The sequence below is a fragment of the Jaculus jaculus genome, chromosome 20 (genome assembly GCF_020740685.1).
Source record: "Jaculus jaculus isolate mJacJac1 chromosome 20, mJacJac1.mat.Y.cur, whole genome shotgun sequence".
NCBI classification, from domain to species: domain Eukaryota; kingdom Metazoa; phylum Chordata; class Mammalia; order Rodentia; family Dipodidae; genus Jaculus; species Jaculus jaculus.
This window is the reverse complement of record NC_059121.1, coordinates 11,722,640-11,966,432: the sequence shown is the minus strand read 5'-3', so window position 1 is coordinate 11,966,432 and position 243,793 is coordinate 11,722,640. Positions and strand designations below refer to the sequence as shown.

At 40.8% G+C, this 243,793-nt stretch overlaps 2 protein-coding genes and 1 pseudogene across 11 annotated transcripts; all 3 read left to right on the top strand.

The window, feature by feature from the left end:
- Window positions 1-2,259: 2,259 nt before the first annotated feature.
- Window positions 2,260-122,574, top strand: Erbin (erbb2 interacting protein). 9 transcript variants are annotated; one of them, XM_045138892.1, is made up of 27 exons: window positions 2,260-2,510; window positions 50,328-50,375; window positions 53,383-53,580; window positions 56,450-56,567; window positions 71,363-71,441; window positions 73,690-73,779; window positions 74,848-74,904; window positions 78,810-78,873; window positions 81,920-81,994; window positions 83,041-83,185; window positions 84,184-84,256; window positions 84,886-85,015; window positions 85,491-85,606; window positions 88,171-88,240; window positions 88,630-88,729; window positions 91,283-91,404; window positions 93,518-93,691; window positions 94,666-94,848; window positions 97,154-97,310; window positions 99,386-99,569; window positions 101,295-102,837; window positions 109,656-109,829; window positions 112,240-112,359; window positions 115,476-115,682; window positions 117,101-117,193; window positions 118,028-118,102; window positions 120,532-122,574. In XM_045138892.1, exons 3-27 carry the CDS (start codon window positions 53,392-53,394, stop codon window positions 120,637-120,639), a joined length of 4,446 nt encoding a protein of 1,481 aa, XP_044994827.1. In that variant the 5' UTR covers window positions 2,260-2,510; window positions 50,328-50,375; window positions 53,383-53,391; the 3' UTR covers window positions 120,640-122,574. The 9 variants fall into 9 exon arrangements, with proteins under 9 accessions (XP_044994827.1, XP_044994826.1, XP_044994831.1 ...); XM_045138891.1 differs by lacking the exon at window positions 2,260-2,510 and adding an exon at window positions 42,014-42,201; XM_045138893.1 differs by lacking the exon at window positions 2,260-2,510 and adding an exon at window positions 42,015-42,201 and having other exon boundaries at window positions 97,154-97,268.
- Window positions 122,575-146,549: 23,975 nt separating this feature from the next.
- Window positions 146,550-148,989, top strand: LOC101608479 (annotated as a pseudogene).
- A 29,171-nt stretch (window positions 148,990-178,160) lies between these two features.
- Window positions 178,161-219,543, top strand: Srek1 (splicing regulatory glutamic acid and lysine rich protein 1). 2 transcript variants are annotated; one of them, XM_045138928.1, is made up of 12 exons: window positions 178,161-178,419; window positions 191,953-192,086; window positions 197,668-197,783; window positions 199,885-200,049; window positions 200,180-200,358; window positions 201,569-201,699; window positions 202,484-202,598; window positions 207,328-207,447; window positions 207,794-208,126; window positions 214,499-214,594; window positions 216,146-216,290; window positions 217,223-219,543. In XM_045138928.1, exons 1-12 carry the CDS (start codon window positions 178,253-178,255, stop codon window positions 217,370-217,372), a joined length of 1,851 nt encoding a protein of 616 aa, XP_044994863.1. In that variant the 5' UTR covers window positions 178,161-178,252; the 3' UTR covers window positions 217,373-219,543. The 2 variants fall into 2 exon arrangements, with proteins under 2 accessions (XP_044994863.1, XP_004671244.1); XM_004671187.2 differs by lacking the exons at window positions 178,161-178,419; window positions 191,953-192,086 and adding an exon at window positions 197,259-197,382.
- The last annotated feature ends 24,250 nt before the right edge of the window (window positions 219,544-243,793 follow it).

The window sequence follows — 243,793 nt, the reverse complement described above, 5'->3', positions numbered from 1 at the left end:
TGGGGGTCTTAAGTCAACCTTAACACCATGCAACACCAGTATCTCAGGATCCAGCTGATTTCCCACTGGTATGGGAGCTACATGATCAGATATTTCAGGAGAGTGGACGCTTTGAGTTCAGCCATGCCACTCAGCTCTGATCAGCCTCCAACCAGTTTTCCCACTCAAGTAAAAAGTCTTTCTCATGATCATGAAAATAGCTTATACAACACATTAGCTTTCTGTGCGGTGCTTAAGAGTTGTACTGACATAAACTAGACGCTCAATTTGGTATGACCGGTATGCCTACACCAGCCAGCCATTTCCAAACTCCCAGCTAACATGCTTACTCCAAGAAAACACTGAACTGTTGTAAGCCAACTCTGCTCTGTGTTTAGGAATTAATAATGCCTGGGCTAACTCGGGCAGTTCTGAATGTAGTTAAAAGCTCCCACTTCTATTCAAAATGGCTTGGATATCTTTGGAATTATTGCAGCTTTGGTCAGTTGCATGGAACTCACTTCGGTGAAGAATTTCTTGGTGGACTTCAGGAACTCTTTCCCTTGCATGCAAGCCCAAAGTCATCTGTCAGACATAGCCGTATTCAAATTTAGCAATTATTTATCTCTGACCGACAGACGGAAGAATTGAACCAGTGGCTTCAGTGGGTCCCATCACCACTGTAAGTACTAAATAGATTAGCTTGCTCGGTGTGTCTTCCATTCTTTCTCTGGTAAAGCAAGGACGCCTTGCCTGTGAACATACTGAGGAGCTGTAAAAAGTGTGCAATTTTATGGGTGAGACTTTGCAGGCCATATGTGTTGACAGAATGCTGCTGTCTCTCGCTCTGCAATAAATGCAAAGCGTTGCCAGGCTGAAGCACCCATCCGGCCGGGGTGGTAAGCCTACAGTGGCATTCGCAGTGACTCCCAAGGTTGCCTCTTAACAAAGGCACTATGGTCTAGGCAATTTCGCGGGCCATTTTTTCCCCCCTCCCCCCTTTTCGCTAACGCCAAGCTTTTGTCTTTCCCCACCCAGGACAAGTCTCTCTTCCTGCAACCTGAGCATGTCCATCACGCGAGGAAGCTTGAGTGAGTGCGGCGGGCTGAAAAGGGATCCGTGAATCGGGGCTGCAGTCCAACAACCTCTTTGCACCGATTACAGTCGTACAAAGAAGCTCGATCGGCCGGGGGCGGCGGCGGCCTCGCGGGTTCTTTCGTGGGCTCCGTACGCGTTCCCTACTGCGTCCCCGCAGCTCCGCCCGGGCTCGGGGAGTGCGCGGTGGGGGGGGGGGTAGCTCTGCAGAGGGTGTGTTCGGGGGGCCCGCAGCCCCCGGCCTCCCCGCAGCGACTCGCCCCGCCCCGCCGCGCGGCCCCTAGACGTCGGCCCGCGTCGTTCCCCCCCTCCGCCGCCCCCTCAACCCCGCGAGCGCCGACTGGCTCGCGCCGCCCGCTGCTGGCGGTAGTGGTGCTGGTGGGGTGGGGGGCCGCCGACGGGAGGTTTCCGCGCCCCGCCCCCCCCACCGCCGATCCGCCGCCGCCGCCGCCGCCGCGCGGTCTCATTCCTCCCGGCTGCCGGGGCGGTGGCGATTGCCGCCGCGGCCTGTGAGGAGGGGCGGAGGGAGTCGCCTCCAGCCCGGGCTTCCTCCGCCTTTTCTCAGCTCTCCCTCCTCCCTTCCTCGCTCGCTCGAGTGAAGGTGGCGCGGCGGCAGCAGCGGCAGCGGCGGCGGGACGTACCCTCGGGGCCCCCCTGCCGCGGCCCCGCGAGCTCCCGGAGGAGGATTCGCGCCGCTGCTCCTCCGAGTGCCCGGAGCCGAGCTCGGCCCCGCCGTGCAGAAGGGAAGAAAAGAAGACCGAGAGAGCGGGCGGGCGCGCGCGGCAGGGCCGACGGCGGCGGGAAACCGCGAGTGGACACGGGCGGGCCGACTTCGAGCGTAGCTACCCTTCAGCTCCGGCTCGGGGCCAGAGCGGCGACGACGACGCGGGGCGAAGAGAACCAGCCGTCCGCGCTCTCGAGACAATACCCGGCTGTGGCGGCGGCGGCCTAAGCGCGCGGGTCGCGGCTCCCCCCCTCGAGGCGCCCCCCGCGGGCGGGCCGCGTCCTCACGAGCCCCCCAGGCCTCGGCCCCCCCCCCCGCGCAGCCCCCTCCCCCCGTCGCCCTCCCCCGCTGCGCGCGCACCCACGCCCGCCCTCCCGCCGGCTTTTCCGGGTTTCTCCCCCGCCCGCCGCCCGCCGCCCGCCGCTCGCCGCCCGGTCCTGCTCCTCCGCCGAGGCAGGAAGTGACTTTCGCACGGCAATTGCGGGCGGGCCGGTGTGTCACGAGTGAAAAGTTTCGTGGGTTTTTTTTTGTTGTTGTTCTTTTTCTCCTCGACACCGGGAAGTCGGCCCACCCGCGGTCGCGGGATACCCCGCGCCCGGTCCTTCCACCCACCCCGCCGCACAGTGACTGACCACGGAAGGAAATCATGTCAAGTCGAGCCGGGCGGAGGAAGCGGCCCTGACCCCCTCCGTCTCCCCGGGCCCACCGAAAGGTAAGTTGACTTTAGAAAAGCGGGGTGTCCCGTACCCCCCAAAAGTTCGTGGGCCGCAAAACACGGCGCCTGAGTGGGGTTTATTATTTGTATTTTCATTAATTCCCCCCCACACACACATTGCCCTCAATTCTCATCCCAGAATGGTCCCTGGACCGGGAGCTCGAAGGAGTAGAACCGACTTTTAAAATTTTCTTACTTAGTTTTCCTTCCCCCTCTCCACCTCCCACCATCTGGACTGTTTTAAAAGACCGAGATCGGAGGAATGCACTGGGACGAAGTTTTTCGTTTTTTTTTTCTTTTCGGGAGGGGAGCGGGGAGGTGGGGATCCAAAGACAAGAGTAGCCTTTGTTGAGATTTGGGGGTCCAGGAGTTGTCGTCTTCCGGAACCTGTGCGATGTACATGAAGTTGCTGAGTCTGGCAACTTCTTGATTTTTTTTTTTTTTTTTGGAGAGGGGGTGGTGGAGAAAAGTCGGTTTTTTAGGTCGCTGCCCCTCGGGGTGGAGGGGGTGTTGGAGAAGACGGCCGCGGTGCTTTCTGAGCGAGCCGGGTGGGTGGGTGCGTGCCGCCCATCCGCCTCGACCCTAGGTGGAGACGTTTTTGTTGAGACACCGCTGAACGTATTTCTCGGTTGCTCTTCAGGCGGGTACTGGACCCAGTTGTAGCGAAATGTGCTCTTTCTGGGGGTTCCTTGGTTGGAAGAGGTCTGCTAGACTCTTTGAACCTGGGAAGCAAAAGAAAAAAAAAAATTGGAAAAGAAAAGAATAGAGAGGTTGAGAAGATTGGAAAGAGAGAGACAGGGAGGGAGAGGTATGGCTGCGAAGAAGAAAAAAGAAAAATCAAGCACCCGCGAAGTTGTTGATTCGTTAGGAATTCTATGCAGCTGAGCACAGGTTCCATGGGAAGCGATGTGAAATGCCCAGGACGCCTCCTTTTCATGGGAATCGCCCTGTGATCCAAAGCTGTGCTTTTTAAAACTCGGGCTTCGCTGTTTTGGCTGTTTCTGTGTGGTTCTGCCCCATATTGAGAGGGTCGGGCTGTGCTGTGTGTGTGTGTGTGTGTGTGTGTGGAATGGGAAGCATGGCAAACATTCCAGCAGTCAGAGTTCGTCCACGGGGAGGAATAGTTTTGGTTGCAGCGAACCCAAATAGTCCGCTCCCCCTCCCACGCCGTGTTTTAGTATGTATCTTCGTAAATCTAGTGTTCGTTTTCCTCCCAGTGCTTCTACAGTAAAGGGAGGTGAAAGAATGCTGTTCTTTTGAGTGCATATTAAAATAAATATGGTATCAGATTGCCTAGGTATGCCTTAAGTTTAAACTGATGTTTAATCAAACGCTACCAAAGTAATTATTTAGAGAAAAGGTAGGTTTTAGCAACCAGGACCAAATTACTTCACAGCCTGTTTGATGCAACTTCATTTTTATTAAGTACATTTTAAAAAGAGTATGTTTAACGATTATGCATATTGTTTTATTTGAGCATAGTCTTCTGGAGTTTTTGTTTCATTTTAATTTACTTTTTTTATTAGTCACATTTGTGAATCCTCAAGTAATTCCTGTTAAGTGAAACTAGCTTTATCAGGGAGTTTAAAGTGATATGATTTTGGAACATACCATTAGGCAGCAGAAGAGGCTATTCTTGGGCATCTGAAAGAGGGGAACAAAATAAATGACGTTGAACTTCAGTTTCCTTTTATGGCTTATACTTGGCCTCAGAGCAACAAAGACTTAATACAGTAAATCTTTTAAAGAGAATTAATGCTCTGCATTAGCAAATTTTGTATAAGGTATCACAGCACTTGAAAACGACTGTGTAAACTCCCCATTTTAAGAAGTAGTTCTTGATTTTTTTTTTCTTCTTGAGGACAGAGCAGTAGTAATATGTTTCGACATCAACAGTTTGAAAGGAGTTTCGTTCATCTTTGAGTCCCTTCCCCTCTGCTGCAGGCATTATTTACTTTGTAGTTTACTAAAAGTCTTTTTTAAAGTATGACAAAGTTTCAAAAGAGGTTAAAAAGAGCAATCAGTTAAAATATATTCTCATTGTGTCATTTTTTTAAATATTTAATTGGCAGAGTACTTACAAAGAGTTGTATGTTGCTTGTTGTAAAAGTAAGCTTGAGTTTTCAGAACTTCACCTAAGTTGTATATTGAGAAGTCTCCTGGCCATTTAAGACCAAGCTGTTGTGATTTTCACGTATAAAAATTTAACAAGGTTAGTAGCCGGGCGTGGTGGTGCATGCCTTTAATCCCAGCACGCAGGAGTCAGAGGTAGGAGGATTGCCATGAGTTTGAGGCCACCCCGAGACTCCACAGTGAATTCCAGGTCAGCCTTGGCTAGAGTGAGACCCTACCTTGAAAAACCAAAAAAAAAATTTTTTTTTGTTTAACAAGGTTCAAATATGAAAATGGCATTGTGCCCTGTTTCTTAACTAAGTGGTACCAATAGAGACATTTCACATATATCATTGGTAAATCTGTGAAATTTGCCTCTTTAGACATCATTGATACTGAGCTATTGATAGTAAAAACAGTATCTGGTAGGAAACACTAAAATTTCAGAAAATTAGGTACTTATTTAGGTATTTGTTTGAAATAATGGCTTATAGGTAATATGACTTAAAATTTAAGCTGCTTTTGCTGCCAAAATATATTATGGCAGTACTTAAAAATATTTGGAATTATACAGAATCATAGTGATGTTGGATAACAGACTAATTTTGTTCTTTATAATTGTTACCCAGATGCTCTTTCTGTCCCTTTATTTTGTTGCTTGCATTTTCATTGCCTTGCTTGTTCATCTACCTCTCTGTTACATGCTTATTTGTTCATTCTTGGAATGTCTTGTTAAAATCCTTTAAGAACTTTCTTTTTATTTTCCTTTCCTGACAACCTGTATTAATTGTACTTAACTGTTCATAATAGATGATTCAGTTTGCCATCAAAAATGTATATATGAATTATGCCCTATAATGCTTGCTTTTGATTTAACCAAGAAACTTAGTTCATAATTTCTGCCTTCTGTTTTCTCTCACATTATTATTTTCTCTTTCTGAGTACTTACCATCACTAGCTCTTTAAAGTATTCCCATTTTTCGTAGCTATATTTTATCTTTATCCTTGGGATCCTAATTTAAAAAAAAATCGAGCTTTAGTTTCCAATTTTTTAGTTAGTTTTGTTTTAATTATTTTTCCATGTTAACCAATAATTTAACTATATTTTACCTTTCCTTTCTTTTCTAGGCTTCATTAGTCCATGCTTATCACCCCCAAAATTCCTCTAAACATTCTGTAGAAAAATTTATCTGATTAACCTCATTAATTCTGAATGTTTTGCATTCCAATTGAGTGTACATACCAGTATTTTATTTTAATATTCAGTAGTGTACTGTTCTGTTTTTATACCTTGTTTCCTCATTTTCTTTCTTCTCCTTATACCCCTGGAATCAGTGTTCAGGTTGCTGCACACGCTCCTGTTTTGGTCTGTAACTACACACACACTTTAACCTATCACACATTTGATTCTTTTCTTTTTAATTAATTAATTTTTTATTAACAACTTCCATGATTGTAAACAATATCCCATGGTAATGACGCCCCTTTCCCCTTTGAAACTCCATTCTCCATCATATCCCCTCCCCCTCTCAATCAGTCTCTTTTTTGATGCCATCATCTTTTCCTTCTATTATGGTGTCTTGTGTAGGTAGTGTCAGACACTGTGAGGTCATGGATATCCAGGCCATTTTGTGTCTGTAGGAGCACATTTTAAGGAGTTCTACCCTACCTTTGGCTCTTACATTCTTTCCACCACCTCTTCTGCAAAAGATCCTGAGCCTTGGAAGGTGTGATAGAGATATTGCAGTGCTGAGCACTCCTCTGTCACTTCTTCCCAGCATCATGATGTCTTCTGAGTCATCCCAAGGTTACTGCCATCTGAGAAGAGAAGGTTCTCTACTAATAATATATGGGTATGAATATTAAGAGAGGTGCTTACTGGGCAGTTTGATGAGTATAGTATATACATTCAGCCAGACATCAGCAGACGTTACACCCCAAGGGCTCATAACTACCTCTGTTGTAGGTTTTCAGTATCAGGGATGTATTCTCTCTCATGGAGTGGGCCTCCAGTCCAATTAGAGGGCAGTTGGTTTCCACCATGACAGATGTGCCACTATTGCACCCATTGGCTCATTTGGCCTGGCTGGCCAAATATAAGGCTTGCAGTGTCCACTGTTGAGTATCTTCACTGGTGGTATCTCTTTCTCCCATTGAACTGCATGCAGAATGGCTTCTTCCAGCTTTCTGTCAGCTGGTCTACATGGAGAAGGTTATCAGGTCAGTTCCAGCAGGATTCTTCAGTGACCTTGCAGCCCAAGTATGTGGAGTCTTCAGTGATAGGGTCTTACCATCTATTCCTGGTAGGAAACCAAGGGCCTCAGAGATGGCCTGTAAACACATTTGATTCTTGCTACTCCACATTGTTTTCCAGGTGCCACTGAATGAAGGCCCTGGCATGTGAAACTAACGTAAAAATATATAAAAATTAGCTTGATAAGATAAGGCTCTACTTATTTGGAGGTCGTTTATCCATCTATGAATTTAGGTACATTATGTAGTGAAAAGGAACTAGAAAATGTTTGGTGTAGTAAACCCTGTGGACTTCATTCATAGGGGCATCCTTACGTAGAGCCCATTGATTTTTGCACATCATGAGCTATATCTTGGCCTTTTGGTATGCTGGAGGGAGTGGTCAACACTTGGAAGTGTAGATTCTATTGAGTGTACATCCTTTCTCACCATTGTGTGTGCAACAGTCATATGTTGAACCCTTGTCAATTCAGATACCATTTGTGGTCGGGATGATTTCCTTTGGGACACGTTTTACTTGCCTGTTGGAGGAGTTACTTTGTTATAATATGGGAAAATCGAGAGAAATAATAGTAACCATAAATACATTTGACTTTTTTGGTTTTAGACTCCCTTAATACTTAAAAATTATTGGGAACCTCTGAGAGTTTGGGTTTATGTGAGTTATATATTCCTATTTTTCTAGAAGAAATTAAAACAAATTAAAAACCTAACAGTAACACTAAACATTGCATGTTAATATGGCTTTAGTAAAAACACGCGTCTGGAGTTTGTTTGCAGAGGCTGGAAGCCCTGGCGCGCCCATTCTCTGTCTCTCCCTCTATCTGTCTTTCTCTCTGTGTCTGTCGCTCTCAAATAAATTAAAAAAAAAATTTAAAAAAAAAAAAAGCAATCTCAAGCCGGGTGTGGTGGCACACACTTTTAATCCCAGTACTCGGGAAGCAGAGGTAGGAGGATTGCTGAGAGTTCGAGGCACCCTGAGACTCCATAGTGAATTCCAGGTCAGCCTGGACCAGAGAGAGACCCTACCTCTAAAACAAAACAAACAAACAAAAAAAAGCAATCTCAGTTGTACATGCTGGTACACATCTGTAATCCCAGCACATAGGAAGCTGAGGCAAGAGGATCTTGAACTAGAGGCCAGTCTTGGATACAGAATGAAACCCTGTCTCAAGCCAAATCAGAACGAATCTGGAGTATATAACAACAAATACAGTAACAGTGTCATAATGCTGTAGGTGGTATGATAGCCCTAGCTTTAAATGTAAAAGGCGAATGGAAAAGTGACTTGTTGGTGTTACACTTGAAGACTTCAGGTCCAGAGGCCTATGGACTTTGAGAGCCTGTGCACTTCGGGGATTTAGGTCCAGTTGAGACTTTTGAAACTTTCATTACTTCCTTTAATTTAAAAAAGACAAAAGTTGGCATTGCATTGTGGGAGAATCTTGAGGCTTAATCTTTGAGCTCACTTTCTTGGTTTTCAGTTCTTTTGTTACTTGTTTTTGGAATGAATTTTCTGAGTCCTCTTTTCCATCATTTGTTTTTTTAGCAGTATTTTGGTCTATATGTGACCTAGAGCGTCTGAGATATTGGTTATTATTTTAATACTGTCTTTTGTTTCTACTTGAAATTTGATTTTATTGTGCTTGGTATATCTATGCTTTTTGCTTCTCTTCAGGTATTAGATTTTTTTTTTTTTTTAGTGGAGAGTGTTTTATGCTTACACCTTATTGGGCATTTAAGCCTGTCTTCCCAGGCCAAGTGAACACTGCTTCTTGCTTTGGTAATTGCTTAGAAGAAGAAAGGGAGGAAGAGCTAACCATTGGGCTTCTCCGTGAGGCTATGTGGCAGCCTGACTTTCTGCCACAGGTGTTTCCTGTACTTCGGGAGACACCCTCCTATTTTCAGTCATGCTGTGAGCTCTCCCACAGTACAGAGAGCTAGCTGTGGTATTAACTAGATGACTGCTCAGAACACAGTTCTTTTAATCGTTCTTGCTAACAAAACTCACCTTTCCCCACCTCCCCCCAAGGTAGGTTCTCACTGTAGTCCAGGCTGACTTGGAACTCACTCTGCAGTTCCAGGCTGGTCTCAAACTCAGGGCTAAGCTCCTGCCCCTGTCTCCTGAGGACTGGGATCAAAGGCCTGCGCCACCACGCCTCGCTTCACAACTCAGTGTTTTTGGAGATCACATTTTGTTAGTTTTTGGTGTATGATCCCCAAAATGTATGGTAATGGTGATACTTCTTATGAATATAAAGGTTCTAAGACTCCTAGTGGATGCTGAGACCACAGGTATTCACACCTTATGTGGTTGTAACATTTTTTTAAGTGAAATGGATGACAATCAAGTGATCTATCACTGAGCTGCACTCCCAACTCCCAGTGCCTATAACTTTTGTAGTTTGAAGTAGGAGCATGAATTTTTCCCTTTACAATTTCACAGATATAAGGTAGATTCCTTTTTTTTAAAATATAATTTTCTCTCAGAGAAGTCAGTGTCTCCAGGTAGTATAGATTGGCCTCAAACTTACCATATAGCTGAGGCCGTCCTTGAACGCATTAATTTTCTTGCCTCCATCTCCAGGTGCATTGCAATCATGTGCCACCAGACCTGGTAGAAGGTAAATACCTTTTTTTTTTTTTTTTGATTGGTAATATTTCATTGTGTGGACATAACACACTTCGTCCATCACCTGATGATGTGACTTTAAAAAATATTTTATTTTAATTATTTATAAGCAGAGGGAGAGAGAGAGAGAATGAACGGGTGCTCCAGGGCCTCCAGCTGCTGCAATCAAACTCCAGATGCTTGTGCCACTTTGTGCATCTGGCTTTACGTGGGCCCTGGGGAATTGAATTTAGGTCATTAGGTTTTCTAGGCAAGTGTCTTAACAATGGAACCATCTCTCCAGCCCCAGGTTTTATGATGATTAGAATCTGCTGCCCTGGCCGGGTGTGGTAGCGCATGCCTTTAATCCCAGCACTCCGGAGGCAGAGATACGAGGATTGCCATGAGTTCAAGGCCACTCTGGGACTACCAAGTGAATTCCATTCCAGGTCAGCCTGGACTAGAGCGAGACCCTACCTTGAAAAACCAAAAAAAGAAAAAAGAAAAAAGAAAAAAGAATTTGCTGCTCTGAATATCTGTGCATTTGTTTTTGTTTTAGTATTTCTTGTGGGGCAGCACTGCTCAGTCACACAATAACTCCATGCTCAGCTTTTATTTGAGAAACTGCTGAAGTGCTGTCCATGGCAACGACACGATTCTACACGTTGCACACCTAAGTACACAGGTTCTGATTTCTCTGCCTCCTTGCGTTATTCTCTATGGTCTTGATTCTCTATGGTCTCTATGGTCTTGATTATGGCTACCCTAGTGGGTGAAGCTATTTCTCATAGAGGTATTTTATTATATTATTATTATATTATATTATATTATATTATTATTTTTCTTGTTGACTATCTTTTCAAGTGTGCTTTTGGGCCACATATGTATCTTGGAGACATGTTTACTTAAATCCATGTTCATTTTCAAATTGGATTAAACATCCTTTTATTGTTGTTTAGAAGAATATTCAATAATCTGAGTACCTCTTTCTCTCCCCCTCCCTCTCTCTCTCAAATAAATAAGTAAACAAAAATATTTTTAAAAGTAGGGGCCGGAGAGATGGCTTACTGGTTAAAGCAGTTGCATAAGGTGGCACATGCATCTGGAGTTCATTTGTAGTGGCTAGAGGACCTGGTGCACCCATTCTCTATTTGCCTCTTTCTCTCCCTCCCTCTCTCTCTCTCTCTCTCTCTTTTTTTAATTTTTATTAACATTTTCCATGATTATAAAATATATCCCATGGTAATTCCCTCCCTCCCCACCCGCACACTTTCCCATTTGAAATTCCGTTCTCCATCATATTACCTCCCCATTACAATCATTGTAATTACATATATACAATATCAACCTATTAAGTATCCTCCTCCCTTCCTTTCTCTACCCTTTATGTCTCCTTTTTAACTTACTGGCCTCTGCTACTAAGTATTTTCATTCTCACACAGAAGCCCAGTCATCTGTAGCTAGGATCCACATATGAGAGAGAACATGTGGCGCTTGGCTTTCTGGGTCTGGGTTACCTCACTTAGTATAATACTTTCCAGGTCCATCCATTTTTCTGCAAATTTCATAACTTCATTTTTCTTTACCGCTGAGTAAAACTCCATTGTATAAATGTGCCACATCTTCATTATCCACTCATCTGTTCAGGGACATCTAGGCTGGTTCCATTTCCCAGCTATTATAAATTGAGCAGCAATAAACATGGTTGAGCACGTACTTCTAAGGAAATGAGATGAGTCCTTTGGATATATGCCTAGGAGTGCTATAGCTGGGTCATATGGTAGATCAATCTCTAGCTGTTTTAGGAACCTCCACACTGATTTCCACAATGGCTGGACCAGATTGCATTCCCACCAGCAGTGCAGAAGGGTTCCTTTTTTTTCACATCCCCGCCAACATTTATGATCGTTTGTTTTCATGATGGTGGCCTAAATACCTTTTCTTTAAGATGTTTTATTGAGAATTTTAATACATGAACGTACTATACTTTGATTGGGTTTCCTTCTTTTGACTTTCTTTTCTTATCTTTCCCCTGTCCCTGTTCCTTCTTCTGTTTTAGTCTTACTCTTTCTGTCCTACTCCATCCTCCGTGTCAAAATGTTGATGGACTCCACATTGGGTAGGTCTTGTGGGGGTCATGATAGCCCCTGTGAGCTCCAAGGACAGTGACCCAGTACTCCTTCCCACCCTGGGGCTCTTCAGTTCTCCCCACCCTCTCTGCTGCAGTGCTCCCTAAGCCTTGAAGGGCGTGACTGAGCTGCCTCCTTTAGTGCCGGGCTCTCAGTAACCACTTACTTTCGTAAGAGCGGAGCTCACACTCCTCTCTGGTCGGCAGTGAGTGTGGCACTACGAAGTGCTCTTCGTGCCTCTCTGAAACCCGTCCTGAGCCCTGGCTGCTGTGCTGAGGATCTGTCTGTTTCTAAGCAGCAGGCTTTCTCTTCTTTTTTATCTCGATGTGCCACTTTGTGCATCTGGCTTACATGGGTACTGGGGAATTGAACTCCGGGCCATCAAGCTTTGCAAGCAAGCACCTTTAACCACTAAGCCATCTCTCTCCAGTGCCTGTTTCTGGAATTTTCTTCTTTGGTTTTTTTTTTTAAACATTTGTATTTATTTGGGAGACAGAGTGTGTGAATGGGTATACCAGGGCATCTAGCCACTGTAAGCCAACTCCAAATATATGTGCCACCTTGTGCATCTGGCTTACATGGGTACTGGGGAATTGAACCTGAATCCTTAGGCTTTGCAGGCAACTGCCTTAACCACTAAGCCATCTCTCCAACCCCTGTTTCTGGAATTTTCTGTCAAATGTTTTTGGGAGCATTCATCACTGGATGCTTCTTGGTTGTGGAAGTGAAGTGACCAGCTGCATCCGGCATGCCTTTGCAGGCATGATGGACCTGCAAGTGAATGTGAAGCACCCAGGATGGAAGAGCTCTGGCTTGTCTGTGCTTGAGGTTTTGTGGGATTGCAGCTCAAAGCTCCATCTCCAAAGGCTAGGCATTGAGGAAAATTCTTTAGAAACACCTGGTATAGGGACACACTTTTAGGATACTGCAAAGTTGTATACTAGAGAATGGAGATTTAGTCAAGCTTATTATTTGGCTATACCCATCAGATGTCCTTAGTGAGGCTAGCTGACCTTTCTTTTTTAAATATTTTATTTTAATTACTTATTTGAGAGAGAGAGAAAGAAGGGGGGGGGGAGAGAGAGAGAGAGAGAGAGAGAGAGAGAGAGAGAGAGAGAGAGAGAGAGAGAATGGGCACACCAGGGCCTCCAGCCGCTGCAAATGAACTCCAGATGCGTACTGCATCTTGTACATCTAGTTTATGTGGGTACTGGGGATTTGAACCAAGGTCCTTTGGCTTTGCAGGCAAGTGCCTTAACTGCTAAGCCATCTCTTCGCCCTAGCTGACCTACAGTGTATGGCACAGAGGCACAGCATGGCCACTGACTGCCTGTGTCTTGCTTCATACCAAACCACCAGCTCTTGGGGCGGAGGAGGAGTGCAACAAGCACGTAGTGCACAGTCACCACTGGGTGCCTGAGAACCTCCCACCCATCACCCATGGCACAGGTGAGGGCCTAAGGCAACCCAGAGGCCCTCACTACAACTCCACCTCCCTCTGAAAAGTGGCTCTAGGAACACAGCAGGGAAACAGTGGCATTCCTCCCCCCCTTTTTTTGTTTCTGAGGTAGGGTCTCACTCTAGCTCAGACTGACCTGGAATTCACTATGTAGTCTCAGGGTGGCCGCAAACTCACGGCCATCCTCCTACCTCTGCCTCCCAAGTGCTGAGTGCTGAGATTAAAGGCGTGCGCCACCATACTGGACGGCATTCCCTATTTAAAAAAAATTTTTTTTTTTTATTTATGAGAAAGAGAGAATTGGGTTTGCCAGAGCCTCTAGCCACTGTGAACAAACTGCAGACGCACATGCCACCTTGTGCATTCTGGCTTTATGTGGACACTGAGGAATAGAACCTGTGTCCTTAGGATTTGCAGGCAAACACCTCAATCATTAAGTCATCTTTCCAGCCCACATTCCCTAGTCTATAAAATTAATTTTTAAAAATATTTTTATTTACTTAAAAGAGACAGAAAGAGATAATCAGAGAGAGAGAGAGAAGGAATTTGGGCCTCCCAGGGCCTCCTGCCATTGCAAACAAACTCTAGAAGCTGCACCACTCTGTGCTTCTGGATTTTTATGGGGTGGGTATTGGGGAATCAAACGCCAGGCTGTCAGGCTTTGCCAGCAAGCACCTTGACCCACTGATCCATCTTTCCAGCACCTGGCACTCCCTATTTCTAGGTGACCTTTCCAGTTCCATTTAGGAGAATTATGAACTCCTCAGGTGCCCTTTGTGAGAAACAGCAGGTGTCTCCAGGGAAAGAGTCCCTGGAGTGGTAGGGACAGAGCCCAGGTTAGTTCCAGGACTCCAGAGCTGCCAGACCTGGTGACAGATGGTCACTGTCCCTGCAGTCATTTCACCGCTCCCTCCTTCCCTCCATGACCCTCCAGGGACACTGGGTCCTGTGCCCTGTTTGATGTCAGGTAACTGAAACTGAATAAAGGAAATGCTGTATTGTATTTTATTGTCTTCCCCTCCCCTCATATCTACTTGGTATTCTTAGTGTACTTGCTGTTTGTAGATAAATCCTTCCTGGGTTTTGAGACAGGGTCTCATATAGTCCAGGCTACTGTTGATCCTGCTTCCACTGCCTAAATGCTGGGATTTCAGTCATACAATGCTCCTAGGGTAGGTGGTATTGAGGATTGAACCCAAGGTATTGTGTATGCCAGGCAAACAATTTTACCCAACTAAGCTATATTCTTATCCATAGTTTTAGTTCTTGAGACAATGACAGATACACATAAAAGTTTGAAATTGGGCTGGAGAGATTGCTTAGCAATTAAGGCACTTTCCTGAAAAGCCTAAGGACCAAGGTTCAGCTCCCCAGAACCCAGGTAAGCCAGATGTATGTGGTGGCATATGCGACTGGAGTTTGCAGTGGCTAGAGGCTCAGGAATACCCATTCTCTTCTCCTCTCTCTCTCTCTCTCTCATAAATAAATATATTAAAAAAATTTTTTTTAAAGCCTGAAGCGAGGGCTGGAGAGATGGCTTAAGAGTTAAGGTATTTGCCTGCAAAACCAAAGGACCCAGGTTCAGTTCTCCAGGACCTATGTAAGCCAGAGACACAAGGTGGCACATGCATCTGGAGTTCATTTATGGCAGCTGAAGGTCTTGGCATCCCCACTATTTGCCTGCCCCCGAAATAAATAAAAATATATTTAAAATATTTTAGGGCTGGAAAAATGGTTTAGTAGTTTGAGGTACTTGCCTGTAAAGGCAAAGGACCCAGGTTCGATTCCCAGGACCCACGTAAGCCAGAAGCACAAGGGGGCACACGCATCTGGAGTTCGTTTTCAGTGGCTGGAGGCCCTGGAGTTCCTATTCATTCTCATTCTCTCTCTCTCTCTCTCTCTCTCTCTCTCTCTCTGCCTCTTTCTCACTCTCAAATGAATAAATAAAAATAAAACATTAAAAAATATTTTTAGATTTTGTTTATTTTCATTTATTTCAGAGCAACATACAGAGGGAGAAAGAGGTAGAGAGAGAAAGGGAGGGAGAGAATGGATGTGCCAGGGCCTCCAGCCACTGCAAATGAACTCCAGATGCGTGTGCCCCCTTGTACATCTGGCTAACGTGGGTCCTGGGGAATGGAGCCTTGAAATGGGGTCCTTAGGCTTCACAGGCAAGCACTGAACTGCTAAGCCATCTCTCCAGCCCTAAAAATATTTTTGTAAAAAGTTTGAATGATTTGTTCCCTGAACTATTTGACAATCCATTGCCCATCCGAGGCTCTGTCATCCTAAAGTGCTTATGTGTTTATTTCTTATGAATAAGGACATTCTCCTCTCCTACATAATGACATCATAACTATCAAAATTAGTTAACGTGAATACTCACTGTTTTGTTTTTGTTTTTTTTTTTTTCCAAATTAGGGTCTTGCTCTAGTCCAATCTGACCTGGTAGTCATTCTGCAGTCCCAGGCTGGCCTTGAACTTGTGGTGATCCTCCTACCTCTGCTGGATTAATAAAGTACTGGATGAATAAAGGTGTGTGCCACCACACCCAGTAAATACTTCTGAACCTTACCAGTTGTCCTTAAATATTATATTTCCTTGTCTCTCTGCCCTTTTGATCTGGAACAATTTCTGCCTTGCCTGTACTTAAAAAACATACATGTTTCTGACAATTGGAAGCCTTGTTATTTTATAGAATACTTATTGAGATTTCATAATTGAGAGTGTTATAATCAGATATTTGGCAAGGTTTTCAGAGATTCATGTGACGATGCTTTCTTCTCATTGTATCTACGAGGTGGTCAGTGTCTCCTGCTCCTGAGGCTCACCTAAGCTGATAGCATTGTCTTTCAGCCTCATCCTTTTTTTTTCCTCTTTTTTGAGTGGGGGGAGTGGGTGTGTCAGGGCTACAGCCAGTGCAGACAAGCTCCAGATGTGTGCTCCCCTTGTGTGCATGTGCACACAGTGAGCACTTGAGTCACTGTGCATCTGGCTCACGTGGAACCTGGAGATTCAAACATGCATTCTTAGTCTTTGCAGGCAAGTGCCTTAACTGCTAAGCCATCTCGCTAGCCTTTTTAAAAATTTTTTTGTTTATTTTATTTATTTATTTGAGAGTGACAGAGAGAGAAAGAGGCAGAGAGAATGGGCACACCAGGGCCTCCAGCCACTGCAAACAAACTCGAGATGTGTGCACACCCTTGTGCATCTGGCTAACGTGGGTCCTGGGGAATCGAGCCTTGAACCGGGGTCCTTAGGCTGCATAGGCAAGCACTTAACCACTAAGCCATCTCTCCAGCCCACTCCCCTTATTTTAAGTACTCTTTTCCATTGTGTAGTTAGTGAACATTTTGGAGGTATTGTGAAACATACAAATATTATTTCCTCTTCAGATTCTTAACTTATTTACATGTATATAGACTCATGTTTCCTGTTACATTCACAGGCTACGGTGGTTTGATTCAGTTGTCCCCCATAAACTTAGTTGTTCTGAATTCTGGGTTCCCAGCTGATGGAGATTTGGGAATTAACACCTGCTAGAGGCTGTGTACTGCTGGGGGCGGGCTTATAGTTGTTATAGCCAGTTTCCCCATGCCAGTGTTTGGCACACACTGCTCTTTCTGTTGTCCACCTTATGTTGGCCAGGGGGTGATGTCCACCCTCTGCTCATGCCACCGTTTTCCCATGCCATTGTGGAGCTTCCTCTGAAGTCTGTAAGCCGAAATCTCTTTTTCTAACAAGCAGCTCGTGGTTGAGTGATTTCTCCCAGCAGTGAGAACCTGACTGCAACACAGGCACAATTCATTTTCATTTATTTTGATGATGATGATGATGTTTTTAATATTTGAGAGACCAACACACACACACACACGGCACACCCAGGCCTCCAGCCTGCGTACTGCAAATGAACTCTAGACACATGTACCACCTGGTGCATCTGGCTTTACATGGGTCCTGGAGAATCAAACTTGGATCCTTGGGTTTTTCAGACAAGCACCTTAACTGCTGAGCCACCTCTCCAGCCCTGGTGTTCAATTTTTAAACTACTAATTAATTCATTTTTTATTTGTGTGTGTGCGCACACATACTGTTGCATGAGGACTTCTGTCAGTCCTCGCCCTCCACCCCGTTTGAGGTCGGAGCTCTCATTCTTGCTTTTCTTGCTGGTCTTTCCCAAGCTTCCAAACTTTCCAGGATCGTCTCCTGTCTCTATCTTGCATCTCATTGTCAGCCTGTGGGCATTTCAGAAGCCTGGACAGCTTCTAGCTTTTTACATGGAGTCTGGGTACTCTGACTTGCGCAACAAGTTTTGTCCACTGAGCCATCTCTGCAACACCCCTCCTTTTTGAAAAATGTAATTGAACCCAGGGTTAGACAGGTTCTCTCCCATGGAGCTGTATTTCCAGCCGTCAACCTACTTTTGATTTGGTCAGTGAGAAAGAACCCCTTCCGGCTGGGTTATTGTTCTTTGGTTTTGAGTGAGCCCATGCTTTTAAGATGTTCTAAATTTACCTGCTGCTTTCTTTGGTTCTATTTTTAAGTGAAAATAGTCCTTAGGAACCGCTGTCTGGGGACTTGTATTCATTGCTCTTCGAATGTCGCTGCCCCACTGTGTAGAGCAAGGGAGTACATTTATGAACATACACATCTGTCTGAGAAAACTATGGGTTTACAGTGCACCAGAGGGCTCATTTTAGGTTTTTGTTATTATATTTATTTTTATTTATATATTTTTATTTTTTGTTTTGTTTTTGGCTTTTTAAAATTTTATTGACAATTTCCATAATCATAGACAATAACCCATGGTAATTCCTTCCCTCCCCCCCACTTTGCCCTTTGAAACTCCACTCTCCATCATATCCCTTCTCCCTCTCAACCGGTCTCTTTTATTTTGAGGTCATCATCATTTCCTCCTATTATGATGGTCTTGTGTAGGTAGTGTCAGGCACTGTGAGGTCATGGATATCCACGCCATTTTGTGTCTGGAGAAGCACATTGTAAGGAGGGATTAATAATACCAAGCCCTGTTCCTTTTAGATTTTGTGGGTTGCTTTTTACTTCCCCCTAATATTTGTAATTCATGTCTGACAGTGAAAGCTTGTCTTCTTCCTTTACTTTTTTTCATTTTGGAGTATTTGAGGGTAATAAGGCACACTTTTAGACGTTTTGAACTAGAAGTGTGTATAGTATAAATTTCTGAAGTATTTCTAAAGTATTTTTTTAATGGTCTAATTTTATAATATAGTAGATGAAGTATTTCTCAGGTTTCTCTGTAAAAGGTGCTTTTCTGTGTTGAAAGAAGTCACTGCAGCTTTTGGCTGAGATCAGGTGGAGAACAGACCCCAGGGCCTTGCACATGTTAGGAAGGTGCTCTTAGCACTAGTCCCAGCGTGAGCGCAGCAGTTTTGTTGTTGACCTTGGACAAGATTCTTGTGGAGATAATGGCTTTATTTCACTGTAAGTATAGTGATTATGATGCAGCTGTGTTTTCAGTATTGAAATTCTATTACTTATATCACTCCGAAGTTTGGAGCATGTGTTTATCTTGAAACTGGTATTCTTGGAATTTCACACGATCCATCAGTTCTGCTCTGGAATGGAGGTAGAGAGTGACCAAGCATATTTGAATTGGGACCTGTGCATAAAACCCTGTAAATCCAAAAGTGAATCTCACCTTTGATAAGACTGTCCTAGAATGAACAGGTTTGATTGAGGAAGTGCCATAAGCTTTCTGTGACTACCTAGACCTTCTCCTGGGTGTGTAGGAAAGATAGCCTGGCAGCGTCACTTGGGTCCTTTGGGTGCTCTGCTAGTCTCTTATGGCTTCATAGAGTGTAATTCTGTGTTTTGGTATTAACTGAAAGTTAGGAGGGCTATGCATAGAAGATGCTGTTGGATGTATCATGGACACTTGATACCACATATTGAAAGCCATTTCCTATGTTGTCTTCCCTCTTCTGCTGTCCTGTCTTCCTTGCTCTCCTCCATCATCCATGATGACATGCTAATGGGACCAATTTTGTGCAGGTCTGGTGTAGGTAGCAACAGCCTTTGTGAGGTCATGAGTATAACAGACACTTTGTTCATAGCTCATCTTTTTAACGACAAATCGTGCCTTAATTTCTTCTTGCTCGATATAATCCCTTGCAATAGGCTAACAGTCAGATTGGAATAATCTCCAGCAGGAAAGGGACTTGGTGTCATTGGGCCTATGCTTTCTTGCTTTGTCCAGATGTTCCACTGAGAAAGGGAAGAGGAACATTACTGAACCCTAATTTTTATTTATTTATTTATTTATTTGAGAGAGAGAAGCAGATAGAGAGAGTGGGCACACCAGGGCCTACAGCCCTGTAGGTGAACTCCAGACACATGCACCACCTTGTGCATATGGCTTATATGGGTCCTGGGGGATGAAATCTGGGTCCTTTGGCTTTGCAGGCAAGCGCCTTAACCACTAAGCCATCCCTCCAGCCCCCTAATATTCTTTATTTGAGAAGCAAAGACCCCTGGTTGGTTCTTCCAGGAAAAGCTGGTCCCTTCTACTCTTCTGCCCCTTATCTATCTCTTGAAGTTAACTTTTGTCAGCACCTCTTGAACCTTGTTTCTTCACTGATTCTCTTTAATTTTATTATATTTATTTAAGAGAAAGAGAAAAAGGCAGAGAGAGAGAGAGAGAGAGAGAGAGAGAGAGAGAGAGAGAGAGAATGGGCATGCCAGGGCTTTCAGCCACTGCAAACAAACTCCAGACACATGTGCCACCTTGTACATCTGGCTTACGTGGGTCCTGGGGAACCAAACCTGGGTTCTTTGGCTTTGCAGGCAAGTGCCTTAACCACCAAGCCATACCTCCAGCCCTCCTTTTATTTATATTTAAAAAATACTAATTTTAGCACACCTGTAATCCCAGCATTTGGGAGGCTATCCTCACCTACATGGCAAATTTGAGGTTAGCCTGGGCTAGCATGAGACCCTGCCCCCACAAAACCTTGGAATACTAATTATAAACATTTTCTTTGAACTTGAATAATTGAACATGATGCACAGCAATGATTTTATGTATATGTATATATACACGCACATATATATATATATCTCATTAAATGACAGTAATTTTGGTCTCACTTGAGTTTAGTAGTAAACACTCAGTGTGACTTATTTACAAAGTACTGTTTTCACAATAGGCCTTTTTACTATTACCCCTTAGTGTTAATTTGGTATTTACATATTTTATTGATCATGATCTTAACCTTTTCCTGATGAATTTCATAGGATAGTTTGGTGTAGTTGAAATTCATGTTCCAGTTAGAGAGATAGCTCAGTGGGTAAAGTCATCCTGCACAGGCATGATGACTTGGGTTCAAATCTCCGGAACCCTCATAAAAACAGGACCAAGTGTGCCAAGCATCTAACCCCAGCCCTTCTCTGGTGAGATGGGAGAGGAGACAAGAGCATGTCCTCCTCCTGGGCTGTGTGGCATGCTCAAGGTGAGCAGGAACACTTACGCCAAAGTGAGGTGGACGCTTGTCCCCCCCCCCCCCCCCCCCCCGTGCCCTGTGTCTGCACTCTCATGTACATACCCCCGCCCCAAGACAGCTAAAGGGACATTGTTCTTAGGATGTTATTTTCCACATGTTCCCTGTGTCTTTGTAACTGACTTAGAAAAAAATAGTTGTTTGGATAAGCCTTCTTTTTGTTTTGTCCAATTTCATTTATTAGAGAGAGAAAGAGGCAGATAGAGAATGGGTGCTCCAGGGCCTCTAGCCACTGTGAATGACCTCCAACACATGTGCCCCTTTGTACAACTGGCTTTATGTAGGTATTGGGAAACTGGACCTGGGTCCTTAGGTTTTGAAGACAGGCTCCTTAACTGCTAAGTCATTTCTTCAGCCCCTCTTTTCCTTTTTTTTAAAATTTTTATTTTTTTTAAATTAGTTTTGTATTCAGCAAATACAGGCAGTTTGGTACCATTAATAGGCTCATCCGTGACCTACCCCCTCCCCATTGGCCCCTCCTTGTTGAGGTATATGGGTCGTGCATTGTGGAGTTAGCCCACAGTTATTGGTACGATAAATGTCTCTGCATATCATGACCCAACATGTGGCTCTGACATTCTTTCCGCCCCCTCTCCCGCAAAATTTCCCTGAGCCGTGTTGGTTTCATTTTTGGTCTGCTTCAGTGATGAGGTGTTGGGGGCCTCTGAGGCTCTGGCTCTCTGATTTGGTAGGAGTTGATTTTTCTGTGTTGGTCTCCTTCACCCTTGTGCTGGTATCTGGTTCATCAGGAAAACAGCACACTTGCTTGTTTTGCCAATTTTCCTTAGTTTCAGGTGGAGCCCTTTTGAGGTATGCTGGGGTGGCTCTCTCCTTAGGATCTGCGTCTATCTTTCTTTCCCCGGGATTTGCAGCACAACTAGGCGGTCCCCATCTTGGCCGGAAGTCCCCTCTTTTCCTTTTTAATTAGCAGAAAAGGAAACTGTTGGCACAGTGGGGGGAGTAAAATCCTGGGGGCAGTGACATTAACTGAGATTAGAAAAATACATCCAGCTTCTCCTATTCTGTTGGTTTCCCCTGATAATAGTGTTTCCCTAGGCATGCTTTTAAGAATATGATTTTTGGGCTGGAGAGATGGCTCAGTGGATAAGTCACTTGCCTGTAAAGCCAAAGGACCTAGGTTTGATTCCCCAGGACCCACATAAGCCAGATGCTCAGGGTGGCACATACATCTCAAGTTCGTTTGCAGTGACTGGAGGCCTTGGCCTGTCCGTTCTCTCTTTCACTATCTGCCTCTCTCTCTCATAAATTAATAAATAAAATTAATTATTTTTAAACATTAAAAAATGGATATGACTTTTCTTTTAAAAGAGTGCTATCTCACAAAGATTTTAAATAAGTGTTAGAAAAAAGTGAGAAACTTCTAACTTTATTTTTCCCTTTTTGGCAGATACCAGTTTATCATACATGATTTTTTTTAATTTTAGAAATAACTAGAATACAGTTCAATATATAAGAAATGTTGTTGTTAATATTTGAGACAAGAAGTTCCACAGAAAAGTTAATACTGAGGATGAGGAGATGGTCAGTGATTAAAGGCGCTTGCTTGCAAAACTTGTTGGCCTAGCTTTGATTTTCCAGATGTTCAAAGTGGCACATATGTCTGGAATTTGTTTGCAGTGGCAGGAGGCCCTGTTGCACCCATTCTTTCCCTCCCTCTCTTTATCCCTCCATCCTTCTTTCTCTCTGAAATAAATAAACATTTAAAAAAAATTTTTGTTTATTTTTACTTATTTTTTGTTTATTTTTATTTATTTATTTGAAAGCAACGGACAGAGAGAGAGAGAGAATGAATGGGCGTGCCAGGGCCTCCAGCCACTGCAAACAAACTCCAGACGCATGCGCCCCCTTGTGCATCTGGCTAACGTGGGTCCTGGGGAATTGAGCCTCGAACCGGGGTCCTTAGGCTTCACAGGCAAGCGCTTAACTGCTAAGCCATCTCTCCAGCCCAATTTTTTTTATTTTTTAAAACATATTTTGTTTATTTATTTATTTGAGACAGAGAAAGGCAGAGAGGGAGAGAGAATGGACACACCAGGGCCTCCAGCCACTGCAAATGAACACCAGATGCCTGTGCCTACACCTTGTGCATCTGGCTTAAGTAGGTCCTGGAGAATCAAACTGGGATCCTTTGGCTTTGCCAGCCCAAAATGTTTATTTTCTTGTTTTTTAACATTATTTTATTCAGAATTTTATTTTAAAGTTTATCCTGAAACAGTGCATTCTGCAATACAATGTCAGATTTTTTGGGAGGAGGCCAATAAACTTGTTTTTTGTGTAGTTCCCGGTCTACAAAAAAAAACAACAAAAAACCAAACAACTGAGCAGAAATTATAAAGTTGGCATGCCACCTTCCTGTTTTCTGTTATTAATATCTTGCATTCCTCTAACATATTTGTTGCAGTCGATGATCTAATACTGATAATAATTGCTAACTAAACTATGGTTTATATTAAAAATTGCTGTTTGTTGTACTATGAGGTTTTAGTTTTTTGTTTTGTTTTTCAAGGTAGGGTCTCACTGTAGCCCAGGCTGACCTGGAATTCACTATGTAGTCTTGGGATGGCCTCGGAACTCTCAGCGATCCTCCTACCTCTGCCCCCACCAAGTGCTGGGGTTAAAGATGTGCACCACCATGCCCGGCTTTTGATTTTTTTTTTTTTTTTTTTTTTGGAGACAGATTCTTGAACTTGGCTTATGTTGTTGAGTATGACTTTGAATTCCTGAGCGTCTTGCCTTCACCTCTCAGGTGTTTAGGATTACAAGCATGTACCATTATGTTTGGTGTGATTAGTTTTAAGTGTTCAGTTTCAGTAACCCGAAGAACATATTATTGTACAACCATCTTCCATTGTTCTTCTTCAGAGCTCTTTTTATTTTGTAAAACTGAAACTTCTTACTAAACAATAACTTCCCATTCCCCAGTCCCTGCCAAGCACTATTTGCCTTTCTGTCTGACAAGTGACTCAGCATACTGTCCTCAAGGCTCACCCATAGTGTAGCTTCTACTGGTCTTTCCTCTTGAAGACTTGATTTCAGATGGACACAGGTTAGTCTCACATTTTATCCATTATGAATCATGTTGCTATTCATGGGTACACAGATGTCTCTTTGAAACACTGCTTTCTTATGGTCATGTACCCAGAAGTAGATTTCAGGATCAAATGGTAATTCTGTGTTTAATTTTTGAGGAATGCTATGTATTTTGTACAGTAGGTACACTATTTAACATTCCCTTTCAACAAAGCAAAGAATTCAGTTTTCTCCCCAGGCTCACCGAGTTCTGTTTCTTTGATGGTCCATTCTAATGAGCCTGAGATGCTATTTCATCTTAGTTTTGATTTCCATTGCCCTAATGACTAGTGATGTTGAGCATCTTTTTTTTTTCCTACTGTATGTTTGTAGGCCTATGTGTATGCATGTTCTCGTGTGTGGGCACACTAGAGAGCAGAGGTTGATGTCACATGTCTTCCTTGATTTTTCTTTACCTTGTTTACTGAGCTAAGGTTTCTTAATTGAACCCAGAACTTGTTGATTTGGCCAGTCTAGCTAGCCAGCTTGCTCTGGGGAATCTTCTGTTCCAGTCATCCTGTCTCTACCTCTTGAGCACTGGGATTACAGAGGAAGTGCCATGCCCATGCTGCATTCATGTGGTTGCTGGCCATCAGACTCAAGTCCTTATGCTGGAGAGCAAGCGCTTTAACCTGAGCTATCTCCTCAAGCCCCAGTATTTTCTGTATTATCTGCCAGGTATAGTGGTGCATGCCTTTAATCCCAGCACTCAGGACACTGAGGTAGGAGGATTGCTGAGTTTGTGGCCAGCCTAAGACTACATAGTGAATTTCAGGTCAGCCTGGGCTAGAGCAAGACCCTACCTTAAAACACCCCTTCCCCCAAAATTAATCATTTTCAAGTGCACACCCCCCCTCCACACAGACACAGAATGGGCACACCAGGGTCTCTAGGTGCTGCAAACAAACTTCCATGTGTCACTCTGTGCATTTGGCTTTTTGTGGTCCTTGGGGAATCGAACCTGGGTCATCAGGCTTTGCAAGCAAGCATCTTAACTACTGAGCCATCTCTCCAGCCCCAACAGTAAACACTTCAAATCTCTCCTCTCCCAATTTATGTTTCATTTCTGACTTCTCTTTGGAAGTAAGCTTTTTGTTTTGATGTTATACATGTAGTTTAAAGAGATTCTACTTGGCTACCTTTTAACCATTTCCCTCAGTGGTAATATATTGCAGAATTACAGCACCATATTTATGTTGATAGTAAAGATACAGAATAGTTCTGTCACCATAAGGGTTACTGTTGTTCTTTATTACTTACTGCCAGACCCTCTTCCTTCCATCGTCCTCCCTTCATTCTGTCTTTTCACAAGTGTTATATAAACGGAACCATGTAGTAATCTGTGTAATTTTAGAATTTGCTTTTGTGCTCTGGAGAGTAATCAATTTTTGTCTTATGTTTTTATTTCAGAGTAGTGTTCTATGGTGTGACTATGCCATCCATTTGTTTACCCGTTAACACGGAGGGCAGTGGAATTGTCTGGTGAATGAAGAAACTGAAGGCGTAGGCTTGGCTTAACAGGGAGTGCATGGTCAGGACATACTGTTTCTTCTGCTTCCTTGTGGAGTTAGCTGTGCTACCTCTTTATTTTGTCTTTGGGAAGCTTGAAGGGGCAGTTTCTTGAAAAAATTTGAAAAAGTTCTTTATACATCAATTATTTAAAATACGATTCCCAGAGCTGGGTATGGTGGCACATGCCTTTAATCCCAGCACTCGGGAGGCAGAGGTAGGAGGATTGCCATGAGTTCAAGGCCACCCTGAGAATACATAGTGAATTCCAGGTCAGCCTGAGCTAGAGTGAGACCCTTCGTTGAAAAACAAACAAACAAGCAATAATAATAATAAAATAAGTAAAATTAAAAATTAAAATAAAATATGATTCCCATATGTTTAACTTAATTATTTTTAGCAAGGGTTGATTATTTTTTCTATCTTTCCTTAATGAGATTTCAGCTGCTCTCCCCCTTTTTTTGAGGTAGTCTTGCTCTAGCCCAGACTGACCTAGAATTACTATGTAGTCTCAGGGTAGCTTTGAACTAACTGAGATCCTTCTACCTCTGCCTCCAGTGTGCTGGGACTAAAAGCATGTGCCGCCACACCTGGCTTGAAGTGTCTTTAAAATATATATATAGCTGTGCATGGTGGCACATGCCTTTAATCCCAGCACTAGGGAGGCAGAGGTAGGCAGATCACCTTAAGTTCAATGCCAGCCTGAGATTACATAGTGAATTTCAGGTCAGCCTGGGTTAGAGTGAGACCCTACCTCGAAAAACAAACAAAAATGTATGTGTGTGTGTGTGTGTGTGTGTGTGTGTGTGTGTGTGTATGTAGTTTTTTTGGGACACATCTCAGTATGTAGTTCAGGTGGTGGTTAAACTGGCACTGGAAGACCGTCCCCCAGAGTGGGCAGCTCTTCAGCCCTTCTGGCACAAACTAGGTATAAAGAAGTCAAAGCTCGCTTGCTCTCTCTCTCTCTCTGCCTCCTTCTCTGTCGCTCTCAAATAAGTAAATAAAAATAAAAAAAAATTGGGGGGCTGGCGATGTAGCTTAGCAGTTAAGCACTTGCCTGTGAAGCCTGAGGACCCCGTTTCAAGGCTGGATTCCCCAGGACCCACGTTAGCCGGATGCACAAGGCGTTGCATGCATCCGGAGTTCATTTGCAGTGGCTGGAGGCCCTGGCGCACCCATTCTCTCTCTGCCTCCTTTCCCTTCTCTGTCGCTTTCAAATAAGTAAATAAAAATAAACAAAAGAAGTCAGAGGGAAAAAAACAGTGCTTTTATCTGCCCACCTCTGCTCCTTGCTGGAAAGTGCGTCTCACCATCCTTCAGTGCCATCTTTCATTGCCATTGGAACCCAACTTCTTCAGCCCTTCAGTGCTAGATTGGATCCACTGAGGCAGCCAGTCTCCTTAACTAACTAGTTACTGGTTATTGCCTTTATAATGCATATTCATTCTATCCTCTAGAGAGCCCTAGCTAGTTCAGGCTGACCTGAAACTTCCTATGTAAACTAAGTTGGCCTCAAATTCATGACAGTCCTCCTGCTTTAGCTTCTGTGTGCTAAGATTGCAGGCATGAGCAGCCACACCTGGCTGGGAACGTACCTTCTCCCGCCTTCCTGAGTTGAGGCGGTGGCAGGACCAGGGCCCTTGCTCCAGTACTGCTTGTTACATGTCTGCAGAAGCTGGAACCCCAGGTCCTGTGTGAGGGCAGGCTGCGTGTCCCACAGGGTCTCTGGAGACTGTGCGGAGGTAGTATCTGAAAGAGGGCATCAGAAAAGACACGGTTTGGGCTGGAGAGATGGCTCAGCAGTTAAAGGCGCTTGCCTTTAAGGCCTGGTGGCCCAGATTTGATTCCCAGCACCTGTGTAAAGCCAGATGCACAAAGTGGTGCATGTGTCTGGCATTTGTTTGCAGTGGCAGAAGGCCTTGATGCATCTATCCATTCTCTTCCTCTCTTCTTGCAAATAAATAAATAAAAATTTAAAATATTACAAGTGTATTAAAAAATTAAAAGCCTGGTGTGGTGGCGCACGCCTTCAATCCCAGCACTTGGGAGGCAGGGGTAGGAGGATCATTGTGAGGTTGAGGCCACCCTGAGACTACATAGTGAATTCCAGGTCAGCCTGGCCAAAATATTTTTAATTATTTCTTTGCAAGTACAGAGAGAGAGAGAGAGAGAGAGGATGGATGTGCCATGGTCTCCAGCCACTGCAAATGGACTCCAGATGCATGTACCTCTTCGTGCATCTGGCTTTATGTGGGCACTAGGGAATCAAACTTGGGTCATTAGGTTTTGCAGGCAAGCACCTTAACTGCTGAGCCATTTCTTCAGCACCTTGAGGTACCTTTTAAAAGGATGTGGATACATGACTAGTAAACAGAAAATAAGGGCTAGGGAGATGGCTTAGCGGTTAAGGTGCTTGCCTGCAAAGCCAAAGGACCTAGGTTCAATTCCCCAGGACCCAAGTACACCAGATGTACAAGGTGGCACATGTGTCTGGAGTTCATTTGCAATGGCTAAAAGCCCTAGTACACCCATTCCCTCTCCCCTCTCCTCTCCCTCTCAAATAAATAAATAAATAAAAATCTTAAAAATTATAAAAAAGAAACAGAAAAGGAGTCAAGAAACAAATGAAGAAATAGATAATTTTAAAGTAATTTAACATAGTTGCTGTGGTAGACTATCAGACACTGCTAAGCTTCCTGGAGACAAAGTTTTTGTTTTGTTTTTACCGTAAATGATGAAATATAGTAAAATTCTCCAGAGGAGAAAAAGATTTTCTTTGGATTGAATTCTAAAATGTGAGTTTTCTTAGATAAACCTATTAAGTAATGAATGGCTAGTGTTACCAACAGTCACTTTTGCTATGAGATACACATTCTGTATCTCATAGACCCGTTTTATGGTATCTTTTTTGCTTAAATAAACTAGGATAAAATGTACAACAATTCAGAAAAGATGATTATATATGTTAACATGCTGTGCAGATTTTTAAAAAATATATTTATTTATTAGAATGACAGGGAGTATTAGAAGCACCGGGGTCTCTTGCCACTGCAAGTGAACTCCAGACACTTGTGCCAGCCATGTAGAGGATCTGGCTTCACATGGACACTGGAGAATGAGACCCAGGCCGTTGGGGTTTGCAAGCAAACACCTTTAACTACCTAAACCTCTCCCCAGGTTTTGATTGTTGTTTGCTGTACTCTATTTGATCCAAGGATCAAAAGACATGGGTGGGTGTGATTTTTTTTTTTTTTTTTGAGACAGGTTCTTTTGTAGCCCAGGATAGTCTCAAACTCACTATGTAGCTGAGGATGACTAAACTTTTTTTATCCTTCTGCTCTTACCTCCTGGGTGTTGATATTACAGCTGTGGACCATTAGGCCCCAAGCCTGGTTTTATGAGGTACTGAGATTGAACTGAGGGCTTTGTGCATGCTAAGCAATCTACCAGTGAAGTAAGCTATATTCCCAGCCCCGGATCCAATATTTTTTACATTTCTCCAAACCAGTCAGACTTGTACTTTTACTAGCAGAGTAGCTGAGAGTGTCAGGATTTTCTTTGTCACAGCAGAATTTTATTTTGTGTATTGATGCTCTTGAAATCAGTTGAGGAAACTGTTTAGTATATTAAGAAAATTGACAAGTAGGCTGGAGAGATGGCTTAGCGGTTAAGTACTTGCCTGTGAAGACTTGACCCTGGTTCGAGGCTCCATTCCCCAGTACCCACATAAGCCAAATGTACAAGGTGGTGTATGTATCTGGAGTTCATTTGCAGTGGCTGAAGGCCCTCATACACCCATTTTCTCTGTCTCTCTCTCTGCCTCTTTCTCTGTTGCTCTCAAATAAATAAAAATAAACAAGCAAAGGAAAATTGACAAGTGTTTATAGCTAAATAAAAGGCTTTACTTGAATTTAGCCATGTTTTTCAACTAATGTCTCTGTTTAGGTTCCTGTCCAAAATACAATGAAGCATTTAGTTTTATTAATGTTTTTATTTATTTGGGGACAGAGAGAGAGATGGAAAGAAAGGGGGGGTGTAGGGTGGAAGAAAGGACCCATTAGGGCATAGTGCTGCTGCAAGCAAACTGCAGACACTTGCACCTCTCTACATCTGGCTTTACGTGGGTACTGGGAAATCAAACCCAGTCGAGCAGGCTTTGTAGGCAAGCACCTTTAATGGCTGAGCCATTTCCCCAACCCTGAGTCTTTACTTTTTAAAGATAGTCTCCTATATGCCAGTCTGACCTGCAACTCTCTGTAGCCAAGGATAATCTTGAATTCCTGATCCTCCTGCCTCGGAGACCTGGAATGGCCAGCTCTGAGTCTGGACTTTTGCTGACCTATTATGTTAAAATATGGATTCTGTGAAGTTACTAATCACAAATCAAGTGGTGGTGTGCTACAGTTGGTTTTTTTTTTTTTGGAGGTACAGTCTCACTTTAGCCCAGGCTGACCTGGAATTCACTCTGTAGTCTCAGGGTGGCCTCAGGCTCACGGCAATCCTCCTACCTCTGCCGCCCAAGAGCTGGGATTAAAGGCATGTGCTACCATGCCTGTCTTACACTGGGATTTTTCAGTAGAGACCGAATGCCAGTAACAGGCCAGTGGAAACTTTCTGTGTAACTTTCTTCACAGACATCCTTGCCCAGTGCAAGTAAAATTGGGGCTATGAAGAGAATGATAGTTCTGAAAGCTGCTCACCTTTTCCCTTCCATGACAACTTAACCTTACTTAATATTTTATTTATTAATCTTGTCTGTTGTGTTTCTGTCTTGCATTAGAATATAAGCATTGCAGGGCAAAAAATTTCACTGTTCTCTGCAACATAGTAAATGCCTAATGACTATTTAAATGAATAAAATAATATGCTAAGAAAAAGAATTTCATTGTTGATGTTAATTAGTTGAATAAGTTGTGTAATTTTTGAAAGATAAGAGTAGAACTAGAAAAGGTGTGTGATTTGAGGTCCTCTGGATAGACACCGTGAGTTATTTAGCAGATTTAGAGTCACTATAACTATTTACATGAATATTTTCTTGGGCTGAGGGCTTGAGATTGCCTGGCATTCATGAAGCCCTGGGTTTAATATCCAGAACCCAAAAAGTAATGTTTCGTAAGCTTTTGTAATTTATGTAGACCTTTCATCCTATTTAAGTGAAAAACAAAAAATTATGAAATATCAACTCAATATTGAAAAAATAATAGTACTTAAAGATTTAGTACCTTATGATAATTTTGCCACATTACACATTTTGGATAAAATGTCCCCATAGAACCCCAATTGCTCAGGCAATAAAACCACAGATTAACCACTGGGACCTAATGAAATTACAAAGATTTTGCACCGCAAAGGACACAGTGAAAAAAGCAAAGAGGCAACCCACAGAATGGGAAAAAATCTTCGCCAGCTATATATCTGATAGAGGATTAATATCTAGGATATACAAAGAACTCAAAAAGTTAAATAATAAGGAATCAAACAAGCCAATCAAAAAATGGGCTATGGAGCTAAATAAAGAGTTCTCAAAGGAAGAAATACGAATGGCATATAAGCATCTAAAAAAATGTTCTACGTCACTAGTCATCAGGGAAATGCAGATTAAAACTACATTGAGATTCCATCTCACTCCTGTCAGATTGGCCACCATCATGAAAACAAATGATCATAAATGTTGGCGGGGATGTGGAAAAAAAGGAACCCTTCTGCACTGCTGGTGGGAATGCAATCTGGTCCAGCCATTGTGGAAAACAGTGTGGAGGTTCCTAAAGCAGCTAGAGATTGATCTACCATATGACCCAGCTATAACGCTCCTAGGCATATATCCAAAGGACTCTTCTCATTTCCTTAGAAGTACATGCTCAACCATGTTTACTGCTGCTCAATTTATAATAGCTGGGAAATGGAACCAGCCTAGATGTCCCTCAACAGATGAGTGGATAATGAAGATGTGGCACATTTATACAATGGAGTTCTACTCAGCGGTCAAGAAAAATGAAGTTATGAAATTTGCAGAAAAATGGATGGACCTGGAAAGTATTATACTAAGTGAGGTAACCCAGACCCAGAAAGCCAAGCGCCACATGTTCTCTCTCATATGTGGATCCTAGCTACAGATGACTGGGCTTCTGCGTGAGAATGAAAATACTTAGTAGCAGAGGCCAGTAAGTTAAAAAGGAGACATAAAGGGTAGAGAAAGGAAGGGAGGAGGATACTTAATAGGTTGATATTGTATATATGTAATTACAATGATTGTAATGGGGAGGTAATATGATGGAGAATGGAATTTCAAATGGGAAAGTGTGGGGGTGGGGAGGGAGGGAATTACCATGGGATATATTTTATAATCATGGAAAATGTTAATAAAAATTTAAAAAAAATCAAAAAAAATGTCCCCATAGATTTACTTTGCAGTTGTGTGTCTACGTGTACTTACAACCTTTTTACTTTGTACTTATGTATATCCTACTTACTGCTTGAACTTTCAGTCTTCAAAAGTGACCTGAGTTATGTATAGCAGTTCATGCCTAACCCAACACGCAAATGGCAGATACAGGGAGATTGTAAATTGGCACCTTCTGCCTATATAGTGAGATCCTGTCTCAAACAAATTAGAAAACACACAGACACACACATACCCTTGTGAGCTCAGTAAATCTCTTTATAAAGTACCAATCTCAGGCGCTTTGTTACAGCAATACAAAATCAACTAAAAAAAAGTATTCTAGGGCTGGAGAGATGTCTTAGTGGTTAATAAGATGCATGCCTGCGAAGCCTAAGGACCTAGGTTATATTCTCCATGTCCCATGTAAGCTACATGCACATGGTGGCACATGCATCTGGAATCTGTTTGCAGTGGCTAGAGGCCCTGGCTCTCTCGTGCTTGCTCTCTCTCTCCCCCTTCTATCTCTAATAAATAAATAAAAATAAAATTTTTAAAAAGTTTAAAAAATGCATTCTTTTTTTCAATAATGTTCATTTTTATTTATGTAGTGGAGAATGACAAAGAGAATGAGGCAGAGAGAGAAAGAGAGAAAATGGGCGTGCCAAGGCCTCCAGCTACTGCAAATGAACTCGGAAATGCGTGAGCCCCTTGTGCATCTGGCTAATGTGGGTTCTAGGGAAATGAACCTTGAGTTGGGGTCCTTAGGCTTCACAGGCAAGCGCTTAGCCACTAACCCATCTCTCCAGCCCTATTCTTTATTATTTGAAATGAAATTCATAGGCATTTTAATCTTCAGAACCACATAATGGAGCTGAAAAGGGGAAAAAAGCAACCTATTTTCCTACTGACTAGCGCAAAGAATATATTATTATAGCATTTTGTTGTCAACGGAGTATCTTGCCATGACCTCATTAGAAAATGTCACTAAGTAGTTTAGGTTGCATGTTGGCCTTACTTGGATAACTTGAAAAATATTGACACCTAGTCCTTCTAAAATTAAATATTCTACTTATATCAATTCTATCCCTAAGTATCTACCTCAGAAAAATGAAAACATGTCTGCAAAATATGTTGAAAGCAGCTTTTATTGTCCCCAAATAACAGCAGCTCAACTGTTCATTAACAAAAAAAGAACAAAAAAACAAACAAAAAAACACAAAGATGACCAAAATACAGACAAGTGTAGTAACTGGAAGATAAGCAGACTGCAGGAGATTCCACGTGGTAGCCATGTACAGCATGGATGAACCTCAAACCATTGTGTGTAGTGAAAGAAGGCAAGCACCAGAGAACACATGCTGTGAAGTTCTGTTTTTAAGAAGTTGAAAGCCAAGTTGTATCTGTAGATGTGAAAAGTCAGTGCCTAGACTAAATGGAGGTCATGAAGGGACTTTCTGGTAATGGAAATGGCCTCTCCTGATTAGGGCATTTGTCACTTCACCATTGCATGCTCTAAGACCCATTTATCTCACTGTACATAAACTGCCTCAGAAACAATGAAACAGCTAGCATGCGGAAGCCTTCGTGCCACCGGAGATTCTGATATTCCTCGTTCAGGTGATGGTGTGGCCATGGCTATGGCTTCTGATGTCAGTCAGTTCTAAATCATTGGGATAGATGCTTACCCTCGGACACACCCATCATGAAGGCAGTTGCTACACATGCAGATTTGATGCAGGTGTGTTATGTTGCCAACTAAATTACAGCTCAGAGAGGCATATCTATCTGTAGCAATAGTTAATGACAATGCTAGGTAAGATTTCAAACAAAATAAAACTTAAGGCTTCTTAATTTACTGGATAGTTACAATTTAAAATATTATGCAAAAAAGCAAAACAAAACAAATATCCCACACACACTGATTTTTCTTGCCCAGTGGCTAAATGATGTTTGATAATTGTGTGGGATTGATTCCTCCAGTACAGGACATCAACCATCCCTGGTTTCTGACAATACATTCATTCACTGTGATAATTGTGAGAACCACTGTCAGACTGAATTCCCTACTTTACTATTTATATGTGTTCAATTTATACTTAAAGGGGAAATTTAAATATTTTCATAAAAATCTACTTAAAACATCTCAGTTCCTTCGGAGAAATTCTGGAATTCAGAAAGTTGTGAAAATTGTACTTTTTTCTCCTAACTCATTTGGGACCTACTCCGAACTATGGTGCAAGCCTGATTTTGTTGTTTATTTATATCATTTTCCTATCAAAGTTAACATTTGTTCATTATACTTCCCTGCAGAGATATCCTACTAAATGAAAAATTATTTTTGTTGTTGGTATTTTGTGTTGTTTTATTGAGGCAGCAGGTTATAAGCTAGCCCAGTCTAGCTTATAACTTGCTGTGTAGTCCAGGATGACCTTGAACTCTGGAGCCTCGTGCCTCTGTTTCCCAGGTGCTGTGATTACAGGCATATGCCAAGTCTAGCCTGGCAGGTTTTCTTTTTGTTTTATTTTTAATGTAGGCTCAGGAATCAGAGCATCTTTTATATTTATATATATATAACTTATTTGAGAGAGAAAAGAGGCAGAGAGAGATAGAGAATGGGCACGCTGGGGCCTCCAGCCACTGCAAACTCTAGATGCATGCACCACCTTGTGCATTGGCTTATGTGAGTCCTGGAGATTCGAAGTGGGATCCTTTGGCTTTGCAGGCAAATGCCTTAACTGCTAAGCCATTTCCTTTTCTTTTCTTTTCTTTTCTTTTCTTTTCTTTTCTTTTCTTTTCTTTTCTTTTCTTTTCTTTTCTTTTCTTTTCTTTTCTTTCCTTTCCTTTCCTTTCCTTTCCTTTCCTTTCCTTTCCTTTCCTTTCCTTTCCTTTCCTTTCCTTTCCTTTTATCTATCTATCTATCTATCTATCTATCTATCTATCTATCTATCTATCTATCTTCTTTTTTTCCGAGGTAGGGTTTCACTCTAGCCCAGAGTCTCATGGTGGCCTCGAACTCACAGTGATCCTCCTACCTCTGCCTCCCAAGTGCTAGGATTAAAGGTGTGCGCCATCATGCCCGGCTGCTGAGCCATCTCTCTAGCCCTTTCCCCCCCTTTTTGTTAAGCATTTTGTTAAGTTTTGAAAGGTATACTTTTGCAACACCCTAAGACATAGGTGGGCTGCTTCTCCGAGAACCCTTGAGTGCTGACGACGAGTGCGAAGCTGTGAAGCCCTGCTCCTCCGTCAAGTGCTGAGTGCGTTCATATTCATGCCCCTGGGCTGGGAAGACTGTGACCGGCTTCCTCACCCAGCTATCTCCCCGTGTTCAGACATGGGCTTTCCTTCTCACACAGTTTATCTGCCTCCTGGAGGCACCCGAGATGATGTCAAAGGTGGTAACTTAAGTCCTCAGGTCTGGGACAGTGGGCAGGTTCATCAATGGCTCCAGCCCTCTAGAATGAACAAGCTATGGCAAGTAGGTTATAGAGCCCGTTTCAAAATAGCCACTGCCCGTGCAGCCTCGTTCGGAAATTTGAATTCTGATTTTTTTTTTTTTTAGCACAGCCACCAAAGGAGGCAGCACCTCACACATGATCAGCTGATGGATGTGGTGGCAGGGCCCAAGAGCCATGTTGGTCAGGGTCCAGGTGGCCTCCTTCTGGTTGGAGGACTTTGAGTGCTTCAGGAGCTGGGACAACACCTGAAGCATGCCTGTGCCGGTGGCCATCTAGGTCTGGTGATGCATTCCCTGCAGTGTTGGTCACAGAATAGAGAAGGTGTCAAGACACTGAGCTCTGTGCTGCTCATGAGCTTCGCCAGCTTGCGCTGGACCCGTGTCAACCACTTGGTGCTCATTGCAGCCTTCAGTGGGATAGGACAGCCTTTCAGCTGTTGGAGAGGATCTCATGATGATACAGACGAAGCAGATAGTTTACCAGACACGGTCCACCTGTGATTAGTATGATGGGTGACACAAGAGCCAACAGGCTAGGATGGCATTGCTCGAGACCTGACGTCTCGGAATTCTGGGCCGTCATCGGCTATATTACCAAGGGCCCAGCCTCTGAATTCACACACTGTCTCATGAGGGGAAGAAAGCCAGTCAGAGGCTGGTTGGCACTCCGTTTGATGACAGCCCAGGTCTGATCTGAAGTCCTTGACGCAATAATAGTCAGGCCCCAAGCTGTCTTAATTTGCAAGTGGGGGTGAAGCAATGACTTCCAGAACTCCACCAGTCTGGGAATGGGCCCTGCTTCGATAATCAGTTTTAGAAGATGGCAGTCTAGGTGACCACAAAACACAGGATTGGATCTGAGCTGTGACATCTTTGTTTTATCCAGAGTGAGGCTGAGCCCCATGCAGGAATCTCAGAAGCTAGGTCATCAGATGGCTCAGTGAGTCTCTCTTTAAGCCTGCTCGTCTTCATGGCCTCTGGAGCTCTGTGCTGGCTGCTGTCCTCTATGCCACCCTACACACAGAGCCTTGCCTCTCCTCACCGTCATCGTAAGTGGGCTGACTGAAGGAAGGACTCGCCTGGGTTCAGACCCTCAGAACCCACAGAAGAGCTGGGCGTTGGAGTGGGCTTCTGTAACCCCAGTGTGCCTCGCAGGAAGCCCCTAGTTCTTAAATCAACCCCGAGTACATTTTAAAATATCTTTTTTTTATTTATTTGAGAGAGAGAGAAATACACAGAGGATGGCACACCAGGTCCTCTTGCCACTACAAACAAACTGCAGATGCACCACATCGTGTGTGGATGCTGGGTAATCAAACCTGGGCTGGCAGGCTTTGCAAGTAAGCGCCTTCAGTCACTGAACCAAATCCCAAGCACCCCCATTACATTTTTGTCCTATCATTTCAGTGAAAACTATCACTATGCCACTTATAAATGGAAAAAAATTTAAATTGTGAAATACTTCCGTTGGCTTGAAGGTTTTAAGTAGGAGATTGTAGGTATAACCAGTAGGTGATAAGCAGTTAGTGAATTTTGGAATGGTCAAATCAAGCATATCTGGAATTATTTTCACTAGGAAATGCCAGTGTTAGCTTATAAAATAAGGATGGGTTTTTATAGCATTTTTTTTTGTCAATTCTTTATTCTGTGGCAGGCTGTTTTTGGTTTTTTTTGAGGTAGGGTCTCACTCTAATTTAGGCTGACCTGGAATGCACTATGTAGTCTCAGCATGGCCTCAAATTTATGGTGATCCTTTTACCTCTGCCTCCTGAGTCCTGGGATTAAAGGTGTGCACCACCATGCCCAGCCTGTTTTTTTGCTTTTTGTTTTTTCCTGGTAGGTTTTGACACTAGCCCAGACCAACCTGAAACTCACAGCCATCCTCCTACTTCTGTCTCCTGAGTACTGAGATTAAAGACCCGCACCACCGCACCCAGCTTGCTTTCTCATTTGAGTTAGAGAATATGCTGATGAATTTTAGGAGCTTTGCTGGAGAGTGTAATTTCTGGTATTGAGAGCTGCCAGCCAGTTTGAATGACATTCTCCCTTTTCTGGTATTAAGATAATGCAGCTCAAAGGTTTCTTAGAGTACCGTATCTTTACTATGCCATAGAAAACTATCTATTTGGCATTTGACCAGAGGGGAGTTATAAAACTGAATAAGACAGAAACGCCACTCGAAAGGCAGAGATAGGAGGATCGCCATGAGTTCAAGGCCACCGTGAGACTACAGAGTGCATTCCAGGTCAGCCTGGACTAGTGTGAGACCCTACCTTGAAAAACCAAACAAACAAACAAACAAACAAACAAAAAACCTGAGTATGACAGCTTATATGTATTTAAATTAATACCTGAAGGAAATGCTAGAATAATTACTGAAGTTCTAGAATATGTCATGTTTACTTTTAAAGCCAAATGGGTAAAAGAACAGTTATTTTATCAATTATAATGTATATCAAATTGATTGTGAAGAAACTCAGTAATGATTTTATGTTTGAGTGTAATATCCATTATTTGCTCATTTGTTTCGTAAGAGCATTTCTTATTTTCTGAAATTAATTACTACTTAGAAATTTTACAGGAGACTGAAGAAATTAAGCTCCTAGAAAAAAAGTCAACTCCATCTATAAACCTTCAGAGTTTAAAACACATTTTATAGATATATTTGTGTATATAATTTGTGTTTGAATGAATGAAAGCAAATATTAATACTTAACTAATATGAGAGAAAATAAATTTTTGTGCAGTGATTCTCTTTAACCTTCCCTAACTTTAATTATATAAGAGTATATTTAATGAAGTTATATTTAGGCATTTTATAAATGAAGATGCTTGATATTCATGGTTTTAGATTAAAGATTTTATTTATTTGCAAGCAGAGAGAAAGAGAGAGGGAGGAAGGGAATGGGTGTGCTGGCGCCTCCTGCTATTGCAGACAAACTCCAGATGCATATGCCACTTTGTGCATGTGGTTTACATGGGTTCTAGGGATTTGAACCTGGGCCACCGGGCTTGGAAGCAAGCTCTACTAACCATTGAGTCCAGCCCCATAGTTTTAGATTTTAATACTTTTGACTTTGGTACTTCAAATTACTTTCCCCCTTTTTATTTTTATTTTTTAGCAAAACTGAACTAAGGTTTTTGTGCATGGTAGACAAACACTCACTGTACCTTTGAGCTACTTCCTAATCCCTATTTTAATAATTCTCAGCAAGGGACACAATTCTGTTCAAGGTAAATAATTAGTACTGAACTGGCAAAATTTTTACTCCTTGACTGTTTTGATCACAAGAGGCTTCTCTGTCTCTCTCAAGTACATAAATAAATTTTTTTTAAAAATTAAGTACATAGGTACACCGACAATAATAGTCCAGGTACAAGAAACAAGGTCCTTGTTCAGGATCACTGAATGAACTAACAGAATCTAGATTCAAATGTGAAACAGTGTTTTTCCAGAGTCACATTTGTGTGTGTGTGTGTGTGTGTGTGTGTGTGTGTGTGAGAGAGAGAGAGAGAGAGAGAGAGAGAGAGAGAGAGAGAAAGAGGTATATATGTGTGTTGCATACATGTTGAGTGATTGATAATTCCCATTGTGCTTCTCTGCTATTGTATTTTAAATAGTATTAAAAACTTTTTGAGAAAGGGTATATCATCTTTTTTTCTGAAATAGGGTCTTGCTACTTTCCTAAAAGGCCTTAGGCTCCATCATCCATCCCGTATTCAGTACTTCGAGTAGATGGAATTAAAGGCACATGTCATCATGTCTGTCAGGGACTGTTACATGTTACCTGTATGTCTCTAGTCCTTATACATAGAGCTCAGCACCTAATAATAGTTCAGCAAGTAGTCATTTTCTTTATTGTCATTTTTGCTATATTTATACTATTGAACACCAAAAAGCCAGTTGTAATCATTCAGCATTATTTAGCCCATTCCATTTGTGATTTCAATCTAGAATTGTTCTCTAAATGTTTAAGTATGATATTCTTGTGTTCATGCAGTCAGCAGCTTTGATGCTAGCTTTTGTGGAAAAAAGCAGAGCCCGATGTCTAGTAGTGGCTATTGGCAATTTCAGCTGTCATCTTGTTTGTGTGTGCCGAGAATCTTCAATGTGTAATCTGTGTTGTGTCATTCTTAGGTCTACAGGTTCAGCTCTGGAACACAAAATTCCCTTTTTAGAATACTAAAATGAGGAAAGGAGACAGTGATTTTCAGTGACTGATGATTATATTTGTATTAGATCTTTCACATATTTGGACTATGTCCCCCAAATTTTAAGTTTTCTGAAGCTAATTTACAGAAACCAGGAAAGACAGGATAATATGAAGGGTATAGTAATGCCCTGAGAGCACTCAGGGCTAGAATGAGATTGGTTTCAGAAAGAAACTAGAACAAATAAAGAGAAAGTCATCAGGAACCCAGAGCTAGCATTACTTTTTAAAATTTACTTAGTGTTTTTTTTTTTTTTTTAGGTAGAGTTTCACTCAAGTCCAGGGTAGCCTTGAACTCATAGCGGTTCTCCTATCTGCCTCTGGGATTAAAGGTGTATACCACCACACTCAGCCTTCATCACTCTTTTTTATGCTTTTCTGTCTTCAAGGTTGGCATTCTGACTCCATGTCTCTATGGTAGGATGCAGCTATCTTTGCAGGTTCTGGCTTTAGATGTTACAGTTTTGCTAGCTGTAGGAGACAGATTGTTTGTTTGTTTGAGGTAGGGTCTTACCATAGCCCAGGGTGACCTGGAATTTACACTGTAGTTCCAGGCTGGCCGTGAACTCACAGCAGTCCTCCTACCTCTGCCTCCTGAGTGCCAGGATTAAAGGTGTGCGCCACCACGCCTGGCCATAGGAGACAGGTTTGCTGTCTTTTAGTTTCACACATCTGGGGAGAGAAAAAAAGGATTGACTAGCCTGAGTCTTGATACCCTTCCCTTTTGGTTTGATGCAGTGATAATATTGCCTGATACTATTATAGATGTTAGGGTGCCCTTTCCAAGTGAGAGCACCCTCCCCTGCCCGAGAGCAGTACTGCTGTATTGACAGTTTGCATATTGCATATATATGTCTTGTTGCCAAACCAATACCCTTAGGACTGTAATTTTTTCCCTCCCTCCCTCCCTCCCTCCCTCCCTCCCTCCCTCCCTCTCTGCCTTCCTCTCTCTCTCTCTCTCTCTCTTTAGGCACGATCTCACTCTAGCCCAGGTTGATCTGGAACTCACTCTGTAGCCCAAGCCAACTTCAAACTCAAAATGATCCTTCCTCAGCCTCAGCCTCTGGAGGGCTGGAATAGGCATGAGCCACTGCACCAGAAACATTTGTACAGAGGTATATTATGAGTGTGAGGTGAACTTCTGTTCATTTTTTAAGAGAAAGAAGTCATTGTGAATTAAGAGACAATGCTGAAGGAGCCCAACATGTCTTCTGTCTGTGGCTATGGTACGTAGCACTGAAATTTAGAAAGGTTCCTACAAATCATGGACCCTGAAATTTTATTGCAAAAAACCCATAAAATACATATGCTTGCATATCATTGTTTTCTTATCAGTACCAACAGTAGAAGTACTATGTGAGGTTTTGACAGTTTTTGATTTAGAATAAAAAATTTTGAGAGAGCGAGAAGGTCTTGTGTAGCCCATGTTAGCCTCAAACTCTTGATCCTGCTTTGACCTCCCAAGTGCCATTCATGTTACATTACATGTTACCATGCCTCACATCTCAAGATGACATCTAAATCTTTTGTTTATTCTGTGACCTTGGTATGCATATATATATATTTATTTATTTATTTTTGGAGGTAGGGTCTCACTGTAGCCCAGGCTGATCTGAAATTCACTATGTAGTCTCAGGGTGTTCTTGAACTCACAATGATCCTGTCCCCGCCTCCCCAGTGCTGGGATTAATGGCGTGCCCTGCCTGGCTGCGACTGCTGCTTTTCTAATTCGGGAGCAGGAAAGGAGAAAGAGCATGGGCTTGCCAGGGCCTCTGGCCCCACTGTACAGGAAGTCCAGATGCCTGCACAGTGCTGTGCCTTTGACCTTATGTGGGCACTGGGGAATGGGACTCAGGGCAGCAGGCATTGGAAGCTGGTGCCTTTGACTGCTGAGCCATCTCCTATGCCCTTTGGCATATATTTCAGTGTACATGAAATTAGAGTGATGTCAAAGGCTCCGGCATACAAATGGACTTGCCACTGACCACTCTATAGTTTCTATAGGTACATTTAAGGAATTTTCAGTATTTAAAAGTTCTTCCAAAATAATGTTTTTGCTTAGTTTTGATTATGACTTTGCTGCTGAGGCTGTCCTTGCTCTCCAGACCTCCAGCAATTCTCCCTGGTAGCTGGGACACAGGTGTATGCCACCACACCTGGCTCAGAAAGAACATTTGATTAGTAAAAGAAGCTTAGATTTTTTTTCTTTCTACACCTGCAATATTTTACCTACAAAATAAGTAAGTTGTCAGCTCCAAGGGATATTGTGGATGGCTTAGTAGTATTATGGAGGGCAGGAGAGATGGCTTAGTGGTTAAGGCACATGCCTGCAAAGCCAAAGGACCCCGGTTCGATTCTCCAGGTCCCACATTAGCCAGATACACAAGGGGGCGCATGTGTCGGGAGTTCATTGGCAATGGCTAGAGGCCCTGGCGTGCACATTCTCTCTCTCTCTGTCTCAAATGAATAAATAAAAAAATAGTATTATGGATATATAAGCCTAATATAAAACTTAATACAAGTTTATCAACAAGTGATAGTATTTAAAACTTTCTTATAAATGTTAATTAACCTTTTAAAATCATTTAGTAGCATGGTGTTGAGAGTGACCTTGCATTCTTTGCAGGGTTTGTGATTGTTTCGGTCAGGGTTCTAGAGTAACAGCACTGATGAAATGTATGTATGTTACAAAGGGGATTTATTTGATTGACTTACCCTGCAGGCTGGAGAGGCTGAAAAGCCAGCAGCTGCTCAGTCCACGAGACTAGATGCCTCAGCAGTCCCAATCTGGTACTAAATGCCTGGAGGATTCCTGAATAGCTGATGGTCTTCAGTCCACATTGGAAGGCTGAAGAAACTGGGTTCTGACATCCATGAAGGATGACAGACAGCAGCAGGATAGATGCACTCACCGCCAAGTAGCGAAGGGCAGCCAGGAAAAAGGTACTTCTTTTTTCTGGAACCTCTTTATATATAGGCTGCTGCTGGAAGGGTTGCCCACTTTGGGGAAAGGTCTCCCCTACTCCAGTAATCCTTCCTGGAAATGCCCTCACAGACCTGTCCAAGAGGCATGACCTTTGATTCCTGGTTGAGTCAAGCTCACAGTAGAGAATAACCATCACACGTTTAATCCTTGTCAATTTGATGCCCACCTACATATCCTTACATCACACTTAATTTCCAAATAAGGACAATAATAAGGTCATAATTCTGCCTAACAAAATATTACTGTCCCATGGACAACCAAAAATGCACTGTTCTTTTCCTCCAAACTGATGAGAAAATCTGTGAGAATGCTTAGTCTTTAATATCTCATAACTTATATATGATAATGTAGATTAAAGAAATATTTAACTACTTATATTACCTCAGTTGATGTTATATTACATGGAAGAAATAGAGGAAAGAAAACAAAAGTACCTGCTTAATATATGTGTATATATGCACAAATGTTCTTAACAAAATGGAACAGAAATATTTGTGGCAATTACAATTCTTATTTCTGTAACTGGTTACATGGCTTCAGCTGGTATTTATAACCTTCTACTACTAATTCTATATTTCCTCTATCCTCACTAAAGCACTTTGGAAACTCTTGTTCTTTAACTGGATGGGTGATCTGAAGGGTCTGGACTATTTATTACTGTGCCTTGATTGGGTTGTTGCATTTTCCCATTAACCACAGGACACTGTAAGACCAAGAGGCTCCCTAAAGGATCCTCTTTACCTTCACTGTAGTGCAGCAGTCTAATCTCACCCTGGTAGTCTGGATTAATTACTGCTGCTAGCACTGTAAACTTTCCTTGGACTGTTGATGCAAGGGCGTCAGGCACCCAAAGTGTGGCCAGCGAGAAGTTTGTTTTTAGTTCAGTGGAATGTTTGTTATCATATTTTTGGGAAAACCCAAACTAAGGTAGCATTCACATATGGTACTTTATAATTTATTTTATTTTGAAATACTTAAATTTATTTTAACTGGTACCTAAAGCCATAAATATTGCACATGTTAATAGGATAACAGGATTTTCCATACATGGATATACTGCATAATCTTTTAAGTCAGGTTAGACATACATCTGTCTCCTCAGAGATTTCATGTTTCATTACAGTAATATCTTTCTAAATTCTTTCTTGTAGCTATGTGAACACTTAATATTTGAAAAGTAGAAACAATTTAAGAATTGAAGTTGGATAGGAGCAGTGGTTGTCAAGAAGAGGAATGAGATCTGCCTTGCATGTCATAATCCTGTGGCAAGAGGTTGCTAAAAAGAGGATTAACAAGCAAAGGAGACACGTGTGACCAGTAGTGTAGTGACAAAACTAGGATATGTATTTTTGGAAGCTAGTGCAAAAACTGTGTGAATAAGGTGAAGCTTGCTGTAAGTGAGATGTGAACTTAGAGTATAGTTGGGTTCAGTAATGTGCAATCTGGTCACTGGTAACCTGTGAAGGACAGTTGTCATTGAAGAGATAGAATTGGGGTGAGAAGAGTTAGCATCAGAATCAAAGACAGCAAACTTGAACAGCTTTCTTGAGGAATCTGGTTGTAAAGGGGATCTAGGATTAAAGGCCGGAATTTAGACAGGGTGTTTTCAGCGAGGTTCTCTTTAAGAGCAAAGGGAAGAACACTTCTTGATGTGACCTGTGGCTAAACCAGTTCCTCACAAAATTATTACTTGTTTGCTTATTTACTTATTTTTGCAGACACTAAGCAGAGGCTCCATCATGAGCTAGTTCCCAGCTCCTCTTAGAGTATTTTAGGCTCACTCATGCACTCGTATGCACTGTGTGTGTGTGTGTGTGTGTGTGTGTTATCAGTGTTATCAAACCATATTATTAGACTTGAAGGTGGGGAGGGGCTGGAGAGATCAACAGAGGTTTATGTCCTTAGCAGGGCAGATCTCCATGTTCCCCTTGTCGATGAAATAGGCTACCTTTTTAAGAATGGACTTAGAATAGCTTTAAAAAATGTTAATTTGTCATCCTGTTTAGTTCTCAGTAAGATTTCTAAGACGTAAAAAAAGTTCTTAAAAATTACTAATAGAAGAAATAAAGGAGGTTAGGAATAATTTTGGCACAGGTATAAACACCTGAAAATAAAAAGAAGTGAAGGAGTTTATGTGAGGAACTTAATCCTGCCACAGGATGGTGTGTTATAGAGAAGAGTTTAAAATCCAGTCAAGGGCTGGAGAGATGGCTTAGTGGTTAAAGGTGCTTGTTTACAAAACCTGATGGTCTGAGTTCGATCCCCAGTATCCCCATAAAAGGTGCAGAAATTGGTGAGTGTGTCTGGGATTCATTGTCAGTGACAAGAGGCCCTGGCACATTCTCCGTTTATCTCATAAGTAAATATTTTTTATTTTATTTCTTTTAAAATATTTTATTTATTCATTTATTTAAAAGAGAGATGGGAGGCAGAGAGAAAGAGAATAGGTACACCAGGGCTTCTAGCCACTGCAAACAAACTCCAGATGCAGGCACCACCTTGTGTATCTGGCTTATGTGGGTGCTGGGGAATTGAACCCTGGGTCCTTAGGCTTCACAGGCAAGTGCTCTAACCACTAAGCCATCTCTCCAGCCCATAAACAAATATTTTTTTAAAAATCTAATCATGAGTGAAAAACCTGTAGTTTTGAAATAGTACCATGATTAAACATCCTTCCTATGTTAAAACAACATTGTGAATATGCATGTTTGTGATAGTATATTGCCTAGAAAGTCTTTATGGCCAGTTTGTATCAACCTGTTTTTGCAAACCCAGCCAACTCTGATAAGAGCAAATAAAATTTATCTACAGCCTAATTTATTATATATTTATTTATCTGAGCCAAGTTTTCACTGTAACTTAGGTTGACCTGGAACTCACTCCGCAGCCCTAAACTGGCCTCCAACTCAACTATAATTCTCTTAGAGGTCTGGGGTTACAGGCCTGAGCCAGCTTTTCCCATGGATGCTTATTTCTGCACCATTAAACCCTTCCCAAGTTGGATTGTTAGCTATCATTGAGCTGTTTCTTTTTCTTTTTTTCTTGTCCTGTCCCACCTCTTCCTTTAGATGATAGAATGATTTAATATAATTCTTTAAGCATTGACTATATTTGGAATGTTCACATTTGTAATCCTTCCTAATTGTGGAATGACAGACGGTCCTGTGAAAATAATTTCAAGCTCTCTGTTCTTAAAGTATGTCAGCACTCTTAAACTGAGGTGCATGATTCTTCTGCCTTGACCAAGTTTCCTCCACAAAGGGGGAGTGAGCCAGACTTTCTAATTTTTTTATTTTATTGATTTATCTGAGAGAGCTGAGTCAGGCAGAGGGAGAGAAAAGGAGAGAGAGGGAGAGAATGGGTACACCATGGCATCCAGCCATTGCAGAAGAACTCGGGTTGCATGTGCCATCTTGTGCATCTGGCTTATGTGGGTCCTGGGGAATCGAGCCTGGGTCCTTTGGCTTTGCAGGCAAATGTCTTAACTGCTAAACCATCTTGCCAGTCCCCAGACTTTCTTTCATGAGAATTTTTTCTATAAATTGAACCACTTCATCTACACTGAAAATCTTGAGATTTTTACTTTTAATTAGGATATAGGAAGGCACAAAAGACCTTTGGTTCCTGGTAACAAGAAAAACCTGCCAAGAACAAAAATTACAGTTACAAAAAATTGACCTAGCAAAAATCAGTGGGCTCATGAAAACTTCAGTGGTTGAATTCCAGTATAGCAGTTTTCCTGCCTATGAGGGTATACCTGGTTTGAGTATAGGTATGTGGAAAAGCAGGAATGCCATGGAGGGAATATGGTGTATGAGGTGAAATTTTTCCATCCTTGAGGGGACTATATGAACTTAGGGAAGAGGTGGGAAATCTGACAGAGTCCTAAGGGAAAAAGGCAAATAATTAAGCCTAATCATCACCTTCCTTCCTTGCATTTTGTCAAGAAGTACTTGAGGCAGGGGTTGAAAAGCATAGAGAAATGGCTCATGTATGTATTCGTGATGGGTTAATGTCTAGGACTAGGTACAGAAAAACCATACAGGCTAACAAGCATTGTGATGACCATGACTCAGCTAGATAGTCTTACACAGCCACTAACGGGAGCCATGGCTTAGCATTTTTACTTAGGACCTCATTTATCCATACCTCCTATATGTATGTAAGGTTTCTCTTAGATCTAATCATTGTCGTTTAATAAATAGAATAGAATAGAATGTATCATATTTTCTAAATGTGTATGGTGATTTTTTTTTATTCTTACAGTAATTTTCAAACTGACACTTTGGTCAAAATCATTTCTAATAGAGAATAGAAAGGGCTAAAGGATGATCTTATACCCTGATCTATAGATCAAGTAAAAATGACTATGTTGTATGTTAGTTATTTTTAAAACTATATTGGAAAAAACATCACCTGGGCGGGGGACTGGAGAGATGCCTTAGTGGTTAAGGTGCTTGCCTGCAAAGCCTAAGGACCCACGTTCGACTCTCTAGATCCCAGGTAAGCCAGGTGTACCAGGTGATGCAAGCATACAAAGTCATACATGCACACAAGTTGGCACACACATCTGGAGTTTGAATGCAGTGGCCGGAAGCCCTGGGGTGCTAATTCTCTCTCGTGCACGTGCTCTGTTGCTTCTCGCTTACATTAAAAAAATAAAAATCACATGGGTATTTGTTTAATATTTAAAAAAAAACGTGAAGCCAGGGAAATTGGGGAGGTGGCTTCATGGGTAAGAGTGCTTGCCATTTAAGCATGAGGGCCTGAGATGCATTTGAGTCTCCAGCACTGAGGAAAAAAGCTGGGCTTAGCCACACACATCTTTAACCCCAGTCTGTAGGACAGAGACCAGAGAATTGCTTGGGCTCACTGAGTGGAGGGGACACATTAGTGAAGCATTAGCTCAGAAAGTAATATACAAATGCATGCATATAACAATGTCGGGTTATATGTTGATTTCCTACAATAGTAGGAGTATGTAAATTTGAAAAATACTGGAGTGATTTTGTTGTTGCTGTGCTGGGGATTGAACCCCAAGCCTCAGGTGTACTAGGCAAGCTGTGTCACTGAGCTCCCCAGGGTGAATTTTGTTTGGCTACTTATACAGTTCTATCTAAGGATTGTTTTGTTCTGTTCTCTTCTCTTTATTTCCTCATTAGTAGCTATTTTAATGGCAAGAGATTTTGCTAGGGCAGTCTATGAATGGTTTCACAAAACCTTTCTTACGAAAGTTTATAAGTGCCCTGTTTTCTTTCTAGATTGTTTACATGTTTGCAAGGCATAAACTCATTGTTGTACAACTAATATATGCTAATTTTATTAGATTGTTCTCCCTGCCTACAAGTCTACTTTTTTGTTTCTTTATTCATATTTTGTTTTGACAACTGGTCAATTTTTCTAAAATCTTACGCAGCAAAACTACCTGAGTTAGATGTGTTTTCTATGTCCAGCTTGCTTGCTCTCTCTTTCCCAAACTCTGTCACTCTCTCTCTCTAATCCTTACTTCTTCAGTACTGATCATTGAGCACCTCACCCTCTGTCTTTTGAGGCAAGGTCTTGCTGGGTAGCAATAGCTGTCCTGGAACTTACTATGTAGACCAGAATGGCCACAAACTTGGCACTGTTCTCCTGCCTCTGTTTCTCAAGAGTTGGAATTACAGCTTATCCTTCTACTTTCAGAGGGGTGTGTGTGTGTGTGTGTGTGTGTGTGTGTGTCTGTGTCTGTGTCTGTGTTTCCTTTAATCTAGACTGGGACTGGGGCTATAGCTCAGTAGAGTGCTTGCCTAGCTTTCCTGGGTTCACTCCCCACCACAGCATAAACTGGTAGTACACACCTATAATTCCAGATCTTCAATCCCTGTACTCAGGAGGGAGGAGACTCAGAAATTCAGGGTCATCATTGGCTACATAACAAGTTCAAGTCCAACATGGTACATATGAGCCCCTAACTCAAAAAATTTAAATAATGTGCATTCTGCTTATGAAAGAAAACATGCATGGTCTGGAAACATGGCTTGCTGGTTAAGGTATTTGCTTGCAAAGCCTGATGGCTCAGGTTCAATTCCCTAGTACTAAAGTAAGCCAGATGCACAAAGTGGCACATGTGTCTATAGATCATTTGCAGTGGTAAGAGGCCCTGGTCCACCCATTCATTTTCATTCACTCTCGTTCTCTTTCTCTCTTTGCTTGCAAATAAATAAACAGACTGGCTTTTTTTTTTAAGACAGTAAGAGGGAGAAAGAAAGAAAACGAGAGAGTAAAAGAGAGAATTTGTGCCCCAGGGCCTCCCTGCAGTTGAACTCCAGACACATGTGCCACCTGGTACACATGTGCAAGCTTGCCCACTTGCATCACCTTGTGTGTCTGGCTTACATGGGACCTGGAGAGTCAAACATGGGTTCTTGGGCTTCACAGGCAAGTTCCTTAACCACTAAGCCATCTCTCTAGCCCTACAGTTTGAATTTTTAAGAAAAAATGTCTATGTTATTTATAATGAATATACTTTCTTAAATTTTATTATTTGAGAGAGAGAAAAATGGGTATAAAGAAAGAGAGAGAGAGAGAGAATGGGTGCATGACAGGTCCTCCAGCCACTGCAAGCTGCAGATGAACTCCAGATGCATGTTCCACATTGTGCTGCTGGCTTAGGTGGGTCCTGGGGAGTTGAACCTGGGTCCTTTGGCTTTGCAAGCAAGTGCCTTAACCACTTAACCATCCCTCCAGCCCTAATGTTTGTACTTTTATATTAAGATCCTTATTTTATTAGGTTGTCTTACCTAGTGTGCTAGCTGTAAATAGAGTCTGGCAGTGGTTTATAAAATACAGTATTTAGTTTACTGACAAACAGAAATGCAGGTGGAGGCAGCGGTTATCACGTTTGTCTTTTGGCTCTGTCACCAGTATTTATTGATAGACTGAATCTAACTCTTGTTGTTAGGATGGTTTCTTTAGTTCATCATGTGCAGATTCAAGGATAGAAAAATGAATGACTAGTAGTTTCAGACACATTTGTTCTCATTTATGAGAACAGCACTGCCATTCTATCCTCAAGTATACTTCTGAATACCATTTTAAGATTTTTTTTTTTTTAAATCTCAACCATGTTAACTCTCCATGCCCCACCTCTTGACATGGAAAGTTGAGCCCATTAATACCCCAAATAGTCAGGATCCTTAAAAGGAAGAATAAATCTGGTAAGCAGTTAACCATACCTGTCACACAGAGCCATCAGAGACTACTAAATTTAAATATAATTGATAATATGAGTTTGATTGCATGGAGATAATCTGTTTTCTTTCTTTCTTTGTGAGGTAGGGTCTCACTCTAGCATCTGTTATTTTTTTTTTCTTTTTTTTTAATTTTATTTATTTATTTATTTGAGAGTGACAGACACAGAGAGAAAGACAGATAGAGGGAGAGAGAGAGAATGGGCGCGCCAGGGCTTCCAGCCTCTGCAAACGAACTCCAGACGCATGCGCCCCCTTGTGCATCTGGCTAACGTGGGACCTGGGGAACCAAGCCTCGAACCGGGGTCCTTAGGCTTCATAGGCCAGCGCTTAACCGCTAAGCCATCTCTCCAGCCCGCATCTGTTATTTTTCATTAAGCTCAAGTAAATGGTATTTTAGTGATGGGTAAAAGGGTGCTTTGTTTTGGTAGATGGTAGACTCCCAGTAGTCACTTATTCATTAAAATTCATTTAAAGAGCTAAGCCATTTTATCTAGAAGTTAGCAAATTTGTGCAAGCATATGGCCATGTATTTTAAGAAGCTAGCATTTTGGTTTGGTTATTTGATTGTATTTTTTATGTCAGTGAATGAGAGAGAAGATGGATAGACACACCATGGCCTCTTTCCACTACAAAGTCCAGACATATGCATCACTTTGTGCATCTGTTTTTATGTGGGTGCTGTGAAATTGAATCTGGGTCAACAGGCTTTGCAAGCATTTTTAACCCATTTTATCAGCCCTACTGGAGAATTTCAACTCAGCTTTTGATGTAAATTAGGAATTAGAAAAGATTTTCCTTAATTGTTAAGAATGAATTTTTTATTAATTTCAATTCTCTCTTGTTTTCCATAGAATGTTGACTCAATTCAGAATCATCAGGGAGATAAATTCAGCCCAGTGGTGAGTAGCCCTAATTTTCTTTGTTAGAAAATTTTCTGCTTATTCTTCTATCTTCCTGGGTTGGCCGCTTTTCTTCCATTGTAATTCGAAGATTCCTACCACCAGTGTTAGCCCTGATTTTTAAAGTAGTTCCTCCTAAAATTCTAATTAGCAGTCCCCAAGTAGGCAGTTTCCATTGAGACCAGGCTAGGCTTTCTTACTCCTTGTAGGTTACTTTCTTGTATTATTGCTAAGAGTGGATCTCTTTAGGTATTTTCCTCATTTACTTTTCCTTTAGATGGTACTTTCCCCACTCTCTTCAAGGAATATGAACTCTTAACCTTTTTTCTTTTCTCCTTTTAAGTCAGTCACTGATTTTTATTTTGCACTATCTCATCTTCAGACCTACATAGTATTGGCTTTCTACACACACAGTTTAATCTAAGGTCCAAGAATCTGGCATGGTGGCACATGTTTTAGTCTCTGCTAGTGAGGAAGGAGTTTAAGGCAGGAGAAAAATAACCCCAGGAGTTAAAGACCACATGAGCACCATGAGACCCTATCTCACAACGACATCAAAAACCTGGATTTAATCTGGTTTAAACTGCTTTCTTCATAGCTTTTACCTTTTGAGTTGTGTACTCTGTGTGGCTTCCTAGAGCCACACACTCATTTAATCTTTTCTGAACTCATTGTCCAGTAGTGCTGTAATCTGCATTCACCTGTTTGCAGCCAGGTTAGCTTTGTAGACTAGTCTTAGTCTGTAAATACATGGTATACCTCAGGCACTCCACAGCACGTCTATAACTATGCTCTTTTCAAATCACATATATTTGGTAACAATACTTCATGTCCTGTATTCTTAGGTAGTATATTCCCAGATGCAAAATAGCTTTCTAGGAAATGAATTTTTTAAGGTATAGCTTCCAAGGCCTTGGTTATTGGAGGATTATATGAAACACATAGAGTTGTTATAATATTATATAAAAGAATTACAGTTGAGTCACTGAACTATACTATGTAACTGAAATTCCTGAAGTTGTGGAAATGTTCTGTCTGTTTGGTCTACTGTGGTAGTACCTAGCAGAATGTGGCTATTGAACTTTGGAAACAAAATGTAACTGAGAAATTACATTTTAATTTTTTTATATAATTCTGTTTAACACATATGGGTAGCTCAGGAAATGACTCTGAGGGTAAAAGCACTTGCCTAAAGCTGGCAGTGGTAGTGCATGCGTGTAATCACAGTGCGCCTATAGCAAGATGAGAGGCAGAGACAGGAGAATCTCTGGAAGCTTTCAGGACAGGTGGCCTGACATATGCAGCATCAAACAAGGTGGAAGGTGAGGAGTGATACCAGTGGTTATGCTCTGTCTCCATGTGCAGCCTTCATGCGTATGTACACATGCACATACCCTAAAAAACTGCACATGTGTCTAGTGATTACCATACTGGTCAGAGCAGATAGTTGTACTCCTAGCTGAGGGTCAGTTCTTAAAATGTCTAGAGTGAAAGGCTGGGGAGATATCTCAGGGTAAAGTGCTTGCCATGTGATGTGAGGACCTGTGTTTGGATCCTCAGCTCCCGCATAAAGCTGGACACACTGGGGAAAGGGGGAAGGGTGGATCCCAGGGCTTGCCAGAGCTGGTGAGCTCCAAGTTCAGAGAGACCTGTCTCAAGATATAAGTTGGAGAGTAATTGAGGAAGATACCCAACGTCAACCTCTGTCTACCCCCTGTGTACCTATATACATATATACATACATGCACAGAACATACACCATACTCACACAGATGTCTAGAATGGGAAATTTTACATCCATTTTTAGAATTTAAAAAATCTCATAAGCATAAATATCCTTTAGCAATTAAATTCATTATTCTTATTAGATGAAGTGCTTTTTCCTATTTATAGATTATACCTTTTGTAAACATAGATTGTTAGTAAGAATCTAGGAAGTTCTTTCTGGAAATTTACTTATTAACAAGGATTTTAGGAGGAAATGTATGTATGGGGGGAGGGGTTGCTTAGGCACTCAGGGTATGGTGTTGTGATATGTATGTATTCTAACACTGGACGACACCCTAACCTGAGATAGATACATTAGATGTTTTATATCTTTGGGTTTTTTTTCCTTTTTTGATTTTTTGAGGTAGGGTCTCACTCTAGCCCAGGCTGACCTGGAATTCACTCTGTAGTCTCAGGGTGGTGTACAACTCACAGTGATCCATGTATCCTTGCCTCCCAAGTGCTGTGGTTAAAGGTGTGTACCACCACACCCAGCTTCTTAGTTTCCTTTTGAAATCCAAAAGTAATGTATAATACATAGTGTGTGTGTGTGTGTGTGTGCATAAAATGTATAATAATGTATAAAGACCTATTGAAGCTCAAATAGTTTGAAGGATCCAGTTCATGTATATACTGCGTGCTTCTATAAAATCCACATCTTAAGAATATGCTTCTCAAAAAAAAAACTAATACAACAAAGATTTTTCTTTAGTTTCTGCCTCTTAAGAGCTCCATGTTCTTAAATTTATTTATGGAAAATGGAAATAATGGACACACACTTATGCATATTTGAAGTAGATGGTAATTCTCGTGTGGAAGAATCATAGGAAAACTAAATGGTGACTGATCCCTGGTAGCCGGTTAGGAAGACCTAAAAATACCTTCAGTCTCAATTCCTACTCAGCAGTGTGTACAATCAGGTTCTTTTTGTTTGTTTCTTTTTTTTTTTTTCCCCCCGAGGTAGGGTTTTGCTCTAGCCCAGGCTGACCTGGAATTCACTATGTAGTCTCAGGGTGGCCTTGAACTTACAGTGACCCTCACACTTCTGACTCTTGAGTGCTGAAATAAAGGAGTGTGCCACCACACCTGGCTAAACCAATCTTAAATGGACTTCATTGACTGTGTAGTAGGAGGAAGGTTATCATTTATCAATGGCATGTTACTCTTTGTAAATGAATTGGAATGACATATTCTAAATGGTTATAACATATATTTTAATTTTTTTATCCACATGCTATAGTGTCTAAAAATGACTACAAAGCGAAGTTTGTTTGTGCGGTTGGTACCATGTCGCTGTCTACGAGGGGAAGAGGAGACTGTCACTACTTTAGATTATTCTCACTGCAGTTTGGAACAGGTTCCCAAAGAGATATTTACTTTTGAGAAAACTCTGGAGGAGCTCTATTTAGATGCTAATCAGATTGAAGAGCTTCCAAAGGTATGTTAGTACTATCAAGAATTACTGCATTTGATGTTGCCTGTGCCTAGAACTTTCACATTCTAATGTTGTCATAATGCTGTACATGTGTGTGTGTGTGGGGGGGTGCATTGCTTCCATTTATTGGTTCAGTTTTATCTTAAATCTCATTCAAAAATTACCCCCCCAAATCTTTAAATTTTTTTCAAGTTGTATAATTGTATAAAATTAAACATTTGTATTTATTTCTAATATAGCTCTTGAGAGATGGACAGACTGACTGATTGACAATATGTTTCTGGAGCCAGTACGTTTAACATGACAATGAACCTAAATTACTGTATTTTTGTAGTTTTCATAAGACATTAATGTACAATGTTATAATTGGGGGATAACTGTCATTTCAGTGGCTACATCATGCCCTTGCTGCTGAAGTTTTTACACACAGTATTCTGGGGGCTTTTTTGGAATTATTTTAAAGATCTTGTATATCTGATGCCTAACAACAGCTGGCAGCAGAACATTTAGTGCCCTGACATTCTTTCTCAAATTATCACTGTTTCCTACTAATTCTTTTCAGTGTTTTATTATTTTCCTTTCATTACCTCTATTCATTTTCCTGTGTTTTTTGAAAAAGCCTTAGTACTTTTAAATTAATAGTTAGGATCTGAGCAGCTGCGTTTTGAAGCTATGCTCAGAGACTTCAGTTGATGGCTGGACATGGTGATGACCAAGACTGAAGAATGTCTGGTTTAAGGCCACCCTGGCCTGCACCGTGCAGCGCCACAGCCTGGCTGTCTGAGGGACGGACAAACCACCACCACCACTAGCGAACAACTTAGTGTGTGTTGTCAACATTTTGAAAAGCTTAACTATAATTTGGACTATGAGAATTAGAAAATAAAAATATGGGACATTTTATTAAGTAAGTGTTTTTAGATGAAGAAAAAATAGTATAAGTATACAGTACATAGGATATACTGTACTAAAGGATATGCTTGTACTAAAAATCATTGTTTATCTGAAGTTCAAATTTATTTTTGAAAAATATTTATGTATTGTCAAGGAGAGAAGGAGAATATGAATGGGTGTCCCAGGGCCTCTTGCCACTGTAGATGTAGTCCAGGTGCATTTGCCACTTTGTGCATCTGGCTTTATGTGGGTACTGGAGAATAAAATTTGGGCAGTCAGGCTTTCCAAGCAGGTGCCTTTAATCTCTGAGCCACTTCTCCAGTCCTGAAGTTCAAGTTTAATTGACCACCTATATGTAATGTGGCAACCCTAGCCATAATATAATAGAAAATAGAGGATGTTGCATATAGCCCTTGTTTCATGTAGTATTTGTATTGGCTACTTGAATATGTCTGAACACATTGGATAACAGAGTACAAAAGACTCCACCCCCACCCTTTGACTAATCCTGAAAGCATTTTGGAAGCCACTGCTATCCTGTATCTTTTTGCACTCTTATGATTGACTGCCAACTTGCAGCAGTCCCATACCGCAACCTCACAAACCCTGAAATTGCAGACATAAGTCATCATGCTCAATTAACCCTAGGTGTTTGTGGAGAAATCTATGAAGACTATGGAAAAGTTAGCAAAGGTTACCAGTTCCATGGTTATGAATTACTCACCTATGGCTGTGTCTGTGGGGACTTATAACCTAGTGTTTTCCATTATATATCCTATGCTGTGACTGTGGGGAACTATATAACTTAATGTTCTCTATCACATGTCCTATGTTGTGACTGTGGGGACTGTATAATTCAATGTTCTTCACTCTGTGCTCTCTAGCAAGTCCTTTTATTTCCAGTGGCCAGTTCTCTAGGAACATATGGAAGACCAAGTAGGGTCTCAGTTTGGAGAGAGGCTCGGCTAACAGTGCAGGTAGCTGAATTATTTGTGTGTCTGATGACTAACAATTTTACAGTTTTGGAAGAATGCCTATTTATTTATTTATTTGACAGAGAGAGGAAAGACAGAATGGGTGCGCCAGGGCCTCCAGCCACTGCAGACGAACTCCAGATGTGTGCACCCTTTGTGCATCTGGCTAACATTGGTCCTGGGGAATCAAACCTGGATCCTTTGGCTTTGCAGGCAAACACCTGAACCATTAAGCCATCCTTCCATCCCAAGAATGCTTTCATTTTGGAATAAAGTTGCTTAAAAGACGGGTTTCATAGTTTATCATATAGAGCAGCCACTTTTTTTTTTTTTTTGGCTACTTCAAGAGAGAATATAGGCATATATACTTCATATACTTAGTCTCACTCAGTGCAGTTTACATGGAATAGAAGTGTGAAAATGTAAATCATTCTAGATGGTTCGCCATTATTTAGATTGATAATAGCATAAGCAGAGCAATGAGGTCTTTCCTGGTATAGGTGCAGGTATGACTCATTGAGCTTTAATATGACTAATAGTATTTAGTTATTCATTTATTTATTTTCAGGTTTTTGTTTTGTTTTTTGGGGTAGAGTCTCACTCTAGCTCAGGCTGACCTAGAATTCACTGTAGGCCCAGGGTGGCTTCCAACTAGGGAGTCCTCCTATATCTGCCTCCTGAGTGCTGAGATTAAAGGGGTGCGCCACCGCACCCGGCTTCAGGTGGGGTTTTTGTTTGTTTGTTTTGTTTTGTTGAGGTAGGATCTTCCTCTAGTCCAGGTTGACCTAGAACTTACTCTGTAGACCCAGGCTGGCCTCAAACTTGTAGAGATCCTCCTACCTCTGTCCTCCCATCCTCACCCTCTGAGTGCTGGGATTAAAGACATGTGACAAGCTAATAGTATTTATTTGTATAAAAATTACAAATTTGCATAAAAATTATTTGTATTGATAGCACTTGAAATTAAAAAATAATCCAAATTCTCTTGTCTCCTTTTTCATTAGCAACTTTTTAACTGTCAATGTCTACACAAACTGAGTTTGCCAGACAATGATTTAACAACATTGCCAGCATCCATTGCAAATCTTATTAATCTCAGGGAACTGGATGTCAGCAAAAATGGTAAGGTATTTTTTTCCACTCTCAGTTTTTGTACTTGGAAACATATATTATTAATATTTATATTTTCACAAAGAAAGATGCAAAATTAGATATTTAGGTTATAAAATAGTATATTAGCTTTATCTAGGGATAAATCTGTTTTATGTAAATACTAAATATTTTTCCTAGTTGAAAGTTTTATAACCTGTTTCAGATATAGTAAAATTTAGTGTTCTACCCTTGGCTTGGAATTTATTTATGAATATAAAATATATGATAGCTCAAAGTAGCTTGAAAGTAAGGTTTTGTAAATATCTTTTTACAGTCTGTATTATACAATGCATCTGTTGGATTTGTTTTTCCTAAGTGAAAGTTTGCACTGTTTAATAAAGATCTTCCATTCGCCTCACCCTGCTCAGCCTGAAGGCATGATATCAAATGTGATATCCTAAAAGAGCAAACTCATGGAAACAGGAAGCAAAATGGTAGTTACCAGGGACTGGAGAGGTGGCTCTCTAGAGAGGAGGCACTTGCCTGCAATGCCTAGTGGCTCAGATTTGATTCCCTTAGTACCATATAAAATCAGATGCACAAAATGGCACATGGGCCTAGAGTTCATTTGCAGTGGCAAGAAACCCTGATGCTCCTGTACTCCCTCACTCACTCGGTCTCTCTCTCTCTGTTTCTCCTCCCTCCCATCCCCCTCCCTTTCTGCCTATCAATATCTAAAAATATTTTTAAATTAAATATACTGATTAAAAATCCAGCAATCCAGGTATATTCCTGTAAAATGAGACTAGTATTGCTTCTTGGCCTTTTGTCTAAGATCAAGCGTGTAAAATGAGACAGACTTTATAGCTGTGTTCTAGCCCAGAAGCATCATTAAATAAATCTTCTAGACTTTCATATGTCTTTGGATTATACAATTTTGACAACCTATTAGGCCATATAGTATCTAGCTATAGCAGTTCCTTTACGATAAACCTGGAAACTTGGTTTATATGATTCTTTCCACTCATGAATGTTTTTGAGAAGTTGTACAAACATTTTTTTTAATTTTTGGTTTTATGAGGTAGGGTCTCACTCTAGCCAAGGCTGACCTGGAATTCACTATGTAATCTCGGGGTGGCCTCGAACTCATGGTGATCATCCTACCTCTGCTTCCCAAGTGCTGGGATTAAAGGCGTGCACCACCACATCCGGTTTGGACAAACTTTTTTTAATTTTATATATATTTATATATTTTTTATTGACAACTTCTATACTTACAACAAACCATGGTATTTCCCTCCCCTCCCCCTCCTCCACTTTCTCCTTCATAGCTCTACTCTCTGTCATATCCCCTCCCTCAGTCCATTAGTCTCTCTTTTAACTTGATGTCATCATCTTTTTCTCCTATTATGAGGGTCTTGTGTGGGTATTTCTAGGCACTGCGAGGACTTGGATATCAAGGCCAAATTCTGTCTGGACAGCTGTATGTAGGGAGTGGTGCCCTTCCTTTGGCACTTACATTCTTTCCATCACCTCTTCCGCAATGGACCCTGAGCCTTGGACGGTGTGAGATGTTTCAGTGCTGGACACTCCTCTTTGGACAGACTTTTTATGTGATCAAAAGATTGAGGATGCCAGGTGTAGTGCCCATGCCTTTAGTATCAGCATTTGGGAGGCTGGCGTAGGAGGATTGCTATGAGTTCGAGGCCAACCTGGGCTAGACTGAGACCCTACTTCTGGTAAAGACCAGTGTTCTCTGTTTTAACATGTTACTCATATTAAATCTTGAATAAGATGCTATAAAATTATATCCTTTTTTATTGCCTTAGCTTAATATGTGGTACAATTTGGGGATTTGTTAGTTCTTGCACGTTGTTTAAGAGAAGACAGAAAACATTGTGTCATCTTTTATTATTAGCTCCAGCTAGCTGTATTTGTTTAAAAAGCACTTGATTCTGGGCTGGAGAGATGGCTTAGTGATTAAGGCACTTGCCTGCAAATCCAGGTTCAATTCCCCAGTACCCACATAAGCCAGATGCACAGGGGTGCATGCATCTGGAGTTCGTTTGCAGTGGCTAGAGGCCCTGATGTGCCCATTCTGTCTCTTTCTTTCTCTCCTGGCAAATAAGTAAGATAAAATAAAATATAATAATAAAATTTTTAAATGCTTGCTTTAAGATTTTGACACATTCAGAGTGTCATGATTTCTGATCTTTCATGTAGATCTTCCTGTGTTTATTCATTTTGCCAGTTAGTATGGCTTAGTGCTTACTGTTTTATTGCTTCTCTGTTAGTCCTGTTAGGGAATTAGTTTACCTCCATTAGAATACCTGTCATATTGTCAAAATTGCCATTCCATGGTCTATGTCTTCCTTGAGAGAGTACTAAACACATGAAAAAGACAAGTCATTAGATAAATTTAAGGTATATTATTAATAGTGTTTGTATTTATTAAGAAACTTGGGACTTGAGAGATGGCTTCAGGGTTAAGGTGCTTGCCTGTGAAGCCTAAGAACTCATGTTCAGAACTTCAGGACTCACTTAGCCAGATGCAGTGATGTCAGCACAGAATGTCGCACAAGCGCACAAGGGGGCACACGCAGCAGGAGTTTGTTCGCCGCAGGCCGAAAGTCCTAGCATGCCCATTCTTTCTCTCTCAAAATAAAAATAATTAAAAAATTAATTCACTCTTAATTTCCATTCTGTGCTAATGGTTTATTAATTTCTGTGTGTCTTGATTTGCAAGTTCTGGTTTGCCGTCGGCTCCCCACTGCTTGCTGGGGAGGGAGCCGAGGGGCCTTGTTGCATGCTAAGCGCTCTCTGCATCTCTGCATTTCTGAAGCTTTTTTAAGTTACAGAAAATGGAAAACTCCAAGCTGCTATTCCCAAACCATTACAAATAGCAATCTGTTTTAGAAATTATCCTTTGTTGTGTTTTGTTGATCATTCTAGAGAAGTGAATAATCAGGATGATGATTAAAACTTTTTGTCAAAGTGTTTGATAAAATTGATGAAGAGGGTGAATAAGAAATAAAGACCGGTGGTTTATTGTCTTGCGAACATGTGGAATAAGATGATAGGGATTATAAGGTAGAGAAACCAGAAATAGCTTGTATATGTCTTGTCTGATATAGGACTATAGGAATGCTAGATAGGTTAACCAAGGCCTTTTTAAAAATAGTTTAGAAGTTCGGGGAAATTGAAAATTGTGTCTTAGGTGGAAGAACCTAAGAATATCTGCTGACTAGAGACAAGGCAGTGGGAGTCCTTCTCATTAATCAAAAGAAGTTAAATTAGAGAAAATTATAGGTTGGTAGGGAAGTCACTAGTTGTTTATTGTTTGAGCTTTTTTGCTTTTGTGTTTTAAATTTCTAAAAGTACTCTTTTGCTTAATAGTGAATGTTGTTTCAGCTCAGGTGTTGTTTTGGGGACTTGGAAGAGAGAGGGAGAGAGGGAACCAGAGAGAGAGAGAGTGTGTGTGTGTGTGGTCAGAGTTTCACTATGTAGCCCAGGCTATGTGGTCTTGAATTCTCCATTCTCTTGTTTTAGCTTCCCTAATGCTGGGGTTATAGGTATGGACCTCCATGTCAGTGTGCTGTGCTTAATAAAAGTCAATGTAAATAATGAAAGGAAGAAACGCAGGTTTTAAACCTACGTGGAACTTAAAAATTAATGTTTAGTACATTGGTCACTACTGTGTGTGTGAGAGAGAGAGACAAAAAGAAATTTTCGTGTAGTCTAGCTCACCGTATAGTCAGGCTGGCCATGAAATTTTGAGCTGACTGCCTCCATAAGCAAGTATTGTGATTGCAGGTGTGTTTAATGAAGAAAGACTATTCCTCTGCACCACTGAACCATGGGCCTTACCACTCCTTGTGCTATGCCTCATCCAAGCCCTACCATCGTCTGGAAACTGTGGCTGCTTACATTTACAATTACTGGTTCACGCGACTTTGAGACTCAGTGTTTCATTCTGTAGTGCTTGTTATAGCCTTTGAATTGTAAAACAAGGGGTTGTTATTAATTTCAGTTTATCAGTTAGGATGCATATGTTGATGGCCTAAAGAAAAAGACAAGGAACTCACTTGCACTTGAACAATTTGGGCTTATTAACCTTGACAGTATGTTAAGAAAAAGACCTAAGGGGGCTGAAGGGATGGCTCAGCAGTTAAGGCGTTCACCTGCAAAGCCAAAGGACCCAAGGTTGTTTCCCCAGGAAACATGTTAGCCAGATGCACAAGGGGGGGCACATGCATCTGGAGTTCATTTGCAGTGGCTGGAGGCCCTGGTGTGCCCATCTTCTCTCTCTCTCTCCCTCTCTCTCTCCCTCCCTCCCCCCTCTTTCTCTGTCAAATAAATAAATAAAAATAAAAATACCTAAGGAATTGGGGTTTGGATTTGGACTTAATTGCATAGAAATTTTTAGAAAAGTTTTAAGAAAATTCGAGTTTGCTTTCAATGGATGCTAGGTGGAGAAGGGATAATTCTTTGATTAAGTATCATAAATTTTGTTTGTAGGAAGCCCAGACTATAGCAAAACTAAAGTTCACACTGGCTAAGATATAGTAGCCATTCATTAAATGGGAGGAAAATATTTTTGGCCTTTTTTGGCTTAACCAGTGGTTGTGTTTTGTCTTTGGTTAGAAATGATTACACGTTTGTTTCTGTCTTGACATCTCATGATTATGGAGTGATAATGTTTTGTGAAATAGTTGATTAAACCCTAATTCCTCCCTCTCAACCAGGCTGGTCTGTAGTAAGATCAAGGGCTAGCTGATAGTACACAGGCCATCTGTTTGTTGGTGGTTGAAACTGTTTAAGAATCGAAAAGTTGTGGGATTCATGAGCCCCCAACCCCTCTCTAAAGGGCTTTTTAGCAGTTAATGACTGCTGGAGGTGAAGGAGTTACTGTTTTTCAGTGGTGAAGCCACCAGTAAATTGCTCATGCTTCAGGAATTAACCCCTCCCCATGCTCATGCAAACAACCCTGGTAAAACTCAGGGGGAACGAACATGAACACACACACACACACACACACACACACACACACACACACGAAAGTAGAAGGGATTCAACAGGAGTGGGAGGGGAATAAGAGAAGGTGATGGAGTAAATATGGTTAAAGTACATTATATACATATATGAACTGTCAATGAATAAATGAAAAGTATTAAAGGTGTGATAAAAGTCAAGTACTAGGGCTGGAGAGATTACTTAGTGGTTAAGCGCTTCCCTGTGAAGCCTAAGGACCCCGGTTCGAGGCTCGATTCCCCAGGACCCACGTTAACGAGATGCATAAGGGGGCGCATGCGTCTGGAGTTCGTTTGCAGTGGCTGGAGGCCCTGGCATTGTCATTCTCTCTCTCGCTCTGCCTCTTCCTCTCTCTGTCTGTTGCTCTCAAATAAATAAATAAATAAATAAACAAAAAAAGCCAAGTACTATGTATTTATAAGGACAGAATGGTTGTGTATATCAGTGACAGAGGGGTGTGGGGTAGAGAAACAGCTCCATGCTAACTCCTGGAACAGCCTGGTGAGTTATTTTCAGTGATTTCTACTCATGAGAAGCACAGATTCTTGACTGAACCACAAAAAAGAATAAGCCAATATGAAGCAGAGTTGAAGTTTAGAAAAAGAATTGCTCAGGAACAGGATAGAGTACACCCAGTAGGAGGTTCTCAAAACAGTCACGCCGGTGACTTAGAAGTAGCCATATATATGCTTTTGGTGGCTTCTGAAGTTACATCTTTAAAGGTTGTTAAGGACCTTTTGTTCCCCTCCTTTTGAATAAATGAGAACAGAGGCCAATTCCTTGGGTGGCTTGGATAGGATGATAATCTGATAAATTTAAAAAACACATGGGAGCCAGAGAGATGGCTTGGCAGTTAAGGCACTTATGCCTGGGAAGCCTAAGAACTCAAATTCAAATCTCCAGGTCCCACAACGCACAGTAACACAGCACACAATGTTGCACATATATACAAGGGGGTGCATGTGTCTGGAGTTTGTTTACAGCAGCCTAAGGCCCTGGCATGCCCATTCTCTCTCTCTCTCTCTGCCTCTTTCTTTCTCTCTCAGAATAAAAATAAAATAAAAAACATGTGGATCAGAAGGTATAGTACTCACTGTTCTCTAGAGGAACAGAACAGATAGAATGAAGTGTATTAAAAGGGAATTTATTGGATTAGCTTACAGCAGTCTACCAGTAGCACTTCACACACCCAAGAGTCAAGAAGCCCTGTAGGTGCTCAGTGCATGAGGCTGGATGCCTCAGAAGTCCCAGTCTGGCACTGAAGGCCAGCCGGCTTCTTGGAGTCCACACAGGAAGGCAGCAAGCAGTACTGCAGTCAGGTGAGAGGAAGGGATTCTTTTTGCCCAGAACTCCCTTGGTAAAGCGCCCCTTCCAGAGGGGCCACCCACCCTGGGGAAAGAACTTCCTCCTTCAGCTAATCCTTCTTGGAAGCAACCTTAGAGGCCCAACCAAGAGGAATGTCTGGATTCCTAATCTGATCAAGTTGACACAACACTTAACTATCACAAGTCCACTCCTTGTCCACTTGACACCCAACCATATCTTCTTACAACATACTTAATTCCCAAATGAAGACAGTAACAAGGTTATAATTCCGCCTAATAGATATAACTATCCCACATACAATGGGGAATGCACTAACTTACCCCCAACACAAAGCAAGGTTCCTTGAGGAATGCTTAGTTTCTAATATAATAGGTCAAATATAAATTTGACAAGTTCACTCTCAATATCATCTTAATCAGTATGAGTTACCTAATAGAGAAATAGAGGCAGAACAGAAGCATCTTAATATTGGTGTATATATGTACAAATGACAGAAACACTCATGGCATTTACAGACTTCGTTTTTGTAACTGGTCATGTAGCCTTAGCTGGAATTTGTAACTACCTTCTTCTGCTACTCATTCTGTGTTTCCTCCACCTTCAGCAAGCACCTCAGCAGTCTTGGTTCTTTACTTGGAGGGATGACCCACACCTTCCTTCCTGGACTTAGTAGTAAAACTAGGCTAAGTAATATGAGAGACTGATAGGAATGAAGGGCAGTGGTAAGGACTGTAGAGGAGGAGATTGTATAGGGCTTTGTGGGTATTTATATACACTGTGATATTTAGGGTTAGTCTATCTAGCTTGCCCATAGAAAGTCTGTGAGGAAAAAACAACCAAGTGTTATTTCAGCTATTTGAGATAATGTGGAGATTATGTGTATAGAATATGGATATACTTGAAGGTTAAATCAGTTTTGTGACGGATTGGATGCTGGTGTTTGAGAAGATACAGGTAACAGTGTTGATTTTTATCATGCAGTTGGAAGGACAGGATTGCCATAAGCTGTGGAAGGAATCTGTAAGAGTTAGAATTTTTAAGTAAACAAACCAGGAATTTGTTTTCTGGTTTTGTTATTTTGAGATATAGATATTTCATTCAGTTGCTCATAGAGTATGGACAATGCTGCATGTACCTATTTGGGAGTAGTCCCCATGTAGAAGATATGTAAAGACTAATATTAGATGACTTTACCAAAGACACAAATGTAGGGGAAAGCCTTGGCTTTTCCTTACCACATGAAGCACTCTCCAAGAGTAGAAGGGTCCAGAAGATACTGAGAAAGAACACAGCTGGGATAGGGAGAAACCTCTCTGAGACAAGTATTTATTTTCCTAATTACATTGTAACTATTCTTTTTTAAAAAAATTTCCATCTTTGTTTATTTATTTTTTCTCAATTTTTATTAACATCTTCCATGATACATTCTAACTATTCTTGAAGATCATTGGCAAGTATACTTAGCATAATGTTAGGTACTTTGTGAATATTTGATAGATATGAGCTAAATAATATTGAATAGAACTATACTGAATTTGAGTACCTGAACAAAACCTAATGATATTTGAAAATTATTATGTGGAGTTAAAAAAAGTATGAATTAGAGATACACATTAGAAAACTATATTATAAAATGGTAGGGATATATGGCAAAGCAAATACATTTTTAACAAAAATCGGAGTGATTTTTCATGTTGAAAAATTATTTGCTTAGGGCCAAACTATAAGCTACATATTATGGAATAAAGTAAATATGAAAAATATAGAGTGACAGGTGTGGTGGCACATGCCTGTAAGCACTCCGAAGGCCAAGGTAAGAGGATCCCTGTGAGTTCAAGGCCAGCCTGAGACTACATAGATAGAAGATAGACAGACAGACAGACAGATGATAGACTTGTAGATGGATGGATGATAGACGTCTAGGATAATGTACTTGTAGGTGATGATATTGATTTTCTCCATTAATACTAAACATATCTATTTTTAGCAAATAAATGTTTGTAATATAAATTGAACCCTAGTCTGAATTCTGAAAAGCTCCATATTTGTCACTTTTTGAGATCTTACTGCCACAAGTTGGGCTGACTGTAGTAAAGCATACAAAACAATCTAAAATATTATATGTAATTACATTCAGGTTATTTGTGTAAGATGTAGATAAAACATAAGTAAAATTAGTAGTCAGGCTTAACACCCCTGAAATGTCCCACTACATATATGTAATCACTCTAAAATTTGAAAAAACAAAATCTGAAATCCAAAGCACTTTTAGCCCAAACACTTCATATTGAGACAATCAACCTACACTTCCCCTGGGTTAGTATTCTCCTGTGGGCTGGGGAGGTGACTCAGCAGATAGGAGCGCTTGCTGTACACACTTGAGCACTTAAGGTTGCTCCTCAGCACCTAGGTAAGGAGCTGGCCATGGTCAGGCTTGGCTGTAACCCCAGTCCAGAGGAAAGAAGAAACAGGAAGATTTCTGGGGTTCCCACGTCAGCCATTCTGACTTTGTAAAACTGGGGAGCTCCAGTTTATAGGAAAGACTCTGTCTCAGGGAAATCAGGTGGAAGAATGGTAGAGAAGGACACCTGACATTCTCCTCTGGCCTGTGCACGGACATGTGTGTATACCATGCACAGACACCAAACAACATCCTTCTCTGGCCTGGGCATGCTTGTGCATGGACATGTGTGTATACCATGGATATACACCAAACAACACCCTTCTCTGGCCTGGGCACGCTTGTGCACGGACATGTGTGTATACCATGCACATGCACCAAACAATATCCTTCTCTGGCCTGGGCATGCTTGTGCACGGACATGTGTGTATACCATGCATATACACCAAACAACATCCTTCTCTGGCCTGGGCACGCTTGTGCACGGACATGTGTGTATACCATGCACATGCACCAAACAATATCCTTCTCTGGCCTGGGCATGCTTGTGCACGGACATGTGTGTATACCATGCACAGACACCAAACAACATCCTCCTCTGGCCTGGGCACGCTTGTGCACGGACACTTGTGTATACCATGCACAGACACCAAACAACATCCTTCTCTGGCCTGGGCACTCTTGTGCACGGACATGTGTGTATACATGCACAGACACCAAACAACATCCTCTGGCCTGTGCACGCTTGTGCACGGACATGTGTGTATACCATGCACAGACACCAAACAACATCCTCCTCTGGCCTGGGCACGCTTGTGCACGGACATGTGTGTATACCATGCACATGCACCAAACAACATCCTTCTCTGGCCTGTGCACGCTTGTGCATGGACATGTGTGTATACCATGCACAGACACCAAACAACATCCTCCTCTGGCCTGGGCACGCTTGTGCATGGACACGTGTGTATACCATGCACAGACACCAAACAACATCCTCCTCTGGCCTGTGCACGCTTGTGATAGGACATGTGTATACCATGCATATACACCAAACAACATCCTCTGGCCTGTGCACACTTGTGCACGGACATGTGTGTATACATGCACAGACACCAAACAACATCCTCCTCTGGCCTGGGCACGCTTGTGCACGGACATGTGTGTATACCATGCACAGACACCAAACAACATCCTCCTCTGGCCTGGGCACGCTTGTGCACGGACATGTGTGTATACCATGCACAGACACCAAACAACATCCTCCTCTGGCCTGGGCACGCTTGTGCATGGACACGTGTGTATACCATGCACAGACACCAAACAACATCCTCCTCTGGCCTGTGCACGCTTGTGATAGGACATGTGTATACCATGCATATACACCAAACAACATCCTCTGGCCTGTGCACACTTGTGCACGGACATGTGTGTATACCATGCACAGACACCAAACAACATCCTCTGGCCTGTGCACGCTTGTGCACGGACATGTGTGTATACCATGCACAGACACCAAACAGCATCCTCCTCTGGCCTGTGCACGCTTGTGCATGGACATGTGTGTATACCATGCACATACACCAAAAAAGAGAAAGTAAGTTTCTCCCTAAGATGATGTAAATTGAGAGAGCACTATAAAATGACCAATATATCATTTGCTGTTTTCTGGAAGTTTGAAATATTTATACTTTCAAATCATATATGTTTTGGGGTGGAGAGATGGTTGATCAGTTAAGGTGCTTGCCTACAAAGCTAAAGGACCCAGGATTGATTTCTCAGGACCCACATAAGCAAGATACACAAAGTGGAGCATGTGTCTGCAGTTCATTTGCAGTGGCTGGAGGCCCTTGTGTGCTCATGCTTTCTCTCTCTCTCTCTCAAATAAATAAAAATAAAATATTTTTTAAATTCTGTACATTTTGTTTGTCTAGATGTAAGGAAGACCACTAGCATAATTATTATTCTTTTTAGATTGTTATATAAAGTTACAATTACATATTGAACTCAGAAATAATATGTTAATACATGAATCTAACCTAATTAATTAAAAGTTTTTATTATCTGGATATTTTCATAACATAAAATTTACTATTTTAACATCTTTTAAATTGCATTTTGTAGCATTTCGTTTGAAGTTTAGTTTGACTATTAGCACCACTAACAGAATTTTATCACCCATGATAAGAATTCCTGCACCTATTAAGAGTCCCTCCCCATTCCAGTCTCTTCTAGCCCCTGGTGTTGGGGTGATTTTCTTGGATGACCTGAACAAACCTCTGTTCATTCCACATAGGGCACCAAGGACAGACCGAAGTAATGACTGCAGCCCAGTCTGACCGGTGGAGCACTGAGTTGGTGGGCCGCATGGTGTGAGAGGTTACTTTCACAAGCAGGGTGACTGGTGGGCAGCTGCTTCCTGAAGCTCCCTCACAACTTTGTGGCAGCTCCACTGGAATCTCCCCTTTCTTTCAGCTGTTTTTTGCTTGCGTAACCCTGGGGAGAGGCCTTGTGAGTCTTGCGAGTGGGGTAACCCTCGGGAGTCTAGGAGCACCCCTCCTGTGCCTAGGAAGGAGATATCCTGGTAGCTGTTTACCTGCTTTGCATCTGCAAGGGTGTGTTTATTTTGGCTATTTCATATAAGTGGAGTCATACTGGATGTGGTCTTTTATCTTAGTCTTCTTTCCCCTAGCATAGTAGTTTCAAAATTCATCCATGTTGTACCATATACTGATATTTAGTAGGGTAGATTTTGTTCATTGTTTATCCATTCATTTGTTGATGATGGACATTTGGGCTAATCTGAGCATTGCATTTATGTACAACTTTTATTCTGTCTGTAACACTTTGTAACTCCACAGTGGCTAAACCACACTCCTGCTGGCAATTCTCGCTTTCCTTTACTTTACGTTCTGCATTTAGTTGTCAGCTCTCTCAAGTTCCTCTGTCGTTTTTTCTTTCTTGATAGTTTTGATGATTACTGGTAATTTCCTTAACAGAGGTTCTCCTTTTAAAAATTATTTTTATTATTATGATCTTTACAGTACTAACATATTACATATGGGTTATATTTCCATCGGTTTATACTCATATCCCTTGTTTTCTGCCTCCATTCCACTGCGGGCCCTCCTCAGAGGGTTGCTGGTATTTACTATAGTCTCATGAATGCAGGAGTCAGTCTCCATGGGGAAGGGACAGGGAACAGACATTCTGCTAGTGTGGGTTTGGACTCTTGCTTATGATTTAAATGTAGGTTGTATGGTTTTGGCACTGTAACAGAAGTTGCACTGCATTTTTCTCAGGTGTACACCACATGATTAGGTTAACTGGTAAATTACTAACTCAAAGCATTTTGTTAAGGTGATGCTTATCCAATCCCCTCTTTCCTCCTTTAATTGAAGTATACCTTATGGGAAGAGTCTTTGATACAACATCATGTTTATTTATTATACTTTTGTGGAGGGAGGTGGCGCTTACACTACTACATTTAGCTTTACGTGGATTCTGAGGGTCCATACTCATGTACTAACTCTTGGGTGGCAAGTGCTTTATGGTTGAGCCACCTCCCTCCCCAGCCCCAGTGTGTGTGTGCGTGTGTGTGCGCGAGTGAGTGTGAGCATGGACATACACATGCTGTGTTGTATGTGTGGAGGTCAGAGGACAGCTTTCAGGTGTTGTCCTCACCTTCCATCTCTCTGGTTCTTTCTATTCACTACTGAGTTCTCAGACTGGCTGGTCCTTGAGCTTGCAGGACACTTCCCATTTCCTGTCTGAGCGCTGGCGTGCTGGATTTGAAAAGCCTTCTGTAGCTTTTGGCTTCCACCTTCTGTGTAGGGATCAAAACTGATTTGTCATACTTGTGTGGCAAACACTTTATTCACTGAGCCATACCCCCAGCCCCTATTTTGGCATCCATTGGTGAGGTTCTGATGTTTTGTTTTTTTTCCTCTTGTGGTACTGGAGATTAAACCACAGGCCTTTCATATATTAAACATACATTCTGTGAGTTTTGATCCAGGGCATTGGTGACTTTTGGCCCAAGAAGTTATTTACTGTGGTATTTACTAGTTTATATCATTCATTTTCTTCTTTGAAACTTTTCACTTAACATTTTATTAAGATTTCTTAGAATCACCTATTAATGAAATTGAACAGATCTTAAATAACCCTACAGTGAAAACCTTCTTGAATAGTCAAATAGTAAATGGATGGGCCTTTTATTTTATTTTATTGTGTGCACACATATGCCATGGTATAAGAATGGCCATCAGGAAACAACTTGTAGGAGTCAGTCGTTGCTATCCATATCTTTTGAGGCAAGGTTTCTGTCTGGATTTTGCTGTTCTTTGTTGCCACAAGTTCCAGAAAATTCTACTGTCTCTACCTCACTTCACTATCAACATGTTGGGATTACAGAAGTCCACATAGCTTCTGACTTTTTTATATGGGGTCTGGTAATTTAACCCAGGTACTCAGGCTTGAATTACCTGCATTTTATCCTTTGAGCCATCTCCCCAGCTTCCAGACAAGTCCTTTAAATAAGCATACTATGTTAAACTTCATTTTTAAAATATTTTTGAAACTTGCTAATTATCTTTCTTTTGAGTTACTGATGCTACTTAAAATTGATCTGTGACTTGTGCTAGTTCACAAGTTATTTCTTACTGTAATTTTAGTATGATAAATTGAATAAATGAGTATGCACTTAGAATCTTTTACCAAAAATTGATATTTACACAAAATTTGTGGTATTTTATAAACATATTGATCTATAATCACTTGAGACTAAAAAAGAATCCCTTGCCTCAGGTGGTTTGAAGGGCACTCAGAAGCTGAAATGTTTAGGTCTTGAACACACTCACAATACTGTACCAAAGTCATTGCTGTCCTTGAGTTGGGTGCCTCTGGGCTGTATGAAGGAAAAAGCTTAAGGCGAGAACAACAGAGATTAATATGCTTCCTCGTCTGGTGTGCGGACAGCACTGCCTCCAAGCACAGTTTAGAGTGTATCACATACATACTTTTCACCTCTTCTGTCTGCATGTTTGTTTTTGGCCTTTTTAATTTATTTGTATTAGAGACTAGCTCAATCTGGAGCCCAGCATTGAAAAAGCAATATTCTTTTTATATGAGAGAAACAAAAAGAATGTTAAATGTTCTGCATCCTGTGTCCTTAACAGCTTACAAGTGCAAATGAAGGGAAGGAAAAGCGATTGAAATGCTTAGAGTAGGTATAAGGAGGCTTGCTTGCACATCTTCATTGCTAAGCCAAGCTTACATTTCTGAATTCTAATTCAAAAATTATAACTTTCCCTCTATCTTTGAATCAAAGCCTAAAAACTTGTCTTGACAGTGATACTCGGTGTTTGTTTTCTTTGACTCCCTTTCCCTCCATATGCATCTGAGTAAAGACCTCCATCCTTGAGCTCCCAAGCCTACCTGCTTTCTTGGATTCTAACACAAAAGGCATGATTTCTCTTTCTTCATTATCCATCTCCATTCTCGAAGCACTTGCTCAAGACTTCACAGCAGGGCTGGAGAGATGGTTTAGCGGTTAAGCGCTTGCCTGTGAAGCCTAAGGACCCCGGTTCGAGGCTCGGTTCCCCAGGTCCCACGTTAGCCAGATGCACAAGGGGGTGCACGTGTCTGGAGTTTGTTTGCAGAGGCTGGAAGCCCTGGCGCGCCCATTCTCTCTCTCTCCCTCTATCTGTCTTTCTCTCTGTGTCTGACGCTCTCAAATAAATAAATAAATAAAAATTAAAAAAAAAAAAAGACTTCACAGCATGCTTGCCCTGTAATTTTTTTTCGGAAATGCTAATGAAATGGTCCCCAAGTTTAGAACAAACAAACAAACAAACAAACACAAAAAGGCTATTGGAAGAAAGAAGGAATAGAGCAGAAACACGTTGCTGGGGAAGTGGTCTGCTTGGTTTGCACTGGAGTCTGTTCAGTTTCTGAACTTAGCAATGTACTTTGTTCATTGGGCCTTTGTAATACATTCCCTCCCACCACCCCCCCTTTAAAGGTTAAAGTGTCTGTAATACATTCTAATTTGATTGTTTTCTAGGAATACAAGAGTTTCCAGAAAATATAAAAAATTGTAAAGTTTTGACAGTCGTGGAAGCCAGTGTGAACCCTATCTCTAAGTAAGTCTTCTCAGTTGAATTAGAAATTACTTTTTATCTAAAACAGTTATGAACAAATAGAAGAATATTTCTTTATGTATTTTAGTGGAAAAGATTTGTAACATTCTTAAAGCAATACAAAGATTCAGTTTTCAAGGTTAAAAGAGCACCTTTTTACCTTTCTAGCCCAAATACTCAAATGTAAAATTGAAATCTGAAAGAGACAATGCAAGTGTTTTTGCTTCAGATCTCAGATAGAAGGAGAGACTAGGTTCTGCTGAGTTTCCTCCCCCAACCTGCCAGTTTATCACATTGTGATGTCTTACATTGATGTGGGGCATTTTCCAAAGAAACTGAAAAGTCAAGAAGAGCAGCAAAAGAAAAAGGAAGATGATTGGTTACAGTGTCCACCAGAAACTGTGAGTGCCCTTTTATGACATGATGGCTGTCAGCAAAGGCCTCCTGCCATCAAAGTTGGTAAAACTGGCCCATGGTGCTAAAGATGAGTAGAATGAAGCACAGCTTAGAGTGAGTGAGTTGAAAGTAGCTTTCATACCCTGTGCTGCTACATTTCCTGATAAAGTGTGTCGAGTGGCTTCATGTGGCACGGAAGATGGTGGAATGTTGTGAGGTAAAAGAAAAATCAGATGAGAAAAGTCTCATATGTCTCACTTAAAATCCAGAACAAATACATAAGATGTGATATAGTCTCCTCGTTCAAATTCTACATCTGTCCCTTGTTTTAGCAGCAAAAATAAATATAAGTAAAGCTAGTACACAAAATTTTTAAAAAATATTATACTTTTTATTTATTTATTTTTATTTATTTATTTATTTATTTTTGAAAGAGAGAGAATGGGCATGCCAGGGCCTCCAGCCGCTCCAAATGAACTCAAGATGCATGTACCACCTTGTGCATCTGTCTAGTTTACGTGGGTCCTGGAGAATCAAACCTGGGTCCTTTGACTTTACAGGCAAGCACTGTTACCACTAAGCTATATCTCCAGCCCTTTACACACAAATTTTACATGAACTTAATCTCTCATTCTACTGTTTATATTCTGATTTGTGTATTATAAAACCTGACAACTGCAATCATCTAGAGACCAAAAGTTGAAAATGAAAAGAACCTAAATAAACCGGTGGTTTTCGCTTGGGGGCTATTTTACGCTCAGGAGACATTAAGCATCTTAGAGATTGGTTTCCACAGTGGAATTATGTGCTTGTGTATGCACTCACCCTACCAGCATCTAAGTTGGTAGAGGCCAGGTTTGTGGCTAAGCATCCTACCGTGCACAAGATAGATTCCTTACAACGGATTATTCAGCTTATCACATTACTCTGCTAGTTGTTAGAAATTCCTTATGTAGTCCTTTGAATTGGTGTTAAATAAGTTGGTTTTGAAAGATGCTTGTTAATTTCAAAGTTGTGTCTCTATGTTGTGGCTCATTCTTTTTTCAAATTAAAAAAAAAATTATTTCTTTATTTGAGAAAGGAAGAGAGAGAGAAAGGGCACACCATAGTCTCCAGCCATTGCAAGCGAACTCCAGATGCATGTGCCCCCTTGTGCATCTGCCTTACCATGGGTCCTTTCTTTGGCTTTGCAGGCAAATACCTTAACTGCTAAGCCATCTCTCCAGCCCTCTTTTGGTTTTTCAAGGTAGGGTCTCACTGTAGCTCAGGCTGACCTTGAATTCACTATGTAGTCTCAGGCTGACCTCAAACTAATGGCGATCCTCCTACCTCTGCCTCCTGAGTGCTGGGATTAAAGGCGTGCACCACCACGCCCATCTGTGGTTCAGTCTTAATGTACTATTTTGTGCAGATTTTATGTTATTAAGTCAAGTAGTGTCTCATTTCCTTTTATTAAGACATAAAGTTACTAGCATTAAGGCAGATAAGCTGTTACAAAAAGACAATTCTTTTTTAAAAATACTTTATTTATTTGATGGGGGAGGATGAAAATGGGCAAGCCAGGGCCTTTAGCCACTGCAAATGAACACCAAATGCTTGTGCCCCCTTGTGCATCTGGCTAACGTGGGTCCTGGGGAATCCAACCAGGTCCTTTGGGCTTTGCAGCAAATGCCTTAACCGCTAAGCCATCCCCCCAGCCTGGCCATTCTTAATTTAAAGTTCACTAATAAAAGTAAAGAAGTGACTATCATTTGTTGAGAAAATATCTTTATTACACAGGTTCTTAGAGAAATTTTAACAAGTGAATAGATTTTTAAATATGAACATAATTTAAATTCTAATATATTTTATATAGGCTCCCTGATGGATTTTCTCAGCTGTTAAACCTAACCCAGTTATATCTAAATGATGCTTTCCTTGAATTCTTACCAGCTAATTTTGGCAGGTAAGTATAATTTCTTCTAAAGATATTCATTGTTACCTTTTTTAAGTTTACAGAGCTTCATACCACTTCAGTACATTTTCATAGGCTTTTTTGCAATTTTTTCTAAGCATCATGGTTTATGTAGTTTCTGTAGATCTTGTTATTTTTTTTTTTTACTTTGGATTTATTTTGCCAAGTAAAAAATAGTAAGAGCTTAAAAGAAATGAATAAATTTTGCTTTTAAGGTAGCAAAACTCGGTTTTGACGAAGGTGATACATGTGTGCTTGAGATACTTAATGCTATATTAACAGTTATTAAATTCTAAAATGATTTAATAATTGACTTATCTGTCTTTCCCATTGTAATCAAAGCTTTGAGAAAGCAGGGTATGTTTCTGGGGTCCCCTCATCTTGACCTACTCTCAGGTCCGGAGTAATTGTAGGTGTCAAGTTGCTTACATTAACTACTAGAGAAAATACTGTCCAACTGTTAATTTTAATAGCCACCTCTTTTCCAAAATAGCTTACTTATTAGATTAAATAGTCTACTTATTAGATACCACCTGTTTCTGAAATGTACTTCACAAACACTCGGGGATTTCTCCTCCATGTACTTACATTGCCGTACTGGTTCTTCTCAGTTCTGTACTCTAGATTTGCAATCTTATTCTGAAATCATATAGCAGTAAACAGTTTGTGGGATTTTTCTTTTCTTTTTTTTTTTTTTTTCCTTTTAGTAAAAGGCATAAGATAGTCTCTTAGGATTGATGCTTAAAAACAGTTGCTTTGTTCCTTTGAAAACAGAGAGATGCTTACCTGTTTTTTCTCTCCCTATAAGTTTGAGGATCAGAAAGCATATCTATTCTGGGTTGGGTTTTTTTTTGGGGGGTGGTTTTTCAAAGAAGGTCTCAATGTAGCCCAAACTAGCATCTATTCTTTTTATTTGTTTTTATTCCTTTTTACTCTTTAATATTTAACATTACTCTGCACACAGTAATTATGCAATTAATACTAGTTGTTTTAAGACTTTAGAATGTTTTATAATTAAATTCCTTGTCATAAAGACTTGATTTATTCTTTGTTTTACAGATTAACTAAACTCCAGATACTAGAGCTCAGAGAAAACCAGCTGAAAATGTTGCCCAAGTAAGTCAAAGTGCTACCTTTTTAAAATCCAATCTAGATTCTTTAATATTTAAGCCCTAAAAGACTAAGAACTATATTACCTAAAATATGGTCTCAAATTATTTGAAAGACATATTTGTGGTGTAGTTCTTGGTGTTAAATATAAAATGTTGTTGGTGTTCACTATGGAAGTATACTAGTACTTCACTCTTTGAATTACAATCTTATATGTAACACAGAAGTAAAAAATTTATGTAAAGACATCTCCTCTTCAAATAGAAATTCCATGCTAGAGCTCCAGTATATCACTCGGTAGAGAAACTTCTATGGTAACTACAAGACTTCATTGTCTGGCTTTCTGAAGTCTATTGTAATATTAGAAATGGAGTAATTGAACTTGTAATGGTAAGCTAAAAGTCAAGAAGAAATGTTAGCCTATGGCAGTTACATTCTTGTTGCTGGAGCAAAACGCCAGATCAGAAGCAGTTTATGGAAGGCAAGGGTTTATTTCTGGCTTATAGTCTTGAAGGGAAGTTTTATCAGAGTGGAGAAGTCATAGCAAGAGTAGGAAGTGGGGGCTGGAGAGATGGCTTAGCAGTTAAGGCATTTGCCTACAAAGTCAAAGGATCCAGTTTCAATTTCCCCAGGACCCACATAAGCCAGAGGCACAAGGTGGCACATGCACCTGGAGTTCGCATGCAGTGCCTGGAAGCCCTGGTTTGCCCATATTCATCCTCCCTCCCTCCCTCCCTCCCTCCCTTCCTTCCTTCCTTCTTCCCTCCCTTCCTCCCTCCCTCTCTCTCTCTCTCTATGTGTGTGTGTGTATGTGTGTGTGTGTGTGTGTGTATCCCTTCCTCACCCTCTCTTTCTCTCAAATAAATAAATAAAAATATTTTACAAAAAGAGTAGGAAGTTTGCCCATATTGTCACATATCTTCAGGGAGATGGTACAGAGAATGAGCTTTCTCACATAGACAAGGAGGGCTGATCTATGACATCTCAAGATAGTAGAGAGAGTGAGCTAATTCACACAGCAAAGGGGGCTGTCCTATAACATCCCAAGGCCCATCCCTATTTTTACATCTCTAGCAAGGCTCCACCTAACAAAGGCTCCACCAGTATAAGGTTTAATCACACATGAAACTTTGAGGGACATTTTGCATTCAAATTGACACATAGCCCAAGAGCACATAGTTAGATAAAACTGCTTTACAAACAGGATTCCAACTCAAATACACTGTAGTCTTTGGTCCTTAGTTGGATGATCTCTTTTTTAAAAGTACATATTTTTAAATTTATTTGCAAGCAGGTAAAGAGACTTGAGAGAATGAATATGTGTGTGTATAAGAGTTGAGAGTGGATATGGATATGCCAGACACATGCACCACTGTGCATCTGACCTTAGGTGGATACTGGTGAATTGAACCCAAGCCTATAGGCTTTACAAGCAAGTGCTGTAAAGTGCTTTGTCTGCTGATCCATCTCTCCAGCCCTTTTGACCAAATCTCTTTAAGCACCTTCAGTGCTTGTTATGTATGTTGTTGGTCTGTTTTTAAATATGGCACTGTCCATATTTGTCAATAACTTTTCAGTTTAGCACAGCCACATCCGTAGTGCATATTGCCTATGGCTGCTTTTCCATGACAGTGGTAGAGTTGAATAGTTGTGTCAGCAATTGAATGATCCACAGAGCCTAGAATATTTACTACCCCGTTCTTTAGGGAAAAAAAAAAAAAAAAAAAAAGCAACCTTCAACTTCTAAAATTAAACCATTAAGACAATGTCGCAGAGTGAGGAGATGGCCCAGGGACCAAGCACTAGCCGTCCAGGCTGCAGTACTCAAGCTTGATTCCTAGACTCTATGCACAAACTGGAAGCATCACACTGGTGCTGATAGAAGCTCTTAGAAGCTCGTGGAGAGCTCAACAAAGAGCAAGAATGCAGAGGGAGAAGAGAAACCCTGCCTCACATACGGTGGACATACTAGAACCAACCTAGAAACGATCCTCTGACTCCATGCTCGCACACAAAACACACACAAACTATGCATGAATGTACACATACAAATCATAAAATGTATTAAAAAATAAAAGACTAATGTTACTTCTTGAGGAGCAAAACCTCTCTAGTTACCCACACATTTGGTGTTCTGTGTACTCGGCTTGCGTGGCATTGTCTTTGCATCTGTTGGGCTACTTGCCACATGGTGTTAATACATTGTTTTACAACTATCTTCTTCTGACCAACAGGGACACATATGCATGTACCTGTCTGTGTACTCCCCACATGATTATGTCTTTGAAGGCAGAGGCCATATTTGGTTTTCATTCCAGGTGGCTATGTTTTACCTGAGAAATAACTATTTATTATGCGAATGAAGTTTATAGTTGTGCAGTGGGTGTAAATTAAAGTGAGAATTATTCATATTAAGAATGAAAAAGGTGGGCTGGAGAGATGGCTTAGCGGTTAAGCGCTTGCCTGTGAAGCCTAAGGACCCCGGTTCGAGGCTCAATTCCCCAGGTCCCACGTTAGCCAGATGCACAAGGGGGTGCACGCGTCTCGAGTTCGTTTGCAGTGGCTGGAAGCCTTGGTGCGCCCATTCTCTCTCTCTTCCTCTATCTGTCTTTCTCTCTGTGTCTGTCGCTCTCAAATAAATAAATAATAATAATAAAATTAAAGTATCATTAAAAAAAAAAGAATGAAAAAGGTCTGTGCATTTTACTAATTTGGTACTAGCTTATGTTCAAAACCTGACTGGTTTCTAAGCAATTTAGATAGCAGTACATAAGTTGTTTGCTATAATAGCTAAGTCTACAGTCAGTGTGATGAGTTAGCCAACTTTATGTTACTATGACAAAATACCTGATAGAAACTTTTCACAAAAGGCTTTACTATGGCTCATTATGTTAGAGATTTCACTCCATGGTTGGTTGGCCCCATGGCTTATTAGCCTGGGCAGCCAGAGTATCATAGTGGGGACCAAGTGGCTCTGTACCTTTTGACCTGTTGAAGAGACAGTGTGTCACAGTGGGAGCACATGGCCCCCTGGCTCTTTGGTGTGTGAGGAGGCAGTGTGTCACAGTGGGAGGCACAAGGTGGAACAAAAGTGAAGCAAGGGAATCAAGGAGAATTTAAATAGCAGTGGCAATTTTCCAATGTTGCTTTTGTGGATACCTCTCCCTCCCCCCACCATGACATAACTTCCTTCTGCTAGACCCCTTCTAAAGATTCTACCACTTCCCAAATGTGCACCAGGCTTCAGTAAATGGGCCTTTGGGCGACATTCAAAATCTAAACTACAGCATATGGATCATCTGATTCTATAGACAACTCTCTGTTCAGATTAGGTTGTGTAAATTAATTTGCAACTCTAATTAATTGTTCTTTTCTTTTTTATTTTTTAGAGAGAAACAAAGGGAGAGAGAGAGAATTGGTATGCCAGGGCCTCAGCCACTGAAATTGAACTCCAGACACTTGTGCCACCTGGAGAGTAGAACATGGGTCTTTAGGCTTTGCAAGCAAGCACCTTAACCACTAAGCAATCTCTCCAGCCATGTTCTTTTCTAAAACTTTTGAGGACTCAAACTATAAATATAGAGTCTATATTTTTTAATATTTTATTTTTATTTATTTATGAGAGAGATAGAGAGATTGGGCATGCCAGGGTTCTAGCTCCTGCAAACGAACTCCAGACTCATGTGCCACCTTGTGCATCTGGCTTATATAGGTACTGGGGAATTGAACCTAGGTCCTTAGGCTTTGTAGGCAAATGCCTTAATTACTAAGCCATCTCTCCAGACTGAAAATTAACATTTTTGTTTGTTACCATGTGAAATCCTGCACATCGCATAAGTATGCTTTAAACTATGAGATTTGAAAGTGTGATTTTCTTAATTGTTAATTATTTTTTGCTCCTGTGTGAATAGAACCATGAATAGGCTGACCCAGCTGGAAAGACTGGATTTGGGAAGTAATGAATTCACAGAAGTGGTAAGTTCTCGCAAATCTCACTATCCTTAAGTCTTATGTTTGTTCAAGGGAAAAAAATGTGAAAATAATAAGTCTTTTTTTTAATTAAATCAAAATAGACATGTTTTTCAGACATAAGTTAGGAAAGTTCTTAACCTGACCTTTCCAGTTGGATAGAAAAATTAGTCAAAGGAAAATCTGACAAAAGTGAAAACAAAATATGAAATTAATGAGAAGTCCACAGAAGAGATAGTTAGTGTAGGCAGCAGAAAATTTGAGAGATTATAAGTGAAAAAATAATGTGAATGCAGCTGAGTACATTCATGTCAACATAATTTCCTGGAGTATTGCTTACAAATTTATTCAGTGATAACTTCTCTGGTTTTACTTAATAGTTAAGGAAGAATCATTAAGTGGAACGCTACTTTTTTAAATTTATTTTTTATTGGCAACTTCCATAATTGTAAACAGTACCCCATAGTAATTCCCTCCCTCCCCCACTTTCCCCTTTGCAACTCCACTCTCCGTTACATACTTTTGAGTTTAATTACGATCTCTTAGTGTGTGCTTCCTGTGCGAAGTGTGCAGTATTGCTGTGTCTAAAAAGAATGGAACATGTATGCAGCTTTTGTCTTTTAAGTCAGTTTTTTTAAATTTTTAAATTTTTATTTATTTATTTGAAAGCGACAGATAGAGAGAGAATGGGTGCACCAGGGCCTCCAGCCACTGCAAACAAACTCCAGATGCATGCACCCCCTTGTGCATCTGGCTAACATGGGTCCTGGGGAATCGAGCCTCGATCCAGGGTCCTTAGGCTTTTCAGGCAAGCGCTTAACCACTAAGCCATCTCTCCAGCTCTTAAGTCAGTTTTCAAAAATAGAAAATAAGATATTTTTTGAAGAGGAATTCATCAAGCCTTGATATGATTTAAAATTCATGTTTGTAGCTGGGCGTGGTGGTGCCTGCCTTTAATCCCAGCACTCGGGAGGCAGAGGTAACAGGATTGCCGTGAGTTCGAGGCCACCCTGAGACTACAGAGTGAATTCCAGGTCAGCCTGGGCTAGGGTGAGACCCTACCTCGAAAAAAAAAAAATTATGTTTGCAAGTTTGCTCTTCAAAATTGTGATAGTGTTCAAATGATATTATGAGCAACAATTTCTATCATGGGTAACATAATTCCAGCTATAGTTGGAATACTATAGTACTTTGGGATATCTTACATTTTCTCTCAAGGGTTTCTTCATATTATTTGTTACATTCTAACTGAAGGTAATTCCTCATGGATTTCCCTATATGACTTACTGTAAAAAAAAATGCATTCTGTGTGCTTCCTAAATTATCTATTATGACCTTATCTATTGTTTTATATATGCCTTAACTGTTATTTGTTAACAAGGTAAAAGTTCCGCTATTATTATTACTATGTTATTGATATTTTAGTATTATTCTTTTTTTGTTGTTTTTAACAAATGGAAAACCAAGCATGGTAGTGCACAATGGTAATCCTAGCAGTTGGAAGGTAGATATAGGTGTTTCTGGATTTTAATGTTATCCTCTGATGCATAGTGTTTTCAGGGCCGTTCTTGGCTATATGAGACCCTGCCTCAAGAAAAACAAACCAAAAGCAAAAAAAAACCCTCACAAAACCTAATTATGGAATTACAATAGTAGAACACTGCAACACTGAAATTTCATTTCATTTGAGTTATATTGAATTTTTGCCTATATTTGTTAACAGTAAATCTGAATTACACAGATTTTTTTATATGAGTCATGATATGGCAGGGGTTCGACATGGAAACTCTGCCCATTGCATGGTCATTGATTGCATACGGTTTTGTGAGATGACATGACAGAAATAATTTCCAGAGGGCATATCAAAATCTTTTTAGTCTCAGTGCTCAAAGAGCACATTTTTTCTTGACTACCAACAACACATGAGGTAAGTTTAGGGCTTCACCACTGTGTTAAAACTGCTCTTCTACTAGAAGCTTAAAGAGCAGGGCTTTCTTTTCATGCACTTGCACCATGCTTGCTTCCCTTCTCCTCCTCAGGCATTTCAAGTACACATAACTTCATATTACTATCACCAGAGAGCATCTTTGGGATTCTCCCAAGATTTACTGTTTCTAAAAGGCTGTATTCTTGTATTGATAGTGAATGAGAGTACCTGCATTTCATTGGTGTGTATGTGTGCACACACACATGTACAGATAAGAGGACAAGGTCCTCACCTTGTTGGTTGAGACAGACTCTTTCTTTATTTGCACTAGGAAGTCCAGAGCAGCTGGCTTGAGAGCTTTGGCATTCTCCTGGCTGCACCTCCCGTTGTTGTTGGCTTGCTAGGATTGCAAATGCATACACCACGTTGCCTCCTGCTCTTCACGTGGGTGCTGGGTTCCGAACTCTGGTGTGCAAGTTTAGGGAACATGCACTTTATCCACTGAGCCATTTCTCCAGCCCTGAGTATCTTTATATACTTCCAAGCATGGATCCTGGTTTTATTTCCTGTGGAAGCCAAGGCTGAAATGTGTTTTATGTAGTCTCCTTTTTCTTAGTTGTCATTGCTGTGACAAAACACCCAACCAAAAGCAGCATATGGGAAGAAATGGTTTGTTTCAACTTAAAGTTTTGAGGGAAGCTTAATCTCAGGGGAAGCATAGTACGAGCAAGACAGCAGAGCAAGAAAGTAGTTCCGTGAGCTAGCTAGTCCACGCTCATAGGGCTGGACTAATAAGCCTCAAGGTTTGTCCCCCAGTGACACATCTCCCACAGCACACTACCTCCCAAAGGCTCTGCCAGCTGGGGACAAAGCATGAGGCCCAAGCACAAACCCGCAAGGGTATGGGAGCATTTCACATTCACAGTGCCACAGACACTTCTCTGACTAATGTTAACCACACAAGCTATAATGCAGTGCCAAGCACCTTGGCCATACTTGCTGCCTACCTTTTCTCCTTTAATGTTTTGAAACTTAAAGACTATGTTAGAAAGTCTGGGGGCCTCTTTTGCCAGATAATGATGATAGTGTAAATTAATTAACTTTTTCCCTCTTTTATCCAAACAGCCTGAAGTACTTGAGCAATTAAGTGGATTGAAAGAGTTTTGGATGGATGGTAATAGACTAACTTTTATTCCAGGGGTATGTATGTGAAATTTTAACTGACTTCATTTCTTGCTGGCTGCCCTTTGCAATATTTAAAGCATACATTTTTTATTTTATTTTATTTTATTTTTGGTTTTTTGAGGTAGGGTCTCATTCTAACCCAGGCTGACCTGGAATTCACTCTGTATTCTTCAGGTGACCTCATTGAACTCATGGCGATTGTGCCTCCCGAGTGCTGGGATTAAAGGCATGAGCCACCACACCTGACTTGAATTGTACATTTTTAAATTCCTTTTTAAAAATATTTTTATTTATTTGACAGAGAAAGAGCAGGAGAGAGAATGGGTATATCAAGGCCTCCAGCCATTGGTAAACTCCAGACCCATGCCCCCCTTGTGCATCTGGCTAACATGGGTCCTGGGGAATCGAACCTGGGTCATTTGGCTTTGGAGGCAAACACCTTAACTAATAAGCCATCCCTCTAGCCCTAAATTCCTTTTTTTCTAATTTAAGAGAGAGAATGGGTGTGCCAGGGCCTTCAACTGCTGCAAACGAACTCTAGGCACAGGCACCCCTATGTGTGCACGTGCAGCATTGCATGCTTGTGTCAGTGTGTCTGGCTTACATGGGATCTGGAGATTTGAACATGAGTTCCTAGCCTTCACAGGCAAGCGCTTTAACTGCTAAGCCATCTCTCCAGCCCAAACTATAAACATATTCTTGATTAAAATCTGAAAATTCTGTAATTTTTATAAAAGAGTCTATTGTCAATGCTGTGGAATTTATCTGTTCTGTTGGTATTAATGAATTTATGTTGTAATTCTGTTTGCTCAGAGAATCCTTTAAATGCTGTCCTGTCACCCCAGGAGATAATGAATAGCTAAGTTTCCAAAGAAAAACACATGTCTTTTGTCACTCTCCTTCACCAAATTTAATAGGAATTTTTGGATATATTACTAAATATACTTCAGGTGGAATTTAGAAAACATTCATATTCAATTATTAATGAAAACTTGGTATTATGTTTATTACCTAAACTTTTTATAAATTTTTGATAACCATTTTCTGGTTTTTGCTTACAGTTTATTGGTAGTTTGAAACAGCTCACATATTTGGATGTTTCTAAAAATAATATTGAAATGGTTGAAGAAGGAATTTCAGCATGTGAAAACCTCCAAGATTTCCTGTTATCAAGTAATTCACTTCAACAACTGCCTGAGACTATTGGTTTGTATTGCTTTCAAATTTATTTATTTTTAATTCAAACAAATTTAAGGCCTCCATAGGAACTCACATTTTGTTACTAGTTTTAAGATTCTACCACAGTGCAACTGTCATTAGAAGTTCCTCTGAGGTAATCAGAGTAAGTACAACTTACTCCTTTAGTGATGCTACTATGTTTTTAATTCTAAAGAAATCTCATTTTGAGAGTAAAGTTGTAAAGGAAGTTTATTTATCCTTTTTTATCTCTTAATTCTTCCTATCCCTTATTTGTTAACATTTTTCAGTTACAAAATTATGAACTGATAGATAAGAAAGTGATTGGTTGAAAAAGATTTTATGAGGAATCTACAGTTTTTACTGAAACTATTTCTGAAGTTGCTTGTGTGATGAATATCAAACAAGTGGATTAGTTTGATGAAAAGTCTAGAAACTTAAATTTCTTTTAGAAACTTAAATCTTGATGTTATCCTTAAAAACCTATTTTATATATTTCTACATTGAATCATACAGTTGTCTTAGAGCTGACGTACATTTTGCAAATTTATTTAGGCTTTTATTCTAATTTAATCAGCACTTCTAGTATTTGTATTAAAATATGTTTTAGTGTTTCTATACAAAGGTTAGCTTGTTATAAACTCATAAATAGCCTTGACATTTCTTTAATATGTTAATTGAGCAAGTTTATATTGCGTTTCTTCTCCAGCATGGCATTGTTTCCAGGAGCCAGACTGCAGTGCAGACAACAAGGCCCTTCTCTTACGTAGCTTATGTTTCAGTGTGTGAGCGGGGGCGGGGGCGGGGGAGAAGGGGGTAATAACAAATATATACCATGTTAAATGGTGAGGTGGGTGGAAATTGAAAATGTAGTACAAAGGAATGGTATCTTTTAAATATGTTAGTTAGTAAAGTTCTTTATATTTCTTGTCAAATCTGATGTGTCACCTTGACTGTGGACTTGTTTTCAGGTTGAGATGAAAAATTATATTGTTTCTTCACAACAGGTTCATTAAAGAATGTCACAACTCTAAAAATAGATGAAAACCAATTAATGTATCTACCAGACTCTATAGGAGGGTAAGTATTTTTGTGATTATAGAGACCCCTTACAAATTTTACTTTTAGTTCAATCTGCCATATATATATATATATATTCAAATATTTACATAACATCTAAAGGAGATTCCATAAACAAGTAAGTAACCAAAGTTTAGGTATTTTTATAAGAAAGACAAACCTATTTCGAGCCGGGCCTGGTGGCTCATGCCTTTAATCCCAGCACTTGGGAGGCAAAGGTAGGAGGATCACCATTAGTTCAAGGCCACCCTGAGACTATGTAGTGAATTCCAGGTCAGTCTAGACTAGAGCCAGACCTTACCTCAAAAAAAAAAAACAAAACACATATATATACACACACACACACATACACACACACACACACACACACACACACACGCACACACATATATACATATACATACACACACATACATACACACACACATATACATATATATGTCATGTGCCGGGCATGGTGGCGCACACCTGTGATCCCAGCACTCGGGAGGCAGAGGTAGGAGGATCACCATGAGTTCGAGGCCACCCTGAGACTATATAGTAAATTCTAGGTCAGCCTGGGCTAGAGCAAGACTTTACCTCAGGAAAAAAATAATAATAATAATGTGTGTTTCCATTTATAATTAAAGGTTAATATCAGTAGAAGAACTGGATTGTAGTTTCAATGAAATAGAAGCTTTGCCTTCATCTATTGGTCAGCTTGCTAATGTAAGAACCTTTGCTGCAGATCATAATTACTTACAACAGCTACCCCCAGAGGTACAGTGTTCTACATTTATTTACATTTTTATATTCATCTTCTTAAAATTAGCTATCTAGTGTTGTCTCATTTATTCTCTTTATAATCTGTTAGTTATATAAGTTACTTAGTATCTGAGTAGTAGCTATGTTAACTTATAAGATGTACATAAATACTTTCTATTTCAAAGTTAATAATTGGCCAGTGTGGTGGTTCATGTCTTTAATCCCTGCACTTGGTAGGCAGAGGTAGGAGAATCACCATGAGTTCAAGGCCACCCTGAGAGTACATACTGAATTCTAGGACAGCCTGGGCTAGAGAAAGACTCAACCTCAAAAAAAAAAAAGTTAATAATTTTAAAAGGAATAATTAAGGTAATTCCTTTAATAATTAATGGCAAAGAACAGTTTTTATAACTTTCAAGAATGATATTTTTCTCAGATTCATTAGCCTGTGCTCCAAACTTGTGATCATCAATTTAAGTTTCTTTTTCAGATTGGAAACTGGAAAAATATAACTGTGCTGTTTCTCCATTCAAATAAACTGGAGACACTTCCAGAAGAAATGGGTGATATGCAAAAGTTGAAAGTAATTAACTTAAGTGACAACAGGTTTGTAATATATTTATCAATTAGTTTATAGAACATATTGACAGTGAAATTAAAGTTGCATATGAAATGTGCTGATGCTTTTTCCTCTTATATATAATATATTTAAGTTAATTGAAAGAATGATGTAATTTTTTTTTTAGAATGATGTAATTTTATCTGATATTATTTATCCTGCTGTGATTGTCACTGTTTATTTTGAGTCAACATAGCTGTATAATCCAACCTTTATTCTCTCTTCATTTTAACCTTTGTATTCCTAAAGTTAGATCTTCAACGTAAAACTTTTGTTAAGCGTAGCAGCTTTTTTTTTAAAAAAAATTTTGTTTATTTTAATTTATTTGAGAGTAACAGAGACTAAAAGAAGCAGACAGATAGAGAGAGAGAGGGAGAATGGGCATGCCAGGGCCTCCAGCCACTGAAAACGAACTCCAGATGTGTGCGCCCACTTGTACATCTGGCTAACGTGGGTCCTAGGGAATCGAGTCTCGAACCGGGGTCCTTAGGCTTCATAGGCAAGCACTTAACCGCTAAGCCATCTCTCCAGGCCAACCATAGCAGCTTTTGAACCTGAGGTGTTACTTAAGTGCTCTGGGCAGAGAGACACACAGCCTGGACCACAAAGCCAAGACACAGAGCAAATTGATCACTAGGATTGTTCAGTTGGAAATCGCGACTAAGTTCAGAACAGAGTCTTTATACCTTGTCCTGCGGTGAAGATACTGGGATAATAGAATAACATTTGTAACAGTGTTTTGTATCTTATTTTCATAATACATTATGAAATTGTCAAAACAATACTATGAAATAGCACAACTGGTATTTCCTGTTTATATAGAAGTTTAAGAGTCAAATTGAAGGTGACTCACATGGTTTGTAAGCTAAAGCTTTAATATAAATCCAATATTCTGACTTGTTAATATTATTCTGACTGTTGGATCATTTTAAAGAACTGTATGTCTTTATTAAAGCCTGTTTCATCTATACTTCCTCTTCCAAAATTAGAACACTAGGTACCGATGTGCCGCCTTAAAAGGCAGCTCAGACAGCCACGACTCAGACAAGGCTGAAATAAGTACTTTATTTTAAATAGGGTACAACTTTATTTTACTGTTCTAGCAAACATAATACGTTTTACTACTTTAAAACACCATTACGTGTGTACTGGCTTACAAAAAAATATAGAGGGCAGTGCTATTTTTATAAGAAACTCTAAAAATTGTCTCTAAATACAAAACAAAAAAGAAAAACAACTGTTTTCGTTTGTTTTTTCGAGGTAGGGTGTCGCTCTGGCCCAGGCTGGCCTGGCACTCCCTCTGCAGTCCCAGGCTGCCCTCAAACTCACAGCATCCTGCCTCTGCCTCCCGAGTTCTGGAGTTAGACGCGTGCCACCATGCCCAGCAAACACACACACACACACACACACACACACACACACACACACACACACACACAAAATTTATGTGTTAATATTTATCATGTTCTTGTCTTTATCTAAGGCAGTGGCAGCTGGTGGTTATTTAGTTTGTTCAGTTGTTGTTTTCTTTGAAGACACTCTCACTGTGTACCTCAGCGTCAGCTCTTGAGTGCTAGGATCACAGAGGTACGCCACTGCCACCATGTCTAGCTGGACTTCATTGTTCTGTTTTATGTTTTGAAGCAAGGTTTCACTCACGGACTTGGAATTTACTGTTGTAGTCCAGGCTGGCCTTGAACTCACAGCAGCCCTCCTGAATGCTGGGATTAAAGGTGTGACCCTACCACACCTTGCTGGATTATTGTTATTTAAGATATAATTTGGGGGTACTGGAGAGATAGCTTTGTGGTTAAGGCCTTTACTTGAAAAGCCAAAGGACTGAGGTTCAGTCCCCCAGGACCCACGTAAGCCACATGCACAAGGTGGCACATTTGTCTAGAGTTCATTTGCAGTGAGTGGCTGGAAGCCCTGGAGCACTCATTTTCTCACCCCCGTCTCCTTCCCTCCTTTGCTCCCTTTGCTTCTTTCTCTCAAATTAATAAAAATATTTCTTAAAAAGAGATAATTTGGCCAGACGTCATGGAGCATGCTTTTAATCTCAGCACTCAAGAGGCAGAAATAGAAGGATTGCTGTGAGTTCGAGGCCACTTTGAGACTACATAGTGAATTCCAGGTCAGCCTGAGCCAGAGTGAGACCCTACCTCAAAAGAGAGAGAGAGAGAGAGATTGAGAGAGAGAGAGAGAGGTAATTTTTGGAAGTTCCTAGATTATTCATTTGCTTCCCTGTTGAATGGATTCAACTGGAGAACTATGTTTTCTAAAACTAGATAATGCTTTATCCTTTATCCTATATGAAGGTCTATGTTGTTGGAACTTTCCATTTTACCCTATTTGCATGCACCATTATTGCAGCATTGTTCAGAAGCCATCAGATGGGGCTTTCATTCATGTTCGTTCATTTTAGTGCTACTAGAGAGCGAAGCCATGGCGTATACGAGGCTCTACCTCTGCTTCTAGTGCCCACTTATAATTGTCCTAAGTATTCTCTGCTTTTAAGTTGTAAATTTTGTTTGTATTTTTTTCCATATAGGTTAAAGAATTTGCCCTTTAGCTTTACAAAGCTCCAGCAGTTGACAGCTATGTGGCTCTCAGATAATCAGGTGAGCATTCTCATCTTGTAAGTCACTACAGTTCCATTTGTGTTGTATGGCTGCACACCCTGACTCATGTAAGGTTATTCAAGAGCAGTTCTTGTGTTGTATGGCTACACAAAATGTATTTTCTCTATATATAAAGAAATATCTTTTTAAAAATTAAACATGTAGGGGGTTAGAGAGATGGCTTAGTGGTTAAGGCGCTTGCTTACAAATCCAGAAGACCCAAGTTCGATTCCCCAGTACCAACATAAAATCAGTTACACAAAGTGACATGTCTAGAGTTGTTTGCAGTGGCTAGAAGCCCTCACATGCCTATTCTCTATCTGTTTCTCAAATAAATTAATTTAATTTAAGACAAAAAGAAAACTTAACCATGTATTTTCTTTCCCTAGTCCAAACCCTTGATACCTCTTCAAAAAGAAACTGATGCAGAGACTCAGAAAGTGGTGCTTACTAACTACATGTTCCCTCAGCAACCAAGGACTGAAGATGGTAGGATTTAAGGGCTTTTTTTTTTTCTTCTCATACTCTGACAATCACAGCAGAGGTACTAAGTGCATTCTTATGTCTAAGATGTTTTTATTAGTTCAATGGGACAGTAAAGATTTTATCAAAAAAGGTTTGTCAGAATATTGGGACAATAAGTATCATAGGAATACGGCTATCATTTTACTAGTAGTGACACCAAGGTTACATCTCATGGCATCTAGGAAACAGAGCAGGGAAGAAACGGGACCAGGTGTAACTACACCTCAAAGGCATGTTCCTAGCGGCCTCCTGCCTCCAGCTAGGCGCCTCCTCCCAGCGCTTTCACAGACTCTCAGTGTAACACCATCTCGGACCAAATGGTCAGAACATGAGAGTGCGGAAGACACTTCCTGTTAAAACCAGAACCCTGATATTTCCTGTTATGTAGAAATTAACTTTAGAAATAAATAAAAATGAAAAATGGAGATTTGAGCTCCAGTGAATACATAACTTTTCATTGATTTATCCAGCCATTCGCTGGGGCACTTGTAGTGCTGCAGTAGAATTTGCACATATTTTACTTTTCTGTGGCGCCAAGGATTAAACCCAGGGCTTTCCATGCTAGGTATATATTCCAATACTGACTTATATCTCCAGCCCTGCAATCCATTTTTAACTTATCTTCTAATATGTAAAATTATCATTTACATGTAGTGATATATCAATACTGGCAGTTTAAAACTAATTATAATATTTTATTGTGAAAATATTTCTACATTTTATAATGTTGCTCAATATGGTTAGATTTGGATTTATTTGAGAGAGAAAGAAGCATACAGAGAGAGGGAGAGAATGGGTGCCAGGGCCTCCACCCATGGCAAAAGAACTCCAGACACATGTGCCACATGTGCATCTGGCTTTACGTGGGTACTGGGGAATCAAACTCAGGTCCTTAGGCTTTGCAGTCAAGAACTTTAACTGTTGAGCTATTTCTCCAGCTAAATTTGGATTTAACGACATAGGACAGAGATCTATCTTTCAAATCTTTTTTTTTTTTTTTTTGAAGCGGGGTCTCACTGTAGCCCAGGCTGATCTATAACTTACTCTGTAGTCTCAGACTGGCCTCATACTCACGGCAGTCCTCCAGTCAAGTGCTAGGATTAAAGGTGTGTTACCATGCCCAGCTAAACCTGTTCTTAAAGCTGTCATTATATACCCTTCTAGCATCTCACAAACCTTAACTTTGAATTCTGTGCAAAAGCTAACTAGTTTATGCTGCATCTAAATAAATGTTATCAAAAATACTTGAATTGGGCTGGAGAGATGGCTTAGCGGTTAAGTGCTTGCCTGTGAAGCCTGAGGACCCCGGTTCGAGGCTTGATTCTCCAGGACCCACGTTAGCCAGATGCACAAGGGGGCGCACGCATCTGGAGTTCGTTTGCAGTGGCTGGAGGCCCTGGCATGCCCATTCTCTCTCTCTCTCTCTCTCTCTCTCTCTCTCTCTCTCTGTCACTCTCAAATAAAATAAATAAAAAAAATATACTTGAATTATGTCACTGTGTGAAAATGCCACCCAACACTATGTCTTCAATTCTGATATTCATCTGCAAATCAACTAAGTGATTCACAACCATAATCATGTCAAGGGTAAATAAAACTTTTTCATCTCTTTACCCTCATATCTGTACTTCTAAGTCATATTCATTTATTCTTGCTGATAAACTCTAAGTTTCTTAGCAATGTTTCTTTGTAATACCTGTAAATTACTATAGGTCTTACTTCCTTCTCTAATAAAGTGGAGGTTTCATAATATACTAGTCATTGCCACTTTCAGGTGCTGGGACTAAAGCTGTGCACCATCAGGCCTGTAGCCAAGTACTAGAGTCTTCAATGAATATGTATGAGTAGTCAGATCATTTAGCTTCTAGGATGGGTGGAAAATACTCTCACCTGGTATCCTGAATCTTCAGAGTTGTGATTTCAGATAGAAGAGCAAAAAGTACAGTTGAACATAAATTATAAAGAGGCATGGTCAAAGTTATGAACTTTTTAAGGATCTGAATAAATTTTGGTATAAGCCAGGTGTGGTGGCACACACCTTTCATCCTAGCACTCAGGAGGCAGAGGTAGGAGGTAGGTAGGAGGTAGGAGTTCAAGGCCACCCTGAGAGTACAGATAAATTCCAGGTCAGCCTGGGCTACAGTGAGACCCTACCTCAAATAACAAAATAAATAAATAAATAAATTTGGTATAACTTGCTTTCATATAATCTAACACTTTTAAGTATTTTGGAGCTGGACCCAAAACAGACAATTGGAAGGAAGCTGCCCAGTTATGCTTGCCAGTATTTTAATCAGTAACTTCATCAAGCCTTTGATAAGAAGGAAAAGGTCATTGACATTGTAAAGAAATCTTAACTTCAAAGTCTGGTATTTATTTATGCTGCTAACACTGGCTAGTCTTGACTGTCTTGGACTTGTTAATGAATAGGATTCTTAATGAAGATTGTTAGCAGCTGATAGTTTCCTGGACTTACAGAGAAAATACAGTCTTTTTTTTTTTTTAACTTTTCTCCAGTTATGTTCATATCAGATAATGAAAGTTTTAATCCTTCATTATGGGAAGAACAGAGGAAACAACGGGCCCAAGTGGCATTTGAATGTGATGAAGACAAAGATGAAAGAGAGGCGCCCCCCAGGGTGAGTCTTTTGTGTTCTTTTTTTTTGCAACAGGTCTTCTGATATTCAGGTACTGTACACTTACGCTGTGCTGTTTTGTGGACATAAGAGTTCATGAATTCATCTTTGTCCTCAAGGCACTTAACTGATCTAGAATAATTCACATACAGAAAAATTTGAGACCAACATAAAACTATGTCCTTAAAAGCTGAGTTTTAGCCTGGTGTGGTAGTACATGCCTTTAATCCCAGCACTTGGGAGGCAAAGGTAGGATTGCTGTGAGTTAGAAGTCAGCTTGCGAAGTCAGCTTGCTACTACAGAGTGAGTTCCAGGTCAGCCTGGGCTAGAGTGAGACCCTACCTCAAATAAATAAATAAATAAAGATTAAAAAGCTAAGTTTCAGCTAGGGATACAGCTGAAAAGGGAGAGACAGAGGGAAAAAAGTAAATTGCAAATATATATAAATATAAGTGAGAAATTGTTTGTAAACTAGAAATATTAACCACACTTTCAGTTGGTGCTTGTTTTAAAAAAGTATCTTATTTTTTTAAATTATTTTTATTTATTTCTTAGAGACAGAGAGGAGAGAGAGAGAATAGGTGTGCCAGGGCCTCTAGCTACTGCAAACAAACTCCAGATGCATGCACCATCTTGTGCATATGGCTTACATGGGACCTGGAGAATCAAACCTGGGTCCTTAGGCTTCACAGTCGAGTGCCTTAACCACTAAGCCATTTCTCCAGCCCAAATTTACTTATTTTTACTTGAGAGAGAGAGAGAGAGAGGGCGAGAATGGGCACTTCAGGGCCCCTAGCCACTGCAAACGAACTCCAGATGCATGGGACCTGGAGAATCAAACCTGGGTCCTTAGGTTTCACAGGCAAGTGCCGTAACCACTAAGCCATCTCTCCAGCCCTCAGTTGGTGCTTTTTATTTATTTGTTTGTTTTTTAATTTGAGAAAGAGAAGGAAAAAAAAATGGACATGCCAGGGCCTCTAACCACTGCAAACAAACTCCAGACACATGCGATACCTTGTGCATCTGGCTTATGTGGATCCTGAAGAATTGAACCTGGCTTTGCAGGCAAGCGCCTTAACCACAAAGCCATCTCTCCAGCCCAGTTGGTGCTTTTTAAATTTAAGTTTTAAACTCCCCTTTCCCTTTCTTTAATGATTTATATCAATCCTAGAGCTAGAGATTTCATTACAAATTTTAGTTTTTTAGGGTTTTCAGAAAATATGTTATACTTGTATGGGAAGTAAACATAGAGCTAAGTATTTACCCCTTACATAAAAATAGTTGAATCTTAGAAATGACACCTAAGTTGACCCTGTAAGAGTTCGGTTTCTGACACACAAGAAATAAGTATATGCATATCTGGATTTCGTGTGTTGTAGCACACGTATTGTTTCTAAACAGAAAAGATACCTGTTTTAAAGCCTAGTGACAAGAGTTTGGGGCAGTGTCTTTTCATATATCTCCAAATGGAAAATATTTTTGTCTGCTAAAAAGCATTAAAATGCTGAAATTTACAGTGAAGTCTTTGTTTTGTTATAAAACTATATCTTTAAATTTTTTATATTTATTTGTTATTTTGAGTTTTTGAGGTAGGGTCTCACTCTACCTCAGGCTGACCTGGAATTCACTATGTAGTCTCATGGTGGCCTCGAACTCATGGTGATCCTCCTACGTCTGCCTCCTAAGTGCTGGGATTTAAGCATGTGCCACCACGCCCAGCATAAAACCATATTTTTATTGAGCTTATAGTGCTTTCAAAACCTAGCATCTGGGGCTAGGGAGATTGCTTAATAGTTAAAGGTGCTTACATGCAAAGCCTGACAACCCAGATTCAATTCCCACATAAAACCACATGCACAAAGTGGCACATGAATTTGGAGTTTATAGTGGCAAGAGACCCTGTTGTGCCCATATTTACTGTCTCTTTCTGTCCGCCTCTTCCTCTCTCTCCCCCCTTTCCCTATCTTTTTAAATAAATTTTAAAAAATAATAAAATACAATCTGTCTTCACAATTACTCATGTGAGCTAGATATCCAGTGAGTTCCAGTGGATTGTACATTAAATTCCGTGAAGTTGATATTAGAAATATTTATATTATCCTTTATATTTCTCTAGGAAGGAAATTTGAAGAGATATCCAACACCATACCCAGATGAGCTTAAGAATATGGTGAAAACTGTTCAAAGTATTGTACATAGATTAAAAGATGAAGAGGCCAGTGAAGACTCTGGAGGAGATCTGAAACCACATGAGGATCAGCAAGTTGTAAATAAAGATGCGGGTGGGAAGGTTAGGAAACTCCATTTAAAATAGTGAACTAAAGCCTTTTTAAGTTTTTTGTTTTTTAATTTTGGCAATTCAGGTGAGCATGGTGGCACAGCCTTTAACCCCAGCACTCAGGAGGCAGAGGTAGGAGGATCACTGTGAGTTTGAGGCCACCCTGAGACTACATAGTGAATTCCAGGTCAGCCCGGGTTATAGTGAGACCCTACCTCGGGGGAAGAAAACTATTCTGGCAATTAATATGATGATTCCTGCCTTTTTATGCACTAAATGTTCTTCTGTTCTCACTTGCCATGAATGGTTTTGAGCTCAGTGAACTCCTTAATTTTTCTAATTACTACTGTTAGACTATAGGATGTCCAGTTTAGCAGGATAATATCAAAACCATTTTAAAATCATTGTCTGAACAATAAAGTAATGATTGTCAGAAAAAATACCATGGAAATATTCTTTCTCCCTACTTTGGTGATACTGATTTTGGTGATTCAATTTTACTTAATTCTGATTTTAAGTTAATTGTTATAATAGACATTTGACATTTTCTTGGCATGTTTAGAGGTCATGACTTCTCTAAGTAACCCTTCCTGTACATATTCTGTCACAGAAACAATAATGTTGTCAGGTGTTAACTGCGTGCTACAGTAAGCACAGCCCAGTTGTAACTTTCATTTGTGTAGTGAGCCACTTAGATCACTTGTTCCCAGTAAGCCTGCAGCCTCCCTGAGGAAAAGTAGCTTTGGCTAAGTTGTACACTGTAATGGAGCCACGGGTCCTTGCAGCCTCCCTGAGGAAAAGTAGCTTTGGCTAAGTTGTACACTGTAATGGAGCCACGGGTCCTTGCAGGCCACTTGTCCCTATGTGGCATTTTCTGAGGGCTGTGCTCCCATGCTTACAGTTCATGAGTTATCTAGAATTGGAACTGGATGTATTCCTTGTAAATTTGCCTGAACTTTAATGTGAAGTCTTTGTCTTTCACTTAGACTTCAGAAAGTACTACAGTCAAAAGCAAAGCTGATGAACGAGAAAAGTACATGATAGGGAACTCTGTACAGAAGATCAACGAACCTGAAGCTGAGACCAATCCTGGGAAAGTACCAGTGACTGCAAATGTGAAAGCCTCTGAGAACCTGAAGCTTATTGCTAACCATGATGATGTTTTTGAGGTATGCCTTTATTCTGGAGTTACCATGAGAATTTTCAATTTCATATCTCATTGCTATTGGTTGTTTTGTAAAAAATGGGTTGAGGATACCTGTCTCAGAAAGTTTATATTTGGCGATCACTCATTTATCACTTTAAAGTTAAAATTTTTACCCTGTGAACAAATGTTGTAATTACTGGATCTATTCTGTTATAACAAACATAATTATAATTGCTTTTATTTATTGTTTTTTGCAATACTGGGGATTGCACTAAGGACTTTGCATATGCTAAGCAAGCCTATATCCCCAACCCTTGCTTTTATTTCTGTAACTTCAAGATGAAAAGAGCTGAGAATGTAGCTCAGTAGTAGAGCATACATCTGGCCCTGGGTTCCATCCCCAGTGCCATGCATAATCACAAAATAACCACCACAAAAGAACCTGTTATACGAATGCTCAGTTATTTGGCTTATTTAAGCATTTATGTTTGAATATGAATTTTTTTGTTGTTGCTCTTGTTCAGTGTCTGAGAATTTAAATATTTTTTTTGTTCATTTTTTATTTATTTATTTGAGAGCGACAGACACAGAGAAAAAGACAGATAGAGGGAGAGAGATAGAATGGGCGTGCCAGGGCTTCCAGCCTCTGCAAACGAACTCCAGACGCGTGTGCCCCCTTGTGCATCTGGCTAACGTGGGACCTGGGGAACCGAGCCTTGAACCGGGGTCCTTAGGCTTCACAGGCAAGCGCTTAACCGCTACGCCATCTCTCCAGCCCAATGTCTGAGAATTTAGATGCAGTGTTTCTTCTAGGAGATTAATGAATCTTTAACTTAAAATAAGAAAGCTTTTTGGAAGTACAACTCACACCCTATACAGTTTACTGATTCAAAGTGTAGTTGAGGGCTGGAGAGATGGCAAAGCGTGACGGCCCAGGTTCAGTTCTGTAGTCCCCATGCAAAGTCAGATGCAAAGTGGATCTCTGTGGTTTGTGTGACTTGCAGAATTGTGAAGCCATCACCACAGTCATCTCAGGAAGAATCTAGGGCTGGAGAGATGATTTAGTGGTTAAGGCACTTGCCTGTAAGGCCAAAGGACCCCCACTCAGTTCCCCAGGACCCACATAATCCAGATGCTCAAGGTGGTGCATGTGTCTCGCGTTCATTCGCAGCAGCTAAAAACCCGAAGCCCTTAAAAAGAGGGTGGGGGGATCTAGTACTCCTTAAGAGTCACTCCTCTGCTTTGCCATCCTCTCAGCCAAAATTCACATTAGGTGCCTCATAGATTTGCCTGACCTTGATGCTGTGTAAGAGTAGAAGCATTCAACATATGGCCTTTGGCAGTTTCTTCATATTGTCTTCAAGTTGACACTGTAACATCTTTCAATACTACATCTATTTTTAAGGCTGAATACTATTCCACTGTATGTACTTATCACATGTTCTTCATTCTTCAGCTAGTGGAAATTTGGGCTATTTCTACCTTTTGGCTATACTGAATAAGCTTGTGAATGTATAAAGGCTTTTACATGCATGTATACATTTTATTTTATCTTGGGCATAAGTGGGATTGCTAGAACATATATGGAAATTCCTTAGGTTTTTTGGTACAGGGTCCTACTCTGTAGCCCCATCTGGACTGGAACTCAATGGCAGTCCTCCTGCCTCAGCCTTTGGAATTGCAGGCGTGAGCCGCCACACACATTTAAAACTCTTGATTTAACTTGAGGAACAGCCAGATACTTGCATCATTTTCTATTGTACTCACATTGCTAGCAGTAATGGAGAAAAGGCCTTTTAAACATGTTTAGTCAGTATTGTTTGTAACTTAATGATTGCTCTGAACACACAGTATTTTTTAATATACCTGTATAAGGCCTGGCATCAAAAATTACCCCATACATACTTCACATTGTTAACAAGTACTATACTTTTTTCAAAAACTTTTTATTTATTTATTTGAGAGTGACAGACAGAGAGAAAGAATGGGCACACCAGGGCCTCCAGCCACTGCAAATGAACTCCAGATGCATGCGCCCCTTTGTGCATCTGGCTAACATGGGTCCTTGGAGAATCGAGTCTCGAATTGGGGTCCTTAGGCTTCACAGGCAAGCGCTTAACAGCTAAGCCATCTCTCCAGCCCAACAAGTACTATACTTTATTGCCATATTTTCCTAGTAGTTTTAGTCAACTATTATCATTATATGGTGGCTTCATACATGATCTTAATGACCTTTATTTTTCCTGTAATATTCTTAATGATATAACATTTATTCATTTAGAGTCCAAGATTTAATGTTTATATTTCTTCCTTTTTTCTTTAAACAGGAATCTGAAGAACTTTCTTCTGATGAAGAGATGAAAATGGCAGAGATGCGACCTCCATTAATTGAAACCTCTATCAATCAGCCAAAAGTTGTAGCACTTAGTAATAACAAAAAAGGTCAGATGTTGAAGGAAACCATTGAGACCAAAGATGACCTAAGTAAAATTTATAAACTTTGGAATAAATGTTATTGAATGTCTTGTTATCTAAAACAGTTTAAAACATGCTTTTCTAAAAAATATTTTCTTACTACATTTTTAAAGAAAAGTTATAGTAGATTTTTTCTCTCTCTCATGCAGATTTACTTGTAAGGGTGTTGCAGTCAGGTTCACATTGCTGCTAGAAATCACCTGACCAAGAGCAGCTTGTGGGAGAAGGAGGTATATTTTGGCTTACAGGCCCAAGGGGGAAGCTCCATGATGGCAGGAAAAACGACATGGGCAGAGGGTGGACATCTCCCCTGGCCAACATAAGGTGGACGATAGCAATAGGAGAATGTGCCAAACACTGGCATGGGAAAACTGGCTATAACACCATCCCCAACAATGCACTCCCTCCCAAATCTCCATCAGCTGGGAACTTAGCATTCAGAACACCTAAGTTTATGGGGGATAACTGAATCAAACTACCACATTCTACCCCTGATCCCCATAAACTGATATCCATACATGATGTAAAATACAATGCATTCAGTCCAACTTTAAAAGTTCCCATAGTTTTTATCAATCCCAATGATGTTCATATATCCCCATAGACCAAGATCTTTTAACTGAGCCATGATACCAAAATAAGGGACACAAACCTTGAGGCACATATTCTAGATAATTCCATTTCTGCTACCTCTCTCTTGTGTGATCTATGTGTTGCTTAGTTTCACCTATATATACATACCTAACTTGACTGCAGTGAGTCTAATGAAGGATTTTTGTTCATCTGGCTTAAGTGGGTCCAGGGGAATCGAAACGGTCCTTTGGCTCTGCAGGCCAGCAGGTGGCCTAACCACGAAGCCATCTCTCCAGTCCTAATGAAGGATTTTTGTATCAGATGTACTGGATTATTTAAAATATTCAGGTCTAGCACAGTTTGTGATACATAGTGGATCTAATTATCATTTTACTGTTACCTAACTAGAAGGGCTGCCAGCTAATTTTTCATGCAACAGAATCTTGGACTCTTAGCAGTGAAATGATACAAAGAGTGCTCATCTCTTCAGTCACCTCAGGCCACCAGTGCTAGCTTATCTTTATAGCCTTACCTCTAGCAAAGGCTTATCCAGCTTTTTACCTTTATGACACTATTGATACTATCAAAGTGGCCTTCGGGTAGTTCATAATGATAAGGTCGTGGATATGCTTAGTTTTTGTTAAGCACTTTATTTTCTAGTTGCTTAGATACTATACTGTATTTCATATGTTATACAATTGTCAAAATAGCTCCCATAAGGAGAAAGAAAATTTATCTAGCAAAGAACTCAAAGTCATCTAATTTAATAGTATTATAAAAATTATGAACCTGAGGCTCCAATACATTCATTATCATACTACTTGAACTGTGCTTTTAAGAACAAAAGTATCCTTAATTCATTTGTGTAGACATACTATTTCTTTGACTTGGCTAAAATTAAGATAAAAAGAGACCTTTGTATGACTGCTTTAGAAAAATATGCACTTAATGCATACAGTATAATATGAATTGTTTCTTTTTAATTGTTGAGTATACAACCATCTCATGTCTTTAGAGATTACCACTCAGAAATACTGTGAAATGCTTTAAAAACACAAAGAAATGAGGGATCTGGCCTTTGAAAAATGGATTGTGTAATGATTGCATTCTTGGTTTTTTAGAATAGACTGAAAAATCCACATGTATGAAATAATTTCTTCCTCAGATATATTTTGAAAGATTGTGAACTATAATTTTATGAGTTTTTAAATTTATAAATGAGAAAGTATGTTCACTAAAATGGATTGATGTCCTTTAAAAACAATGCATATCATCTTGGTAGTGAGCTTAATCAAATACTGAGTAGTCCCAACTTAGATTATATTAAAAGAAAGTATCACAGTTTTGAATTTCATTAATCTTTGTGTATGTTTAGTACTGAACTTTCAGAGACGCCTCAGATTATCTTATTCATTTAGTTTACTACCTGATGTACAAAACCAGGACAAAAGAGTTTTCATCAATTCTTGGTAAATTTATCTTTGGTCTTAAATATCTCATTGTTGTTTCAGATGATACAAAGGATGTGGATTCTTTATCAGATGAAGTTACACACAACAGCAATCAAAATAACAGCAATTGTTCTTCTCCATCTCGAATGTCTGATTCAGTTTCTCTTAATACTGATAGTAGTCAAGACACCTCACTCTGCTCTCCAGTGAAACAAACTCATATTGAGACTAATTCCAAAATCAGGTTTGTGAACATCTTAACAACACATTTACTTACACTATAAATAGAAATAATAATGCCAGTAATAAATACAAGACTAAAACATAAAGGATTCTACAAAGGAATCTTAAACAAGTAGTTCAGCAGTATACGTTTTATTCCTCCATTTTTTACCTAATAATATTTATATTTTATACATTCCCACTTTAAAATAGTTTTTAAGTAGGGAAGAAAAAACTTACATTCTCAATGTTTTTATGAAATGATCAAGCATTTGTACACTATTTCTAACTTACAACATAAATAGCCAATCTAGATAATTCAGATTGAAAGAGTTAACTTTATAGCTGAAATTCCAGGATCATCAGTAAGTTTAGAGCTAATTTTATTATTGTCTAAGCTCTCGAGAAACTTGGTTACCAAAGTAAACGCAAGTAAGACTGTGCCATTCAACATGGTGCACTATTGGCTGGAGTCTGCTTGAGAAACATATCGAGCTGCTATTCAACATCCCTTGAGCTAAAGATGAAATTTATTACTTGTACCATTGTAAAGGAAGACTTAAGTTTCTGCCTGAAAATGAATTTAGGTAACATATAATTATGATGAATGCTTGTATTTATATTTAAATATATATCAATAAGTTTAAATATATCTATATTTAAATTTTCTTTGAATTGTATGCTATGACCTAGTGGTTTAAAATACTAATTTTATAATCTCTTACATGGTAACATAATGCTGCATTTGTTAAGTTATAAAATTGTACTGGTTTTTAAGTCAGGTTTTTATGCAATGAAGTATTAAGGAATAAAAGAATATCTTTTGTGTGCTGTGGTTCTAATAATGTTTTCTTTTGTCTGTTATTAAGGACAGAAATAAGAAAATATTTTCTATACTTTGAAATGGCACATTTATAAAATATTTGCAAAATGCAATGAAGCTACTGAGAATTTAATAATCAAATTCAGTTTCTCTTTCGATCCATCTTACTTACTGCAGAACTATGGGTGATTTTATAGTTCTTTGTTTTATTTTATTGTCTGTATATCTGCATTTTATAGTTACTTATTAATAATGTTAGCTGTGGCTAATATGGTTAAAAATGTAATACTTCAGAAATACTTTTAAAATTGCCCTGTGCTCTTTCTGTCTCAGTATATCTTGCCCATCTTCACACATTTCAATTTCAATGCAAGAGCAGAAGCGGTTACATAGTTTTGCTTTTGTTCATAGTTTAGCCCTTTAAAGCTATTGTGTTACAAGCTAAATTGAGCATATTGATAAAAATTAATCTTAAGCCAGGCATGGTGGCACATGCCTTTAATCTCAGCACTTAAAAGACAGAGGTAGGAGGATCACCATGAGTTTGAGGCCACCCTGAGACTACATAGTGAATTCCAGGTCAGCCTGAGCTAGAGGGAGATCCTACCTCAAAAGCAAAAAAAAATTTTTATATATCAATGAATTTTAGTTGTTTTACTTGTCTTGAACTTAATATAAGCATATTACTTATTTAAGTAAATTTTCATTTAATTTTAACTGATATGTAAAGACAAAAGTTGTGTTAGTGTGTTGTGGTACGGGCATACATTGTGTAATGAAGGTCATGCTTTGTACTACGTGGTTCATAATAACCGAGTCTTTATCCATTCCTTTAGCTTGTGCTCCCTGCACAGTAAGTAGTTACTGATGATCCTCTATTAACAAGAAAATGTTATTTTTTTCATAAAATTATCCTTATTTTAGGCAAGAAGATGAAAATTTTAATAGCCTTTTACAAAATGGAGATATTCTGAACAATTTACCAGAGGAAAAATTCAAAGTTCCTGACAGAAAGGATTTTAACTCACCTGGGTATGATGTAAACATTGAAGAGCGACTAGCTCTGCTTGATGCCGGAGCTGACTCAAAAGCAACATCTGATGGATCTCACAGATTAGCCCATATCAATATGAATCTTAATAAGCTTGTGACTAATAATACCTTTCAACCAGAGATAATGGAAAGATCAAAGACACAAGATGTGATGCTTGGAACGGGTTTATTAGGCATTCATTCTAAAAGGGAAGCTGAGCACTTGGAAAATGGAAATAAATATTCTAATTCAGAATCTATCAATAAAGTAAATGGCCATTCTGAGGAAGCTCCACAGTCTTCTAGTGGGATGAAAACACAGGACACCAGTTCTTCTGTTGACGTGGGGATTTCTAAGAGCACTGAAGATCTCTCCCCTCAGAGAAGTGGTCCAGTTGGATCTGTTGTGAAATCTCATAGTATAACTAACATGGAGACTGGGGGCTTAAAAATTTATGACATTCTTAGTGATGATGGTCCTCAGCAGCAAAGTGCAGCAGTTAAAATCTCCTCTGCTATTGATGGGAAGAATATAGTCAGGAGCAAGTCTGCCACCCTGTTGTGTGATCAACCATTGCAAGTATTTACCGGTTCTTCCTCATCTTCTGACTTAATAGCAACTACAAAGACAATTTTCAAATTTGATTCAAATCATAATCCTGAAGAGCCAGATATCAGAGTCCCTACAATGAGTGGCTCACAGCACCCCTCTCAGATATATAGTCCCCCACAATACAATGTCCAGTACAGTAGCAGTGCTGCAGTCAAAGACACCTTGTGGCACTCCAAACAGAGTCCACAGATAGACCCTGTGAGTTTTCCTCCTCAGCGCCTTCCTAGATCAGACAGCACAGAAAATCACAGTTACACCAAGCATGCTGCCAATATGAATTTCTCTAACCATAACAATGTTAGAGCTAATACTGCATACCATTTACATCAGAGACTTGGCCAAGCAAGACATGGAGAAATGTGGGCTGCACCAAATGACAGACTAGTTCCTGCAGCATCTCGATCTACAATTCAGAGACAAAGCAGTGTGTCCTCCACAGCCTCTGTAAACCTCGGTGATCCAGGTCCCCCGAGGCGAGCTCAAGTTCCTGAAGGGGATTATTTGTCATACAGAGAGTTACATTCGGTGGGAAGAACTCCTCCAATGATGTCAGGATCACAGAGACCTCTTTCTGCACGAACATACAGCATTGACGGGCCAAATGCATCCAGGCCTCAGAGTGCTCGACCCTCCATTAATGAAATACCAGAAAGAACTATGTCAGTTAGCGATTTCAGTTACTCGCGGACTAGTCCTTCAAAAAGACCAAATGCAAGGGTTGGCTCGGAGCACTCTCTATTAGACCCTGCAGGTAAAAGTAAAGTTCCTCATGATTGGCGAGAACAAGTACTTCGACACATTGAGGCCAAAAAGTTAGAAAAGGTAATTAAACATAAGTTTTTTATTCCTCTTTATGAATTTACTTATTTTCCTCAGAAATATTTGTCATCCTCTCTTTTTTAATCAAATTAAAACAAGATACCCTGAATTATATTCTTACATTATATTCTAGGAAGGTTTTTCTCTTCTCTTGCTCCTCTGTGTTACAGTCATAAACATTTTATGTTGACGTATGTGTTTGGGATTGCACACACATGTTTAGCATTCTTCTGCTCATTACCAATTAACTACTGTTCATGTAAATATTGTAAGAAAATAGCTATTTACTGTATAATTAATAAAATAGCAGAAATCTGTTTGCACATGTCACTATTTTATGAAAAAATCCCAGTCCACATTAAAGAACTCACATTGTCCCTGGCACGGATGGCTCTGGCATGGCGTTCACTCTTGACTACTCAGCTGCGTTCCTGCTGTAATTGAATTTCGTTAAGCGCAGCTTTGCATTGGTTGAAAAAAAAAAGGAAAAAAAAACTAATGCTCATTTAGCCTGTAACCTTATGTCTTGATCTTTGTCTTTTGAAAGGAGTTAATTGTTTTGTTTTTCTGTAAGTAGGGTCTTACTCTAACCCAGGCTGATCTGGAATTCACTGTTTAGTCCCAGAATCATCAGACTCACAGTGACCCTCCTCCTACCTCCAAAGTGCCAGGATTAAAAGGCATGTACCACCACACACAGCTCTAATATGGGTTTTTTTGTTTTGTTTTGTTTTGTTTTTTGAGAATGACAGAGAGAGAAAGAATGGGTACACCAGGGCCTTCAGCCAATGCAAACAAACTCCAGATGCATGTACCATCTTGTGCATCTGGCTTATATGGATCCTGGGGAATTGAGCCACGAACCTGGGTCCTTAGGCTTCACAGGCAAGTATGTAACCACTAAGCCAGTCCTCCAGCCCTCTAATATGTTTTAATCCTATAAAATTAGTATTAGGGCTGGAGGGATGGCTTAGCGGTTAAGGTGTTTGCCTGCAAAGCCAAAGGACCCAGGTTCAATTCCCCAGGACCACTTTAGCCTGATGCACCAGGGGGCGCACTCATCTGGAGTTCGTTCACAGTGGCTGAAGGCCCTGACGTGCCCATTCATATTCTCTCTCTCTCTCTCTTTCTGTCAAATAAAATAAATATTTAAAATTGGTATTAGTGCATAGCCATGTTGGCCAAATATAGACAAATGTTCTTTATTCCAGGTGTGGTGATATATATCTGTATCATGAGCACTGGGGAAGATGGGGCAGGTGGAGGTCAAAGCTAGCTTGGGCTATACATAAGTGAGACCTTACCTAAGCAAAAAAGAAAAGGTTCTTTAAGACTTGGTTTTATGTGTTTCCCTGGATTCTATCCAATTATCTTCTCTAGTAAATTTAAAATATAGCTGGACATAAACTCAGACATTATATCTTAATTCCTTAAGTTTCTGTGTCATAAATGCCTAAAATATGGTTACCATTTTGTATCTATTTGCATAAATCTCTGCCTAATGTTCTTTTCAGAGAGGCTTTCAGCTTTCAGTCACTGAACAAGCTGCAGCTGCTTTGCCCTCATCCTTTCTGTTTTGTTTGTTGTAGCTCTTTAAACCTTGGTAAGACTATTTAACTTTGTGTACTTTTTCTCAGGAATTTGAGAATGCCTTAAGTTAAAGAGAAGAACTTCTAGAGGCAGTGTGGAAATGGATCTTAGGAGAAAAGACTGGTCAAAGAGATTGAATTCTAAAGTTGTCTTAGTGATACAGATAAATGAAATGTGTGGGCTAGAGAGATGGCTTAGCAGTTAAGGCGCTTGCCTGCAAAGCCAAAGGACCCAGGTCCAACTCTCCAGGACCCACATAAGCCAGATGCACAAGGTGGTGCATGTGTCTGGAGTTCTTTTGCAGTGGCTGGAGGCCCTGACATAACCATTCTCTATCTGTTTGCCTCTTTGTCTCTCTAAAGTAAAATAAATAATAAAATATTCTTTTAAAAAACAAATGAGGGCAGGAGAGATGGCTTAGCGATTAAGCACTTGCTTGTGAAGCCTAAGGACCCCGGCTTAAGGCTCGATTCCCCAGGACCCACGTTAGCCAGATGCACAAGGGGACGCACACGTCTGGAGTTCGTTTGCAGTGGCTGGAGGCCCTGGCACACCCATTCTCTCTCTCGCTTCTTTCTCTCTCTCACTCTGTTGCTTTCAAATAAATTAATTAATTAATTAAACAAACAGCAAAGATTTTATTAAAAAAAATAAAAAAGAAATGAAACGTGAACTATTATCAATAGGGTTGAGATACAGGAGTGAATTCACAAGCATTTCTGAAATAGACATCATGAAAATTTACTTAAAATTTTAATATTCATGTAATTGCTCATTGCAAAAAAGGGAGGGTTTAAAGCTTGAGGTTTGTGCTTGAATAACTGATAGTTGCGAATGCCATGATTGCTAGACATAGAGGCGGGCTTGCAGATATGGAGCAAACTCATTGTGTGTAGAATACACACTTTGTTACTGTTTGGCAGGGATGTACCTGACTTGAGTTAGTAAGAGGAAGCAGGTAGCTTATTGTTCAATGTGCCTTTTAGCTTTCTTTCTATATATATTGCATGAAATATATAATTAGAAATTTGCTATACAAATTTTAAAAATATATTTTATTTATTTATGTATTTGAGAGAAAGTGACAGAGAGGAAGAGAATGGGCGCACCAGGGCCTCCAGTCTCTGCAAATGAACTCCAGACGCATGCACCCCCTTGTGCTGCTGGCTTATGTGGGTCCTGGAGAATCAAACTTGGATCCTTTGACTTTGCAAGCAAATGCCTTAACTGCTAAGCCATCCCTCCCACCCCCTCCCCCTTTTTTAATAGAAGGAAAGGTTTAATTATTTCAGTCATGCAGATTCCAGGGGAAGTTCCATCATGGTGGAAGAAGCCGTCTCAATCCATCACACACCCACAGCAGGGACAGCAGTCAGCACCAGCAAGCCGGAGCTGACTGTGTGCACACACCTCAGCAGTCATTGCTATGCAGGTTTCTGAGCACAGTAGCTTTCTAGTTGTGTACTGAAAGGCAAGAGTTAATTCAGGGAAACTGAGAGAAGCCTTGTGAGAACAGAAATATAAAGATGCCAACATACCCACCTCCTAGATTACTAATTTAAAGGTCCAGGAAAGTTTTAACTTGACATAACAAGATGTTTTATGCTCTGAGCTGAAGAGTATTATAATAAGAGGGGTATTTTAGAATAATCTCAGGCAAACATGTTTGGGATGAATTGCTAAGAATTAAGTTAGCAAATAACTTTGCTAACAAAAGTGCCAAATGATAGATCCTGGGCTAGGACTGTTGGCTATACTAGGCTGAATATGAAAGGCACCTTGATGAAAAAAAAGTAATTTTTTTCTAGGTTGGATAAAAGATCTCAAGAAACCTTATTTGGCCAGGTGTGGTGGTACATGCCTTTAATCCCAGCACTTGGGAGGCAGAGGTAGGAGGATTGCCATGAGTTCAAGGCCACTCTGAGATTCCATAGGGAATTTCAGGTCAGCCCAGGCTAGAGTGAGACCTTACCTCAAAAAAAAAAAAAAAAAAAAGAGAAACCTTATTTGGTCACCAACTTTAAAAAAAAAAAATCCTAGTATTTAGGAGAATGAAATCTTAAAGCTATGTGGCAAAATGTAATATTAGATTGCTTTGAGTGTTTGAATTTGATATGATGATAAGCTATCCAAGCAAGCCCCCAGTATAAAGAGATACCATGTGTTTAGGTATTCAAAAATGTTCTAAAAGCATTACATGTGATTCTGAAAATTGCTCCTTTTTATTTATAGTAACCTTCTTTGTGCTGTAGTCTGGCAAATTTTCATTAGCTATGGTAACTGGAATATACATAAACAAGCTAAGTGCTTCATAAAGATGTTTCTAATTAGCCACTTTAATAGAGCATGATTTTAGACTGTAAACTTCAAAGCATTGGTTCCGAGTGGTAGAGGGTAACAGAGGACCTCTCTTCACACGCACGCATGCAGAGAGAGACAGACAGACAGACAGATGGAGGGGAGTGCAGAATTCCAGTGGCAGAAGGGGCATTTAAATTTTTCCCCAAGGGCATTTTACAATGCACACTATGCTTTTCAGGGTAACGCCCCCAATTAGATTTGTTGCTTTACACAGCTGAGAATTTAGTAATACTAGATCATGTGTGGAAGCTTACATGGGTTATAGTATTTTGGTTATATAACTGTCCTTCCTCAACCCATTAAGAATTATGCAAGGAATCCATACATAAAATAGATTTTAACTTGAAAATTCTGTGACTGACAGAAGTGGCTTTTAAGGAAGGATGGGTTTGGCTTTCGGACCCGAGGGTGCAGTCCATCGCAGTGAGGCCGTCATGACAACACGTGTAGAAAGAAAGCCAGCCATTCACAGTGCATCCGACAGAGCACAGACAGGGAATGGGGCCAAATGGAACCCAAATCCCCACCCAGCGACCTACTTCCTCCAGCAAGACTTCACCACCCAGAAGTTCCACAACCTGCCCAAACAGTGCTGCTGGCTGAAAACTAAGTGTTCAAAACAATGAGCCAATCGTGAGAGTTACAATTAACACAACATGATCAAGTGCCACTGGTTTTTGACCCTATGATCCAACCCTTGCAAATATTAAACTATGCCCTCAGCCCTGTTCACTTGTTATTGTACAACCATTAACAGTATTGAACAGTACTGCCCGGCATATTATGTCTGGAACTTTACTGAACTCTTCAAGTATGTTGTGACAGGGTGCAGTTCTGTGTGGATGTCCACACAAGCCTGAATCCAAAAGCCAGGCCTATGTCGAACTTTAGCCTTAGTGAAATACTTAGAATCAACTCATATGTGTTCAGAAGTGACAGAAAGGGGGCTGAGGAGATGGCTCCAGTGTTAAGGTGCTTATCTGCAGAGCCTAGCTACCAGAGTTCAGTTCCCCAATGCCCACGTGGAGTCAGATGCACAAAGTGCCACATGCATCTGGAGTCCGTTTGCAATGTTTGGAGGCCATCCATTCTCTCTGTCTCTTCTTTCTCTGCTTGCAAATAAATAAATATTTTAAAAAAGAAGAAATGGAAGAAAAGGCTTTGTTCCCAAGATCTGTGTACCATTGAAAGGGTCAGTCAGGCCACCCAAATTAACCTGTTAAATCTCTAGATAACCAGCGAGTGTATTTGTATATGTTCTCACACACACACACATACATATATGTAGGTATGTAAGTATGTATATATGTATATGTGTGTTTACATCCTAGTTAAATGTTCATGAAACCTAGATTACCTTTATTAAACCCTATTCTTGGTGAAATAGTTTGGAAAGACTGCAAATCTGGTTTCATAATAGCTTAGCTTTTTCTGGAGTCCTTACATTAATATCCACTATGTATTTCCTAAGAGTAAAGTAAATGTTACTGCATTGTTCCTGTGTCCTTAATAACAAGCCATGCCAAAATATGGTTTTGCTCATTTTATCTCAAACCCTCAATATTGAGTGGTATGACTAAAAGCTTCCATATGAAACAGTTAAGGCAGGAATAAGAAAATAGGAGTAATGAGCATAAGAAGTGCATTTACTGAGGTTCTTCCTTAATTCTTGGATTATATTTGGTTACTCATGTAAACCCAGTCTATAAATGAATTCCATCAGTAGGCCACCACTCCTAAAATATAATATCTATCTACTTAAATAGGAAAAAATTATTACAAATATATTTTCGATTATTTTTCTTTTTGATAATTGTAGACTGGTGGAAAGTTTTTTTTTTAATTTTTATTTATTCATTTATTTATTTGAGAGTGACAGAGAGAAAGAGAAAATGGGCACGCCAGGGCTTCCAGCCACTGCAAACAAACTCCAGACACATGGCCCCCTTGTGCATCTGGCTTACATGGGTCCTGGGGAATCGAGCCTTGAACCAGGATCCTTAGGCTTCACAAGCAAGCGCTTAACCACTAAGCCATCTCTCCAGCCCTGGTGGAAAGTTTTGTTATATCCAAAAATACTGCACTTAAATTGAACTTCAATAATTGTAGAAAATAATATTAAATGGAAATGGCCATCAGCCAGGTGTTTTTCCACACATGTATTTTGTTATACTATGTTTGTTAAATGTTCACACTACTTAAGGTAAAATTAATCTATAGAATAAAATAGAATCCATACATTTGACTTAGAATTACTGATTGTTGGTAAATTCATCAGTTTTTAGAGAAGTAAGTTCACATTTAATATTATGTAGATGCACATGCACCTGGGTATGTCATCAGTTTGTATTTCTGACATATATCAGTGTATTAGGAATAAAGAAAGTAATAACATTTAATAAATATAAAGTAGATATATTGTTTGTATTTTCTTTTATGTGTACTTTTTTTTTTTTAGGCAAGCCCAACAGTTTCCTTTTTGTATGCAAGAGGGGAGGGAGGGAGGGAGAATTGGTGCACCAGGGCCCCCAGCCACTGCGTTCAAACGCCAGGTGTTTGTGTCCCCTTGTGCTCATACTCAGTATTGCATGTCCAGCTTACATGGGACCTAGAGAGTCAAACATGAGTCCTTAGGCCTCATAGGCAAGCACCTTAACTGCTAAGCCATCTCTCCAGCCCTTGTATGCGTACTTTATGTGTGTGTTTTTTATGTAAATGTGGATAAGTAGTGCCACTTTTCTTTGAGTGGCTCTGAAAATTGCATGATTTGTACGTGGTATAGGTTGGTTACTTATATGTACGTAACATGTCTTCTGGATTTTGCATGCTACACTAATCTCTGTTAAATCTATCTATCCTTCTTTATTCAGAGCATGCTGTCAAGGTCTTTTAATTGCAATTTCACTGCTGCAAGCAGCTCTCACTGTGGCAGCTCTAGGGACCTGCATGGCAGCCAGGGCAGTCTTGCCCTCAGTGTTGCAGATGGAAGAGGTGCTGGTGGGCAGAGCTCTCGAGTGGGCACCTACAGGAGACCGGTGTGCTTGGTGCGTTGACGAGAAAGTGCAAAGGTTTTAAGTGTCTTAACACATACATCTTTCTTTTCTCTGAGTTTCTTCTGTGTTTTAATTCTATAACTAATTGTTTAAAACTGAGTCTTTTCAGTGTAATTTATTTATTCAGATGGGGAAACATTAAACCAGGTTTTAAAAACTACTATTTGTAGTGTTTTTCTCTTAACATTGAAATTGTTTTGTGCTTCTAAAGTATAAGCTATGCCATATGTAATCCACAGAATTTTTATAGGGCAGAATAATGGTGAATCTAGTAATTAAAAATTGGCACTACATGTATCTAAATTTAATATTTCACCAACTATGATTAAATACGAGACAGTAGGAATTGTGAGAAACAGCAATGAAAGGGCCAAACACAAACGTTTGATTATCCATACTTCTCCATAGCCCCTAGTAGTCAAAGATTCCATTCTAATTCTAATGAAAGTTGAAAAGTTAAGTCATAAGAATGGCCAAGAAAGAGCCAAGCCACTCTGCCATGGTTCAAAATTCAGAATTTTTTCTTCCTAAGGACTTAAGATGGTAACATGTTCACTAAATGAATTTTTCATTCTGTACTGAAAAGACCCTTCTCCTTATCGTGTTAACCCTCCCCATAGTTTGTTTCCAGGTTTGTTGTTTTGTTTTGTCTTTGCTTATCCTGGGCTCTTGGTTGTTTTCCTGAGCACCGCTCCTCCTCCTCAGCTCCATCCCTGACCTTACTCTGCTGTGTTCTAGAGTAGGAGCAGTCTCCTTGAGTGCAGTTTGCTCTGGCTTCTCCCTGACCTGTCCTGCTCTGTCTTCTGTCAGTCACCTGCCATCACTTGGTTTCTGTGCTATCATAGTGACAGCAATCATTTTGAAAGTTCCTAATTTGAAAAAGAGAGAGAATGCTGTTGACCAATGAGCCCTCATTTCTACAGACCATTGGAAGGAAAGACACCCATGGCATGTATTAACTCGGAAGGAATCTTTGCCTTTTATAGTAACATTTTGTTGAGCTAAGTTAATTAGTATGTATCCTAAAAACACAAGAAAGAAGAAAGATGAAGTACATACTATAAATACACAAAATTAGAGCAAACCACATCCAAAAATGCTGAGTTATGGTTTGGACTAGCAAATAACTGCACATGATAGATCTGATGGAAATTAAATTTTACAGATTAGTTTATAAATCCTTAAAGTCTAGGTTTTCTATAATATATTATATAATGACATAGATTGCAGGTTATTTTTCAACATGGTGTAATTTGCATTTCTTTGCTACAAGGCAGACATAATACTGTTGTAAAAGTAACAGTAATGCACCTTCTGTTTTGCTTTCTAAATACCAAAGGTGTTTACTACCAACTTACAAAGAAAAATACAGATATCCTGTGTCCCAGAATATTAATAATAATAAATACTTAGAGTTGATGACATTAAATTTGCATTAAGTTAAACTGTAAGAATAAATTTGGCATATAAAGATACAACATCTGATTTTTAAAGCATTTTTCTAAAATATTTTTTAAATACTGAACCAGCTGGGCGTCTGGAGCATGCTTTTTATTTATTTGAGACAGAGAGGGAGAGAGAGAGACAGCAAGTGAGGATGGGCATGCCAGGGCCTCTAGCCACTGCACACGAACTCCAGACGCGCACACCCCCTTGTGCATCTGGCTAACGTGGGACCTGGATAATCAAACTTTAGCACTTTGGCTGTACAGGCATGCACCTTAACCACTAAGCCATCTCTCTAGCCCATGACATGAGTTTTATAAGACTGTTTATTGGTATTGCTCATCATGATAATCTAGGAAGGAAATCCTGTGTGATATTTTGCTATTAATACAATAGCAATCCATTTTTTTAACCAGAAAAAAACTTGTTTTGAGTGCTCATTGGCAATATTTTAATTGCTAGTAATACTAGTGGGTATTAGCTGAGTGTAGTGGCTCACATCTATAGTCTCAGCACTTGAGAGGCTGAGGCAGGAGGATTGCTGTGAGTTTGAGGCTGTCTCAGAACAATCTTTCTGTAAATCAAGGATATTAGCTTTAATCAGCGGTGTTGCTTAAAAGATACTAAAGATAGGTATTACTGTAAGTAAAACTTCAAAGGAAAAGATTAAAGAATGTCTTTTACATGTATATATTGTAAAGAAAATTTATCACTATATATCTTTATAAATTTTTTTACACCATTGCAGGATCAAGCATGTTTACGTGTGCCTGTGAGTGAGAGAAAGTTGCTAATTGGTGGCAGCAATGATTGTAATATCTAAGTTGGGTCTTCCCCTTTCTGCTATAGAGCTGTCTTTCTTTCCTAGTCTTTCAGGCATCATCATCATCCTCATTTTAATCTTACATCATAAAGAGTATTATTTATTGACTTTTTGTTTCCCCTCATTTTGAAGCATCCCCAGACACCCAGTCCAGGAGAGTCTTGCCAAGATGATAGATTGATTTCGGGAGAGCAGAGCTACTCATCAGCTGCGCTTAGTCACAGAGATGCTCTTCCAGACAGCTTGATGAAAGTAGGTGCTACCAAGCCCCTTTGGAGCTAGAAATCTCACGTGCGCTTTTACTGAAAATACTATTGTAAGGGTTTACTCACGTAGATTGGTAAGGATTATTTTTAAGTAATTTGTAACTACAAAAAAGAAATTGATTCTGTTGTTTCTCAGTTTATTCCGTGATTTTTCACACTGTGAAATAATTTCATTGGTATATGTGGATTTCCGTAGCACCACCTTCCTATTTTACCATTTGAATAAAGGATTTTTTGGCATTTCTAATACTAAACCTTGGAGAATTAAAAATGCCCTTAGCTTAAATTTTTCATTCTAGAATCTTTTACTATTACTATAAAATATTTGAAAATTCTTAAAGTATAACTGAGAAATCACCTTGAAAAACTTTTGTATGTAGTAGGATAGACAGTAGTTGTATTGTTAATACTGTGGACCAAAAAAGAGATTGATACAGCACTAATTCATTCATGACCAGTGCCAAATAGGTTACTCCTTATTGCCTTCATCCAGCTAGTTTCATGTCTCCAGTTTGGCCACATGGAGATAGGAGGCATATTTATTATTGATGTTCTGGAGGGTAGCTACCCAGCCATCGAATACATGTTCATACATACCTGTTCATTTTTTTAAATTTTTATTTTTATTTATTTATTTGAGAGCAACAGAGAGAGAAAGAGGAAGAGATAGAGTGAGAGAATGGGCTCACCAGGGCCTCCGGCCACTGCAAACGGACTCCAGATGTGTGTGCCCCCTTGTGCATCTGGCTAACGTGGGTCCTGGGGAATCAAGCCTCGAACCGGGGTCCTTAGGCTTCACAGGCAAGCACTTAACCGCTAAACCATCTCTCCAGTCCATACCTGTTCATTTTATCCTTGTTTTTTTAATTAAGATCTATCATCAGTTCTATTTTCTTTTAAACGTACATTTTATGGTTTAGGTTAATCTCCTGAGGCATTTACTAAACATCACATATATTCTTTTAATTTTTTTGAGGCAAGGTCTCACTGTAGCCCAGGCTGTCCTAGGACTCTGTAGCCCAGGCTAGCTTCAGACTCAGGGCAGTCCTCGTCCTCGTACTTCAACCTCTTGAGAGCTGGGATTGAAGACTTGAGCCACCGTACTCAACTTGCTTCATGTATTTTTTGTTTAATACCAGCTTATGTAAAAGTGTGGGGGTGAGGAGGTGGGTGTTAGGGGGTCTTAAAAATAGGTTAGGCTGGGTGTGTCAACACTTGCCTGTATCCCATCATTTGAAAAACCAAGACAGGAAGATCGAGAGAGTTCAAGGCCAGCCAAGGCTACATAGTGATACCTAGTTAAATACATACACAGAATAGATCAGCGGACCCTAGATGGGAATGTCACTCTGGCAGAGTTGGCCCTGGGTTAGATCCCCTTGTATGACTTTTTGTCAGCAGAAGATAATGAGTGTGTGCATGTGAATAAACGATACAAGCAGAAAAGCAAAGGCAATTTCTAGAAGTGTGTGTTCATGATAAAGCAGTAACACAACAGGGAAATAATCCTGGGTGGATTAGGAGCTTTCTGTCTGCTGTTATCAGTTCACAAATAACTAGTGTTTTCAGAAATGTGGGCATAACATAGAACCTTATTTTTCTTTTCCCTCACTAATACAAGGTTTATCAGGTTTATCCTTGTACCCTGTTATATAACATCTATGTATCTTCCCAAGCTTCCAAATTAAGTAAGTTTTTAAGCTTAACAGTGAAAAGGACTACCTTTTTTCAGATTACAATTTTTTTTTTTTTTAATTAAAGCCAAACTTCTGCCAGGCATGGTGTCATACACCTTTAATCCCAGCACTCTGGAGGCAAAGGTAGGAGGATTGCTATGAGTTCAAGGCCACCCTGAGACTACATGGTGAATTCCAGGTCAGCCTGGGGCTAGAACAAGACCCTACCTTGAAAAGAAAAAGAAAAAGCCAAACTTCTGTCTTTAGTAAGATAGAAGTTCACAATTGGAATAGCATGCATGTCTCAAACTTCTATACTTTTGGGTAATTTTAAGGAAATAGATGTAGGTATTTCTGCATAGTTTTCTGCAAATTTCCTTGTGGACAGAGTTACCTTTCTACTAACAACCAACAAGGAAATTTTAATGTAACATAGGCATGTTTCCTCTTCTGCACAAGTCTTTTTATAAATGACTATAATATGAATGTAGGCTCTATTTCCAGCTAGATTCCTCATAGAATAAATTAGCTACAAAGGTAATTTTAAGTCTAAAATGAAGGTTCAAATTCTAAAACCTAAAAGATACTAAAGATTTGTTAACAAAATAATCTCATGATTTTTATTTAGCTTGTGGAAAATAAAACAGAAAATCAGTGTTTAAATTTTGTGTTTACTGTTTAGAATTAATATTTAGAGAGTTTTTAAATTGCTAGCTGACACATTCACACACATATAAAGAATAAATCAGTTTTTATAGCTAGGCATGGTGGCACACACCTTTAATCCCAGCACTTGGGAGGATCTCTGTGAGTTCAAGGCCACCCTGAGACTACATAGTGAATTCCAGATCAGCCTGAGCTTGAGCAAGCGAGACCCTACCTCAACCCCCACCCAAAAATAAATAAATCAGTTTTCTACATAGATAGCTGAATTAACTTGTTAGGTCAGGAAAGGAAGAAAGGTAAAAATATATTTCGATTAGAAAGAAGCTGCACTAACAAATTAAATTTTGCCTAAAAAAATATCATTATATGTACCATTTATGTATAGGTGTTCTCATTTATTAGAAGTAGGTACCCTTCTGATGGGCTCTCTTAAGGTTTTCAGTGTACTGTTCCCACTTTAACATTTGGTGATTGTAATAGCAGATTTGTATCTAACAGAAAAGCAAATAAGTTAAAATGTGAGGTATTAATTTGAATGGTGAAAGAGTATCAGCAAGCATTCAGGCAAGTTTAGAATTAAGACACTAATAGCTTTTTTCTGTTAAATTTCAAAATTAAAGGAAAATAATAAGTGGCATGGTATTGTTTGATTTGCAATGTTAACACTTTAGTACTTCTGCAATACTCCAAGAAGCTTATCCAAGTATTTGTAATAAAACATTATTATTGGTCATTTTAAGATACTTCATGTTTTTCTTAGATGCCTTTGAGTAATGGACAGATGAGCCAGCCTCTCAGGCCTCAGGCAAATCATAGTCAAGTACATCATCCCCCTCAGGCATCTGTGGCAAGGCATCCCTCTAGAGAGCAACTAATTGATTATTTGATGCTGAAAGTGGCCCACCCGCCGCCATATGCGCAGCCCCATTGTTCTCCTAGACGAGGTCAGGAGCTGGCCAGGCAAGAGGTAAGACTACTCAGACTGTTTGGAATACGAGACTGAGCTTTCCATCTATTCTGACAGATTTGCTTAATGGTTAGCAGTAAATTCATATAGAATTTTAACATAGTTTTTACTACTTTAAATTTTAGTTTACTGTTAAGTTCATAAAGTGTTTTACTTTGAGATTTTTCTCTTCTTTTTTTTTGTGGTAGGTTCTCACTTTAGCCCAGGCAGACCTGGAATTCACTTGGTAGTCTCAGGGTGGCCTTGAACTCATGGCAGACCTCCTACCTCTGCCTTCCAAGTGCTGGGATTCAAGGCATGTACCACCACACACCAGACATTTTTAACGTATATTATGATCAATATGACACAGGATTTGTACTTGGAGGCATTTTTAAAATTTTAAGTAAAATGTTTGTCTAAACTGATTGGTGATACTCTGGTAGTTAGATTTTTTTTTCCTTCAGAAATGTAGATAGTTAAATCCATTAAACTGAAATGACACATTGTTCTATATTAAAGTCTCATTTCTCTTTTACTTTGTGAGCAAAGAGACTATGAGCACACCAGGGCTTTTGCTGTTGCAAACAAACTCAAAATTCATGCTGTACTTTGCACTTCTGGATTTATGTAGGTACTTGGGAATTGAGCCCAGGCTGGCAGGCTTTGCAAGCAAGCAACTTTAACCACTGAGCCATCTCCCCAGCCCCAAAGTTTTGTTTCTTAGATTTTGAAGTTTAACTGTGCTCTACAAACTACTTTAACTGTTTCATCTTGAAAATTTATGAGCCTCTCATTTGTACACCTTGACTTTATTTATAAAATAATCAAGAACACTAGAAGAAGCCCTAATAGGGGTCACTGTTCTTTTTGGTTGCCTCTATGGTGAAAAGGGAATATTATATAACAGAAGTTTAGTTTTTACAGTCAAGCATGGTGGTACATACCTATAATCTCAGTCTTGGAAGGCTGAGGCAGGATAATGGGTTCGAGGCCAGCTGGGATTACATAGGACGTTCCAGGCCAGCCTGGGTGGTATATGGAGACCCTATCTCAAAACAAAAAAGGAAGCTTTACATCTCTTTTTACAGCTAGTTTATAAGAAAAATACTATTAACTGATGAGATTTTTAAGAACACAACACCTTATATGTACTGTGTCATTTAAATTTATGATGTCTAAAAAGTAAACTAGGATCAACAGTGATTGATTTGCTGTCCTCATGAAATGGGTAGTAAAGTTGGGAGCTGTGCTTTATAATCCCACTGTGCCTCTAACTGACTAACTCATTAACAGAACGTTCTATGTTATAACTACCCTTCGCCTGCCCAAATGTTGTCTTCTGCTTGAACTTAATTCACCAATATAGAAATGTGATGTTGTCATGTTACATATTTTTTCCAAATACTAATGTTTCTTTTTTCTTCATATTAAATCAGATTCGAGTGAGGGTAGAAAAGGATCCAGAACTTGGATTTAGCATATCTGGAGGTGTCCGGGGTAGAGGAAACCCATTCAGACCTGATGATGATGTAAGCTTTGTGTATATGTCCTTGATCACACATAAGGTTTTCCTTTATTGACTCAGTATTCATATGTAAGTGAAAATCTAATAGATATTTGTGTAAATCTAGGTAGATAGCATTATTTTTATTTCCTTCACAATAACTGTTTTGTTTTGAAACTTACAAGTTCTGGTTGTTTGAGGGAAAAAATTGACCAAAAAAGTGAGTGTTCATGGTATTATCAAGTTATTTTTAATTTTCTTGTTAATTTTTTTACAAATCCACAGAAGTAATTTATCACTTTACTAAATTCAGAATTACTAGAGGCAGAAATTACTTTCATTTTTCATAGTATTACTCAGAGAAATTAGGGAGGCCACTATTACAGTGATTCAGTGTTTGTATAGTGTAGTAGACAGCCTCCTATTGCTGGGATGAACTTCCAGACCAGAGACAGTTATGGAGAAAGGGATTTATTAAAATTTACAGATCTAGGGGAAGTTCCAGGGCACAGGAAGTTGGCCCTTTCCCATATCCAAGCAGAAAAGCCACCAGGAACACCATAAGCAGTCATACTCTAGAAGTGCAGACAAATCCCCAGCACTTTGCATGTCTTTTAGACTAGTGTTCTTAATCAACCCTCTCACTTCAGGGTGAGCTGGATGGACCCTTCGATCAGCCCACAGTCATACCTCCTCCAGTCAAGGTGCTGGAGATCCAAATTACAAGCTTTAAAAAACTTAATTGGAAACATCCATTAGAACCACCACACATGCTATAGAGGAAAGATTGCTCCTTGTTTATTTTGTGGTTTATACATATGATATTGGATTTAATAATTGTTGTTTGTTGATATTAAAGGGTATATTTGTAACAAGGGTACAGCCTGAAGGACCAGCATCAAAATTACTGCAACCAGGTGATAAAATTATTCAGGTAACTTTTAAAAAATTGTTTTCTTTCATTTACAATGCTTTCTAATGTTTTTGTAGTTCAAAACATTTCTGCTTTGTACCTTAAAAATTATGCTGACTGAGCCAGGTATAGTGGCGCATGCCTTTAATCTTAGCACTTGAGAGGCAGAGGTAGGAGGATTGCCATGAGTTCAAGGCCACCCTGAGACTGCCAAGTGAATTCCAGGTCAGCCTGGACTAGAGGGAGACTCTTCCTTGAATAAACAAACAAACAAACAAAAACCTTATATATTTGGTGTATTATGTACATCTTAAGTACAGAAATGTTAACTTTTACTCATTTAGGGGATCAGAATACCACTGCCTGAGGTGAGTTTTCTGTCAAAATAGGAAGTTTTGAAAACCTGAGAAACCCTTTTTTACTTTCCCATAACCCCTATTTTCTGTTACTCCAGCAACTCATTCTAGCTAAATGCATGCATTATAGCATTCTCTTAGGAGGAAGATAAGCCTTAGACACAAGTATGTCTCTCCTCTTTTCCTGCCTTGACTGTTACTTTAGATAACACTGAGAGATAGCTATCTTACCAAGTGATAGACATTAAAGTTTAGTAACTAAAAGATCCCTGTGTTTGAGTCCTTGTTCCAACCCTTTAAAAAATGTTAATTAGGGCTGGAGAGATGGCTTAATAGTTAAGGTCCTTGCCTGCAAAACCAAAGGAACTCTATTTGATTCCCAGGACTCATATAAGCCAGTTGCACAAGGCAGTGCATGCGTCTGGAATTGTTTACAGTGGCTGGAGGCCCTGATGTGCCCATTCTCCTTCCCTCCCTCCCTTTCTCTCTCTCTCCATTTTTCACCCTCTTAATAAAAATAAGGGGGCTGGAGAGATGGCTTAGTGGTTAAGCGCTTGCCTGTGAAGCCTAAGGACCCTGGTTCAAGGCTCGGTTCCCCAGGTCCCACATTAGCCAGATGCACAAGGGGGTGCACGCGTCTGGAGTTCGTTTGCAGAGGCTTGAAGCCCTGGCACGCCCATTCTCTCTCTCTCCCTCTATCTGTCTTTCTCTCTGTGTCTGTCACTCTCAAATAAATAAATAAATAAAATTAAAAAAAAAAAATAAGGGCTGGAGAGATGGCTTAGCGGTTAAGCGCTTGCCTGTGAAGCCTAAGGACCCCGGTTCGAGGCTCAATTCCCCAGGTCCCACATTAGCCAGATGCACAAGGGGGCGCACGCATCTAGAGTTCGTTTGCAGAGGCTTGAAGCCCTGGCGCGCCCATTCTCTCTCTCTCCCTCTATCTGTCTTTCTCTCTGTGTCTGTCGCTCTCAAATAAATAAATTGAAAAAAAAATTTAAAAAAATAATAAAAATAAAAATAAAATATTTTTTAGTGTTAATTAACTTAGTTCTTGCTTCACTCAGCTACACATATGCCGTGACAATAGAATGATAAAGAACTTAGCATGGCCCCAGGAGCGTACATATAGATTCGTGAAGTGGAACACACACACGTAATTTTTTGAAAATGATTTGAAGATCAGAAAATCTGCAAAAAAATATAACAAAGGCCTATATTTACTTCATTTGGCCACCAGTTATTAGTACTTTGTCACATTATCTTTAGCATTCATCCATTTACCTCTGTCTCCTCTGCATACACATACATATTCTCTCTCTCTTTCTTGCTCACTGGTACATACATGTGTACACACACACACACACACTCATAGGACATACATTTCTCTGAACCATACAGGAATCTGTAGTTTCGGGGTGGGGTGTTTGTTAATTGGTTTTTTTTGGTGTTTTTTTTTTTTTTTTTTTTTTTTTTTTTTTTTGTGCCTCACTCTGGCCCAGGCTGACCTGGAATTCACTATGTAGTCTCAGGGCACCCTCAAACTCACAGCAATTCTTCTACCTCTGCCTCCCAAGTTCTGGGATTAGAGACGTGTGCCACCATGCCTGGCTTTGTAGTTTCAGTTTTATGACAGAGGATATTAATGTACCGTATGGACAGTGCCTGAATTTTCTTTCCTGCACTCTACAGTAGAAGGAAAGAACCTACGGTATTAGGATCAGGGTTGGATTTGTGTGAAGCACTTCAGCTTGTGTGTCTGATGCAGAGTAAGATCTCGGTAAAATTCTGGCTTTTGTGTGGTGAAATGGTGGTGGTCTTGATCTGCTGGTGCGAATGAATACGAAGACTAGACCTTGCCCTCAGTGACCCTTGCAGTTTGGCCAGCTTGAATGCCCCTCAGCACATACGTGCAACATCCTGTCATAGATAAGTGTTCCCAGCATTGGACTGCTGCATCTAAATTGTCTGGAAACTCAGATACAGTACAAGTTCCTGGGGTCCCTCTGTGTGTTGTTTCAAGTTGTCAACGTGGAAATGCAAACAAGAAAATGTTCTCAGTTTTTTTCTAAAAGCATCTTTTTCTCTTTCTTCTAGGCTAATGGCTTCAGTTTTATCAATATTGAACATGGACAAGCAGTGTCCTTACTAAAAACTTTCCAGAACACAGTAGAACTCATCATTGTACGGGAAGTTTCCTCATAAGCACCTATGGACAAAAATGAGGGAAAAGCAGCAAGATTTATTGGAAATTAATATTTTGACTATTTTTATATATAAGAAGAACTCAAAACAGTTATGTTCAAACTTGTACATTAATGAAATAATGGATCTTGTGGTTAGAGGGAAAGAACCACTGTACAGAATGTAAAGGAGACTGTTGAATTCATACCATATGGACTTTGTTGTTAGGTTTTTAAACATAGCAATCAAGGCTACAAAAACAAGCTTCTGTTGTTTTTGTATAGATTGTAGGTTTATTTTTGGATTTCATACACATGACTGACTGTATACAAGGCAATAGTTAGCCTTGATTGTAGCCCAGAGACAGATGGCAGAGCTATCTGTCTCGTAGCTTTTGTGCCCTTATTTTTATCCAACTGGTATTAATGTTTTTCTGCTGAAACTACTTTTGTTTTGATGTGGACAAGAAATTTGAAGTGTTGGCTTTTGCTATGTGCATATTAAAATGAAGAGTGGGTAGATGAAGTTGGTACTGGCGGGTTCACTTTCCAAGGTCAGGTTAAAATAGTTACTTCCTATAAAAATCGGGAAGCAAAGAATGAAAACAAAAGTTACTGTTAATGTGTTTTTATTAATAGAATAATTCAATAAAATATGTAATGTCTTTCTAAAGAATAAAAAGACAGTAATTGCATTTTTCAGCTCTACAAGATCTGTTCTTGTTACAGCCATTGACTGTATATTTACTACTGGTCATTCAATTTTTAATTTTTTAGTTACCAAAGTTTTTAACTCTATGTAGATGCATGTCCATGCATTTCTCATATTATGGATATCCCCTGATGTTTTTGCAAATGATGGTACTTGGCAATCTGTTTTTATAATTAGTACTCCATTTTAATCTAATTTATAACTTGTTTTAAAGAGTAAATGAAACCAAAATTGCCAGTTTTAAGATTGTTTGGCCTGTAACATAAAATGTAACACAGTTTAGGAAAGCCTGATTTTTGTTTGGCCTTGCACTGCCTTGGTAAGGTAAAGGGAAACATGGAGTGTGCATGGAGCTAGAAAACCAAAGCAAGTCTATGAAACTGGCACAGTGATCGAGAATTGCTGTGGAGAGTGGAGAGCAAAGGAGTGGGTCCACGAGGCCTGCTGATGGGTGAAAGTGTTCAATAAAGGGCTGTTCCTACAGGTAACGGTAAATGTGACCTCCACACCACAGAGTCTTTAAAGGGTTTCTAAGTGGATCAGTATAATAGTGTTTTACCACCAACTGCCTTTGTTCCTAGTTACTGTAACAAGTATTTGATGATATAGGTTTATTAATTTTGTTTATTGAAACCATTAATTTTATTTGTTTTTGTTCTATGTAATCAAATAAAATTTGAGTAACATGCAATGGTAAGAATTAATGCATGGTTATTTGGACCAGAACAAAAGTGCCATAGGAGACCAATAACTGTTTTTAGTTGAGGCTAATCTGAAAACTGTTGTTAAAGCAATATGCAGTTCTTGAAATAATTTCTAATTTTTAAGAAACATAATTTGGGAAAGTTAATGTATTACATTTTTTTTTGTTGTCAACTTTGAATTTAATTACAATTCTTACAGGACTAGCTAAAGCATCACCTACATTGTTTTTACAAAAGTGAGTTGGGCTCACTCTCCATTCTTTCTAGTCAGATTAAATAGCACTTTTAAAAGTATGTGAACTCATGATTGCACTTCTTTCGAGATGGTATCAATTGGTTATTGTACTGTATAGTTTTAATAATTTTGATTGAAACCCTTTAACAACTCTTTGTAAATTTTAACTCATTTTAGTTGATTTTCAGTACTATTTACATAGGACTTGATTTTTATGGATAAAGTAGAAGAAATGTGCTGTATTTTGATAAAATTCACTTGTACGTGTTGTAATCTCTAAAACAAAGAATGACAAACCTTCTTTAAGACAAGTCTGTGCTCCCTTTATTCTTAGTTTACTTTAAAATATTTTAGCATCATAAAATAGTCACAGTTCTTTTATTGATTGACATTTTCAAAATAACATTTCACTTTTAATTAAGAACACTTAAAATAGGCCTGGAGAGATGGATTAGACGTTAAGTTGCTTGTCTGCAAAGCCAAAGGATCCAGGTTCAATTACCCAGAACCCATGTAAGCCGAGTTTGTTTAGAGTGGCTGGAGGCCTTCACACACCCAATTCTCTATCTCTCTCCCCCTGCCTGTTTCTCTCAAATAAATAAATAAAAATAAGATATTTTTTTTTTTAAAAAAAAAAAGAATACTTAAAACAGGAGGCTGGAGCCAGGCATGGTGATGCACGACTTTAATCCCAGCACTCAGGAGGCAGAGGTAGGAGGATCACCATGAGTTCAAGGCAACCCTGAGACTACATAGTGAATTCCAGGTCAGCCTGGGTTAGAGTAAGACCCTACCTCAAAAAAAAAAAAAAAAAAAATGCACTGGAGAGATGGCTCAATGGTTAAAGGCACTTTCTTGCAAAGCCTGATGGTCCGGGTTCACTTCCCCAGCATCCATGCAAAGCCAGATGCACAAAGGAGCACAAATGTCTGGAGTTTTATTTGCATTGGAAAGAGGCCCTGGCCTTCCCATTCATTAATTCATTCATTCATTCATATTTTCTCTCTCAAATATTTTTTAAAAGAATATTTAAAATAGGTACCTAAGCTGCAAAGTTCTCAACTGTCTTATCTTGAGCCAGAATTAATAGAGTGCAGTTTTTCAAGGGGAATTAAGCTTCACAGAACTGGGGCTTTCCATGAGCTAGTTTTCATTCCTTGTCTACATACTATATTGAAACATTACAAAAACAACAGATGTCCTATGCATCAGCATTTTATTCCACTGTAATTTTAAACTCTACACTGTTCTTGAAACAAAGTTGAGTAAGAAAGTTTATTACTAAAAAAAACAGTACAGAATATAGCAACAAAAAAAGGGGGTGGGGGTGGGGAAGAGGGAATATTTGCACTTAATAACAAAAATTTTCTTTCAGAATATTGGAAAGTTAAAAGATAAGGGCTCTTTATGAGAATTTTAATTATGGTGGTAATAAAATTTCAGAATTTGAATAAAGAATAATTTATATCTGAGGGAATAGACAAGATATTTTTAGTTTGTATTACACCTTCTAAGGTGTAGCTAATGCCTGTGCTAATAACGGACTTTTAGCAAATACTATATACCAAATTTTCTAGAACTGCCTTATTTCTGGTAATAGCATTTAAAAATTTTTCCCCAGGGCTGGAGAGATGGCTTAGCGGTTAAGCGCTTGCCTGTGAAGCCTAAGGACCCCGGTTCAAGGCTCGGTTCCCCAGGTCCCACGTTAGCCAGATGCACAAGGGGGCGCACGCGTCTGGAGTTCGTTTGCAGAGGCTGGAAGCCCTGGCGCGCCCATTCTCTCTCTCTCCCTCTATCTGTCTTTCTCTCTGTGTCTGTCACTCTCAAATAAGTAAATAAAAAATATATATATTAAAAAAATAATAAAAAAAAAATTTTCCCCAACTAGTAAAGAATTGTGCCAATAAAAATGACAGTTGAGGTCTGAAGAAATGGCTTAACAGTTAGGCTCTTGCCTGTAAAGTCTAACAACCTAGGTTCATTCAATTTCCCAATACCCACATAAGCCATATACACAAGGTGACATGTTTGTTGCAATTGCTAGAGGCCCTGGCTTGCCCATTGTGTCTTCCTGACTGACTGTCTAACTATCATCTATCTGCCTCTCTCTCTCTCTCTTTCTCTCTGTCTCTCAAATGAATAAATAAAATATTTTAAAATGACAATAGAAAGGCTGGGAATGGTAACACATACCTTTAATCCCAGCACTTCTGAGGCAGAGGTAGGAGGAGTGCTGTGAGTTCCAGGCAAACCAGGTCAGCCTAAACTAGAGCAAGACCCAACCTCAAAAAAAAAAAAAAAAAAAAAAAAACACATTTGAAGCCAGGCGTGGTGGCTCATACAAATAAAAATTGAAGGGAAAAAATGATGCATTCTGAAGGATAAGTGATACTGAATTTATAAAACAAATTAGGAAAGGACTTAAATATCTGTGTATGTGGTGCTGAGATTATATATATATATATATATATATATATATATATATATATATATGATATATATCTTGGGGCTGGAGAGATGGCTTAGCGGTTAAGGCATTTGCCTGCAAAGCCAAAGGATCCCAGAGGATGATGATGATGATGATGATGATGTGTGTGTGTGTGTGTGTGTGTGCGTGTGTGTAATTTAGATTGTCTTTATTCATTTGAGAGAGAATGGGCACACCAAGACCTCCAGCGGCTGCAAATGAACTCCAGTCATGTACCACCTTGTGCATCTGGCTTACATGAGTCCTGGGGAATCAAACCTGGGTCCTTTGATTTTTGCAGGCAAGCGCCTTAACCACTAAGCCATCTTTCCAGCACAAGAGTTGAACTCTGGGCCTTTAGTTATATCACTGAGTCACTTCAGCAACCTCTAAGTTTTTTTGTAATGTAAAATAGAATTATTCACAGCTAGGCTGACAAAAAAGACATGGGTATTGGTATTTTATTTTATGTATTCAGGAAAGAACAAACTATTGAATATAGTTAATGGGGTGGTTGAGCAAGGGTCTCATGCTAGCTCAGGTTGCTTTGGAACTCACTGTGTAGTCCAGGTGGCCATGAACTCATGGCAATATTCCCTCAGCCTCCTAGGGTTACAGGCATGAGCCACCATCAAATATTGGTAATTACACCACTGTCCCATTAGGAAAGTCAAAAGCAGGCCTCGCCGCCGTAACAGCATCTAAGAAGTTTGTTTAGTTGAATAAAGTGCTTCAATATTATCGACTGTATTTTTCTACATTCTTAGGTTATTTCAGTGAACCTTTGTTAATTTTTAAATACAAATAAAAATTTTATTTTTATTAGATCATTCACCCCGACCAAGTAGGCTTTATCCCAAAGATGCAGGGATGGTCCAATATACGCAAATTGATAATACATTATATAAGTGGACTGAAGGACAAAAATCATATGATCATTTCATTAAATACAGAAAAATTATTTGGCAAATTCCAACATCACTTCATGATAAAAGTCCTATAGAGACTGGGAATAGAAGGAACATATCTCAACATAACAAAGGCTATTTATGACAAACCTACAGCCAACATAATAACTAAGTGGAGAAAAACTTGAAGCTTTTCCACTAAAATCAGGAACAAGACAAGGGTGTCCACTGTCCCCACTTTTATTTAGTATAGTACTGGAAATCTTAGCCATAGCAACAAGGCAAGAGACACACATAAAAGGGAAAGGAAGCGATCAAGTTATCATTATATGCAGATGACATGATTCTATACATAAAGGATCCTAAAGACTCCACCAGCAAACTGTTAGAGCTGATACACACGTATAGCCATGTAGCAGGATACAAAACAAACAGAAACCAGTAGCCTTCCTATATGCTAACAGCACAGACACGTAGAGAATCACTCCCACTCACAATTGCATCAATAAATAAAGTACCTTGGTCTAAACCTAACCAAGGAAATGAAGGATCTCTACAATGAAAACTTTAAAACGCTCAAGTGAGAAGTCGCAAAAGACACTGGGAAAAATTCTCACGGTTTTTTTTATCAGTTCCAATGATGTCCATACATTACCATAATCCAAGGTCTTTTAACTGAGCCATAATACCAAAAAATAACCTCAAAAATCCCATTATAAGCATTTACACTGCAAAATATGGCATTGGGCATAGGAAAGAAATATTCAACCAATACAAAAGTTGAACAACCAGGGCAAACATCAAACTGTAGCTTCAAATCCAACAAGTCTATCCAATAACAAGTCGCCAAGTCCAATAACTAACCAGCAACAAGTCTCTGGCATTCAAATTCCGCCCCTCCAGCTAAGCTACTCACAGACCTGGAAAACTTCATCCTAGTCCAGCAGCTTTCCTTAGAGGCCATCTCATAGTCCCGGCATCGCCACCGGGTCTCCACTGCAACCCACAGTTCATCCTCACGGCCCCATGGGGTTTCCCTGCAGGCAACCAGCAAAGCTGCTTCACATTCCCTATGGCCATTTCCAAAGCACAAGACCGCATTACAAACCCAATGACCCTTTTTCATGCATTTCTTATACTCCACAATACCAGATAGAGTGCCAGTATGTTAATACAGGGGGGAATAAAACAGACTGAAGAACAGGACACTTCTTGAGCACTCAGACCCCTTCAAAAGAGTCAACATTCTTTCTGTTGCCCCAGTGCAGGTCAGCTGGCCCAATCTCAAAGGTTGTAATCTCTCAATTGCATCTGAACAGGCAGCAGTTAACGCAAAGATTTTTTTTTCCCCTGTGTCATATCGCTCTGCTCATACCAGTTCATTTCTACACAAAGCAACCCTTCTCAGGACAAAGCCATTAACAGCAAGCTTCTCACACAAGCTGCTAGCCCTGTCCAAGCAAAATTCTTTTTCACCCTCAGGCCAAACATCACAGTCCGTAGTTCTTACTGCATTCAGGTCTTTCAACTCTGACCAGAATAGTCCATCAAGCTGTATTTACAGCACTGCAAGGCATCTCTTAGGCCAAGGATTCAAATCTTTCCACATTCCTCTTAAAAATCAGCTCCAAAAGGCCAAAGCCACACAGTCCATAATCCCATTCCTGGGTACCAGTTTGATGTTGCAGTCAGGTTCCCATTGCTGGTAGAAATCACCCAACCAAAAGCAGTTTGTGGGAAAAAGGTTTATTTTGGTTTACAGGCTCAAGGGGAAGCTCCATGAAGGCAGGAGAAAACCATGGCATGAGCAGAGGGTGGACATCACCCCCTGGCCAACATAAGGTGGACAGCAGGAACAGGAGGAGTGTGCCAAACACTGGCAAGGGGAAACTGGCTATAACACCCATAAGCCCACCCCCAACAATACACTCTCTCCAAGAGACATTGATTTCCAAATCTCCAACAGCTGTGAACCTAGCATTCAGAGCACCTAAGTTTGTGGGGAACAACTTAATCAAACCACCACATCCAAGTAGCTATAGCCATCTGATACTTGACAAAAATGCTAAAAAGTACTTATTGGAGAAAAGACAGCCTCTTCAACAAGTGGTGCTGGGAAAACTGGATGTGTATCTGTAGACAGATGAAAATAGATCTTATCTCTCTCCATGCAGAAGAACTAAGTCCAAATTGATCCAGACCTTAATATCATGGGCTGGAGAGATAGCTTAGCACTTAAGGTATATGCCTGTAAAGCCTAAGGACCTAGGTTCAATTCTTGAAGTCCCATGTAAGCCAGGTGCACATGGTGGTGCATGCTAGAGGCCCTGGCATGCCCATTCTCTCCCTTCTTTCTCTCTCTCTCAAATAAATAAATAAAATAGATAATTTTTTTTAAATACCTTAATATCAGACCTGAAACTCTGAAACTGCTGGAGGAAACCTTTCAACATATTGGTATTGGCAAAGACTTCCTGAATATAACCTCAATTGTTCAGGCAATAAAACCACTAATAACCACTGGGACCTCATGGAATTATAAAGCTTTTGTATGGCAAAGGACACTGAGTATAGCAAAGTGGCAACCTACAGAATGGGAGAAAATCTCTGCCAACTATACATCTTAGGATTAATATCTAGGATATTCAAAGAACTCAAAAAATTGATAAGAAATCAAACAATCCAATTAAAAAATGGGCTATGGAACTTACTAGAGAGTTCTCACCAGAAGAAATACAGATGGCACCTAAACATCTAAAAAAATGTTCTACATCCCTAGTCATCAGGGAAATGCAGATTAAAACTATGTTGAGATCCCATCTCACTCCTGGCAGATTGGCTACCATCATGAAAACAATTGACCATAAATTCTGGTGAGGATGTGGAAGAAAAGGAACCCTTATACACTGTTGGTGGGAATTCAATCTAGTTCAGCCATTGTGGAAATCAGTGTGGAGGTTTCTAAGACAGGTAAAAATAGATCTAGCATATGACCCAGCTATAGCACTCCTAGGCATATATCCTAAGGACTCATCTCATTACCTTAGAGACACTTGCTCAACCATGTTTATTGCCACTCAATTCACAATAGCTGGGAAATGGATCCAGCCTAGATGTCCCTCAATTAATGAGTGGATAATGAAGATATGGCACATTTACACAATAGAGTTCTACTCAGTGGTAAAGAAAAATGAAATTATGAAATCTACAGAAAAATGGATGGATGTGGAAAGGATTATACTTAGTGAGGTAACCCAGGCCCAGAAAGCCAAATGTCACATGTTCTCTCTCATGTGGATCCTAGCTACAAATGATTGGATTTTTATGTGAGTAGGAAGAAAACTCGGTGGCAGAGGCTAATAAGCTAAAAAGCAGAAATAAAGGGAATAGAAAGGGAGGGAGGGAGGGAGGACTTAATAGGATGGTATTGTATATATGTAAGTAGAAAAACAGATTAATGGGAGTGAAAAGGCCTAAGTGAGGTCAAGGTAAGAGATTGAGTAAAGGAAAGGTGGAGGGAGGGCTAATCAAAATCTAAGTGGATATAAATAAGTTATATGGAAACCTAGTTTTTTGGACAATGGAAAACTCAGGAGCCATAGATTGTTACTAGAATATTTTCAGTGCCAGGGATGGGATACCTTCCAGTGAGCTGTTGGCCAGGGAGGTCCTCAAAACATTACAGGCCATTGCTGAGGCCCTTGGTTTCCCACCAGGAAAAGATGGTAAGACCCTATTGCTGAAGACTCCACATACTTGGGCTGCAAGGTCACTGAGAAATCTTGCGGGAGCTGAGCTGAAAACCTCATCCATGTAGACCAGCTGACAAAGCTGGAAAAAGCTATGCTGCATTCAATTCAATGGGAGAGAGAGAAATCACCAGTGAAGATATTCAATAGTGGACACTGCAAGCCTTTTATTTGGCCAGCCAGGCCAAATAAGCCAACAGGTCCAATAGCGGCATGTCTGTTATAGGGGAAACCAACCACCCTGTAATTTGCCTGGAGGCCTGCTCCATGGGAGGGAATATATCCCTGATAGTGAAAACCTACAACAGGGGTAGTCATGAGCCCTAGGGATGTAATGTCTGCTTTTGTCTTGCTAAATGTATATACTATGCTCACCAAACTGCCCAATAAGCACTTCTCTTAATGTTTATACCCATATATTAATGCTAGTTTCACTTTTGGTTACAGAAACTTCTCTTTTCAGATGGCAGTGATCTTGGAATGACTCAGAAGGCACCATGGTGCTGAGAAGAAGTGACAGAGGAGTGCTCAGATCTCTATCACACCTTCCAAGGCTCAGGCTCCATTGTGGAAGAGGTGGCGGAAAAAATGTAAGAGCCAAAGGAAGGATAGGACTCCTTATAACATGCTCCTCCAGACACGAAATGGCCTGGATATCCATGATTTCACAGTGCCTGACACTACCTACAAAAGAACATCATAATAGGAGGAAAGATAATGACATCGAAATAAAAGAGTGACTAATTAGGAGAGGGAGGCAATATGATGGGGAGTGGAGTTTCAAAGGGAAAAGTGTTGGGGGAGGGAGGGAATTTCCATGGGATATTGTTTACAATTATGTAAGTTGTCAATAAAAAAATCAAATAAGAATGAAAAAGCTGTTTTTATATTTGTTTTTGGTTTTTGGAGGTGGGATCTCACTCTAGTTCAGGCTGACCTGGAATTCACTATGTAGTCTCAGGGTGGCCTTGAACTCACAGTGATCCTTCTACCTCTGCCTCCTGAGTGCTGGGGTTAAAGGCGTGCGCCACCACGCCCGGCTTATTTTTTTTTTTTAACAAGGGAACATTAATGAGTAAAGTATAATAGTAGACTCTTGGAACTCACTTCTAGAAGAACAAAAGAAGAGAGTAGAGAATGTATTTGAAGGGATAAAGGACCAAAGTTTCCCAAATGTTACAAAAAGGACCCGTATGCAAATTCAGGAAGCTTAAATAACTCCAACTATCAATCTAAAGAGATCTATGCTAAAAACACATCACCAATAAAAAAAAAAACATAAAAATTTCAAAAGCATCAAATGAGTCATGTACAGGAGACTATCAGCAGATTTCTTGTTAGGAACCTTATGGGCAAGAAGAGAATAAAATGAGATGTCCAAAGCCATGAAAGGAAAAACTATCAATGAAGAATACAGTACTTGGAAAGGCTAATCTTCAAAGCAAAAAGAAATAAAAATGTCTTCAAATAAACAAAAGCTAAAGTTTAGCTCTGCCAAACATTCTCCAAGGAATGCTGAAGAGAGTTCTTTAGTTGAAGCAAAAAGATGATTAAATGGGCTGGAGAGATGGTTTAGTGGTTAAGGTGCTTGCCTATGAAGCCTAGGGACCAAGGTTCAGTTCCCCAGTGCCCACATAAGCCAGATGCACAAGATGGTGCATGTGCCTGGAGTTCATTTGCAGTGGCTAGAGACCCTGACACACCCATTATCTGCCTCTTTCTCTCAAATAAAATTATACATGTACATACATATATATATATATATAAAATAAACAGCAACACAAAACAATGCAAAATCATTGAACTCCATAAATAAAAATATTAAATCCTATAGTATAGGCATATAAGTCATTTTTAATTGGGCAAAGAATTAAAAACAAGCATTAAAAAGTATAGAGCTGTGGGGCTGGAAAAATGGCTTAGCAGTGAAGCACTTGCCTGTGAAGCCTAAGGACCCCGGTTTGAGGCTCAATTCCCCCAAGACCCACATAAGCCAGATGCACAAGGTGGCACACTTGTTTGGAGTTCGTTTGCAGTGGCTGGAGGCCCTGATGTGCCCATTCTCCCGCTCGCTCTCTCTCTCTCTCTCTCCCTTTTTCTCCCTCTGTCTGTTGCTCTTGCATAAAAATAAACAAAAAGATGAGCCAGGCTTGGTGGTGCATGCCTTTAATCCCAGCACTCAGGAGGCAGAGGTAGGAGGATTGCTGTGACTTCGAGGCTACCCTGAGACTACATAGTTAATTCCAGATCAGCCTAGGCCAGAGTAAGACCCCACCTTGAAAACCAAAAATAAATAAATAAATAAATAAATAAAAATTAAGAAGTCCTTTAAAAAATTGCATAGAGGGCTGGAGAGATGGCTTAGCGGTTAAGGCACTTGCCTTTGAAGCCTAAGGACCCTGGTACGAGGCTCGATTCCCCAGGACCCACGTTAGCCAGATGCATATGGGGCGCACGCATCTGGAGTTCGTTTGCAGTGGCTGGAGGCCCTGGTGTGCCCATTCTCTCTCTCTCTCTTTCTCTGCCTCTTTCTTTCTCTGTTGCTCTCAAATAAATAAATAAAAATGAAAAAAAAATTTTAAGCATAGAGCTGTATGCATGGATATGTAAAAACAGAATTTGTGTCATTAAATGGTAGAGTTGTGAAGGAGTATTTTTATATGTGAAGTTATTTAACAATTATAACAAGATCTTTTGTAATTACAATAGTAACGATAAGGAAGAGACTATATACACTGGAAATGTAAGGGAAGCAAAATATCTCAAAAGAAAGCACAGAAAACAACAGTAGGGGAAAGAAAGGAAAAGAAAAGCTTCATCTTAAAATGAACAAGTTGACAAGCCCTCTACAAGTAATTCCTGTAAATGAAAATGGATTAAATACACCAATAAAATGGACAGACTGGCTGGATATTTTAAAAATATAAGACACAAGTAAATGCTATCTCATTTTTCAGACCTAAGGGTATACCTGGGCTAAAAGTGAAAGTTCAGGACATAACATCCCATGTAAGCTGGGACCTACATGCAAAATTAAGCCAAATAAAATAAATGCTGATGGTGTTGGATTCTCAGGAGGCTGGGTCAGGAGAGTCAGTGCCGCACAGCAAGGGGGTGGGACAAAAGGAATGGGAAATTTAAGACAAAACTGTCACAAGAGATAATATATGTCATGCCAATTCATTAGATTTGTCAATTATAAACATTCATATATATGTACATCTATTATAGCTTCCAAGTATATGAAGCAAGCCTTATCAGAAGTGAAAGAGCAACACAATAATTGCACTTTATTTTCAGTTATGTATAGATTGAGAAAAACAATTAATGAAAAACAAGAGGAACTGACCAACGCATTCAGTTGAACTTAACATACACAGAACACAGCAACAGTAAAGTACATTTTTTCTCTAGAGAGACTGTGGAACCTAATGCAAGACAGACCACATGCCAGGCCCTCCATCCATGTCTTAACTAATTTAAGAAGACTGAAACCCGACAAGGTGTCTGACCAGTGGAGTGAAAGGAAAAGTAACCGCAGTAAAACAGGAAAATCCACAGATAAGTGGAAATTAACCTCCTTGTGAACCAGTATGTTAAATTTAAAGAACAAAACAAAAGTATAATTCAGAGAAATAAGCACTAAAATTTATATTCAAGAAGAAATAGTGGGCTACAGAGACCGCTCAGCAGTTAGCAGCACTTGCTTGCAATGCCTAATGGCCTGGGTTTGATTCCCCTCTTCCCGTGTAATGCCATGCGCACAAAGTAGCGAGTTTGTTTGCAGTGGCAGGAGGTCCTGATGTTTCCGTTCATTCTCCCTTTCTCCTTCCCCCATCCTTTCCTTCTCCCTCTCCCCCATCCTTTCTATCTCTCTATTTTTCTCTCTCTCCCCTCCCTTGCAAATACCTATTTTATTTTTAAATAGAAAAAGTATAGGGTCTGGGGATAATTGATCTCCACTAGGGCAAACATACCCCAAATATCATTATATAAGTTTGAAATGGAGGTCATTATCACAACAATAAAATTCAGAAAAATCATAAGGGTATATCTTTTTTTTTTATTCGAGGTAGGGTCTTACTCTGGCCCAGGCTGACCCAGAACTCACTATGTAGTCTCAGGATGGCCTCAAACTCATGGTGATCTTACTACCTCCACCTCCCAAGTGCTGGGATTAAAGGTGTGTGCCACCACTTCTGGCCTATTTTTTTAATGTGTTATATGTATTTTTATTGACAACTTCTATACTTACAGATAACAAACCATAGTGTTTCCCCACCCGACTTTCCCCTTCACAACTCTGCTCTCCATCATATCCCCTCCCTCTCTCCATTAGTCTCTCTTTTAATTTGATATCATCATCGTTTTCTCCTATTATGAGAGTCTTGTGTAGATATTGCTAGGCACTGCGATGTCATAGATATCAATGTCAATTTCTGTCCAAACAGTTGTATGTAAGGAGTAGTACTCTTTCTTTCCACCACCTCTTCCCCAATGGACCCTGAGCCTTGGAGGGTGTAAGATGTTTCAGTGCTGGACACTCCTCCATCTCTTCTTAGCACTGTGTTGCCTTTTGAGTCATCCCAGTGGTCATTGCCATCTGAAAAGAGAAGCTTCTCTAACCAGAAGTGAAAGTAGCATTAATGTGTGAGTATGACCCTTAAGTGTAGTGTTTTCAGGGCAATTTGGTGAGAATAATATATGCATTTATCTACACAACAGCAGGCTTTATACCCCTAAAGCTCATGACCTCCCCTGCCATAGGCTTTTGATTAGGTTTTCAGTACCAGGCATGTATTCCCTCCCATAGAGTGGGCCTTCAGTCCAATTAGAGAGCACTTGCTCTTCCAGAGCAGACACGCCACTATTGCACTCACTCAGTCATTTGGCCTGTCTGGCCAAACTTGAGGCTTTCCACTGTTTTCACTGCTGATGACTTCTGTCTCCCATAAGGCTGCATACAGTGCAGCATTTTTTTTTTTTTTCGACGTAGGGTCTTCTTCTAGCTCAGGCTGACCTGGATTTCACTATAATGTCTCAGGATAGCCTTAAACTCACGGTGATCCTCATACCTCTGCCTCCCGAGTGCTGGGATTAAAAGCGTGTGCCGCCACGCCTGGCCAATGCAGCTTTTTCCAACTTTCACTTGGCTGGGCTACATGGAGAAGGTTTTCTGCTGAGCATCAACTTGATTTCTCAGTGACTTTGCATCTCAGGCATGTGAAGTCTTCAGCAATAGGGTCCTACTATATCTTTCTCATGGGAAACCAAGGCCTTGACAATAGCCTGTAACGTTTTGGAGGCAATAGGGACCTCCCTGGATAACAATTCAGTGGAAGGTATCCAATACCTGGAACTGAAAATTTTCTAGTAACAATCTATGGCTTCTAGTGTCATTATTCAAGAAAGTAGATTTTCATATGTCTTATTCAGAATATCTTGAATTGAATTGAATTGAATTGACCCACCACCACCACCCTTCTTTTATACAAAGTCTTCCCCTGACCTCACTTAGGCCTTTCCTCATCCTGTAATCTGTTCTTCTACTTACATATATACAATTCCATCCCCCTCTCTTCCCTCCCTTATAGCCTTTTTCTAGCCTATGGGCCTCTGCTACTGATTTTTGGTTCCAGCCTACACACAAGTCTATATGTGTGAAGCTAGGATCCACATAGAAGAGAGAACATGCAATGTTTGGCTTTCTGGGCCTGGATTACCTCGCATAGTATAATCCTTTCCAGATCCATCCATTTCCCTGCAAATTTCACAATTTTATTTTTCTTTACCACTGAATAGAACACCATTGTGTAGGTCTTTATTATCCATTCATCTGTGGATGGACACCTAGGCTGGTTCCATTTCCTAGCTATTGTGAATAGAGCAGCCATAAACATGGTTGTGCAAGTATCTCTACGGTAGTGAGAACAGTCATTAGGATATATGCCTAGGAGTGCTATAGCTAGATCACATGGTAAATCTATTTTTGCTGTCTCAAGAACCTCTACACTTATATCCACAATGGTTTTACCAAATTACATTCCCACCAACAGTGCAGAAGGGTTCCCCTTTTACTGCATCCTAGCCAACATTCATTGTCATTTGTTTTCTTGATGGTAGCCATTCTGACAGGATAGAGATGAAATCACAAAGTAGTTTTAATTTGTATTTCCCTGATGGCTAAGGTTGTAGAACATTTTTTAGATGTTTATATGCCATCTGTATTTCTCCTGGTAAGAACTCTGTATTTAGTTTTATAGCCCATTTTTTTAATTAGGTTGTTTGGTTTTTTTATTGTTCTGTTTTTTGAGTTCTTTGTATATTCTGGATATTACTCCTCTGTCAGATATGTAGCTGGCAAAGATTTTCTTCCATTCTGTAGGTTGTCTCTTTGCTCTGTTCACAGTGTCTTTTCCTGTACAAAAGCTTTGTAATTTCATGAGATCCCGGTGGTTGACTAATGGTTTTGTTTTCTGAGCAATTGGGGTTATATTCAGAAAGTCATTACCTTTGCCAATATGTTGAAGGGTTTCCCCTACCTTTTCCTCTAGCAATTTCAGAGTTTGAGGTCTGATATTAAGGTTCCTGATCCACCTGGATTTAATTCTTGTGCATGGAGAAAGACAAGGATCTATTTTTATCTTTATACCCATAGATATCCAGTTTTCCCAGCACCACTTGTTGGAGAAGCATTTTTGTCAAAAATCAGATGGCTGTAGCTGCCTGGATTAACATCTGGGTCCTCTATTCTGTTCCATTGATCTATGTGTCTGTCTTTGTGCCAATACCATGCTGTTTTTGTTACTATAGCTTTGTAATATAGCATAAAATTGGGTATGGTGATACCACCAGCCTTATCATTTTGGCTAGTTGAGGTTTTTCTGCTTCCAAATGAAATTTAGGATTTTGTTTTCTATGCCTGTGAACAACGCCATTGGAATTTTTATTTATTTATTTATTTATTTATTTATTTGAGAGCGTCACACAGAGAGAAAGACAGATAGAGGGAGAGAGAGAGAATGCGCGCCCCAGGGCTTCCAGCCTCTGCAAACGAACTCCAGACACGTGCGCCCCGTGTGCATCTGGCTAACGTGGGACCTGGGGAACCGAGCCTCGAACCGGGGTTCTTAGGCTTCACAGGCAAGCGCTTAACCGCTAAGCCATCTCTCCAGCCCAACGCCATTGGAATTTTAATGAAGATTGCATCAAATGTGTAGATTGCTTTTGGTAAGATTGACGTTTTTACAATATTGATTCTTCCAATCCAAGAACATGGAATGTCTTTCCATTTCTTTTTGTCTTCTGCAATTACACACTTGAGTGTTTTAAAGTTCTCATTGTAGAGCTCCTCCACTTTTTTGGTTAAGTTTATTCAAAGATTTTTTTTTTCTTTTTTGAGGCAATTGGGAATGGGAGAGATTGCCTGATTTCACCCTTTATGTGTTTGTTGTTAGAATATAGGAAGGCTACTGATGTCTGTGTGTTTACTTTTGTATCCTGCTTTGTTGCTAAAAGTGTTTGTCAGCTCTAACAGTTTGCTGGTAGTCTTTTATGTATAGAATCATATCATATGCAAATAATGATAGTTTGATATCTTCCTTTCCAATTTGTACCCCTTTTATCAGTATCTCTTGCCCAACTGCTATAGCTAAGATTTCCAGTACTATATTAAATAAAAGTGAGGACAGTGGACACTCTTGTTTTGTTCCTGAATTTAGTGGAAAAGCTTCAAGTTTTTCTCCATTTAGTATTATGTTGGCTGTGGGTTTGTCATAGTTTTTATTATGTTGAGATATGTTTCTTCTATTCCTAGTTTCTGTAATACTTTTACCATGAAAGGATATTGGATTTTGTCAAATGCCTTTTCTGAATCTATTAAGATGATCATGTGATTTTTGTCCTTCAGATCATTTATATGGTATATTACACTTATCAGTTTGCATATTTTGAACCATTCCTGCATCCCTTGGTTGGGGTGAATAATCCTTCTGATATATTCTTGTATTATGTTTCCCAATATCTGTTTTGTTCAGAATTTTTGCATCTATGTTCATGAGGGAGATTGGTCTATAATTTTCTTTTTTTTTGTTCTGTCTTTGTCTGGTTTTGGTATGAGGTTTGGTATGAGGGTAATACTGGCTTCATAGAAGGGGTTTGGGAGAATTCCTTCCTTTTAGATTTTATGGAAAATTTGAGAAGCATTGGTGTTGGTCTTCCATGAAGGTCTGGTAAAATTCACCAGTGAATCCATCTGACCTTTTTCCCTTGTGAGACTCTTTATAATTGCTTGGATCTTCATACTTGTTATAGGTCTATTTAAATGATTTATCTCATCTTGATTTAATTTTGGTAGGTCATACTAACCAAGGAAATCATCCATTGCTTTCAGATTTTCAAACTTAGGGTCATATATATTCTTAAAGTATGACCTTATAATTTTCTGAATTTCTTTAGTATCTATTGTAATGATGCCTTTTTATCACTTATTTTATTAATTTTTATCTCTTCTCTCTTTCTTCTGGTCAGATTTGCCAAGGGTTTGTCAATCTTGTTTATCCTTTCAAAGAACCAACTCTTTGTTTCATTGATTCTTTGGATTTTTTTTTAAATTTTTTTTGTTGTTGTTGTTCATTTTCATTTATTTATTTGAGAGTGACAGACATAGAGAGAAAGACAGATGGAGGGAGAGAGAGAGAATGGGCGCACCAGGGCTTCCAGCCACTGCAAACGAACTCCAGACGCGTGCGCCCCCTTGTGCATCTGGCTAACGTGGGACCTGGGGAACCCAGCCTTGAACCAGGGTCCTTAGGCTTCACAGGCAAGCGCTTAACCACTAAGCCATCTCTCCAGCCCGATTCTTTGGATTTTTATATTTTGGTTTCTATTTAATTCCTGCCCTGATGTTTATTATTTCTTCCTATCTACTACTGATTTTTGCTCTGCCTTGTCCCAGCTCCATGGCTAGAACTATGCTGCTTGCAGCCCTTCTCTTGGGCAGGATCTTGTCCAGGCTGCAGCTTTTCCCAGCAGACATCCCATGATCCTGGCTTCTCCAGCATTCTGGAGTCTCTACTGCAACCTATGATGCATCTTCATAGCATCATACAGTGGCCTTCCAGGGACCCCAAGTCTGCCCCCCATTGTTCAGACTCAGATATTCTCTGCATCTGTGGTACAATCCATGACCATTGACTTCTTTTTTTTTTAATTTTATATATATATATATATATATATATATATATATATACACACACACACACACATATATATATATATATATATATATATATATATATATATATATATATATATAAATTGACAACTTCTATACATACAGAAAACAAACCATAATATTTCCCTCCCCTCCCCCACTTTCTCCTTCATAGCTCTGCTCTCCGTCATATCCCCTCCCTCTGTCCATTAGTGTCTCTTTTAATTTGATGTCATCATCTTTTTCTCCTATTATGAGGGTCTTGTGTGGGTATTGCTAGGCACTGCGAGGTCTTGAATATCAAGGCCAAATTCTGTCTGGACAGTTGTATGTAGGGAGTGGTGCCCTTCCTTTGGCTTTTACATTCTTTCCATCACCTCTTCCACAATGGACCCTGAACCTTGGTGGGTATGAGACGTTTCAGTGCTGGACTCACCTCTGTCCCTTCTTCTCAGCACTATGTTGCCTTGTGGATCATCCCAGTGGTCATCGCCATCTGAAAAGAGAAGCTTCTCTAACCAGAAGTAAGAGCAGCATTAACATATAAACATGAACATTAAATGTAGTGATTTCAGGGCAATTTGGTGAGAGTAATATATGCATTTATCCAGACAAGAGCAGGTTTTCTACCCCTAAGGCTCATGACCTCTCCTGCCATTGACTTTTGATTAAGTTTTCAGTACAAGGCATGTATTCCCTCCCATAGAGTGGGCCTTCAGTCCAATTAGAGAGCAGCTGGTTTTCCCCAGAGCAGACATGCCACTATTGCACTCGTTCAGTCATTTGGCCTGTCTGGCCAAACTTGAGGTTTCCAGTGTCCACTGTTTTTACTGCTGATGATTTCTGTCTCCCATAAAGCTGCATAAAGCACAGCTTTTTCCAGCTTTCATTTGGCTGGGCTACAGGGAAAAGGTTTTCTGCTCAGCATCACCTTGATTTCTCAGTGACTTTGCCACTCAGGCATGTGATGTCTTCAATAATAGGGTCTTACCATCTCTTTCGCACAGGGAATCAAGGGCCTTGGCAATAGCCTGTAATGTTTTGGAGGCAACATAGATCTCCATGGCCAATGATTCACTGAAAGGTATCCCATCCCAGGCATTGAAATTTTTCTAGTAACAATATATGGCTTCTGGATGTGCCATTATTTTAAAAAGTAGATTTTCATATGTATTATTAAGAATATCCTGAATTTTGGGTGACCTTCCCCTTATCTTTCTTTTATACATTCTCTTCCCCTGACCTCACTGAGGCCTTTCCCCTCCCTGTAATCCGTTCTTCTACTTACATATATACAATACCATCCTCTTAAGCCTAACCTCTCCTCCCTCACTTATAGCCTTTTTCTAGCTTATGAGCCTCTGCTACTGATTTTTGGTTCCAGATCACACACAAGTCTATACATTTGTAGCTAGGATCCACATATAAGACAGATCATGTAACTTTTGGCTTTCTGCATGACTGTTTCTTCTTCTTGCATGTTTCATACTTTCAAAAGCAATGCCATGGGCTGGAGAGATAACAGTTAAGGTGCTTTTCTGCAAAACCTGAGGATTCAGGTTCAATTCTCCAGGTCCCACATAACCCAGATACCCAATGTGGCACATGCATCTGAGTTCATTCACACTGGCAAGAGTCCCTGGTGAACCCATTCTCTCTCTCTCTCTCTCTAATAAATAAAATAAAAATAAATCTTGTTTAAAAAGAAATACCATGTGGGCTATAATACCAACTCTTTTTTCTTGCAAGGTGGGGATGAAGTCTGACCTTGAGGGGCAGGAAACTTCTTCAACATTCTTTCTTCAGGACCCCTCCTTTTAGAAGAATTAGCATTCTCATTAGCTTCAGCCTTCAATGGGTTGGGTCCCAATCAAAGCAGCTAACACAATCCTCAATGGTGTTCACCTCTTTAACAACTGCAGCTGAAGTGATGCAGTCTCTTGAACTGAGGACCTAAAACTTGTTCACATTTATTCCTGTGCCAAACATTGTTTTTAACATCTTTCTGCTTTGTATTTTATCCACCAGACACATCAGTCCATTACTATGAAATTCAACTTTACTCAAGTTCTCAGGACACAGGCACAATGCAGCCAGCCTCTTTGCTAGAATATCACATGAGCTGCCTCTAGCACAGTTCCCATAAAGTTCTTTTTTCTCTCCTCTGAAACTTCATAAGCTGACCCTCCAGTCTCCACGTTTCTCCCTGGACTTTGGTCATTTATGCTCTTACCAAAACGGCCTGTGAAGTTCTGCTTTATATCATTGTACAGTTTCTGTAGTCCAAAGTTGCAAATCATTCCCTATTCCTCCTGAAAACCAGTTCCAAAACCTAAAAACTACATAGTCCAGCTCATTGCAGCACTTCTAGGTATGAATTTTCAGTAACATTTTCTCATTGGGACAAAATACCCACCGGAAGCAGCTTATGGGGAAAAAAGGGTTAATTTCAGCTCACAGTTTTGAAAAGAAATTTCTGTCATGAAAGCAAAAGCATGGCAGGAGCATATAGCCAGTGTCACATCTTCACATCAGAAGAAATAGAAAGCCCAGAAGCACCAAGCAGGCCTGGACATCCCAAGTCCTGCCCCTAGTGGCACACCTGCTCCAGCAAGTCTCCACCTCCTAAAGGCTCTATCAATTTCCCAAACAGTGTCACTGACTAAGATTAAGTATCAAACACATGAGCCTATGGGGAACATTTTACATTACCACAGGAGTAACCAACTGCCTTCTAATTAGACTTGAGGCCTGCTCCATAAGACCAAATTCATGCCTGATGCTGAAAACCTAATCAAAAGAATCATAGGCCCTAAGGAGGGGAGCTACTACTGTTGTTTGGCTAAATGAATATATTGTGCTCATGAAATTGCCTTCTAAATGTTTATATTGATGCCTATATATTAACATTGCTCTCAACTTTGGTCAAAGAAGTTTCTATTTAAAGAAGATGGCATTGACCACTGGCAGTACTCAAAACTCTTCAAATCAAATGAGTACTGGTGAATTGTTCAATGCTAAATGAGACATTCTATGTCACCCTAGAAGTCTCAGGGAATATTGTGGAAAAGGGAGCTGAAAGAATGGGAGAATCAGAGGATGGGGAGCAGTTGTTTGAAATGCTGTCTTGTAGACCTAAAGGGGCTATTGCACTTATGACCTCACAGCAACTGTCATTACCTGCATAAGACCTGCTTAACATTGGACTCATCAAATGTTAAAAATGATCATCAAAGCCAGGTGTGGTGGTACATGCCTTTGATCCCAGCACTTGGGAGGCAGAGGTAGGAGGATCACTGTGAGTTTGAGGCCACCCTGAAACTACATAGTGAATTCCAGGTCAGCCTGGGCTAGAATGAGACTCTACCTCAAACAAACAAACAAACAAAAATCATCAAAATCCAAAGGCTCTCTCTCTCTCTTTCTCTGCCTCTCTCCCTCTCTTAAATACATACATACATACATACATAAATTTTTTAAACAAGGCTGGAGAGATTGCTTAGTGGTTAATACACTTGTCTTGCAAAGCCTAAGAACCTAGATTTGATTTCCCAGTACACAAGTAAGCCAGATGCACAAGATGGCACATGCATCTGGAGTTCTTTTGCAGTGGCTAGGAGCTGTGGCATGCCCATTGTCTCTCTCACTCTCTCAAATATATAAATAAAAATAAATAAATAAAAAATATATTTTTGGTTCCAAAAGCAAAACTTTATAGCTACTAAATTTCACTAGGTAAGCTGTGGTTTAACATTCCTGCCTGCTGAGATCTTCCTATATCTTACTCTGGAAGCTGGTGAAATTGATATTCTTTCTGACTCCCTTGCAACCCACAAATATGATCTGTGTGCCTTGTTTTCTTCATTTGGGAAAAATGCATTGACTCAAACTATCCCTCTTTCATTCCAAGAAATAATCCTCATAGACTTTTCATATAAACAAGAATCCCATGGCAGGTTGATCTCATTATCATGTAGATCCTATTTAGATGGCTGGCTCAGGAGAGATTTTTCACTCTACAGATTAAACCCCAGATTGACAGCATCATGTTCAGTGCAGTCTCTCCTGACTCCCTCTATGTGAAATCTACAGGGGAAGTCTGTTTCTGTCTCCAGCTATTCCTTGGCTACATTCATGTTCATTTTGGGCCACTGTGGGTAGAGTGCAGGGCTACCTAGTTATAATAATTATTACCCAGCTATTCTGAACTCCAGATCTATCGCTTGGCTAATACTTAGGTAAGTTCTTGGTCACATCTGTGCCTCATTTACCCACCTGTGGAATAGGAATAGCAATAGTAGCTAGTTAGGTATGTGGATGATCGTGATCAATAAGTTAAAAAGAAAGAAAACAGCCAGGTGTAGCAGCCTTAGCTGCTGCTGCTGAGGCAAGAACTCATCTCAGGTATACTGTTTTACAGCAAAAACAGAAACTTACGGGCTGGAGAGATGGCTTAGCAGTTAAGGCACTTGCCGGGGAAAACTAAGGTCCCAGGTTCAATTCCCCAGTCAGTATCCATGTAAGCCAGATGCACAAGATGGCACAAGCATCTAGAGTGTGTTTACAGAGGCTGGAAGCCCTTGTGCTCCCATTCTCTCTCTCTCCCTCTCCCTCCCTCTCTCTCTCTCTCTCTCTCTCTCTCTCTCTCCCCCCCTAATAAATAAATTAAAAAATACAAAACAGCAATACATGAGCAAAAAAACAATCTACAATAAATGACCAAAGGACTGTCAAGTGTTTGGGGGGAGGTACAAGAAGGAGAACTAGAGGCCAGAAATGTGAATGTTATGAATCAAAATGCTTTATCAATATGCCCCAAATTTGGGGCAGTGCTATAGTTTTAAGAGAGAAAGGAGGGCTAGAGAGATGCCTTAGTGGTTAAGGCACTTTACTTTAAAGCCTAAGGACCCAAGTTTAATTCTTCATTACCCACATAAGCCAGATGCACAAGGCGACTCATACATATGGAGTTAGTTTGCAATGGTTAGTTTGCAGTGGCTGGAGGCCCTGGTGTACCCATTCTCTCATATTCTCTCTCTCTCTCTGTCTCTCTCTCATAAAAATTTTTAAAGAAAGAGAAAGGAAAGGAGGGGGAGGGGAAGCCAGCACACTGGTGTGCAATGATCCTCTGTGAATGCCAGGATGTTGCAGACCACCTGACTCTGGTGGAAGTTGGAAACCTTCATGTAAGTGACTGGTACACCTAGATGGTGGTGGTGAAATTCCTGCCAGGAAATCTTCCCAGGGAGCCAAGACAAGAGAGAGAACTTGCCCAGCAGGAGGACCCACGGCAATGGGTACACATGCTACAGGGTGAGGGAGAAGTGGACAAGAGAGAGAGGAATCTCTCTCTCTCTCTCTCTCTCTCTATATATATATATATATATATATGTGTGTATGTATATATATATATATATAAATACATAAATAAATTTTTTAAACAAGGCTGGAGAGATTGCTTAGTGGTTAATACACTTGTCTTGCAAAGCCTAAGAACCTAGATTTGATTTCCCAGTACACAAGTAAGCCAGATGCACAAGATGGCAAATGTGTCTGGAGTTCATTTGCAGTGGCTAGGAGCTATAAGCCATATATATATATATATGGAGAGAGAGAGAGAGAGAGAGAATGTGACTAGAAAAAGGGAGAAATGAGAAAAAGCACCCACATGAGTGGGGAAAGTAGGAGTAGAGAGACAATTGCAAGCTGAATGGAGGGAAAATTTGCACGTGGTAAAGTCAGCATGAGAAGCTGGTGGCAGAAAGGCTTTTATATCCCTTGTGGCATGGGGGGGCTGGTCAGTGGGAAGCCAGTGGGGGTGCAGGTCATGGACCCAGTTGTCTGAGTTCTGGTGGGGCTTTTGGTGATACCTTTGAGGAAATATCAGTTAGGAAGGGGGAGGGAGCTCTGAGACAGACAAAGACAAGGAACTTCATCTCCAAAAATTCCTTAAACATTTGCCCAAAGCACTTAGTGGAGGACCGAAGAACTCTGTTGACATACAACACACACACACACACACACACACACACACACACACATTTCACCATTCATAGGTGTTGTTACTATACGCCCTCTTGTTGCTTTCAACATTCTTGTGGGAAATTCATTGCTTTCAGTGTCCACTGCTTTCAACAGTGTTCCACATCACACACACACACACACACACACACACACACACACACACACACAGTATTCTGGGGCCAGGAGCATGACCTGGTTAATGGGGAGGTAAAACAAGGAGCCTGGCTTAAGTTTACATCAGCATGTCCAACATTCCTTGTCAACACTGATCATCGAAGCACTTCAAGGACCTAGGCAATCTGAGGCATAGCAAATCCAATAATATTGTTTGAAGCATGCGGATTACTTGGCTATAAATAATTTTGAATTAGTGTCAGGATCAATACAAGAGCTTAATAGAAAGGGCACTATGGTAGTTTGATTCAGGTGTCCCCCATAAACTTAGGTGTTCTGGATGCTAGGTTCCCCAGCTAAATGTAAATTGGAAATTAAAGCCTCCTGGAGGTGGTGTATTGTTGGGGGAGGATGTATGGGTGTTATAGCCAGTTTCCCTATGCCAGGGTTTGGCACACTTTCCAGTTGCTATTATCCACCTTGTGTTGGCCAGGGGGTGATATCCACTCTCTGCTCATGCCATCCTTTTCCCTGCCATCATGGAGCTTCCCCCTCAAGCCTGTAAACCAAAAAACCCTCTTTTTTCCCACAAGTTGCTCTTGGTTGGGTGATTTCTACCAGCAATGCAAACCTGACTGCAACAGTAAAGTGGTACCGGGAGTGGGATTTTTGCACACCTGACTATGTGGCTTTGGCCTTTTGGAGCTGATTTTCAAGAGGAATGTGGAAGGATTTGAATCCTTGGCCTAAGAGCCACCTTGCAGTGCTTTAAGTACAGATTGATGGACTATTTTGTTCACAGATGAAAGACCTGAATGCAGTAAGAACTATGGACTGTGAGGTTTGGCTTGTGAGGGTGAGAAAGAGCTTTGCTTGGACTGGACCAGCAGTTTGTGTGAGATGCTTGCTGTTATGGCCATGTCCTGAGAAGTTGTACATGGTTGCTTTGTGTAGAAATAAGCTGGTGTGAGTAGACGATATGGCACAGAAAGAAAACTCTTTGGGTGAACTGTTGCCCATTCAGGTGCAACTGAGAGATTATAACCTTTGAGATTGGATCAGCTGACCTGCACTGGGGCAACAGGAAGAATGTAGACTCTTTTGGAGGGATCTGAGTGCTCAAGAAGTGTCCTGTTCTTTGCTCTCTGAGCACTTGGGAACTTCCAGCTGTGGGTTTATTTAACATGGCCTGTGCCAAATTGTGCTGAGGGCTGCCCAGGCTCCTAGATTAAAGATGGCTATTGTGACAAGGCCTGTAATAATTCAGCCTGTGATTGGGATGGTGGTGATTGCTCAGGGGACACCAGCATCTACTTCCCACATTCCCAATTTTCACAAACTGGACAAGAATCATGCTTCTAGTTTTGGCTTCTGTGCTACAAGATTTTAGATACTGAATTATACAATGATGAACTGGATGAGACACTCCCCCACTCCCAGCTTTAAAGAGCTTACCATCTTAATGAGGGCAACTTCTAGAGCAGCAGCAGGAAATGCAAAGGAAAGGTACCCTGCTAACAGAGGGCTCAAAGGTGCTTACAGTCTTCAGGGAGGTTTTGACCCACCCAGGACAAACCGTGAGGAAGCAATTGCAGGAGTGCCGGACGCGGCCACATAAGATGTTCACAGTCCTTCAAAGACCCATCAGCCTGGCTTGCCCACTGCTCACCCAGTCACCTGGGGGTCTCCAGGCCTGCCACCTGCTTGGCCTCTCAGAAGGATGACTGAGTGTTCTAGTCACCGCTTGGAATGTTCTCCTCCCCTTGCCCAAAGCCACTGGCCTTCTCCAGCCAGCTCTACACGGCATGGTTGCGCTGCCACGCTCCCTGGCCCGTAGCTCCAGCGGGCGGACGTCTGGGCCGCCCGTGGCCCATCCCAGACCCGCTCACTCCCTAAGAGACCCCCACGCCGCGGCTAAAGAGCCGGCACCCAGGGCCACGGCTTCGCGTACACGTGGGCGCAGCTTGGAAGCCTCGGGGACCCGAAGCCGTGGGGACTGCAGGGGACGCTCTGTCGGAAGACCTCAACCAAGAGGTCGCGATCTGGGCTCGCACGGCTCCCAGAGCCCCAAAGCGGACAGGCGAGGACGCACGCGCCAGCGCCTCCGAGGCCCCTGCAGCGGCGATCGTCGATGTCATTGTTGGGAAAGACTAAAAAGGCAGAAAGATCCCAGAATATCTGATCTATTTTAATGGTTGGAACAGAGGCTGGGGTAGGTGGGCAGCTGAAGATCACGTGTTTTGTGATACAGATGAAAATCGCAGATTACAGCAGAAATTGGCAAGAAAGCAGTAGCTCTCCTGAGAAACACGGGGAAAAAAGAAAAAACCGTTGCAGGTTACCTGGTGTTGACTCTGTCTTAAAAAGCCTTCCTGTTGGGCTGGAGAGATGGCTTAGCGGTTAAGCGCTTGCCTGTGAAGCCTAAGGACCCCGGTTCGAGGCTCGGTTCCCCAGGTCCCAGGTTAGCCAGATGCACAAGGGGGCGCACCCGTCTGGAGTTCGTTTGCAGAGGCTGGAAGCCCTGGCGTGCCCATTCTCTCTCTCTCTCCCTCTCTCTGTCCTTCTCTCTGTGTCTGTCGCTCTCAAATAAATAAATAAAAATTTTTTTAAAAAAGCCTTCCTGTTGAAGACAAAAATGAAAAGGGTAAAAACTCTATAAGCAGTTCTTCTAATGACGGTGGTGAAGAAAAGTCTGAAGAAATAAGTGGTGAAGAAAGTGATATTGAAGAAAAGACTGAAGTGAAAGCTGAGCTGAAGCAGCCGACGAGAAGGGAAATGGAAGAAAGATCAATCACTACAGACATCCCTGACGTTCTCAAAAAGCAGCTTGAGGATGATTGCTACTATGTTAACAGGCAGAAACGGTCAGTGAAACTTCCATGCCAGACCAACATCATCACTATCTTAGAAGCCTATGTGAAGCATTTTGCTATCAATGCAGCCTTTTCAGCCAATGAGAGGCCTCGTCACCATCACGCTATGATGCATGCCCACATGAATGTGCATTATATCCCAGCAGAAAAGAACGCTGACCTCTGTAAAGAGATGGTTGATGGGTTAAGAATAACCTTTGATTATACTCTCCCATTGGTTTTGCTCTACCCGTATGAACAAGCTCAGTATAAAAAGGTGACACCAGGGCTGGAGAGATGGCTTAGCGGTTAAGCGCTTGCCTGTGAAGCCTAAGGACCCCGGTTCGAGGCTCGGTTCCCCAGGTCCCAAGTTAGCCAGATGCACAAGGGGGCGCACGCGTCTGGAGTTCATTTGCAGAGGCTGGAAGCCCTGGCGTGCCCATTCTCTCTCTCTCCCCCTATCTGTCTTTCTCTCTGTGTCTGTTGCTCTCAAATAAATAAATAAATAAAAATTTTTTTTAAAAAAAGGTGACATCATCTAAATTTTTCCTTCCGATTAGGGAGAGTGCCACCAACACGAACAGGAGCCAGGAGGAGCTTTCTCCTAGCCCACCTTTGCTGAATCCATCCACACCACAATCCACAGAGAGCCAGCCTACCTCTGGTGAACCAGCCGCTCCTGAGAGAGGCAAAGCTGAGCCCAAAGCATTGCAGTCTCTGCGCGTTCTACACGCCACAGCACCAACTGTGACAGGCTGTCTGAGAGCAGCCCGTCACCCCAGCCCAAGCTCTGGCAACGGGACACATCTTCCAGCATGCCCAAGCTGTTCCTGCACTTGGAAAAGAAGACACCTGTGCATAGTGGGTCATCTTCCCCGATTCCTCTGACTCCAAGTAAGGAAGGGAGTGCTGTGTTTGCTGGCTTTGAAGGACGAAGAACTAATGAAATAAATGAGGTCCTCTCCTGGAAGCTTGTGCCAGATAATTACCCCCTTGGAGATCAGCCACCTCCCCCCTCTCATATTTATGGGGCACAACATCTGCTGAGATTGTGAAACTTCCAGGAATCCTTGGAAAGATGTCCTTCTCTGAGAAGAATTTGAAGGCTTTACTGAAGCACTTTGATCTCTTTCTGAGGTTTTTAGCAGAATTCCACGATGACTTCTTTCCAATCAGCTTATGTTGCTGCCTGTGAGGCACACGACAGCACCAAGAACCCCAGGGCAATTCATTAAAGTTTTGATGGTTCTGTAAGAACAGCTGTTCTGTCTGGCTTTGTGCTTGGGTTCCATCCAGGTGAAGAACCAATGAAATGGTTGGCCCTCTTTCCAGATAGTGCAAACAGGCCCACTCAGGGTACTGTGAAAGGAACAAGCTTGGTTATTTGAGTTACTCACATATAGTAGTTATTTGTGTTATTAATTACTTTCCGAACTGGATGTAGTGGATCTTGTTTGTCATCTCAACCTTGGGGAAGCAGAGGTAGGAGGATCATAAGTTCTAGATCAGCCCATAGTAATACTCTGTCCCCAAGACGAGTGAAAGAATTACTAAGTATCAATTACAGTGATCATAATTACTTCTGGGTGCCTGAACATATTTCTATATAAAACGTGCTGCTACAGAGTCTTTCTGTGATACCAGGATATAAACAACTGTAGCTGTGTCCATAGAGAAACACTCATGAAAATAGGCTTAGGACAGGCTATTTTGGTAGATATTTAAGTTGATTTTCAGCAAGAACCACATTGTTTAGTTATTTGTTAGCATTAAACAAAATGTTTTTGAAACCTTTCCATTCATGTGGCGAGACTTAAGAACTTTGTTCAATAATGTTTAGTTTCTACTTGGAGACCATAAAGTAATCTCAAAGTATTTTAGAGAAAATTGCTACTGATGACAAAAGATGATGTACAGGTATACATTGCTTATAATATCCATGAAATATATTTTTTTGGTCATCTAAATAAAGCATGGTCTGTTTTGTTTAAGATTTTACAGCTCACCGGGTGTGGTGGCTCACGCCTTTAATCCCAGCACTTGGGAGGCAGAGGTGGGAGGATTGCCATGAGTTCGAGGCCACCCTGAGACTCCATAGTGAATTCCAGGTCAGCTACAGTGAGACCCTACCTTGAAAAGCCAAAAAAAAAAAAAAAAAAAAGATTTTACAGCTATACTTGGCCTTTTAACATTACAGTTCCTTTTCTATAAAATATTATTTTGGTGATTTAAATAAAGCATTGCTTGTTTGAAAGAATCAAGAAAAAAAACAGAAGTAATCTGTTCTTCAAAGTCTGCTTTATTCCCTCCTGTATTAACAAATTGGCACCCTGTCTGGTACTGTGGAGTATAAGAAATGCAGGATAGGGACTGACATTAAGTTGCAACACAGTCTTGTGTTTTGGAAATGGCCATGGGCAGTGTGAAGCAGGTTTGCTGGTTGCCTGCATGGAGACCCCGTGGGGCCATGAGGATAAACTGTGATTGCAGTGGAGACCCTGTGGAGATGCCAGGACCACGAGATGACTGCTATAGATGAAGTTTTCCAGGACTGTGAGTAGCCTAGCTGGAGGGGCAGATTTGGAATGCCAGAGACTTGTTGCTGGTTAGAATTATCGGACTTGGAGATTTATCACTGACTAGAGTTGTTGAACTTGAAGTTGTAGAGCTAGATGTTTGCCCTGGTTGTTTTAAATCTTGTATTGGCTGAATATTTATTTGCTATGGCCAATGTCATCTTTTGTAGTGTGAATGTTTATTCTGTACCATTATGGGGTTTGGTTTTTTTTTTTTTTTTGGTATTATGGCTCAGTTAAAAGATCTCAGACTATGGGGATGTATGAACATCATTGGAATTGATAAAAACTATGGGGACTTTGAAAGTTGGACTAAATGCATTGAATTTTATGTCATGGAAGATTAATAGTTTATGGGAGCCAGGGTAGTTTGATTCAGGTGTCACCCATAAACTTAGGTATTCTGGATGCTAGGTTCACCAGCTGATGGCAATTGAAAATTAAAACCTCCTGGAGGTGGTGCATTGTTGGGGGCAGGCTTATGGGTGTTATAGCCAGTTTCCCCATGCCAGTGTTTGGCACACTCTCCTGTTGCTATGGCCCACCTTATGTTGGCCAGGGGGTGATGTCCACCCTCTGCTCATGCCATCATTTTTCCTGCCATCATGGAGCTTTCCTCTTGAGCCTATAAGCCAAAATAAACTTCTTTTTCCCACAAGCTGCTTTTGGTTGGGTGATTTCTACCGCTAATGTGAACCTGACTGCAACAGACACCCCACAGCAATATTCCCAGAAAAAGATCTTCATAAGGTCCATAGGAACTATTCTGACAGGCCTTCAGTGGGACTTGTTGGATTCCGTCATTGAGAGGCCATCATTCCCACTCCCAGCATCCCAGAATAACCTCTAGGAAGAGTAGGTAACAAGAACAATTGATCTCATACAATGAGCTTATTTATTTCCTGAACAAATTGGTGAGTGACTTGAACTTCAGAAAGGTCACTGGACTGTGTGTGAAATAGATGGAAGCACAGTGGCTAAAATACAAAGGCTAGCCAAGGGGACACAGTTAAGAAGGCTGATGCAGCAACCCAGTGTAAGAATAATACTGGCACAAGCCTAAGGTACTGGAGATGGAGTTTAGAGAAGGGGACCCACACCTAAGTCAAATCAGATGCAGACAGTATTAAGGAATCTCTTGGGGTGACTTATGTAATTCTGTACTAGGCTTGCTTAGATTGGAGCATTTAGACATGTCCACCAGGTCCTCAGGAGAAAAGAGTGGGGCAAAGATAAAAATTTAGAGGTGTTGAGTTTATTACTATTATCATGATGAGACCTGGATATAAGGAGATAGTCCCTGTCATTTTCTGAACTCTGAACTTTCCCATTATTTCATTTTTAAAATTTATACCTACCAAGTTTGTAATGTGTGCCTAAAATCTTAAGTTAGCACTTGGGAAGCTGAGACAAGAGGATTGCAAGCTTGCATACTACATAGACTCTGTCTCAAAAAGAAAAAAAAAAAAGAAAGAAAGAAAAAGAAAACTAGATAAATAAATACGAATAAAAAATTGTCAGATGTGGTGGCACACGCCTTTAATCTCAGCACTCAGGAGGCAGAGATAGGAGAATTGCTGTGAGTTTGAGGTCACCCTGAGAATACATAATGAATTTCAGGTCAACCTGGGCTAGAGTGAGACCCTACCTCAAAAAACTCAACAAAAAAAGAAATAAAAATTATACCACATACTTTAGTCTGTACTTATTTTTTTCTTTAAACTATTATTTATTTACAAACAGTGACAGACACAGAAAGAAAGACAGACAGAGAGAATGGGTGCACCCGGGCCTCCAGCCACTACAAATGAACTCCAGATACATGTGCCACTTTGTGCATCTGGCTTTATGTGAGTATAGGGTCATTGGGCTTTGCAGACAAGTGCCTCAACTACTGAGCTGTCTCTCCATCCCCTACGTATTTATTCTCATATTGTCATGTGTGTTATTTAGTCTTGTTTCCAAAGCTATTAGAAACTCTTTTTGGAAGAATCTTTTATGTTTATAGTGATGTGCTGAATGAGCTGTAGGTTCTCACTATGGTGAAAAGACCCTTTGTTCCTCTCTGGTGGAATTCTACACTTGATCTCTGAAGGGAGTGATGAGGCCAAGAGTTTGCTATGGTATTCACAGGAAACACGAAGCTAACTTGCAGCATCATCAGCTTTGAAAATAAGAGATTTGTTATATACATGGTAAAGCATTCAGCATTTGAGTTCAATAAATATTTGTGGATAAGGAAATCATGTATTCATTCCAATGGTGGCATGCTAGTACACAAAACAGTGGCATTTCACATTGGCTACATTTCTAGGGCTAAACTTGTGCATCCATTGGAAAGCAACATCAGGAAGCCCCAAAGTAAATCCACCAATAGCTGTGTGGCCCCATTAAAGATTTTAGAGAAACTGCTCTTGGCTTCAGAAAGAGTAGTTAAGATATCTTCTGACTGGCAAACCCTGGGAGGTCCTTCTTTAATTGACTGAGGTATTACCAGCCATATGATAGGACACTAGTTAGCTCCTGCTACCAAGTCAGGCTTGCCTGATGGCTACCAAAAATCCCACCTGCTCCCCATCCTGGAGTCTTTACAATGCTATGGCACGTTCTTATGATCAAAGGCAAAAAGATCCCAACTTGGGCTGGAGAGATGGCTTAGCGGTTAAGCGCTTGCCTGTGAAGCCTAAGGACCCCGGTTCGAGGCTCGGTTCTCCAGGTCCCACGTTAGCCAGATGCACAAGGGGGCGCACGCGTCTGGAGTTCGTTTGCAGAGGCTGGAAGCCCTGGCGCGCCCCTTCTCTCTCTCTCCCTCTATCTGTCTTTCTCTCTGTGTCTGTTGCTCTCAAATAAATAAAAATAAATAAAAATTAAAAAAAAAATATTTAAAAAAAAAAAAAAGATCCCAACTTAAAAGTGTGTGCTACCATGCACAGCTAATCCCAGCACTTGGGAGGCAGAGGCAGGAGGGTCACTATGAGTTCGAGGCCACCCTGAGACTACATAGTGAATGCCAGGTCAGCATGAGCTAGAGTGAGACTCTACCTCAAAAAAAAAAAAAAAAAAGAAAAGAAAAGAAAAGAAAAGAAAAAGAAAAACAAGTGCTGGGATTTAAAGTATGTGCCACCACACCTGGCTGAAAATATTTTTTTAGAATTTATGTAGTGGGGAAATCAAGGTCTTTTTCTACTACAAACAAGAACCATACATGTGCTTCACTTCTGTGCCTGGCTGTGTGTGGATTTGGGGAGTCAAACGTGGGCCAGTAGGGTTGGTAAGTGAACATCTTTAACCACTGAGCCATTTTCCCAGTCCTGAACATCACCTTTTTAACCTAAATATTGTTGAAAACCTTCTTGGTAGTATGTTGAGAAAGTAGTATGCTTCTGTTAATTGTTATTGTTTGTGCTATGCATTGGAGCCATTGCTAGGAAGCTAAGAATTTCATTTATCAAGTATGTATTGCATTATAAACAATATTGGCAAAACTCAATTTATGTTGGAAATTTTAAAAGAAGGAATGATTCTACTGGAGTACTATGTCAAGAAAAATTAAATACTGGGCTGGAGAGATGGGTTAGTGGTTAAGGCACTTGCTTGCAAAGCCTAAGGACCCAGGTTTGATTCCCCAGGACCTACGTAAGCCAGATGCAAAAGTGACGCATATGTCTGGAGTCCATTTGCTGTAGCTAGAGGCCTTGGCATGCCCATGTCTGTTCTCTCTCTCTCTCATTCTCCCTGTCACTTTCTCTGTCTCTTTCATAAATAAACAAATAAAAGTTTTATAAAAGAAAAATAAAATACTTATTATTATTTGTCCTTAATATTCACTGGCATGTCTTATTTTGCTCAATAACAAAAAATCAAAAAACTTTTCCATTATTCTGAAAAAATATTAAAGAAGAAGCCTTCTGTAATAATAATAACCCAGATATTTAATTCTAAAGTATTTTCTTTCTTTCTTTTCTTTTCTTTTCCTTTTTTTCTTTTTTTTGTTTTTTTGAGGAAACTCTAGCTTAGACTGACCTGGAATTCACTATGTAGTCTCAGGGTGGCCTTGAACTCATGGTGATCCTCCTACCTCTGCCTCCCAAGTGCTGGGATTAAAAGCGTGTACTAACCCAGCTGTAATACTCCTAGGACGCCTAAGGACTCATCTCACTACCTTAGAGATACCTGCTCAACCACGTTTATTGCCACTCTATTCACAATAGCTAGGAAATGGAACCAGCCTAGATGTCCCTCAACTGATGAGAGTATAATGAAGATGTGGCACATTTATACAATGGAGTTCTACTCAGCAGTAAAGAGAAGTGAAATTTGCAGGAAAATGGATGTATCTGGAAAGCATTATACTTAGTGAGGTAATCCAGACCCAGAAAACCAAATGTCACATGTTCTCTCTCATATGTGGATCCTAGCTACCAATGATTGGACTTCTATGTGAGTAGGAATAAAACTTAGTAACAGAAGTAAGTAAGGGTAAGGTGGCAGCTTAGGAGCCATGCCAAACCAGCCTAGGGAGGGATTTAAGCAAAACCCCAGCAAAATACACTCTTCTTCTGAAGGAGTATAGGTTATTCTTAGACACAGCAGAGAAGCCGGAGAGACCAAGACCCACCAGAAAGGAGGAACATGGCCAGAGTCCCACGCAGGTGACCGTGGCCCATGACCCGCATGTGCCGCTGGGTCAGGCCTGCCAGGCTCTCCAAGCAGCAGCAGCAGCAGCAGAGAGCAAGCAACAGATGTTTCAACTCCATCAGCCTTCTTGCAAAGTTAAGAAATCTGAAGGAAAGACAGCTGAGATCAACTAAAGAGCTACTGAAAGTGTGAGCAACTCCAGAAGTCTGAACTCTCCCATCCCCCGCCATCAGCCCCCAGTGGCAGCGCAGCCAGCAGAGCGGATCCGAGGTGCAGCTGCACAGCACAACACGGGGGGGGGGGGATCGAGGCGGGCACTCAGCATTGGTGAGATTGGAAGACACCCCAAAAGGTAATGAGGCTAACTGACAAAAAATTATTAATTAATAATAAATAAATGGGTACACAGTCCTGCAAGTGCTAATCTCCTTTCCTTGTCAGGGCAAGTTATGGGGTGTATATTCTTGGTTGGCTTTACCATTTTCAGATAACCTGTATTTGGGGGTTGAATTTTATTGCCTTTGGTACTTTCATATGTATAGGGCCTTTGTGTTTTGCTTCTGTCATTATTGGGGGCAGGGTCTGATCCAGATCCAGGTTGACCTGGAACCCAATTCAGAACAGAAATCTCTACCTCCCAAGTGACAAGATTAAGGGTGTAGAACAACACACACCCTTAGGGATTTTGGCTTTATATGACTATCTGTTTAAATCCCCACAATTGCATTCTTTGCACTGGTTTTTATTGATTGTGTATGTTACTCCATTGGAGTTTAGAATTTGCCAGATTCTTCCACCCAGTTCACTAGAATACATGCTTAGCAAGCAAACTCAACACCTAGGATTACTTCTGTGGCTTGATTGGGGTACAAGAGCGACCCCTGGCACCTTGAACTCATATCCTGAGGGTATGTAGAGGTGGCTTGCCACATCTGAAAACACTGCAGATAAGTAGAAAACCCAAGCAACAAATCAATTCAGGATGCAAAAGTCGCTACAAATATAATACAAGAAATTCAAAGAATCAAGCAATACAGTCCCACCAAAAACTATAAATCCATCAGAAATGAGCACCAATGAGACTGTTTTAGATGAAATGCCTGACAAAGCTTTCAAGAAAATGGTGGTATCTATCCTCAAAGAAATCCGAGAAGAAATGAAGCGAATCCAAGGAGAAAACAAAGGAATTAAAGAAGAAAAAAAAAAAAAAAAACTTCTGAAAGAAAACACAAGAAACCAGCTTAATGAAATAAGGAAGTCCTTATAAGACATGAGTAAGGAAATAGAAATACTGAAGAAAAACCAGGCTAGAATCCTGGCTCTGAAGAATACAGTCAATGAAGTAAAAAACCCTGTGGAAAGTCTCACCAGTAGAATGGATTAAGGAGAGAACAGAATATCTAAACTAGAAGACCAAATACAGTCCAACAAAGAAGAAGACAAGCTAATAGCCAGGTATGAATGTGAATTGCAAGATATCCAGGACAGTGTGAAAAGATCAAACAGAAGAATTCAGGGTATAACAGAAGAAGAATTTCAATCCAGATGCTTAGTAGGTTTTTTTCAAGAAAATCATAGAAGAAAATTTTACTCAAATTGGGAAAGAAATGCTAATACAGACACAAGAAGCTTTTAGAACACCAAACTGACAAAATCTGGAAAAAACCCCTCCTCACTATGTTATAATTAAACTACTAAACACACAAACCAAAGAAAATATATTGAAAGCAGTTAGAGAGATGAAGTAGGTCACCTACAAAGGCAAGCCCATCAGAATAACTTCAGATTACTCAACACAAACTTTAAAAGCAAGAAAGGGGTTGGGGAAATGGCTTAGCAGTTAAGGCGCTTGCCTGCGGAAGCCTAGAGACCCCAGGACCCACATAAGCCAGATGCACAAGGGGGCACATGCATCTGGTATTCATTTGCAGTGGCTAGAGACCCTGGCATGCCCATTCTCTTTCTTTCTATCTGCCTCTTCCTCTCTCTCCCTCAAATAAATAAATAAAATAATTTTTAAAATACCAGAAAGGCTTGGAATGATGTATTCCAAGTTCTGAAAGATAACACCTGTCAACCAAGATTACTTTATCCTGCAAAGCTATCTACCCAAATTGATGGAGAAATAAGGACATTCCACAACAAAAACAGGCTAAAGGAATTTAGGACAAGTAAAACAGCTCTATAGAAAATACTTGAAGGAATTCCTAATGCCAAAGAGAAAGCAAAACACACACAGGAGGAAATAGAAAAAAAAAAAAAAAAACCATACTCAAATAACAGTTAAAACAAACGAGTAAAGGGAAAATAGGAAACACCACAAAATGAGAAGAATGGTGAGAATAAATGCATACCTTTCAATAATAACTCTTAATATCAGTGGCCTCAATGCACCATCCAAAAGAAACAGGCTTGCAGACTGGATTAAAATCAGGATCCTGACATTCATTGCCCCCAGGAAATTCATCTCTCAATAAAAGATAGACACCACCTTAGGGTGGAAGGATGGAAAATGGTATTTTAATTTTTTTTTTATTTGAGAGCGACAGACACAGAGAGAAAGACAGATAGAGGAAGAGAGAGAGAATAGGCGCGCCAGGGCTTCCAGCCTCTGCAAATGAACTCCAGATGCGTGCGCCCCCTTGTGCATCTGGCTAACATGGGACCTGGGGAACCGAGCCTCGAACCGGGGTCCTTAGGCTTCACAGGCAAGCGCTTAACCGCTAAGCCATCTCTCCAGCCTGGAAAATGGTATTTTAAGCAAATGGGCCTAATAGCAGGGGTTGCTATCCTAGAATCTGACAGGATAGATTTCAAACCAACATTAGTGAGGAAAGATAAAGAAGGTATTTTATACTGATTAAAGGAACTTTCCAGCAGGAGGACATTACAATCTTACACATATATTCACCTAACATGGGGGCTCCCAGTTTCATCAAACAAATACTATTAGACTTAAGGTCACAGATAACATCAAACCAAATTGTAGTGGGAGACTTGAATACCCCACCCTCATCAATTGACAAGTCATCCTGGCAAAAAATAAAGAGAGACATCTGAATTAAATGATGTCATGGGACAAATGGACCTAACAGATATCTACAGAACATTCCATCCAAATGCTGCAGAATATACACTTTTCTCAGCAGCACATGAAACATTCTCTAAAATAGAGTATGTATGAGGACACAAAACAAACCTCCACAATTATAGGAAAATTGAAATAATCCCTTGTACTCTATCTGACCACAATGGGATTAAACTGCAAATCAGCAACAAGAAAAACTACAGAGCATACAGAAATTCATGGAGGCTAAACAGTACACTATGGAATGATCAGTGGGTCATTGAAGAAATCAAAAAGGAAATCAATAAATTCATAGAATCAAATGATGATGATAATACAACATACCAAAGCCTCTGGGACACAATGAAGGCAGTCCTAAGAGGGAAATTTATAGCTTCAAGTGCCTATATTAAGAAATTGGAGAGTTCACAAGTAAAATGCTCCACCTTAAGGACTTGGAAAAAGAAGAACAAGGCAATCCAAAAAACAGAGGATGAGAAGAAATCATAAAGAAGGGCATAAAGGGCAGAAATTAATGAAATAGAAACAAAAACACAATCCAAAGAATCAGCAAAACAAAGAGTTGGTTCTTTGAAAGCATAAACAAGATTGATAAACACTTAGCAAATTTGACCAGAAGAAAGAGAGAAGAGACAAAAATTAGTAAAATTAGAGATGAAAAAAGCACCATTACAACAGATACCAAAGAAATTCAGACAATTATAAGGACACACTTTAAGAATATGCATCTAAGTTTGAAAACCTGAAAGAAATGTATGATTTCCTTGATTCTTATGACCTACCAAAATTAAATCAAGATGAGATAAACCATTTAAATAGGCCTATAAAAAGTATGAAGATCTAAGGAGTTACAAAAAGTCTCACAATTAAAAAAAAAAAAAAAAAGTCCAGGCCCAGATTGATTCACTGGCGAATTTTACCAGACCTTCATGGAAGAACTAACATCAATGCTTCTCAAACTTTTCCATAAAATAGAAAAGGAATGAATTCTACCTAACTCCTTCTATGAAGCCAGCATTACCCTCATACCAAAACCAGGCAAAGATAGAACAAAAAAAGAAAATTACAGACCAATCTCCCTCATGAACATAGATGCAAAAATTCTCAACAAAATATTGGCAAACAGAATACAAGAATATATCAAAAAGATTATTCACCCCGACCAAGTTGACTTTATCCCAGGGATGCAGGGATGGTTCACCATATGCAAATCAATAAATGTAATACATCATATAAATGGTCTGAAGGACAAAAATCATATGATCATCTCAATAGATGCAGAAAAGGCATTTGACAAAATCCAGCATCCTTTCATGGTAAAAGTATTACAGAAACTGGGACTAGAGGAACATATCTCAACATAATAAAAGCTATTTATGATAAACCTACAGCCAACATAATGCTAAATGGTAAAAAACTCAAAGCTTTCCCACTAAATTCTGTGTCCACTGTCCCCACTTTTATTTAATATAGTACTGGATGCCTTAGCTATAACAATAAGGCAAGAGACACTCATAAAAGGGATACAAAATGGAAAACGAAGAGATAAAATTATCACTATTTACAGATGATATGATTCTATACATAAAAGACCCTAAAAACACTACCAGCAAACTGTTAGAGCTGAAAAACACTTTTAGCAACATAGCAGGATACAAAATAAATACACAGAAATCAGTATCTTTCCTATATGCTAAGAACAAATGTGTGGAGAATGAACCCAGGGAATCTCTCCCATTCACAATTGCCTCAAAAAAGAAAAAATAAAGTACCTTGGAATAAACTTAACTAAGGAAGTGAAGGAGTTCTACAATGAGAACTTTAAAACACTCAAATGAGAAATTGCAGAAGACACAAGGAAATGAAAAGATATCCCATGTTCTTGGAGTGTAAGAATCAATATTGTGAAAATGTCAATCTTACCAAAAGCAATCTACATGTTTAATGCAATCCCCATTAAAATTCCAATGGCATTATTCAAAGGCATAGAAAACAAAATCCTAAATTTCATTTGGAAGCAGAAAAAACCTCAAACAGCCAAAATGATTTTGAGCAACAAAAATAAGGCTGGTGGTATCACCATACCTGATTTTATGCTATATTACAAAGCCATAGTAACAAAAACAGCATGGTATTGGCACAAAGACAGACATGTAGATCAATGGAACAGAATAGAGGACCCAGATGTTAATCCAGGCAGATACAGTCATCTGATTTTTGACAAAAATGCCCAAAATATTCATTGGAGAAAAGACAGCCTCTTCAACAAGTGGTGCTAGGAAAACTGGATATCTATATATAGAAAGATAAAAATAGATCCTTGACTTTCTCCATGCACAAGAATCAAATCCAAATGGATCAGGGAACTAAATATCAGACCTGAAACTCTGAAATTGCTAGAGGAAAAGGTAGGGGAAACCCTTCAACATATTGGCATAACTAATGACTTTCTGAATATAACCCCAATTGCTCAGCATATAAGACCAGTAATCAACCACTGGGATCTCATGATATTACAAAGATTTGGAGACTTCCAGTTAAGATGGTGGCATAGGAACCATGCCAAAGCAGCCTAGGGGAGAAAAAGCCAATTAAAAAAAAGCCAGCACTTCCGGTTAAGATGGCGGCGTAGGTACCACGTCAAAGCAGCCTAGGGGGGAAAAAAGACCAAAAAATCTCAGCAAAATATACACTTTTACTAAAAAGTGAGGTGTATAGGAAATTGAAGTGGCAGCGGAGAAGTAGAAGAGATCCAGTGCATCCAGAGCCCGCACAGGCCGGCAAAAGTGGCTCTGTCAGTTTGGCCAACCACCGCGGCAGCAGCGCAACAGAAAGCCACCAGGCTCGGCTTCAGCCGCAGGAAAAGCCAGGTGCGGGATTTTCCCCTCACACCACGCTCTCCGCAACTCGGGAAACATGAGGGGAGAGCGGCAGCGAGCAACAGAGGAGCAGACCACGAGGTAGAAGAACGCTTGGAGCAGCGAGAGAACCAGAGCAGCTGCGGCTCCCTCCCCTCCCCCACTGCCTGAGCCCAGCTCCGGTGAACAGAGCAGTGGTCCCGGGATCCTGCCATGCCAACTTGAGCCGACAGCGGGACCCAAGCAGGAGCAGAGTTCGGCAGCAACATCAGTGATTCCGGCACCGGTAACAGCAGCCCCAGCAGTAGCAGCTCCAGTCGTGGCAGCAGCGGCAGACCCAGCAGCAGCAGACCCAGGAGCGGCAGCAGTGGCAGATCTTGCAGCAGCAGCTTCTGTGGGAGCAGCGACAGTGGACACAGCAGCAGCAGCTTCAGCAGCAGTGGTGGCTCCAGCAGTGGCAGCTACAGCAGCAGCAGAGGCAGCAGCAGCGGCTATAGACCCAGCAGCAGCAGCTTGAGCAGCAGTTCCAGCAGCAGGGGTGCTGATCTGCAGGGCCACACTTGCCAGGCTCAGTTTGCCCGCAGGAAAAGCAAGTGCCCAGCTCCAGAAATCAGAACAGCAGCCCGACGACCCAGGCAGCAACTTGACTGAGACCAAAATCATCCAAGGTAACTGGGATTGCACCAGGGAAGGGTCTCACTTGGTCGCAAGCTGACTTGGATCCCTCAACAGACCAGAAATCTTAACCTCTTTGTTGATAGAGGATCTGGTCGTTATAATAACTACTCTTGCATACATACTCGGGGCTGTTTTTGATTGAATGTGTACAGTGTTTAGTTAAATTTTAGAATCTACCTGTATTTTATTCCACTCAGCCTGCTTGAATACTCCTATAGCAGGGAAACTCAACCCCTATGAACATCTTTGTAGATACTCTGAGAGTCTTAAGAGCCACACCTAACACCTTAAGCTCCTACCCTGAAAAAAAAAGCCAGCAAAATATACTCTTCTACTAAAAAGTGAGGTGTATAAGAAATCACCAATGGCAGCAGAGATCCAGAGCCCACATAGGCAGGCAGAAGCAGCTCCAGCAGAGGCGGCACCAGGCCCACTGCTTCAAGGCTTGAGCTGCAGGAAATGCCAGGTGAGGGGATTTTACACTCACACCAAAGCTTTGCACAAACTCAAGAAATGTGAAGGGAGAATGGCAGTGAACAACAGAGGAGCAGATCACAAGGTAGAGTATCACGTGGACCAGCAGGAGAACTAGAACCACCATCCACAGCCTCCCCTCTCCCACTGCAGCGCCAGCGCCAGCGCCAACAAGCTCCAGAGACCAGGGGAAGAGAGAGCACAGCACCCAGCACCAGTGACTAGAGCAGTGATCCAATGACCCAGCCCATCTCTTGAACCTACAGTGCACCAAAGAGGGACCCAAGCAGGAGCACAGCATAACTGAAACCAAAATCATCCCAAAAGGTAACTGGGATCACACCCACCAAATAAGCCTGGTATAAAGGCCTGAACCAGAAGGGCTAATTGCACCTTCTGTATCAGGATAAATTATATGTTAAACCTGATGGATGGTCGGATTTGCCATTCTTAAATAAGCTATATTTTGGGCTTGTTATTTGTTGCTTCTTGATTTATAGTGGCTTTATTTCCTCTTCTGTTGTACATTAGGGAAGGGTCTCACTTGGTCACAAGCTGACTTGGATCCTTCAATAGGCCAGAAATCTTAACCTCCTTGTTGACAGGATTAGGGATGTGGGGCACCACACAGTCTAAGGGACAGTGATATTTTTAGAGGATCTGGTTGTCATAATATCTACTCTTGCATAAATACTTTGTGCTGTTTTTCACTGAAAGTGTATATTGTTTAGTTAAATTTTAGAATCTGCATGTATTTTGTTCCAATCAGCCTACTTGAATACTCTCATAGCAGGCAAACACAACACCTAGGGTCACTTTTGTAGATACTCTCAGAGTCTTGAGAGCCACACCTAGCACCTTGAGCTCCTACCCTGAAAATATATAACATCAGATTGATTGATACATTTAATAATACTGCAGCTAACTAGAATATCCAAGCATTAAATTAATCAAGATGAAAAAAATATACATTTTAACACAAGAAACACCAAGAATCAAGACAATATAAATCCACCAAAAAGTATTAATGCGTCAGAAATGACCTCCAGTGAGAATGAGTTACTGGAAATGCCTGAGAAAGATTTCAAAAGAGTGATTATTAATATGCTCAAAGAAGTCAAAGAGGAAATAAAGGAATGAAAGAGGAAACTAAAGGAATCAAAGAAGACACAGGACATTAATTTAACTAAATAAAGAGGTCAATACTAGACATAAATAATGAAATAGAAATAATAAGGAAAAACCAGTCAGAATTACTAGCAATGAAGAACACAGTTAATGAAATAAAAATCTGTAGAAAATCTCACCAGTAGAATGGATGAAGGAGAGAGCAGAATCTCTAAACTAGAAGAACTGGTGGCAGATCTAATCCACATTTATACAATGGAGTTCTACTCAGCAGTAAAGAAAAATGAAGTTATGAAATTCATAGGAAAATGGATAGATCTAGAAAGGATTATACTCAGTGAGGTAACCCAGGCCCAGAAAGCCAAGTGTTGCATGTTCTTTCTCATATGTGGATCCTAGCTAGAGATGATTGGATTTCTGTGTGAGTAGGAAGAAAACTTAGTAGCAAAGGCCAGCAAGCTAGAAAAGAGATATAAAGGGAAGAGAAAGGAAGGGAGTGGGGTCCTTAATAGGACGGTATTGTATATATGTAAGTAGAAGAATAGATTAATGGGGGTGAAAAGGCTCAAGTGAGGTCAAGGAAAGAGATTGAGTAAAGGAAAGGTGGAGGGAGGGCTAATCAAAATCTAAGAGGAAACAAATAAATCATATGGAAACCTACTTTTTGGGACAATGGAACACTCAGGAGCCATAGATTGTTGCTAGAAAGTTTTCAGTGCCAGGGATGGGATAGCTTCCAGTGAGTTGTTGGCCAGGGAGGTCCCTGAGGCCCCCAAAACATTATAGACCATTGGCGAGGCCCTTGGTTTCCCACCAGGAATAGATGGTAAGACACTATTGCTGAAGACTCCACATACTTGGGCTGCAAGGCCACTGAGAAATCCTGCTGGAATTGAGTTGATAAACTCCTCCATGTAGACCAGCTGACAGAAAGCTGGAAGAAGCCATTCTGCATGCAGCTCAATGGGAGAAAGAGAAAACAGCAGTGAAGATATTCAACAGTGGGGCTGGAGAAATGACTTAGTGGTTAAGCACTTGCCTGTGAAGCCTAAGGACCCTGGTTCAAGACTCGGTTCTCCAGGACCCATGTTAGCCAGATGCACAAGGGGGCACACACATCTGGAGTTCATTTGCAGTGGCTGGAGGCCCTGGCGTGCCCATTCTCTCTCTCTCTCTCTCTCTCTTTCTCTCTCTGTCTGTTGCTCTCAAATAAATAAATAAATAAAAACAAAAAATTTTTAAAAAAGATATTCAACAGTGGACACTGCATGCCTTATATTTGGTCAGCCAGGCCAAATGAGCCAACATGTGCAATAGTGACATGTCTGTCATGGTGGAAACCAACTGCCCTCCAATTGGACTCCATGCGAGGGAATAAATATATCCCTGATACTGAAAAATTAAAACAGGGGTAGTCATGAGCCCTAGGGGTGTAACATATACTGCTGTCTGGCTAAATGTATATACTATGCTTGTCAAATTTCCCAGTAAGCACTTCTCTTAATGTTCATACCCTTATATTAATGCTACTCTCACTTTTGGTACAGAATCTTCTCTTTTCAGATGGAAGTGACCTTGGGATGACTCAGAAGGCATAATGGTGCTGGAAAGAAGTGACCGGAGTGCTTAGTACTTGGATATCTCTATCACAACTTCCAAAGCTCAGGGTCTATTGCAGAAGAAGTGGCAGAAAGAATGTAAGAGCCAAAGGAAGGGTAGAACTCCTTACAATGTGCTCCCCCCAGACACAAAATGGCCTGGATATCCATGACCTCACAGTGCCTGACACTACCTACAAGACCATCATAATAAGAGGAAAAGATCATGACATCAAAATAAGAGAGACTGATTGAGAGGGGGAGGAGATATGATGGAGAATGGAGTTTCAAAGAAGAAAGTCGGAGAAGGGAGGGTATTACTATGGGCTAGTTTTTATAATCATGGAAGTTGTTAATTTAAAAATTGAAGAAAAAAAGAAAAGAAATTACAAAGCTTTTGTACAGCAAAGGACACTGAATAGAGCAAAGAGACAACCTACAGAATGGGAGAAAAATCTTTGCCAGCTACACATCTGACAAAAGATTAATATCTACAATATACAAAGAACTCAAAAAAAAAAAAAACAACAACAGAATATGAAATCAAACAGGGCTGGAGAGATGGCTTAGCGATTAAGCACTTGCCTGTGAAGCCTAAGGACCCTGGTTCGAGGCTTGATTCCCCAGGACCCACGTTAGCCAGATGCACAAGGGGGTGCATGCCTCTGGAGTTCATTTGCAGTGGCTGGAAGCCCTGGCGCACCCATTCTCCCTCCCTCCCTCTCCCCCTCTCTCTCTCAACCTCTCTTTCTCAACCTCTCTCTCTGCCTCCTTCTCTCTGTCTGTCACTCTCAAATAAATAAATGAAAATAAACAAAAAATTTTTTTAAAAAAAGAAATCAAACAACCCAGTCAAAAAATGGGCTATGGTGGGCAACAGAAGTCATCAGCAGTGAAAATAGTGGATACTGGAAACCTCAAGTTGGACCACACAGCTCAAATGGCATGTCTGCTCTGGGGAAAACCAACTGTTCTCTAATTGGACTGAAGGCTCACTCTATGGGAGGGAATACATGCCTTGTACTGAAAACCTAATCAAAAGCTTATGGCAGGGGAGGTCATGAGCCTTAGGGGTATAAAGCCTGCTCTTGTCTGGATAAATGCATATATTACTCTCACCAAATTGCCCTGAAAGCACTACACTTAATGTTCATACTCATGTATTAATGCTACTCTCACTTCTGGTTAGATAAGCTTCTTTTTTCAGATGGCAATGATCACTGGGATGACCCAAAAGGCAACATAGTGCTGAGAAGAAGGGACAGAGGTGAGTCCAGCACTGAAACATCTCATACCCGCCAAGGTTCAGGGTCCATTGTGGAAGAGGTGACGAAAAGAATGTGAGAGCCAAAGGAAGGGTACCATTCCTTACATACAACTGTCTGGACAGAATTTGACCTTGATATCCAAGACCTCACAATGCCTAGCAATACCCACACAAGACTCTCATAATAGGAGAAAAAGATGATGATATTAAATTAAAAGAGAGACTAATGGAGAGAGGGAGGGATATGACAGAGAGCAGAGTTATGAAGGAGAAAGTGGGAGAGGGGAGGGAAATACCATGGCTTGTTGTCTGTAAGTATAGAAGTTGTCAATTATAAATATATATATATATATACACATATACATACATACATATATTAAAAAAAGAGAAAAAAGAACTCAGTAGCAGAGGCAAGTAAGCTATAGAGTATATATAAAGAAAATAGAAAGGAAACGAGGAATGAGAGACTTAATAGGATGGTATTTGTATATATGTTAAATAGAAGAACAGATTAATGGGAGTGAAAAGGCCTAAGTGAGATCAGGAGAAGAGATTGAGTAAAGTGGAGGGATGGCTAATTAAAATCTAAAAGGATATAACTAAGTCATATGGAAACCTAGTTTTTTGAACAATGGAACACCCAGAAGCCATAGATTGTTAGTAGAAAATTTTCAATTCCAGGGATGGGATATCTTCCAGTGAGTTCTTGGTTAGGGAGGTCAGTGATACACCCAAAACATTACACGCCATTGCCAAGGCTGTTGGTTTCCCACCAGGAATAGATGGTAACACCCTCTTGCTGAAGACTTCACACACTTGGGCTGCAAGGTCACTGAGAAATCTTGCGGGAGCTGAGCTGAAAACCTCATCCATGTAGACAGACTGACAGAAAGCTGGAAAAAGCTATGCTGCATGCAATTCAATGGGAGAGAGAAAAATCACCAGCGAAGATACTCAACAGTGGACACTGCAAGCCTTATATTTGGCCAGCCAGTCCAAATGAGTCAACAGGTGCGATTGTGGCATGTCTGCTATAGGGGAAACCAAATGCCCTCTAATTTGACTGGAGGCCTGCTTCATGGGAGGGAAAACATCCCTGATAGTGAAAACCTGCAACAGGGGTAGTCATGAGCCCTAGGAGTGTAAAGTCTGTTGGTTTCTGGCTAAATGTATATACTATTCTCACCAAACTGCCCGGTTAGCACTTCTCTTAATGTTCATACCCATATATTAAAGCCACCCTCACTTTTGGTACAGAACCTTCTCTTTTCAGATGGCAGCGACCTTGCAATGATTCAGAAGACACCATGGAGCTGAGAAGAAGTGACAGAGGAGTGCTCAGCACTGAAACATCTCTATCACATCTTCCAAAGCTCAGAGTCCATTACAGAAGAGGTGATGGAAAGAATGTAAAAGCCGACTTCTGGTTAAGATGGCGGTGTAGGTACCACGCCAAAGCAGCCTAGGGGGGAAAAGACCAAAAAATCTTAGCAAAATACACACTTTTACTAAAAAGTGAGAAACACTAAAAAGCAAGACGATATAAATCCACCTAAAAGTATTAATGCATCAGAAATGTCCTCCAGTGAGAAAGAGTTAGAGGAAATGCCTGAGAAAGAGTTCAAAAGAATGATTATAAATATGTTCAAAGAGGTCAAAGAACACATCAAAACAACCAAAGAAGAAATCAAAGAGGAAATCAAAGGAATCAAAGAAGATGCAGGACACCAATTTCATGAAATAAAGAAGGCAATACAAGACATAAATAAGGAAATAGAAATAATAAAGAAAAACCAGTCAGAATTACTAGCAATGAAGAACACAGTTAATCAAATAAAAAAACTCTGTAGAAAATCTCACCAGTAGGATGGATGAGGGAGAGGACAGAATATCTAAGCTAGAAGACCAGGTGGCAGACCTAATGCAGTCCAACAAAGAGAAAGACAAACTTATAGAAAAGTATGAGGGGGAATTACAAGATATTCGGGACACTATGAAAAGATCCAATATAAGAATTCAGGGCATAGTAGAAGGAGAAGAACTCCACTCCAGAGGCATAGTAGGCGTCTTCAACAAAATCATAGAAGAAAATTTCCCCCAAATTGGGAAAGAGGTGCCAATGCAGATACAGGAAGCCTTTAGAACCCCAGCCAGACAAAACCTGGAAAGAACCTCTCCTCGCCATATTATAATCAAACTTCCAAACACACACACCAAAGAAAAAATATTGAAAGCAATTAGAGAGAAAAATCAAGTTATCTACAAAAGCAAGCCCATCAGGATTACAGCAGATTATTCAACACAAACTTTTAAAGCCAGAAGAGCTTGGAGTGATATATTCAAAGTTCTGAAAGATAACAACTGTCAACCAAGGTTACTTTATCCTGCAAAGTTATCCATTCAAATAGATGGAGAAATAAAGACATTCCATGACAAAAGCAGGTTAAAGGAGTATTTGAAGACAAAACCAGCTCTACAGAAAATACTTGAAAGAATCCTCCATGCTGAAGAAAAGGAAAAGCACACATATAAGGAACCTAGAAAAAACAAGCAATACTCAAATACTAGTTAACAGAAGAGAGCGCACGTAGAACCAGAAACACACACACACACACAAAAATGGCAAACATAAATACACACCTTTCAATAATATCTCTTAATATCAATGGCCTCAATGCCCCAATGAAAAGACATAGATTTGCAGACAGGGTTAAAAAGCAGGATCCTACAATTTGTTGTCTCCAAGAAACTCACCTTTCTACAAAGGATAGACATTATCTTAGGGTGAAAGGTTGGAAGACGGTGTTTCAAGCAAATGGGCCTAGAAAACAAGCAGGGGTTGCTATCCTAATATCAGACAGGGTAGACTTTAGTTTGACGTTAGTCAAGAAAGATAAGGAAGGTCACTTTATATTGATTAAGAGCACACTCCAACAGGAGGACATTACAATCCTAAACATATATGCACCTAACATGGGGGCTCCCAAATTCGTCAAACAAACACTATTAGAACTAAGGTCACAGATAACACCAAACACAGTGGTGGTGGGTGACTTTAACACCCCACTCTCATCAATTGACAGGTCATCCCGGGAAAGAATAAACAGAGAGGTATCTGGACTAAATGAGGTCATAGGAGGAATGGACTTAACAGGTAAATACAGGACATTTCATCCAAAGGCTTCAGAATATACATTCTTTTCAGCAGCACATGGAACATTCTCTAAAATAGACCATATATTAGGACACAAAGCAAATCTTAACAAATTCAGGAAATTGAAATAATTCCTTGCATTCTATCTGACCACAATGGAATTAAACTACAAATCAGTAGCAAGAAAGGCTATAGAGCATACACAAAATCATGGAAAGTAAACAATACACGACTAAATGATGAATGGGTCAATGAAGAAATCAAAAAGGAAATCAAAAAATTTATAGAGTCAAATGATAATGAGAACACAACATACCAAAATCTCTGGGACACAATGAAGGCAGTTCTAAGAGGTAAATTTATAGCCTTGAGTGCCTATATTAAGAAATTAGAAAGGTCGAAAGTAAACGACCTAATTTGCCTGAAAGCCTTGGAAAAAGAAGAACAAGGCAAACCAAAAATCAGTAGACGGGAAGAAATAATAAAGATTAGGGCAGAAATTAATGAAATAGAAACAAAAAGAACAATCCAAAGAATTAATGAAACAAAGAGTTGGTTCTTTGAAAGGATAAACAAGATTGATAAACCCTTAGCAAAACTGACCAAAAGAAAGAGAGAAGAGACACAAATTAATAAAATCAGAGATGAACAAGGTAACATCACAACAGATTTCAGAGAAATTCAAAAAATCATAGGGACATACTATAAAAGCATATACTCCACAAAGTATGAAAATCTGAAAGAAATCGATGATTTCCTTGATCTATATGACCTACCTAAATTAAATCAAAATGAGATTAATCACTTAAATAGACCTATAACAAACATGGAGATCCGAACAGTTATCAATAATCTCCCAACTAAAAAAAGCCCAGGCCCGGACGGATTCACTGCTGAATTTTACCAGACTTTTAAGGAAGAGCTAACACCATTGCTTCTTAAGCTTTTCCAGGAAATAGATAAAGAAGGAATTCTACCAAAGTCCTTCTATGAGGCCAGCATCACCCTGATACCAAAACCAGGCAAAGATAGAACAAAAAAAGAAAATTACACACCAATCTCCCTCATGAACATAGATGCAAAAATTCTCAACAAAATATTGGCAACCAGAATACAAGAGTATATCAAAAAGATCATTCACCCTGACCAAGTAGGCTTTATCCCAGAGATGCAGGGATGGTTCAACATATGCAAATCTATAAATGTAATACATTACATAAACGGGTTGAAGGACAAAAATCACATGATCATCTCATTAGATGCAGAGAAAGCATTTGACAAAATCCAACATCCCTTCATGATAAAAGTCCTACAGAGACTGGGAATAGAAGGAACATATCTCAATATAATAAAGGCTATTTATGACAAGCCTACAGCCAATATATTACTAAATGGGGAAAAACTGGAAGCTTTTCCACTAAAATCAGCAACAAGACAAGGGTGTCCACTGTCCCCACTTTTATTTAATATAGTTTTGGAAGTCTTAGCCATAGCAATAAGGCAAGAGACACACAAAAAAGGGATACAAATTGGAAAGGAAGAAATCAAGCTATCATTATTTGCAGATGACATGATTCTATACATAAAGGACCCTAAAGACTCTACTAGCAAGCTGTTAGAGCTGCTCAAAACCTACAGCAATGTAGCAGGATACAAAATAAATACACAGAAATCAGTAGCCTTCATATATGCTAACAACAAACACACAGAGGATGAAATCAGAGAATCACTCCCATTCACAATTGCATCAAAAAAAAATAAAGTACCTTGGAATAAACCTAACCAAGGAAGTAAAGAATCTCTACAATGAGAACTTTAAAACACTCAAGTGAGAAATTGCAGAAGACACTAGAAAGTGGAGAAACATCCCTTGTTCCTGGATTGGAAGAATCAATATTGTGAAAATGGCAATCTTACCTAAAGCAATCTACACATTTAATGCACTCCCTATCAAAATTCCAAAGGCTTTCTTCATGGAAATAGAAAAAACAATCCAAAAATTCATTTGGAATCACAAAAAACCTCGAATATCTAAAATAATACTGAGCAACAAAAAAGAGGCTGGTGGTATCACCATACCTGATTTTAACCTATACTACAGAGCCATAGTAACAAAAACAGCATGGTACTGGCACAAAAACAGACATGTTGATCAGTGGAACAGAATAGAGGACCCAGATGTAAGCCCAAGTAGCTATAGCCACCTGATATTTGATAAAAATGCCAAAAATACTCATTGGAGAAGAGACAGCCTCTTCAGCAAATGGTGTTTTGAAAACTGGATATATATCTGCAGAAGGATGAAAATAGATTCTTCTCTCTCGCCATGCACAAGAATTAAGTCCAAATGGATTAAAGACCTTAACATCAGACCGGAAATTCTGAAACTGCTAGAGGAAAAAGTAGGGGAAACCCTTCAACATATTGGTCTTGGCAAAGACTTTCTGAATACAACCCCAATTGCTCAGGCAATAAAACCACAGATTAACCACTGGGATCTAATGAAATTACAAAGATTTTGCACCACCAAGGACACTGTGAAAAAAGCAAAGAGGCAACCCACAGAATAGGAAAAAATCTTCACCAGCTATATATCTGATAAAGGATTAATATCTAGGATATACAAAGAACTCAAAAAGTTAAATAATAAGGAATCAAACAAGCCAATCAAAAAATGGGCTATGGAGCTAAATAGAGAGTTCTCAAAGGAAGAAATACGAATGGCATATAAGCATCTAAAAAAATGTTCTACGTCACTAGTCATCAGGGAAATGCAGATTAAAACTACATTGAGATTCCATCTCACTCCTGTCAGATTGGCCACCATCATGAAAACAAATGATCATAAATGTTGGTGGGGATGTGGAAAAAAAGGAACCCTTCTGCACTGCTGGTGGGAATGCAATCTGGTCCAGCCATTGTGGAAAACAGTGTGGAGGTTCTTAAAACAGCTAGAGATTGATCTACCATATGACCCAGCTATAGCACTACTAGGCATATACCCAAAGGACTCATCTCATTTCCTTAGAAGTACGTGCTCATCCATGTTTATTGCTGCTCAATTTATAATAGCTGGGAAATGGAACCAGCCTAGATGTCCCTCAACAGATGAGTGGATAATGAAGATGTGGCACATTTATACAATGGAGTTCTACTCAGCGGTAAAGAAAAATGAAGTTATGAAATTTGCAGAAAAATGGATGGACCTGGAAAGTATTATACTAAGTGAGGTAACCCAGAACCAGAAAGCCAAGTGCCTCATGTTCTCTCTCATATGTGGATCCTAGCTACAGATGACTGGGCTTCTGTGTGAGAATGAAAATACTTAGTAGCAGAGGCCAGTAAGTTAAAAAGGAGACATAAAGGGTAGAGAAAGGAAAGGAGGAGGATACTTAATAGGTTGATATTGTATATATGTAATTACAATGATTGTAATGGGGAGGTAATATGATGGAGAATGGAATTTCAAATGGGAAAGTGTGGGGGTGGGGAGGGAGGGAATTACCATGGGATATATTTTATAATCATGGAAAATGTTAATAAAAATTTTTTAAAAAAGAATGTAAAAGCCAAAGGAAGGGTAGGACTCCTTACAACATGCTCCTCCAAACATAAAATGGGCTGGATATCCATGACCTCACAGTGCCTGACACTACCTACACAAGACCATTATAATAGGAGGAAAAGATGAACAGATTAATGGGAGTGAAAAGGCCTAAGTCATCAAAATAAAAGAGAGACTGATTGAGAGGGGGAAGTGATATGATGGAGAGTGGAGTTTCAAAGGGGAAAGTGGAGGGAGGGGAAGAATTACCATAGATAATTTTCAACAATTATGGAACTTGTCAATTAAAAAAAATTTAAGCATGTGTTACCATACCCAGCTAATTTTAAACTCTTTGTTTTTGTTTTTGTTTTTCTGAGGTGGTGGTTTGATTCAGGTGTCCCCATAAACTTGGGTGTTCTGAATGCTAGGTTCCTAGCTGGTGGAGATTTGAGAATTAATTCCTTCTGTAGGCAGTGTATTGTTGGGGGCAGGCCTATGGGTGATATAGCCAGTTTCCCCTTGCCAGAATTTGGCACACTCTCTTTTGCTATGGTCCACCTTATGTGGCCCAGGGTGTGATGTCCACCCTCTGCTCATGCCACCATTTTCCCTGACATTGTGGAGCTTCCCCTTGAGCCTGTAAGCCAAAATATATCCTTTTTTTTTTTTTTTTCCCAAAAGTTGCTCTTGGTAAGGTGGTTTCTACCAGCAATGCAAATCTGACTGCAACAGTTAAGTGGTACCGAGGAATGGGATTGCTGCTAGACAACTGACTGTGTGGCTTTGGCCTTTTGGAGCTGATTTTCAAGAAGAATGTGGAAGGATTTGACACCTTGGCCTAAAAGATCCCTTGCAGTGCTGTAAGTACAACTTGATGGATTATTCTGGTCAGAGTTGAAAGACCTGAATGCAGTGAGAAATATGGACTGTGAGTTTTGGCTTATGAGGCTGAGAAAGAACTTTGCTTACACTGGGCTAGCAGTTTGTGTGAGAAGCTTGCTATTATGCCTGTGTCCTGAGAACTTGTGCAGGGTGTCGGGAGCCATTTTGGCTGGACTTGTATCCATAGCCCTGGGCTTCTGGCAACAAGACCTTAGCAAAACTATAGCAGCCTACCTGTAAGCAAGATTATGTATATTCAGTGTGGGGAAGCCCTTTGGCAGCAAGACCTCAGCACCTATTTGTAAGCAACATTAGGTATATTTAGCCATTTGGCTGGTCTTTTGTACTGAGAAGTGATTAAAGTGCAAAAACTCTGTAACAAGAAGGGTTTTTTGATAGAAACTTGTGAAGCTCATAAAATCTTTGTCCATGGAAAAACTGTTTGTAAAAAGATATAAAAAGGAATGCTATGAAATAAACCGAGTCTTCAGTCCTGGCTTGAGGCCTTGCTTCAGCCCTGGACTGGAGTCCATGCTTTCACTCTTTCTTCTGTCTTTCCTTAATCCTCACTCCCCATCAGGCTTGAACCCTTTCAGCCGGCAGTCTCCGGCAAATGGCGCCCAATGTGGGGCCTGAAGATGGGGATACAATGAAGGACACCGCTGGATTGAAAAGGAGTGCTCAGAAAAAGAAAAAAGGGAGCAATGAGTAATATTAGTAAAAATGGGACAAGGTAGTAGTCATATGCTTTTTGTTCATATGCTTAAAAATATGTTGCGTACTCAGGGAACCAAAGTTAGTCTACAACAACTTAGTAACTTTTTGGAATTTATAGAAAAAGTCTGTCCTTGGTTCCCAGAAGGAGGAACTATTGATTTAAAAATCTGGCAAAGTAGAGACTGAGCTTCAAGATTATTATAATATCCACGGGCCAAGTAAAGTACCAGTGGAAACTTTTAGCTTGTGGGCTTTAGTTAGAGATAGTTTAGATCCTAAACATGAAAGAGATAAAGTTAAATCAGGTACAATTAAAGACAAAGGACTGCTTCCCAGCGTGGACTTAGAAAATGAAATTAAGCCTTCCATTTCACCTGAGGAACCAGAGTCTGGATCTAAACTATTATTTAGAAAAGAAGAATGTTGCCTTGATCATTCAGAGTCAGATAAGGAAGCAAAAGTAGAGGAGGAGGTGACAGAAGGCCACCAAGAGGAAGGCTTTCCACCTTTTATAACTTTTACTAGATCTGAGGATGAACAGAAAGAAAAATATTTAGAGGAGATGCAATGTTTGCAAAGTATGGTTAAATCACTGTCTTTACAAGTACAGCAATGTCAGGGAAAGCGTATTCCAGGAAATACAGTCACTCCCAATCCTTCTGCTGTAACAACACCTCCTGCTATTGCGGAAGTGTCAAAACCTGAGGGTGAATTTCATCCTGTATCTTTGATTTGGCTTTCTGTCTCACCCCTGCAAGCCAAAAAAAAAAAAAAAAGCAATGCAAAGAGAAGATATATAGGGATTTGATGTATATCCTATTTTTGAACAAAAAGATACTCAAGGGAATAAAGTAAGATCTCATAACCCTATCCCTTTTGAGCGGTTGAAGGAATTAAAAGCAGCTTGTGTGCAATATGGCCCTACAGCTCCTTTCACGCTTGCTATCATAGACTCTGTGACATTTGAGGCGCTCCCTCCAGGGGACTGGAAACAAGTAGCAAAGGCATGTTTGTCAGGGGGAGACTATTTATTGTGGAAAACAGAATATACGGAGAACTGTCAGACTATTGCTGAGGTGAATAAGGCCCAGGGGGTACCTATTACTTTTGATATGCTGGCAGGAGAGGGACCATATCGGGAACTTGAGAATCAATTGAAGTTTGATGTAGGCGTTTATGCTCAGGTTAATGCACAAGCTAAAAAGGCTTGGCGTAAACTTCCATCTATTGGGAGGGGAACTGAAGATTTATCAAAAATTAGGCAAGGACCTGGTGAATTATATCAAAACTTTGTGGATAGATTATTACAGGCTGCTAACAGATTGGTTGGAGATTCTAAAGCAGGACTTGCACTTGTAAAATTATTAGCCTATGAGAATGCTAACTCTTCTTGTCAAGCTTCCTTGAGGCCATTTAGGAGAAAGAGGAATATAACTGATTATATTAGTCTATGTTCTGCTATAGGACCATCCTATACACAAGGGCTAGCCTTGGTTGCTGCCCTTCAAGGGAAGTCAATCAAGGAGGTTCTTCTTCAAATCACCTTGGAACTCTCCAATTTTTGTTATAAAAAAGAAGTCTGAAAATGGAGGTTATTACAGGATCTTAGAAAGGTAAATGAAATAATGGAATTGATGGGAACTTTACAACAGGGATTGCCTATGCCTTCTGCTATTCTTAAAGATACTTATAAAATTATATTGGATTTAAAAGATTGTTTTTATACTATTCCTCTTGCTCCTCAAGATTGTAAAAGATTTGCCTTTAGTGTGCCATCTATCACTTGCCCTGTCGAACAGCTTCTGATGTGCCACAAGTGTAATTATAAGTTACAAACAATGATAGCAGGACCTTTATTGTCTAGGGTTTTTTTTTTTTTTTTTCTAGGTAGGGTCTCCCTCTAGCCAGGTTGGCCTAGAACTCACTCTGTAGTCGAAGGCTGGCCTAAAACTCACAGTGATCCCCCAACTTGTCTCCCAAGTGCTGGGATTACAGGCATGAGCTTCTGGCTCTTGTCTTTTTTTTTTTTTTTTTTTGAGATAGTGTTTCACTCTAGTCCAGGATGGCCTGGAATTCACTATGTAGTCTCTGGGTGGCTTCGAAGTCATGGTGATCCTCCTACCTTTGTCTCCTGAGTGCTGGGATCAAAGGCATGTGCCACCATGCCCTGCTTAAATATTTATTTATTTGAGAGAGAAAGAGACAGATGAGGGAGATTCAGGACGCCAGAGCCTCCAACCACTGCAAATGAACTCCAGACACACGTGCCACCTTGTGCATCTGGCTTAAGTGGGTACTCGGTGTTAGGCGAGCCCCTGCTCAGAACAAAGGACCTAACATGAAGGCCGTGCCCTCCAGTAACCCCACCACCCACATTCCTGGACATGATGGGGACCAGCAATTTCAAGACTACTCTGCCCGCCAACGGCTGGGCCCCCTCCCTAGTTGGGACCTTATAAGGAGACCTGTGCTCCCTTCCATTCTTGAAATAGTTACTTTCCTCAGCCACCCTTGGTTCCTAGCTAGCATGTCATCTTTCCCCGCCCTCCCCTTTAAAAGATCTCCATTTTAGGTCCCAGATGCTACTTCTCTGGCCTCACATCTTGGGACCAGTGGACCTCCCCTAAGAGCTGTGCCAATAAACCTGAGGTAGCTTTACTCATCTGGTTCCTTGCTTCCGTCAAGCCTTTCACTTGGAAATCCAACCTGGGTCTTTAGGCTTCACAGGCAAACGCCTTCACTGCTAAGCCATCTCTTCAGCCCTATTATCTTAATTGAATCTGAACCTCCAGTTTTGCCAATTTCTCCAATTTGTAACACTAGGTGAGGTGGGGCAGCCCTCCAGGATGTAGTTTGGTCAAGTTAAGACGCCTGTGATGCCTCCAATGTCATTCCTCTTCCATCCTTGCAGTTGCCTAGTCCCAGTCAAGACTGGAAAGAGCTGGTTTCTTATTTTGTCAAGAACAGGAGAACTGGGCTGGAGAGTTGGCTTAGGTTAAGGCGCTTGCCTATGAAGCCTAAGGACCCAGGTTTGATTCCCCAGGACTCACGTAAGCCAGATGCACAAGGTGGCGCGTGCATCCAGAGCTTGTTTGCAGCTGCTGGAGGGCCTGGCACACCCATTCTCTCAAACAAATAAAAAAAAATGTATATTTAAAAAAAAAGAACACTATGCACTGGGGAAATGGCTTAGTGGTTAAGGTGCTTGTGTAGCCTAAGGACCACAGTTCAATTCCCCAGGATCCATGTAAGCCAGATGCATAAGGGAGCACTTGCGTCTGGAGTTCGTTTGCAGTAGCTGGAGGCCCTGACGCGCCCATTCTGTCTTTCCATCTGCCTTTCTCTCTCTCAAATAAATAATACTTCTTTTTTTAAAGGAGCCGGGCGTGATGGCACACGCCCTTAATCCCAGACCTTGCGAGGCAGAGGTAGGAGGATCGCTGTGAATTCTAGGCCACCCTGAGACTCCGCAGTGAATTCCAGGTCTAAGGGGCTCGCCTGCAAAGCCAAATGATTCTGGTTCGATTCCCCAGTACCCAGGTAAGCCAGACGCACAAAGAGGTGCATGCGTCTGGGGCGCATTGCAGTGACTGGAGGCCCTGAAGCACCCATTCTCTTCCTCTCTCAAATAAATAAATAAATAAAATATATTTTAAAAATGACACTAGAACTCGGTAAGCATTTTCCAAGACGCACACACATCCACCTCCAGTAAAAGAAGCGATCGCCACGGCCCCAAAGGAGGCCTCGCGCAGAGCAGGCCTCAGCCAGGGCCCCGGGTCGGCCGCGTTGCCAGGGCGACACTTCCGGAGAGCCCGGCGCCTGCGCAGTCGGCTCCCCAGGCCCCAGCCGCCCCGAGAGCATGCGAGTTGCGCGGAAGGAGGCTAGACCTGCCCGGCGCAGTGCATTGGCTCGTGGGAGCGCGCTCCTCTCGCGCCGCCGCGCGTGCCCGCCGCTCTTCCCCGGCTCGTTCGCTGACGCGTCGTCGTCGTCTTCGTCGTAGACGTTGGTTGGGGAGGGGGGCGGGAGGCGGGAAGGCAGCGGAATCGGGATGAACAGCGGCGGCGGCGGCGGCTTCGGCTTGGGTTTAGGCTTCGGCCTTATCCCTACGGCGGTGATTCAGGTGACGAACCTGTCGTCGGCGGTGACCAGCGAACAGATGAGGACGCTTTTTTCCTTCTTAGGAGAAATCGAGGAGCTGAGGCTGTACCCGCCGGAGTAAGTGCTGCAGCTCGGCTGGGGAGGGGGAGGGGCGCGGGCGCCTTGGGGGCCTCCGCTACTCCGAGGAGCGCGCGTGCGCGGCGCCGTCGCCGCCATGTTTGATGAGGGCACCTGGCGAGGCCCGCTGGGCCCAAGCTCTCCACCTCGTCGAGCTTTCGGAGGTTTAGTCTCTGCACCGAAAGCCTTACAAAGAAATCACTAGCTTCTTTTTCCTCGTGCCTTCTGTACTCGTGGCCGGTTCCCGGCCTTCGAATTCAGTGTTTTCCCATTCCGCATCCCTTGTTTTCCTTCCCGAACTTAAGATGGCCACGGAATGGTAAATGCCTGGTTTGTGCTCTGAACATCGTGCAGAATGCAAGAAGAAGCATACTCACTCAAGTCTTGGTGTCGTGCAGTTAGTTCCGGCGAGGGATTGCCTGCAGCTCGCGACTAGATGGAAATAGGGCTGTTTTTGTGCTCCAAGGTGACTTCAGACTGTTAGCATCCCTTTAAAAAAAAACAAAACCGAGCCCAATCACATTCTTAAAATTGAAGATGTCGTCCATTCGCCTCTCTGGCAACAGCTTAAAAAAACGTTCCTCCTAAAAAGATCGTCCAGACCCAGAGCGTTCAAAAAGTATGAATGAGGCCTGGCGTGTTGGTGCACGCCTTTAACCTCAGCACTCTGGAGGCAGAGAGGTCGGAGAATCGCTTTGAGTTCGAGGCCACCGTGAGACTACATAGTGAATTCTGGTCAGCCTAGCCTAGACCTAGAGTGAGACCCTACCTTGGAAAACAAACAAAAAGTACGAATTAGTGCGTTGCTGTCTCTGAAGTCCAGATTTTTCGTTTTTTGTTGTTTTTTCGAGGTAGGGTCTCACTTTGGCTCAGGCTGACCTGGGATTCACTATGTAGTCTCAGGGTACTTTGAATTTATGGTGATCCTCCTGCCTCCCGAGTGCTGGGATTAAAGGCGTGCGACACCATGCCTGGCTGGTTATTTATTTATTTATTTATTTATTTTGAGGTAGGGTCTTGCTCTAGGTCAGGCTGACCTGGAATTCACTATGTAGACTTAGGGTGGCCTCGAACTCACGGCAGTCTTCCTACCTCTGCCACCTGAGTGGCTGGATTAAAGGCGTGCGCCACCATGCCCGGCCCTAAGTCCAGATCTTAACTGGCATCTGCATGTCGCGATCACTTCCCAAGTAGTGTATTTTAAAATAGTAAATTCCCATATGCAATATTATCTAATCATGGTTTCATGTTCTTAGCATTCTTGCCCTCATAAGTTTTTTTATTTACAGTATTTTGGTCATTAACGTCAAAGACTTTTGGAAAAAAGGGAATGTAGTTGACCAGGATTAGATGGAGAGAAGAGACGGATTCAGTGGAGGAGGTGTTGGGAGAGAGGGAAAAGCAAGGTGGTGGGAGGGATTATGATCAGGATACATTGTGTATATGTATAAAGGTTGTCCATTAAAAAAAGTTGAGCCTAGTGGAGTGGCGCATGTCTTTGATCTCAGGCAGAGGTGGGAAGATCACTGAGTTCCAAGTCAGCCTGGGCTAGAGTGAGACCCTACCTTGAAATCCCTCCCCCAACCCCCCTCAAAAAATTTAAGATTTTGCATTTAATTGACTTATTTCATAGTGATGAATATAGAACTATTTAATTTCTGTAAGTAGATACAATGCCATTGCATGTTAATACAAGTTTTATGTGTTTGGATATTTAAATGTTACTTACCTCTTTTTACTTTTTTTAATGCATACAGAAAAATTGAGATAATACATTGAATGCTTATCTCAACAGTGTTTCCCTTCATATGTTGTTAGTTGATTTTTGGGATTTCTTCACTTGTCTAAGAATGCCTTTTTGTATCTGCTGTGTCTTCAGAGACCATGTATTACCTTTAGTGATCTAGAACAGACCTCTCCTTTACCTTTAAAAATGCTTAAATGAGGGCTGGAGAGATGGCTTAGCAGTTAAGCGCTTGCCTGTGAAGCCTAAGGACCCCCCAGTTCAAGGCTCGATTCCCCAGGACCCATGTTAGCCAGATGCCCAAGGGGGCACACACGTCTGGAGTTCGTTTGCAGCGGCTGGAGGCCCTGGTGCGCCCATTATGCTCTTTCTCTGTCTGTCGCTCTCAAATAAATCAATAAATAAATTGCTTAGAGGACATTGACATTTTGTCTTGTGGAATTGCCTATAATCTCAGTTTCTAGAGATTGTTTTGTCTTGATGAGATTCAAGCAAATTACTTTCTTTTTTTGATTTGTGCAGATAGGGTCTAACTCCACCTCAGGCTGACCTGGAATTATGTAGTCTCAGAGTAGCCTTGAACTCATGGCTATCCTCCTACCTCTGCCTCCCGAATGCTCAGATTAAAGGCATGCGCCACCACACCCAGCTCAAAATACATTTTTTTACAAGAATATTGTCTTAAGTGCATGCATATACAATTTGACTGATTAATCCTGGCAATGTCATTTTGAATATCTTATTTAATTTTGTTGTTTTTTGGAGGTAGGGCCTCACTGTAGCCCGGGCTGACCTGGAATTCACTATGTAGCCTTTAAATATCTTATTTAAGTTTTGAATATGTTTTTAGCCATCTTCTAATTACTCAACCATCCTTTTTCTTTCTTTCTTTTTTTTTTTTTTTCTTTCGAGGTAGGGTTTTGCTGTAGCCCAGGCTGGCCTGGAATGTACTATGTAGCCTCAGGGTGGCCTTGAACTCATGGCGATCCTCCCTACCTCTGCCTCCCTAGTGCTGGGATTAAAGGTGTGTGCCAACATATCCAGCTTTGTTTGTTTTTTTAAAAAATATTTATTTACTGAGAGAGAGAGAGAGAGAGAGAATATGAATGAATATGAGTGTACCAGGGCCTCTAGCCAATGCAAATAAGCTCCAGATGCATGCGACACCTTGTGCATCTGGCTTATGTGGGTGCCTTAGGCTTCACAGGCAAGCACCTTAACTGCTAAGCCATTTCTCTAGCCCTTGTTTGTTGTTATATTTTATTTGTTTGAGAGAAAGAAAGAGGGGGAGGGAATGGGCACTCCAGGACCTCCAGTCACTGCAGATGAACTCCAGGGTCTCACTCTAGCCCAGGCTGACCTGGAATTCACTGTGGAGTCTCAGGGTGGCCTCAAACTCATGGCGATCCTCCTACCTCTGCCCCCTGAGTGCTGGGATTAAAGGCGTGTGCTACCACGCCCGGTAGGATGTCTTCATTAAAAGAAATATGTCACAGGATTTTCTTCATTCCCAACATAATGCCATTGTTAGGGCTGAAATTTGGGTTGGGATGGCCTGACGCCTAAAGAGGAGTAGGCTTAAAGGCTCTACCACTTTAGGACTGACCTCAGGGAAACTCGGTTTCTTTTCTACCAAAAGACTTATTACCTGGGAGCTAAAAGTTAAGAGTTGGGCTGGAGAAATGGCTCAGGAGTTAAGGTTAAGCCTTCCTGAAAAGCCTAAAGAGCTGGGTTAAATTCTCCAGTACCCATGTACCAGATCACCAAGAGGTATAAACATCTGGAGTTCGTTTGTAGTGGCAGAAGACCCTGGCACACCCATTTTGTCTGTCTCCCTCTCTGCTGGTAAAAAAATGAAAAAATATATTTTTCAAGTCTAAAGCTCTTTGTCTAAACATGGAGTTACTTTGCATTAAAGTAGAGCAAACTAATACATGGCAAAATCATGGCATTAATTATATAAGCCAAACAGAATTCCCTACTTTCCCATGTGTAGTATTTGAGCCTCATTCTTACGGCAGGGTACTGTTGCCTTTATGGAGGTTTTCTTTTCCACAATGACATCAGCAGTACCTTGACCTTATATTAAGGACAGTTTTACAGAGTAAACAGTGTAATAAGCACATCAATCAGGACTTTCTGCACTGTGCATGTTCCCATGTACCCTCCCTCCTACAAGTGACAAACTATGAAAGGGTAATCCTGTTTCTAATACTGGAGATTGTACCTGTACAGTTTTTCTTGTTTGCTGGTTTCTTGCTTCTCTGATAAGTTCAAAGGTCAAAGAAGTGTCAATTACTTAAGCTTACTTTGTTCAACAAAAGTACTGGAATAATACAGCTACTTTGTTACTTTTTTTATGAGGCAAGCCCAGCATACTGGCCTTTTTAAAAATGTGAGATAGATAGATAGATAGTTAGATATGTATATATATATATATATATATATATATACACACACACACACACACACACACACACACACACACATATACATACATAGAATGAGGGGGAGAGGGAGGGAGAGGGGGTGGGGGAGAAAATGAATATGAATATGAATGAATGAGTATGAGAATTGCTCTGCCAGGGCCTGCAGCCACTATAATTGAACTCCATATATGAGCGCCACCTTGTGCGATTGTGTCATGTAGTGCATCTGGCTTACTTGGGACCTAGAGAGTTGAACATGGATTCTTAGGCTTTGCAAACAAGTGCCTTAACCGCTAAACCATCTCATCCAGCCCTGCTTTGTTACTTTTCAGAAATTTCTTTATATTAAGCAAGCACAGAGAGGGAGAAGGGATGTGTCAGGGCCTCCTGCCATTGCATGCACCACTCTGCATCACACCGGGGCCTTTAGGCTTTGCAAGCAGTTGGCTATCTCCCAGCCCTCTGTTACTTTTTGTTGCTGTGGCAAAACAGCCAAAGTAAACAGAAAAGAAATGTTATTTTGGCTCATGAATTCATGGTTTCAGCCTTTGATTCACTGGCTCTAATGCGTTCAGGCTTATAGCAAGCAGAAATAATGGTGGAAAACTGTAAGAGAAAGTGGCTCACTTAATTGTGACAAGAAGGCAAAGAGGGAAGGACCTAGGGACAAGGCTAACTCTTCAGAGGTACCCCTAGTGACCTGCCTTCTCCAGCCAGGCCTGACCTCCTGAGAGCGCGCTCAGCTGTGGACTCTTGACTGCATTGTTGCATTGATGAAGTTAGCACCTTTGTGATCCTGTCAGGTTGTTGATGCCAGCATGAAGATCAAGCCTTTTTGTGGGATTCTTCATACCCAAACCATTATAGCCTTCTTAAGGAGAACAGACACAAAGAAACATCTGTGGTACAGTGCCCTGTCCGACTCTTTTCGTTTGCTTGTGCTTTCCTGTGGTCCTGCATATGTGCTCATTGTAATGAAACAGTGATGAAAGGACTCATCCTCTCGGGGTAGACCTTGTCCCTCATCTGTATCGAGCATCTTTTGTATTACTGTGCTTTAGAATAATATTTAAATACTATGCTATGTCTTGTGTGGTTTTGAAATTCTATTACATATTGGCGACCCTTATTTTTTATTAAAAATGAAAGAATAAACTTGGAAATATTCTCAGCAGTGACTGGTAGGCCTACTGGCATTGTGAACAGTTAATGAGGAAGTCTTAACAGGAGAAGAAAGGAATGTTTCATGGGATAGTAATTTTATATATAAAATATTTTTGCCTGTGTTTTAGGTTATATATACATACATACATACATATGTGTGTGTGTGTGTGTGTGTGTGTGTGTGTGTGTGTGTATATATATATATATTTTTTTTTTTTTTTTTGGAGGGAAGTAGGGTCTTGCTGTAGCCAATGCTGACCTGGAATTCACTATGTAATCTTAGGGTGGTCTTGAACTCATGGTGATCCTCCTACCTTTGCCTCTCAAGTGCTGGGATTGAAGGTGTGCCCCACCACGCCTGGCTTAGATTGTATTCTTTTTCATAGATCTTTTTTAAAAAAATTTTATTAGCATTTTGTATGATTATAAAAAAAATCCCATGGTAATTCCCCCCCCCCACACTTTACCCTTTGAAATTCCATTCTCCATCATATTACCTCCCCATCTCAATCATTGTACTTCCATATATACAATATCAACCTATTAAGTACCCTCCTCCCTTCCTTTCTCTTCCCTTTATGTCTCCTTCTTAACTTACTGGCCTCTGCTACTAAGTATTTTCATTCTCACGCAGAAGCCCAATCATCTGTAGCTAGGATCCATATGAGAGAGAACATGTGGCGCTTGGCTCTCTGGGCCTGGGTTTTCATAGATCTTTAAAGGAGGCATACTAATAAAATATTGGACACACCACTAACAATATTGGCTTTTGGAAAGATTATAACTAATTAAATGAAAAAACAAAATGTCCAGTTCAGGCCCCAGATTTACAGAATTTGGCTCTTTTGATGTTTCCACTTAAAACTCAGTAAGACTTTATACAGAAACAAAAGTTGACCCAATAAATGAGGTCATACCATATCTGCTGAATTTAGCTATTGCTACTTTTGTTGGAGGCCAGCGCTTAGACAAAATGGAACATGAATCTTGTTAAGAATTAATACTGTACATCAGGGGCTGGAGGGAGAGCTCAGCAGTTAAGGTGTTTGCCTCGGTAGCCTGATGACCTGGGTTTGATACCCCAGTACCCATGTAAAGCCAGATGCGCAAAGTGGCACTGCATCTGCAGTTTGTTTACAGTGGCTAGAGGCCCTGGTGTGCCCATTCTTTTGTCTCTCTCTCTCATTTTGGGGGGGGGTTGAGGTAGGGTCTCACTCTAGCTCAGGCTGACCTGGAATTCACTATGTAGTCTCAGGGTGGCCTCGAACTCACATTGATCCTCCTACCTCTGCCTCTGGAGTGCTGGGATTAAAGATATGTTCCACCATGCCCAGCTTGGGTCTCTTCTCTTCATTGCTCTCTGCTTGCAAATACATAAAAATATTTTTTAAAAACCTGAACATCATGAGGTGTGGTGGTACATGTGAAATTCCACTTGGAAGTCTGAAGGTGAGGTAGTGAGTGAGTTCAAAGCCATTCTGTACATCATGGGACCCTGTCTCAAACCAACAATGACAGCAAAAACTGTAGGTTCAAATTAGATTTTAGTAGGGTGGATAAGTGGATAAGGTATTCACCACTCAAGCCTGTGTATCCAAGTTCATTCCTCAAACTCTACATTTAGGGTGCGGTGATGGCTCAGTGGATAAGGCATTCACTGCTCAAACCTGCCATAAAAACGTCAAAATCTGTAGCCTGGCGTGCTGCATGCCTTTAATCCCAGCACTTGGGGGAGGCAGAAGTAAGAGGATTGCCTAGTGTTCGAGGCCACCCAGAGAATGCAAAGCGAATTCCAGGTCACCCTGAGCTAGAGTGAGATGCTACCTTGAAAAACCAAAAAAAAAAAAAAAAACCTGTGCCAGACATCTCTAGTCTCAGCACTCTGATTCCGAGAAGGGAGGTAGAGACCAGAGACTCTGCTGGGCAGCTTGAGGCCAGGGCAGTGAAGAACAGCAGAGTGAGACTGAAAGAAACGACACCTTAAAAGATGGAATGGTGGGGATTGACCTAAAAGCTGTCCTCTTGCTTGACCTACACACATGCATACACATAAAATTAAAAATAAATTATTGGCTGGAGAGAAGGCTCAGCAGTTAAGGCACGTGGCTACAAAGCCTCACGACATGAGTTCAATTCCTCCGTACCCAAGTAAAGCCCAATGCACAAAGTGGTGCATGCTTCTGTAGTTCATTTGCAGTGGCTGGAGGTCCTAGTGTGCCCATTCTTTCTGTCTTTCTCCTCTCTCTCTGCTTGCAAATAAGTAAACATATTTTTAAAATTTTTATTTAAAATGCTAAACCTAGAAGTCAGATGTGTGGTTTGGTGTTTAGTGGTAGAGTACTTGCCTAATGTGTGAGGACCTAATTTTGAATCCTAGTATTTCAAAATAAGTGCTGTGCATGGTGGCACATGCCTTTAATCCCAGCACTCAGGAGGCAGAGGTAGGAGGATCAGTATGATTTCGAGGCCAAAATAAAGCAAATCTGTTAGTTTAGATGAAATTTGTAAATATAACTGATAAAGACATTTTAGGGATATGCCATCTGTATGAAGGCTTGCTGCTGCTTTATATTTTAGTCTTTTTTTTTTTTTTCAAGGTAGGGTCTCACTCTAGGCCAGGTTGACCTGGAATTCACTATGTAGTCTCAGGGTATATTTTAGTATTGTAATTTTAAAAATAAAAGTCACTTCTCATAGGGGCTGGAGAGATGGCTCAGTGGTTTAAAGCTCTTACTTGTAAAGCCTACTGGCCTGGGACTGATTACCCAGTATCCATGTACAGCCAGATGCACAAAATGGTGCATGTGTCTGCAGCTCATTTGCAATAGCAAGAGGCCCTGTCATGGCCATACTCACATGAATAAGTACATTTGTTTTTTTATTTTGTGTTTGTGTGTGTGTGTGTGAGAGAGAGTGAGAGAGAAAGAGAGAGAGAGAGAGAGAGAAAGGGGGAATGAGAATTGGCATGCCGGGGCCACCAGCCACTGCAATTGAGCTTAAGACACATGCCATGTTGTATACCTGGCTTACGTGGGATCTGGGGAGTTGAACATGGATCTTTAGACTTTTCAGGCAAGCGACTTAACTACTATGCCATCTCTCCAGCCCAGCAAATACATTTTTTTAAGTTGCTACTATTGAAAAGCTCAGTTATTTCCGTTTTTATAAAGTAAGTGTAAAGTTGGGCTTTGTTTCAATAAAGGTGATAGGAGATGGAGACTAAGGAAACGGCTTAAGAGCCGAGGGTGTGTGTGGCTCAGTGGAAGAGCTCCTGCTCCCCATCATACAGGCACTACAGAAATGCGCCTGCTGAAAGCTGTGAAGCCAGTGCACCTTCACTGTGCTCCATGACTCACTGTTCAGTTCCTGGGCATCTCAGGTCTGTGGAGCCTTTACAAATTAAGCTGAGTTACTTTGCCTGTAGATATCAAATTTAAAATGAAATGAACTTTAACTGGGGCCATCTGGAATGGGGTAATCATAAGTTAGGATGACTCACTCAGGTTCTCCTCCTTTCACAGAAGGGTCTCTCAGGAAGTATAGCTGTTAAGTAATGCCTTGGCAGGCTCTTGAAAAAAATATATATATTGCTTTTTTGAGGTAGGATCTCACTGTAACCCAGGCTGATCCGGAATTCACCATGTAGTCTCAGGGTGGCCTCGAAATCATGGTGATTCTCCTACCTCTGCCTCCCAAGTGCTGGGATTAAAGGCGTGTGCCACCACGCCCGGGTCCTCTTGAAGATTTTTGAGGCTAGATTGCTAGGGTTTTAGTAGGTCATTGTAATCAGATTTGTGTATCCAGTTGCAAAAGGATAGAAGCTGTTCCCATGTAATCTCATGTAGAAGCAACATTGTTTATTAAAAAGATATTGATAAATTGAAGACTCAGTGCCAGAGTGACTACAGAAGAGCCAGGTTGAATGGGAAGTGGGACTGGGTGGCAGGTGTTGGCAGTCAAGGTGACTCTGTCAGTCTCCTTGGTTGTCAGTGTGTCTACCATGTCTTTGTAGGCATGGTCTGTGCTCCCTCATTATCCAACACATGCTGCTTTCCCTCCCAGCAGAGGAATCTTCATTGTTTGAGCTCATTTGCTTGTTTAAGCCTGACTACCCAAATTATAGCTTGTTGATCAGCCAGTTAAATGGGCTCTTGTGACAGGTGCTTAATCCCTTGTGGCCAAGGAAACATTTTGATATAATGAGGCTTTCATATAAAGAAATTGTGCTAATGGTTGTGCTGAAGCTTCATGGGCTATCTATGCTGCCCTGGTGGAGGGGTACCTCACTAATCACAATGCTATTTCAGGATGGTGCACACAGCATTTGGAACTCTCATCTTGAAGAAATGTAGTAGTATTCACAGAGGGAGAGCATCTAATTCCCTAACCAACAACAGGTACCCAGACCATAGTGCTTGTGTGACTAGGTGAAGAAGGAACGGGAATATAAGGGTACCTTTGAGGAACTTTTAATCTGTGGAGTGATGTGATACCATTTAGAAGTTAAGAATTGAGCACTCTGGCAACTTTTGTGGAAGAGTATTAAGAAGGGATTGAAATTGGGCCAAGTGTGAAAAGCCATTGTAATAATCCAGGTGAGACTCACACATGGCCTGAATTAAGGTATCAGCAATGAGGATTCTGAAAGATAATGTGACAAGTAGTTGGGAGATGTCTCAGGAGGACAAATGACCATTTGGCTGAGGAGGCTGGTAGGATCAAGGATGATGTATTTGGTCAGAAACAACGCAAATAAATCCTCACTTTGACCCATTATTTCTTACACTAACTTGGTGGGATGGGGAGCTCTGCTCATGGGTTCTCTGGGCTGAAACAGATTTCTTCTTTTATTTATTTTTATTTGTTTTTGTTTTTATTAACAACTTCCATGATTGTAAGCAATGTCCCATGTTAATGCCCTCCCTACCCCCACTTTCCCCTTTGAAACTCCATTCTCCATCATATCCCCTCCTCCTCTCAATCACTCTCCCTTTGATTTTGATGTCATGATCTTTCCCTCCTATTATGATGTGCAGGTAGTGTCAGTCACTGTGAGGTCATGGATATCCAGGCCATTTGTGTTTGGCGGGGGGGAGCATGCTGTAAGGAGTCCTACCCTTCCTTTGGCTTTTACACTCTTTCTGCCACCTCTTCTGCAATAGATCCTGAGCCTTGGAAGGTGTGACAGAGATATTGCAGTGCTGAGGACTCCTGTCACTTTTTCCCAGCATCATGATGCCTTCTGAGTCATCCCAGGGTCACTGCCCCCTGAAAAGGGAGGGTTCTCTACCAAAAGTGAGAGTAGCATTAATATATGGGTATGAACATTAAGAGTAGTGTTTACTGGGAAGTTTGATAAGCATAGTATGTACATTTAGCCAGACAGCAGCAGATGTTATACCCTTAGGCTCATGACTACCCCTGTTGTAGGTTTTCAGTATCAGGGATGTATTCCCTCCCTGGAGCAGGCCTCCAGTCCAATTAGAGGGCAGTTGGTTTCCATCATGACAGACGTGTCACTATTGCACCCTTTGGCTCATTTGTCCTGTCTGGCAAAATTTAAGGCTTGCAGTGTCCACTGTTGAGTATCTTCACTGGTGTTTTCTCTTTCTCCCATTGAACTACATGCAGATTGGCTTCTTCCAGCTTTCTGTCAGCTGCTCTACATACATGTAGGAGGTTATCAGCTCAGCTGCAGCAGGATTTCGCAGTGGCCTTGCAGCCCAAGTATGTGGAGTCGTCAGCAATAGGGCCTTACCATCTATTCCTAGTGGGAAACCAAGGGGCCTCGCCAATGGTGTATAATGTTTTGGGAGCATCAGGGACCTCCCTGGCCAACAACTCACTGGAAGGTATCCCATCCCTGGCACTGAAAATTTTCTAGCAACAATCTATGGTTCCTGAGTGTTCCATTGTCCAAAAAATTAGGTTTCCATATGATTTATTTATATCCTCTTAAATTTTTTTTTTTTCTGGGTTTTCGAGGTAGGGTCTCACTCTGGCCCAGGCTGACCTGGAATTCACTATGGAGTCTCAGGGTGACCTCGAACTCACGGCAATTCTCCTACCTCTTCCTCCCCAAGGGCTGGGATTAAAGGCATGCCCCACCATGCCCGGCTTCCTCTTAAATTTTGATTAGCCCTCCTTCTACCTTTCCTTTATCCAATCTCTTCCCTTGACCTCACTTGGGCTTTTTTTTTAAATCCCCATTAATCTATTATTCTATTTACATATATACAATGCCATCCTATTAAGTGTCCCCTCCCTTCCTTTCTCTTCCCTTTATATCTCTTTTCTAGCTTACTGGCCTTTGCTACTGAGTTTTTTTCCTGCTCACAGAGAAGTCCAGTTATCTGTAGCCAGGATCCACATATGAGAGAGAGCATGTGATGTTTGGCTTTCTGAGCCTGGGTTACCTCACTTAGTGTAATCCTTTCCAGATCCATCCATTTTCCTGAAGCAGATTTCTTGAACATTGCTGGCTACTTTGGCAGAGGAAAAGAACCAGCTAGTGATTATAAAGCGTCTTCAGAATTACCGAGTAGGCATATGGGTTCTGCTCATATTTAATGGACCAAAGCAAATTACATGGCCATACCTAAGTTTAAGAAGCAGAAAAATGGAATTTTACTGAGTACTTTGATCTTTGGAAATCTTTGGTGAGCAGCACAGGTGACACACACTGATGACTCCAAGCTATCAGACTAGAGAAATTGATGGGCATTTTTAACTAAGATAGGAAATATAGGGAACAGGGCAAGGCTGAAGGAAGGAGGGTAGTGAATGTATGTTGATCTTCGTGAATCAGGAGTGCACCAGTGTGTGATTAATATTTAGCAGGCCCTTGGATCTGTGAGTTAAGAGGTCAGGACAGTCCTGAGTTGGAGACAGGATAATGTAAAGGTAGAGAGTTAAATCTGGACAGGGCGTTTACTTCTGTGACAGTTCATGAAGACTTTTCTTTGGGACTAAAGGTGTGCACCACCACACCTGGCTGTGAATACATTGTATCATGCTATTTGGCTAATAGCATAACTGTATCTAAATTTAACCATTGCAAGTGTGTTTATAATGGGTCTACATTTAAAGATATATTCGTTGCTATGTTTGAGGAATTATAGAAAGGCTTTTTTTTTTTTTTTTTTTTTTTTGAGGTAGAGTTTCACTCTAGTCCAGGCTGACCTGGAATTCACTATGTAGTCTCAGGGTGGCCTCGAACTCATGGTGATCTTCCAGCCTCTGCCTCCAAGTACTGGGATTAAGGGCATGCATGCAGCACCACACCTGGCTTTTAAAACGGTTGTAGAACTAATAAGTAAAGAACAACTGTGTATGCTTTGTGCCTGTGTGAGTGGGAGGGGTATGCTGGGTTGGACCCTAAGCCTTATGCATGTAAGACATGTATTTTGATCCCTTGAGGTTAGGAATGAGATACTGGATTTTAAATCCTAAAATAGCTTTTTAATAGTTTTGAGATTGTGTTCACTTTCCAGACCTGATTTGTAAACCAGAGTAAGTTACTAACTATTCTTGTATATTGTCCATTTGTGCTGTAGATTTGTTATTTATTTCATTTGGATGTTTTTTTCCTGGCAAATGCAGTTGTGAACTTTAATGAGATAGATTGATATGGGGGTTGCCCAAGAAGTAGTATGTTTTGCAATCTAACAAGATCAGATCATATTACAGACAAGCACCTTTCAATGTACTGGTTCCTTTGTTACTGTACATTTGCCTAGATGGAATTGAATCAGTTGGACTACACTCTCCTGTTTTGCAAAATAAATGATGTAAAGTTTTGTTTGTAAAAACCTTGTCTGGGGGCTGGTGGGATGGCTTAGCATTTAAGCACTTACCTGTGATGCCTAAAGACCGTGGTTTAAGGCTTGATTTCCCAGTACCCTCTTAAGCTATATGCACAAGGTGGCATATGCATCTACAGTTTGTTTGCAGTGGCTGGAGGCCCTGGCATACCTGTTCTCTATCTGCCTTTTTCTCTATCTCTTAAATACATAAGTAAATAAATAAAATCTTGTCTGGAAAATCACATTTGTTAATCATCTCTAGCAAAAAAAATTACACAAGTTGTGCTTAGTTAAGATTATGTAAATACGTAAGAAAGAATGAAATTTAAATGAAAATAATACAACCAAGCAAATGTTTATTGATCCAATTGTTTTTCTTTTTGTCTTGCAGCAATACACCTCTTGCTTTTTCCTCCAAAGTATGTTATATTAAGTTTCGTGACCCATCAAGTGTTGGTGTGGCCCAGCATCTAACTAACACGGTTTTTATTGACAGAGCTCTGATAGTTGTTCCTTGTGCAGAAGGTTGGTATCTCACATGCTTTTCCTATATTAATCTCTGTTCTGTCTGTTACTATAGCCTTTTGGCTGTCCTAGAAATTAGCAAGTATACAATACTCTTAATGTCAGTGTGTGTAAACACTTATGCTTATGTTTGTGAAAACATGAATGAAAATTGGAGAATAAAAGAATGTAATAGAAAGTTAAATGGAAGTAGTCATTTATTATATATATAGTTGAGATTTTACAAGTTAATATTTAAAATATTTACAAGGTATTTGGCTTCTCTAGTCAATCTGCAGATAGTAAAAAGAAACTTTCTGAAATAAAAATCCTAGAGTTATGATACGTAAGTAAGCATATACCCATAGATACAGTTTTTTAATAATTTTCCAAAGAAAAAACTGTATGTATATGTTTTGCCACATTGGGGTTGTGATATTTATATTTATTAGAAGGCAATTAAGTTCATTTTCCATATATCCTCTTAAAATAATTCATCTTAATTTTTACTCTGAAACTTTTGTTTCATTTTTAGTGTAATTAATTGCTATGGTACTGGAATATTTTTGCCTTATTTACTTCCTAGGGGGAGGGTAATTGAAAAAAAATCATGGAAAGAAAAATTTAAAGCCCCCATTAAGGAAACAGCTGCCAAAGATAGGAGCAGGGCCAGAGGTCATATAGTTGCTTAAATTTTGGGACTTAAACTGTTTTAAGAGCTAACGTTATGAAAAATTTTTTTCTTTTTTTTTATTTTTCTTCGAGGTAGGGTCTTGCTCTAGTCCAGGCTGACCTGGAATTCACTATGTAATCTCAGGGTAGCCTTGAACTCACAGCGATCCTCCTACCTCTACCTCCCGAGGGCTGGGATTAAAGGCAGCTCCACCATGCCCAGCATTGATAACTTTTTTCCAGAGCTGCTCACATATAATTTCTGCTGAATTTTGACAATTCTGGTATATAACTCATTTAGAGCACTGATTGGCATGTATTCATGGATGGTAAAATTGAGTTATAAATTTAAATGTCCATGGAAATAGTTATTTTTCTGGTAAATTTATATCATGAAAACTGACAGTTTAATGGGTTTCATAAGTAATTTTTACAATCTCTTGTAGTTACTTGGTTAACACTAAAAACTTAGGGTATCATAAGAAGTTTGCTGTACTTTCTGGGTTTTCTGATTTCTGAATGCTTGTTTTAGACAGTTGAGAGCATTGTAAGACACAGTGATGTCAGACTGGCAGCTTTGAAGTCATAGAACAGGACATTCTGAATTTTAAAAAATGATAACTTTGAAAACATTTCCTATGTCTGTGTTTAGAGTAGATAGAGAAAATAAAAATGAAGGTTAACTATTTGCTAAATATAATCTTAGCTGATGTTTAAAAGTGAGCTAAAAAATTAAGAGAATGAACTAGGGGAGGAAAAAAGTATTTTTCCATACTTTATACTGAAGTTTTATAATGTAGGTTTATTAAATTGGAGTATGGTGCCAGGTAATTATACCACCAGTGGCACAGTTAGGTCATTACTGAATTGGAAGAATTTAAATCATTGTTGGAACCTTGCTGTGTTCCCATAGATTAATCTATCAGAGAATCCCTAACTTTGATTAATCATAAATACTCAAGGTTATGGGCATGAAAAAGTTCCTTTTATGGTTTACCTGTTAGAGATGAATAAAAGAACATTCAGTTATAGGTCTTAAGATATTTTTAAAACTCCCTATTTGAGATAAAATTTTACCTTTTGTGTATATGCAAATTTCAGCATGCTTTTATTACAGTTTAGTTGTAAATAAAGTGAACATATCAAAACTAGCCTGTTAAATAACTGGTACTAGAAAATGATTGTTGGTGCCCATTTTTTAGTAGTTAAATATAGGTGATAACTTTATGGAGCCTGAGGATTTCACAGCTGTTAAAGTCTGGCTGTATGCACTGCCAACAGAAATAAGGCAGATATCAGAAAGGATTTGAAATAAAGCCAGGGAAGGTGCTGATAGAGGAGCCTGCAAGAGCAGGGGTGCTGTGGTGCTGTGGGCGCTCGACCCACGCACTGCATCTGTCCTGTGTCGTAGAAGCAGCATCTGACAGGAATGAGAAAGACCATAAAAGAAAATGTTCGTAAGAGCTTTTCAGTTTGCCGTGTTTTAGTTCAGATAGTAATGTGAGAAGATACTAAGATGTTAAAAGTGATGTTTGATGTGCAGTGGGTTCATACCTATTAAACAGTAATTATTGTTAATAAAACATGCCATTTCAAAATAAAATATACTTTCATTATACTTGTCTAAATATGACCTCTTTTTGTTGCGTACATTTCAGATTTTTTTATAAATGTTAACACTTAGAGAAGATAAGGTTAAACATAACAAAGGTGTCAGCTTAATCATCAGTCTTAACTTTATGTCCACATTTTCTGGTAGATGGATTTTGACTATTAATTTGGTTTTGTATGTTTTCTCTATGTGATATTTGTGCATTATTAGATGACTAGACTGGCCAAGGCAGACCTGTTTACACTTGCCTGAGTTAGGCACTGTTTGCCATGCCACTAAACCTGCCGCCAAGTGAATCCTTCATTGGGGAAATGAAATCGGAGTCTGAACCGCAGAAGATGGACGCCCTGTCTCTGTTTTTTTATTGTTTTACTTTCATTTCTTTTTATTTTGTCCCTTTTTTTTTTGTTTCTGTTTTTGTTTTGTTAAATCTCTTTCACTTTAACTTGTGAGCTGGTTTTCCAGTTCTTTGTAAATGGTATTCCATTAAGAGTTCATAATGTGTTGCAGATTATATTGGGAGATGATTAACAGCGAAACCTTAAGTAAACTAAATTTTTGTTCAGTAAGTTAGACTAGAGTATTGTGACAAGTTTAGTGTATTTTGAATTGCTGTTTCTAGACTTATCAAGGTACATTTGTTCTTGGAACATTAAAACACTTGTAAGAATCTTAGGAACACAAATCTGGTCTCAGTGCAACATTTTTGTAGGTTTTTTTTTTTTTTCCAAGTGTACATCTCTCATAGAAACCAGCTGATGGCTTCTAAGCTTCATCCTTCCCCCAGAACTGTAGGCATATAAAATCATCAAGAAAACAGTGCACTTCTTTGAACATTCTGGAGGTAGGGGAAGGGCCTTTCACTATTAAGATGGTATTCATTTTACAACCTTTTCCCTTGTCTTATGAAGCCTTTTGTTGCCTATGTGGGGAATGGAGAAACTATTGACTCTTTATTTGCATGCTTTTTTTTTTTTTAATTTGATAGAATTTTTGTTGAAACTTTGATGAGGGTTACTAGCTCTTCAGTGGCTTTTGAGTTAGGAGTCATAGTGAGAGATGTTTGTCTCCATTTTCTTTGAAGAGTGGTTTGGAGAAAATGTCAAATGCTTTTTTAAAGAATAAATTTGAAAGCCGGGTGTGGTGGTGCACACCTTTAATCCCAGCACTGGGGAGGCAGAGGTAGGAGGATCACTGTGTGAGTTCAAGGCCAGCCTGGGGCTACAGAGTGAGTTCCAGGTCAGCCTGGGATAGAGTGAGACCCTACCGCAAGAAAAATAAAACCACAGAAAGAATAAATTTGATAGAATTATGTTTTGGAAATTAGCAATGGAACTTTTTTCCAAAAGTGCCTTTAGTACAATCACAAAATCATAGTGAGCCTGTGGTGTTTTACTGATTGCTAGGAGGTTATTGTCATGAGAGGCTGTGAGCATTTGACAGCTACTGATAGAACTGAGACTTAATAAGCCTACGAAGTCAACTTTTGGCCTATGTTGAATCCCTTTTTTGTTTGTATAGTCTCTTGATAAGTGTGGGTAATTTGCTCTATTTATTGCCAAATAATTCCAAATTTGGCACATTATTAGATTGGAATTCATATTTTTACATATATAAATTAGGACAATGAAGCACAGGGTTTACACCTCAAGACTACAGTGGATTTATCAAAGGTGTTCAGGTTTAAACCTTTTACAAATAGCATCTATTTGTAACAGATAAAATGAATGCAATACCAATATAAATAATATAGTATATATGTGGTAGATATATATGTTAATGCTAATAATTAATACATATACAGTAGTCTATTGTTACTTGATATCTTCCGTAAGGTCTACCTTGTTTATCTTTATGCATGTTAAGGAATTTGTTCTCCAGAATTTATATTGACAGAATAAAATAACTTTTCAAAATTAAATATAAATTTATGTGTTCAAACCTAGAGTGTAGGCATTTGCCAAAATTGCCACTGTAGTTTTATTCTGTTCCTATAGATAATATGTAACCATTATTTAAAGCAGATTTAAAAATCCAGCTTGAATTCCATCCATGTTTAGAGATTTTTTTCAGATAGTATTGTGTACAGACTTAGCTCTGTGCATCTGGTTGTTTAAAGTGGGATTCTTACCACTGAAACTAGGCATTATTCCTTTGAAAATTTGTTACATATATTCCAGCTTAGTATGATTTTTTAATGCAGCTTTAAAATTTGGATGAGTTCATAATAGAAATGGATAGCTAATTACTACATGAATTCTAAATATATCTACATAAATCACCTTTAAGAAATATGTTTTTGCTAAGTAGATAAAGTAAAAGTTGAAGTATACCAAATTAATTTTATTTCAAAGTAAATTTTTTCAAGTTGCATGCAATTTTTCCTTAGTTTCCAGAATTATTTAATAGTATTGTTAGTATATGTAACAATCATAACCGACCTTTAAGCATTAACTAGTCCACTGCAGATAAGTATATACAAATGAGATATAAGAGTTCATATTTTAAGAAGTTTCCTGAGATGAGGAAAAATTTTAAGTTATTCTCACCCATTTAGGAATTCCCTAAGGCATCTTTGGGATCAGATCCTTTTTAATGATGTTGATGAGATGCCTTATTAATAGGACAGGCACTGGCTTCTTTTTAAATTGAAGCTGATTACATGATCAGGTTTTTTGTTTCTTATTTGCAATTGGAGTCTTCTGGAGGGTTATTGGAATTGTTTGCATCACAAGTAGGTAGTTTCAGAATAGAAGCACTCATTATGGAACAAGAGTTCAATTCGCACATATTTGTTTTTTTTCTTTTTCTTTTCTTTTTTTTGACTAATTTGGTTATTTGCCATTTCTGGGGATTAAACTTTAAAAAATGTTCTTCTTTTCTGTATCTGATGTTCTGTGTGCTATTAGTGATGCAGCCAACACGAACGGTTGTCATGTGTAACACAACTTTCGATCACCGCGAAAACACCGTCCTGGGAAAGCGTCCATGCTTGATATCGTTTGGTTCATGAACATTAAGTTTCCAGTACAGGTGACCCATAGCTCAAAGTGTTAAATAATTGTCTACATTATTCAGTTTTTAAAATAATATTCCATTAATGAGATTGTTAGTCTTTGAAGTTTTGCTCACTTTTATTTTTCCTAATAGAGCAGGATAAAAGGAAAGACTTATGTTCTTATTTGTTTTTTATATGGATCTGATAGATAGATTCATTTATTGTTATTATTTTTTAAGTGCAAGGGTAATTGTAAAATCATAGTGTAAAGTTGGTGTGGTGTTTCTGCTTTCCATAATGTTTGAAACTTGCCTCTGCAGGTAAAATCCCAGAAGAATCCAAAGCCCTCTCTTTATTGGCTCCTGCTCCCACCATGACAAGTCTGATGCCTGGTGCAGGGTTGCTTCCCATACCAACGCCCAACCCCTTGACCACAGTAAGTACTACAAACCCATATGAAAGGGGCAGACACTGACTGTGAGTTCTCAAGGTTTAAACAAATCTCACTGTTTCAACAAATCAGTGATAACATGGGAAAAAATAAAACATGAATTCTCTCCACAAAAATGATAGCAATTATATAACAGGTCCAAAGTCAAAATAATTTTGGGGGGGATTTTTTTGAGGCAAGGGTCTTGCTCTAGCCCAGGCTGACCTGGAATCCACTCTATAACTCCAGGTTGTTCTCTAAACTCACAGCAGTTTTTCTGTCTCTGCCTTCTAAGTGCCGAGACTAAAGGCATGAGCCACCATACCTAGCCATTTAATTAAAAACAAAACAAAAAAAAAAACTTAAAAAAAATATTTGCGAGGGAGGTTAGGCAGATAGCGAATGGATGTGTCAGTGCCTCTAGCCACTGCACAGGAACTCCAGATGCATGTGCCTTGCACATCTGGCTTATATGGCTTCTGGAGAATCGACCCTGGGTCTTTTGGCTTTGTAGGCAGGTTCTCTTAAGAGCTAGCAACCAGTCTATCTTCTCCCCTCCCTCTAGCATGCCCAGCTGAAATAACAATATTCTAGGTAGTACAGTGAATTGGAAATTCAAGACAACTTCAGTACAGGTGGATGAAAACCATTTTAAAAATGACTCTGTTGATTATGGAAAAAAAGTATCTTAGAGATACTGATAACAGAAAATAAAGTAAATTGAAAACATGGTAAAAGTACTTTTCTATTTTTTAATGCAGACTTAAACAATAATTAATGTCTCCTGTGATTTTAAATTCTGAGATCATCTATCTCTTCTAGTTCACATTGACATTAAAAATAACATGTTCCAGGGCTGGGGAGGTAGCTCAGCAGTTCAGGGTGCTTGCTTGCAAAGCCTGCTGGCCTGTATTTAGTTCCCCAGCCACTCATGTAAAGCCAGAAATTTATTTGCAGCACCAAGATACCCTACCCACCCCTCATCCCATGCAAATGATTTTTTTTTTTTAAAGAGGCACATGTATTTGTGGTTTGTTAAAAAATAATGGATTCTGCACTCATGTACTGATGACTGATTTACTAATAATCTACAGGTTATTTAAGGACTTTTGTCCTTTTCCTACAGTAGCACAAGGAAGAGCTCACTGGTTTTGGTTTTCTTTGCTTTTTGTCCATTTCACCTTTATTTATTTATTTTTTTTTTTTGGTTTTTCGAGGTAGGGTCTCACTCTGGTCCAGGCTGACCTGGAATTAACTCTGTAGTCTCAGGGTGGCCTTGAACTCATGGCGATCCTCCTACCTCTCTGCCTCCCGAGTGCTGGGATTAAAGGCGTGCGCCACCACGCCCGGCTTCCATTTCACCTTTAGTTTGTGTATGCTGGCAATTTCCCTTTACCACCTGGTAGAACAGTAGCTGCAAATGAATTATTTAATTTCTTCCTCCCCTCCCCCTGAGGTGGGATCTGTCTTTATTTAGCCCAGAAAGAGAAAGAGAAAGAGGGTGGGGGGAGGGAGAGAATGGGCACACCAGGGCATCTAGTCACTGTAAATGAACTCCAGATGCATGCCCTGCCCTTGTGCATCTGGCTTACGTGGGTCCTGGAGAATTGAACAGGGATCCTTTGGCTTTGCAGTCAAAAGCCTTAACTGCCACGTCATCTCTCCAGTCCTCAACATGACAATTCTAACTAAGGCCATTCAAACAAACACATGTAAGAAAATTCTATACTTAATGCTTGATGCAAATAGTATGACTAGAAGGTTCTAGGAACTCAACCTTTGCTTTTTTCTAGGTAAATTGGTTCTGTTTCCAGTAACACTATTTGTGGAATATTCTTACAACCTTGCCCCTTAAGAAGCAGCTATTTATTTTTAGTATTGGTTGTAAAAGTGGTATTAATATAAGGTAGTTAAGAAAATGTTATCTTTTAAGACAATGTGACCTCAGTCTTAATGAATCAGATACATGTGGCTCAAAGTGAGGCGTCTTCATTTTCTTCATGCTGTGTAGTTGTAGCCCTTGCAAGCTTACAGAATAGTGATTTTTGAATACTAATAGGAAAATGTCACTGTGTGGTATTTATTTGTTGATTTACTTTGTTTGTAGCTTGGTGTTTCACTTAGCAGTTTGGGAGCTATACCAGCAGCCGCACTAGACCCCAGCATTGCCACACTTGGAGAGATCCCACAGCCACCACTCATGGGAAATGTAGATCCTTCTAAAATTGATGAGATTAGGAGAACAGTCTATGTTGGAAATTTGAATTCTCAGGTAACTTAGAGGAAACCACTGGAAGTAGCACTTATTTTTTCTTCTACCTAAACTTGTGTCAGTTGATAATGTTCACCTTGAATTTAAAAGATAAGATGTGCTCAATTAAAGTGTCACTCTGCTTCCTCAGACAACGACAGCTGATCAACTACTTGAATTTTTTAAACAAGTTGGAGAAGTGAAGTTTGTGCGGATGGCAGGTGATGAGACTCAGCCAACTCGGTTTGCTTTTGTGGAATTTGCAGACCAAAATTCTGTACCAAGGGCCCTTGCTTTTAATGGAGTTATGTTTGGAGACAGGCCACTGAAGTAAGAAATCCTCAACAAGAAATTTTAATGATTTTGGAAAAAAAAAAAAAACCTTTAATGAATGTGTGTAATTAAAGCTTTCTTTTTAATAGTAATTGGCAGTTTGTGAAGGAAGACTGAAGTATAAATGAAATGAGGACATTTTAGCCCTTAAATTCCTAAAGCTATATTTGAAGACATTTATTTGTATAGCATACAAACTTTTTAACTAGTCAGACATTTTGTGATATGATTTTAGACAAATAACATGTGGATTGAACTACAATACTTGTAAGTAATGAGAGTTTTGATAAATTCCAAATCCAAGAAAAAAATCATATTAAGTACTTAGGTTTTAAACCAGGCACAGTGACTTAAGATAATCTCATATTCTTTTTTTTAAAACATTTTTAAAAATATTTATTTATCAGAAAGAAGGAGAGAAAGAATGGGTGCGCCAGGGCTTCCAGCCACTGTAAACGAACTCCAGACACTTGCGCATCTGGCTACTGTGGGTCTTGGGGAATCAAACGTGGGTCCTTTGGCTTTGCAGGCAAATGCCTTAATCGCTAAGCCATCCCTCCAGCTCAAATCTCATATTCTTGTTTGTAGATAATGTGATATGTAGCTTTTCCGATATTCAAGATGAGACATTGTAGAGGATCAGAAAATGTTTTTTGTGTTCTCATTTGAGTGTTGAAGGGATAAAGAGAGACATATTGAGTTCACTTAAGTGTGCCAGAGTAGCCACACTTGCCTAGGGGATGTTTATCCAATGCCACCCGCTTTCAAAACTGTCTGACTCGGACATGGGGCAGTGTTGAATAAAATGTTACACATAGTAAGTTTAGCTTCTGTCACCCTGCCAGGGCATAGGTTATCAACAAAATATTAAAATCTAAGAATAGAAGTGATTGGTTTTAATACTGGTATCAACAGTTTAATTTTATTCTAAGGTATGTGGAAAACATTTGTTCTTGTTTGGTTGTTGAAGAACAGGGTTAGAATTTACATTTTCTTTTGCCTTTTTTTAAAGCAGGAAGTGATGATAGGTGGGAATGAGAGATTAATCATGGATTTCTTGAGATTGCTTTGAGTTTTTCTGTATTTTGCTATATCATTTCTTAGTAGGCTTATGAGATAGTGTCGAATTTATAAAATTATATATTAACATTTGTTTGATGTTTGAAATGTGGTGTGTATTTGTGATTTGCTAATATTTTCAATTTAGAATAAATCACTCCAACAATGCAATAGTAAAACCCCCTGAGATGACACCTCAGGCTGCAGCTAAGGAGTTAGAAGAAGTAATGAAGCGGGTGCGCGAGGCTCAATCATTTATCTCAGCAGCTATTGAACCAGGTAAGGTCCTAGCGTTGTTGCATAGGTCATGGTTTACAGATCACAGACTCAGAACTGGAAGGAATTTTAGCCATTTAGAATGCTCAGTTCCTTTGTTTTATGAGTAAGAAGACTGAAACCGAAAGAAAACTCAGTACAGCCATCTTTTCCATTATATTGAATTGAATGCACATTAGCTTGATGGAATTAGGTTTTTATGATTTACTAACAAAATTGTTCTGCCGATGCTAAAAAGCAAGTAAATATGTTTAAAATGTTACAATTAGTTTACTTTCCCTCAAAGTTTTAAAGCTAGAAAGAGAGAGTGTTTGATGTAGGAAAGGTACAGATAGTTTGAACAAATTAAAGGAACACTTATTCAAACTCTTGGGTTTTAAAATAATTTATAATCCAATCTAAAATATTCAAGCTGTTTATGTTTGATCAGATGTTCTAAGTTAACACTTGGAATTTAAGCTTCAATTCTAACAATATAGAGGAAGAGTTTAACATCACTGTTGTAAGAATTACAGACATGTTTTAATCGTACATTATGGCAGCAACACAGTATTACGAACAGCTGTTTATAATCATCTGGTTTATATGTACTGCTGCAGGGTGGCTGCACTCAACGAGTTTATGCAATGACTTTCTTGGATGTTTCTGAAGGATAATTGCACAGGAGGAGGATGTGCAGAGAGTAGGCCCCTTGCACTTAATGTGGTACATTCCACTTGTGCCTAATTATTAACTGGGATCTTTCATTGTTCTGAGCTTACACTGCAAAGTGGTTTTTTCCTCCCAGAGTCTGGAAAGAGCAATGAAAGAAAAGGCGGTCGATCTCGTTCCCATACTCGTTCAAAGTCCAGGTCTAGCTCAAAATCCCATTCTCGAAGGAAAAGATCACAGTCAAAACACAGGTGAGAATTTCTGTCATGTTCAGTTTTTAGTTTTGTGCTTAAAATAGGTGAGATGCATATCAGGAATTTTTGTCAAAATATCAGAATATAGAAATGTCATTAGTGTTCATCTGGAACATTAAGTTACTGTTGCTGTTAAGTATTGTTCTGATGATAGTACTGTAGTTAAAGAATGAAATTTTGTCTAATTTATATCTGATTTTAAAACTGTGTGTGTGTGTGTGTGTGTGTGTGTGTGTGTGTGTGTGTGCGCGCGCGCGCGTGTACCCACAAGGGTCTCATTGCTGCAAATGAACACCAGGCATCTGTACCCCTTCTTGCATCTGGGTTTTATACGGGTTCTTTGAAATTGAGTCCAGGCTGACAAGTTTTTGCAAGTAAGTGCCTTGAATCTCTGAGCCACTTCCCCAGTCTCTATACTTTTTAAAAAATAATTATTTAGCTGGGCATGGTGGCACATGCCTTTAATCCCAGTACCCAGAAGGCATAGGTAGGAGGATAACCATGAGTTTGAGGCCACCCTGAGACTACATAGTGAATTCCAGCTCATCCTGGGCTAGAGGGAGATCCTACCTTGGAAAACCAAGAATTACATATATTTATTGGCGATAGAAAGGGCGAGCCAGTGCAAATGAAGTCCAGAAGCATGCGCCACCTTGTACATCTGGCTTACATGGGTTCTGGGGAATCAAATCCAGGTCCTTGGGCTTTGCAGGCAAGTACCTTAACTGCTAAGCCATCTCTCTAGCCCTTATTATTCTTTTATTTTCAATATTTTTATTTGTATATTTGCAAGCAGAGAGAGAGAGAACGAGTGTGCCAGGGCCTCCAGCTACTACAGGCTGACTCCAGATGCACATGTCACTTTGTGCATCTGGCTTTATGTGGGTACTGGGGAATCCAACTCAGGTTGTTAGGCTCTGGGGGCAAGTGTCTTAACTGCTGAGCCATCTCTCTAGTATATAATTCTTAATATTCCAAGTACTCTCCAGTTTCAGAAGGTTTTTTTCTATCTTAAGTGTTCTCTTACTTTTCCGTAAACTACTTTGTACATGGAAGCTCTACATAGAAGTTTGTAGATGGAGGTGGTAAAGCTGCTCTCAGTTGTCATCGTCTTTGTTTTGTTTTGTTTTTCGAGATAGGTTTTCACTCCAGCCCAGGTTGACCTGGTCTCAGGATGGCTTCAAACTCATGGCGATCCTCCTGCCTCTGCCTCCTAAGTGCCTGGCTTTTTTTTTTTTTTTTTTTTTTTTAAGAAAGCAGAGCACATTTAGTGGCTGAAATGGTTGTTCAAGTAGCATCCTTTTTGTTTTTTTTCTAGTCCATTCTGGGCGTGGGGCATACTACCTACATCCTGTATTAAACTGTTCTCTCTCTAGTATTCTGTGTCAGCAAGAGCACAGAATCCTTGGTCTTGCTGGTAAGATACTTACTTCTCGGCTCTTGCACCGGAAACTCCTCACAGTAATTAGTAGGCTGGGCTCCAGTATATTCCTGTTACATTCTGCTTGTCCTATTTTTGGTTCTAGTGTTAGCATTTTAATTTATCTTTCATTGTGTTTGGTGCAAAGGATACCTCAAAGTATAAACTTAGTATATGTCTTGATTGGAACTCCCTTAAGAATTGTGCCTAAAAGAGGAGTTTCATCTTAAGATGTAGAAGGGGCTGGGCTGTTGAAATGATGGTGAGTCCTCATTGCTGTGAGGGTGCTCTGTGCATGCGTGTGTGCACGTGTGGGATGAAAGGACAAGAGCTTGAGGGAAGGCCAGAGGCTCACTGCACCAGCAGGCTCAGTCTAGCCGCTTCTCTGGGGTGACTGAGATTCAGAGAATGAGACAGGAAAACAGGATGCTCTGTCTTTGATTCTGGCAACCTCTGTTATAGTGTGTTAGTTGCTTCTGTATAATTCTTAGTTTGCAGTTGTCTCCAACTCGTTATTAGTAAGGCAAGTTTACAATCAAGTGAAGTGCCTCAAGTTCAAGGCCAGCTTAGCTGCATAGTGGTACCAGGCCAGCCAGAGCTACATAGCAGCAAGAATACCATGTCTGAAGAACAAACAAGAAAGCAGACACTTGTTTGATGGAAGGAATAAGGCAGTCTAGGAAGTGCCGGAATTGGAGAGGAAAGTGAACAGAAGAGCAGTGTGAGGCGAGGGGCACACTTCATGTTGACACGATAGGTGATGGCCAGGGAGGTCAGTGAAGTGTAAAACAACACTGAGAAAAACGGAAGGCCAGCAGTGTGAATGCGGTTTTGAGGGGTGATTTATAAGGGAGAGCCAAGCTCCAAGGTTGATCAGATCTAAAGCTTACTGATTAACATCCATCTCCTTGACAGTTTGTGAAGCTTTATGTACTTTTTGAAATTATGAGAGACACCCACTTTAACCACTACCCACATTAAAGAGTTTTGATTTTTAGGACTGTATGTGTGTGTATATAAGACTTAAGGATATTAACCTTGAAGAAACCACCTAAGCCCAGAAGTCAGAGATAGGATAAGGCCTTTCTTGGCTCTCCTTCCCTCGGTGGAGGTAACGTGTGTTATTAGGGCCTCCTGTTGTTGCTTCTGATGTTTCTAGAGCTTTGCTTTCCCAAGCAGAAAATGAATCCCATGTGAGAGCTAGAAAAGTTGCTCTCCTAAAACGACTGGAGGAAGGGGAACAGAAGAGGTTAGATGATGCATTCGTGTACAGTTAGATAGGACAAGGAGTTCTCTGGCAGGGTAGGGTAGTTGTCAACTGCAGTTGATAACAGTTTGATACATTTTACAACAAACTAGAAGAGAGGAGTTCTGAAGAAATGATAATGCCAAATTACTCTTGAATTTGATCACTGCACTGGACCTCACAAATTCGTACAGTTACCGTGTGACAATTAAAAGGAGTAATGACACTTGTATTTCCCCTGGCCCCTCCTCCTCCTCGCTCTCTCCCTCCTTTCTGATAGGAGAAGGGGTTTCTGTGACTGTGACTAGCATACAGGAGATGCGCTAGTCCTTGTGTGTTCAGGGAGGCAGCGTTAGAGAAGACGGCAGGACTGTGATTGTTTTGTTTTCTTGAGTTAAATAACCTTTACAGATCAGCGTAGGAACTGTAAGACATTTTATAGTATTTTAATGGAAAGCAGCTGATTTACAAATGACCATTGATGCGACATCAGGGTAAGTTACTGTTTCTTTTTTAAAATATTTTTGACTCAGTATTTTACACAAGCAGTTGAAAAATAGTTACATGGAAACAAATTTTGGCTGTATGAAAATGTGCTTAAGAAGTATGAATTCGTAGTTGCGTATTATCTGGGTGTTTGTGGTTTCATGGCATATCTCAAACATGGTGCTTATTTGGTAGGTATTTGTTCCAATTTAGTTCATTAAAACATGATCGTTAAGATGTATTTTAGTTATATAAAGCATACTTGTATAAAGTTCACTTGGCCTCTTTGGAATGAATGCATGAATGAATGAATGAATGAATGAATATAATTTAAAATTTACATTTATGTTAATTTTAAGCATTTATTCTGCCAGAAACTGAAAAGCAGTTTACGTATATCATCTGACTGACTCTTGTGACAACCATGGGAGACCATAGGTGTGGTTCTTAGTGCAGCTATAGATGAAAAGTCACAGATGTATAGATAGGGCTTTCTCTCTGACCTCCAGAGGCAGATAACTCTTTATTCATGTTCTTCCCCTCCTCATATTGGTTGAGAATCAGACTCAAGGCTTTGCATAAAGCTTCTACTGCTGAGGTACAGCTCCAACCCTATTTTGTTAATATTTTAATAAATAGTGCTTATTAAGATAGTTCATGGGAAAAAATGATTGTGGCGGGCTTGGTCGCAGACATCTTTCATCCCAGTACTTGGGTTGAGGTAGGAAGATTGCCATGAGTTTGAGTCCAGCTTTGGGCTACAGAGTGAGTTCTAGGTCAGCCTGGACTAGAGTGAGACCCTGCCTTGACAAAGAAAAAACAAAACAAAATCCTACAACTATTTCAGTTGGATTAAGGGAATGAACAGTATTGAAATAATAGTTGTTTTTCCTGGAAAAACAGTAGTGAAGATTTCTTTTAGTAACTGTGATTACAGCTATACAATCATGGCATTGCAAAATTAGCATTTAATTTTATCTGGTTTTTCCTCCTTGTGTGTAACAAGTCTTTTCTTGTTACACTATCGTTGTCATTGGTACTGCTTCTTCATGCATTCTTAACGAACGGTACAGCAAATATGGTACATAGACACTACAGAAACTGTTGACATGCAACCGTGATTCTTCCCGCCCAGATGATCACAACCCTTACAAACAAGCCAAGAATTAAAGTTTGTGGTGTGAAAACTCGGGTCAAGGGGAAAACCCTTAAATTTGAGGCATATAATAATTTGATGAAAAAGAAAGGCAGTTCCTAAAAATATTAAGTCTGGCATAGAAAATAACTTTTGGGTGGGGCATGGGGGTGCATGCCTTTCTTTGGTAGGGGCTAGATCAAGAGCTTACCTCTAAAAAAAAAAAATAAAGGAAGAAAACTTTAGAGTTGTTAATGAAATCGCTAATAAAATTTTCAGTGGGTAAATTTAATTTCTGGTATTGTAATTAAAGTATATATAAGGCAGATGTTAAACTGATAAAAACTGTTGAGGCTAGATTTTTAAGTTCTCTTATTGGAAAATTATATTGAAATTCTAAGGACAGGTTTTGATTTCTTTAACGATTTGTTTTCTTCAGGAGTAGATCCCATAACAGGTCGTGCTCAAGACAGAAAGACAGACATAGATCTAAGAGCCCACACAAAAAACGCTCTAAGTCAAGGGAGAGGAGGAAGTCAAGGAGTCGCTCACATTCACGGTGAATTTTAAAGAAATTATTTTGTTGTTGGTTTTACTTGTTGAAAATTGTTGTGGATTAGGCTTAGCTTGAGGGAAATATAACTTTTTACAGTTGAGTTAGTAGTCAAGGATTACTATTGATTGCTACTGATTTGAATCTCACGGTCAGTATGATGCAGCTTATCTAGCAATTGCTTCACTTAGTAGCTTCATGCACCCCTGAGATACATGGAAGTTTATATGTGATGTGTGGAACCATTGCAAATTGTTTTGTGTTGCTTATTGTTGGAGAAGGGGGGGTGTGGTCATTCTTTTGTAGGATATGATTATTTTAGTTATAAATTTATTTTTGTTTGTTTTTCAAGGGACAAGAGAAAAGATACACGAGAAAAGACCAAGGAAAAGGAAAGAGTGAAGGAGAAAGATAGAGAAAAGGAAAGGGAAAAAGAGAGAGAGAGGGAAAAAGAACGTGAAAAAGAAAAGGAACGGGGCAAAAACAAAGACAAAGACCGGGAAAAAGAACGAGAAAAGGATCGAGAAAAGGACAGAGAGAGAGAGCGAGACAAAGAGAAGGAAAAGGAGCAGGACAAAGACAAGGACAGATCCAAAGAGATAGATGATAAAAGGAAGAAGGATAAAAAAACCAGGACACCACCCAGAAGTTACAATGCATCGAGAAGATCTCGTAGTACCAGCAGGTTTGATAATACTTCACCTTTTTAACCAAATCAATACATTTTTATGTGAGTGGACCCAGTGCAATAATATCAGAACATTGCCCCCATTTCAGTGTGAGCATTCCTCCAGCTCAGTATTGACTGTTCTGGGTGAGAGATTTGAAAAGATTTACTTCTCTTTCATAATACATTATGTACATATGGGTAATTGTTATTGTTTTGTTGCTATTTTCTTGGAGGATGGGATGTCAGGGGAAAGTATTTTTAAAATTCCTACATAAATTTTTCCATAAAAGATAATTGACCTTTTAAGGCTTCTTTGAAATGGTATGGTAAATTTTGACAGGCAATATGATTTCTAAAGTTGTATTGTTAGTTTTTTCTGTCATTTAAATTAATGTTTTACCTCTGTTAAGTGGCATTTAATTTTTGCTTCTCCTTTTTTTTAATATATATATATTTATTATATATATATATATTTATTTATTTATTTATTTGAGAGTGACAGACACAGAGAGAAAGACAGATAGAAGGAGAGAGAGAGAATGGGCGCGCCAGGGCTTCCAGCCTCTGCAAATGAACTCCAGACGCGTGCGCCCCCTTGCGCATCTGGCTAACATGGGACCTGGGGAACCGAGCCTCGAACCGGGGTCCTTAGGCTTCACAGGCAAGCGCTTAACCGCTAAGCCATCTCTCCAGCCCGCTTCTCCTTTTTTTTTATATTTTATTTTTATTTATTTGAGAGAGAGAGATTCAGCACTCAGTATTCCAGGACCTCCAGCCATTGCAAACAAACTCCAGACATATGTGCCATCTTGTGCATGTGGCTTACATGGGTCCTGGGGAATTGAACCTGGGTCCTTTGGCTTTGCAGGCAAGCACCTTAACCACTAAGCCATCTCTGCCGCCCCTCTTTTCTTTCTTTGTTGACTTAAGGATTGTATTTTTCTCCCTTAAGAACTTTTCTTTCCACTTAACTAGACACACTGCCACCAGGTGGCAATACATTGTCATAGGAACAGCTACAAAATGACTTCTACAGGGTTATTAAAGCTAAATATGTGGAAACTCCTATCTGTATTAAACTGTCATTTTAAAATATTTGAGCACAATTTTGTAGCGAATTGTAAATGAGGCTTTTATACGAAAACAATTTCGGATAAAGGAATACTTCCCTTTTTAAAAAAATGTTTGTGGCTGTCTATTTTAATCTTGGTACCATCCTTTGACTTAATAAGATAGAAGGGCTGGTTAAAAGTGCTTGGATGCAAAGCCTGCTGGTTCAGGTTCTGTCTGCTCAGAAAAAGTCTACGTTATACTTTCATTTTCAACATTGCTTACTAATCTATATTTTCAAAGAAACTTTGGATGCTTAGAGATTCTCCCCTCCCCAATCAAGTACAGCTGTTTGGGACTAAGTGGACCATCTCCCTTTTCTTTGCAGAGTGTTTGTCTGGAAAGGGTGGCAGTTTGGTTCCCATGATTGCTCTTGCTTAATGGGGACAGTTTGGTTCCTGCCACTCTTTTTTATTTATTTGTTTTTTTAATTTTTTGTTTACTTTTATTTATTTATTTGACAGCGACAGAGAGAGAGAGAAAGAGGCAAGTAGAGATAGTGAATGGGTGCGCCAGGGCCTCCAGCCACTGCAAACGAACTCCAGATGCGTGCACCCCCTTGTATATTTATTTGAGAGCAACAGACAGAGAAAGAGAGAGAGAGAGAGAGAGAGAATGGGCACACCAGGGCTTCCAGACACATGCGCCCCCTTGTGCATCTAGCTAACGTGGGTCCTGGGGAATCAAGCCTCGAACTGGGGGTCCTTAGGCTTCACAGGCAAGTGCTTAACTGCCAAGCCATCTCTCCAGCCCTCCTGTCTGTCACTCTTAAACACTGTTTGTAAGGGTCTGTCATCCCTGGGAAGCTGAAGATGTTAGGCTCCACCCCGGGATCTGCCTTCACAGATGATGACAAAGAAGAGTCTGCAGCATTTCATTTGCTCTGTCCTGCCTCCTAGTGAGCAGAGGGGCTGCTGGTGGTGGTAGATACTGGCGATAGAGTCTCTCCTGTGACCCCATGTCCTCAGCTGCTGTGGTATGGCACTGCAGTTACTGCCATAACAATATCCTTTATCCTTCAAACTTTCCAGGGCTTGCAGGCCCTCTGTAGGATGAGGCAGTACTGCTTCTGTGTGCACTTGCCCACTTACTCCCTGTACCTCCCTGCTGGGAGCATGGCCGCCATTGTGAGCAGGCAGCTCTGAGACTGGGCCAGGCGGACTCTAGCTGGAGCTGTTCATTTAGTGTTCCCTGGTGGCTGTGATGGCCCTTAGAGTCGTGGGATGGAGGGCCACTGATGGAGAGGCAGAACTGGCAGCCCAAAGACCCTTTGAAGCCCCCTAGCCTCACTGTCACTGGGCCAGGTAGTGTTGTTGTTATTTATTTATTTATTTGAGGTAGGGTCTCACTCTAGCACAGGTTGACCTGGAACTCCCCGTGTAGTCTTAAGAATGGCCTAAAACTGAAAATGATCCTCCTACCTCAGCTTCCAGAGTGCTTGGTATTAGAGGCATGGCCCTAGACTATTTTTTTAAATACCACATTTTATTCAGATTTTACACAGTAGTGCAGAAAGGGAAAGTCTGGGAGGTAAGAGGAGATAGAGTGGGGAGAAGAGAAATACACCTCGTGTAGCCCAAGAGCCCATCTGGGCCACGTGTCGCTTAGGAGTTCATGTGACCAGATAGGGATCTGGGGGGAAGAGCTTGGAAAGAAAAAAGTTCAAGGAGCTCCTTCCACGCGAGGAGCTGGAGCGGTCAAAGAACCCATGTGGAGAGTAAGGGCTAAGGGTCCCTTCCGGCTGGGCCTGAGCCTGAGCTGAGGCAGCTCAGGTCCAACTGAGGGAAAAACTCACCCACAGCTGGAAGTTCCCAAGTGATGAGAGAGAGCAAGAGCCCTAGACCTTTTTTTTTTTAAGCTTCTTTTTTATTTAAAGTTTTATTTTTTTCTCAATTTTTGGTAACATTTTCCATGATTATAAAAAAATATCCCATGGTAATACCCCCCCAACTTTCTCCTTTGCAATTCCATTCTCCATCATATCCACTCCCCATCTCAGTCAGTCTTTTATTTTGATGTCATGATCTTTTCTTCTTATGATGGTCTTGTGTAGGTAGTGTCAGGCACTATGAGGTCATGGATATCCAGGCCATTTTATGTCTGGAGGGAGCACGTTCGTTCGGAGTCCTACCCTTCCTTTGGTTCTTAAATTCTTTCTGCCACCTCTTCTGCATTGGAGACCCTGAGCCTTGGAAGGTGTGATCGAGATGTTGCTCAGTGCTCCAGTCCCTTCTTTCCAGCACTATGCCTTCTGAGTCATCCCAAGGTCACTGCCATCTGAAAAGAGAAGATTCTCTACCCAAAGTGAGAGTAGCGTTACTATAAGCATATAAATATTAACTGAAGTGCTTACTGGGCAGTTTGATAAGCATTCTATATACATTTTTCCAGACATGACTACCTCTGTTTTAAGTTTTCAGTATCAGGGATGTGTTCCTCCCACAGAGCATGCCTCCAGTCCCGTTGGAGGGCAGTTGGTTTCCACCATGACAGATGTGCCACTATTGCATTGTTAGCTCATTTGGCCTGGCTAACCAATTGTAAGGCTTGCAGCGTCCACTGTTGAGTATCTTCACTGGTGGTATCTCTTTCTCCCATTGAACTACATGTAGAATGGCTTCTTCCAGCTTTCTGTCAGCTGGTCTACATGGAGGAGGTTGTCAGCTTAGTTCCAGCAGGATTTCTCAGTGGCCTTGCAGCCCAACAAAAACTTTTCTTAACAGCTTCCATAAGTAAAAACAATATAACCATGATTATAATCCCCTTCCACCACCTTCCCTTTTCCCCTTTTCAACTCCTGCCTCACCCGAATCCCTTTCTCTCCAACTGGTCTCTTTATCATTTTGATGTCTTCATTTCTTTTCCTCCTATTAAGTAGGTCTTGTAGAGGTAGCATTAGCCACTGCGAGGTCATCAATACCATGGCCACTTTGTGTCTGGAAGACAGTATTGTAAGCACTCCTCCCCTGCCTTTGACCCATATATTCTTTCTGCCACCTCTTACACAATAGCCCCAGATCCTTGGGAGATGTCTCACTTAATGCTAAACTGTTACTTCTCAGTACTTTGGTGAGTTTTTAGTTACTCCAATGGCCACCATCATCTGAAAAGAGAAGCTTCTCTAATCAAGAGCAGCATTAATAGTTGGGCATAAACATAACTATTTAGAGTACTGTTTAGTGGGCACAATAAATATATCCATTTAACCAGACAGCAGTAATAGTAGTAACATTCCTAAGGGCTTATGACCTCCCCAGCCATAGGTGTTGAATAGGTTTTCAGTTCCAGGCATGAGTTCCCTCCTGTGGAGTGGGCCTAGAATCCAATCAGAGACCAGTTGGTTTCCCCTATAACAGACATGTCACCATTGCGCACCAGTTGGTACGTTGGCCTGGTTGCCCAGTCATAAAGCTTGCAGGGTCTACTGCATAGCTCTTTCCAGCATCCTGACAGCTTGTCAGTGAGGTTTCCAGCTCAGCTCCAGCTTGATTTCTCAGTGATCTGCAGCCCAAGTATGTGGAGCCTTCAGCAATAGGGTCTTACCATCTAGTTCTGGTGGGCAACCTATAATGTTTTGAGGGCATCAGGGGCCTCCCTTGCCAACTGGAAGGTGTCCTACCCATAGCACTGGATTTTTTTCTGATAACAATCTTTGGCTTCTGAGCACATTATTCACCTCAACAGGACCTTTCTTCCTAGCCTCTCATTTTTAGCATATATATTATTGGTTAGCAAAGAAGTAGGTGTATACACATACACACACAGAACCCGGCTATAATCGTCTGTGATAATAACAAATTGGAACTGGGCATGGTGGCACATGCCTTTAATCCCAGCACCTGGGAGGCAGAGGTAGAACAATTGCCGTGAGTTCGAGGCCACCCTGAGGCTACATGGTGAATTCTAGATCAGCCTGAGCTAGAGTGAGACCCTACCTCAAGAAACAAAAAGTTTTGAGAAAAAAAAAAGCCACACACAAATTGGCAATTATCTATTCCTTTGCTATATTTAAATCCCAGATTTTGAATATGTGCATGTGTGTGTGTGTGTGTGTACACACACACATACACACATACATCTACATACACACACACACACACACACACACACACACTTAAGTTTAAATTAATATAACAACATATATAGTTTAAAGGCCTGTTTTAGACTCATCTAGTCCTGACCTTTGAGTTGAAGAGTTGGTCACTGTTAGGAAATTATATGTAGTGAGGCAGCAAGGAGCTGGGTAGATGCCATAGAGCTAGATACCATAGGGTCTGATAGTAAAACATACTCTAGATGCTAAGGACATATGTAACTTGAGTCTGAAGTATAATTAGTATTTTTTTCTACTCAAGAAATAGTTTTAATAAAACTCAGTAGTGTATATGTAGGTAATATAAAAAAGAAAGAAAGAGGCCGGTGGTGGTGGCACACACCTTTAACCCCAGCACTCGGGAGGCAGGGGTAGGAGGATCACAGTGAGTTTGAGACCACCCTGAGACTTCATAGTGAATTCCAGGTCAGCCTGGGCTAGAGTGAGACCCTATTCAAAACAACAAGAATGGAAAAAGAAAAGCTTTGGCTTTATTTTCTCATGCAATCTTAGGGGATGGTTTTATCACAGTTTGACTTACAACTGGAGCAGTAGAACACATTTCTACAGGAGCTTCAGCTGATCTAAAGGAGCTGGAGGTGCAGCTCACTGGTGAAGCACTTGACTGTCATGTGGGGGTTCTGGATTTAATCCACAGGACCCTTCAAACAGTGGAGAATACGTTAGATCTGGAGAGGTGGCTTAGTGGTGACAATGCTAAACAAACAGTGGAGAATACGTTAGATCTGGAGAGGTGGCTTAGTGGTGACAACGCTAAACAAACAGTGGAGAATACGTTAGATCTGGAGAGGTGGCTTAGTGGTGACAAAGCTAAAGGACCCGGGTTTGATTTCCTTCCCACATAAAGCCAGATGCACAAGGTGGCGCGTGCGTCTCCAGCTTGTTTGCAGTGGCTGGAGGCCCCTATTATGTCCCCTTCTCTCCCCCCAAAAAATAAAAGAAAAAGAAAAGAAGATATAAGCTGGGTATGTTGGTTTGTGCCTATACTGTTAGCACTCAGGAAGTCATCTTGGGCTACATGGTAAGATCCAATCTCAAAACAAGAAACAAGCTATTTCTGGGGAGTACACTCACTGGAGTATCCGATTATTTTTTTTTTTTTTTTTGTATTGTTGAATTGCTCTTTCTTTTCGTTTTAAAGATGACATTGTTTTGGGTTTTAGGGAAAGGCGGCGGAGGAGGAGCAAGAGTTCTTCTAGGTCACCAAGAACGTCAAAACCTGTCAAAAGGAAATCATCTCGATCTCCATCCCCTAGGAGGTAGGTTGCTGGCATGTGCAAGAACTGAAGAGGAAGTGGGAAACAGGAAAAAATTCCTCTCTCCAGTCCCGTTTTTCCGTTTTCTCTGTCAAGCGGGGAGATGGCCCAGTGGGTCAGAAAGCTTGCTGTGCAGGCTTGAGAACCTGAGTTAGTTCAGCCATGGCTTCCCGTGCCTGTACCCTCAGCGCTAAGGGGTGTGGGCGCAGGAGGAGTGCTGCTGCTGCTGCTGCTCAGCTCCTCTTAACTGAAAACAGCACCGCAGATTCTGTCTCAGGGACAGCATAGGAGGACACCTCATGTTATCTTGCCTGTGTACATGACGTTCATCTACACTCCTCCCAAGTGTGGATACACCACATGCATCAAAAAAATGTGGGTTTAGGGCTGGAGAGATGGCTTAACAGTTAAGGCACTTACTAGCAAAGCTAAAGTACCCAGGTTCGATCCCTAGTAGCTACGTAAAGCTGAATGCCCAAGGTGGCACATGCATCTGGAATTGTTTGCAGTGGTTAGAGGCCCTGGCATACCCATTGTTTTTGCCCATTCCCCCAAATAAATAAATACTTCTTAAGTGGGTTTAAATACACTGCTTCTGGACTGGAGAGATGGCTCAGTGATTAAGGCACTTACCTGCAAAACAAGGTTCAGTTTTCCAGTACCCATGAAAGCCAGATGTACGTGGTGGCAAATGCATAAGAAATTACATTTTTTTTAGCATATCCTTCCAGCTTTGTGTAGTTACAACATGAAAGTATATCAAGTTTTTTTTCTTTTTACATACAACATACGGGAAATATGTAGTATTTATTCACTTTTTTCCACTTAACTACAGGGAACTTTTTCCATGTTTTAGGTTTTTATGATCAGGGAGACTGTTTCCATTCCTTTTTATGATTTCCTGAACTTTGATTGTATAACAGTGCTTTGGTTTGTTTAACCATTCTGCCATAGAATGGTTTCTGAATTTTCCAGTTGGAAATATTTTAATGTTACGAATAATTTCAAATGTAATACATATGTAGGAAAAGTTACTAGGATTAATATTTTTGGGTTAAATGATATATTTATAAGGTTGAGAAATATTTCCAAATTACTTTTTATAAGTTAATTTGTACTGTAGCAGTTTGCACTATAACCAGCTACATATAAGTGCATTTACTTGGGATTAAATGTGTGCACCACCACACCCAGCTTTGCTTTAAGTATGTCTTAAGTTTATTCCTCAGTATTTTTTCCTTTATATTGCTCTTACAAGTGAACTTTTTTTCTTGCATAGCGAATTCCAGGTCAGCTTGGGCTAAAGCGAGACCCTACCTTGAAAAAAACCAAAACGAAAAAGTTAACCTGTGTTATCTTTATGAAACTGGGGCAAAAGGTGGAGCAGATCAAACTGTAAGATCTGTTGATGTCACTTTTATCAACGCACACTTCTTAGTATGCTTATCCTGTGTTATTTTGTATATCCTTTCTTGGGTAAGGCCATTTTGTCAAGAGTGTAGTAGATAGGTCTTTAATTTCTCAGATGTTGATGGGTTATTAATATTCTTACAGCAGAAACAAGAAAGATAAAAAGAGAGAAAAAGAAAGGGATCACATCAGTGAAAGAAGAGAGAGAGAACGTTCCACATCCACCCGAAAGAGTTCTAATGACAGAGATGGCAAGGAGAAGGTGGAGAAGTGCAGTACTCCAGCTAAAGTAAGCACAGCAGCGTGTCGAGGCTGAGGAAAAGGGAGGGGCTCTTTGGACAGAAGCGCTTGTAGATCCAAAGCTTGAGGGTCACGTGCCTTACAGTTTTTTGTTTGTTTGATTTGTTTTTGGTTTTTCAAGGTAGGGCTGACCTGGATATCACAATGTGCTCTCAGGGTGGCCTTGAACTCACAGTAGTCCTCCTACCTCTGCTTCCCTAGTGCTGGGATTAAAGGCTGCACCACCAGCCTGGCAAGAATAATTTTTAGAAAGTCTGCAGGTTACGAATGTTGATTCTTGCCTGCTGCTTTTCATTTCATTTCATTTCATTTCATTTCATTTCATTCATTTCAGCAAAATTGACAAGAGTTTGTGTTGATTAGATGTGTTAAATTATTATAGTACCTAGTTGTAACCTAAATTTCTCCAACTAAGCTTTTTCTTGTTTTTGGAAATTGCGAGCACCCATGAATTTTGTCATTTTGCTTATCCTGGTGAGGAATTTATATTCTGGAACATACATTGTATGGTTTTATATACTCTCATATTGATGGGAGCTTATGACTGTCAGTGTTGTCATTAGTATTTACGGAGCATTCACTGGTGCTACGTACATCGTTCTCTCATTTAATTCTCCATTAAGGTGAGGGCAGACTCTGGACTGCTCTAACAGTCGTCAATTTATTTCCTTTTGCTTCTCATGGAGTCTCGGGAGCTGTCTGTAGTAATTGTTGTACAATTAACATTCTGTTCACCTGTTTAATTTCAGTTTTTTATGCCTATCTTTTATAGGAAGTACATATAAAACACAGATGTGTGTTGCATGTTTTTATTGAGAAATGAGAATGCAGTCCCCTTCCCCCACACAAAAGCTGCATTTAGTTGTGATTGCAGGCAGCTCTTGAGGAAAGTGGTAAATTCATTGTTGGTGTTCATTGTAGGAAAAGGAGCATGGTAAAGAAGTAGATTCCACTGTGAGCAAAGAAGCAGATGAGAAAGATGCTCCAAGGACTGAGGAGAACAAGGTCCAGCAGAATGGGAGTTGCCAGCCCAGTGAAGAGAGTCTCTCTACCAAAACAGAAGTGATATAGGACTTCTGAGGCCCTTCTCCCTTCTTCGCTGGAATAATTCCAAAGTTTCAATTCTTTCAACAAGATGTGAATAGGGAAGAAACCTAATTGAGTGTAAACATGGGAACTAACAGTTTTTCCACTGGTTAGGTGACATTGTGGACATCTTGTTACTGAGCATGGACATCATGAAAATAACAGATGTTACCCAAACACTTCATCTTCTAAAGTCTGTGCATTTCCATGGTGGCTGATGCACTTGTCATTGTGATTCACTAGTGTTTGCCAAGAAGCATGGCAAATGAATTAAACATCAAAAGTCCTGATTTTGACTGTCCTTAAAGACTGGAGATAAGCATTGGAGGCTCTTTAAAAAAAAACAAAAAAAAAAAACACGCTAGTTACTGAATTTTGTATTATTTTACTTTTTTAAAGTTTTTTTTCAATATATATGGTTTGATGATGTGCTTGAAATTGTTGCAAATATACACACCCTTGTAAAAGTGCAAAGTATGTAAGAAGTTTTAACATTTACTTCACAGGACTTATGGTGATTGTGGTAAATTCTCACTATTGTGTTTTCTTTGCTCACTGTTTAGGACAGCAGTATTTCTTTGAAATAGTTTTACAGATTAAAATTGCTTAAATAAGTGGATCAAAAACAACTGACAATGCATGCTACTGTTCTTTTTCACAAGGAAGAGCAATTGTGTTGAGTACTAATATCATTTTAGCATTCGGTTTTAGAATCATTGGGTCTACCCATAAAGAAAGCATTTCTTTTTGAACTTTGACATTTCCGAGCTTCTGTGAATAATGCTGCAGTGTGTGTTAGCCGTAGGTGGCAAAGACGCCTTCTCAAGGAGTCGGGGTCTGCAAGGTGAGCTGTGGGGGCGCAAGCTGGGGCTTTGCTGCCTTTTACAACGGGGGCCCATTTTATATGTGTAATCACACTTGAGTCACACACAATCTTGATGGGTATTCTATTCATACCCATAGTGAAGTGTGCTTACTTAATTCACCTAATTGGGAAGTCCTGTTTCCAAGACTGGTTTTAGAGTTTAAAATGACAGTGCAGTTTTGGGACCATCATTTTTATACTGTGATAATTGAAAATGAAACATGCTCTTACTTTAAGTCAAAGGAAACATTTTTGTTGACTGCGTTGGATTGTTGGATGGCCTTAATTGTTACCTCTGACTCATTTTCTCATAATGATGTAAAGAAATTATACTTAAAAGAAGTAGGAGTATCCAGGAGCTTATTTGTTCTGTGTTTAAAGATGTGCTTACTTGAGTTTAAAATATAGGTCATCCATCATTCTTAGGCTCAACTTCTTACAGAAGGTAGGTAAGTAGTAAAATGACAACAGTGTTAATTTCTCTCCCAAAACTATAACTTGTAGTATATGAACTCTTCATTATTACTAAATTTCCAAAAAAGTAATACTTTTAATTAGCATGTTACTAAAAAAGATCAGGTATAATTATTTTAATGAAATCTATAATACAATCAAATTACTCAGTTGCCTTACCTCATAAGAAGAGTTGTTATAGATTTAAAAAGCTGAGTAGCACTTTAGTTACTTGGCTTCAACTTGAGTTTGGTTTTAATGTTAATACTGTTGCAACTTTTTAGTATTTGGTGAAGAATGGGAAAATCCCTTTTGGAAGTAACAAAGCCTGATTTGATTATGAAGCTGCTTAATCATCTTCAAGAGTTCAGAATTACTGTGTATGTTTTTATTTTTATCACTATGTACATTAAAGGTTTGGAAACTGCTTTACTATGTAAAGTATAGGTGGTCATTTTAGTCATTTAGCCACATACAGTTGGCTGGTAAACGGCTTACTCTGATGCAAGAATGCTTGGGCACACAGGGAAAGAGTATGAAGGAGTGTGTGTCTCGCTTCAACAGCTGTCTTATTTATGATATCTAAGTAGAATAGAGCAAATGTTTGAATCTTTGTTATTTTTAGTACCGTTTCTCTAATAAAGCCAAGTATTTTAGAGGAAAGAATTTGTTTATGCATTTCACAAAGCGTCTTCAGTTTCATCCTGCTTTTGTGTTTGGCTTCACGATTGTTTTGACACAATAGATGCACATTTTGTAGTGCCTATAAAACAGTCTTTTAAAATGTTTTCTTATACTCTGGACTCTTATTAAAAATGTTTTTTATGTTGGAAATTAACATTTGATTTCTATTGCTAATTATTTTTCCATGCACATGGTATTTATTCAACTCTAAAGCAATCTTACGTTGACAACGTTTTTTAAAAGCTGAGAATAAGTCAGGAGATCTAGTGGAAGTATCAGCTCTGACTGGACATCTTCCATGGAAGCAGCTCTGGTCTAGGTCTAGAAAGTGTGTGAGGCGCACTAAGGCAGACAGACATGTTTTCCTTTATTCACTTTGAGCTGATGTGTCTACATTTATTTACTATTTTCTGTCAAGGTACTTAGTTTTTTCCTTCAAGGTAGATGATATCAGAACAGTCAAGGTAAGATCAAGCAGACCTCCCTTTCACTCTCATACTGAGTGTGACTCATTTCCATTGTCCTAGCTGTACTCTGTGGATGGTGTTCTTGCTTTGCCTGAGGTGGCGACATAGGCCGACCTTTCACAGCGCTGTCTCCCACCTTATCTCATCTAGTTAATTTACACTAAGAAAACTAGTCAGCTTGTATCTGTCCTCATGTTTGCTATTTTTTTTTAAAAGCAGAGACAGTGTTTATGTTGATCTTTATATTATTAAAGGCTTAAAGTTTGATGTGTTGAATTACAATAAAAATTTACAATCAAAAGTTTTTGCTTTGTCAAAATAATTTGATATTATTTTCAGGACCCCAAGTTTTATCTGTGTACTTATCTTTATTTTAAAATTGAAAAGAAAAATCTCTTAACCTGTTCTCAGCCTGTGAGATTATTCAAATTTACAGATTACAAAGTTTAGTAACAGCATTTAAAATATTTTTCAATTACAAATACAGAGTATGATTTTATTAAATCATCTTAGTTGAATTAGCAATTACAATGAGTTCTCTTGAGCGACTCCATAGAATCGTGTAACATTTCAGTTGTTTTCCCCACATTTCACTTAAAGAGGATTTGAGTTTTGTAGTGTAGCTGTCCACACGACTTAAGACTCACTTCCCTGTGTCCTTATGAAGTAGAGCCCTCCCCACAGAGTAAGGTGCAGTGCTCTGGTGTCCTTCATGAAGTGGAGCTCTTCTCACAGAGTAAGGTGCAGTGTCCTTGTGTTCTCCTATTATGACGGTCTTGTGTAGGCAGTGTCAGGCACTGTGAGGTCATGGATATCCAGGCCATTTTGTGTCTGGAGGAGCACATTGTAAGGAGTCCTACCCTTCCTTTGGCCTTTATATCCTTTCCGCCACCTCTTCCACAATGAACCTTGGAAGGTGTGATAGAGATATTTCAGTGCTGAGCACTCCTCTGTCACTTCTCAGCACCATGGTGCTTCTGAGTCATCCCAAGGTCATTGCCATCTGAGAAGTTTCTGTAACCAAAAGCAAGAGTAGCATTAATATATGGGTATAAACGTTCAGAAAACAGCATACTGGGCAGTTTGGTGAGCAAAGTATATACATTTAGCCAGACAGCAGCAGACGTTACACCCCTAGGGCTCATAACTACCCCTGTTGTAGGTTATCAGTATCAGGGATGCTCCCATGGAGCAGGCCTCCAATTCAATTAGAGGGCCGTTGTTTTCCCCCATAACAGATGTGCCACTGTTGGACCCGTTGGCTCAGTTAGCTTGGCTGGCCAAATACAAGGCTTGCAGTGTCCACTGTTGAGTATCTTCACTGGTGATTAATTTCTCCCATTGAACTGCATAGAGAGAAATCACCTAAATCTACTGTTAATATTCAGTTTGGTAGTATAAAAAGGACATTCTAGGCTTACATTGGCTTTATTAGGGAATTCTAACAATGTAATACAAATTCCTTCAGAAGATTCAAGATGAGAAAAGACTTTCCAACTCATGCTACTCAGCATGACCCTTTTACCAAATGAGAAAAATACAAGACCATCATGCTTTGCAAGCAAGTGCCTTAACCATTGAGTCATCTCTCTAGCCCTCCTCCCCCATTTAAAACATTTTATTGACAATCTCTGTACATACAAACAATATATCATGATCATAATCCCTCCAAGACTTATTTTTTTTTGGGGGGGGTATCAAGGTGTAGTGTCTTGCTCTAGCCCAGGCTGACCTGGAATTCAGGGTGGCCTCAAACTCATGTCAATCCTCCTACGTCTGCCTCCCAAATACTGGGATTAAAGGTGTGTACCACCAAGCCAGGCAGACTTTTTTTTTAAGATATTGATAAAGACAGGGAGGGAGACAATGGGTGCAGCAATGCCTCTCTCCATTGCAAAGAAAATCTAGATGTGCACCTTGTGCTTCTGGCTGTACGTGGGTAAACCTGGGTCCTTTGGCTTTTCTAGCAAACGCCTTAGCCTCTAAGCCATCTCTCCAGCACCCCTACCCCAGGCTTCATATGTAGATAACAAGGTGACTGTCCTGGAAGGATTGAAGATATTCTAGAGACACCTGTGCCCATCTCTTCAGCTCTGAGACTGTTGTGACAATGGCCTCCAAGGAATTGGAATTTTCTCAGGAATCTCATGCTGAGGAAATGAAAAAAAGCTTAAGCCTGGTGACAGCCCGACCAGGAACTTGTCTCTGAAGGAGATCTCACACAGAGCTGACAACTCTTTAGAGCACCTGACTAGAGAGATCAGAGCTGCTGCAGATGGGAAGTGGGGCCACACCCTCACCAGAGACACAGGAATTGGGGTTCCTTCCCAACGCACTAATGCGATATGCCAATGCACCGATCCTTTTGGGAAGTTTCTGGATTCTTATGAATCCAACGGGTGAAATCCACAGAGCAGAAGATACAGGTACAGAAAGATTTTATTATAGTTCAAGCTTTAGCAGAGAGTGTTTTAAAAGATGGGGAGCTTAAGGGAAGGAAAGAAGACAGCTCTTGCCTAAGGAGGCAAGGGGGTTGAAAAGCCCACCTTGAGACTCAGGTTGGGGACTTTTATGTGAGTTCCCTGGATTGGCAGCAGCTCTCGCTAGTATAATTATGTCTGGGGTCAGGATTTCTGGGAAATTATATATATCTCTACATATCTATCTTTCTCTATATATACATATATAGTTACAGATATAAATTTCATTTATTTATTTGAGAGAGAGATCGAGAGAAAAAGAATAGGAACACCTGGGTCTTCAGCTGCTACAAACAAACTAGGTGTATGTGCCATCTTCTGCATCTGGCTTACCTGGGTCCTTTGGCTTTGCAGGCAGGCACCCTAACTGCTAAGCCATCTCTCCAGCCCAGTAATATATTTAAAAAATATTTTTATTTATGTACTTGAGTGACAGAGGAAGAAAGAGAGAGAGAATGGGTGCACTAGGGCGACCAGCTACTGCAAATGAACTCCAGGCACATGCACCACCTTGTGCATCTGGCTTACTTGAGTTCTGGGGAATCAATCCTGGTTCCTTTGTCTTTGCAGGCAAATACCTTAACCGCTAAGCCATCTCTAGCCCTTCCCAGATTCTTAATTCTCTAACAATCTACAAAGGGGATGGAAAGACACCCCCAGGGGGCAGGGATAAAAAGAGTCAAGACCCTTTTGACATTCCTGACCTGTAGTAAAGTAAAATGACCAGGATTTTCCCCTACAGACCCAAGTGCAATTCCTGGGGACGCTGTCACCCCTAAACTGCCAATCTAAGCATGCATACCTCTTGCATTCTATTTAAAGGTAAACCTCATCGCTGGAGCCAGCTGATGGACTTGAGGAGTCACTGGACGCCTTTGTTCCTCTTGCTAACGTGGCCACATTGAAATCTCCTTTTCTCCTTTCTCCACTTTACAGTATGATTGTCTGTCTAATTGGCCCAGCTTAGCTTGGGAGGGCTGCCAGGTCCCAGCTGTGACCCTGACAACTCTGGTAACAATAAGAAGGTTCATGAGGAAGTAGATCCACTTGCCTGAAGAAATTTTCTCTCTCGATGAGGGAATTAAATACACGGGGCGTGGACTCAAAGCAAAATAGAAGTCACAGTAGTCTAAGAGGAGAGTGTACATTTCCCTGACCAGAGATAGTGGTTTTTATTTTTCTTCTGTTTCTTTCTCTTTTTGTTTACTTTTATTTAGCACAAAGTATTAGGTTTTTAAGGTTTGTATTTTATTTTATTTTATTTTTTCATTTTCAAGGTAGGATCTCACTCTGGCCCAGGCTGATCTGTATGCTCAGGGTGGCCTCGAACTCATGGCGATCCTCCTACCTCTGCCTCCTCAGTGCTGGGATTAAAGGCGTGCACTACCATGCCTGGCTTAGTATTAGGATTTATTATAACATTTCCTTTCCCTTCCTCCCTTCCTTCCTTCCTTCCTTCCTTCCTTCCTTCCTTCCTTCCTTCCTTCCTTCCTTCCTTCCTTCCTTTCTCTCTCTCTCTCTCTCTCTCTCTCCCCTCTCTCTCCCTCCCTCTCTCTCTGTTGCTTTCTTTCTCACTCTCCTCCCTCCCTCCCTCCCTTGCTTCCTTTCTTTTTTGTTTTTTTGTTTTTTCAAAGCAGGGTCTCTAGCCCAGGCTATGTAATTCACTATGTAATTCACTATTCACTATGTAATTCAGGCTGTCCATGAACTCACAGCAATTCTCCTACCTTGGCCTCCCAAATGCTGGGATTAAAGACATATGCACAATGCTTGGCTATTTTATTATTTATTTATTTATTTTGTTGTTTTGAGGTAGGGACTCACTCTAGCACAGGCTGACCAAACTTACTGTGTAGTCTCAGTTGGCCTCTAACAGTGATCCTCCTACCTTTTGCTTCCAGAGTGCTGGGCTTAAAGGTGTATGTCACTGCACCTGGCCTGGTTAATTTTCATTCTTTTTAAAAAATATTTTTATTTCTTTATTTATTTGACAGAGAAAGAGAGAGAGAATAGGTGCGCCAGGGCCTCCAGCCATTGCAGACAAACTCCAGATGTGTATGCCCCATTGTGCATCTGGCTAATGTGGGTCCTAGGAAATCGAACCTGGGTCCTTTGGCTTTGCAGGCAAATGCCTCAACCAAACAATTCCTCTAGCCTATTTTTAAAAATTAGTTAATTTTTTTTTCATTTGTTTTAGTACTTGAGCTAGAGGCTCACTGTAGTCCATGCTGACCTGGAATTCACTATGTAGTCTCAGGCTGTCTTCAAACTCACAGAGATCCTTCTACACCTGCTTCCTGAGTTTTGGCCTTGCTAAAATAAAATATATATATATATATTATTTATTTGAGGTAGACAGAAAGAAGCAGATGGAGATGGACAGAAAAAGAGAGTGAGTATGCTAGATGCATGTGCCACTTTGTGCATTTGGTTTAACGTACTAGGGAATTGAACCCCAGGCCACCAGGCTTTGCAAGCTTGCACCTTCAATTGCTAAGCCATCTCTCTAGCCCTCCTTGTCATTTTTCTTTCCTCTGCTTGATTCAGGCACTGTTTCATTGACCTATCTGTGTAAATCCAGGTCTTTGGAAGTGTTACATTTATGAAGAAGAGAATTTCAAAAACTAGAAATCATGGAAAAGACAATTGAGGGGCTGGAGAGATTGCTTAGTGATTAAGGTGCTTGCCTGCAAAGCCTGAGGACCCACATTTGACTCTCCAGATCCAATGTAAGCTGACACACAAAGGTGAGGCAAGCATAAGGTCACACATTCCCAGTAGGTGGCACAAGCATTCCCCAATTTGTAACAGGATATGTCTACTTTCCACTTACATATAAGTCTGACATAGCTCAGGTAATATTCCTTCATCTTGTAGCTGTGCAGTTTGGAATGTGAGGCTTCCAAGGTGACCTGCAGGGCAGGAGAGGAGTGGAGGGGGCACTTGGCTTTCTGCTGTTTGTAGAAGTGACGTGTTTCACACCCAGAACCAACTCACAGGCTCTGTTCTTCCTACAAAGCAGGCTGGGGCTGGCCATGTGTCCGTGGATATTTGTGGGTACCAGAGCGACAGCTGTGGAGGGAAGTGGGTTGGTGGGGTGGGGTAGGGAACTTATCAGTTTGGGAATCACACAACCATGGAAGAAGGAAAGAACTGGAAAGAAATTTGCTCAGATAACTGCTGGAAGAACGTAAACTATGGGCTAAGGAGTCTGAGCTGTATATTACGATTTTTGAGCAAAGACTAACATCAGACTATTCTTAAAAAAATGTGATAACAGTGCTGGAGAGATGGCTCAGTGGCTTAGGCTCTTGTCTGCAAAGCCTAATAATCCAGGTTTGATTCTTTAGTACCCGTGTAAAGCCAGATGCACAAAGTGGCACAGCAGCTGGAGGCTGTGAAGCACCCATTCTCTCTGTGCTTCTCTCTCCCTTTTTTCTTGAAATTAAATAAATAAATGATACCATTAAAAAAAACCTAATAGTAATTGCTCGAAATAGCATAGACGGGCAGCCATTCTAAAGTTGAATTTTTTCCATGTGTATGTCGTATGTGTGCATGTGTGTATATTTGTGCTTACAAATGTGTAGGAGCAGGTAGGTGTGCAGGTGCATGTATATGCACATGTATGTGTAGGCAAGTAGTTGACAATTATCTTCCACCGTTGCTCTCCACCATAATTTTTTGAGACAGGATCCCACTGAACCTGGAGCTCACCAGTTTAGCTAGACTAGCCAGACATGGTGGCACACATCTTTAACCCAGCCCTCAAGAGGCAGAGGTAGGAGGATCACTGTGACTTTGAAGCCAGCCTGAGACTAACTACATTGTTGATTCCAGGGCAGCCTGGACTAGAGTGACACCCTACCTCGAAAAACCAAACCAAAGCTCGGCATGGTGGCACATGCCTTTAATCCCAGCACTCAGCACTTGGGAGACAGATACAGGAGGATCACTGTGAGTTCAAGGCCACCCTGAGACTACAGGGTGAATTCCAGGTTGGCCTGAGCTAGAGTGAGACCCTATCTCAAAAAAAAAAAAAAAAAAAAAAAATTATTGAGGCTAGCTGGCCGGCAAGGCTCAGGAATCCTCCTGTCTGTCACTTCGACGCTGGCTGTGTCTGCCTTTTACATACGTGCCCGACATCCTCGTGCTTTAGTGATGTTGCAGTTGCCTTCTCGTTGCTGGCAAAAAAACGCCTGACCAAAAGCAGCGGATGGGTAGAAAGTTGAAGCTCTCAGCAAGCATCTTAATCCCTGGGCCATGTCTCTAGCCCTCCCTGTCCATCTTTTGAAAGATGGTCTCTCTCCATCCTGGAACTCACCAAGTGGGCTACACTGGTTGCCCGGTAGGCCCAGGGATTCACTTGTCAACACCTCCTCAGCTCTGAAGTTACAGGCACAAGTCACCATGGTGGTATCTTCATGTAGGATTGAACTTGCGTTCTCACATGTACAAGGAAAGCACTTTACCCACTGACCCAGCGTGCGTGCGTGCGTGTGTCCCTCCCTCCCTCCCTTCCTCCCTCCCTCCCTCCCTTCCTTCCTTCCTTCCTTCCAAGCATTTTATTTGGGCTGGATAGATGGTTTAGTAGTTAAGCCACTTGGCCTTGCAGCCTAAGGACCCGGGGTTCGATTCCCCAGTACCCATGTAAGCCAGATACATAAGGTTGCACACTTCTGGAGTTCATGTGCAGCAGCTGAAGATCCTGGCATGCCCATTCTCTGTCTCTGCCTTTTTCTCTCTCTCAAATAAAAAAAAATAAAATAAATATTTAAAAAATATTTTAGACCTGGAGAGATGGTTTAGCGATTAAGCAGTTTGTTTTTGAAGCCTAAGGACCCAGGTTTAATTTTCCAGGTCCCACCTAAGCCAGATGCGTCTGGTGTTGGTTTGCGGTGGCTAGAGGCCCATTCTCTCTCTCTCTCTTTCTCTTTTTATCTCAAAAATAAAAGTAATTTTAAAATATTTGATTTATTTACTCATTTATTTATGTGTGTGAGAGAGACAGGGAGGGAGAGAAGGGGTGTACCAGGGCCTCTAATCCCTGCACAGGAACTCCACATGCATATGCCGTCATGTGCATCTGGCTTACTTGTGTTCTGGAATCCAACCTGGGTCCTTAGGCTCCGCAGGCAAGCACCTTAACCGCTAAGCCATCTTTAGCCCCGTTATTTCCTTTTTCACTGCTATCTGCAGAACAGCAGAATAAGTGATGGTGACCTGCCTTGGGCACCTCTGTGTGTTGGTGCCTGCTAACTGACAAGTAGGCTGCACAGTTGTCTGACGCGTCCTTCTACCCCGTCTGTCTTACACGCAGAGGGAGTCTGTAAATATGCATTAGATGAACGAATAAGCAAATGTTACTGTGCAGAATCTTGCAAGTAAAGCAAGGGGAAACTAGGATTTTTCAGCATGATCTGAGAGTGGAAAACATTCAGATGCCCCATTCAGCCTTCACTCTTAATGACTCTATCCCTTTCCCCTAACTCTGTCTCTTCAGAAATTCATGAAACAATACAATATTAGCTTTATTCTTAATTATTTTAATGTTATGTTGAGACCTTTCAACTTGTGGAGGAGGAGGGAGGAAAAGAATTAGAGATCGTGCTGCCACCTAACAGTCGGAAGCGGCAGGACACCTACCTTCCTAGCAAAAGAAAGAGGCAAAAGTTGAAAATCTGATGAGCAGAGCAAGTGAGAGCCCACAAAAGCTCTTGGTCTGGTTTGTGACCTCAGGAAATGAAGGAGGATGGGCAGTAAGCCCATAGCCTGCAAAGAGTTGAAATCAGGAAGTCACATTTGGATCTGCTTTCCCCCTCCTTTGTTTTTAGTGGTATGTGTGTGTGTTTGTGTAGGGAAAGAGGATATTTTTCTCTGCTCAGTGAAATGATTAAAAAAAAAAAATGTTAAGAATGGGCTGGAGGGATGGCTTAGTGGTTAAGACGTTTGCCTGCAAAGCCAAACCCAGGTTCGTTTCCCCAGGACCCATGTTAGCCAGATGCACAAGGGGCGCATGCCTCTGGAGTTTGTTTGCAGTGGCTGGGGGCCCTGACATGCCCCTTCTCTCTCTCCCCCTCTTTCTCTGTTCCATAAATAAATAAAAATGAAATATAGGGCTGGAGAGATGGCTTAGCGGTTAAGCGCTTGCCTGTGAAGCCTAAGGACCCCGGTTTGAGGCTCGGTTCCCCAGGTCCCACGTTAGCCAGATGCACAAGGGCGCGCACGCGTCTGGAGTTCGTTTGCAGAGGCTGGAAGCCCTGGCGCGCCCATTCTCTCTCTCCCCCTCTATCTGTCTTTCTCTCTGTGTCTGTCGCTCTCAAATAAATAAATAAAAAGTTAAAAAAATAAAAATAAAAATGAAATATATTTGAAAATGTTAAGAATGACTCTCTTTGGGTGGTGAAAATGTAGTATCTTCCCTTCCCCAACCTAAAAATTGACTTAAGTGATATCATTTTCTCCTGGCCTGTAAGACATCTTTTGAGAGGTCAGCTGTCAGATGAATTGAATTACTTAAACTTTTTTCTTCCTTTAAATTTATTCAAGGGCTGGAGAGATGGCTAAGCAGCTAAGGCACTTGCTTGCAAAGTCTAATGACCTGAGTTCTATTTCCCAGTTTCCATGTAAAGCTGGATGCACAGTGGTACAAGCATCTGGAGTTCATTTGCAGTGGTTAGAGGTCCTGGTGATCCATTCTTATTCCCTGTCTCTCTTCTTTCTGCCTCTGATTGCAAATGAATGAAAGCTTTAAAAAAAATTGGTGGGCGTGATGGCATGTGTCCTTAATCCCAGCAGTTGGAGGCAGAGGTAGGAGTATCACTGAGTTCAAGGGCAGCCTGAGACTACAGGGTGAGTTCCAGGGCTGGAGTGAGACGGACCTGGAAACCAACAAATGCCACTTCTACCTCTCAGTTCAGCTCTTCTGTTAGAATATGGGTTAACTTCTCCATGGTGTTTGAAAGCTCACTGAATTTCCTTTAAACGGGTGTTTTAGAAATTCATGGGCTGCTGGGCTGGAGAGATGGCATAGTGGTTAAGCACTTGCCTGTGAAGCCTACGGACCCTGGTTCAAGGCTCGATTCCCCAGGACCCACGTTAGCCAGATGCACAAGGGGGCGCATGCATCTGGAGTTCGTTTGCAGTGGCTGGAAGCCCTGGCGCACCCATTCTCTGTCTCGCTCTCTATCTGCCTCTTTCTCTCTCTGTCCCTCTCAAATAAAAAATAATTAAAAAAAAAAGAAATTCATGGGCTGGAGAGATGGCTTAGTGGTTAAGCGTTTGCCTGTGAAGCCTAAGGACCCCAGTTCGAGGCTTGATTGCCCAGGACCCACGTTAGCCAGATGCACAAGGGGTCACATGCGTCTGGAATTCGTTTGCAGTGGCTGGAGGCCCTGGCACGCCCATTCTCTCTCTCTCTCTTTATCTGCCTCTCTCTCTCTCTCTCTCTCTCTCTGTCACTCTTAAATAAATAAATAAAAATGAACAAAAAAAATTTTAAAAAAATTCTTCACTGAAGTGTTTGTACATACTTATTATAATCTGGTTAGCTTCTGACACCTTACTTTTAGGTTTTGCTACTGTGTGTGTGTGTGTATTGTATACATGCACCACAGAGCATGTGTGAATGGGAGAGGACAACTTTGGGTATCTGTCCTCTCCTACCTTGAGACAGTCTCTTATTTACTACCCCAGTGAACTTCTGGTGTTCTCTTGTCTTCTATTTTCTCATAGGCACACTGGGATTCCCACGTGTACTATGGATATTGCTTTTGATATGGGTTCTGAGGATCTTAACTCAGCAGTTTATATATATATTTGATATATATAGATATCTATCTATATCTAGATCTATATCTATCTATCTATATAGAGAGAGAGGGAGGGAGGGCGGGAGCGAGAGAATGGGGATGCCAGGGCCTCCAGCCACTGCAAACGAGCTCCAGCCACATGTGCCACCTTGTGCATGTGACTTTTTGTGGGTATTGGGAAATCAAGCTTCCTTTTGGCTTTGCTGGCAGGCGCTTTAACCGCTGAACTCTCTATCTAGTCCCCCACGAGCAGTTCTTTTTTTTTTGATTTATTTATTAGAGACAGAGAGAAGGACAGAGAGAGAGTGAGAATGGGCGTGCCAGGGTCTCTAGCCACTGCAAATGAACTGCAGGCACATGTGCCACCAGGTGCATCTGGCTCACATGGGATATGGCGAATTGACACATGGAAGGATTAGGTGTCTGTTGTAGTCTTTAGAATCTGGAATTCTTGCATTGGGTCTGGAATTGCATTGGGTCTATTTCTACAGGAACTCAAGAAGGCCACTTCCTTCTGGGAGCCTGGAGGTCTTTCTGCTCTCAACACTTGAGGACGGTTCCTGAAATCCAGGTTTACGGAGTGCTGTTTTTGCATCACTATTTCTGAGCACTAGAGGGCGCTCCTAGTTCAGGTTTATTTCAAATCTGCAGTTCACCCTGAATTCGGGAAACCTCTGAACCCTTTTTCCTATGGGCCAGGTCCTCCTCGCATATGGTCAGGGACTGTGGAATTGTGCCCAGCTCTGGGCAAACCTTCAGAGAGAATGGGTGTACCAGGACCTCCAGCCACTGCAAATAAACTCCAGACGCATGTGCCACCTTCTGCATTTGGTTTATGTGGGGCCTGGGGGAGTCGAACCTGATCCTTTGGCTTTGTAGGCAGGCGCTTTAATTGCTAAGCTATCCCTCCAGCCTTGTGGGTTTTTTGAGGTAGGGTCTCGCTCTAGCTCAGGCTCTCTGGGACTTTACTATGTAGTCTCATTGTGGCCTCCGGCTGACCATGATCCTCCTACCTCTGCCTCCTGCATGCTGGGTGCCACCATGCCCAGCCTCACACCTTGCTTAGATGTGAGACTTAGTTAGTCTTTATTGATTAACTAATCATTGAATTGTCTTTGTTTGGTCCTGGCACTATTTTAAGAGATAAAGACTAGAGTGTAAACAGGGCAGGGCACCTGGACAGTAGAGGATCTGACACTGATTTCCTTAAAACTGAGGCTTTACACCTGTTCCAGATCTTTGTTCACTGGACACAGGTGCTTCTGCGGAAGACAGCTGTTCATTTGCAGGGCAAAGCTACCTCCATCCTTTCTGAGCTGGTTTAGAGAAAAGTTAGGCAAGCCTCTGGTTTCTGCATACTTTGTGGTTTCTGTTGATTTAAGCACAGGGTTTTACTGTTACCTCTGGGTTTCATGTCATCCAGGGGTGCACTATCTGCTCCTTCTTTTCAAGACCAACTATTATGAGCATGTAAGACCAGCATATGGTCCAGGGACAGTTTAGATAAATAAGTTTGTTTTTCTTTGTGTGTGAGAGTAAAAATGCAAAGTCAAACTTTGTAAGCAAAAAACTAAGAGTAAGCTGAGTACAATGACATAGTAAGAGATTAGCAGAAGGTGTGTGTGTAACCCTAGATAAGTAGTGGAAAATACAAAAACCCCAGCTGCTCAGCAGCCGTTGTCCCAGTCCTCCCGACACTATGACTGACTGAACGGCTGCTCAGCAGTCCGGACTGAGACCTCCGCAAGACGCATCACCGATCCGAATTCATCTGCCCGACATGCTGTCCGAACGACCGAGACTCGCCTTGAAACACCGCGAACCGAGAGAAAAGTCGGAGCATGGACCCGCGCCACCAGGTTGTAAAACGTCAGAAATCTCGCAGACCGAGTCTCGCGTTGAGACCGAGTCTCGCGATACTGCGTCCCAAGTCTCGCGATATCAGGTTGTATACATGTTAGACTCGTTAGAAATATTCTTGTGTTAGTAGTGATGAATATAATTTGGTTATATATTATATTAGCTATAATATTAGTTGTGATAGTTTGGACTTGCTTGTGTGTGACTTTCATCCCAGTAAACTCCTTTGCAAGTACACCAGCGTCTGAGTATTATTGACCTTCCTGGGCGGAATCCTCTCAACCAATCATCTTTGAGAGTGCTTGCGACAGCTGGCGTAGTCGGCAGGATCTGCCATAATTAGAAGGTCAATTTCAAATTATAGCTTCTAGAAATCCTAGCTTTGAAATTGAAACTAAGTGTATGACTAAGTGACTGACGGGTTAGTACCAACCACCACGATGCCAACTCTGTAACAGGAGGAAGAGCGGGTATTGTTGCTGGAAAAAGCCCGGCCAAGAAAACACCACCCTCCCTAAGGGTGCGGAAGTACCAGTAACTTGACGCCACGATGCCAACTCTGTAACAGGAGGAAGAGCGGGTTGATGCGCATTGGAACTGTGTCACTAAGTCAAAACTTATGAGGAAATTTCTAAGCAAAAGGATTGAAAGTGAAAGGCCCAAGAATTCAGAAGCTCAGAAATACTATCACGCTCCAAGGGGAGCTTAAGCGGGCTCCCTGCATACCTCAAACTCCAGGCTTTACTCTCTGTTGGAAGCAAGTAAAGAATCCCTCTTCTCATTATATCAGAGCCCACTCCTAATATAAAACTAGGTAAAAGGGCATGAGATAGCCCTCAAGGATGGGAAATGAGTAATGAAGTGAACCACTTATTTGGTTTCTGTTAAATAGCCTGCACCATAAGCCTTAATAGCCCACACTGTAAGCCTTAGTAGCCTACACTGTAAGCCTTAGTAACTCGCACCATAGGCTGTAGCAGCCTGCCTCAGACCACCAAGGTCATAGGAGGCTGATACCATACTCTGTTACCCCCACCTAAGGAATTGCACAAGTGCTGACCTCCAAGGTCACAGGAGACTGATACCACACTCTGCTACTCCCACCCAAGGACCTGCGCAAACGCTGACCACCAAGGTCATAGTCATAAGAGAGTGATTGGTCCATGAGGGGCTTGAGCAAAGTAAACTAATTGGCTTAGAAACTGTGGGGTGGCACAAACTGACTGGCTAACACCCTGCAGGGGCTCCTGATATTAAATAATGATTGGTCTAATACACAGGCTTTGTTAGAAACCCTATAAAAACTACCCCATTCCTGCATTCGGGGCTCTGCAGTCCTCTACCCCTGTGCGGTGTACGACTGTGGGCCCCAGCGCACTTGGAATAAAATCCTCTTGCAGTTTGCATCAAGACCACTTCTCGTGAGTGAGTGATTTGGGGTGTCGCCTTATTCGGGCAGAGCGTGGGGACCCCCTGTGGGGGTTTTTTCCTACATTGGGGGCTCACCCGGGATGTGAAGGCCCCCACACACACCCGAGAACCGACTTGGAGGTAAGGGGGCCCCTTCTGGAGTGAGTGTGTGCCGGCCGGTGTTTGTGTTCTGAGTATCTGGTTTCTGGGACGCGCGCTTTTGGCTCAATCTGATTTGCAGCCGTCCTCTAGGGCCTTAAAGGGCCAGGGGACTGTGATCAGCAGACGTGCTAGGAGGATCACAGGCTGCCACCCTGGGGGACGCCCTGGGAGGTGAGGAGACCCAGGGACGCCTGGCAGTCTCTTATACCCAGTCAGAAGACCGGGTGCTGTTATTAGAGCGGAGGCTTCCTCCTCCGCAGCCGTCCGATTCTTTTGCCTGCTTGTGGAAGACGCGGACGGGTCGCTGGTATCTGGATTTGTTGGTCTCAGTTGTGTGTGTTGTTGTTGTTGTTCTTTGTGTCTTTGTCTATAGTTCTAAGATGGGACAGACGGTGACGATGCCCCTTAGCTTGACTCTTGACCACTGGACTGAAGTTAAAACTAGGGCCCATAATTTGTCAGTTGAGGTTAGAAGGAGACCCTGACAAATGCTTTGTGCCTCTGAATGGCCAACTTATGAGGTCGGATGGCCATCAGAAGGAACCTTTAATTCTGAGACTATTCTGGCTGTTAAAGATATTATTTTTCAGAATGGACCAGGCTCCTGTCCCAACCAAGAGGCTTATATCCTCACCTGGAAGGATTTGATGAACAACCCCCTGCCGTGGGTCAGGCCGTGGCTGAATAAACCCAGGAACTTAAGCTCCAGAGTCCTGAGTCTTGAGAATGCAAAATGAAAAAAAAAAACCCTCTCCTCCCCCTCACATCTACCCTGAGATCGAGGAACCTCCTCCGGCTTGGCCGGAGACTCAGCCTGCCCCTCCCCCCCCATCTAGTCCCGGGAGCTGAGAGAGGGCCTCTCGCCCCTCCTGAAGCTCCACGCTCTGGCGTGACTGCTCCGCCTCTTGCCCCTCCCGAAGTTCCGCCCTCCACCCTTCCCACACCTCCACCTCTTGCCCCTCCCATGCCTCCGCCTCTCGCCCCTCCCGAAGCTCCACGCTCTGGCGTGACTGCTCCGCCCCTTGCCCCTCCTGAAACTCTGCCCTCCACCCTTCCCAAGCCTCCGCCCCCCTTCCTCCCAGAGCCTCCGCCCCCAAGCTTGTCCGGGCTTAGCCGGAGACTCAGCCTGCCCCTCCCGAGCTCCTAGAAATGGGAGGGCCAACTTCAAGGACGCAGAGCCGGAGAGATGCTACCCCGGAGGGAGCAAATGGAATTGTAACACTGCCGCTACACGAGGCAGATCCTCCCATGCTGGGGGGCCAACTACAACCCCTCCAATATTGGCCTTTTTCCTCTGCAGATCTTTATAACTGGAAAGCTAACCATCCCCCTTTTTTCAGAGGAACCCCAACGCCTCACGAGGCTGATGGAATCTCTTATGTTTTCTCATCAGCCCACCTGGGATGATTGCCAACAGCTGTTGCAGACTCTCTTCACAACCGAGGAACGAGAGAGAATTTTAATAGAGGCCAGAAAAAAATGTCCCTGGGGCCGATGGGCGACCCACGCAGCTGCAACATGAGATAGACATGGGGTTCCCTCTGACTCGCCCTGTTTGGGACCACAATACGGCTGAAGGTAGGGAGAGCTTAAAAATCTATCGCCAGGCTCTGGTGGCGGGTCTCCGAGGTGCCTCCAGAAGGCCCACCAATTTGGCCAAGGTAAGAGAGGTGATGCAGGGGCCAACGGAGTCTCCCTCAATGTTTCTTGAGAGGCTCATGGAAGCATTTAGGAGGTTCACACCCTTTGACCCCACCTCTGAGATTCAAAAAGGCTCAGTAACATTAGCTTTCATAGGACAGTCAGCTCCTGATATCAGAAGGAAACTTCAGAGATTGGAGGGATTACAGGAAGTTGAGCTACGTGATTTAGTAAAAGAAGCAGAAAAGGTATATTACAAAAGGGAGACAGAAGAGAAAAAGGAGCAAAGGAGAGAAAGAGAGAGAGAAGAACGTAAAGAGAGACATGAGAAAGAGAAAAAAGAAAGGGAGGATAGGCGCAATAGACGACAAGAAAAAAATCTGACCAGGATCCTGGCCACAGTGGTAGAGAAAAAGGAAAAAGGAAGAGAAATTTTCACAAGTTTAGAACAGGCCCTAGGCAGATAGGGAACCTGGGCAACAGGACCCAACTTGATAGAGATCAATGTGCCTATTGCAAGGAGAAAGGACACTGGGCAAGAGACTGCCCTAAGAAGAACAGCAAAAGACCTAGGGTCCTAACCCTTGGAGAAGATAAAATCTAGGGAGGACGGGGCTCGGAGCCCCTCCCCGAGCCCAGGGTAATTCTGAAGGTGGAGGGGAAGCCAGTCAGATTTCTCGTGGACACTGGCGCTGAACATTCAGTGCTTTGGAACCAATGGGAGGGCTAAAAGATAAAAAATCCTGGGTTCTGGGTGCTACTGGACAACGGCAATATTCATGGACTACCCGAAGAACCGTTGACCTGGGAGTGGGACGGGTAACCCACTCATTCTTAGTCATTCCTGAATGTCCAGCACCCCTCCTTGGAAGGGACTTATTAACCAAGATGGGTGTTCAAATTTCTTTCAAATCAGAAAAACCAGAAGTGTCTGCTGGAGGTCGACCCATCACCGTGTTGACCCTCCAGCTAGATGATGAGTATCGATTATACTCATCCCCAGTAGAGCCTGCTCCTCACCGACAGGATAACGTTTGCCTCTCCTGCCATCCTCAACCCCGCTACCCTTCTGCCTGAAGAAACTGATGAGACAATGACTCATGACTGTCATCAACTGCTGATTGAGGAAACTGGGATCCGAAAGAATCTTACAGATGTCCCACTGACCGGAGGAACATTAACCTGGTTCACAGATGGAAACAATTACATTGTAAAAGGTAAGAGGATGGCTGGGGCGGCGATAGTAGACGGAACACAAACAGTCTGGGCCAACAGTCTGCCAGAAGGAACTTCAGCACAGAAGGCTGAGCTCATGGCCCTCACACAGGCCCTACGACTAGTTGAAGGAAAGTCTGTGAATATCTACATGGACAGCAGGTACGCTTTTGCTACTGCACACGTACATGGGGCCATCTACAAACAGAGAGGGCTACTTACCTCAGCAGGGAAAGAAATTAAAAACAAAGAAGAAATTCTAAGTTTGCTAGAAGCCCTACATCTACCCAAAAGACTGGCCATTATGCATTGCCCTGGCCACCAAAAAGCCAAAGATTTTATCTCAAAAGGAAACCAGATGGCTGACCAAGTGGCCAAGCAGGCTGCCCAGGGGGTCAACCTTCTGCCCATAATTGAGAAACCAAAGAACCAAAAAAGTGAGCAATGATATACCCCAAGTGACTGGCAAGAAGTCAGAAAGTTGGGCCAGTTCTCTGAAACTCCAGAGGGGGCCTATTTTACCCCAGAGGGAAAAGAGATTCTACCTCAAGCAAAGGGACTAGAGTACGTTCAACAAATACACTGCCTGACCCATCTGGGAGCCAAACATCTACAAAAACTGCTGCAGACGTCTCCTTACCATATTCTGAGGTTGCCAGAGATAGCTGGCTTAGTAGTCAAGCATTGTGTACCTTGCCAGATGGTCAATGCTAATCCCTCAAGAATGCCTCCTGGGAAGAGGCTAAGGGGAGACAACCCAGGTGCTCACTGGGAAGTGGACTTCACCGAGGTAAAACCGGCTAAGTATGGTAATAAGTATTTACTAGTTTTTGTAGACACTTTTTCAGGATGGATAGAGGCTTATCCTACCAAGAAAAAAACCTCAACCGTGATGGCTAAGAAAATACTGGAAGAAATTTTCCCAAGATTTGGGATACCCAAGGTAATAGGATCAGACAACGGTCCAGCCTTTGTTGCCCAGGTAAGTCAGGGACTGGCCAAAGTATTGGGGATTGTTTGAAAATTACATTGTGCATACAGACCCCAAAGCTCAGGACAGGTAGAAAAGATGAATAGAACCATTAAAGGGACCCTCACCAAATTGACCGCAGAGACTGGCGCTAATGATTGGATAGCTCTCCTACCCTTTGTGCTCTTTAGGGTTAGAAACACACCTGGACAATTTGGACTGACCCCCTATGAATTGCTATATGGGGGGCCTCCTCCACTGGTAGAAATAACCTCTATACATAGTATTGATGTGCCACTTTCCCAGCCTCTGTTCTCTAGGCTCAAGGCGCTCGAGTGGGTGAGACAACGAGCGTGGAAGCGACTCCGGGAGGCTTACTCAGGAGAAGGAGACTTACAGGTCCCACATCGCTTCCAGGTGGGAGATTCGGTCTTTGTCAGACGTCACCGCGCAGGAAACCTTGAGACTTGGTGGAAGGGCCCCTACCTCATCCTACTGACTACTCCAACGGCCGTAAAAGTTGAAGGAATACCCGCCTGGATCCATGCATCTCACGTCAAGCCTGCTCTGCCACCGGGCCCCAAATGACAAGCCGAGAGGACAGACAATCCCCTTAAACTCAGGCTTCGCCATGTGGCTTCTCCTTCTCCAGCTAGGTGATGCCTCCAATCCCCATGCCCCCCAAAAGTTGACTTGACAAGTGCTTTCTCAAATGGGGGATATAATATAGACTACAACTAGGGAAGCGCCCCCCTGGACTTGATGGCCTGTCCTGACCCCAGACATCTGTGCCCTGGTAGCCGGGATAAAATTTTGGGATATCCCAGAGCTCACCCCTGAGGAGGTCTCTAGAGAAGTCCACTCTCATGTGGCAAAGCAGGCACTCACACAAGGGGTCATCTCCCAAGGTCAATATATGGCAGACAACCCGGGGTGCAGCTCTGGGCCAACCCAACGTCAGATGCAGCATACCCCATTTTATGTCTGCCCCCGAACTTCTAAACGAAGTTATGGAGGGACAAAAGAGTTCTACTGTAAACACTGGGGTTGTGAAACTACAGGCAATACCTACTGGCACCCAGCTTCCTCCTGGGACCTGATTACTGTGCAGGAAGGATTAGATGGGAAACAAGCAGTTCCTCTCAGCATCTCTTTCACCCCCCAAGGTCGAGCGTCCCGAGATTGGATAAAAGGAGAAACTTGGGGACTCAGGTTTTATATGACAGGATGGGATATGGGCCTAACCTTTACTATGCAACTTAAGATAGAGCCTCCCACCCCAAGACCAGTAGGACCTAATAAAGTTCTAGTATAACGGGGACCCCCTGCAGGGGTTTTTTCCTACAGTGGGGGCTCGTCAGAGGCTCTTTAGCCTAATCCAAGGGGCCTTCCTCGCCATAAACGCCACCAACCCCAACATTACCTCGGCCTGCTGGCTTTGTTTATCCTCAGGACCACCCTACTATGAGGGGATGGCAACTATGGGAGAGTTTAATATAACTAAAGAACATAATAGCCGGTGTTCATGGGGGACCAAAAACAAGTTGACTATCCCTGAGGTCTCAGGAAGGGGGCATATATAAAAAAGGCCCCCCATCCCAGCAACATCTTTGTAATGTAAATCTGACCTATAGTCAGACTTCAGACAACCAATATCTAGTGCCAGCGTATAACAGGTGGTGGGCATATGATACTGGGCTGACTCCCTGTGTTTCTACTTCAGTTTTTAACCCATCCAAAAATTTCTGTATTATGGTCCAGCTTGTCCCCCGGGTTTACTACCATCCTGAGAAAGTAGTCATCGATGAATATGACTAAAAAAAAAAAAAAAAAACATCAAAGGGAGAGGGAAACTGACCAAGGATGGTTTGAGGGATAGTTTAACAAGTCCTCCTGGATGACTACTCTGCTTTCCACCCTGATGGGACCCTTAATGGTTTTGCTCCTGATGCTTTCAGTTGGGCCTTGCATACTTAATAAGATTTTTACTTTTGTTAGAGAACGAGTGAGTGCGGTCCAGATCGTGGTACTTAGACAACAATATAAGGGCCTTCAGGGCAGAAAGAAAAATTACATTTAGTCCTTCCAAGTTCTAGGATTAGAACTATTAACAAGAGAAAAAGTGGGAAATGAAAGGCCCAAGAATTCAGAAGCTCAGAAATACTATCACGCTCCAAGGGGAGCTTAAGTGGGCTCCCTGCATACCTCAAACTCCAGGCTTTACTCTCTGTTGGAAGCAAGTAAAGAATCCCTCTTCTCATTATATCAGAGCCCACTCCTAATATAAAACTAGGTAAAAGGGCATGAGATAGCCCTCAAGGATGGGAAATGAGTAATGAAGTCAACCACTTATTTGGTTTCTGTAAATAGCCTGCACCATAAGCCTTAATAGCCCACACTGTAAGCCTTAGTAGCCTACACTGTAAGCCTTAGTAACTCGCACCATAGGCTGTAGCAGCCTGCCTCAGACCACCAAGGTCATAGGAGGCTGATACCATACTCTGTTACCCCCACCTAAGGAATTGCACAAGTGCTGACCTCCAAGGTCACAGGAGACTGATACCACACTCTGCTACTCCCACCCAAGGACCTGCGCAAACGCTGACCACCAAGGTCATAGTCATAAGAGAGTGATTGGTCCATGAGGGGCTTGAGCAAAGTAAACTAATTGGCTTAGAAACTGTGGGGTGGCACAAACTGACTGGCTAACACCCTGCAGGGGCTCCTGATATTAAATAATGATTGGTCTAATACACAGGCTTTGTTAGAAACCCTATAAAAACTACCCCATTCCTGCATTTGGGGCTCTGCAGTCCTCTACCCCTGTGCGGTGTACGACTGTGGGCCCCAGCGCGCTTGGAATAAAATCCTCTTGCAGTTTGCATCAAGACCGCTTCTCGTGAGTGAGTGATTTGGAGTGTCGCCTTATTCGGGCAGAGCGTGGGGACCCCCTGCGGGGGTTTTTTCCTACAAAAGAAGAGCTGATTTAAAATTTGAACAGCTCATGAGACTAGAAAATCCATCGAATTTGACCTGGTATATTCGCAAACGAGAAGTTAAGTTTCTTTATTGGTTATCAGACCTATTGTGGAGATGAATTCCCTAACTAAAAAACTGAAGGGAATAAAGGTTTCTCCAGTTACAGGAGAACCTCCCTCCTCAGAAGAGGAAGACAAATGGAGAACTACTGCTGAAGCAGTACAGTCTAGGATAGGAATGGAGCCAATTAATATTGATTTGGCTTTAATTAACCCAGAAAGAGTAAAACCCTTTGTGGAATCAGTTTCTAAAAAACAGGTGCCAGCAGTATTAATGAAAACTGTGCAAAATTTAGACAAGGACAGATTAATGGGCAAAAGGCTAGCCATGAATATTGTGAAGAAGCAGAAGGACCTGATCAACCCTTCTGGTGCTTCTTACTCCTTCCCGGTTACTACGACTACGAAAAGGACTCCCATGGGTAGAGCTATACAAAAATTAGCTCCTAATTGGTCTAAAGCCCCCGCCGAACCGGGAACTTGCATAGAGGAGTCCAGAACCTTTAGTCCCCAAGAATTGTCTGATTTAAGGAGGGATTATGCACAGAATGGACTAAAGGATGCCCAGTATTTAGTAAAATTATGGGAAAAGGGGGCAGACACAGTGATGCTTCATGAAACAGAAATGAGAAAAATTAGAGGTATTATTGAAAACCCCTCCATTCATGAAGCTTTAGAACATGTTTTAGAAACTTCAAAGGGTGACACCCATTCCCTGATAGACTGGCTAACTGCAGCTTGGAGATTAGCTTTCCCCTCTCTGGACTTAACTCAATTTGAAACTGCAGGAAGGTGGAATTCATATTCAGACGCAATACAAATTTGCAGAAAACTGGGAGTATTATATTATGTGTATAATCAGGTAGAGACACCACAAGCCTCACCTTTATTACCTGCTTTTAGAAGGCTCATTATTAAGGGCGCCCCACAACATCTAAAAATGAGTCTTGTAGGTAACTTACAAGGTGCAGAAACTATAGCTGATGCTATTCAGTTTTTTAAAGGATTCAGAGAACTTGAAGCAGAAAATGTAGAGTCTTTTCAAGTTAAGGTACGGACACTTCCCAGGAAGAGGTTTAATGGGAACAAGGACAGACCCAGACCTTATTTTAATATTAAAATAAGACCCTTTGGAAATAGAAATACAATGCCTATAAGGCCTAAGGGACCCACGGGCCCCTTTCGCCGTGTTTTTGGCCAAAGAAACTATCCCTTTGGTAGACCAAATTATTCCAGAGCTTTTTTAGGACGACGGGGCCCATCAGGGCCCCCTGCTGGGCAGAATACGCGCAAAACAAACCGCGCGAATCTCCTCCCCCACCCACCAAGGTTTTCCAGATAAATCTAGGAAACTATGACAGCAGACCGTTTGTAAATATTCCCATAAAATTAAAAAATAAACTAATACCTACCAAGTGGCTACTAGATACCGGTAGCCAGATAAATATAATTACTACTCACCCTAATCAACAAAAAGCTAAAAAATATATTTCTATACAAGGAATAAATTCTCATAGAGATGCGCCAGTAATAAATGTGTGTCTACAAGTTTATGATAAGCTTATAGATATAGAAGCCGCAAGCTTAACAGCGCCCTCTAACGTTCTAGGAATTAATGAAATAAGGAAAATATTTCCAGAATTTTTAAATAATAAGGCTATTAAAAAGGTATTTGTTAATTTAGCAGAAGTAAAAATGGACCCAGTAAGATTACCAAAAATTCCCCCATCTTTTACCCCTCAATACCCTATAAAAGGAGGAATTGAGGATATTGCTCGCGACACCAACTCCAGGGAGTTCTAAGGCTTCCTGGCTTGTTAACAAGACTTTTGATCTTAGCTCATCAGAAAGGATGCAGCTGCTAATAACCACTGCAAGGGGCGCTAGGTGTCTGCTGGAGGCAGAGCCTGGAGCCAGCCTGTTGGTCAGCTTGCTTTTCCTGAGTGGATCATGAGATGAGGTTCAGGAGGTCTTGCGGTGGTTTGATTCAGGTGTGCCCCATCAACGTAGGTGTTCTGAATACCAGGCTCCCAGCTGATGGAGATTGGGGCATTAACGCCTCCTGGAGGCAGTGTACTGTTGCAGACAGGCTTATGGGTGTCACAGCCAGCTTCCCCTTGCCAGTGTTTGGCACTCTCCTGTTCCTGTTGTCCACCTGATGTTGGTCAGGGGGTGATGTCCACCCTCTGCTCATGCCATCGTTTCCCCTGCAAATCGTGGAGCTTCCCCTGGAGTCTGTAAGGCAAAATACACTCCCTTCCCCCCCCCCCCCCACACACACAAGCTGCTCTTGGTCAGGTGTTTTCTGCCAGCAATGTGAACCTGACTGCAACAGTAAAGTTGGTACCAAGAATGGCATTGCTGTTAGTCAGCTGACTGTGTGGATTTGGCCTTTTGGAGCTGATGTTTAAGTGGAATGTAGAAGGGTTTGAAATCTTGGCCTAAGAGATGCCTTGCAGTGCTGTAAGTACAGATTGATGGACTATTCTGGTCAGAGTTGAAAGACCTGAGTGCAGTAAGAACTATGGACTGTGAGGTTTGGCTTGTGAGGGTGAGAAAGAGCTTTGCCTGAACTGGGCCAGAATCAGTTTGTGTGATAATCTTGCTGTTATGCCTGTGTCCTGAGAAGTTGTTCAGGGTTGCAATCTGTACAAATGAACTCATGTGAGCAGAGGGTATGGTACAGAAAAAAAAAAAAAAAAAAGCAATCTTTGGGTGAAACTGACACCCATTCAGCTGCAATTGAGAGAGTACAACCTTTGAGATTGGGCCAGCTGACCTGCACTGAGACAACAGAAAGGATGCAGGATCTTCTGAAGGGGCCTGAGTGCTCAAGGAGTGTCCTGTTCTTCAAAGTTTGCATTATTCCCCCCTGGATTAACAAATTGGTACCCCACCTGGAGTATAAGAAATGCAGGAAAGAGAGGGTCATTGAGTTTGCAACATGGTCTTGTGTTTGGGAAATGGCCATGGGCAGTGTGAAGCAGGCTTGCTGAATGACTGCATGGAGACCCAATGGAGCCATGAGGATGGACTGTGGATTGCAGTGGAGACCCAGTAGAGATGCCGGTATTGCAAGATGGCTGCTAAGAACAGCTGCTGACCCTGGATGAAGTTTTCCAGGACTGTGAGTAGCCTAGCTGGAGGGGTGGAATTGGAACTTCAGAGACTTTTCAGTGGTTAGAATTATCAGACTTAGAGACTTGTCATTGACTAGAGCTGTTGGTTTTGGAGCTACAGAGTTTGATGTTTGCCCTGTTTAAATCTTCTTTTGGTTGGATGTCTCTTTGCCATGCCCAGTGCCATGTTTTGCAATGTGAATGTTTAATCTGTGCCATTTTTTTTGTATT

Excerpts from the sequence above, each read along its gene's own strand:
- Erbin (XM_045138892.1), top strand. The coding sequence starts at position 53,392 with ATGACTACAAAGCGAAGTTTGTTTGTGCGGTTGGTACCATGTCGCTGT. Across the intron at positions 85,607-88,170 it reads ATTAACTTAAGTGACAACAG|GTTAAAGAATTTGCCCTTTA; the intron begins GTTTGTAATATA and ends TTTTCCATATAG. Across the intron at positions 93,692-94,665 it reads ATAAAGATGCGGGTGGGAAG|ACTTCAGAAAGTACTACAGT; the intron begins GTTAGGAAACTC and ends TCTTTCACTTAG.
- Srek1 (XM_045138928.1), top strand. The coding sequence starts at position 178,253 with ATGAACAGCGGCGGCGGCGGCGGCTTCGGCTTGGGTTTAGGCTTCGGC. Across the intron at positions 197,784-199,884 it reads CGCCCAACCCCTTGACCACA|CTTGGTGTTTCACTTAGCAG; the intron begins GTAAGTACTACA and ends CTTTGTTTGTAG. Across the intron at positions 200,359-201,568 it reads TTTGGAGACAGGCCACTGAA|AATAAATCACTCCAACAATG; the intron begins GTAAGAAATCCT and ends TTTTCAATTTAG.